This window comes from Palaemon carinicauda, chromosome 28 (genome assembly GCF_036898095.1).
Source record: "Palaemon carinicauda isolate YSFRI2023 chromosome 28, ASM3689809v2, whole genome shotgun sequence".
NCBI classification, from domain to species: domain Eukaryota; kingdom Metazoa; phylum Arthropoda; class Malacostraca; order Decapoda; family Palaemonidae; genus Palaemon; species Palaemon carinicauda.
The window spans coordinates 14,265,817-14,515,816 of NC_090752.1; the positions used below are offsets into that span (position 1 = coordinate 14,265,817).

Sequence of the window (250,000 nt, forward strand, 5' to 3'; positions counted from 1 at the left end):
AACTGTCACAGTGGATCTAGACATAATTTGAAAGCTTTTATGACATGATCGTCGACCGAGAGAGGGAGAAGGGCTGTCATACACGATTTTCAAGAGCTTGTAGACTACATTATGAGGAGAGACTTTAATGAAGTTTGGGGGAAAGGGAGCGACGCCGCCCGCCCCTCTAGACAGGCTGGCGCTCTAGTACTTCTCCCTCCTTTACCCTCTCCCCCCTTACTTCTCTCGTTCCTCCATTTATATATTTGTTCGTCTGGCAAAGTTTCCCGATACTTCCATTACAAACGCATACGCACACACCCAGACATACCTCCACATGCGTTTGGCCAATAATTCTACGACTAATGTGTAATCAGCGTCGCGACCAGGTACTCAGCGACGTGAATAGGAAAGGCGGTCGTTTATTGTACTTTTTTTTCGTTTTATTTCCTGTAGCTCATTTAGGAGCGACGGTAACTGTAGGCAAAAAAGAAGAAAAAAAAAGTGCATCATGAAAGGGCTGACGGGAAACTGCTTGTTTACAATTCCCCTCCCTTATTGCCTCTGTATCGGAAAGATTGTAATTTGTATATACAGCGGAAAATGAATAGCGCCCTGTCCAAATGTTATTGACCTAAGTCCTACAAAAAAGTGCGTAGACCCATTGTCCTTGAATAGTTTTTACAATTATGTCCTTTAGAAAGTATAGAGTCCATACCATCCATAGAGAGCTTAGCCTATATCTAACAGAAGAATATGGAACCCAATTTTCAACCAGAGTATAGGAACAAATGTCCAACCGAAGAGAATGTAGACCCATGTCCAACCATAGTGTGTAGAGCGATGTAACCCACGGTTCAGCTACTACTATACCTAGGCCGTGGTCCACCCAATGGTCAACCAATGCCAGATCGAACACAGCACGTTCAGCAAACCACGTAGCCTCGAATGAAACCGTTTACCTGTGAGAAATTCCATCACAACCTGTCGGGTCAGAGCATACATAAGTACAGTGTACGTGCCTTCTTGCTCTATCGACCTGATGGTGCTGCTTCTCGAGGAATTCGAGCGAGTGGGGCGGGGGGACGTTTTGCCAAAGACTGGTGCTTCCATTCCTCTCGCCACCCCCCCCCCCCCCCCCCCCTCCTACTCGCAGCATGCAACCCCTAGGCTGTGCTCATGAATATTTGAAACTCGAAACAAGCTGCCAACTAGGAAGAGCGACAATACACTTCACATCCTCTTGTCCCTGCTGCAGTTTTGCAAGTGTTTGCATTAAAAATATCGTTACTTCTGCATGCGGAAATGATGTCTCCGTCTTTGGTTGTGTTTCCTCTGCGATTGACAAAATTTATTTTTCCTTTCATAAAAGTAATTGGGTTGAGTTTTCTGCATATACATACGCGTTAATAGTTTGTATTCTCTAACAGCAATTATATATACTCATATTTCTTTTGGTGAAAATAAACAAATGAAAAGAACTTCCTCTTTACTAGAGTAATAAAGTTATGATCCAAAATGAAGCCTCATTATAAATCAAAATATCCTTAATTAAAGTAGTAGATTAGAAGAATTCTCAGAAGAACTCAGTTTTTCCATCTCCTAAGCAACCATCCTTCAATCCATCCTTTAGAGGCTTTGTCTATGATTTAATTGACAGATCAACGAGACTTGAATCAACACAGGTATACATCGACGAACAAACGCACGCACATGCCTCTAGCGGAAACCGTAGCTCCGAGCAACGCCGAGTCGTAAGAAACAAATCGTTAAGAGAGAACACATCACCCTGCGTATATATATGCACATACGTACACACACACACACACACACACACACATACACACACAACACCTCGTCCCCTAAACGCGATGCTAGGGACAATATTCCGTTCCACCTGACGGGAGACAAGAAGCGAATCGCCGAACGCGATCAGAGATAAAATGAATTGAGCGTGAAAAGGAAGTGTGAGATGGAGGGAGGGAAGATCGGGTGAACGATATGCCCGAGAATGCGATGGAAGCGGAAATAAGGGGAAATCGACAGAAAGAAAAAGATGAAGTGTAAACAGAGATACGATCGCTCAACGACGTTTTAGATCCGATTGATGTTTCAGGTTTGGTTTTGGGTTATTCTCTGGTCGAATTTTTATCCGTTTGTTTATTCATTCATTTTTATCTTTTATTAGTTTATTCATTATTTTTTTCTCTTTTTAATTTATTCATTCATTTCCTCTGCCGTGCATTGAGTTATTAAGCCATAGAAAAGAATTGATCCTATTAGTACGTCAAGAATTTGATGAGCGTAGGAAGTTTTCGTAGATTTTTTTTCATTACTATTAATGGCTTTTGCAACACCAAGGAAATACTTGCCTAATATACACAAGTGTATCCATAAAATGATTTAAATTTTTTAAAAACAATTTTTTGCAGTGACAAACAACAGAAGGCTGTAACATATAGACCTTCGGTACTAGAGGCCTTCTTCTTTCCGAGTAAAGAGTCTTGGGACTCTTGAAATAAAAGTACTCATTGAGGACTACAAATTCCGCATATATTGAAAACACAGATCCCATATTGCAAGACTGTTGTGACGAAAATCAATAAATTTTATCATTGTATAGCAAAAGGATATCAATGAGGTGATAGGTACTCTCTCTCTCTCTCTCTCTCTCTCTCTCTCTCTCTCTCTCTCTCTCTCTCTCTCTCTCTCTCTCTCTCTCTTATATATATATATATATATATATATATATATATATATATATATATATATATATATATTTGTATACATACTGTATACACACACGCACATATATATATATATATATATATATATATATATATATATATATATATATATATATATATATATATATATATATATATATGTATGTATACATACTGTATATATATATATATATATATATATATATATATATATATATATATATATATATATACTTTACTTTACTTTACTCTACTTTAAGGGCTGTTTTTCTGGTCCTATACCTCAGAGCAACCCTGCTCCCTACAGGACCTCCACAGGTTCGTTCGAAAGCATTCAAAATTTCACACCGCATATTGCTCGTTTATTGTCAAATCCACACTATAGAAGCACTTTGAGAGCAAGAAAGTCTTCAGTTTCCTCTTGAAAGCCTTAATATCTTCAGTCTTTCGAATGTCTAGTGGGAGTTTATTACATAGTTTCGGGGGGCGCATATTTAAAGGCTCTAGACTGCCTACAGTACAGTAGACATATTATTTTAATAATAATGATAATAATAATAATAATAATAATAATAATAATTATTATTATTATTATTATTATTATTATTATTACTTGCTAAGCTACAATCCTGGTTGGAAAAGCAGGATGATAGCTGGAGGCTCCAACAGGAAAAATAGCCCAATGATGAAAGTAAATAAGAAAATAAGAAAATTTTTAAGAGGAGTAACAACATTAACATAGATATCTCCTATATAAACAATAAAAGCTTTAGCAAAAGAAGAGGAAGAGAAACAAGACCGAACAGCGTACAGCGTGCCCAAGTGTACACTCAAGCAAGAGAACTCTAACCCAAGACGGTGGAAGACCATGGGTATAGAGGCTATGGCACTACCAAAGACATCTAGGTTCGAATAATTTGAAACCATCTGTAACTATTCTCTCTCTCTCTCTCTCTCTCTCTCTCTCTCTCTCTCTCTCTCTCTCTCTCTCTCTCTCTCTCTCTCTCATCACATAAGCTACTGTAGAAATATGACGTGGAACAGTCTTGTTTATTGCACTATAATTTATTCTTAACCCCACAAACTTGTATACGCGACCAAGTAAAAAGCAGAAGTTTTGTTGCCCAGAAAGCAATATCATTTTTCTTTTATTCGAAATAACACATGTATGTATGTATAAACTGGGATAAACATAAAATGATAGTGTATTTCACGAAAAGGCTTTCAAAACAAAAATGTAGTATATGAATAAAAATTTACTTATTTTATAAAGGCCATGTGAAGAGCAGGCAGGTTATTATTATTATTATTATTATTATTATTATTATTATTATTATTATTATTATTATTATTATTCAAAATATGCATGTGATATTAACCTGAAAAAATATCTTCTTGCAAAGTAAACCCCCATGAAATATATATATATATATATATATATATATATATATATATATATATATATATATATATATATATATATATATATATACATACATATATATATATATATATATATATATATATATATATATATATATATATATATATATATATATATATATATATTATTGCATCCCCTTTCTTTATCCACAGTTATATTGTAAGGACTTACTGTACAAGTCTCAGAATTAATTGGAGTAGGTTATTTACCACCTATATCTTTTTTTAAGATAAATCTGACACCAATTATATATGATATAAATGGGAACCAGAAAATGGTGTTCGAGGGGAACTACTAAAGACAGATTACAAGAACAGGTGTATTTCTATTTTTAAAAAAATCCTCAAATTTTACATTGGACTTATTTTCCGAATGTTTTTTTTTTCACGTTTTTATCGTCGCCAACGCCTTTTTCTGTGTCTATTTACTTTTTATGCCGTTATTCTATAAGATATGCTTTGAATTATAAGTATATTTTTGTGAATAGGGTCATCATTATTCATTATCACCCTTCTAACCTCCATGAAATAATTTTCAAAAATTGAAGCGGTGACTTGGGCAACTACTATTTAAATATTGCAGTTTATCTCTCGTAAATATTTAATTTTAGAACAATAACATTGTATAAATGTTCTTTATCCATTTAAATTCAATTTATGAACAAGGAAAGATTTAACTTCATGAACTTACGGAGGTCAATATCCTATTCCAGTTTCCAGAGCTGATTCAATCACATCCTACGTCGGTGGGAACGAGACATCTGAGATAGCAGTTTTTTTTTTTTTTGTAAGGTAGCGTTTAGCCTCTTTGCAGACCTTTATATAAGTGTTTTCGAAGAACGCTGTAAAAGTATGTATGGTGTGGAACTATATAAAAAGGTGTTTGGTTTTAATCAGCTTTATATATCTTTATTTTCTCTATATTCTTTACACATTCTCCTCTTTCCTAATACACTTGACAACACTGAAATTACTAATTGATTGAAGTACTCCCAAGAGATTAACTACTGCTCCGTAATTGTTCAGTGGCTACTTTCCTTTTGGTAAGGGTAGAAGAGACTCTTTATGTATGGTAAGCAGCTCTTCTAGGAGAAGGACACTCCAAAATCAAATCATTGTTCTCTAGTCCTGGATAGTGACGTAGCTTCTGTACCATGGTCTTCCACTGTCTTAGGTTGGAGATCTCTTGCTTGAGGGTACACTCGGGCAAACTATTCTATCTTGTTTCCCTTCCTTTAGTTATTTTTAAGTTTTCATAGTTTATATATGAAAGATTTATTTTAATGTTATTATTGCTCTTAAACTTCTCTTGTAGTTTTTCCTTATTTCCTTTTCTTACCCTGTTGGAACCCTTGGGCTTATAGCATCCTGCTTTTCAACTAGGGTTTTAGCTTAGCAAATAATGATAACAACAACAACAACAACAACAACAACAATAATGATAATAATAATAATAATAATAATAATAATAATAATAATAATAAATGAACTATATATTACAGTAATGTAAAGTCGTCTGATTCTCGGTATCATATCGATAGTTTTTTTTTTTTTTTTTTATCAAAAGGGCATTCAATTATAAATTTCCTTGGTTCATTAGATGATATTATTTTCAAGATCTTATTCAAGTTTACGCATCACTCTTCTGCGTGTGAGCAAATCTATACCTTAATAGAAGGCGTTGGAAGTCCTATAGGATTTTTCCACGATTTCTCCAATAGAAATTATTTCATTCTTTGTCTAGCACATTATTTCTTCGTTTTCATAAGGATCATAGGAACATTTGGAGTATGCTTGGGATCACCATCGTTCCAAAAATGTTCGGAACCTAGTGATCGGGAGACCCACTTTAAAACTTCGCTGATATACAGTATAATGTATACTGTAAACTGGAATCTAATAGAAATATCTAGTGAATGCATATTACGCATTCAGAGGCATTCATATCAGGCAATAAAAATTTTGTTAAGTGTATTAGATCATACAAACTCCCCTCATGCCTTGGGAAATAGAAGTTATTATTTCTATCACAACATAGTAATAGAAGTAAATGCTACAAGTAGTGTAATATTCTAATTAGAAGGAGGATTTGTTAAATTGATATACTCTTGGACAGGTTAATAAGAGAATTAATTGGTTGATAAGTAAAACCATTAAAGAAAAATGGTATTTCAGAGGAATATTTACACAGGTCCATTTTTTAGTAACTCTGGTGCCCTTATCTAAACCAGGCCAGAGGAAAGTGAGTGAAAGAATGGAAATAGGAATGGCTTATTTAATCTTAAGAAAGCTGTTATTGTTGTTGAAGATTGTCGGTCCCTTGTGACCAGACACAGGTTCTTGCTGCAAAATCTGCATGTATAGAAGATTGTGATAGGATTGCAACTGTAATGTGGATCTTTCATAATCTGTTGCACTCTGAGTGACCAGAAACAGACTTTACCTTTTAGATTCCAGCATAGATAAAGTTTGTAAAATCTCAGCTTTACTTTAAATTAGTTGCTCCGTTACAAAATATTCATCTGCTCTTCTCTAAAATTTTATTATCCCAATGGGATGTAAAAATCAGTGTATTTTAGCTCAAACGGAGTCCTACCAGTCTGAGATAAGTACGTAACATCTGTCAGATTATTATTATTATTACTAACCAAGCTACAACCCTAGTTGGAAAAGCAAGATGCTATAAGCCCAAGGGCTCCAACAGGGAAAAATAGCCTAGTGAGGAAATGAAATAAGGAAATAAATAAATGATGAGAATAAATTAACATTATATAATTCTAAAAACAGTAACAGCGTCAAAACAGATATGTCCTATATAAACTATTAACAACGTCAAAAACAGATATGTCATATATAAACTATAAAACGACTCGTGTCAGCCTGGTCAACATAAAAACATTTGCTCCAACTTTGAACTTTTGAAGTTCTACTGATTCAACTACCACCAATTCACACATTTCGAAACCACCCATCACCAGTTTCCCCCGGTTGCGGTTAAACTCCACTTTTAGTGGGCCCCTTTCCCTTTCTTTTATAGTAATCTGGCTTGGGCTACGTAGAGTTATTAAGTTACTTGTCCCATTAAGTGTGTGATTTTAAAACGGTGACCATACAGACACTTTAGAGACAATACCTGCACAACATTGAGATTCGTGCCTCTGGTCAGGTGCCATTGACGTTATCATTCCAGGTGGAAGAACGCCCCCGAAAGGTCAGCTTTAAGATAGTGGTAGCACCGTTAATGAGATTGGCTTGTTGACACGTGGTGCGTACATTCGCATGTACTCTATGATATGAAGGGGATATGAAGAAATAATTTCGTTATGGAATAACTTCTATGTAATGTTTTCTCATACTTATCGGGATTTTTATGCACAGATCTTCTAGGCTTTTTCCTCTCAAACCAGTTTTATGCAAGTAAAACTGCCGTCACAACATCGAGTAACAAGGACATTTTGATTGGGAATGACTCATAAATTCCATAATTATAATAAATTTCATGCTTAGAGATCTCTTGCTTGAGGGTACACTCGGGCACACTATTCTATCGTATTTTTTGTCCTCTTGTTCTTTTGGAGTTTTTATCCTCTTGTTATTTTCAAGTTTTTTATACTTTATATAAAAAAGATTTATTTTAATGTTATTATTGTTCTTAAACTTCTTGTAGTTTTTCCTTATTTCCTTTCCTCACTGGGCTATTTTCCCTGTTAGAGTCCTTTTGCTTATAGCATCCTGCTTTTCTAAATAGGGTTGTAGCTTAGGAAATAATAATAATAATAATAATAATAATAATAATAATAATAATGTTTAGAGTAATAATAATAATAATAATAATAATAATAATAATAATAATAATAATAATAATAATGATGATGATGATGATGATGATACTTCTTCTTATACCCTCTTAGAACAGTAACGTCGATTTTAGATGCATAGTTGCATACCTCCACCTAGATTGAGCCTTTCATTTGAGAACATACAAAGTTCTTTGCAAAACTAGTTTTTTTTTATTTTAATTAAATAAATCTTATATGTTTAAGGTAATTTGCGTTTAGCGCCGTTGACAGTTGATGCTGCATTGTCATAAGAAAATTAAAGTTATGAAATAATATGTTGGTTTATCCCACGGCTGACCTGAATTCAGAGACATGATGCTTGTGAAATTTCTTACAAAAATTTCATATTAGAGTAGTTGATTAACGTGACTGTTTAAGTAGTATTTATGAGTCAGTTCAGTGCTATTGATCTTCATAAAAGGTATTATTATTATTATTATTATTATTATTATTATTATTATTATTATTATTATTATTTTTATTACTACTTGCTAAGCTACAACCCTAGTTGGAAAAGCAGGATGCTATAAGCCCAGGGGCCCCAACAGGGAAAATAGCCCAGTGAGGAAAGGAAATAAGGAAAAATAAGATATTTCAATAATAGTAACAACAATAAAATAAATATTTCCTATATAAAATATAAAAACTTTAACAAAAGAGGAAGAGAAACTAGATAGAACAGGGTGACCGAGTGTACCCTCAAGCAAGAGAACTGTGTCTTTTAGTAAGATATGTATTTTTTAAAATTATATTGTTTTCAGCTTTTTCATACATAATTTACAGTACGTTTGATTTGTGTAACTTTCTTTTATTTTTATTCATCCAACAGTCTTGTTTTTTGTAAGCATTGTTTGTAACATTGAGATTAGCAAATTCAATTTAATATTATCAGCTTTGAATAAATTCACTGAATGTTTTTTTTTTTTTTCTTATGCAATTACTTGACATCTCCAGCATATCCTTTTTAATTAACGTAATAGGATTTTTTTGAGTGTTAGAGCTTCTGTTAATTCAAAATTCAATCCATAAGATAAGGGATAGTAACTTTGGTTCTGTTTTCTGCAATCGTAACAGACTTTCACAATCACCTGATTTTTATTTCTATTTCCATTCTGTTTCTATTTATTTATATTTTATTTTATATTCATATTCCTTAGGGAATGTAATCAATATTTCTCTATTCAAATCACTTTTAAAGGAAAGGAGGATGGGGGAATAAGTAGTTAACCTTAGGGAAAGGAACAATCATTGTCTGAAAAGGTTTACCAGTAGTCGGAAGACGAGAATAATAATATAAGAGAAACAGGTTTAGCTCAAGACTTCTGTCATAAAGATGAAATTTCGTGACTTGGGTGTTGAGTGACTAATTGAAAAGAGAATTTGTATTTATGGATTTTGGCACATGTGGCCCACCGTTTGGCCTGGGAGGCCATTCAGCACCCAAGTGCACCTGTTGTGGACTATTCGGTTGCACTATAAAGTAAAATGTAGGGTATCGAACAGGAAGATGAGAGGAAGAAAGCGGGCATGGAGCTATATTTGAAAGCTATAAAGTTAGTACAGCTAGGAGCCAAAGGGGTTGCTGAATATTCAGACGAAATAACTTTAATTCAGATCCATCAAAAATGATACAAAAAAGGAACTTTCAAACGTGAGAGCCCCATTTCAGAGAACAGCTGGGATAGAAATATAATTTTTTGCCTTGGGTTTTGTAAATTGATTAAGAAATTAAATCAAACTACTCAACGTGGACCTAGTATTTGAATTGTCTGATCTTTGAGACGTGGGAAATAAACTTGAACAATTCATCTTAAAGAACAGACTATTCTGATAACACAAACGACTCGATGCTATGAGAACAAAATAAATTTTCTCCCCAGAAAGAAGAAAATTCAACACCCTGAGATTGTTTAATGCACCCTGACCTTCAGAAAAAATTGTAAAAATTAAACTTATTCTTTTTAGAAAATATGAAAGTCATAGATTGGCTTTGACAGTTATTATAACACGAGTTGTTGTGTTTACAGTGACTAAATCAAAATACTAAAATGCAAAATATGATTTACTCGGTCCAGTGTCCGTAGGGTGTCATTGTTACCTATCTTATTTGCATTGAATCAATGTAGTCCCTTAAAGTTTCCATTTACATCAGCAAGATTGTTCAGTCTTCACTAAGTCACTCTATTTGTCGTGAACTTGGAAATGCCTCGAGTGTTGAACCCTTGTAGTCGTAACAGGAATTAAATTAAAGATGTGTTGACTCTGCATGGAAGACTGGATAATAATCCCGCTTAGACTACATGGAAGACAGGACAATAATCTCGCTTATAAGCACATTTAAAATACGCTGTTAATTTATATTTCCATTAATGTACATTTCAATTAACAATATGATGTACATCCTTAATTAATGTTACTCCATAATGTAAATACATTTGTGGCAGCTCAAGTTCAACTGATTACCACCCAATTTCAGTACCTCCCATGTTATCTAAAGTTTTTGAACGTCCTTTGGCAAAACGTCTAAACAGTTTTGCTGAGGGTAACACTTGGAAATTTGCTTTCGTAAAAGCCTTGGAACACGTGATACCTTTCTTACAATCTCCAATGCGGTACAGAAATTCCTTGGTTGTGGTCAGGAAGTTCGTATGATTGGCCTTGATTTTAGTGCTGCCTCTAACCAAGTTAATCATGAGGCCCTTGTTTTCAGACTCAAATAGTTAGGAATGAATGGATTTTTTCTTAGCATCATTATTGAATTTTCGATTAATCGATCGCAAAGAGTTGCTGATGGGCACCATAGTGAATATAGAAATGTGATATCTGGTGTCCCTCAGGGCAGTGTTCTTGGCTTATTACTTTTCATGATATACACAATGAAATGTGGTTTCGCCTAGAAAACAAGTTCGTTGCAAATACAGATGATGCTACTCTCTTTACATCAAATGTATCTCCTAAATGTAGATCTAGGGTTGCTGAATTCATTAATAGAGATCTAGTTAAAGTTTTTGCGTGGTGTAAATTATGGGGCATGAAGTTGAATCCTAACAAAACTTAAAGTATGATTGAAAGTAGGTCGAGGACAGTGGCTCCTCAACATCCGGATCTCAGCATTGATGAGGTTTCTATAACTCTGTATAACTTACAATTTTAGGTGTGATTTATGACAGCAAATTTACTTTTGAGAAGCACATTAGGTCTGTCTCTTCTTCATTGCACAAAAAGCAGGCTTATTGCGAGTCTTTTAAGATTTTCGGTGATCAATCTATTCTGAAGAAGTGTTTTAACTCTTTCGTTTTACCATTTTTAAAATATTGTTCTCCTGCCCGGTCTCCAGCTGTTGAATCTCATCTTGATTTGTGAGACAGAAACTTGCTGTCTATTAAATTTCTTTCTCCTAATCTAGATATTAATCTCTGGCACCGTCATTCAATTAGTTCATTGTGCATGTTGGATAAGATTTTTCATCATTCTAACCATCCTTTGCATTCAGATCTTCCATGACAGTACTATCCTGTTCGTAATACTAGGAATGCAGTTAGTTCTAATAGGCATGCCTTCTCCATCATGACACTCAGTACTGCACAGTATTCTAGAAGTTTCATTTCAGCTGTGATCAAGTTGTGAAATGATCTTCCTAATCAGGTAGTTAAATCGGTGAAACTTCGAAAGTTCAGACTTGCAGCAAATGTTTTTATGTTGAATAGGCTGACATAATTTTTTTTTTATAGTTTATATATGGAAGATCCATTTTAATGTTACTGTTCATAAAATATTCTATTTTAATTGTTCTTTACTTCTCTTATAGTTTATTTCCTTTCCCTTTCCTCACTGGGCTACTTATCCGTGTCGGAGCCCTTGGGCTTATAGTATCCTGCTTTCCCAACTAGGGTTGTAGCTTAGATAATAATAATAATAATAATAATAATAATAATAATAATAATAATAATAATAATAATAATATATCAATTTATACAGTAATTCATTCGTGTTTGATAAAATATGTATGGCTAATCAAAAAAGGTAGACTGATAACTATGCATTTCAATGTTCATTATATACAATAAAATGAAAAAATACCACTGACACTTTCTTACGTTGCCCTGGTAAAGTAGTGGTCTTAGAGTGTGTTGGCGGACTATTGAATTTGGCTGTACATGCATGTCTGGTTATCATACATTCATGAATATTCTGTTGAATAGTTTTTCATTTAATTTTAAATACATATCAGTTTTTTCCCCATTGATCAAGCTATACTTAATCTTATACTGATCTAGTTCGTGTTTGTTTTTAGTTGAATACAATAAGTGTATCTTATTGTTATAGTTTACCCTTTAAGTTGGTGGCTATTCGTTTTCTTTCTTTAAAAGTTAAATGTTCGTGAAACATCTTTTAAGGCACACTAATATAAAAAGAAATTCTCATCCTTCGGGTCACTCTAAAGTCTGGTTGACGCCCATCCATCATCCACGTATCTCGAATACATTAAGTTTACGTTCCATCGCAAATTATATGATGCATACATTAGTATGCCAGAACAGGCTGAGATTATTTGGGATAACCTTAACCTTAAATACTAAATGACATAAATCAAATGTACCGAAAATCATGGTAATTATACAATCATACTCGTGACCTTCGTATCGTGTCACTGTGTCAGTAATCTTTACCAATCCGGTTTCTGTTCCGAACTCGTCAGCTGATTCTAGCGCAGTGAAACCATCAAAATCCACCCCGGCATCCTCATTTCTATTTTAACCATACATCATTACTGGTCTAAGTGAGTCTACTGAAAAGACCTAAAAAAATAATAGTGAAGATATTTCTTAAATGTTGGAACCAGTGAGAATGGGAACTAGGGAGTTAGACATTCGTAAATTATAACGTTATTGTATCTCTGAATTTGGCCCATGTTCCTCAGCGCTGGGGTCAGGGAGGCGATTCAGTGCCATATTGTAACGTTGTTTTATGCAGCGTAGACTTAATTTCACTGGAAATGTGCTTGTGAACAAATGTCTATATAATGTAATTACAGTTTCTTTTAGCGTTTAACAGTGGTTGTAAATGTGCTCCTTTATTATATTGTCTATAAATAATGTTAATTTAGCATTCGAATTACTCAAAAAAAATAAAAAAAATAAAGCAACATGACTGAATAATTTTGAAAACGGTGATCTTATGATTAGCAGTGTTTCACAACATCACTTGAGATTTCTTGACATTTTATTTTTAGCCATAGACGCTGATGTATCGAAAGAAAAACTTCCACTTACACTATACCAGCAACAGTCAATTTGTTCATGGACATTATTACCATGGTTTTGTCTATTATGTATTTTATAGGCCTAATAGTAATTTTACTTCTCTCTCTATTAAACGTCAAGCTTAATTATCAAATTCCGGTTCTTCTAGATTAGTAGAATTTGTATTATCTAATGTATTTTACCAAACTTCAAAGTAAATGATCCTGTGTTACTTTAACTGTCCGTATAAATTATTAATAGTGTATTTCCTTTTATTATAGTAGGGGCACTCTTTAATGTCTCGTGAATGTAAGATAGCTTTATGGCAGAAGCAATTACCATATTGAAAACTAGTAAGGGTCAATTATCATCGGCTTTAATTATGTTGTTTGACAATTGTATTGAATGGGTGTTTTTTTATTATTATAGATTCTTTGCGTGACTGAAGCTAAAGTTTGCAGAAAATAAGTTGGAAACATTGTGAATCGAAAATACTTTCTTTGTAATTTCGATCGATATTCATTATCTAGTGCAGTGTTTCCCAACCTTTTTTAAATGATTACCCCAAAATTTTATTTCCAACTAATCAATTACCCCATTGAACATATACCCGGTAACATCGGATGTTTTATTGCAGCCACCTGATGAACTGTATGGATCATGTAGCCCGCTATTGGCTGCTTATAGTTAAGGATCCAAAACAAATGAAAACTTTTCCATTTTAATGGATATCAAAATGAACCATCATCAGTCCAGAATATTCAATGTAACAATATTAATAGATATTATTTAGTAATCACTTATGTTTGCTCTGGTTATTCAGTGTGAATTATGGCAATAATTATGGGAATGTGAATAACTCAATTTCAGAACATCTTGATTACCCCAAAAATGCGGGTCCATTACCCCACTGGGGTAATTTACCCCAGGGTTGGGAAACACTGATCTAGTGTATCGATGGGTTTTTAATCTTATTCTTGGAATTTTTTTAAGTTACATCCCTGTCAACACTAACTGTTTTTGTCACAATGATTAGATTTATATTTATTTTTTTTTCATATTAATCCGTTAGTAGTTATATAAAAGTGATAAACTTATTGGAAATAAGTTGACGAGAAAATTTCCGGTAAACCATCGAAACCTCTGTCGGCTATTTTCATAGATGAAGTAAGAAATCAACAAAGGAATTCAAAGCACAACTGTTAACAAGAGAGAAAAAGAGTTAACTAAATATATATGTTAAAATATTAATTTTTCCTTTACTGTTAGTTTCACAGTAACCGTGAGATTAAAGAAAACTTGGTGTTGTTTCCGTACTAGGATGTCAGTCATTGAAATAGGAACAGGTAACGTCACCTTTGTATATTACAATTTATAGAATTTAATGTTCTCCAATGGTAAGCCACACTACTATTCTGGAGAGAGAGAGAGAGAGAGAGAGAGAGAGAGAGAGAGAGAGAGAGAGAGAGAGAGAGAGAGAGAGAGAGAGAGAGAGAATGTGTAAGATGTAGTAAAATTGAACAATCAAGGATAACCTTTGCGAAATAATTCCTTATAAAAGATAGATAAAAAATCAAACAAACTGCAACTTATGGTTAAAGGATAATTATGTTTTTAAAAATTATTGTTTTCGTTGTAAATTGCACTATAGATAGTAAAATCTTATCTAGTGCCCCGGAAGTATAGTTTTATTCCTTTAAGAAATTAATGGCCCCATGTCTCAAAACAAACAAAAGAAATATTTTTTTTTTCATCACGAATATGACAATTTTTTTTCGATAAGTTCCTTGATTAGATTTTTTATCAAACCAATTAAGAGGGGTGGCTTTCAAAGATACCTTATACCAAGTCCTGTTACCCACTTACCTATGAGGACCCAACTGTTGGTGTAATTTGAATTTCCAGTTGCATTTGTAACAACCATTAACTGACGCTGAAAGTGTAATGTGACAATAAACTCCTAGTTTAGGGGTAGCCGTGGGAATTAATACAATAAAACTCCATACGTAATACTTGACATTATCTTTCTATATCAAAGAAATTCATAATATTATCCTACAATCCCCTATCAATTAGTACGCAAACTTTTGGTCTATCTAATCGTGGACTAATTGGGCCAGATTTTCATATTTACAAATAATGCAAACGATGTACAAAATAGCAATATATTTCTTTTGAAAAAAAATCTGAAATTCCAAACCTGCATCTTTATTTTTCCAGCGAACATCTTAAGCATCATTTATAACAACAGCATTTTTATAACGCTCACATGATCCAATTCATTCAAATTGGAACAGGACATTAACCCCTCCCCCCCAAAAAAATACATTACAAATTTCGCTACTTTGTTGGGACAGTCAACTTTAATTTGTACGAGTGGAGACTCCTTGTTCGTCCCAGCCAACCAGAAGTACTATTTTCCCTCTTTCCCAAAGTACTAATACTGACGCAAGTTATTGGCTGAAGCTCATAGAAGAGCCGTTATTGAGTGAATGTCTCTGTTGAAGTTGAAACTGTTTTTATGGTGGCAGTTTTCGTAACGTCTGACGGTGTAGGCCTACCTCTACCGTAGCAGTGAATGTTCTTGCCTGGTTTCATTGGTGTTACGTGACGTGAAGGTAATCTTGTTCGTGTTTTTTGGAAGTTTTATTGTATTTGCTATGCATGTACTGTTGACCTGGTGTCACAACCTTAGTATTGTTAGGCTCAGGCCTTCTCCATCATGAGGCTCAATCCTACATAGTACTCTAGATTTTTTGGATTTTTTATTCTAGCTGTGACAAAGTTGTGGAATGATCTTTCTAATCGGATGGTTGAATCGGTAGAACTGCTACACTTCAAACTTACAGCAAATATTTGTATGTTGATCAGGCTGATATAAGTTTTTTACGTTCTATATTTGAAGTGTCTTTTAATGTCAGTGTTGTTTTTTTTTTTCAATATTTCGTTTTGATTTTTCATTGCTTCTTATCGTTTATTTATTTCCTGTTTCCTTTCCTTACTGGGGCATTTTTTTCCCGTTAGAGCCATTGGGCTTGTAGCATCATGCTTTTCCAACTAAGGTTGTTGCTTGGCTAATAATAATAATTAATGGGATGTGTGTAGGATGGCGGCCACCTGCATGTATGATAGCGGCCGCCTTATTTTCAACTTTATCGGAAACTTGTATAGAATATTAACTGTTCAGAATGTTATAAATATCCAGGGTAAGTACTTACTATACCGATATACAAAGATTTTGAAAACCATCTAATTCGACGTGAAATTTATAAGTCGAACGAGCTCTGTACCTTGCCACGCAGTTTCTCGCTCCCATAGTTCCTAGAATTCCCTATAGATGACGTTCTGATCGAATCAACAGCGCCATAGCGGCGGAATTCTGAATTATTAATCGGCCGCGGCAATTTGAAACGACCCAATGGGACCCCACTTGACCTGGGGATTAACTAGGATTAACTTTTTCACCCAATCATAACTCATTTTTTCTAAAAATTCAAATACGGAAACGGGAGCACCCATCGAGGGTCGGAAATGCTCATTCTTTACCAACGCGGCGCGATGGCAACTAACCAGTGTGTAGATACTTGTGAATCTTTTTTCAATTCAGTCAATCCTAGTATGTTGAGGATTATGAACTTTACAACAAGTGCTGAGTTTACAAAATATTTATATAAAATGGGACTTTTAGGCGACTTTTCCGGCATTTGTGCAAAATGTCATATCGGTGAAATGCGCTACAAGTATGATGGAAAATCGGCGAATAGTGGAAAAGCTAAGTTTTTTTGGCGTTGTTCATATAGTTATTGCCGAAAGAAGATCGCCCCTAACCACGGTAGCTTTTTTTCACGATCAAAGCTACCGTACGAAGATGTGTTTGTTATATTAGCAAGTTTTATTTATGGTTTTTCTCAGAACCAGATTCTCCCTATGTACAAAAAGTTTGCCTCTCACACACTAGTTGATTGGTACAACTTCTGTCGCGACGTGTGTGCGGACATCTTAGTGATGGACAGTAATAAAATTGGCGGACCAGGACATATCGTCGAGATAGACGAGAGTAAATTCGGAATAAGTAGGGGGCCGTTGTAGAGGTTACGAATAAACCCGCAAGCTGAACAGGAAATAATGTAAGTACAACCCTCTCCGTTTCTGGTTTGTGTGATCGCGGCCACATGTATGCATGATGTCGGCCGATTAAGAATAGGCAAGTGTAAGGGGGGTCGCAGGGGGGCGGTAGCCCCCCCGTTTAGGTGTTTAAGAATAATTATACGGCTATGTACGGGGGGTCGCAGGGGGGCGTTAGCCCCCCCGTTAAGGAGAGACACGTGTTGTAGGTAAGGTTAGGTGGGCCCATTCAAGTTAGGCAGTGTTCTATTCTAGAGTTTTGGCAGAACATTCTGTTGTAGAACAACGGCCACGTCTTACGAAGGGTTAGAAAACGGGAAGAAATTCCCGTTTTCTATGTCCGCGGGAGGACCTGGCCGCTGATCTACAAAGGCCCCTAATTAATAATAATAATAGTGATTTTAGGCCACGCTTAGATTTCCATCCATGCTGGATTTGTACTATAAATAATATTGTTTTGAATGTCAATGGATGATGATGATTTGAGATCATGCTTAGATTTTCATCCATGCTGGATTTTTACTTAAAATTGCATTTTGAATGTCAATGTTAGGCTAATTGCAAAATGCAAAAAAAAACTATTGAACTGTTCTTATTGAGAGAATGATAGTCAAGTGAAGTGGAAAGAAAACTTGATTTAACCGATTTTGACCTTCATTACATCCATAATAACAGCAACCAGTTCGGCTACTTAAAGTTAGTCGAATTGGTTGTTCTGTTTGTTTGCGGTTGAAATGAAGGTCAAATTCGTTCAAATCGCGTTATTTACTACAGGAAAACATTTATTTTCTGTTCGAAATGAGAATCTGTAATAGAGTAAAACTTTACCAACACTTTATAGGAGTTACCATTGAAATTTATGGTTAGGCATGAATCTTAATGTTTGCAAATATAAAAGGGAAACAGATTTATATAATGATTCAAGCCTTACTTGAGGATTTTATATATGGCCTTCATCAAAAGCAAAATTCCACAGCCATATCCCTAAACAAAGAAATTCTTCGATCAGCTTAATAGTTTTATGAGAAGGTAACCCGTGACTAGGTAGGATACTGTGTTAGGTTAGATCTAGAAGCCACCATGCATATAGAGGTCAGAATACATCCAGAAAGTAGAAGACTTCCCTAAACCTACAATTGTGCATAAGCCAAAAGGATTTCTGTTTTTTTTTTAACCCCTGATTATGGTGTGCACCTTTAGGCCATGATAGTAGTTGGAAAACTTCCATGTAATTGTCCTAGTCTAATTATGCAAATTTGTGTGTTCGTTACAAGTTGGGGTAAAATTACAATTTTAACCAACATTGTATTTCAGATAGTAAAATTTTGATTTTCTGCCTTATTCTTGGCATTTTGAACAAATTTTATCTACATTTGTTCCGTAACTGACATACAAACCACGCTATTTAAAAGGGGTACAGTGGTACCTCTACATACGAATTTAATCCGTTCCACAACCGACTTCGGATGTAGAAAATGTTCAGATGTAGAAACGAATTTTCCCATAAGAATACATTGAAATAGGATTAATCCGTGGTTGAGCCCAAAAACCTATGATAACTCCTTAACCCACGAAGGACGACCCGTCCATTTAATGGATGCATTAATTGCTACCAACTAGCGACCGTCTATATTGTGGATGCATTTTTTCATCCTTTCTCCCTCCTACATATGACTTTAGCTCCGCCTTCTATTGACGTCACAGGCTACTTTAACCAATCAGTGATCGTTTACAAAGCAAAGTTGCCAGAAATCTTATACTTTGAGGTTATAGGAGTGAACTAAGCATGCGCCGTTGGCTGTGGGGGTAGGTGCCGTTTGGCTTATCGATCGAGATTTTGTTATCTGTTGGCAGGATAAAAGATAACTTTTTTATGCAAAATTAAGAGTTAATTTGTTTTATAATGGCTAATATGGAATATCTTTATGATTCAGAAACAAGTGCTGATGATTTGGACAGCCATAGTGAGCATGATAGTGATGATTATATGACTGATAGCGATGTTTATGACGACGATCTTGACATTGAACCTGTTGCCTCATCCTGGGCACGTGTTTATCCGCCTGAAGGTATTGACTGTGGGAGTGATTTGGTTTTTACCCAAAGAAATGTAGGTCCTTTAGGGATTCCTAACCGTAATTCACAGCCTATTGAATACTTTTCTTTATTTATAACTGATGATATTATAGATATTCTTGTTCGTGAGACTAACATATATGCCAACAGATTTTTAGCTAGTAAGGAAGAGTGGATAAGAGAACATCCACGAAGCAAATACAGAATCTGGAAACCAGTAACTCATGAAAGAATGAAAAAGTTTTTAGCTCTTAGTTTGCTCATGGGATTGATAAAAGTGCAGGATATAAAAGATTTTTGGAGTACGGAGTACGTTTCGTTCAACTAGAATTCCTTTTTTTGGAGAAACCATGCCACGCGATGAATATCTTCTAATTAGTCGATTTCTTCATTTGAATGATAATACCTTGAATAAGCCCAGAGGTGACCCACAGTATGACCCATGGTTTCGAGTGCGCCCTCTTTTAGATTCCTGCAATAAGTTATTCAAGGATCATTACAATCTTCAGCAGACTATCTCCCTTGATGAAAGTATGATTGGTATGCGTAATAGGTGTGCATTTATACAATATACAGTATGCCCAATAAATGGCACTGTAGGTATGGGATAAAAAAGTTTGAACTTTGTGAAGCTTCCACTGGATATGTTTATCATATAGATTTGTATTCAGGGCGTGATTTTTATGCTACTGGAAGTCAGCAAGGCTTTACTCATACAGTAGTAATGAATATAATGGAGAAAAGCAAGGTTCTGAATAAAGGTTATCTCCTGATTACTGACAACTTATATACAAAGATTCCTCTAGCAGAAGCCCTACTAATACAGAAGACATCCCTCACAGGAACAATAAAGATCAATTCTAAATTTTTGCCTCAAATTTTGGTCAAGCAGAAGCTCAGCACAGGTGAAACTGTCTATGTAAGAAAAGGAAAGTTGCTTACCTGTGGTTTCAAAGAGAAAGCAACTCGCAAGCCAGTTTACCTTTTGACAACATATGCTCATGCTGAAAATGTCACATTGCAGACAGGACATGGAGAAAAAATCAAGCCTAGAGTCATAAATGACTATAATGTTGGTATGGGAGGTGTTGACCTTTCAGACAAAAAACTTTATCATTATGCTGCACAAAAGTCAACCAGGAGATACTGGAAGAAAATTTATAGTAATCTTATAGATGTATCAGTTCTAAATGCTTATATTATCTATCAGCAAAATACTGATAGGCCATTCAAGAGAGATGATTTTCTTCGTGACATTATTGAATGTCTGTCAATCCCAGATGCTGCATCTTACCCTCTCATTCCACAGTCGCCTGGTAGCCGACTTTCTAATTCACCAGGTCGTAATCCTATTCCTGTCAGTTCACCTGGTTCAAGCCATGTATATGCTAGGTTAGATGGTTGCAAGCAAAGATTATGTGCAGTTTGTCCCAAGCGCTCGAAGCACTGGTGTCCTAGATGCAATGCTGGCCAAAGCTGCAACATTACTTCAGGGTGAAAGTCGTCCTAAGAGGAAACATGAGGACAATGATGACCATGAAGACTGTCAGTAAATTCAAGTCAATAATTGTGGCTACTTTTGTGAACTCACTTGATAATTATGAATGTTGTAATATTTTTGTAAATCCGCGTTACCAAATGGTGAAAAAGTGTCACTTGATATGTTGATATATATTTTTTTCCAAGCTATCACTGAATAGAATAATCTGTTTTTTTTTAGGACTTTTTCAAAATTACATTCTTTACAAAATTAGCACTGTTATAACAAAAAGGAATAATAAGTTTTCAATATTAATCTTACCCGATGATCATGTAGCTGTCAACTCTGTTGCCCGACAGAAATCTACGGTCGGGATACGCCAGCGATCGCTATACAGGTGGGGGTGTACACAACAGCGCCATCTGTGAGCAGGTACTCAAGTACTTCTTGTCAACAAGAACTCAATTTTTCCTCTGTCGTGCCACCGGCTAGACCTACTTGGATACGCTGTTGATTCTGGAGTTATTGTTCACGATTTGGTGATGTATTTGCTCTAGAGTTTAGCCTTCGCGATTCAGGAAGCTTTATCATTAGCTTAGCAAGCTTTTGGAATTAATTTGATTTAATTATGGTGACGAAGAGAGTATGGACTCTCTTTCACTTTTAAATGGCCGACCCTTCCCTTAGACGGAAGTGTTGGTGTCGAAGAGAGTATAGACTCTCTTTCACTTTTTATACCCACCCTTCCCTTAGACGGAAGTGTGTTTAGGTTTTTGGTAATTTTGCTTAACAAAGTTATAGATTTATTTTATATCTCTCCGCCATTTATAGGCCTCTTCGATTAACTTCCATTTATTATAAACTTATAAAAATTAATTTTTATGTTTGTTTATATGCGACCTTTCCTAATAGTAGGCGGTCCTTACTTGGAACCGAAGTTAATTAACATTGAGCCCGTCATATCGTTTTTCCTGTTAAGAATTTATGCTATTTTAATTTTAATGTTTTTGAAAGAATTTCTTTGATAGTCTCGTACTGTTTTCAAAGTTGAACTAACGTTTTGTTTAGTCTCCGCAGTTGTTGACGTTCAGAACGTTCAACTTGCGCTCTATCGTTACGATAGAGAGAGAGTATTTCACGGTTTCACGTTGCAGTAAGAGTAAACCGATTCTAGCGTTTCGTTCATTCTTTCTTAGCTTAAATGGTTTTAATTCTAATAAAGGAACTTTTTATTTGGGAAACCTTTCAGTTTTTTTCCTTTAACAAATAATATGTTTTAACGATATATATAATTGGGCTCATCTCTCAGGTTCTAAGTCAAGAGAGAGAGAGAGAGAGATAGAGACGGAGGGAGAGAGAGGAGGATAAACGTTTCGTTCAAGCGGGTAACGTTGTTCTCGTTTTTTTGCTCTTCTCCCTAGTCGCTATAGGGGAAGAAGGTAAAACGTTTCTAGAGTTTTATTCTTGTTCCCAGGCTTTATGCGGTGAGAGATTTTAAACGTAGTTTATTTGATCTAGTGTTTAGTCTCTTTTCCAGCCACTAAATTCTTTATCTTTCATTATGTTTTTCTGTTACATTGTAATACTGTTTTCGCAATTACTACCTTTTAATGAAGGATAGGATTGCGTGTTTCAGGTACAAACCACTTAAAGTTTCGAGTTCAGTGAAATAAGTGCAAACAGAAAATCAAAAGTGATAAAGTGATATGCGCAAAGTGTTACAGTGTTGCGTTCGAGGGTTCGTCTGTTCGTGCCAGTTGTTCACCTAGTCCGATACCTCTTACAAGCTCCCAAGCCCAGGGGAGAAGTAATGTCGAAGGACTTATGGGTTCCACAGGCCTTGATCAACGAACAGACGTTTCCCTCCGTGGTTTCGGGTGTATCTACACACGTTGCCGACGTGATCACCCCACCCACACAAAGACGAGAGAGCCCATTTATTCCTCGTCTGCGGAAGAGGCTTCTCGCAGAAACCATGGACCAAATCTTGCAGCTTTTAAGTGCAAGTGGGTCCCTTCCGCGCAAGTCCAACGGCCTAGGTGTAGCCACTGGGTCAGTTCGGACTTGTTGCAGTACGACAACTGCACACCTCCCAAGAGAGGCAAGGTGGTACCGCAACAGGCAGTAACTCCGTCTGTTGCCGCACCAGCGGTTTTAGACCCTCAGTCACAACGGACAGTAGCTCCGTTCGTTGTTGTCTTTCATAGACCCTAGTGGTCCATGCTGCAGACTATACAGTCTCAGCTTGCTCCTTCATGCAGGAGTATCATGCTGGAAGGTTGACAATGCACCTGTTAACCTACAACCCGCCGAGGTTGTGCGCTCAGCAGATACTGCGGCTGTCTGCTCCCACCCTCCACTTGTGAGAGCTCCACCACCGATGCGCAGTCCACCCTGCCAGACGCATGTTCTTGCTGCACCATCTGCTAACATGCGTGAGCTACCGCATCAGCAGTGGGAAGGTTCTGTAGAGCTGCCGGGTTCCAGCACTATGCGGCATTCTCCGCAGCCCATGCAGCATGCTCTGCATACCTTACAGCATGCTCCGCATACCATGCAGCATGCTCTGCATACCTTACAGCATGCTCCGCATACCATGCAGCATGAGCCGCATACCTTACAGCATGCTCCGCATACCATACCGCATGCTCCTCAACCCACCGCAGCCCCTCCCACGCTCCAGCACTCTGCTTTTGTTGTTGCCAGCTCCCACACTCCGACTGCGGAGAAGGTTGACGATGCACCCGTAGGCCTACACCTCCCACGGTTGTGCGCCCGGCATGGCTTCCTGCTCTCACACTCTTGTTGTGAGAGCTCCTCCACTCATGCACAAGTCAACCCTGCCAGATGTATGATGACTCCCACACACAGAGCACTCCGTTGCCGTGCGTGAGCTACCACAAGCTGCCGTGTTTTGACACGGTGTGTCAGCCTCCGCAACACACTGTGGTTACCGCCACTCGCCAGCAGCAAACTAGTCAGTCAGGAGTTGAGGCTTCCCCACACAACTTTGGTTGTTGCCAACTCACAAACTGTCATACAGTTACATGACGTTGCCTTCTGGTCTGCTACTTATACACCAGTGCTGTATGTCCTCACGCTCCTGTTGTGGTTGACAGTTCAGTTTTTGACAGTTCACAGACTGTCAAGCAGTTTCATAACGTTGCCTTCTGGTCTGCTGCTTTTGCACCAGTGAAACCCTCACTGAGAGAACCTAGCTTTTCTCGGATATGGTTCCTGTAGATGAGAAAGTGCTGTTCTCCCTCCTTCTGATATTCCCTTGAGGACTCTTTCATTTGGAGAGGAGCCTTAAGCTGCTTAGCCTCCTATGGACTTTTATTTAAGCATAACATGCTTCCAGGGAGGGTAAATGGTTCCGCTTCAGTCGCTAACCCCGTCTGTTGCCACACCTGCTCCCATAGACCTTGAGCTTTGTTGCAAGACATGCAGTCCAAGCTTAGTCCTTGATAGAGGATTTTTTTACGGAGTCAGTGTGTCACTGGGAAGACGTTCAACAACCAGCAGAGGTGACTTGTTGTGACGCAGTGCGGCAACCTCAGCAACCCGATAAGGAGTTGTCTGTACTACCCAGACAGTCTAGACAGTTTCGGGTTGTCGCTGTACTTCCTCGCTTCCCCATGGTTGACAGTTCACAGACTGTGCAGCAGTACCATGATCTTGTGTCCGGCTCCGTCACGCATCCACCAGTGCGACCGGATTCAGCGAGTCAGACGTTGCCCACTCCGTTGCCGTTTCCTCATCAGTTTCGGATGAGGAACCCTCTGATGAGGACATGGCTGAACGAGAAGATCAATCCCCAGCCCTGCTATCCATCCAGAAGATGCTGAAGAAGGAATACGGCCCTGTCAGGCTGTGGATGAGTCTGGTTAGGACACTGTCATCCGTGGTGCATTTGGTGTCACTTGGAAGACTACACCTCCGTCCTCTTCGGTTTCATCTAGCTCTTCACTGGAAAAGGACAAGACGCTACAAGCGGTCTCGATCCCGGTTTTCGGAAGATAAGTCTGGTCTAACCTGAGGAAAGGACTTTATCAACCTTTTATAGGGTCTTCCCCTGACTGTTCAGACTCCCAACCACGTTCTCTTCTCAGACGCATCGGACGTAGGCTGGGGTGCGACCTTAGGCGGTAGGGAATGCTCGGGATTATGGAACTCGCGTCAAAGGACAATGCATTTTAACTGCAAGAAGCTTCTGGCAGTAAGTCTGACCTGGAAAAGCTTCAGGTCTCTCCTTCAAGACAAAGTAATGGAGGTCAACACGGACAACTCCCTGCTTTGATGTTCATCTCCTAGCAAGGAGGGGCCTACTCTCTGACATGGTGCGAGTTCGCTAGTGACCTCCTCTCCTGTTCAACAGGTCTTGACTTTTCACTAGTAACAAATTTCTTCCAAGGCAACTTGAATGTCTTAGCAGTTTGTCTCAGTAGGAAGGGACAATAATTCCAACATATTGGACCCTCCACAGAGATGTATGCAAGAGACTTTGGGTCACTTGGGGCCATCCAACCTTGGATCTCTTCGCAACCTCGATGTCCAAGAGGCTCTCAACAGACCCAGCAGTGGTTCTTTTAGATGCCTTTCTACTAGATTAGTCTCATCTAGATCTATATGCATTCCCTCCGTTCTAGTTTGTCAACAAGGTACTGCAGAAGTTCGCCTCTCACGTTGGGACAAAGTTGACACTAGTTGCTTCCCTCTGGCCCGCGAGAGAATAACTTACCGAGGTACTTCGATGGCTAGTAGACGTTCCCAGAACTCTTCCTCTAAGGGTGGACCTGCTACGTCTGCCACGCGTAAGAAGGTACTCCAAGGCCTCCACGCTCTTCGTCTCACTGCCTTCAGAGTATCGAAAGACTCGAGAACTAGAGGTTTTTCGAAGGAGGCAACCAGAGCGATTGTTAGAGCAAGGAGAACATCCACCCTTAGAGTCTACCAATCGAAGTGGGGAATCTTCCTAAACTGGTGCAAGTCAGTATCCGTATCCTCGACCAGTACCTCTGTAACTCAAATAGCTGACTTCCTCTTATTTCTGAGAAAAGAGCGATCTCTTTCAGCTCCCACTTTCAAGGGTTACAGAAGCTTGTTGGCATCAGTCTTCCGTCACAGAGGCTTAGATCTTTTTAACAATAAAGATCTACAGGACCTCCTTAAGTCTTTTGAGACCACGAAGGAGCGTCGTTTGGTTACACCTGGTTGGAATTTAGACGTGGTTCTAAGATTCCTTATGTTAGACAGGTTCGAACCACTTCAATCAGCCTCCCTGAAAGATCTCACCTTTAAGACTCTTTTCCTGATATGCTTTACCAGCTAAAAGAGTCAGTGAGATTCATGCCTTCAGCAAGAACATCGGATTTTCATCCGAAACGGCTACATGTTCTACATCTTGGTTTTCTAGCCAAACACGAGCTGCCTTCTCGGCCTTGACCAATATCGTTCGTTATTCCAAACTTATCGATATGGTTGGAAAGGAACTAGAAAGAGTATTATGTCCTGTAGAGCTCTTAAGTTCTTTTTTAAAAACCTTTATGAGGCCCGTCTGAAGCTTTATGGTGTTCAGTTAAGAATTCATCTTTGCCTATGTCAGAGAATTCTTTATCCTATTATTTTCAGACTGTTTATACGAGAAGCTCATTCCCTTCTGAATGAGGAAGACCAAGCTTGGCTGAAGGTAAGGACACACGAAGTTAGAGCTATCACAACTTCCGTGACCTTTTAATAAAATAGATCTCTGCAAAATATTTTCGACGCAACCTTTAGGAAAAGCTAATCAGTGTTCGCGTCTTTTATCTTAAGAATGTCCAGTCTCTTTACGAGAACTGCTACACTCTGGGACCATTCGTAGCAACGAGTGCAGTAGTGGTGGGGGCTCCACCACTACAATTCCCTAATTCCAGAACCTTTTTAATCTTTCTCTTGAAATATTTCTGGGTTGTCCGGAAGGCTAAGAAGCCTTCCGCATCCTGGTTGATTTGGCGGGTGGTCAAATTCTTTCTTGAGAAGCGCCTAGATTAGAGGTTGTGATGAGGTCCTTTAGTATGGGTTGCAGCCCTTAATACTTAAGCACCTAGGAGTCGCTCAGCATCCTAAGAGGATCGCTAGGCTCAGTATGGAAGACGTACTTAAAAAGGCAGAGTAATGGTTCAAGTCGACTTCCTTACCAGGTACTTATTTATTTTATGTTTGTTATTTTGAATAACGGCTAAAATAAGATACGGGATACTTAGCTTCTTTGTTAACATGTATGCTGGTCTCCACCCACCACCCTGGGTGTGAATCAGCTACATGATCATCGGGTAAGATTAATATTGAAAAATGTTATTTTCATTAGTAAAATAAATTTTTGAATATACTTACCCGATGATCATGAATTTAAGGACCCGCCCTTCCTCCCCATAGAGAACCAGTGGACCGAGGAGAAAATTGAGTTCTTGTTGACAAGAAGTACTTGAGTACCTGCTCACAGATGGCGCTGTTGTGTACACCCCCACCTGTATAGCGATCGCTGGCGTATCCCGACCGTAGATTTCTGTCGGGCAACAGAGTTGACAGCTACATGATCATCGGGTAAGTATATTCAAAAATTTATTTTACTAATGAAAATAACATTTTTGTAATAATCCAGCTTCAAATTGACTTTGATTTTTTTGCAACTGTGATTTCTAAAGATATTTTTTTTTATATCCAAAGTAATTAAATATGTATCAAACAGTAAATGCCCTATTCAAAAAGCTCATCTTCTTGCTGTTTCAATGATACCAAATACTTATATATTAGAGTGAAAAATATATTATTTACAGATTTTTTTTCTTTTTTCTATAAATATCAATAAACTCGTCGTTTTTGGCGGCGCGGCCCGTCATCCTTCGTGGGTTAATAAATTACTACACATAATTACACATGACAATATGCACTGTAAATTAGATAATAGACATGTAAAAAAGAATAATTATCAAGAAATAATAAATAAGAAATGGGTTTTTAGCGTCACTTTACCTTAGAAAGTCCAGCGCAGGTGTTGGTCTTGCTACGCAGAGAGGAGACGGATGGGCGGCGAGGAGGTAGAGAGGTTGACTACGATAAACATACACTACCGTAACTTATTCTAACTTACACTATATGAACTTCAACCTAACTTAGCTTATTTATTTTTATTTTTATATTTTATATTTATTTTTACATTTTCTTTTTTTCTTTTTGATGATTAATTTTAATCACTTTCACTCTACACTTAAAATTGATTGAATTTTTTTCTCTTCAATCTTTGCCGTTTTCTTTGTTTCACTTTCTTTCGCTTCACTCTTTGCCGTTTTCTTTGAACCACTTCCTTCCTCTTCATCACGAGTTCGCTTCGTAGTTTTTTTTAAAGAAGCTATCGATAGAAAGTTGCTTGGTACAGCTTTTCAGAATGTTTCGAAAATAAATTAGGGAAACATCATCAAACTGCGTAACTACACGACAAACCTGCAATTTCTTTGGATAGTATTTGTCGATGAAGTCGACCACGTCTTGATATTTTCCTAACACCTCTTTTATTGGCGCCGAACCTAACGCATGTTCTACCTCCTTGATCCCTTACTTGTCATCACTCATGTGCTCAGACATAGCATGGAGTTCCTTGAGCTCCTCTGTAGTAAGTTAGTTGTGATGTTCTTTTGCAAGTTCACACATGCTTTTCAATAATTCCTTGCTTTACTGCTAAAGAAAGCATTTCCTTATTCCTTTTCTCACCACTACCACTACCACTTGCGAAATTAAGCCTTTTAGGACCCATGATTTACATAAAATACCGCAAAAGGATGAACGTAAAAATTCACGATTAAAACACAGTTAATAGCAGAACGCACAGGGTACAACCACACAAAGCCGACGAGAACAGAGGAATGTCCCAAGCCACGCTAATTGAGGGTCCCTCCGAGGTAGAAATGCTGCCTTCTATCGGCGGAAATAAAAAATACATCCGGCGCTATGAGTACCATCTACGTGCACGGGTATTGTTTACTTCGGGTGTCGAAAAAAAATTTGGGTGTAGAGTAGGAACGTGTTAGAATTGTACTTCGCGTGTCGAAAAATTCGGATACAAACGGGACGACGAAAATTGCTTACTTCGTGTGTCGAAATAAAATTTGGGTTTATAGTCGAAAAATTGCTCGAATTTTACTTCGGATGTAGATACGTTCGTGTGTAGAGGTTCCACTGTATTACTTTCGGCGTAGCTGAAATGACAAGCCATTAGAATTTTAACGAGGGTTTACTACCCCATCGCTAGTTAGTGGGGGTAGGGGAGGGTAGCTTGCTCCCCCCCTCCCCCTCACACACACCTGTGCTTGAGCTCACTTTTCTCTGGGCTCAGATGGTAGACGGACGTGTCCTCTCTCATCCTCGCCTCGCTCTTGGCAGCCATTAATGCTTTTTTGCTTTTTCTTTGACAGGTTTGAGTATGAAGTTGGCCTCTGCGATTATGCGCACCTGTCCTGGATTACCCGACCGCCCCTGCGGAACATTCATGTCGGCGGTCGAGACAAACCCTCACACCCTTTGCCCTTACTGTAGAGGCCAACGGTGTGATACTGGTAATAAGTGTGGTGAGTGTAGGGAGTGGTCTACCTCCCAGTTGGAGAGGTTTTCTCGGCGACGTAATTAGTCCAGGCGGGATATTTCTCCTTCGAAGTTTTCTTTGATAGGAGAAAATCCCAAGGACTCCTCTTCCGTTGCCCAAACATCCTCCGAAGCTCCCGCTCGATTGGTCTCTTTCGAGAGACTGTCGAGTGGTAGCGTAGACCGTGGTTCTGTTTCCCAAACTCGGGGTTCGAGAGATGGCGTTGCCTCCCCTAGCAAGGCAGCTCCACCTCTCCCCTCGGGGGAGGATTTATCTCTAACTAATTTTTTTCAGCTTTGGTCTTCCTTGGGGCTCGAGGGTTCGCCCTCCAAGGAGGCTCTACTTGACATCATCCGATTGGGTGCCGCTGTCAAGCAATCGCCGACTTTGGCTGAGGATGATCCTCTGTCAATTGTTGACGTTGTGGTCTCAGGTATCCAATGCGGTATCTCCTAATACCTCTGCCTCTTCACATCCCGCATTAGCTGAAGGCTTAGTTTCTCCCGTTCCTGCTCAACCTACGAGGGAGAAACTAAGTCCAACAGTCTCTCCTGCCGGTGATTCAGTTCACTTACAGAGACTCCTCTTCGGAGGACTGCAGAAGGTCAGCTTGCTGATCCTACGGCCCCCAGAGGGCACATCCGTCGCAAGGCTCGCCCTCCTCTTCGCCGGAGAGGCCTTCCTTCACCTTACAAAGCGGTGAGGAGGTGCCTCTTCGGTTCATCATCGTCGTTTCAGTCCGCCGCAGAGGAGCCTCGTCAGCGTTCACCGACTATTCCTGCTATGGTCCTGGACCTCTCTGCGGATCGTTCACGATCCCCTTCGGTGAAAGGTCGTCCTTTCAAAGGGCACGTCGACCTTCCACCCGACAGACCTGTCGACCTGCCGTCGCCGGTCCTGGCAGCTGATCCGCTTTACGCGCCAACGAATCCTGTCTATCATGATAGTCAGGCACCAGTCCCTATTACGGGGCAACAAGGGCGTATGCGCCATCGCGCGCATACATCCCTTACGCGCCATGATGGTTATGCGCGCCAACTGTCTCCTGTGCGCAAGTCTTTGCCTGAGGTAGCTCGCAAGCGCGCCACTGCGCGCCATCAACCTCTTGCGTGCCAACAAACCCCTGCGCGCCAGCGCGCTGCTGCACGCCAGCGATATCCTACGCGCCAGCGCTCTCCCACAGGCTAGCGCCCACGTACGTCCATCTCTCCTGCGCGCCAGCGCCCACATACTTCCATCTCTCCTGCGCGCCAGCGCCCACATACTTCCATCTCTCCTGCGCGCCCACGATCTTCGGATCTGGGGGCTGTAGGGAAGTCAAGGACTTCACCTACACACCAGCGCTGCCTCCCGCGCCCCATCCCTCGCCAGCGCGCAATCGCGCACGTTTACTTGATCATGCCCACGAGGATACACGCGCGCGCCCACGCCCATCCTCTCCAGCAGTTATGCGCCGCCATCTTGACGCGCGCTCACGCAAACAGGTTCCGACTGCGCGCCCGCGCGCAAGGGATATCTCTCCTGCGCGCGCGCGCCCTACGACATCTTCTGGGGTGCGCAAACTCTCGCCCGCACGCCCACGGGTCCAACATCCTGATCCTGCACGCCCACGCGTGCGTGAACATTCACTTGCGCGCACGCGAACATTCACCTACGCGCACGAAGGCATAATCAGCCTCCTGCGCACTCTCCTGTGTCGCCCGTCCGCGCTTTTACGCGCCATCACTCGCCTGCGCGCCATCACTCGCCTGCGCGCCATCACTCGCCTGCGCACACCAGCAGTCTCCCGCGCGCGACCCCGGGTATTCCCCATCGCGAGAGCACCAACACGCTTCTACGCGCGAGCGCCAATACCTTCCCGCGTGCGAGGCTGCAGGACAACGCACGGCAAGGTCGCCATCGCCACATTCCCCTCCCCGCAAGCGCAGAACAGCGCGCTCGGCGGTGGAAGGGAAGCTTCCAGGAAGGTCCAGGAACATTTCTTCTTCTTCTTCTTTTCAGGCGAACCCCCCTATGGAAACTCCTCCCAGCAATCTGTCGATCCCTGTCCCTCCAGAGGGAGTGTCTGATAGCGCAGCCGTCAGCCAACAGCCATGGTTCGGGGCACTAATCAGAGCGGTTACACAGGCTTTCTAGCCTGTTCTCTCTGAATTGGGCCACAAATCCTTGGCTGCGTCTACCTCTTTGAAGAGAAAAAGAGGAGTTTTGTACGCGGTGACTTCTCCGAGAACTAAGCTGTCTCCTCGTAAGCCCTTGAGGCAGGTTCCCTCCCCCCCCCAGACTTTTTCTCCCTCCCTGTCAGACGAGGATTTCCTGTCCTCAGGGGAGTCACGTGAGGTGAGACGTTCCCACGTCGCACCAATGAGGGAAACCCCACCTCGCGTTGAAAAGTCTTCCCGGGTAGGGGCGGAGAAGATCTTGCCTCCGTCTTTGTTGGAGTCCTGCATCCTTCCCAGGAAGGAGTTGAAGGACTCGAAGACAGTGCTGAAATCCTCGACAAGACTTAGGACGGAGCCAGCTAGTCACTTTGAGAACGTCCGCGATTCTCTCCAAGAAGAGCCTTTGGGGACAGGAGACTTCGCTGCAAGTCCAACATCCGGAGGAGAACCACAGGAGTCAGAACATGCATTTTGGCAGGTTCTGACTCTTATGAGGACTCTCAATGGGTTTGCCGACCCAGAGATTCCCCCTCGAGAGGGCAAAGACACGGTCTTGGACCAAGTATTTGGAACTTAAAAACCTTGTAAGGCCAGTGCGGCTCTGCCCTGGTCTCGGGGTTAAGAGTACCAGGGACAAGATCGCGGTCCAGCTCTCTGAGTTAGCCTCCTCCAACCGCTCCAGTGCCGGCAACAAGCTTCTCCCACCTCCTCGCGTACAGCAGAGGAGGTACTTTGAGATCTTGGAGGAGCCTTGTTTAGCTCTTTCTCTTTACCATTCTTTGGAAGAGCTTACCAGGGGAGTCCCTCTTGAGAGAGACTCCAACTGGCAGGTCTCATTCTCGGCAACTGAGATCCTTAACCAGGAGAAGGTTGCGAAGTGTGCTATGCAAGCCACTTTGTGGCTGGATATCTGGTTAGAGACCTTAGGTATCCTGATACGTTCTGAGGATTTCTCCAAAGAACGTACCAGGAAAGCTATGGAGACGTTCCTCCTCTCAGGCACTCACACGATCTTGAGTTTCTGGCCCACCAAGTCTCGAACTTATGGGCGAACACCATCCTGAAACGTCGGGATGCGGTGGCTGAGAGATTCCATCAGAAGGTCCCTTCATTGTAATTGTACCTGTTTATTGTTCCTCGTTATCTTGCCAGTAACACCATACAGTATACTATTTATGCATGAATAATGTAATCATGTGAATAATTGTCTTTTTCAGATTTCCAATTTTTGCTGCTACAATTTATGTTTAGTTATGCATAAAAGATGCCGAGTATTTTTATTTTCTTCTAAGTAGCATATCCATTACCATTTATTATATGATATGTAGTTTTGTCTTAGTTTCTTAATGGACTGCTTTTTGATTTATGCAAAATAACTGAATTCGTATATAAAATTTTCATTCAAGTATTAGCCATTTCATGTATATGCTCATACTTTATTAAAAATCTCTGGAGGGAGATGTAAGATTATAATGTAAGTATATGTTCTCCTTACGTGGGGAGGGAACTACAGTATTCCTTACTCATAAATTCTGAACGTTTCGTTGTTGCTGTAACTTACCCACTATTTAGAGCGAGAAGTAAAAAAGACGATCACGCGATTTTACCGACAATACATTGTTAAAACATAATACCAATAGGAGCAACACATACTGGCACCGTTATTGTACTCGTAACTTGGGAAAAAGTTCTAGGCATTACATCATTCATTGGCAAATATCTCTAATAATTCATTTTTTGGTAGACTCAAGTTTTTAGTATCGATCATCTCAAGAATATATATACAGTAGCTAAAAAAGATTAAATATCCGATGTTGGCTGAAACTGTAATAGTACCAAAAATTATACCTGTGAACCTTTCTTCTTGATTGCTGATCATATGATTTTTATTTTACCATTTTTGTTAATGCAATTTAGTTGTTTTGGATTCTCAACTTTTCACGCTATAGTTTATAACCATAGCCTAAGCGGATGGATAGCCTGAGATCTGTTAAGCACTTTTATTGCCCATAGAGTTTAAAGAAAATGGAGGCTTCTGGTTATGTGTACTTGGCTTGATCTTTTGATCTTGGGAAGTATGCTTGAGGAGCAGGGAGAACTCTTTATCTACATCTTTTGAGTTTTATCAAGGTTGGTGGAGTGCAAGGTTATCGCTGTTTTTTGCTGGAAGTTCTTCCTACAGACTTCCTACAATGAGTTGCCTTCCTTAGATCTTACAGGTAAGCCCTTGATGTCATTTTTGAGGGAGCTGGTAGCCAAGGCTACGTTGCCCTGTGTCCCCAGTGCCAATGATCTCTGCTGTGATCTCATTGCAATCTGAGTCAGCAACCCAAGTGGGGATTCCCGTAGGAAGCCCTAGGTTAAAGAAACTGCTAAAAGGTTGGTAAGGAGGCTTCTGCCCCTGTGAAAGGGCCACAGTTAGAATGGCATAAAAAAGCACCAAGATTAGTAAAACCTGTGTGTGTCCTCTTGGCGCCATTCACGCATGATTTAAGCCTAGTGCCATTAACCCCTGTCCTGTTACTCCAGACTGGTAGTGCTTAGTTTTCTCTTAAGACTATGATCCCCAGTACAGTATTGTGGTTCATGTTGAAGCAACCCCGAGGTTCTCTGTTTGGTGGAGCTTCTTCATCGCTGATCACTCAGATCTGGACTCTTCTGTGATTTTACTCCTTCTGTCACCCTTCCAAATTCAGATTCTGACATAATGTCTGACAAGAAGAAATTGAAGACCAATTGTAGTCACAAGAATTGGGCTTTTGATGACCCCAACTCTTTTGGGGAGGTTAACGGCTCCTTGGGGGTACTGGGCTGGGGCCACAGATCCATGGGTTTGAGGCTCAGATGGCTTGCGATACTATCCCACTAGCTAGGTTGGCCCAAGATGTACTGGCCATTGCTGGCCTCTGCACTAATTTCTTTGGCCTGGCAGATCCACAGTCCCACATGCCAGATGCTTGCGTGGCTGGCTTGACTACCCTGGTAGCCATGCAGGCTGGAGATGCACAGCCCAGACTCTTGCTGCTGGCTAGGTGTTGAAGGAGCTTGGGCCCCTTATTTCACCTTTCCTTCTTGGATGGGCAAGTGCAACTACCTTCCCTGTTATGGATACTTTGGTACAGTATCCTTAGAAAAGAAGATAGCACCTCTCAAGGAAATCATATGCTTGTATTCAGGCTGCATCCATAGGTTGGTGGCTTAGGTAACATGAGCACAGATCCATTGATTACTCTCCACCATGATCAGCGGGTGGGAGAGTACGTGGTACTATTTGTCTGGTTTGATGGCTGCTAGAGATGTTTCTCTTCTTTGACAACCTGGTCCATCATCAGCCCCCATTTACATTGGTGGTTCTATATTTGGGACAGTGTGTTCTTATTCGTGGAGGAAGTAGATATCCTGAGTAACTTGCAGTGTCTTCATCCCTAGCGAGGGTTGAAAAGGCTTGAGATTCTCTTATCCTAAAATTACTGAACCGTGACCTAGTACTGTACCAACGAAAGCAGGGAACTTAGTCAAAAGTGTGCCTTTGTGAAGGTTCTTGCAGTCCTTCATGAGTGCAATGAACTGGGTGTGGCGACCATAATGCCAACTTTAGATAAGTCCTTTGTTATTTCATCGATGCTTTTGTGCCCCTTAAGGATGAAAACCTTCTCAGGACCTACCATGGTCAGATCTTGGTAGTTGCCCTTGGATAGGGATGATGATCAAATCTGTGGATAAGAGAACCCTAGTTTCCAGTCTTGTCTAACAAATTCATATCCACCTCAATTTTGAGGCTGGGAAGGTTCTATGTGACAGTTATATTTGTTGGCAACTTTTCAGATTAACCTGTGATGGGCTGTCTTCTTGAAGAGAGACTGGTCAGAAAGCACATTATTTTTTTTATTCTTGTGTCGGCGACCTTGGAGACTGTCACGGCCACTGGCCAAGAAGTCTCGTAACATTACCGTGACCAGTAATCAGGTGCTGTGACCTTGTACTGTATTTTATAATGACGACGGGGTTATCTCCTGACTTGGAGAGTATAGTTGTTTAGTGAAAAGGTAGTGTCCTTTTTTATTGCAGAAGGCAGTGAGCCATTGTGCCAACTGGTTTTTGAATTGCTATACAGTAGAGGGTTGTCTCAATTCTAAAACTAGTTTGCCCAGATGAATAGTACCACTGGTCCTTTGAAACGCTTCAATGTGGGGCTCCATGTCACTTTAGTGAAAAGTTACCCACAGTTGATGGTGGCAAAGTGAGAAAGTGCTTTGCAGGATTCAAGGATTTATCATGCAGTCTCCTTCATGAGATCTGGTCCTTTAAGGATGCCTCAAACCTTTGGTTATGGCCAAGCTTACATGATTGGTGAAGAAGTTCATAGATCTGCAACTACAGTACTTCCACTCTGAAGAATATGCGCATACAAAGCACCTTAGAGGCCCTAATTTAGACAGTTCAGGGCAGCAGGTAGAGGGGGGTCACTTGAGTTGGAGTTTCCCTTCTCTTGCTGCCACAAATAGGGGGATGCCTGGCAGGTCTTTGGGCAACTTGGTAGAGGAACAAGGTTAAACCTTGATTAGTGATTGTCCTTCGGAACTGGTATGCACTGTGCTACCTTTTAAAGACTGCCAGCCCTCCCATATCTTGCTGACTGATATTGTTTCATCAATCCTCTAGTATCACCAACTGCAGTGACATTTTTTGCACAAGTGAAAGGGTTGTTGGAGAAGGTGGTACTCAAAGATGTTGGACTGATCTTTGGGCTTCTCCAATTGACTTTGCCAGGGGAGAAGTCAACTGTGGGCTGGAAACCAGTCTTCAATTTCCCTCTCTTAAACCAGTTTGTATAGCATTAAATTTCAGGATGCAAATGGTATGAACTGTATTGTACCGAGTTGCAGCAGAGAAGGAGACTTTAAGCTTTCAGTGGAACTAAAGGATGCCTACGGTTCTTCAAAGTATCCATTGTCCAGTTCTTTCGGAAGTACTGTACCTCTACCTTTTCCTCAGCAGAGAAGGTATACCAGTTCAAGAAACTGTGTTCAGGACTGCACTGCTATGTTCAGTGATCATGCTGATGGCAGCTGGGGTCTCACTTGTACAGGATAAGATTGGTTGAGCGTGCCTTCTTGTCTTTAGTTGCAATCTCTGAATCATGATAAATTGAGATAAGTCATATCTCTTGCCCAAGTATAGGTTGAAATATCTTGGTCATGCTGGCAGACATGGAAGCGGCAAGCATCTTTCTATCAGGCTATCACATAGGCAAGGAGAGAGGTAACGCAACAGTTCTTTCCAGATGGAACTAATAGCTCAACTTTGGCTGTATCTTCTCGGTCGGCTTTTCTTGGATATGCTCATTCCATGGGAGTCTAAGGCATCTCCATTAGAGGTCCCTTCAGTGGTGTTGAAGGATCATTGGTCAGCATCGAACAATCCCGTTCTATCCTTTTATAAGTTCTTCCCCATCCTCCGTTAAGGAGGAGGATGATTATGGAATTGTGAACAACCCATTGACAATCATGCACCGGCAGTTTCTTTACAAACTGAATCTCCCTGTCAAGGAAAAAAGATTACTTCGTTGACAGAGTACCATGTACACAACCGAATATTTGCCAAGCCTCATTAGCCTACTCCTCCCTATTTTTGGGCTGATAGGAGGTTGCTAGAGTAATCTCAGTCACCCCTGTTTGGAACCTTGAGACTGGCATAATCCCTTGAAGAAAAGGAACCAAGCAGTTTTGTTCTAGGGGGACTAACTACCCACCAGTAAGTCTCCTTTTTTAAAGACTGTTTGTAGGAACCAATAAATTCTACTTGTTCCGTAACCGAAATACAAACCATGCTATTTACAAGGGGTATTACTTTCGGCGTAGCTGAAATGACGAGCCATTAGATTTTTAAGGAGGGTTTACTACCCGCTCGCTAGTTAGCGAGGGGTAGCCAGCTACCCCTCCCCCCTCACACACCGGTGAACTGATTCACTTCACTTTTGGCTCGGGTGGCGGTCAGACGTGTCTACCTCACCCTCGCATTTTGACAGCCTTAATCTTTTTTGCTTTTTCTTTCAGTGTGTGTTTGGAAGTTGGCCTCTTCCTCTATCGTGCGGAAATGCCCTGGCTTACCCGACCGCCCTTGTGGGACGTTCATGTCGGCGGTCGAGACGGACCCTCACACCTTGTGTCCGTACTTCAGAGGTCAACGGTGTGATAGAGAAAATGTTTGTAGTGAGTGCAGGGAGTGGTCTACCTCCCAGTGGGAGAGGTTTTCCCGGCGACGGAAGAAGAAGTCTAAGCGGGATCTTTCTCCTTCGAGGGTTGCCTTGAAGAAGGAAAGTTCCAAGGACTCTTCTTCCGCTGCCCGAACCTCCTCCGAAGCTCCCACTCGATTGGTCTCTCGTGAGAGGCCGGCGAGTGGTAGCGTAGGCCATTTTTTTGTTGATCAACCTCAGGGTTCGTGAGAGGGAGTTGCCTCCCATTGCGAGGCAGCTCCTCCTCCTCCTCCTCCTCCGGAGGATATTGATAACTTTGTAACTAATGATGATTTATTGCAGCTTTGGGCTTCCTTGGGGCTTAAGGGTTCGCCCTCCAGGGAAGCCCTGTTTGACTTGATCCAGTTGGGAGCAGCTGTCAAACAGTCGCCGGTGATAGCAGAGGTAGATCCTCTGTCTGTCGTCGACATTGTTGTGGCAGAGGCTTCCGACGGGTTGGGTCAAACCCCTGCCTTGGTTGCCAATGTAGCTGAAGGCTCAGTTCCCCCCTCCGAACATCCTTCGAGGGAGGAGCTGAGTCCAACGGTCTCTCCTGCGGGTGATTCTCCCCCTTCACTGACAGAGACTCCTCTTCGGAGGACCGATGATGATGTGCCTGCTCCTAGAGGTTGTCTTCGCCGCAAGGCCCGCCCCCCTCTCCGCCGTAGAGGTCTTCCTTCTACCGACAAGGGGGTTAGGAGGTGCCTATTCGGTTCTTCACCTTCGACTTCCCCCGCAGAGGTTCCTCCTCGACGTGAGCTGACCGTTGCAGCTGCATCCCTGGACCTCTCTGCAGATCGTTCGCGATCTCCAACGCCTGCCAGACCTGTGGACCTGCCTTCTTTGTTCCTGGAAGCTGACGCGCTGTGGGCGCCCACGTACCCCGTTTCCCAACGGCCTACGGTCCCTTCGGGGCAGAAGGACTGGTCTCACAATGTGAGCAAGTCTCTTCAGCACCAGGTTTCACCTGTGCGCCCATGTTCTCCTGCGCGCAATCGCTCTCCTGCTGTTGCTGAGGACCTTCCTGCGCGCCAGTGATCTCCTGCAGCAGAGACAGTCATCTCGTCAGCGCTCTCCTGCTCTTCACCGTGCTCCTGTTCGTCAGCGCTCTCCTGCTCGTCACCGTGCTCCTGTTTGTCAGCGCTCTCCTGCTCGTCACCGTGCTCCTGTTTGTCAGCGCTCGCCTATGCGCCGGCGTTCTCCTGTGCACCAGCGTTCACCTACTCGCCAGCGCACGTCTGCGCGCCCTGTTTCTGCTACGCGCCAGGCGCGCCCACGATCCCCACTTCGCCAGCAATCTTCTCCTACACGCACCTGCACGCCCTCGTTCGCCTGCGCGCCCGCGATCCCCGGATCTGGTCTCAGGCAAGAAGATGCCTCCTTCTCATTCTCGCCTGCGATCACCTGCGCGCCCTCGGAGCTCTCCTACGTGTCAGCCCTTGCCTGCGCGCCATCGCGCCCTTCCAGAGCTGGACAAGACGCTACATGCCCGCGTGCTCACGGGAAGTCTCCTGCACGTGCCCACAAGCATCCCCCGGTACACTCCTCTACTCCTGTTGGCCCTGTGCCCTAGACGCCTGCTCCTGTCCACGCGCCAGCGATCTCCTGCGTCCGCGCGATCTGTCACCTGTGTGCAATCATCCCTCAGCACGCCCGCGCGCACACAATCCTGGGCGCCAAAGGGCTTCTACGCGCCCACGTACTATCTCTCCTGAGCACGATCGCCCTGCGCGCCATCGCTCGCCCCTGGGGCCGCGCGCCCTCACCTGCGCTCCCACGTGTACCCTCGCCTGCGCGAGCGCGAACGTTCGCCCGCGCGAGCGCGAACGTTCGCGAACATTCGCCCGCGCGCGATCCCACGATTTGTCCATCGCGCCAGCGCGACCCCGCACGCGAGTCTCGTCGGGTTTCGCATCGTGAGCAGCCGAGTGAGTTTCCAGGAGCGCCCACGACCAGGTCACCATCTTCATCGCTCGCCTGTGCGCCATTGCTCGCCAACGCGCCAACGCTCGCCCCTGCGGCCGCGCGCGCCCTCACCTGCGCTCCCACACGTACCCTCGCCCGCGCGCGCCCCCTCGCCTGCGCGAACGTTCGCCCGCGATTTGTCCATCGCGCCAGCGCGACCCCGCACGCGATTCTCGTCGGGTTTCGCAGCGCGAGCAGCCGAGCGAGTCTCCAGAAGCGCCCACGACCAGGTTATCATCTTCACGATATCCCCCCCCCCACAGGACAGCGCGCTCGCAGGAGGAGGGGAAGTCTTCAGAGAGGTCTAGGCAACATTCTTCTTGTTCTTCTTTTCAGGCAGGCCCTGTGGTGTCTAATCCTAAGGCTCGCCCGATCCCCTTCCCTCCAGTGGGAGTCTCACACTGCTTCCGTCACTTGTCGGCCTTGGTTTGGGTCCCTTATCAGAGCTCTTGTCCAGGCTGTTAAGCCCGCCTTCGCTGATTTGGGCCTGAAACCAGCGTCCCCACTGAAGAGGAAGAGAGGAGTGGAGTTCGTGGTGACTTCTCCTGGGGTCAAACTGGCTCCCAAGAAGCCCGTAAGGAAGGCTCCTTCCCCCCCTCAGTCATTCTCTCCTTCGGTGGACGAAGCTTTTCCGTCCTCAGGAGAATCTACCGAGGTGAGGCCGTCCCCCACTGCACCAATGGGAGAGACCCCACCTCAAGTAGGAGAATCGTCGCGTACTGGGGCGGAGAAGAGTCCTCAGGCTTCTTTGCTGGAGTCCTGCATCCCTCCTAGAAGGGAACCTAAGGACTCGAAGACCATCGCGAAGTCGTCTTCAAGGATTCGACCAGAGCCAGCGAGACCCCAGGAGAACGTCCACGTGTCCCCCGTCCACGTGTCCCCCCAAGTAGAGCAGCTGGGGACAGGAGACTTTGCTGCCAACTCACCAGGAGGAGAGTAGCATGATTCGGAGCACGCCTTCTGGCAGGTCCTGACCTTGATGAGGCATCTTAACAAGTTCAAGGACCCCAAGACCGCCCCTTGTGAAGGTAAGGATACGGTCCTGGATCAAGTCTACGGCACTCAAAAACCCTCTAAGGCCTGCGCGGCTTTGCCTTGGTCCCAAGGGGTGAAGAGTGCCAGAGATAAGATCGAGGGCCAGCTCGCGGAACTCACCTCCTCCAGCCGTTCCTCTGCTGGTAACAAGCTCCTCCCACCTCCTCGTGTCCAACGGAGGAGGTACTGTACTTCGAGATCATGGAGGAGCCTTGTTTAGCTCTTCCTCTTGATCACTCCGTGGAAGAGCTCACCAGGGGATTATCTCTTGAGAGACACTCCAACCGGCAAGTGACATTCTCGGCAACAGAGATCCTGAGTCAGGAGAAAGTCGCTAAGTGTGCCATGCAGGCCACTTCGTGGCTGGATGTCTGGCTAGGGTCTCTGGGCATCCTGTTCCGTTCTGGGGATCTTTCCAAGGAAAGCACCAGGAAGGCCCTGGAGACCTTCCTCCTCTCGGGCACACGTACCATCGAGTTTCTGGCCCACCAAGTTTCGAACTTGTGGGCAAACTCGATCTTGAAACGTCGTGATGCGATGACCGAGAGGTTCCACGCGAAGGTCCCAGCCGTGGATGTCTGCAAGCTCAGACACTCTTCCTTCCTAGGAAAGAGTCTGTTTGAGCCCAAGGATGTGGAACAGGCAGCTGAGAGGTGGAGGAAATCGAACCACGATTCTCTCCTCCAAAGGGCTCTTACATCTAAGCCCTACAAACCTCCAGCACCCCAACAACCTCGCCAGTCCAAGTTGACGAAACCGGCTCCGGCAGCAAAGACGAAGGTGTCCAAACAGCAGCCCTTTCCTGTCAAAGACAAGAAGGGCGGAAAGTCTTCCAGGGGAGGCAAGAATCCTAGAGGGAGCGGCCGAGGCCGCAAACGCTAGGATTGGTAATCCCCCTGCATGTCCACCAGGGGGGAGAATGCCTACAAAGTTGCGCATTCAGGTGGCAGCAACTCCGGGCCGATTCCTGGACGATCTGCGTGATCAGTCAGGGATATCGCGTCCCGTTCATAACATCTCTTCCTCCCCTGATAGCGAATCCAGTGTCGTTGATCTCCTATGCCATGGGATCGGTAAAGGGGCTAGCCCTTCGGGCAGAAGTCGAGACCATGCTGAAGAAGGATGCTCTCCAGGAGGTCGTCGATGGCTCCCCAGGTTTCTTCAGTTGACTCTTTCTTGTAAAGAAGGCATCTGGAGGCTGGAGACCCGTCATCGACCTCTCAGCCCTGAGCAAGTTTGTCAAACAAACTCCGTTCAGCATGGAGACAGCAGACACGGTCAGACTTGCAGTGAGACCGCAAGACTTCATGTGTATACAGTGAACCCTCGCTACTTCGCGGTTCGACCATCGCGGATTCACCACTTCGCGGGTTTTTTCCATAACCCATATATATATACATATCGCGGATTTTCCGGAAATTTCGAAAATACCGCGAAATCTGAAGACCCCCAAATACGATATTTTGTTACCTGTAATTCCATTAATACTGTAATTAGTAATATCTGCTCTTACTGATTGTTCATTGCATTACATATGATATATAATTCAGCACAGAAAGAAATAAAACACGAAAAGAGAATGGGATCATACGATAATACAGTACTGTATACAGTACGTAGTAAAATTAAATCGAACATGAAACGCAAATCAGATGCAGTCATACCATATTAGAATGGTGTAAGGCTGCTGATGGCTACTATACTACAAATGTAATGGATGTGCATCTTTTCCATGATTCTTTTGTATGTATACATACGTAGTACTGCATCCAATAATATTCTTTGTTGCAAAAATCACATTTCGAATAAGCGTACGAGAGAGAGCCCCTCTGATGGTCCAGCACTTTGCTGCAGTAGAGGGGCTTGAGTGTCTCAATGATGGGCTGGGCAATGGCGGTGGGGTAGTTTATCCACCCTGGCAGGCTCAACCATACCGCTAAGGCCAGTTCTGAGAGACCAGACCAAGACTGGACCCCTATAGGCCTTCTCCTTTATTTTCAGATTGGCAAAGGCTAGGAGAAGGAAAACTCCAAAATCAAACCAAACCAAACCAAACAAGACCCCACCGGCGGAGCTTCCCAGCGCCGGCGGAAGAGGGCAATGCCTATCGGGCAGGCAACAAGACTGGCCTTGACATAACCAACAAGGCGGGCCTTGACATAACCAACAAGGCGGGCCTTGACATAACAAGAACCCAGCAGCCCGATGCAACCAACATCGGAGAAGCCGCCTGTCTCATATGTCTTGAGCCGCGGTGAAAACGATGTGGGCCAAGTGTGTGTGCGTGGCCGTTGCAAAGCCACGACCACCCAAAACAATATACCCAGCTACTGGCATTCTGTCGTTTCCTCCACCCTTCTTCTGATAGGAGGCTGATGCTAACGACAGAACCCAATACTCGGACACGAGTGGGCGCCGACGACGACGAGAGAGAGAGAGAGAGATAGAGAGACACATCCTACAAAAGAATAAAATAGCATACGTAAAGCTATTACGTGTATTATTATTGTTATTATTATTATTATTGTTGTTGTTGTTAATAAAATTATTATTGTTATTATTATTATCATTATTATTATTATTATTACTGTATTATTATCATACGATAATTCAGTACTGTATACAGTACGTAGTAAAATTAAATCGAACATGAAACGCAAATCAGATGCAGTCATACAATATTAGAATGGTGTAAGGCTGCTGATGGCTACTACTGTACTACAAATGTAATGGATGTGCTTCTTTTCCATGAATCTTTTGTATGTATACGTACGTAGTACTGCATCCAATAATATTCTTTGTTGCAAAAATCACATTTCGAATAAGCGTACGAGAGAGAGAGAGAGAGAGAGAGAGAGAGAGAGAGAGAGAGAGAGAGAGAGAGAGAGAGAGAGAGAGAGAGAGAGAGAGAGAGAGACACACATCCTACAAAAGAATAAAATAGCATACGTAAAGCTATTATTATTATTGTTATTATTATTATTATTGTTGTTGTTGTTAATAAAATTATGATTGTTATTATTATTATCATTATTATTATTATTATTACAGTACTGTACTGTATTATTATCATTATTTATTATTATTATTATTAATACTGTACGTACGGTATGCGCGGGGTATCTTGTATGAGTTGGTAACCTACGCATCATATACTGTAAGACGGGTTGTGATTGGTTCAAGTGCTGATAGATGACGAATCAGAACTCAAGTTTTGTTATCTAGCCTGTGATTGGTGTTTTGCCCTCATCTCCAGCTTCCAGCATCTAGGTTCTCGCGGGCCCGGGTCGTCCACTCTCTGTTCCCGCGTATCGCTGAGTTGACGTTCTTAAGTTTGTGAAGTTTAATCTGTGCTGTGTGCGACCTTTTTAAGTTGAACTTTTTGTCAAATCCTACTGTACAATGCCTCCCAAGCGTTCTGCTTCTACTAAGGCTGGTAGTGAGCCTAAACGCCACCGAAGGATGATGACGATTGCTGAGAAGGTTACGCTTCTCGATATGTTAAAAGATGGTAGAAGTTACGCGTCCGCGGCGCGCCATTTTGGGATCAACGAATCTACTGTTCGCTATATCAAGAAGGACGAGGCGAACATTAGAAAGACGGCTGCAATCACCTTTAGCAGATCAGCGAAGCGAGTCGTTACAACGCGTAATAAAACGATCGTACGCATGGAAGGTGCTTTAGCTGTGTGGATTGCCGACTGCCGGAAGAAGAACATAGCCTTGGATACAAACACCATCCGAACAAAGGCTTTGAGCTTGTATCAGAATTTTGCTGCAAAGGAACCTCAAGACGATGATGGCAACCATGCTGAAGAAGATGATGATGCAGATGATCCTCAACCAGGGACATCCACTGATTCCCAGCCTCAGAAACAACGTTTTTCCGCCAGCAAAGGATGGTTCGCGAAGTTTCAGAAACGCTTCGCCCTGAAAAGCGTTTCCCTGCATGGCGAGGCTGCTTCGGCTGACACTGCCGCTGCTGAAACTTGCGTGAACCAGACGTTCAAGAATATTATCGCCGAAGGTGGATACAAGCCGGAACAAGTCTTTAATATGGATGAGACCGGCTTGTTTTGGAAGAGAATGCCGTCGCGAACTTTCCTATTCAAAGAGGAAGCCAAAGCCTCTGGCTTTAAAGCATTCAAGGATCGCGTTACCCTCGTGATGTGTGGCAATGCTGCTGGATTTTTGCTAAAGCCGGGGCTTATTTATAAGTCGAAAAATCCTCGCGCTTTGAAAAATAAGAATAAGAATCTCCTTCCCGTGTACTGGATGCATAATCCAAAAGCATGGATTACGAAGATGCTGACCTCCAACTGGTTCCACCAGTGTTTCATCCCGCAAGTCAATGAATATCTCGTAGAGAAGGGCTTGCCATTCAAGATCCTACTCCTTATGGATAACGCTGGTGGACACGCAACTGACCTGTCGCGTGAGGGCGTTCAGGTTGAGTTCCTGCCACCCAACACCACGTCATTAATTCAACCGATGGACCAGGGGGTTATCAGGGCGTTCAAGGCCCTCTACACGAAGAATACCTTGGCGGACCTCGTTGCGTGTGTGGATGCTGCCCAAGATGATGAGGATGAAGATTTTAACTTGAAGGCGTACTGGCGGCAGTACACCGTAGCCACGTGCCTGAAGAATATTCAGAAGGCACTTCAAGAGATGAAACCTGCAACTGTGAATGCGAGCTGGAAGAAGTTGTGGCCCGAGATTGTTTACGACGACGAGGGATTTACACCTGCTGAAATCCAACACTCTGCAGTACGCAAATCTGTGCAGTTGGCTGCCATAATTGGAGGTGACGGGTTTGGCGACATGACGACTGAAGACGTCGACGAGTTGTTGGACTGCCATTCCCAGCCCCTAACTGACGCAGACCTCGAAGACCTGACGAAATCGGCAAGCGAAGAAGAGAGTGAAACCCAGGAAGAGACCCAAGAAAATGTCGAAGAAACGGGCTTAACACTAGAACGGCTTGCCAAGGTCTGCAACCATATAAAGGAGGTGAAAGAAATGTTGCAAGAGTGGGACGAGGATATGGTTCGGTTGATGCAATTCTGCAACAAGGTTGATGACATAATGACTCCCTACAAGATGCTCTTAGATCGAAAAAAGAAGCAGCGGCAACAACTTCCGATCACAATGTTCTTCCAGCCTCGCAAAAAAGAGCCAGTTCCTCCTGCTACTACGCCTTCGGAAGAAATTGAAGAAGTTGAAGAGGTGTCCCAGGAAAAGACACCTCCGTCTGAAGAGACGTAAAATACTACCTGGCTGCACAGTAGAACACATCATCAGCTTCATCATCATCATTTCTACTGTGCAGCAAATTCATCGCCATCATCATTCAAGTTTTTCTTGAACTTCTTTCGTGGTGAGTACAGTAACAATCTTTATTTTTTACTTTAATATTCTCACATTCTAATATTTGTGCCTGTTTTATAGTTTAGTACTGTATGCATTAAGTTAAAGGGAAGGTTTTAAAAGTCTACATGTTGTAACCTACAGTATCTTATTTTTTTTGTTTAAAATTTACATTTACGTACGTAAAACAATCTCTCTCTCTCTCTCTCTCTCTCTCTCTCTCTCTCTCTCTCTCTCTCTCTCTCTCTCTCTCTCTCTCTCTCTCTCTCTCGTAAATTGTTTTCCTGCTTTGCTACGTACAGTATGTACTGTATGATTTTATATAGATACGGTAAATTATATTTGTACTAATAACATATTTTGTAAATGCTTTTACTGTAAATATCATTATTTATCACTTTCATCATGCGCGTTAAATGCCTTCTTTGTTCTGAGCATGGTTGTTTACTGAGCGTACAGTACTTTATGACGCCGTCGTTTCAGGCGGCGTCATAAAGAAAAACATTTCATTTGGAAGTCCTAAGAAAAATAAAGTAAAACATTGGTAATCAAAAAATCAACATACTGTATAATCAATATAATCAATGCAAAAACTAACCTATACATATATGTGTACACTAAATGAGTTTGTTTCTTCATTATGATCAGAGATGAACGTAAACAAAACATTGGTTGCCATTTTTTATCGTGCTTTTTAGGTGTTTAGGAAACGCATGATATAAAATCGCCTTTAATATTTGTGCCTGTTTTAGTTTAGGGTGCTGTAGTACATGCATTAAGTGTTTTATACATTAAAGGGTAGTTTGTTAACAGTACTACGTACAAGGGAAGGTTTTAAAGTCCGAATATACATTTTAAATAAATAGGTAAATATGATGTCACTACTTCGCGGAATTTCACCTATCGCGGCCGGGTCTGGAACCTATCTACCGCGATAAACGAGGGTTCACTGTACTGGATCTTTAGGACGCGTACTTCCAGATCCCAATCCATCCGTCTTCCAGGAAGTACTTGAGATTCAGCCTAGACAACAAGATCTACCAGTTCAAGGTGCTGTGTTTCGGTCTCTCCACAGCACCACAGGTTTTCACCAGAGTGTTCACCCTGATATCTTCGTGGGCACACAGGATCGGCATCCGTCTCCTCCGTTATATGGACGACTGGCTGATCCTGGCAGACTCGGAGTCGACCCTTCTTCGACACAGACAAGCTTCTGGGACTTTGCCAAGATCTAGGGATCATGGTAAATCTTGAGAAGTCTTCTCTACTCCCATCTCAACGACTGGTATATCTAGGCATGATATTGGACACTAATCTCCACAAAGCCTTTCCATCAGATGACAGGATAGCAAGGCTGAGGAGGGTCGCAGATCCTTTCCTCAGACGAGAAGAGCTTCCAGCCCAATCATGGTTATGTCTTCTAGGTCACCTTTCCTCCCTAGCCCGTCTGGTTCCAAACGGCCGCCTCAGGATGAGATCCCTGCAATGGCGGCTCAAGTCCCGGTGGAATCAAGGCCACGATTCCCCGGACATCCTGGTCCCTATGGGCCCTACGGAACGGACGGACCTTCAGTGGTGGGTAACGGACGGACCTTCAGTGGTGGGTGACGGACGGACCTTCAGTGGTAGGTGACGGACGGACCTTCAGTGGTGGGTGACGGACGGACCTTCAGTGGTGGGTGACGGACGGACCTTCAGTGGTGGGTGACGGACGGACCTTCAGTGGTGGGTGACGGACGAAAACCTTCGAAAGGGATTGATTGATTGATTTAAAGTTTTCAGGCATCCTGACATCTGAGGTCATTGACGCCGGTAACATTTAATTTATGTATACAAAAATAAAAAATAAAATAAAATAAAAAATGAAAGAGTATTCAATTAAAATCTTAAAAGTTAAATATATTTCGGAAGACCTGCTTCTGAAATAAATCTAAAAATGCCACTTGCATGGTAGGACACATCATTTCCAAGAATTTTGGCAAGGATGAACCTGCCACCCTCACCTCGAGCCTCAAACAAATATCTATTCCTGAAGTTGTTATAATTGGGGCATTCGGTCAATAAATGCCTCACTGTTAAAGGTACTAAACAGTCGTCACAATACGGTTGCTGTTGGCCCTTCAGCAGAAACTTGTGTCAACCGAGTGTGACCAATACGGAGGCGACAAAGAGACGTCTCCCATTTTCGGGGCATCATATTATACCTCCAAGGAGATATGACATTTGTTACCTCTCGCATTTTATTCCCTTCTAGGCTATCCCATTGCTGTTGCCATTTATTGCAAACCAATTTCTTGATGTCAGGTAAGAAATCATTACAGGCAATGGGATACCTTCTTGGCAGCAACTCGGATGCAGCATTCTTAGCCAGTGAATCTGCCTTCTCATTCCCACACACACCTACATGTGCTGGAACCCAACAAAATTGAACTGTTATACCTCTCCGTCCAATAATAAAAAGCCATTCTAAAATCTTTAAAACTAGAGGGTTATTAGAATTAAAAACTTCTATAGCTTGAAGGACACTCCTTGCATCACTAAAAATTGTAAAATTACCCTCCTTCTCCAATGCTATTTTCTCAATAGCGGTTAATATGCCATACAGTTCGGCAGTAAATATGGAAGCGGTCAGAGGAAGTGCACCTCTACAATTAAAACCATTACTATGTACTCCAAATCCAACGCCAGCATCAGATTTGGAGCCATCAGTATAGATAAAAGTTGATCCTCTATGTTCTTTAACATGTTCATTAAAAAGAGACCTGGCTTCTAGGTCTGACATATTCTTCTTATCTCCTATAAAATATTTACAAAAAGATAGCTTTGGTAATTTCCATGGAGGCGTTGATGATACCTTGAATGGAAGTACCTTACATCTAATTATATCCAGACTGTTTAATAATTGTTTCACCCGAAAGCCATAGGGTTGAGGAGATTTTGGGTGCATTTCAGAGTATGTTGGGTGCCTTACAAGGCTTGCAGTCTGGAAGGCTAAACAATTAGGAAGTCTTTGCAATCTAAACCAATACCGAAGAATAGAAGACATCCGGTAAAGGTCTAGTGGTAACTCTCCAGCATCAACAAGGAGACTTGGGATAGGTGATGTTCTGAATGCTCCCGTGGACAATCTAATACCTGCATGATGTATTGAATCTAATATTTTCAACCGGCTTGGGGTGGCTGAAGAGTATATTTCACAACCATAATTAATTTTGTAAAAAATCAAGGACTTGTATAATTTTAAAATAGTATTGCGGTCTGCCCCCCATGATGTATGGGACAATACTTTTAAAATATTCAGAGCTTCAACACATTTAGCTTTTAGCGCTTTTAGGTGAGAAACCCATGTAAGTCTACAGTCAAATATCAAACCTAAAAATTTGGTTTCCGATACACATGGGATCCATTGACCTTTAATGTATATATCCGGGTCTGGATGTGCTCCCCGGATACGACAGAAATGTACAATAGTAGTTTTACTTGTCGAGAACTTAAATCCATTCATATCGGCCCACTGGATAATTTTGTCAATTGAGAGCTGTAGTTTTCTCTCAACCGTTGCCATTCTGGCTCCAGCAAATGATATGGAGAGATCATCCACAAATAATGTTGAGAGAACATCCCGGGGAATTGCTGAGGATATCCCATTAATTGCTAGTGCAAAAAGGGTTACACTCAGCACACTACCCTGAGGAACTCCTTCTTCCTGGCACTTACTCTCTGATAGAGCTTCCCCAACTCTCACTTGAAAAACTCTATGTGAAAGAAATGCCTGAATAAATAGTGGCAGCTCTCCTCTCAATCCGATTTCATGAATGGTTTTAAGTATACCATATCTCCATGTGGTATCATATGTCTTTTCAAGGTCAAAAAATACTGTAACATGGTGCTGTTTGGAAGCAAAGGCTTCACAAATAGAAGACTCAAGTCGTATCAACACATCAGTCGTTGAGTGCATTTTTCGGAATCCACATTGAATCGGTGATAAAATACCTTTCTTTTCAAGGTACCATATCAGCCTTGCATCGACCATCTTCTCCATGATTTTACATAAACAAGATGTCAATGCAATAGGACGATAGTTTGCTGCTAAAAACTTTTCTTTACCGGGTTTTAAAAAGGCTAAAATAATGGCTAGTTCCCAAACACTTGGGTAACAATGATCATGCCATATTCTATTAATAATGCTTAAAATAAATATCTTTGTATTAAAATGTACATGTTTAATCATTGCATATGGAATTCCATCAGGTCCAGGGGCTGTATCATTGCAATGAGCAAGTGCGGAATCAAATTCTCTTTCATTGAAAGGAGAATTATTAGACTCTTCCCTTCTTGTTGCAAAATTTAAAATTTTCTTTTCTTCAACGCTCCTATACTGGTGACCAGGTGCTCCTACACACTTGCTGGATACATTTGAAAAATGACTAGCCAGGGCATTGCTAACATCATGTGCTTCAGTTACATACTGACCATTCACCTTCAACACTGGTGGTGGGTTGGGGGTGAATTTGCCAGCTATCTTTTTTACTTTCCTCCACACAGCAGATGGTGGTGTTCTACTGTTAATGGAGGAAACAAAAGACATCCATGACTGGCGCCTTGCTTCTTTCATGGCACGATGGAACTGTGCTCTACATTTCTTGTACATAATTAAATTCTCATCAGTTCGGAGTCTACGCAATCGTGTTAGAGATCTTCTTGTGGCTCTGTGGAGGGCAGTTAGTTCTGAAGACCACCACGGGACTGGTCGTCGTTTGAATAACCCTGTTGTTTTGGGAATTGAATTGACTCCTGCTGTATGGAGAGTTCCATTCAGTAAGTCTATGGCATCATCAATATTTTCAACCTGTTCAGCATCCCCCTCAATTTCGCTTAGCTCACGAAATTTTTCCCAGTCCGCCTTGTCAAGATTCCATCGTGGCGATCTCTGTAAAGGTGGACCATTGTTGGTTTTTATAATGATTGGTGCATGATCACTAGTATGCCAATCATCTAATGTCCTCCAATCAAAATCAAGAAGGCAGTTAGAGCTTGCAATTGAAAGGTCAATGCATGACAAGGTACCTGTCTGAACATGGAAGTGTGTGGGCTCTCCTGTATTAAGGAGTCCCACATCCTCATTCTCCACAATTGATGAGATAATATTGCCCCTTGTGTTGGCCAAAACATCACCCCATAAAGCATGTCTACCATTCATATCTCCCAGTAAGAGAAAAGGTTGAGGGAGTTGTTGAATGACTTCTGCTAAATCATCATATAAAATATTATCATTTGGGGGTAAGTACAGAGAGCATATTGTATATTTTCTCCCTATATCAATTTGTACAACTACTGCCTGCAGGGTTGTACGTATAGACATAGGTATTTGGGGAACATCTCGACGAATGTACATGAGACTTCTGCCATGGCTCCCTGCTTGTTGATTATATGGTGTTCTATAGCTAACATACTCTCGAGGACTAGGAGTGTTAGAATCAAGCATACTTTCCTGTAGACATACAATTATGGGGGAATGCTCATGAATTAGGAGCTTAAGTTCTTCATATTTCGCCCTCAAACCCTGACAATTCCATTGCAAAATGGAGGAGAAAACTATGGATTATTTCTGGAAGACATCTTGGATGAGGTCTTCCCATTAGCAGTTTTTAATTTAACATTATTACCAGTAGGTTTCTTCAGAGGTGGTCTTGTTATGTTGGGTTTTACATTTGTGTTTTTCTTTGTATTCTTTTTATCTATTTGTTGAGGTGGATGGTGGACCTCAACTTGAATTTCTGATTTATTCAGTTCATCTTCTGGTTCATTAGAAACATCGACAGACAAAACATCAAATTTATTTGATGTCATAACCTTAACGTTTCTAATGGAGGGTGGAGAGAGAGATGGAGGTCTCTCTCTTTTACGATTAATAGATGGTGGGATTCGAGGTTTTTGCACTTTTCCCACAACAGGTGCATCAGGTAAGTTAGTCTTAAGTGGAACCTCCATCAGATCAGGCAAGGACATGGCCTGAGAGAGGTTTGTATTATTTTTTGTAATGGAGGCTGAAGGCTGTACAGCAATGGGCAATGACCTAGTGTTAATACACCGTGGTAAAGCCTCAGGAGGTAATATGGTTACCTCGTTATTTGACATTTTGTCAGATAGTATACTTTTTTTTTGAGCTATTGGCAGCGCTAGGTTGGTTTGATTTTAATGCCTTAGCATATGTATTTGATTTATTTAATAGTCTTTTGGCATGGGTCACACTTATATGTTCTAAGTTTGATTTGTTGAGGGCAGCTTCCTCCAACTTATATACCTCGCAGCTCTTGTCTGTGGATTTGTGATTTGAGCTGCAATTTAAACACCTGGCTCCAAGTGCACACTCTCCATGGTAAGATTTGGAGCAAATACCACATCTTCTCATTTTTGCAAACTTTGGACGGGTGCCCAAATTTAAAACAAAGCATTGCAATGGCTTCAGCTTGAAGGGTCTTACTTTAATCCTTTCGTTCTCGATAATAATATGAAAAGGTACATCAGCATCCTGGAACGTAAGGATTATCATTGATGTACCTGGGACTTTATGAACTTTCCATACATTTAATGGACACATGGCCAGTATCTCCTCCTCCTGTAAAATCATATAGATCTCTGTTAAAAACTACGCCCCTTCCGTAGCTAAAATTTAGGTGGGGTTTGACATCTAACTTAATGTCATCATTACTTATTTTCATATTGGACAATATTACCGACTGTGTACTGGATTTGGCATGGATAAGGAAACTATTTTTTCCGAAACGAGATATATCGCCTGGTGCAATAGTTCCTACTTTTTTCTGAATCAATTTGCATATTTTAAAATAATTCCCAGTAACCCCCTTTGATTCAGCTATAAGCCACATCGGTGGTTTTGGATTTCTCTGGGAGGGCAAAACCAAATCTGCGTCTTTTTCCAACCAATCGGCAGGCCTGTACACATCCAAATCTTTTGGTACCTTATCGCAGAGAGCAGCCGCGACATTCAAGTTATTAATTTTAATATTATTCAAGTTACTTATTGCACTAAATGCTTCGTCATAACTACTATAAGATATCCACGAATCCCAAGTTTCAGCTTCAAGTTTCATCCTTATTTCTTTTATGCATCCATAGCATTCAAATGCTTTGCATAGATCATCATAATTTGTCTCTATTGAAATTTGTGTAACATGGAGGATTCGAAGTTTCCTTGTGTTACCCAAATTACTTGATTTAGAAATATCAGTTGAATGGTCCTTTCCCGTTCCGAGGTCATCAACAGAGCTTTCCCTTATCACATTAGCAGAGGTCGTCAACAGTGCCGGGGGAGAGTCAGCGTATCCAGGGGATGGGGGTTCGTTCCTTAAAGAATCCATTAGACGAAAGAGAGAGAAAAGGGTAAGTTTGATGTACCTGCTCGAGAATGTTAGGCCATCACAAGTCGGAAAGGAAATTTGCACTCTCCACTATCGGCACAATGAGAGTATACTTCCCAGATGGTCCACTCCATACCCTACCCGAAGGATAGCATCAAAACAGATATAGAGGCACAGTTGTAAGCTGAACCCGCCTGTTAGGACTGAGACCAAGAAATTATGGAATCATCCTCCCCATATCTATAATGACGGGCTTCCGGCCAAAAGCCGAGAGTCCTACCCCAAGCATTGGATCCCCCTGGATTCCGAAGACCCAACACTTGAGAATAGTTCTGCCAAAAAGGTCCAAACCATCTTCGGGATGGCTGGAATCATCCAATACTCTCACATATAGCTTTAAATGCAAACACCTCCCAACCGTGATACCTCCTCCCACTCATCAAAGCAGGCAGCAATAAAGTATGTATGAACATCCCCGCCGGGGCTACAATGGATGTAAAAACATCCAAGCCATAGGAGAAAAAAAAAAAAATTATAAATATAATAATAAATATATATGTACATAATATATACACACATATAGAGGGAAATTTTTCTCATAGAGTTTGGAAAGCAAGACTAAAGAAAGTTTATGAAATTAGGATAAGGTCGAAGTAATATTGAGAAAAAGAAAAAGTTGAAAGAGAAATTTAGATTCGAACTGGGGGAGCAATTTCCCCAAATTCGAGAGCCCTCTTGCCCGTCACCAAGTTTCAGCACGGGAATGAAATGCCGTGCTGAAGCTCAATGACTTCATCAAGGCATTCTCTCATTAAGAGGGTCTTCAAAAGGGAATGGATCTTCTCGTCCTCCCCCCGGATTTGATGCTGTTCTCAGACGCTTCCAAAGAAGGGTGGGGGCCCACGTTCTGAACCACAGGATCTCAGGCCTATGGTCAGAATCAGAAAAGTGCCTCCACATAAATCTGCTAGAAATGAAGGCCGTATATCTGGCACTTCAACAGTTCCAACGGATCCTGGCGGGTCACTCCGTGGTGGTGATGAGCGACAACACCACGGTGGTGGCTTACATCAACAAGCAGGGAGGTACCTTATCACAACAGCTATCCCATCTTGCAGTAGAGGTACTGAGATTAACCGAAGCCCACTCGATTCTACTATCGGCTCGCTTCATTCCGGGCAAGAGGAATGTGCTCGCCGACATTCTGAGCAGAGCATCGCAGATAGTGAGTACCGAGTGGTCTTTGGATCCTCTAGTAGCCAAGAAAGTCTTGACTTTGTGGGGTTCCCCGACGGTGAACCTGTTTGCGACAGCCTTGAACTTCAAGCTTCCGCTGTACTGTTCCCCAGTCCCGGACCCCAAGGCACTCTGGCAAGATGCCTTCCAACAACGGTGGGACAACATCAACGTCTACGCCTTCCCACCGTTCTGTCTGATGAGAAGGGTGCTCAACAAGACCAGGCTATTGGTCAACCTGTCTATGACCCTAATACCTCCGCTATGGCATCATGCAGAGTGGTTCCCGGACCTTCTGCAGCTCCTGACGGAACTCCCGAGAGAGCTTCCTCTACAACACGAGCTACTCTAGCAACCACACTGCAACATCTTCCACAAAGCGGTAGCATCGCTTCGGCCTCATGGCTGGAGACTATCCAGCATCTCCTCAGAGAGAGAGGCTTTTCGCAACAAGTTGCGGAGAGGATGTCTCGACACCTGCGAAAGTCATCTGCAGGGGTTTACCAGGCGAAGTGGAGAGTCTTCTGTGATTGGTGACGTGGAAGGGGTATCTCTCCCCTTGATGCCACTATTCCAGCAATAGCGGAGTTTCCTGTGTATTTGCGGGAAGAAATGCGCCTTTCGGTCTCGGCGGTGAAAGGCTATCGCTCAGCCTTAAGCCTGGCCTTCAGGCTGAAAGGAATGGACATTTCCTCCTCGCTGGAACTTTCCCTACTCATACGAAGCTACGAGCTTACCTGCCCTTAGTCGGAAGTGAGACCCCCTCCATGGAACGTGGTTCGTGTCCTCAGGTCTCTTAAGAGACCTCCGTTCGAACCATTACACCAGGCTTCTAATCGTCACCTGACTTGGAAGACTGTGTTCCTGCTTGCTTTGGCCTCGGCCAAGCGAGTCGGTGAACTTCTTAGTCTCTCGTACGACGTCGCCCATTCAAGGGGATGGAGGGAGGTAACGTTCGGGTTCGTCCCTGAGTTTGTTGCTAAGACTCAGAATCCTGGAGTTCCGGACCCATGGTTCGACGCCTTCAGGATTTCGAGTCTCCGTTCTGTAACAGATGACCCAGACCATCTCCTACTGTGCCCAGTAAGGAGTCTGAGGCTCTATCTGAAGAGAACAGCTGCAGTTCGTCCTCGAGTGCAAGCCCTGTTTGTGAGCACAGGGAGGACGAAGAGGAGGGTCACTAAGAAAACCATCTCAGCTTGGATTCGCAGGGTTATCCACCATTCCCTGAATCCTGACCCTCCTTCGTCACGTCGCCCGATATCACACAATGTCAGAGGCATCGCTACGTCCCTGGCATTCAAGAGAAATTTCTCTGTAATGCAGGCTCTACAAGCTAGGGTCTGGAAGCGTCAAACAACCTTCACAGCTCACTACCTGCAGGAGGAGACAGACAGGAAGCTCGATACGTTCTCTATCGACCCTGTGGTGGCTGCACAACAGCTGGTCTAACCTCAGGCTCCTTAATGGACAAGTAGCAGAAGGTTGAGGGCATTGTTACCCGGTTTTAGTCTGCATGAATGAAAAAGTATGTCTGGCCCTTACTCTTTTCTTCATCCTCCCCTCTCTTGGGGAAAGCAGCATCCTGGGTTCTCTGCGCAGCTGACCTCAAACCACTGCAGGTAAACCATGCTTCCTTGTGTTCCGAGTACTGTATTAATATAATACTGCCGCGTCCCCCATACCCTGATGAGGTGGTATTGGGAACGCCCTAGCCTAGATTTCCATCTAAAGGACTTCAGGTCAACTTCCTAGGACGAGTCACACTTCTTTCCTTCACACACTAGCTTATGTAGGCCGCACGTTCCTTGCGTCGCAAGGAACTTGCGAGGTGTAGGGACTCTTTTATCTCTAGTGCTACACACTCGGATCCTGAGTCCCTGGGCAAAGCCAACGCCAGTAAGGCTGGGACTTACCACCCTATCTAAGGGTTGAGTCACCCCATGTAAATAGCGTGGTTTGTATTTCGGTTACGGAACAGATGACAAATTCGGAGATAATTTGTATTTTTCCTAACCATACAAACCTTAGCTATTTACACATACTTGCCCGCCAGCCCTGTCCCCCGTGAAGTCCTACCTCTAAGCGAAGTGAATCAGTTCACTGGTGTGTGAGGGGGGAGGGGTAGCTGGCTACCCCTCCCCTACCCCCTCGCTAACTAGCGGCGGGGTAGTAAACCCTCGTTAAAAATCTAATGGCTCGTCATTTCTGCTACGCCGAAAGTAATAGCCCATGTAAATAGCTAAGGTTTGTAGTGTTAGGAAAAATACAAATTATCTCCGAATTTGTCATACTTATTTGTATTTTTTGTACACACAAACCAGAGTCCTTTAAAAGTTAAACTTTCCACCTCAACCCTACCTCTTGGTCCTGAGTCAAAGATCAAAAGTGAAGGGTTTTTACCAGTGGGCAGGGCTACTTGCCACCTGTCGTAAACTTCCTCATCAATGACTGGAACTACTGTTCCAGATCATCTGAAAAGACACTCTATTTTTAAGGACTCAGGTTTAGGAAAAGTACAAATTATTGTTGATATTTTAGTGAAAATTTTCCCTCTGGTAAATCCATTATTATGATTAGGGCAAAGAAGACCATACATATGAATTTATTCTTCTGATTTATAAGAATTCTCAATATAAAGTTGTTTTAACCTCAAAATGATTTAATTTAAAATTCCTAATCATATTCAGTTGATTTAGATGTCTGACAACCAAATTGCCTTCTTTATTTCTTAACAGACTGATATTATGAGATGGGAAGCTGGTTTTGTTGACATGCAATTTTAAATGTCTACATCTGAAGCCAGCCTGTTGGAGGAGTAGTTCTGCTTCTGGCCTGACCAGCAACTTTTAATTCCAACTTTAGTAAGCCATTATTTAAAAGGCTGAGAACTGGTTTGTTGATTTTTTTTTTTTGGCATATGGTTCAAAACTGTTATAATCTGGTATTACTTTCAAAGGCATCCTGCAGGACTCTTATCAGTCCCACATACATATAGACATATATTAAGAATCTTGAATTTATTTTTACAGTCCTTCATATTGAGTGAAAGCTTTTGTACAATCTTTGGGCTGATTTTTTTAGGTTCTAGATTCAATATTATAGGTTGGATATACTGTATATGTACTGTACATTTTTATTTCATTAAATGAGAAGTTTATATGAATTTTCCAACAGATACCTGGATGTCAGTTTTAATATTTAGAGTTGATGTATACATTACTTCTCAAGTTAAAAAAATCCTAGTGTTACTCATTCGGTAAGTTGACTGGAACCTGAATTTGTGATGATGGCAGTCTTTATCTCTTCAGACAGTTAAAATTTTATAAGTTACTGCTCTTGACACTACCCATTCTAACTACAGAACCAGTGGTTGCTAATAACATAGTATTAATTCCTTTAATTGATTACAAAAATCCTTTTCCAGATTATTTATCAAATAGAATGAACTTATTTGCAATTTAGTGTAAATGAGTTACTGTGGTTTGTGGTGCTTGTTATAGTTAAAAGACATGCCAGTCAAAATTTAATTTAGGCAAGATTTCTTAAACCTTGATGTGAACATTTACTACAGTACTTTACCTCATGATACAATGGACGTGTTCTATTTTACTAAATTAATTATACATGCTTTACGTTCATAGCTTTTCTTGAGTGGTAAACAGCTCCTATCAATCTAGTTACTAAATGATGGTGCTTTTAGAATACTGTAATTTTCTTGACCAACCATAGAATCTCAATCATTTTTTTTATGCCTTGCAGAAATCTTAGTTTTCAATATTAAACTTAGCCGGTGATCATATAGCTGTCAGCTCTGTTGCCCGACAGAAAAACCTAAGGACAAAATACGCCAGCGATCGCTATACAGGTGGGGGTGTACATCAACTGCGCCATCTGTCGAGCAGGTACTCAAGTACTCCATGTCAACACAGAACCAATTTTCTCTCTGTCGTGCCACTGGCAAGACCTACTAAATACGCTGTTACTAACTGGATTTGTTTTCACAACTATTTGGTGAAGTACACTATTCTAGTTTTGAGCTTTCGCTATGCAGGGGTTTTATCTTCATCTCAAACTTGAACTCGTTTTGGATAGATTTAATTATGGTGACAAAGAGAGTATGGACTCTCTTTCACTTTTAAATGGCCGACCCTTCCCTTAGACGGAAGTGTGTTTAGGTTTTTAGTAATTGCTTAACACGTTATAGATCTATATATTTTATATCTCTCCGCCTTTTTTAGGCCTCTTCGATTAACTTTCCATTTATTATAAACATATAAAAATAAATTTTTATGTTTTGTTTATATGCGACCTTTCCTGATAGTAGGCGGTCCTAACTTGGAACCGAAGTTAATCAACGTTGAGCCCGTTATATCGTATTTAGCCTTTAAAGAATTTAAAACTTTTTAAATTTAATGTTTTATGAAAGAATTTCTTTGACAGTCTCGTACTGTTTTCAAAGATGAACTAACGTTTAGTTTTTTAGACTACGCAGTTGTTGACGTTCAGGACGTTCAACATGCGCTCTATCGTTACGATAGAGAGAGAGTGTATCACGGTTTCACTTTGCAGTAAGAGTAAATCGATTCTGACGTTTCGTTCATTCTTTCTTAGCTTAAATGGTTTAAATTCTAAATTAAAGGAACTTTTTATTTGGAAAACCTTTCAGTTTTTTTCCTTTAGCCAAATAACATGTTTTGATGATATATAATTGGGCTCTTCTCTCAGGTGCGAAATCAAGAGAGAAAGAGAGAGAGAGATAGAGACGGAGACGGAGGGAGAGAGAGGAGAAAAAACGTTCCGTTCAAGCGGGTAACGTTGTTCTCGTGTTACTCTCCTCCCTAGTCGCTGTACGGGGAAGAAGGTAAAACGTTTCTAGGGTTTTATTCTTGTCCCCAGGCTATGTGCGGTGAGAGATTGTAAACGTAGTTTATATGAACTAGTGTTTAGTCTCTTTCCCAGCCACTGAATTCTTTATCTTTATATATGTTTTCTGTTTTTGCTAGTATTAATGAGCTGCATTATACGACTGTTTTCGCAATTACTACCTTTTAATGAAGGGTAGAATTGCGTGTTTCAGGTAGAAATCAGTAAAAGTTTCGATTTCAGTGAAATAAGTGCAAAACAGAAAATCGAAGTGATAAAGTGATATGCGCAAAGTGTTACAGTGTTGCGTCCGAGGGTTCGTCTGTTCGTGCCTGTCGTTCACCTAGTCCGGGACCTCTTGCAAGCTCCCAAGCCCAGGGGAGAAGTAATGTCGAACGACTTATGGGTTCGTCAGGCCTTGATCAACGAACAGACGTTTCTCTCCGTGGTTTCGGGCGTATCTACCCAAGATCGCCCCACCCACACAAAGACGAGAGAGCCCATTTACTTCTCGTCTGCGGAAGAGGTTTCTCGTAAGAAACCATGGACCAAGGTCTCGCAGCTTATTAAGCGCAAGTCGGTCCCTTCCGCGCAAGTCCAACGGCCCAGTTGTAGCCACTGGGTCAGTTCGGATTCGCTGCAGTCTTCCGACGACTGCTCACCTCCTAAGAGAGGCAAAGCGGTACCGCAACAGGCAGTAACACCGTCTGTTGCCGCACCTGCTGCTGTAGACCCTAAGTGGTCTTTGCTACAGTCTATGCAGACACAGTTAGCATCTTTTATGCAGGAGTATCGTGCGGAGAAGGTTGACGCTGCACCCGTTAGCCTACAACCAACCACGGTTGTGCGTACAGTAGACGCTGACGCTACCTGCTCCCGCACTCCGGCTGTGAGAGTTCCACCACCCATGCGCAGTGTACCCTGCCAGCCGCACGTTGACGTTCACAGACGCACGGAACCCTCCGTTGACGTTCGCGAGTTACAACAACAACCTAAGTTGTTTTGTTTTGACGCGGTGCGTCAACCTCCGCATTCTAGAGTTGTTTTGACTGCTCAGTATAGACAGTCAAAGCAGTCTCGAGTGAACACTGTATGTCCTCAAGCACCTGTTGTGGTTGACAGTTCAGTTGTTGACAGTTCACAGACTGTCAAGCGGTTACATGACGTTGCCTTCTGGTCTGCTACTAATGCACCAGTGCTGTATGTCCTCACGCACCTGTTGTGGTTGACAGTTCAGTTTTTGACAGTTCACAGACTGTCAAGCAGTTACATAACGTTGCCTTCTGGTCTGCTGCTAATGCACCAGTGAGACCCTCACTGAGATAACCTAGCTTTTCTCGGACAAGGTTCCTGTAGATGAGAAAGTGCTGTTCTCCCTCCTACTGATATTCCTTTGAGGACTCTGTCATTTGGAGAGGAGCCTTAAGCTGCTTAGCCTCCTATGGACTTTAATTAAATCATGATGATTCTTTAAGGATCTTCGTCCGGATCTTGTAATTGCTGCTCCTCGTTCGCCTAACGTCAGAACTTACACTAGGCCTAGCTACTTCGAAGCCGTTGTTGTTAAGCTAGTGCTCTCTCGCTCTCCTAGAGAGCGTTACGTTGGCTAGGCGACTGGTTTTGCACCAGGAGGAGTTTTAGGGATACAGCCTTTGATTTCCCTTCTTTTAAACTGGCTTATAGAGCGAGAGTCTGATAGGACACGAGAGAAGTTCTCGGCTTGGGAGTTCATGCCTCTGCCCAGATAGACTTCTCAATTCTGGTAGACTCGCCCTGGCGCCTAGCCAGGAGACGCTCCAAGTTGTTTACAGGTCAACTTCTCAACTTTTGTCGAGCCTTTGAAGTTTTGCTGTACTATTATGTCACACATAACAAGGCTTCCATGGATGGTAAATGGTTCCGCCTCAGTCGCTAACCCCGTCTGTTGCCACACCTGCTCCCGTAGACCCTAAATGGACTTTGCTGCAAGACATGCAGTCCAAGCTTGTGTCCTTGATAGAGGACATAAATACGGAGAAGAACCTTCTGGCCAACAACCTTCCAACCGGTTGGTTGTGCGCCCTGTTGACGCTGAGGTATCCTACTCGCGTCTGCCAGTTGAGGTGGTTCCTCCACCGATGCGACCCAGTGTGGGTTGCCAGTCGCACGTTGACGTTAAGCGACGCTCGGAGGTGGTTGTGTCACTAGGAAGACGTTCAACAACCAGCAGAGGTGACTTGTTGTGACGCAGTGCGTCAACCTCAGCAACCCGGTAGGGTGTTGACTGCACAACCCAGACAGTCTAGACAGTTTCGGGTTGACGCTGTACTTCCTCGCACACCCATGGTTGTTGACAGTTCACAGACTGTGCAGCAGTGCCATGATATTGCGTCCGGCTCCGTCACGCATCCACCAGTGCGACCGGATTCAGCGAGTCAGACGTTGCCCACTCCGTTGCCGTTTCCTCATCAGTTTCGGATGAGGAACCCTCTGATGAGGACGTTGCTGAACAAGACGATCAACCCCCAGCCCTGCTATCCATCCAGAAGATGCTGAAGAAGGAACGCTGCCCAGTCAGGCTGTGGATGAGTCTGGTAGGGACACTGTCATCCGTGGATCAATTTGTGTCACTAGGAAGACTACACCTCCGTCCTCTTCTATACCATCTAGCTTTTCACTGGAAAAAGGACAAGACGCTAGAAGCGGTCTCGATCCCGGTTTCCGGAAAGATAAAGTCTGGTCTGACTTGGTGAAAGGACTATATCAACCTTAGAGAGGGTCTTCCCCTGACTGTTCAGACTCCCAACCACGTTCTCTTCTCGGACGCATCGGACGTAGGCTGGGGTGCGACATTAGACGGTAGGGAATGCTCGGGATTATGGAACTCGAGTCAAAGGACAATGCATTTCAACTGCAAGAAGCTATTGGCAGTACGTCTGACCTGGAAAAGCTTCAGGTCTCTCCTTCAAGGCAAAGTGGTGGAGGTGAACTCGGACAACACCACGGCTGTGGCGTACATCTCCAAGCAAGGAGGGACCTACTCTCTGACATGGTACGAGATCGCAAGGGACCTCCTCACCTGGTCAAAAGGTCTAGACATTTCACTAGTAACGAGGTTCATCCAAGGCAACTTGAATGTCATGGCAGATTGTCTCAGTCGGAAGGGACAAATAATTCCAACAGAATGGACCCTCCACAAGGATGTATGCAAGAGACTTTGGGCCACCTGGGGCCAGCCAACCATAGATCTCTTCGCAACCTCGATGACCAAGAGGCTCCCAATATTTTGCTCACCAATCCCGGACCCAGCAGCAGTTCATATAGATGCCTTTCTACTAGATTGGTCACATCTAGATCTATATGCATTCCCTCGTTCAAGATTGTCAACAAGGTACTGCAGAAGTTCGCCTCTCACGAAGGGACAAGGTTGACGCTAGTTGCTTCCCTCTGGCCCGCGAGAGAATGGCTCACCGAGGTACTTCGATGGCTAGTGGACGTTCCCAGAACGCTTCCTCTAAGGGTGGACCTTCTACGTCAGCCACGCGTAAAGAAGGTACACCAAGGCCTCCACGCTCTTCGTCTGACTGCCTTCAGAATATCGAAAGACTCTCGAGAGCTAGAGGCTTTTCGAAGGAGGCAACCAGAGCGATTGCTAGAGCAAGGAGAATATCCACCCTTAGAGTCTACCAATCGAAGTGGGAAATCTTCCGAAACTGGTGCAAGTCAGTATCCGTATCCTCGACCAGTACCTCTGTAACTCAAATAGCTGACTTTCTCTTATATCTGAGGAAAGAACGATCTCTTTCAGCTCCCACTATCAAGGGTTACAGAAGCATGTTGGCATCAGTCTTCCGTCACAGAGGCTTAGATCTTTCCAACAATAAAGATCTACAGGACCTCCTTAAGTCTTTTGAGACCACGAAGGAGCGTCGTTTGGTTACACCTGGTTGGAATTTAGACGTGGTACTAAGATTCCTTATGTCAGACAGGTTCGAACCGCTACAATCAGCCTCCCTGAAAGATCTCACCTTTAAGACTCTTTTCCTGATATGCTTAGCCACAGCTAAAAGAGTCAGTGAGATTCATACCTTCAGCAAGAACATCGGATTCTCATCCGAAACGGCTACATGTTCTACAACTTGGTTTTCTAGCCAAACACGAGCTGCCTTCTCGGCCTTGACCAATATCGTTCGATATTCCAAACTTATCGTATGGTTGGAAATGAACTAGAAAGAGTCTTATGTCCTGTAAGAGCTCTTAAGTTCTATTTAAAAACCTTTACGAGGCCCGTCTGAAGCTTTATGGTGTTCAGTTAAGAATCCATCTTTGCCTATGTCAAAGAATGCTTTATCCTATTTTATCAGACTGTTAATACGAGAAGCTCATTCCCATCTGAATGAGGAAGACCAAGCTTTGCTGAAGGTAAGGACACACGAAGTTAGAGCTGTCGCAACTTCCGTGGCCTTTAAACAAATTAGATCTCTGCAAAGTATATTCGACGCAACCTATTGGAATAGCAAATCAGTGTTCGCGTCTTTTTATCTTAAGAATGTCCAGTCTCTTAACGAGAACTGCTACACTCTGGGACCATTCGTAGCAACGAGTGCAGTAGTGGGTGAGGGCTCAACCACTACAATTCCCTAATTCCATAACCTTTTTTAATCTTTCTCTTGAAATGTTTTATTATTGTTTTTGGGTTGTCCGGAAGGCTAAGAAGCCTTTCGCATCCTACTTGATTTGGCGGGTGGTCAAAGTCATTTCTTGAGAAGCGCCTAGATTAGAGGTTTTGATGAGGTCCTTTAGTATGGGTTGCAACCCTTCATACTTCAGCTCCTAGGAGTCGCTCAGCATCCTATGAGGATCGCGAGGCTCAGTAAGGAAGACGTACTTAAAAAGGCAGAGTAATTGTTCAAGTCGACTTCCTTACCAGGTACTTATTTATTTTATGTTTGTTATTTTGAATAACTGCTAAAATGAAATACAAAATACTTAGCTCATAATAATGTCAACATGTAATGCTGGTCTCTACCCACCCCCCTGGGTGTGAATCAGCTATATGATCACCGGCTAAGTTTAATATTGAAAAATGTTATTTTCATTAGTAAAATAAATTTTTGAATATACTTACCCGGTGATCATATATTAAAGGACCCTCCCTTCCTCCCCAATAGAGACCCAGTGGGCCGAGGAGAAAATTGGTTCTGTGTTGACATGGAGTACTTGAGTACCTGCTCGACAGATGGCGCAGTTGATGTACACCCCCACCTGTATAGCGATCGCTGGCGTATTTTGTCCTTAGGTTTTTCTGTCGGGCAACAGAGCTGACAGCTATATGATCACCGGGTAAGTATATTCAAAAATTTATTTTACTAATGAAAATAACATATTTTGAACTACAGTATTTGATTTAGTTAAATGTGTGATTTAGGCTCTTGTTTTATCAACAACAACTGCCCTTAGTATGTAGGAACAATTTCACAATTGGTATATTATTTTTCCATGCTTAAGGCAATGTACATTCATTAACAAATTTTGTATGGGATCTGTGGAGAAAGGTAAAGTACAGTATGATGAAATCTTTATATGGATATTCTGTACATATTTTCAACTTGATGAAATTCTCTTAGTCATGCCTTCATGAATGTAATTTTCTTGTATATCTGGAAGTGGATGTAGATTGAGAGTAACTCATAATGGCCTTATATTGGTTTGGAGAGATCATATTTTGTATCTTTTGGGGTTTGGAACTGTTGAAATAATGTTTAGACATTCTTTTTGGAGAGACTGTTTGGGTTTGGTTCCAATGTTTCTAATGTGGCATAAACTTCATCTTATAAATTCGGTAATTAATATAGAATCTATTTGCAGGTTGCTGGCCAAAGATCATTTTAAAGTACCAAAAAAGTTCACTACATAAAAACTACTAAACATTGCAGGTTATTCATGAAGTTAACCGCAGTCCAGTTTTTGGTACATTAGGATAATGTTATGACATAGAAAACTGGAGTGGAGGATGTTTTATAACAGATAAGTATCTTCTTCTTCTTCTCTCTTTTTTTTATTTATACAAAATATATTTCAAATTAAAAAGTGAATAAGAATAGACTTCAAATAACCTCCTAGTTAAGGTCTCTTTAAACTGAGGATATTTTGGTAAAATTAGCCTTTTGTTCAACATGGGACAACATTTCTAATAGAAAAAAAAGTTATACTTTATGAATAGTGTGCTTTCAGTGAATTTTACCTTTATTTCTGCTGCAAATAAGCCGTTCTCCCATAATTTCCAGCAATCACAGATGGGAAATCGCCTTGGGTTGGGGAAATAGTAAAAAACCCGCCCCTACTTAAGAGAATTACAGTTTCTCATATACTATTCTTTTTATAGATGGTGCATTGTCAGACGACGGCCTGTACGGCTGTTCTTCATCAGCCTTGTGGCCATACCGTACAGTATGTAGGTCTCACGCCCTCTGCGGAGTTCAGCTGGAGGACATCGTGGTCTGGCACCCTGATAACTGTATGGTCTGTTTTGACCTCATCACCACCCTCGGATCTGATTCGGTGAGTCCCGTTGGCTATGTTGCCTTTCTAATTATTTTACCTTTTTTGGTATACATACACCATTTAGTAAGACTTCTATGGTCTTGAAGGACCGCCGGGAATCTTCCTTTTTGTAATTCCCACTATTATTTCAGGCATCCCCGGAGCAGAAGACTGCGGCTCGGGCCACACTGAAAGTGTGGGTTGGGGGATTTGCCCGAAACGTGAAATCCAAACAGCCTTACGTCCTATCTGAAGACTACTGTGCCATGATCTACCCTAACGCCAAGTCTTCAGCCGCTGTGGCTAGGCATGTTGCGGCACCCATCATTGCCGACATTGATGCCACCATAGCGGGATTCATCGACCAGGAACAAGATCCGTTGGATGCCCCCGGAGATCTGGAAGACAATGTGGCTTCCATGAACTTAGACGTTGAACCCATGTTGTTGGACGATCCGGATGCAGGTAGGGTGGTAAGTGAGGCAGGTATTACCGGCGCTGAGATTCCTATCCTCAGCCCCGCTCTTTCTTCTTCATCTGATCTCTCTTCTTTCCATGGTTTTTCTGGGGACCGTGATTCGTCTCATCGATCACACCCGGTTCCCCCCAAAGATAAGTCTACATCGAGAACTTTGCCAAAAGCTCGTAAGCCCCACAAGGCTTCCCATAGTTCCAAGTCTAATACAAACCCGTCATCTAAGGCTTCCGGCTCCTCCTCTAAGTCTCACGACCCGGGAGTACAACCCGCCACTTCTGCTCCTAGCCCGGGCCTTTCCGAATCAGCCATGCTTCGCATCGTGTCGGAGATGCAATCTAAGATTGTGTCGGAAATGCAGGCCAAGATGGACACGATGTTCTCTAACATTGGTCAGAGACTTGGAGCATTAGAACAAGGTGCTCCGGAGCGAGTTCAAAGCTCTCTCATCCCGGATGCCTCTAAGCTTCCGCCGTTTACCAAGAATAACCCTTGGCGCATGGCTCTTCATTCCCCATTCTCAGATGGGATGTTAACATTGGAAGGTCTTGGTACTCGTCCTCTAGAGGATTTTGAATTCTTTCCTCCTGGTCTCGCATTTCCATTTCATGGTTATGCCAGGCTTACCGAGGATGCTCTGGTTCGGCTGGATAAGGTCCCCAAAGAGACTGTCATTTTCCCGAAAGAACAAGCCCAATCTGTTTGGGCTAGGTTTCTGAATGATATTGGTTGCACCAATACCATGTTGACGCCTTATAAGAGTTCTTTCACAATGTTCTTAATGGACAAGAACACCGTGACTCCATGCGTCAATAAGGTTGCAGAGCTTGCTTTCCAATATGCTCTGGAGGAGAAGCCCTTGCCTCCCATCCGAGAGGTGGATCCGATCTCCCTCCTTCTTCCTTCAGGTATTGAGTGTTGGGACAATGTCCATACCACTTTTACTTCTGGCAAGCTAACAGCGGACTGTGCTTCAGTTATGTTTAGTGAACGGCTTCCCCGTCTCCCGGAATCTCTTATTAAACAGGAGTATGATTCCCGCCTACGTGTTGGTCGAACTTTGAACTTGGCCACATCTACGGAGTCGATAGCCTTAACTTAGGCCTATGATACTGAGAGTATCTTTAAGTCTCTCAATAAGGCTACTTTGCAGTCGTTATATTTCGATCTATATGACTTTGCTATTGCCAAACGTAGGTGCCGCAAACACGTCCTGGCTGAGGCGACTATTAGGCACGAGCCTAATAAACTTATCCGGTCCTCTTGCTGGGGTTCAAATCTCTTCCCTGAGGATCTTGTGGAGGAAGTCTTGGCAGAGGCTACTAGAGTCAATCAGAGCCTTAAAGCCCGTTGGGGTTTGACTCCTAAGCGGAAATATGACCCCGCAAATTACCAAGCCCGGGGTAGGAAGAAGCTCCGCCCGTATACCTCCACCCAGTTCCGGCAACAGCAGAGTAGTTCGTCTGTTTTCCGTCAGCCTCTTCCTCCATCTCCTGCTGCTCCTGCACAGCCTTCCACCTCTCAGGCTCCTTCATCGGACGACTATGTCACCGTTCTGCTCCCTAAGAGCCAGCTTCCCGGTGCCTCCACCACCTCTCCAGCCTTTAACCAGTCTTATGAGGCTCAAGGCTCTTCCCAGAGTTATAACAGAGGTAGAGGCTACCACCGTGGTTCAAACCAGAACAGAGGTAGAGGCAGATTCTTTCGCAAGGGAAAGAACTTCCGAGGCGGACGTGGAGGCAACTCCTCAAGCCAATACTGAGGTGCAGCGGGTAGGGGGGAGGCTTTATGCCTTCCGCAACAAATGGAGGTTCAGTCCCTGGGCTTTCAGTATCATCTCCAAGGGACTGGGGTGGAGTTGGATTCAAGGACCTCCACCTCCGAACAGATTTCATCAACATTCCACTCCGGACCTAGTCAAATTTGTCCAGGACCTGTTACAAAAGAACGCCATACAAGAAACGAAACACCTGAAGTTTCAGGGTCGGCTGTTCAGTGTCCCGAAGAAGGATTCGGACAAGAGAAGAGTGATTCTAGACCTATCCCTTCTCAACTTGTCCATTCAATGCGACAAGTTTCGAATGCTTACCGTCTCGCAGGTGCGGACCTTACTTCCCCGTGGGGCCGTCACCACCTCTATCGATCTTACAGACGCCTATTATCACGTCCCGATAGCGAGACACTTCCGTCCGTATCTAGGCTTCCGCCTAGGGGACAAAAGTTACTCCTTCAAGGTGATGCCTTTCGGGCTCAACATCGCCCCAAGGATCTTCACAAAGTTGGCAGAAGTCGCTGTTCAGGAACTCAGAAATCAAGGGATTCAAGTAGTAGTCTATCTGGACGACTGGCTCATTTGGTCAGACACCTCCCAAAATTGCCTAAAAGCCACTCACAGAGTCATCCAATACCTTCAATCTCTAGGCTTCCAGATCAACTTCAAGAAGTCCCGTCGTCTTCCGAAATCAAAGTTCCAATGGCTCGGCCTGCAATGGGATCTTATATCTCATACTCTGTGTCTTCCCAAACCCAAGAGGTTAGAGATTGCAAGGAACACCAAACGCTTTCTCAAAGACAAAGTAAGTTCCAGACGACTCCAAGAGAGGATCCTAGGGTCCCTTCAATTTGCCTCAGTGACGGATCTACTTCTGAAGGCAAAATTGAAAGATACCAATCGTGTCTGGCGTTCGAGGGCGAACCGGAAGCTCTGGGACAGGAAAGTCCGCCTTCCTCCCATTCTCCGGGAAAGACTTCTACCTTGGACAAGGGCCATCAATCTGTCAAAGTCAGTTCCCCTTCGATTTCCGCCTCCGAAGTTAATCATTCACACGGACGCATCCCTATCAGGTTGGGGAGGCTATTCTCAGCTCAGGGAAGTTCAAGGTCTTTGGTCTCCCTTATTCCGCCAATTTCACATCAATGTGCTGGAGGCCATGGCAGTTCTTCTAACCCTGAAACGTCTCGCTCCACCCAAGAGACAACACCTTCGTCTGGTTCTCGACAGCGAAGTGGTGGTCCGCTGCCTCAACAGAGGCGGATCAAAATCAGGGCCTCTGAACCATGTTCTAGTAGCCATATTCTCCCTAGCAGCCTCGAACCGTTGGCATCTTTCAGCTGTCCACCTGGCGGGAGTCCGGAACGTAGTGGCAGACGCCTTGTCCCGGACCTCCCCTCTAGAATCGGAATGGTCACTCGACCTAAAGTCATTCCGGTGGATTCTCTCTCGGGTTCCGGGTCTCCAAGTGGACCTCTTCGCCACGGAGTCCAACCACAAATTGAGAGTATATGTGGCTCCCAATCTAGACCCTCAGGCCTACGCCACAGACGCCATGTCACAGAATTGGGACATCTGGGAAAGGATTTATCTCTTTCCCCCGGTGAATCTTTTACTGAAAGTACTAGACAAACTGAGATCCTTCAAGGGACGAGTAGCCTTGGTCGCACCCAACTGGCCCAAGAGCAATTGGTACCCTCTCCTGCGAGAGTTGAGACTACATCCTCACCCGATACCCAATCCGGTTCTGTCTCAGATAGTACAAACACGCGTTGTGTACGCTTTCTCAAACATTCAGAGCGCCCTAACTTTATGGACTTCATGAAGTTTGCGGCCATGCATGGTGCCAATATCGATCCTCAAAACACCCTGTTCCTAGAATCAGATAAACGGGATTCCACTATCCGCCAATATGATTCTGCGGTTAAAAAGTTGGCTAAATTTTTGATAGACTCAGACGTACACTGTATGAACTTGAACCTTACAGTCACTTTCTTTAGAACTTTATTAGAATCAGGTCTGGCAGCCAATACTATCACCACTATTAAATCTGCTTTGAAAAAGATCTTCCTAGTGGGTTTTAACATAGACTTAACCGACTCTTTGTTAGCTTCAATTCCGAAAGCCTGTGCCAGACTGAAACCGGTTACTCGTCCTACCCCGGTTACCTGGTTCCTTAATGATGTACTCAAATTGGCTTCTGATACCATTAACAGTTCTTGTGACTACATTCCCCTTCTCAGGAAAACACTTTTCCTGGTGAGCTTGGCTTCCGGGGCAAGAATTTCTGAACTGGCAGCTTTGTCAAGAGACCCGGGTCATATTGAGTTCCTTCCTTCGGGAGAGGTCCTTCTTTCACCTAACAAATTCTTTTTAGCTAAGAACGAAGACCCTCAGAACAGATGGTCCTCCTGGAAAATTGTTCCCCTCACGCAAGATCCGTCTCTGTGCCCTGTTACTACTCTTAGGTCTTATTTATCCCGGACCTCCTCTAACTCCTCGGGGCCTCTATTCGTTAGAGAACAAGGCGGTACCATTACCATTAAAGGGATCAGGCAACAAAACGGATTTTGAGCGAAGCCAAAAATCTATTTTTGGGTGAGATAGCCATGGCGTCCTGATGGAAGGTTCCTTTTTGGTAGCTTCCTTGGGTATAATACTACTAAGATATTCCCAGAGAATTTAACCACAGGTTATCACAGAATTCTAACTTCTGGAGCGAGTATCTCAAAGGTTTCCCTTTAAGACATCGTAAATCAACAGGGGACGCATGTCTAAACGCGCCACATAGCTATCTTCACCCCGAACAGAGTTAATGCTTCGGTGTGTAAGGATAGAGAATAGCTGGGAGCCGTTCCACAGCCAATCTCACTCGTGGCTACTACTGATACTCGAGACGTAAACAAACGGGCGCCATTGCTCAAATGACGTCACGCCCGTCTTCATCCTGAAGCCAGTTGCTTGCCCAACACCATGATACAGTAGAACAGGGTGGGATCTAAAACTGGACGAAGTAGCAGGGAGGGTCCATCAGGACGCCATGGCTATCTCACCCAAAAATAGATTTTTCGCTTCGCTCAAAATCCGTTTTTTGGGCTCAAGCCATGGCGTCCTGATGGAAGAATACCAGAGAATCAATGTATCGTGGTAGATTTTCCCCTAATAGTAAGTGCCAAGGCATTGACAAAGCAGCATAGCAATCTTTAATAAGGGACCATAGGGAAGAAGCATCCTGCCCCCCTTGGCAGAGAAGTTCCCATGGGCCATGCCGACGTCAAAGTGGTATTGAAGGGCTATTCATCCTGATAGAAGAACTTGAAGAACTTGGAGATGAAGCCGAATGTTTGATATTCGTATAGGAACATTCTGAAATTTAGACCAGTGGTGGTTGGGCACTGTATATTTGAGAGTGGTGGTTCATCTCCCTGGTAATAAAAGTAAGTATTCGTGTTGGAACCTTACATAATCAGAGTGAATATAACTTAAGAGTTAGCATCTTAGTTTCTTCATAACCATAAGGAAAAGGGGGAATAATAAAACTATGACAGGCATGTATTTCATAGTAAGTAGGAGCTGATTGAGACGCACAGGTAATAAAATAGAAATTTTATTTCACAATGCAGAAATTAAATAATTTACAGCAATAAGTAAAGTTCATTTACAGTAATTATAATGTACATAGTAATAAAGACTTGCTCTTGAATCTGAAAAGGAATTTCAAGTTTATTAGTAGGCACTCGTTCTCGAGGAACGCAAGTCTTTGATTAAAAAACACGTCATGCTCAAGGCATGCGGCACTTGTGTGACAACTATGACATTTCACCTGGGATAAGAACAGTTATAAAAGCACTAAGTGTTTTCGACATCACTATGAATCGCTCGAGGGTCAACATAGGCACCCGAAGAGTTAGAGTCCCAAGTAACTCACTGTTCTACGCAGAGTTAGGTGCAGGTTTCATGACACTACCTGCGGCTACCACAAAATGTTTGACTTCGTGCACTTGTTTCGCATAATGTTTAAAGAAAACTCGCGAGGACTTCCAACCCGTGAAGTTTTTAAGGCTTTCAAAGTCCATGCTCTGAAAGAAATTCAGAGATGATGCCACTTTTCTAGGATCATGACCAGCGGGTGTACTGTTAGGATCCGCTCTGCGAATGAAGTAGGTGATTTTCGCTCTTAATTGTTTCAGTGACAGGTCGCTGCCCGATGTTTCTCCTTTGAAGAGTTGGCCTCCACCAAAGTTTGAAGTTCTGCGAAGATAGACCTTGAGGCTCTCTACTGGACATAGAGAGGCATCCTCCTTCAGGGGGCATATTCTCCAAGGGCCCCATCTTTTGGTGGGTAATTCATTTTTGGCGAGAAACGTCGGATCAGGGGAGAGGGTAACTTCACCTGTATCGGTAAACAGGATGTGTCCATCCTCTCTTGATAAAGCCACTATTTCGCTGACTCGAGCTCCTGAAGCGAGAGCAAAGAGAAATATAACTTTCTGAGTCAGATCCTTGAGAGGGCAGGAATCATTGTCCAAGTTGGAGGCGAAATGGAGCACCTTGTCTAGTGACCAGGAGATCGGTTTCGGTGGGGGTGCTGGGCGTAGGCGAGCACATGCTTTCGGCAGTTTGTTGAAGATGTCGCTGGACAAATCAATTTGGAAAGCATATAGAATTGGTCTGGTCAAGGCCGATTTGCAGGTTGATATCGTATTGGCTGCTAATCCCTGTCCATGAAGGTGAATAAAGAAGGACATGCAGAAATCAATCGTGATTTCTTTAGGATTTTTTGTCTTGACGAAGGAGACCCATTTCCTCCAGGATGATTCATATTGCCGTCTTGTGGATTCGGTCTTGTATTCCTCTAGGAAGTCCAGACTTTTCTTCGAGATCCCAAACCTCTTCTTTGCGGCTAGGGAGAGAAAATCATGAGATGAAGGTCCTTGATTTTCGATGATGAAGCGAAGACAGTCGACTTCTGTACATGTTGAGAGAGAACTGGGCCCGGGAGAGGGATCAGCTTGGGCTGCAGCTCCAGGACCAGGGGGTACCAGTTGCTCCGAGGCCACTTGGGAGCCACTAGGGCCGCTGTCCCTTTGAAGGTTCTCAGTTTGGAGAGGACTTTCAACAGAAGGTTGGTGGGGGGGAACAGGTAGATCTTGGACTATCTGTTCCAATCCAGTGACATGGCATCCACTGCTTCTGCTTTGGGGTCCTCGTACGGGGCCACATACCGAGGAAGTTGATTGTTGTCGCTCGTTGCAAAGAGATCTATCTGAAGTTCTGGGACTTGGTGAGAGATGAAGGAGAACGATCTTGCGTCTAGAGACCATTCCGACTCTATCGGGTTTGTCCGAGATAGAGCATCCGCTGTCACATTGCGGAATCCTTGTAGGTGAACTGCAGACAAGTGCCACTTCTTCTTCTCTGCCAGACGGAAGATTGGGAGAAGCACCTGATTTATCTGGGGCGATCTTGAGCCTTGGCGATTGAGACAACGAACTACCACCGAGTTGTCTAGGGTTAGACGGATGTGGATCGAGGGTGGCGGGGATAACTTCTTTAGGGTTAGAAGGACCGCCATGGCCTCCAAGATGTTTATGTGGAACGTCTTGAACAGGGGAGACCAGGTGCCTTGAGCCTGTTTTTGGTGGGAGTGACCTCCCCAACCCTCCAGCGAAGCGTCCGTGTGGATGTTGAGTGATGGAGGAGGGTGTTGGAGAGGAATGGACCTTTTCAGGGCCTTTGCTTCTGACCACGGCTTTAGAAGAAGTCGTAGTCTGTTTGGAAGCCGTCTCTTGAGGTCTCTTCGAGCGATGGATGCCGAACGTCTCCAGACTCCCGCGGCATCCTTTAGCTGTGCGCGAAGCACTGGGTTTGTCACTGAGGCGAACTGCAGAGAGCCTAGAACTCGTTCCTGCTGGCGTCTTGAAATGCGTTTGGATTTCAGCAGTCGCTTGACAGACCCTGCTATTTCCTTCCTTTTCTTCTGGGGGATGGAAAGGCGGTGTGACTGAAGGTTCCAGTGGATTCCCAACCACTGGAACTTCTGAGCTGGAGAGAGGCGAGATTTCTTCTCGTTGATCTTGAATCCCAGGTGTTCTAGGTACTGGGTGACTTTGTTGCAAGATTTTACACAATCTTCGGGCGATGGAGCCCAGACTAGCCAGTCGTCGAGGTAGGCCATCACCTGGACGTTTCGGAGGCGGAGCTGTTGTACTATGGCGTCCGCCAGCTTTGTGAAGATCCGAGGGGCCACATTGAGGCCGAAGGGCATGGCCCGGAAGGCGTAGCTTTTCCTTTGGAGTCGAAATCCTAGGTAGGAGGAAGCGTGATGGTTCACTGGAACGTGCCAGTAGGCATCCGCCAGGTCTATGGAGACCGTGTAGGAACCTCGAGGCAGAAGGGTCCTTATCTGTTGAAGAGTCAGCATCTTGAACTTGTCGTTCGCTATGAACTTGTTGAGGGGGGATAAGTCCAGAATGACTCTGAGTTTGTCGGAGTCTTTCTTGGGGACACAAAACAGTCTCCCTTGGAACCTGGTGGACTTTACCTTCCTTATCACCTTCTTGTTCAAGAGATCTAGGACATATTCTTCCAGAAGGGGGGTTGATTGTTGGAAGAATTGCTGGAAGGTTGGGGGTGGTTGAGTCCAACTCCAGCCTAGACCCTTCTTGACGATGCTGTGTGCCCAGGGATCGAAGGTCCAACGATCCTGGAATTGGCGGAGTCTTCCTCCCACCGGAAGCACTTCATTGCTTCTGGTGTCCCGAGGGCTTGCTGCCTCGGCCGCTAGCTCCCTTTCCTCCTCTGCCTCTGGAGGGACGGCGAGAGGCGTCTTTGCTTGCACCCTTGTATGAGCCTCTACCTTTGGGACGAAAGGTAGTTGACTGTTGCTCGAAAGCAGGGGTGAAGACCGGTGACTGTGACAACACCGGTTGGGGGACCAATTGAAAGGTCTGTTGTGGTTGGGCAACCACTTGGGAGGTAGCGGGTCCCGGAAACTGACGTCTTTGTTGACGTTGCTGGGGTTTCTGCTTTTGGGATTTCCTCTTAGGTTGAGGTCCGTCGTCCTGAGAGGGTTTCCTTTTCTTGGACATGCCCCACTTGTGGAGAAGGTTCCTATTCTCCGTGGCGGCTCTGTCAGTGATTTCCTTCACGAGGTCGGAGGGAAAGAGGTGTTTACCCCAGATGTTGGAGGAAATCAGCCTCCGGGGTTCGTGTTTCACGGTAGCACCTGCAAACACGAATTCACGACAGGCTCTACGAGCCTTTATGAAGTGGTACAAGTCCTTCATCACGGTCATCAGGTGGGATTTGGAGAGTACCATGTAGTGGTCTGGTACTCTGGTGTCACAGGCCATGATTTCAAGTTGGACTTGATGAGATAAGGATGCTGCGAGCCTCTCCTTCGTATCTTGTTCCCGACGAAGGAGGTGATCGTTGAGCTTAGGGAGGTCTTCATTAAACTGACGTCCGGCGACGTCAGGATCTAGCTTTCCCACGACGAAAGTATGCTGGACATCTTTCCAGTTTCGAGCGTCAGGGGGAGTTACTATAGAGAAGGGTCTGCACTCCTCCAGTGCAGGGCAGGCTTTCCCTTCTTCCGCAGCTTTAAGGCACGCAGCTAAGGCCTTTTCCAGGAATGGAAGAATCGCACTTTCAGGTGCGACATAAGTAGGGTGCTTCTTGCTCAGGGCGGGAAGCTTAGAGCAGGTAAAGCCCCTACTCTTGAATGTGTTGGCTAGCATAGCCTGGGCCTTTGCGAGATCGAACACTATCTCTTCCTTCGGTTCGGTCTCTTCCTTCGAGGCAGGTTCAGAGCGCAGACGGACGTAGCAGTCCGGGTAGGCCTCAAAGTTTGGGAAGAACTCCACGTCTTCCAAGGGGACCGTGCCGACCTTATCACTGACAAAGATCCTGCCGGTCGCGATCACCATATGCTCAGCATACCTCCACGGGTTGGCATGTGAGCAAGCGGGGAGATCCTTAACCGAAATCCTCTTCGGTTCTCTGGATCCTATCATGGACCTGATGGACTCCTGATTCTCCTTCAACCTGTCGTCCATGACGGCTCTAATCAGTCGGATCAACTCTTGAGTGGAAGAAGAGGGATCCGTGGTCGAGGAGGTAGACGGAATAGACACTTCCGTCGGTGTAGGAGTAGGAGGGGGGATAGACGGAGGAGCGACCTCTTGCTCCGACTCGGCGTATTCCACCTTGTCTTCGTCATCTTCGGCTCCTTGAGCCATTAGCGTCTTCTCGGTGTCTTCCGAGACATCCGACATCTGCTCGTCATCTCCGGAATCCAAGCGACACTCATGCATGGACTGAGCCATGACAACATCAGGTTCCACTGTAAGTTGGACAATGGGAATCACATCTGTGGGTACCACTGAATCAGGGGAGGCCTTAGGGAACAAGAGGGACCTCAATTCTTCTGTGGCCAGGTAAGGGCCGGTGGCATTTTTCTGGAAGCCACGCACCCACTTGCGTAGCTTTTCACGAGAAATGTCTCTGACCTCCGCTGAGGGAGGGTTATGGAAGGCGTCAGTCATGTGAGCCTGGCATACCGTACAGTTCAGTGGATTCCAAAACTTCAGATCCCCTTTCTTGTCGGCACAAGGGGCGTGAGTCCTGCAAGCCGTATGCCCGTAAAACTGCGGGCGTTTCACAGCGCAGAAGGCGAAGTCACACTTCATCTGCTCCTCCTGTGGAAGAAAGAGAAAATGAGTATGGGGGAGTCATAAGAATGGCTCTTAAATTAAGTTAATATTAATTATTAATTTTAACTTAAAGAAGGGTGTGATGCATAGAGATTGAAATAGTAAAGAGAACATACTCCATGCATCTCGCCCGGCTGGTTACCGTAAGCTTTGTCCTTGGATAATCCGAGACCGAAGGCACCGGATAGTATTCCTTAGAGTTCCATAGGGCAATGGAATTCCGTGGAAAACCAAGGGTAAGATTGGGACCGAGATCATTCGGTCCCAAACTAGGGGCTAGAAGGCCTCCTTTTAAGGTAACTGCTTCCGGCAACCAGCCGTGCAAAGATGCACGCAGCATGCTGGAAATAGAAGAGTGCAAAGAGACAGCATGATCCATAACAGAACAGTACCAAGGTATTGATCTTAATAGTGGAAACAGTCCATCTGTTTGCGGTATAGGGCTATCAGTATCATATGATAGCTAGAAGAAGGGGGTGCAAGTATTCTTGACGCCTCCGGGGGTTTCCGGCAAGCCGCCGGCATGCCGGAGGTCGCTCCGACAGAGTTTCTGGCATCAAGACAGACAATATGTAAGTCAAGAGAATACCAGGGTGGCGGCCGCCGGTACAACGGCGGCACGCCGGCAGGGGAGCGGCGGCTCCGGCAGTCGGAGGATGCCGGATGGTGACTGGGACAATGTATAGCGGAACCGGGTTGCCGGCAATAGATGCCGGCACTCCGGCGGCCGACCGGCGAGCGGACGACAAGCTAGGAGGGAGGAGAGCCGCCGGTAGTAGCCGGCGGCAGTCGGCAGTCCCCCGGCACACGGGGGGCTGTCGGCAAGGGAAGGGAGAGTCACCAGGGTAGGAGGTGGTTATCGCCGACGGTGGAGGCGGCAAGAGACCAGCACCCGGATAGGGAGAGAGACAGGGGGGGAGGGGTGTAGGAAGTTCAGTCATGGACTCCAGACATCCCCCCCCTGAGAGGGTGTACCCATGATAGAGACAGGCTCTATCATCCAGGAGCAGGGGCCACAGAGGACCGGGTAGCAGGTAGCCCAAGGGAGGGCTAGGGGACACCCAAAGAGGGGGAACCCCCCATATGCCGAACATCTCTAGAAACTAACCCCATAGGACACTATGAAGGGTATGTGTACCAGAGCGGACTGCACAGGGAAGCTCGGGTAGCCCTACTACTCCGCCCTAAGGAGGAGTTGTAGGACAGGGGACAGGTGGGTATAGACTAACCTAAGCATAGGCTAGGCTATACAAGAGATAGGTGGGGAGGGGAGTAGAGAGAAGTCTTCCAAGGAAGGGTTTCTGTACCAGAGCGGCCACTAGGGAAAGGGAGGACACTCCCTAACCTAAGATAAGGCAGATCGGCTGAAACGGTGCATGGGTACAGTTTCAGCAGGGAACAGAGAAACCTTCCTAACCTAACCTAGAGCAGGGCTAAAAGTCCTGAACCAGGGAAGGTAGAAGACATATCGCTATCGCAGGATAGTCATAGACTAATCCTAGCCATAGAGGTAGGGCTAGCCTAACCTCACTCTCGGGCGCAACCCTAAGGGGGGTTCATTCCCTTAGGGAGGACTGAGAGGCGATAAATACTCCATTAGACACTTGATCCCTTTACTCAGAAAGGGAATCAAGGCTAATTAGAGGGAATGCCGAGGCAGGGGATGAAGGAAGCATATAGGGGTCCTACAAGTAGGTTAGGTTAGAAAGAGACACTAACTAACCTATCCCCTATATGGTCCCTGAAGGCGAAATAACATTGCATCACGGTCTAAAGTATTGTAAAATAATGCCCCTATCTTCATAACTTAGTCTAGGATCACTGATAAAATCATGCATGAACACTTATGTACAGGCGCTCTGGCCTGGGGGCTATAGTAGCCGACTGGTATGAGGTCAATCGATGACCGATAAAAAGCGTCGAAACACGATATAAAAGTTCCTAGCTATGAAGACTAAATAAACTAATGTATTCGATTAGTAAATAAGGCCGGAAGCGTTGTTGTGGCTAACTAAATAAGGCATGCATAACAACAACGACGCCATAAAATGGCGGGTCCGGTAGAGGCACAGCTCTGCCACAAAACAGCAATTATCTCGAAAAGTAATATTTACTTTACGGCCAGAGCTTAACTAAACAATACTGGAACCTTGTACTCAACTTTCCAGAAGATGGTGAGGCTGAAGGTAACGACATAACGTAGATGCAAATCGATAAAAGGAGCACAGGGAAAATCCGTCTAAGTAGGGCAGCTACTAAACAAAGGATGAAGACGGGCGTGACGTCATTTGAGCAATGGCGCCCGTTTGTTTACGTCTCGAGTATCAGTAGTAGCCACGAGTGAGATTGGCTGTGGAACGGCTCCCAGCTATTCTCTATCCTTACACACCGAAGCATTAACTCTGTTCGGGGTGAAGATAGCTATGTGGCGCGTTTAGACATGCGTCCCCTGTTGATTTACGATGTCTTAAAGGGAAACCTTTGAGATACTCGCTCCAGAAGTTAGAATTCTGTGATAACCTGTGGTTAAATTCTCTGGGAATATCTTAGTAGTATTATACCCAAGGAAGCTACCAAAAAGGAACCTTCCATCAGGACACCATGGCTTGAGCCCAAAAATCTTGTATTTTATTAAACAAGCTAGCCCTGACTCTTTTCCTCTTGCACATGATATCAGAGCGGTTGCTACTTCGGTGAACTTTTTTCACCACATGAATTTTACGGATCTTTCCAGGTATACAAGGTGGAAGTCACCCTCAGTGTTCAAGAAACACTACCTTAAACATTTGGAAGCCCTTAAATTTCCTACAGTAGCTGCAGGGAGCGTAGTTACCCCCAGGTAACTCATATGTTAATTCCTTGTTATTTTATCTCTCCCCCTTACCTGCCTCATTTATACCCTATTTGTATTCGTTGGTTTCGCACCTGATTACTATTATTATATTTGTAAATTTTTGACTCCTGAGTATCTGTATATATCATCACTCACGGCATTATTATACCTTACCTTTTTTGGTCAATTGTTCTACCAAGTGGATTTATGTTCTTTTTAAGATACCCTTATAGCTGTTTTTGGCACTCATCTCTGATTAAAGCAACTTGTATTTCCCTTATGTTTATGTTTTTCCTTTATTTTGCAAGTTTGGTGACATTTCTCTTGTATATATTCACTGGCCGGCACAGGTTCAAGCCCAGAAAAGGGATTTTGACGTAGGAAAAATCTATTTCTGGGCGAGGGACCTGTGCCGCCCAGTGAACCCTCCCAGCTCCTCTCCCTTGGAGTCCCCAAACTTTGGGTGCTAAGGAGTTGGGTTCTGAGCGGATGCAGAGTTGCTGGTGCCGAGTGAGGTTGAACAGCTCTCCTCTATTGGGGTCTTTTGTCGTGGATGAATCTAAATAGTGCGGGACCTCTGGATTATACGCCCAATTTTATACCGACACCAATAGGTGAGCGAGCTAGTTAACCTAGCACTCCTTTACATTTTTTTCTCTGGTATATTTAGCAGTAAATTACCTAAGAATAAGTGCTAATAGGAGCTTATTCACTGGGCGGCACAGGTCCCTCGCCCAGAAATAGATTTTTCCTACGTCAAAATCCCTTATTTATGACTATTAGCTATAGGAAAAATTTTCATGAATAGTACTTACCTGGCAGTTATATATATATAGCTGATTCACACATTTGGAGGAGGGAAACAGACAGTAAATATCGTTGGGGAAACAACAAAAGAGTTGTAGGAGAAAAAACACCTTGATTTCTTACCTGCTAAGGTAGCTGACTTTAAAGATTACTGCCTCTAGAGTCGGTTTCCCTTAGGAGTGTTCAGCCAGGAGTAGACCTGCTATGCTGCAAACAACTCAATCGAGTCTATCAAAGGGTTAAGACCGACAACTTAACTAGACTTTAGAAACTACCTTCGCCCCATATAATAAAAACCTGCAACCTTACTAAAACTAACCACCTAACCTTGCAGAAATAGATATAAGTTATCTATCTGGACTGAGGAACCGTACCACAAGACGAGGTCCTCAGACAACCATAAAAAATGCAAACCTTCATACATGTATACAAACTAAGGTTGAGTGGGGGTAGTAACTCCTTTGCCTAATACAGAAGCTGCAGCTACGTATGGGCCCAAGGTATAACACTTGTCATAGTCTACTCTCACCTCTGAGGTAATGAGAAGCGAAGAGAGTTGCTCCTCCAGAACGTTGCGTCCATGATTTGCCTAACTGACATATTTTTCTGATATGCCAGTGGGGTAGCAATGGCTCTCACTTCGTGAGCCCGTACTTTCAACAGGGCTTAAGTGTTCTTCCTCACATAAGAGGTGGGCTTCCATAATAGTTTCCCTCAGGAAAAAGGACAAAACGTTCTTTGACGGGTTTTTGAGGATCCCTCACAGAACACCATAATGAGTTGGATGCACCCCTCACATTCTTAGTGTGGGCCAAATAAGCCTTGAGAGCCCTAACTGGGCAGAGGAGTCTTTCCTGCTCCTGACCCACTAAGTTCGTGAGGTTAGGGACCTCAAAGGTCCTAGGCCAGGGTTTCGAAGGATTCTCGTTCTTGGCAAGGAAGTCGTACCTTAAGGCACAAACCACTCCATTTTGATTGAAGCCTACACGCTTCTCAATTGTCTGGACCTCGCTGACCCATTTGGCAGTCGCTAGAGTCATAAGGAAGAGGGTTTTCTTTGTTACATCTTGGAGAGGCTTGCGAGATAGGTTCAAATTTCTTGGAGCACAGAAACTTAAACACCACATCCAGGTTCCAAGATGGGGGTCTCAATTGTACCTGTTTCGTCATCTCAAAGGACCTAATGAAGTCCTGCAAATCCTTATCTTGAGACAACTCTAGGCCTTTATGCCTAAAGACGGTTGAGAGCATACTCCTGTATCCTTTGATGGTAGATACAGCCAGCTTAGCATCCTGCCTGAGGTACAAAAAAAGAGTCTGCAATCTGGCTCAGAGAGGTAGTGGTCGAGGAAACCTTTTGCCGCCTGCACCAAGCTCTAAAGGTCTCCCACTTTGACTGGTAGACTCTTTGTGACGAGATCCTCCTTGCTCTGGCAATAGCTTTCGCCGCTTGTGCCGAAAAGCCTCGAGATCTAAAGAGTTTCTCGACAGTCTGAAGGCAGTCAGATTGAGAGCGAGGGGGTTTTGATGATATCTTTCAAAGTCGGGCTGTCTAAGAAGATCTGGACTCGCCGGGAGTCTTCTTGGGAAGTCCATCAGCATGCCCACCACTTCGGTGAACCATTCCCTTGCAGGCCAGAATGGAGCCACTAGGATCATTCGTCCCGAATCGAGGAGAGCGAATTTCCTGACGACCAGATTGATGATTTTGAATGGGGGAAACGCATACATGTCCATCCTCGTCCAATTCATCAAGAAGGCGTCCACTACTACCGCTTCCTCATCCGGGACTAGGGAGCAGTAGTTGGGGATCCTCTTGTTCAAGTTGGAGGCGAAAAGGTCTATTACAGGTCTGCCCCACAAATTCCAGAGGCTCTGACAGACATGCGGGGTGAGAGTCCACTCTGTGGGAAGAACTTGTCCCTTCCTGCTGAGCATGTCTGCCCTGATGTTTCTCTGCCCTTAAACAAACCTCGTCAACAGCAGAGTCCTGTTCTCGCTCACCCAAAGGAGAACCTCTCGCTGTTCTGAATAGAGAGAGGGAGTGAGTTCCCCCTTGTTTCCTGATGTACGCGAGAGCTGTGGTGTTGTCTGAATTGATCTCCACAGTCTTCCCTGACACCAAGGTTTTAAAGGACTTTAGCCCTAACAAAATGGCCCTCAACTCCTTCCTGTTGATATGCCAACTGACCTGACTTCCTTCCCAAATGCCTGAGATCTCCTTGTTCCCTAGTGTTGCTCCCCAGCCTGACTCCGACGCGTCTGAGAATAACAGTTGGTCGGGGTTCTTCTTGTACAAGGAGATCCCTTCTCCTAACAGAGCTGGGTCCAGCCACCCCATCAAAAGATCCTTGATCTCTGTCGGAATGGGAAAAGAAAAGGAGTCCTCCTGGGTCTTTCTGTTCCATACCTTTGCGAGGAAGTGTTGCAGAGGCCTTAGGTGCAGTCTTCCCAATGAGACAAACTGCTCTAGGGAGGATAGTTCCCAGCAGACTCATCCACTCCTTCGCTGAGCATTCCTGTTTCTTTAAAAATTCTTTGACTTTCTCTAGGCACCTGGTCTGCCTTTCCTGGGAGGGAGAAGCCCGAAAAAGAACTGAATTCAGAACTATCCCCAAATAGAGAATAGTCCGATTCGGTTTGGTCTGAGACTTCTCCCTGTTGATGATGAGTCCCAGGTCCTGAGTCATCGTATACGTCTTCTGTAGGTCCTTCAGACATTTTTCTTTCGACTGTGATCGGATCAGCCAGTCGTCCAGATAGAAGGATACCCTTATCCCCTCCTGATGTAACCAGCCTACCACGATCGCCATTAGCCTGGTGAAAACTTGAGGAGCCGTGCTGAGACCGAAGCAAAGTGCCCTGAATTGAAAGCACTTGCCCTGAATCACAAATCTCAGATATTTCCTTGAAGTCGGATGAATGGGCACCATAGTGAGTATAGGAATGTGATATCCGGTGTTCCACAGCGTAGTGTTCTTGGCCCATTACTTTTCATACTCCAGTATATACACATGACATGTGGTTTGGTCTAGAAAACAAGCTTGTTGCATATGCAGATGATGCTACTCTCTTTGCATCAATTCCATCCCCTGAATGTAGATCTGGGGTTGATGAATCCCTTAATAGAGATTTAGCTAAAATTAGTGCATGGTGCAAATTGTGGGGTATGAAGTTGAATCCTAACAAAACTCAAAGTATGATTGTAAGTAGGTCAAGGACGGATCTCAGTATTGATAATGTTTCTTTAAGTTTGTATGACTTAAAATTTTAGGTGTGATTCTCGACAGCAAATTTACTTCTGAGAAACACATTAGGTCTGTGTCTTCTTGAATTGCACAAAAAATTGGCTTATTGAGAAAGTCTTACAAAATTTTCGATGATCAACTATTCTGAAGAAGTGTTTTAATTCTTTCATTCTACCTTGTTTTGAGTATTGTCCTCCTGTCTGGTGTTCAGCTGCTGATTCTCATCTTAATTTGTTGGACAGAACTTACGGTCTATTAAATTTCTTATTCCTGATCTAGATATTAATCTTTGGCACCGTCGTTCAATTAGTTCATTATGCATGTTGCATAAGATTTTTCACAACTCTGACCATCCTTTACATTCAGATCTCCCTGGACAATTCTATCCTGTTCGTTATACTAGGCAGGCAGTTAATTCTAATAGCCAGGCCTTCTCCATCATGTGGCTCAATACTACACAGTATTATAGAAGTTTTATTCCTGCTGTTACCAAGTTGTGGTATGATCTTCCTAATCGGGTAGTTGAATCAGTAGAACTTCATAAGTTCAAAGTTGGAGCAAATGTTTTTATGTTAACCAGGCTGACATGAGTCTTTTTATTGTTTATATATGACATATCTGTTTTTGACGTTAGTAGTTTATATAGGCCATATCTGTTTTGATGCTGTTACTGTTTTTAGAATGATATATTGTTAATTTATTCTCATCATTTATTTTATTTCCTTATTTCCTTTCCTCACTGGGCTATTTTTCCCTGTTGGACCCCTTGGGCTTAAAGCATCTTGCTTTTCTAACCAGGGTTGTAGCTTGGCTAGTAATAATAATAATGCCCTTCCTCGTCAAAAAGGCAGATACTTTCCATCCCTTTGTCATGATGATAAAAATTGCTTCCCTATTTGCATTTTGGCAGGGCCTATATGTATTCTAATGACTTCCCTCATCAAAAAGGCAGATTCTCTCTCCATTCCTAAAACCCATGATGTGAGAGAAAATGGTATTTTTTGCTAATAAGCAACTTCAGGTAATCCAGAGCTTTACGGTGTGATCTGTCATGGAGTGTTTATAAGACGCTACTTGAAACTATTGCCTGCATGGTGCTCAACTTGTTTGTGGCTACTATGGGAGGTATCCAGGTTGTAGAGGTCCCTAACAAAATCACCATGATTGGCATCTAGGTCCTTACCCAGTTATTTTCTTATGAGGGGAGTACCGTATCAACTTTTTTACTCACCCAGGTATGCATGAATTAATCCTTTATTGTAGAAGAGTTTTCTGTTGTTTCTGGTACAGGTATTAAATATACAAGACCACACATCACATTAACCCAAAAAAGGGGTTTTGATGAAGGTAAAACTTATTTTTGTGGTGATGTGTGGCCTCAAATACCTTCCCTTCCTCCCTAGCCTCATTTAGGGAAAGAGAGGCATATTTTAGGAGCCTTACTCCTAATATAAAAGGAGGAAGTCGAGTACGTAGTTGGTCTCCGATATCAGTTCAGTACAGGTATTGTAGTTCAGTAATGTGTTATCAGTTGTCAGATGTACAGTATTTCAGTAGTAGTATTGCTATTGTAGATTCAATAGAGCCTGAATCCATGGGTCGTCTTTGTACGCACTGAGTCTGTGCTATGAATGTTGATGTGCTGACCCTGAGCATGGAAGACTTTTTTTGGTATTTTATTGTATGGGATTCCCTGTTGTAGTCTTCCACAGGAGAGTTCTTGAAGACCACACTACTTCATCACAAACCCTTTTCTTGATTGTCGGTCATTTTCCTTTCATACGGGTTGATTCTCAAACTCCCATTATTTTGACAGTTAGTATACTCCTCCTTGACCCCAGAAGGTAGAATCCTACCAGGTGATGTGCTGCATTAGAAAACAAAGACTGCTTAGTTATCAGGCAGGCACAGTCCAAGGGATGGGAATGGCATGAAGTGGTGGACAGGGTTACAGCTTAAGGTGGTTGGGTCCCTAACAATCTTTCCTTAATTGATAACTGTTGGTATATTTGTTAATGCTTTTGCTGTCATTGCATTTATTTTATTAAATACCCAATATAATTTTTCCTAAACTTAACCAAGGGCTTGTACTGACATGAGGCCGACATAACCTAACTATTAATCTAGCAGTTGAATTGGTGGAACTCCAATAGTTTAAACTTATTGCAAATTCTTTTCTGTTTAGCAGGCTCACATAAATCTCAATATATGACTGATCTTTTTTAAAATTGTTACAGATTGTAATGTATTTGATATAAAAATGCTCATATGTAGTTGTTATAAACTACCAACATGTCTCCTCAGTTGTGAATTTCTTGATCAGGTATTATCAGCTTTGATGAAGATGAGGGAAGCATTTTTTAAAATGTGGTAGCATAGTAAGTTCTTTGGTCATAAATATTTTCCATGTTAGGCACTATGAATGCAGTAATAGCAATTGAAGTTTACCGAAGTGCAGGGGTTCATATTGCTTCTTTTTAGGATTGTGTAGCAGGAAACATCAAATGGAATTTTGAGTTAAAATATTTTAGTTTCATGACACAATTGTAGGAAAACATCGGAGCTTTGTTTACAATTATAATTATTTATTATGCTGTTTTGATAAGTAGCAAGAAATATCAAATGCAATCTAGAGTAAAATTTATGTATTTCATGATAGGATAGTTGCAGAATGTTAGAGCTTTTAGTTACTTCTGTCACTTTCAAGTACAGCATTCTAATATTTCTGCTACAAGTACTGTAGCCAATAAACAAACAAAAAAATGCTTAGATTTTCATTATATATGATTTCAGTCTTCTTATAGATACTGTACTTACTGGTAACTTTTCAAATTTATCTTATTTGTTAGATAAGTTTCACATTGTATTTAAAATTTTCCTGATTTTCTGAAGTTCTTGTATACATTACTAACTTTTTTTTTCTAATTCCAGATATAGTATTTAGAAACTGTCCTGTGTATAGTGGCTTCTTTAATCTCTGGCTTTGATGGACTTAATTTTGACATGCAAGGGGTGGTGAGTGTCTCTCTGCAAGTTTCACACTTATCAAGAGGTTTTTAGATAACTTTGCTTATCATCGAGGTAAGGTTTTGTTTTGTTTAGAGTTGTGTAGCTTTTATTTTTGTTCAGATTTTTCCTTGAGTATTATAAAATTGTTTTAGCAAAGTAGTTGCCATTAAATTTTAAATTCTAACTTTAATTCATACACTTAACAAGCCCCAAATCCAGTTATTTGTTTGAAGTTGATAAGGATTAGGAAGAATGTTTGAGATCTAGCATTTGATACCATTGCTTTCTATTGAAAAGTAATGAATGAAGTCGGCAATAAAACACAGAATTTTATTACAAAGGATCACCTCTTGGTCATAGAGAGTCCCAAAACCTAGGGGAATTCGTAGATATTAAGTGTACAGTCTTGGGTTGTCTGTGCTTTATAAGGAAAGAACTTAGTCATTTTCTGGGCTCCGACCTGTGCCGCCCAGTGAAATGCTCCTTTAGCATCATTTCTAAGGTATATAACTGCTAAATGAGGAGAACTTAATCATTTATTGTGCTAGTCTACTGTGGTAGATGTGAAAGACCTTTAGAGTTTGTAGGGAATGTAGTTCATAGAAACATTGGCATCCAAATTCATTGGATCTTCATTATCCTTGGCCATGATGATTTCTTGGTTCACACCATTTCTTGACAATAAACATAGAAGTAGACTTTTCCAATAAGTTTCTTGTATACATGTCAGAATCTATCTATTCTTAATGAGTAGTGCTGTGAATGCACTTCAAGCAGTGACTTTAGGTACTATTTAAAAGGTCTTTGTTGCAACATTTTTCACCCTTGCACGCTTCTCTTTAGCTTCTATTATGCTTTTCAACCTATTAAACTTTTACATCATACCACAACCAAAGGAATTTCCCCACTTGACACCTGGGGACTGAAAGCCCTCCAAGGGTCTAGTGCCTTTATAAATCCAATCTAATCCTTGTAGGTAGTCACTTTGTTTTGACAGTCTTGCTTGTAAGGGAAGTTCTGTTATTCTTGATGACTGGTCATAACAGATTTAATTGCTTAATAATACTTTATGTAACTTCTTCATATCATATTTCTGTAATAATGGTTTTAGGTATTGGATTGTCTAGGTACCTTGTCTATCAAACAAACTTATGAAATGTTATGAGTATAAGATAAAAATTAGTTAAGTTTTAATTCTAGGATAATTAGTTATTGAGGAATTGTGAGGTTAGTAAGTAGTAGGTTGGCCAAGGCACCAGCCACCCGTTGAGATACTACCACTAGAGAGTTATGGAGTCCTTTGACTGGCCAGACAGTACTACATTGGATCCTTCTCTCTGGTTACGGTTCACTTTCCCTTTGCCTACTCATACACCGAATAGTCTAGCATATTCTTTACAGATTCTCCTCTGTCCTCACACACCGGACAACACTGAGATTACCAAACAATTCTTCTTCGCTCACAGGGTTAACTACTGCACTTTAATTGTGTGTGGCTACTTTCCTTTTGGTAAGGGTAGAAGAGACTCTTTAGCTATAGTAAGCAGCTCTTCCAGGAGGACACTCCAAAATCTATGCATTGTTCTCTAGTCTTTGGTAGTGTCATAACCTCTGTACCATGGTCTTCCACTGTTTTGGTAACAAGGTGGAATTCAATTCACATAAAGCAGGTAGTCTCCTCAGGCCAGTTTAAGCTCTACTGTGAAGGTTACTGCTGTGGTTGAGCACCACAGTGAGGAGTTGGGCCTGCTTGGCTAAAATTAAGATTAAATAGGAACTGAAACTTCCACTTGGCTTCCTCACCGAGGCTCTAAGTATTATGTATCATACTTAAATATTGTGGTTTATATGTGGATAGTGGTTATACAATAGTTCAATAGTGTTTGTATGATACTTTTATTCATTTCCAACTTAATTTTTTATCTCTAACCTTGGGTGTTTCTACCTGGATGTCTTCATCAAAAACTGTTACTGTTGATTAGCCCTATTTGACATAAGAGAGGTGTGAATAGGCAGGAAGTTCATCTATTTCAAAATACTTGTGTATTGTTTAACTTTTACTTAAAATTAGTCTAGCAATTATAAGGATGGCTTTGGTTTTTGGCAGTTTATAAATTGACATATCATTAAAAGTACTTTTTTCAATATTAAACTTACCCGATAATCATGTAGCTGTCAACTCCGTTTTGCCCGACAGAATTCTATGGAGGGATACGCCAGCTATCACAATACTAGAAGGGGGTGTACTTACCAGCGCCACCTGTGGCCAGGTACTCAAGTACTTCTTGTTGACACCTCCTCAATTATTCCTCTGTCGTGCTTCCGGCAAGACGTTCTGGGATACGCTTATGATCTTCGAGTTTGTTCACGGCTAATTGGTGAAGTATTCTCTCAGATTTCGGCTGTCGCTTTACTGGAAACCTTCTTATATTAGCTAGATAGCTTTTATATAGTCCTGATTAACGGTTAACGATCTTTTGCTTGATTTTGGAAACCCCTTTGGCTAACTCTTTGGATTCAAGATGTCTGACATTTCGCAAGCCCCCTCCCATAGACGATGTAGGTCTTGCAATAGGCGTATTCCGAAGGCCTCGGTAGATCCTCACACCGCTTGTTCTGACTGTAGGGACAGGCCCTGTCAGTTAGAAAATCGATGTGAGGAATGCGCCGGACTTTCGGAACTGGAATTTGTCCGTCTTTTGAAATATTCATCTAAGTTAGAGAGAGGTAGAGTTAGGAGGAGTTCTTCTCACTCTTCACTTTTTTCCTCACCTCATGATCCCCTACCTTTTCCTACCCCTGTAGTGGCTACCCCCGAGCCTACTGTTTGCCCTCCGCCTGATATGTCTGTTGTTTTGCGTGCTATTCAGGCCTTAGGCGATAAAGTAGAGTCAGTGGTAAGTGATCATAAGTCTCTGATGGCCGAAGTCAAGGAACTTAAGGTCAAGAGTGCAGTGGGTGGAATTAGTGCCAGTACTGTGACGAGTGCTAGTGTCAGTGCAGTGCCAAGTGCTAGTGTCAGTGCCAGTGTGGTGCGTGAGGATACTTCTGTGCGAGCCAGTCGTCCTCCCAGTCCGGGACCTCTTGCAAGCTCCCAAGCCCAGGGGAGAAGCAATGTCGAAGGGCATAAGGGTTCGGCAGGCCTTGTTAGGCGCACAGAAGTATCCTCGGTGGTTGCGGGCGTGTCTTCCAAAGACCGTCACTCCCACCTGCAGACGATTGAGCCCGTCTTTTTCTCGTCCGCTGATCATCTGTCAGGGAAGAAACGTTGGTCTCAGGTCTCGAGACCACTTAAACGCAGAGTCCAGTCCGCGAGTGCTCAGCCAGGTTGCAGTCATTTGCTCAGCTCTGACTCGCCGCAGTCATCTGTCGACTGCACTCCGCCCAAGAGGAGTAAGGTTCTGCCACAACAGAGCTCGACTGTTAAGGCTTTACCTCAGCCTACTGTAGTTTCTGCCGACCCTAAGTGGACTCTACTACAGTCCATGCAAGCACAGCTTTCGGACTTGATGCGTGAGTGTCGGGCTGAGAGTGTTGCGCCTCCGCCTCCGCCTACACTCCCTCCGCCTGCGCTCGCTCCGCCTGCGCTCGCTCCGCCTGATCGCAGTACCACCTGCCAGGCGTACGATGTTGAGCCACGTTCAGAGTTTGCTGTTCCCAGTGGTGTTCAGCCTCCGCCTTCTTTAAGGCAACCTTTACTATGGGATCAGGAGGATTATACCTCTCTTCCTCCGCCTCCACTTGCTGCTCCGCCAGTGGTGCAACTCTCGGTTGAGGTACAACAACCTCTCCCGTCCAGGAGTCAGTCTCCTCAGCTCTCGCTGCAGCGAGCTCAACCCTCCACAAGGCAAGCACCACTACACCTTGGCCTTGCGCCTCAGGAGCCTCAGCTTGCGAGACATTTACCTTGTTCTGCGCAGCCTCAACCTCATCGCGCTCCGCTCACACCACAGGAACAGGAACTTGCTACTCCGCTTCCGCCAACCGCTCAGCAAGCGCATACCTTGGGTGCAACCACTCATGCTAGGAGTCAGCCTCCTCCACCCATGCGCCTTCCTTCTGCTTCGTCTTTTATTCAGCCTTTGCAGTCTGAGCCTCAGGTTTTCCCTCAATAGTTACTTGAAGAGGAAACCACTAATATTGTTCCTACTCGTTCTGACTCTGCTGTTCAGCATTCTTGTCCGATCTCTTCGCTACACTCGGGTGATGAGGCGTCTGATGATGAGGAAGCACACCTGGATCCCTCGTCAGACGTGGATGAATCCAAGCCTTCTCCACAGTCTATTGACTTTCGTAAGGTCTTGACTCTGCTTAGAGAGGTTTACCCAGACCACTTTGTCTCTGCTATTCCCCGCTCTCCGCCATCTGAGTTTTCGCTGGGCATACAACAAGCTAAGTCCACCTATACTAAGCTAGTCCTAGCAAGGTCCTCTAAGAGAGCATTAAGGATCTTAGGGGAGTGGCTGCAGTCTAAGCAACACCTTGGCAAAACTTCTTTCATGTTCCCTCCGACTAAGCTCACTTCGAAAGCGAGCGTTTGGTATGCCACAGGAGAAGCACCAGGCTTGGGAGTACCTGCCTCTGCCCAGGCTGACTTCTCAAGTCTGGTAGACTCGCCTCGGAGAACTGCAATGAGGCGCTCTAAGGTTTGCTGGACCTTCTCAGACCTTGATCACTTACTGAAGGGAGTATTTAGAGCATTTGAGATGTTCAACTTTTTAGACTGGTGCCTGGGAGCCCTCAGCAAGAAGACCTCTCCTGCGGACAAGGATTCTGCCATGCTATTAATGTCCTGCATGGATAAGGCCATTAGGGATGGATCTGGTGAGCTTGCGTCGATGTTTGTATCAGGGGTTTTGAAGAAAAGGGAACAACCGTGTACCTTCCTTTCCTCCAGCATTACACCTTGTCAAAGGTCACAACTCCTTTTTGCTCCGCTCTCGAAGTTCCTCTTCCCCGAAGAGCTGGTTAAAGACTTGTCTGCTGCCCTGATACAAAAGGACACACACGATCTTGTAGCCTCATCGGCTCGTAAGTCTAAGGTTGCTACCTCAGTCCCCAAGACTTATCGCTCCCCAGTGGCTGATACCCCTGCTACGAGGTTCATACCGCCCTTTCGTGGTAGAGCCCCCAGCCGAGGAAGCTCCCGTCCAGACTCTTACAGGGGCAAGTCTAGGAAAGGCTCCAAGACATCTAAAGGAAAAAACTGACTCTCCGCATCTCCAGACAGCAGTAGGAGCCAGACTCAAGATCTTCTGGCGAGCCTGGGAGAAGAGAGGTGCAGACGCCCAGTCTGTCAGTTGGCTGAGGGACGGTTACAGGATTCCATTCTGCCTCAAACCACCTCTGACCACATCTCCCATCAACCTCTCTCCCAACTACAAAGAAGAGGACAAGAGGCTAGCATTGCACCAGGAGGTGTCGCTACTTGTGCAGAAGAAGGCAGTGGTTATAGTCCGGGACCATCAATCCCCGGGCTTCTACAACCGTCTCTTTCTTGTGGCCAAGAAGACAGGAGGTTGGAGACCGGTGCTGGACGTCAGCGCGCTCAACGCGTATGTCACCAAGCAGACGTTCACGATGGAGACGACGAAGTCGGTCCTAGCAGCGGTCAGACAGGAGGACTGGATGGTCTCGTTGGACTTGAAAGATGCATACTTTCACGTTCCTATTCATCCAGACTCCCAACCTTTCTTGAGATTCGTTTTTGGAAAGGTTGTCTACCAATTCCAAGCCCTGTGTTTTGGCCTAAGCACAGCTCCTATGGTGTTCACTCATCTGATGAGGAATATAGCAAAATTCCTACACTTATCGGACATCAGAGCCTCCCTCTACTTAGACGACTGGCTGTTGAGAGCCTCCACGAGTCGTCGCTGTCTGGAGAATCTCAACTGGACTTTGGACTTAATCAGACAGCTGGGTCTGTTAGTCAACATAGAAAAGTCTCAGCTCATTCCCTCCCAATCCATTGTGTACCTGGGAATGGAGATTCGGAGTCAGGATTTTCGGGCTTTTCCATCGGCCCCCAGGATAAGCCAAGCCCTAGAGTGCATCATGAGCATGCTGAAGAGGAGCAGTTGCTCGGTGAGACAGTGGATGAGTCTCACAGGGACCCTTTCATCACTGGCCCTGTTTGTCGAGCTAGGGAGACTCCACCTCCGCCCTCTTCAATTCCATCTTGCAGCTCATTGGGACAAGGGTTCGACTCTCGAAGCAGTCTCTATCCCAATCACCCAAGAGATGAAGACCACTCTCCTGTGGTGGAAGAACAATCTCCTTCTCAGGGAGGGCCTATCGTTGGCTGTTCAGACCCCCAATCTTCATCTCTTCTCAGATGCATCGGACTCGGGCTGGGGTGCGACCTTGAACGGACGGGAATGCTCGGGAACGTGGAACGAGGAACAGGGATTGCTCCACATCAACTGCAAGGAGCTACTAGCAGTTCATTTAGCCCTGCTGAACTTCAAGTCCCTCCTGCTAGGCAAAGTGGTGGAGGTGAACTCAGACAACACCACAGCCTTGGCTTACATCTCCAAGCAAGGAGGGACCCATTCGAGGAGCCTATTCGAGATCGCAAGGGACCTCCTCATTTGGTCAAGAGGTCTAAACCTCACTCTGGTCACGAGGTTCATTCAGGGCAATATGAACGTCTCAGCAGATCGCCTAAGCAGAAGGAATCAGGTCATTCCCACGGAATGGACCCTCCACAAGAGTGTGTGCAACAGACTTTGGACCTTGTGGGGTCAACCTACCATAGATCTGTTTGCCACCTCCATAACCAAGAGACTTCCGCTGTACTGTTCCCCTGTTCCAGACCCTGCAGCAGTTCATGTGGATGCTTTTCTACTGAACTGGTCCCATCTCGACCTTTACGCATTCCCACCGTTCAAGATAATAAACAAAGTTCTGCAGAAATTCATCTCGCACGAAGGGACACGGCTGACGCTGGTTGCTCCCCTTTGGCCTGCAAGAGAATGGTTCACAGAGGTACTTCAATGGCTAGTCGACATCCCCAGGACTCTACCTCTAAGAGTGGACCTTCTACGTCAACCTCACGTAGACAGGTTGCACCCAAACCTCCACGCTCTTCGGCTGACTGCCTTCAGACTGTCGAAAGATTCGCTAGAGCTAGAGGCTTTTCGAAGGAGGCAGCCAGTGCGATTGCCAGAGCAAGAAGGGTTTCCACTCGTAGAGTCTACCAATCTAAGTGGGCAGTCTTCCGAAGCTGGTGTAGAGCCAATTCAATATCCTCTACCAATACCTCTGTGACCCAAATAGCTGACTTCCTTCTACATCTTAGGAATGAGAGATCCCTTTCAGCCCCTACGATTAAAGGGTATAGGAGTATGTTGGCTTCAGTTCTCCGCCACAGAGGTTTGGACCTTTCTTCCAACAAGGACCTTCAAGACATTCTTAAGTCTTTTGAGACGTCTAAAGAGCGTCGTCTTTCCACTCCAGGCTGGAACCTAGACGTAGTCTTAAGGTTCCTTATGTCATCTAGGTTCGAACCTCTCCAGTCAGCTTCCTTCAAGGACCTTACCCTCAAGACTCTTTTTCTCGTCTGCCTTGCAACAGCTAAGAGAGTCAGTGAGGTTCATGCCTTCAGCAAGAACATTGGTTTCACGACCGAATCTGCAACATGTTCTTTTCAGCTCGGATTCCTAGCAAAGAACGAACTTCCTTCACGTCCTTGGCCTAGATCGTTTGAAATACCTAGCCTCTCCAACATGGTAGGTAACGAACTAGAGAGAGTTCTTTGCCCTGTCAGAGCTCTCAAATATTATCTTAAGAGGTCTAAACCTATTCGAGGACAGTCAGAAGCCTTATGGTGTGCCATCAAGAAACCTTCGAGGCCCATGTCCAAGAACGGGGTTTCGTATTATATAAGGCTTCTGATTAGAGAAGCCCATTCTCACTTAAAGGAGGAAGACCTTGCATTGCTGAAGGTAAGGACCCACGAAGTAAGAGCCGTAGCTACTTCGATGGCCTTTAATAAAAACCGTTCTCTGCAGAGCATAATGGATGCAACCTATTGGAGGAGCAAGTCAGTGTTTGCATCATTTTATCTTAAAGATGTCCAGTCTCTTTACGAGAACTGCTACACCCTGGGACCATTCGTAGCAGCGAGTGCAGTAGTAGGTGAGGGCTCAGCCACTACATTCCCTTAATCCCATAACCTTTTTTAACCTTTCTCTTGAATGCTTTTATTGTTGTTTTTATGGTTGTTACGGTAGGCTAAGAAGCCTTCCGCATCCTTTTGATTTGGCGGGTGGTCTATTCATTCTTGAGAAGCGCCTGGGTTAGAGGTTTTGTAGAGGTCCTTTAGTAGGGGTTGCAACCCTATATACTTTAGCACCTTTGGGTTGATTCAGCCTCCAAGAGGAACGCTGCGCTCAGTAAGGAAGACGAACTTAAAAAAGAGGCAGAGTAACGGTTCAATTCGACTTCCTTACCAGGTACTTATTATTTCATTGTTATTTGAGATAACTGTTATATGAAATATGGGATACTTAGCTATCCTTTAATCTTGTACACTGGTTTTCACCCACCCCCCTGGGTGTGAATCAGCTACATGATTATCGGGTAAGTTTAATATTGAAAAATGTTATTTTTATTAGTAAAATAAATTTTTGAATATACTTACCCGATAATCATGATTTAATCGACCCTCCCTTCCTCCCCATAGAGAACCAGTGGACCGAGGAATAATTGAGGAGGTGTCAACAAGAAGTACTTGAGTACCTGGCCACAGGTGGCGCTGGTAAGTACACCCCCTTCTAGTATTGTGATAGCTGGCGTATCCCTCCATAGAATTCTGTCGGGCAACGGAGTTGACAGCTACATGATTATCGGGTAAGTATATTCAAAAATTTATTTTACTAATAAAAATAACATTTTATTCCATTTCCATATCAGTAGGTTAGTATAATATAATGATCTGACTCTTACAAATTAATATCCAGTTGTCTTTTTTTTTTTTTACGGTTTTTGCTCTTTTACACGTGGAAATAAAGTGTTGAATATATAATATAATGTATGATTAAATAATTATCCTTGTTAAATACAAAGTATTATGTTGGTATGTTATAGTAACCAAGAATTTTTCTTTCAGAATGCTGAGAAGATACACATTTGCAACCTACTGTACAAGATTTCTGATCTAGCTAATTTAAGGATTGCATTCCATTGGAGTATACAGTACTTATAAAATTACATTGTAGGATAAATTTGTTACCAAAGTAAGTAAAAATTTATATTTAGACTGAATCAAGAAAGTCACAACATTAATGTTAGGTACAATATTAAGTATCAAGCATGGGAATATATTTAGTACACAAGGAATTTGTTAATACATATTATTTAGTTATGCTTTTTAAGCCTTGTTAGTGATGCTTTTCAAATATAAATCATGCATGAGTATAGCGTTAAGTTCAACTCAAGGTTTTTTCAAACAATAAATTAGCTGCAGTTGTATTCTATTGATTATAATGAGTAGTATTGATAAAGCATGTTAAACTTTATTAACTCCTCGGGATAGTCTGAAGTCAAATAGTTTCTCAGAAGTCAGGAATCTATTTGAAAATATATATAAATTATTTTTTTTTTTAAATATTGCTATACTATAATAGACTATGAGTTTGCAATATCTCTCATGTTGCTGTAAACATTTCATTTTACCACATTAATGTTATCATAGATGCAGACTATAATAATTTTGCTTTGTAATTATATGGGAGAGTTTCACTATATATTATATAAAGATATTTAATCCTCAACCTGTTTTGGCTGTGCTAATCATACGGTTATATTTTAAATGCTATCAACAGAGGAAATCAAAGTTGATAGAGTTGCCTTAATTAAAATGCAGTCTAATTGTTTCTAACTTAATTTGTTGGTATTGCCAAATTCTTCAAATTAATTTCCTCGATGTTCCACGAATTGCCCATGTAGTTATCTGTCCTTGTAAATTTACGTGTTGCCTCGCCATACTTTCCAAGTACAATATGTATTTTTTCATGTGGGTTAAAAAGGCTTGATACTTTACTTGCCTTTATGCATTTGTAGTTTCCTCAGAATTTAGCAGGGCCCTTTTACTTATTTTCATATGCTAGGTGGACTACATTTAATTTTTTTTCAAATTATGTTGATATACTTTACCTTTCTCAATGTGATGATCATCTTGATTGAGTTTACTCTTGAAAGTTTCTTCTTGGTGTTTATTGCTTGAGAAAAATTTTACAGGTTGTTTGATACCTTTGAACTAGCATTACCTACTAATTTGAAAAAGTTTCAATACTTGCTTATCAGTTGTTCCGACACAGAAACAAACCTTCGCTATTTATAATAGGGTATTACTTTCGGCGCAGCCGAAAGACGAGCCATGATAATTTTAGTGAGGGATAACTACCCCATCCACTAGTTAGCGGATGGGGGGTGGAATAGACTAGCTACCCCGCTCACTCACCTCTCAGCTGAGTAACCACTTTACTTTTTGGCTCGGTAGAGGACGGACATGCTGTCCTTCTCTCCCGCATAGACTGGCCTTGATGTTTTTTGTTTATTTTTATTTTTAGTTTCTTGTGTGTTTTCATTGATCTTGCATATATTTGAGTGTATATATGTATAAATGGAAATATACGTTGTTAGATACGTGTAACTTTAGTGCTGTTGACATCGTATCCAACTGCCTCCGCCGTAAGGTTGTCTTTCGGCAGATTCTCAACACTGCCGTGTGTTTGTTTCATTACAGAATTAAAGTTTATAACATTTCAGCTCCCTTTCGAGCAATTATCTTACAAGGAAGGAGACTTATTCCCCGATTAGTGTATTTTGTACAACGGAGCATGAATTGTAATTGATAACTTTCTTTTTTTTTTTTCTTCACAGGTAACGTAGTACACGTGGTAGCTCGTGAGCTGCCCTCATTACGAGGTAGCATTCGCTGTCAACCTTCAACTTGATGCTCCTCCTTCGAGGGGAACTTCCCCCTCTCTCTCGCCCGAGAGAGAGAGTGAGAGTGATTTTTGTTTATGCCTATGCTTTTTTCCCATAGAGCTGGGATAAAGCTTAATTGGGCTATGTCCTCTTGCAGGGGGACTTCTCTCGTTCGCGAGAGATTTTTTACACCTACGCTTTTTTCCCATAGAGCTGGGAGAAAGCTTGGTTTAGGCGATGTCCTTCTTCGGGAGGACTTCACTCTCGTTCGCGAGAGAGATTATTAAACCTTCGCTTTTTTCCCATAGAGCTGGGAGAAAGCTTGTCTTAGTCGATCTCCTTCGGGAGAACTTCCCTCTCGTTCGCGAGAAATAACTTGTAGGAGCTTGCTGATCCACCAGGGGCGGTGGCAGAGCTTTCTCCGAAGCAGGTTATCCCTACGCTTATGGTTCTCCTTCAGGGGCGGAGCGAGAGCCTTCTCTTAAGCGACTTTCTCCTTCGGGAGAACAAACCTCTTATGCGGAGGTGTTATCTTGAACCTGATGGTTCTCCTTGATCCTTCGGGGTCTCGTTCAATCACCCTTTGGGCTGGCGTGATCGTTTGAGCCTTCGGGCTCTCGTCATGTTGATCCTGATGGTTCTCATGACAGTAGGACTCCGCTCGAAACCTTCGGGTTTCAGTTACGCTGAACCTCCGGGCTCTCGTAACGATGGTAACATTGAGCCTTCTGGACCATGTGCCATCAATCACGCCGACCTTTCGGGGTCTCGTGACAGAGGAACCTCGATTCCTCGTTATGCTGATCCTAAGGGGTCTCGTAACATTAGTTATGCAGAACCGTTGGGCTCTTGTAACTTTAGTCACTCTAACACTTTGGTGTGTTGTGACAGGGAAACTGCGGTTTCTCGTTACGCTGACCCTTTGGGGTCTCGTAACATCAGTTATGTTGAACCCTAGGGCTCTCGTAACTTTAGTTACTGAAACTTCGGTTTCTCGTTACGCTGACCCTTCGGTGTCTTGTAACATTAGTTACGCAGAACCCTTGGGGGTCATTCGTAACTTTAGTCACTCCGACACTTCGGTGTTTAGTGACAGGGAAACTTTAGTTTCTCGTTGGGCTGACCCTTCGGGTTCGCGCAACACAGTTCACGTTGATCTTTCGGGTTCTCGTGACCTGAGTCATTCTTTTTATGACAGAGTTTCCAAACTCTTGTTGTGTTGATCGTTCACGCTCACACAACACAAGCTATCGTGAACCTTCGGGTGAGTGTAGCAGTGAGTTCTCTTACCAACCTGAGAGCTCTCGCGTGCACGGCCAAATTGGCGCACATGACCGAATCGGCGTGCACGACCGTCTTGGCGAGTGCAAGCAAATGGCGATCATGGCACGCGGGTTCATCCTTGGTGCGCCATATGCGCGAACATCTTGTTGCTCGCCATGTGCTCGAACATCCTGTTGCTGGCCATGCGCTCGAACATCCTGTGGCTGGCCATGCGCTCGAACATCCTGTGGCTCACCATGCGCTCGAACATCCTGTGGCTTGCCATGCGCTCGAACATGCTGTGGCGCGCCATGCGCGCGAACAACACACTGCGCGCAACCTTATGCGCGCCAGGTGCGCGAACAACCTCATGCGCTACACGAGCGCGAAAAAGGTGCGCGCACGACCATTTTGGCGCACACGATCGGATAGGAGCGCACGACCATTTTGGCGCACACGATCGGATAGGAGCGCACGACCATATTGGCGCGCGCACGACCATTTGGCGCACACGATCGGATAGGAGCGCACGACCATATTGGCACGCGCACACAATCGGATTGGAGCGCACGACCATATTGGCTCGCACGCATGACCAATTTGGCACGCACGCAATCGGTTGAAGTGCACGAACAACTCTTATGACCCTTCGGGGTCTCACAACGCAGTTCACACTGAACCTTTGGGTCCTCGTGACCATAGCCATACCTATATGACAGAGTTTGCGGACTCTCGTTGCTCGAAGTGTTCACGAGTGCACAAGAGGTTTACTCTCATGACAGAGTTTTCACACTCTCGTCCCGTGAATTGTTCGCACGCCCATCGTCATCAAGAGTTTTACTCTGATGACAAAGGGATGCCTGCTGCCTAAGGGTTTATGAATCTCTACAGGTAACTATGACACAGTTCCTTTGGATCCTGGTCACGTAACACAATTCCTGGAATTCCATCAGGAATCAGCGACAGAGTCCCTGCGGGTTCTCGGCACTCGGCACAACATCCCTTAAGGTCGTGAGAAAGGAATTCACAAATAGATTCTGAACCCCTAGCTTCTCATCTGAATCTCTCTGTTTCCACGATTTAGAGTTTTCTGAAAACTATGGTCGACCACCCCCCCCTCGACGGGAGGGGTCTTTCAAAGGTGTGAATTGATAAGTCACTCTACACTCCCAGCTGATTACTATATCAGCTAGCCTGGTTTCGCCAGCACCAATCCTTTCGTTTTCGAACGAACCACCATCATCTTTCCTCCGCCTTCCCCCGCCTTCCCACTTCGAGTGGTTGGGTTAGCAGATGGAAATGATGTAAAAATGCTTTACATTGCAGTTCATTTCCCCTGGCAGGCCTTGCCTGAACTTGACGGTAGTTTTCTCACTATTGAGAAGGCGTTCGATGGTAACCTCTTTAGGTAAGCGGTCGATGGCAATTATGTCTGGCATTCTTGAAGCAATTGGTTATATGTCTCGACATCATCTCGAGGTGTGTTTATTGCTATGCACTCCCCCCCCTCATCGCTGGACAATCCGCGAATGATGGGTGGCAGACGAGAGCTTCCACAATAAGGCCTGTCTTCTCGTTTTCCCTCTGGACCTGATGCTCTCTGTAATGCATCAAAAGAGAAAGGGAGGGGGGGGGGGCATATGCCATATCATTCCATCCTCGTCGGTTGATCCGATTCAGAAAGGTACTAGCATTCACCTCTCTTGGAGAACCATCTAGCAGTACAAAGCCTTAGATGGACAGAAGACAACTAGTTGCCCCCATCTGCTCGCATCATTCCTGGTATAGGAATGTGCTTGCAAAACCACCCAGATAGTGGGCTCCTAGTGTCTTGGAATCATCTTGTACCCAACAAAGTCTTAACTTTGTGGGGTCCCCGACTGTGGTTATGCTCCCACTCGACCGTTCCCCTGGACCTCTAACAAGATGTATTCCAAGATCGGTGGGGCGGCCTAGAGGTGTGCCTTGTTATTTCCCCCCATTCGGAGTGGTGAAAAAGTCCTCAGCCAAGTCAGGATAAGCAGGATCTTATCAATGACTCCAATAGCTTCGCTATGGCATCCCGCAGAATGGTTCCCAGACCTTCTGCTGCCCCTGACGGAGCTCCAATAGCTTTGCTATGGCAACCCACAGAATGGTTCCCGGACCTTCTACAGCTCCTGACGGAGTTCCGAGGGATCTCCCTCCACGGCACGATCTTCCAAGCAGCCACATGCGAACGCTTTCCTAAGCTGTAGCTTTGCTTCGACTTCTCGCCTGGGACGATCCTACACCACCCCTCTCAGAGAGGCCTTTCGCAACAGATACGGAAAATATGTCTAGGCACCTCAGACACTTTTCAGCGTCGGTCTTCCAGGCGAAGTGTTCGGTCCTTTGTGACTGATTTCGTGGCTGCCTATACTTATGCAAGTTTGAGAAAACTTGTCCCCGTCAGATCTCAACCTCCCCTGGGAACGCGGTTCGGGTCCTTCAGTCTCTGAAGACCCCTCTCTACGAACCTTAGGCCCAGCAGCAGATCGCTTCCTTACACGGAAGACGCCCTTTCTACTCACTTGGGCTTTTGACCAAGAGAGTTAGTGTGTTGTATGATCCAACCTCTGATGTCTCCTACCCTAGGAGACGGGGAGAAGTAATCCTCAGCGGCGTCCCTGAGTGGATTGCCAAGACTCAAATCCAAGTGTGCTGTACCCTAGGTGCAGCCCATTTTGAATAAAGTGTCTTCGTTCGGTAACCGGAAACCCATCAACTGGGTTTTACCCAGTGAGGAGTCTGTAGGGTTACCTTAAAAGAATGATACCAGCTCGCCCCTGTGTGTCTGCACTGTTGACCAGCACGGGGAAGGTCAAGAGGACCTCAATGTTTTCCTTCCCCTCTGGGATCGGAAGGCAATTGAGGTTACTCCTAATCTAGACTCTCCTCCATCCTAGACCCAGAGCTTGTAACGTCACTGGCATTGCTACGTCCCTGGCGTTCAAGAAACTACTCAGTGGTGCAGATACTTTAAGTGGGCACGTGGAAGCGTCAATCGACCTTCACGTCCCACTACCTACGTCCCACTACCTGCAAAGACGTAACCCACAAGAACATGGAGACCTTTTCCATTGGTCCTGTGATGGTCGCACAACAAATGGTCTAAACACCTCAGGATCCTTGATGGACAAGTAGCAGAGGGTTGAGGGCTGAGGCTACCCAGATTAGTCTGGGGTGAATGAGTAAGAATGCCTGGCTCCTTTCTTCCTTTCACCTTCTCCCCTCTGGGGAAAACAGCTCCGCAAGCCTCAGCATAGCTGACCTCACCTCGCTGCAGGTAAGACCCATTTCCCTTGTGCCTCCTAAGTATAGAAGAATACTTTGTTACGTCCCCAATACCTTTTAGAGGGAGGGTATTGGGCAAGTCTTTAAGAACATTAGGTTCTGTACTCGAGTTCCTATGTTAAAGACAAGCCACACTGTTAGTTCCACTCACACACAAGCTTCTGCAAGTCGCTATCAGTGCATTACCTCATATCGGCACTTGTTTTTAGCAAGGGTAGGGTCCCTTCTACTTTCGATCACAGATCGAAATAGAGAGGACCCCGGGTCATGACCAAGGCCAGTTGGTGAGGACTTCCTCCCTCCTAAGAGTAAGTCACCCTATTATAAATAGCGAAGGTTTGTATCTGTGTCGGAACAAATAACAAATTTGGAAATAATTTGTATTTTTCCTAACATACAAACCTGGAGCTATTTATACAAATTGTCCCGTCACTCTGTCCCCCGAGAAGTCCTGCCATTAAGAAAAGTGGTTACTCAGCCGAGAGGTGTGAGTGAGCGGAGTAGCCTGTCTACCCCACCTGCTAACTAGCAGATGGGGTAGTTATCCCTCACTAAAATTATCATGGCTTGTCTTTCAGCTGCGCCGAAAGTAATACCCTATTATAAATAGCTCCAGGTTTGTATGTTAGGAAAAATACAAATTATTTCCAAATTTGTTATTTTTCACATGTAAATTTAGTTTCACTTTCAATGTTTTACTAAGTTTATACTTTTGGTTAGTGTTTGTTATTTCAATTAAAAATAGTTTCAAATAGTTTTATTACAGTAATAGCATCTGAACCAATGTTGTATATGAAGTCTTCATATAGAATTATATGGATATTTAATTTACAGCAGTAATTTCAACTCTTGCAACGATCATATTTTTGTATTCAAATTGTTTTGCCCATTCAAATGCCAGTCTGTTGATGGGGGGAAATCAGTTACTTGATAATTTGGTAAATGTGTATTAAATCAGAAGGGTTATGAGTTCAAAAAGAATTTTATATTGTAAAAGCACTGCAGTAATATTTAAGAAGCATATAAAAGTAAAGGAGTTGGACTTGAAATTATGCATCTAGATTTTGTCAAGCAATCAACAGATTTTCTTGCTATTCTGATCTATTTCTTTTCAAAACATTCTACTCTTATCAGCCAGACAGCCTAGTTATATACACTTTTACCATTGCAATCCAGATTAAAAACCAATGTTACTACATACTCCATCCAATCAGCTACCTACTTTACCCAGCAGGCTGAGTGACTTTCTCTCCTTTCTATTAAAGCCAGCCAGCTAGCCAATGGACTGTCACTTCTACATTCTCCAGCCACTCAATCAATTTACTTGTATGCTTGCCAGCTGAGTTTCCTACACCACTACCCACTCCAGAAGGCTGAGCAGTTTGCCTGCCTACCTATTACAACAGCCATGTGGTTTACTCTTACATTCTCCAGTCAGTCAACTGATTGAACTACAATCCAGCTAGCTATGGGATCAATACTCTTAAATATTACAACCTCCCAGACCTCCAAAGAACGCAAAGTCCTACCTCCTACTTGCCAGAAAAGTTACCTACACTGGAGCATACTTCAGCCAGCTGCACGACCTACAGTATGCTCCTAATTATTAAAGTGACCCAGGTAACACTGCCAGACACTTTAATGACTTGCACTCATACCTAATCTAACCAGAAGGTCAAGTAATGTACATTACAGGACTACATTCTCCATTTAGCCAAGTGACTTTACACTGAACCTACTCTAGAAAGCCATTGAAGTGACCTGCACTCCTACCTGCTCCTCCAAGCTGGCTTGACAGTGATTTACTCTCCTACTTACTACAGTCTCTGCCAAAGTGATTGGTATGTATGCCACCCAACTAGGCAAATGACCCACTCCAGCCAGCCAAGGGACTCTCAGACTTGTACATACGTATTCTAGCCATTCAGATGCGAGACCTATATTTAGCTACCTGTAACTCTTGGCTGTCTGACTAGAAAAGTAGGACCCTTTCTTGTACCTACTTCAGCCATCAAAATGAAGATACCTAAACTGCTATGTTACCTACCATCTACCTACTAGGTATGTGACCTCCAATCTTACTGCTCCAGTCAGCCAGGGATCTCCCAGAAGTCACACCTACCTATTCTAACCAGCCAGTTGTATGACCTAACAACCTAGCTAGGAGACCTACAGTACTTTCTTTCTATCACTGCCACTCGAAGGGCCCATTCATACTCTTCCCTACCTACATGTGCATAATGACTTTCGCTTTAAACACCAGCAAGCAAGCAATGTTGGCCAAGCTCCTAGTAATTGTAGTCATCCAGCCGAGTGACCTCCAAACTTACCTACTCAAGTTGGCCATGTGACCTGTACTCTTATTTGACCCACACACTTGTGTATCGCAGCCATCCTGTGATCTATACTCCAGCTTACTACAGCCAAACAGTTGTTCAAAGACCAGCACTCCCACCTACTGGCTGTGTGACCTGTGCTTTCACTTCAACACTACCGTACCAGTGTGACCTGTGCTCCCACCTCCACACTACTGTACCAGTGTGACCTGTGCTACCACCAACACTACCATAACAGTGTGACCTGCACTGCTACCTACAGTACTACTGTACCAGTGTGACCTGCGCTCCCACCTCAACACAACTGTTCCAGTGTGACCTGCGCTCCCACCTCAACACTACTGTACCAGTGTGACCTGTGCTCCAACCTCAACACTACCATAACAGTGAGACCTGCTCTCCCACCTCAACACAACCGTAACAGACCTGCGCTCCCACCTCAACACTACCGTAACAGTGTGACCTGCGCTGCTACCTACAGTACTACTGTACCAGTGTGACCTGCGCTCCCACCTCAACACAACTGTTCCAGTGTGACCTGCGCTCCCACCTCAACACTACTGTACCAGTGTGACCTGTGCTCCAACCTCAACACTACCATAACAGTGAGACCTGCTCTCCCACCTCAACACAACCGTAACAGACCTGCGCTCCCACCTCAACACTACCGTAACAGTGTGACCTGCGCTGCTACCTACAGTACTACTGTACCAGTGTGACCTGCGCTCCCACCTCAACACTACTGTACCAGTGTGACCTGCGCTTCCCCTCAACACTACCATAACAGTGAGACCTGCGCTCCCACCTCAACACTACCGTAACAGTGTGACCTGCGCTGCTACCTACAGTACTACTGTACCAGTGTGACCTGCACTCCCACCTCAACACTACTGTACCAGTGTGACCTGCGCTTCCCCTCAACACTACCATAACAGTGAGACCTGCGCTCCCACCTCAACACTACCGTAACAGTGTGACCTGCGCTGCTACCTACAGTACTACTGTACCAGTGTGACCTGCACTCCCACCTCAACACTACTGTACCAGTGTGACCTGCGCTTCCCCTCAACACTACCATAACAGTGAGACCTGCGCTCCCACCTCAACACTACCGTAACAGTGTGACCTGCGCTGCTACCTACAGTACTACTGTACCAGTGTGACCTGCACTCCCACCTCAACACTACTGTACCAGTGTGACCTGCGCTTCCCCTCAACACTACCATAACAGTGAGACCTGCACTCCCACCTCAACACTACCATAACAGTGAGACCTGCGCTCCCACCTCAACACTGCCGTAACAGTGAGATCTGCGCTCCCACCTCAACACTACTGTACCAGTGTGATCTGCGCTTCCCCTCAACACTACCATAACAGTGAGACCTGCGCTCCCACCTCAACACTACCGTAACAGTGTGACCTGCGCTGCTACCTACAGTACTACTGTACCAGTGTGACCTGCACTCCCACCTCAACACTACTGTACCAGTGTGACCTGCGCTTCCCCTCAACACTACCATAACAGTGAGACCTGCACTCCCACCTCAACACTACCATAACAGTGAGACCTGCGCTCCCACCTCAACACTGCCGTAACAGTGAGATCTGCGCTCCCACCTCAACACTACTGTACCAGTGTGATCTGCGCTTCCCCTCAACACTACCATAACAGTGAGACCTGCGCTCCCACCTCAACACTACCGTAACAGTGTGACCTGCGCTGCTACCTACAGTACTACTGTACCAGTGTGACCTGCACTCCCACCTCAACACTACTGTACCAGTGTGACCTGCGCTTCCCCTCAACACTACCATAACAGTGAGACCTGCACTCCCACCTCAACACTGCCGTAACAGTGAGATCTGCGCTCCCACCTCAACACTGCCGTAACAGTGAGATCTGCGCTCCCACCTCAACACTACCGTAATAGGGTGACCTGCGCTGCTACCTACAGTACTACTTTACCAGTGTGACCTGCGCTCCCACCTCAACACTACTGTACCAGTGTGACCTGCGCTCCCACCTCAACACTACTGTACCAGTGTGACCTGCGCTCCCACCTCAACACTACTGTACCAGTGTGACCTGCGCTCCCACCTCAACACTACCGTAACAGTATGACCTGTGCTGCTACTACAATACTACCTTACCTTTGTGACTGGCGCTGCTACCTACAGTACTACCATACATGTGTGACCTGTGCTTCTATCTACAGCACTACTGTACATGTGAGACCTGCGCTGCGACCCCCCCCCCCCCCCGTGTTAGCTGTATACCCTGGGCTCCCCCTCCCCCCCCCACCCCCCCCCCCCCGTGTTAGCTGTATACCCTGCCCCCCCCGTGTTAGCTGTATACCCTGGGCTCCCCCCCCCCGTATTAGCTGTGTAACCTTTGCTTTCCCTGTTGGCTGTATAACCTGGGCTCCCCCCTCCTGTGGCTATGTAATCTGGGCTCCCCCCCCCTGTGGCTATGTAATCTGGGCTCCCCCCCTGTTGGCTGTGTAACCTGGGCTCCCCCCCCCCTGTTAGCTGTGTAACCTGGGCTCCCCCCCCCCTGTTAGCTGTGTAACCTTGGTCTCCCCCCGGTTGGCTGTGTAACCTGGGCTTCCCCCCCCCAGTTGGCTGTATAACCTGGGCTCCCCCCCCCCTCCCAGTTGGTTATGTAACCTGAGCTACAACCCTTCCCCCTCCTTACCTTCCAGGCAAGAAATTAAGACACGCCTACCTATTCTAGGCAGCTATTAGAGTCTGGATATTCCAAGTTACTATGGCCACACAAGGACCCACAACTCTACTTCTGTCAGATAGATAAAAGGACCTGCACACTTAACTATTCCAGTCACATGAGAGATTCACATACCTTACCCATCCGAGTCAACCAGTCAACCATTTCTGTGAAAAACACTTCTGCCTATCAACTGTGTGACCTATACATCGATCTACTTCATCCAACTAGCCAGCCAAGTGGTCTACTTCATATTCCCACCTACTAGCTTTGTGACCTACTTCATATTCCCACCTACTAGCTTTGTGACCTACTAGCTTTGTGACCTACTTCATATTCCCACCTACTAGCTTTGTGACCTACTTCATATTCCCACCTACTAGCTTTGTGACCTACTTCATATTCCCACCTACTAGCTTTGTGACCTATATTCCTACCTATTCAACCTAGTCAGCTGAGTGATCTATACTCCTACCTACTCTACCAAGCAAGAAGAGCTCTCTTCACACAGTACATGCATACTATAGCCAAGCCAGCAGATTGACCTATACACACAATTACTCCACCAAGCTAGCTGATTGACCTACCTGTATGACAAACACTTCCCTACTACAGCCAGACTGTAACCTTATCCTACCTACTTCCACCTTATTACCCACAAACCTACAAATGTTAGCCAGATAAGACTCACATGCTTACCTAATACAGCCAGTCATGGAATTCGTTGACACCCCTATCTATTTTAACCAATCGGTTCTTGTGACCTATACTCCTACCTACTAAAGTATGTATGTATGCTACATTCCTACCTATTATCTGTGACTTACATGTACTTACATGTCTATCTATTCCACCAAGCTAGATCTGTGATCTATGTTCCTAACTAATAGCTGTATATAATTTACATTCCTACGTTTTCTGCCCACCCAGAAGAGTGACCAACACCACCGTGCCAGCAGTGACCTACACAACTCCCACCTCCCCAAACCAGCCAAATGAACTACACTTCTACATACGACCTGTGATCCACACTTGCCTCGCTACCAAGCTAATGGAGTGACTTCAACTCCTACCTATTCTAGTCAGCTGTCCAGGTCACCAACATTCCTACCTACTTCAGTCAGCCAGTCCTACATACTACAGTTTGCCAGTCAGATGAAAAACCACACTTCTACCTATTTTAGCCTACCAGCTCTATGACCCACACGCCTACGTAGTCAAGCCATCTGAATGACGTACACTCCTACCTACTCCACCAAACCAGTGGAGGCCCCTATACTCTACTTGCTCCACCAAACCAGCCGAGTAATCCTCATTCCAACCAGCCAGGGATTTGCACTTAATCTAGTTACCTACATTCCTACCAACTCAAGCCACCAAACAGAGTGACTCCTTATTGCAGCAGTCAAGTGATGTATATTCCTACTCAACTATTTATGACAGCCACACGGCTAACTAGCAAGCAGTGCTGGACCATGTGGTCCAACTAAATCATAAAATCTTTTTTAAGATGTCTATTATAATTTCCAGAATATGATGGACTTTATAAGAGTTTGCAACTATTTGCAGATTATTTTTACTGGTCTGTACTAGAAAAAAATTTAAAAACTGTATGAATAAAATTGATTATATGTTAAGCATTAAGATTTTAATTTATTTCTTGACTTTAATAATCAAATAATCATGATCTTGTTATACTGTGTATACTACAAATTTTTAAATTTATATTTTTCCTAGCTATACAAACCTGAGTTAATTAATGTGTTACTCCTAGTTCTATTTTCTTTGACCAGACAACAACAAAAAAAGAAAGGGTTTAGTTGCATCATAATTGGTTACTTAGCAACACCAGTGAATGGTAGTGCTATATATTGCTGCGCGGCTTGCATCACTCTGGTTTTATTTGGGACCTTTGCTTAAAGTGACTTAGGTTTGTATAGCTAAGAAAAATAAGAAAAAAAAATTTAACATTCGTAGTTTATTCCTATGCAGATACCAACTTCCGAGTCATTTAAATGGAGTCTTCCTTCGGTGGGGGCAGTCTCCGATAAGAGGTTTTCACACACTCAAAGTACGTAAAGGTATGAGCAAGAGTCAAAAGTAGATATGTAGTGGCAGCTCAAATGGCTTGTAAAGGGGCAAAGTTTTCGTGTCCAATCCTTTTAGGTCCAGTCTAAGTTACAGATAAAGCCAAATGAACAATAATCATCAAACAACTTTAGTGTATCAAATATATACATTCATAACTGAGAACATGTTATTCTTCCGTGCAATAGGGTGTGGTCTAAACAAGAACTGCAGGTCCGTCTCTGTACAATCGGACTTATCCATATTTCATACCCTTATAATGTAGAGAATAACTGGTGCTTTGATAAACAATTAGGTATCCCGTAAAGAATTTAGGCTAGACTATTTGTTGAGCTGTAACAATAGGGCCTAAAAAAAAGGGTTTAAAGATTTGAGTACAAACTTTTGGGTGGTGATCCAAGAAAGTTTTGTCTTTTCCAGACACCAGCTCTGAGAGCTTGGGCTCCTGAGTGATTCTTGCAGAACACTAGGGTTATTGCAAGACCACGGATATTGTATTCGGATACCTTCGTTTTGGAGCACCTGTGCTCACAAATAAGTTTGGAATCTTGGGTCTAAACTAGGATGTTCTTTTCAAATACTTTCGGACTGATCTTGCGGGACAGAGTAAAAGGTTATCCAGGTCATCAGTTACCTTACACAATATTGTGAGTCAACTCTAACATCATTAACATTACAGGCTTTTGAGTTTTGGCCATAAACTCGGGAACAAATGTAAGGGGTAGTTCCTTCCACCCTCTGGGATGTGACATTAGGGATGACAAAACATGTACTTCACTTACTCTCTTGGCTGAAGCTAAGGCAAGGAGAAAGGCAGTCTTTAAAGTAAGAGCCCTATCTCAAGCATGGATTCATAGGGGGCTCTATTCAAGGACCTAAGAACCTTTGTCACATCACAGGAAGGGGGCTTTGTTGTGGAGGGCAAGTCTCTTCATAGTTTTTAATGAGAGCAGAAAGTTCCCATGAAGAGAAGAGATAAAGTCCTTTCAGTTTGAAAACTTGGCACAAGGTTGAGCAGTAGCCCTTCACGGCAGTGACTGAAAAGGATTTATCATTCCTCTGGAACATTAAAAAGTCACCAATCAAGGGAAAAGTGGCCTGAGTGGAGCAATATTCCCCCTGTGACACCAATCTAATGTTTTCCACTTGGCTTAGAAGACTGCTGCGGACAACTTTTGGATGTATCCGGAAAGTTGTTTTGCAGTTGGTCCCGAAAAGCCTGGATAGTCTACAACCGTAAAGAGATAGGCAGTGAACCACCTCGTGGAACGTGCAGTTAACACAGGAGGTTTGGCCATTCTGGAAGTTTCTCTTGGGATTTCTGTGATTAGTTCCAATAGGTCTGGATACTACTCAGCTGTTGGCCACCTTGGGGCTACTACCGTTACTCTGGCCTCTCGTGAAGTTCAGAATCTGTTCAGGACCTGACGAATCGGACACAGTGAAAAGGCATAAAAATCTAGCCGGTTCCACAGATGCTGGAAGGCATCTTCCATTGCTGCTGCTGGGTCCAGGACTGGAGAGTAATACACTGGGAGTTGGGTATTCAGGCGAGTGGCGAACATGTCTAGTGATGGAGAACCCCACAAAGTCAAAAGACTTTGCCACTAGAGGAAGGAAAGACCATCCGGAACAACTGTCATCCCTGGTTGACTCAGATGGTCCACAATTACAGTCCTCTTTCCGGGGATAAACCTAGCTGAGAGGGACACTGCATTGTTTTGTGCCAAATGGTTTATCTCCACTGCTAGTTGGCAGAGAAGGAGGGAGACTTCACCTCCCTGCTTGGAGATGTAGGTCACTACCACCATGGATTTATTGCTCATCAACACAACAGAGCGGTCTTTGAGAAGGAGTAATGCAAGGTACGCCACTTTCATTTCTAGGTGGTTGATGGGCAAGGCCTTGACTACAGACCTAAAATCTCCCTTCCCCTCGACGACATGAAGCATCAAAGAATAAAAGGAACTACAAGGGGAGAAACCTAAAGGGAGTTCCTGCTAACAGGTTTTCCTCTCTCAACCACCATAGAAGATTAGTCACAGCCTCTTGAGGCACCGACAGCAGGGTTGCAGGGTGGTTGGATATTCGAGACTACTGCTAACAGGTTTTCTCTCGACCACCATCGAAGATTTGTCACGACCTCCTCTGGGGCACTGACAGCAGAGTTGCGGGGTGGTTGGATATTTGAAACCACTGGCTATTCAGAGCCCACTAAACTGAGTGAGGATGCATTCTCCTGAAGGGGATTAACTTTTACCAAGAGCGGCCATGAAACTATTTCCCTTCCAAGAAGGTAACATTCTGCCTAGATATGTGATGGACTGTTGGGGGACAAGACTGGACTTTTTTAGTTTTATTTGAAGCTCCAACTTGCAGTAGTTGAGATCCCTGGGGTCTGTAAGCAGGATTCAAGACTGCTAGGAGGTGCCAGTTTTCCAGATATCTTAAAAGCCTGATGCCCATGTCATAAGCCTAGGCTGGAACAAGGGCAAAGATCCTGGTAAAGACAGTTGCTGTTGACAGGCCAAGGCATAGCACCTTGAATTGGAAGATTGTCTCATCAGGGAAACCTTAGGTACAGGGCTTAGTTCCTCGAGGCAGGATAGATGGGGACCTGAAAGTATTAATCCTTCAGGTCTAGGGTCAGAAGGAAATAGTTCACCATGATGGCCTGAAGAACAGTGGCCGGAATTTCCATTTTGAACCTTGTTTGTAAGACAAACTGGTTCAAATGGGACAAGTCTACGACGGGTCTCCAACCTTCAGTCAGCTTCTCTGCTAAAAATAGATTCCTGAGGATGCCAGGGAGTTGTCTAAGATTTTCACTACAGCTCCTTTGGACACATCTAGTAAGAGGAGATTCTTTACCGAGCCTTTCAATTAGAATGGTCGGGCTATCAGAATCAGTCAGAGGGGGCCGGACAGTCTAAGAATGGGACTCTTAAACCTGAACGTTGTACAGTACTTCCACACAACTGCCACCTGCGCCAATGACTTTGTAGGCATTCCCCTACTGGTAGTAAGTTGGGGGGATATACCCCCCATAGCAGGAGCCTCTGTGGCTGGAGGAGTGTTCTCTACAGTGAAAGGTGGGTAGAGGGTCTTGGCTCCCAGGTTGTTGAAACTCCGCAAGAGGGAGAAGTCGTTTCTGCTGGGTAACCTGCTTAAAGGGCCAGTTCCCTTGGGGTTGTTGAAGGGTGGGAATCATTGGTGCCACTGCTCTCCTTATAAGAGTAGTCTGACCAAATTTCTCAGCTTTCTATAGGGCAGCAGCCACATCTGATGGAGGAAAGAGAGATGGGGGAACTCGCCAGGCAAGAGTTCCTCAAACAGAGAGCGTCTGTCAAGAGACAACTGTTTAAAGCATCAGGCTAAGATGGTATCGCATCTTTTTAGGATGCAGTTGCCCCAAAAGTAGACTGTCTGGTGCAGCAAGAACTACAGAGCCTTGGCTCTTGACCTCGAGAGGTCTTCAAATTGCTTTAGGGTGCTCTCATCTCTGTCATCCTGAAGCAAGATACTGCTCCTGACCAGTGATCTACACAGGAACAAGCCTGTAATTTGTTGCTAGGTACAGTTGGTACCAGGTTGGCAACGTCGGCATCAATAGGGAGTGGGATCGGATACATGCCAGAGTGAACATAAAACCTCCTCTGGTGCGAAAGTGCTAAGTGAGGCAACTTAAGAGGACCTGCTTGCTTTAAGCAAGTTCTCCAAGGCTGAGCCTTAGGTGTTAAATCCAGTATGTCTCGGGCTTTGAGATTGCAGGAATAAAGTGTATCATGCACTGCCTGATGGAGGCTCATCTAGGCCATCAAAGCAAGGGATTTGACTCGTGATCTTAACAAAATACAATGGTTGAAAACAAGACATAGGAACCTCGAGTGGGACTACATCAGCTGAGCTGGTGCCCAATGAAAAGCAAGGTTTTCCCAAGAGTCATTAATGGTTGTAATATCTTAATGAAGAAGTGGTTCAATTTTAGGGATAACTGGTGGTCCTACCTTAATAGGCACATTAGAAGATTTAACTTTCCTTGAACATCCTTCCTTTCTCTTGTGACACTTGGCAAATGGAGAGAAGAGGAAGCGGAGAAAGAACCGTAGGAGTAGTGCTCACTCCTAGCATACAGATGTCTTCCTCTAGCAGATTGTGAGGGAATAATAGGGAGTTCTCTGTCTGAACTCTTAACTCTGAGAGGAGAGGGATTTCTCCGAGATAGGCCACTTGGACCGCCTCATATGAGAACCAAGTCTACGACACCTGATGACTGCGACGTCATCTGCTGCAGAAAGGGGTGTCACTTGAGGAAAAGGGGAAAATGGTTCTGGCACCCTTTTCCTATGCGGAACCTGAAAAGAAGATTCACCTGAAAAATAATGTTCTTGCTATTCCAAAGACAGTGTAAAATTTGAAGCATTACTAACATTAGGGAAGGTACTTGTGTGAGTACGGCTTGGTAAAGCAACGGGTTTGTTATATAGTCAATGGTGGTTGTGGATTGTAAGCCAAAGCTACCTGACATTGGGCCAAAGCTAGGAGTGGAACACGACCTGGAGGGGGTTGTTCCATTCATATGAGCTTTGGTTATGGCAGCACGATTAGAATATGCATTATTGTGCGACACATTATCATAGCCATCATGTGGAGGAATATCATAGTGTGTTGAAATGGCAGCACATTTAGTGCCATCATCACGAGTGGGCACAGCAGCACATACAGACTTGTTTGCCTGATACCACGTCCAGGCTGAGCCATGTATGGAAACCGCGCGGTATTAGAAAAGTTTTATAGAAACTCTAATTCCAAGTGGATTGCTTGAAAGGAGAAGACACAAAAGGTTTTGCGCTACTAGGCCTGGTCAAAGTTGCAGTTGTGGACACAGCCAAAGCGATGTGACCAACCTTAATGCATTGTAATGGGGAGTGGGGGCAAGTACCGAGAACTCGTAAGAAGACAGTGCCAAGAACCCGAGGGTACGAGGCAAGCCCGGGTCATGTGTACGAGCAGGAAACGGGCAAAATAGATCCTCCAACAGTCAACTTTTGAAGCCTTGATAGGAGAGAACTCCAAAAGTGATAATTCATCCTAGATAAAATCAGCCATATAGAGCTCACCACTCAAAACACTAGGGAGAGGAGAGGGAGATCTATGCATTTCTAAATAATCAGGGACCAAGGATACTGCGATTGGATCTGGCTCGGGGAACGCAACAGCCATAGCTAAGGGATTAGTCATAAGCATTGACTCATGATCACTAGGCATATGCTAAACACTAGGTGATAATACATTAATAAAGTTATAACTCTCAAAAATTATGGCCACCATCCTTCGTAACTGGAGCCGTCAAGATACAAAGGAGCAGGATGGGGGATAACTTTTGATGCAGGAAAGTTTGCCCCTCATACCATTGCTGGAAGAGGATGAGGAAGGAGAACGATCTTCTCTTAGCTTGTTTCTTGCATTGAGAATGATATCTCTCCCACTGGGAGGATAGCCACTCCCTACAATACTCACATAGAGATTCCACAGAACATCTTTTATTATGGCATGAGAGGCAGAAAGGATGCGGATCAACGTCAACCTGAAATGAAGGTACCACAATGGCGATCATCACGGCAAGGGCAAGATCGCATGCCAATAGATGTACTAGCCATAATCAAGTGCACTCATAGCACAGATAATGAAAGCACAATTAATGACAATGATAAGGAAAAGATACAAAACACTAAGCACTATATGAATAATCCAGTGTTGATGATGTAAGTTATGATCACAGAGGAGAAGAAGTGAGACCTCCTCTTGTTACGACGACCAGAAGAGAAGTGGCACAAGCTGCGCAGCAGCACATAGCACTGCCATGCAATGGAGTTGCTAAGCAACTGATTATGGTGCAACCAAACCCTTTTCTTTTTTTCTTGTCTGATTGTAGAAAATGGAGCTATTAGTAACCCATTTAAATGACACTGAATTTTGTATACGCATAGGAATAAACAATTTTTTACACAGCCTGATGCAATTACAAATAATATGCTAACAACGAAAGAGCTGAAAACTCACCTGATACAGTGTTTGAGTTAGTAATAAATTTTCTCTCCAAGTAGCAGTTGAAATATGATATGTGCCAAGATGTTTAAGGCTAAACTTAAGAGTACAATTTTTCTGCCATTCATAAAAATAAAACTTCTTTGCTCAATCTCATGTCCCTTCAAAAAATAAAAATTCTTTAATTAGCCAACACTTGAAAAAAACTATTCAACTGATTTAATAATCTAAAAAGACAAAGAATGCAACTATTCAACATTGATTTAATCATTTAAAAAGGCAGAAAAGACTTTTATATAAAGGAAATACATCACAGAAAATGCTTACCTCGAACAAGTGGGCTTAGTTATGACTGCTCTGGAAAACTGAATACTTGATTACTTGACAGTTACAGAAACTTTTTTTAGTGTATAGTACAGTATTCTATTTGTAACTAAACTTTGATGGAATTAAAAATCTACTTCTGTAATGGGTGGAACATTGAAGATGTTCTTTGTCACAGTTTATTACTACATTAGTTTCATTTAACTTGCATGGCCTTTTGATGAATAATTTAAATTGTAATGAATTCTCAGAGTCATGCCTTAAAAAACACAGTTGGCTCTTAGAACTCATGTATTGGCATAAGTACTCACTCACAGTAGCATGTACTGTATAGCTCATAAAATAGCTTGGTCACATTATTTTTAGGTTTAGTGGCCAGGGCTGTTGCGGTCCGAGGGCAAAGTTTAGTATAGCACCCACTAAGATGGGGGAGAGCTCTTTTTTAATTATAATAATATCTTTTATCGTAAGGATACACTAGTTTCTTGATGATAAAGTTTGATTATTAGTTTCTTTTTTCATTAAGGATTTACTTTTATCACACTAAGTAGTTTAGTGTAGTATAGCACATTAAAAGACTTACCGGTAAACATTATGTATATGAGAGAGAATGCGGTGGGGATATTAATAGTGCCAGTATAAGATTTTAATGTACTGTGCTATACTAGTATTATAGCAATGTACATTTACTGCTGTACAGTAGTGTATTTTACATTCAGAATACAATTACAGTTCTTAAGAGTTAATATTCACAAGTAAAACAACTCCCTATAGCCAGTAATCTGTGGAATTCCACAACTGCAAAGGGTCGGGGGGGTTGTTAGGGCGAGTCCAAACGGTCAAACACCAACTGTTACCAGTTAATATTGGGAAGTAGAAAGAAGTGCTGACATTAAATGAGCACCAAGTGGTGTGTAAGTGCCTGTGTTCATAGAGTCTGAGCTTCGGACTCCAATGGGACATGCTGGACAGAGTTATACTTGTTTACCAGATGAACCGTAGCTTTTAGCCAATTAGGTTTCACTTGCCGTATAAACATGGCTAACTGTAATTCTGTTACCAAGGAAAGCTACCATCGGGATACAAGAGGGGGTTGGTTGCTAAAAGAACTATATCGGTAGAACCCATGCTTATGAAACGTCAAATTAGATGTTTATATAGACAGAAATAAACTTGTGAGAGCAATTAATAAAATAACGTAAGAACTTCAGGGAGGTGGATTGCCTGTTACAATTTAGAGGACAAAAAGAAAAAACTCCATTCGGGGTCAATATAGGAGTGAGCTAAGGAAATAGGAGAAAAAAGTCAGGGCTTGTACATACACCCAATACATTATGGTGTTTCGATGATACATGATAATCGGTTTCAATCATGTACACACATGTTTCTAATATGCCTTAAGAAGTGTTGATCATGAGGAAAATACATAACTCTATCTCTCCACAGTTTTACAAAATGTTCTGAAAGACAGCCAACGACAGAAAGGCACCACAAGGATGGAAATTAGGCAATGTTCCTCCAGTCAAGAAGGGACCAAAAGAAGAACCTGGCAATTACAGACCTGTGTGTACAACTTCAGTGCCTTGTAAAAAGTTTGAATCAATTATAGTAGATTCCATAGCAGAACATAGAGAAAAAAATCTTCTGATAGACTGTTAACATGGTTTTAGACAAAAGAGATCCTGTGTGACAAATCTGTTGGAATTTTTCCACATGTTTAGTATATATTACAAAAGCATGACAATAAACATCCACCACAACATGTTTAGCATATATCACAAAAGCAGGACAAAAAGCATCACATCCCTAGATTTCAAAAGGCTTTTGACAAAGTTCCTCATAAAAGATTAATGGTTAAAATTAGAGCACTAGGCATCATTGATGAGCTAGCTGAATGAATAGAAGATTGACAGACAAAGAAAAAGAGTTGCAATCAATGAAGAAGCCTCAGAGTGGGCAGGTGCAACAAGTGGAGTACCTCCAGGATCCATCCTTGGCCCATTACTATTCCTGATTTGTATCAATGACAGATTTAGGATTAAGCAGTAGAATAGCCAGATTTGCTGACTATACTAAACTAGGTATAAATGCTGCAAACTCGGAAGAGACAGAAGCCTTAAGAGAGGATCTAATTAAGTTGGGAGAATAGTCCAGAAAATGGAAAATACCTTTCAACTGTGAGAAATGCAAAGTTATGCACATAGGTTATAGTAACCCACAAACTGATTACCCAATCTTGGGTAATGAAATACAAAGTGGGGACCAGGAGGAAGATATCTGCATTATTATTAAAAAATTTTGAAGTTCACCAAACAAAGCATAAAAGTGGAAAAGAATTTAAAATAATTCGCTCTACCTTACAGCAAATGGAGTGTCTGCTGATGGACTAAAGTCTTTAAGACATCCAAAATCCTTGCAACTCCATGTAACTCTATAAGAGAACAGGAAAAACAAATCATGAATATTTTATCTTCATCACAGACAATTTCAATTTGGTTAACAGTACAAAATGCAAAGTAAGCCCATTAATAATAACAATAATAATGATAATAGCATCCTTATTTCACTGATAAATTATTGTTCAAAGTCAGGCAATGTGATTCTATGTTGCCTCGAGACGTGCTTCTGGAGAAATGCTCCCTTTCAAAAATGTGTCCTGCTTAGTTATAAAAGTTTTTCCCTTCTATAAAGCATAGAAAGTATCTGGGTACATCTGTATGTAGTTTCTAAAGTCAGACTCATGATTAATTTGAGGTGTCTTAAGATTGAAGACACCAGTCCTTCCAGGAACCATTTCATAGTCCTCATAAATGGCAAAAATAATCATGCTGCATAAAGGGATTTTGTCGAAGGAAAAATCTATTTCTGGGCGAGGGACCTGTGTCGCCCAGTGAAATGCTCCTTATAGCACCATTTCTAAGGTATAAATACTGCTAAAAATACCAGAGAAAAAGTTGCATGGAATGCCAGGAATAAACCCAGCTCGCTCACTCTAAAAGTGTCGGTATAGTAACTGTCATATTCTTATTTTATGGTATACCATGGTTATGATGCACTGCAATTGAAGCTGACAACAACTACAGGCTAATATAATGTAGATACCTGTGTGTTGCCAGCAGACACCAACTTCAAACATTTTCTGCTGGTCTTTAACTGATGAACGAAGTAGAAATCATGGTAGACAATTTCATCTGCCACTGTTTATTACCATATAACCTATCCTCGTTTCAATGCTTATGACTTCATACTCCTTCGCTTTATGATATGGTAACAGTGTTTGTCCAACAGACACTGTTTGACCGTCTAGACGTATCCTTAGAACCTAAAGAATGTGGACATGGAAATTTTATTGTACTTTCCTTAAGATTTTTAAAATTTCATTAACAAAATAATCTATGGCCTGTTAACCAATTCTTATTCATAAAACCTTAATACAATACAGGTCATGTAAAAATAAACAAGATTTTTAAACTATAATCTATTATTTCCATACTTACTTGTGAATAGAACAAACTACAGTAAGATTAACTGTAAGTGCCAACTTTCATACAGTTCTTGTAAAAAATGATTCAATATTTAAAAAAGCAATAACAACCTAACTATGTACACAAATCTTTGGATATCTTAATAAGACGAACATTTAGGAATTAGTTTTTGTTTTCATGAATTCTTCAAACGTAATCAAATTCGTGACCTTTTTTGAAACTCTTTTCCTTGTTTGTCTTACCGAATTTTGACTACGCATTTTAGAGTATGTACCTTCATACTGTGGTGCACTTGGTATAACTGAAGACACATCAAGGTATTCATATTTTTGGGGAGCTTTAGTCTTCTGTGTAGGCTCTTTTGGTGATATCTGTGATTCATAGTTTTCTATTATACTTACAAATGATCCACTTCTTATTTTTGGCTTATTTTTCACCCGTAACTTTTTTTCAGTTGATGCACCTGAAAGTTAAAAGTTTGAGTATGTTTAATATTTCCTGAATAGGTACTGTAGTCTATGAAAGTTGGAGTTTCTTTCTAGTAACAAGACAGAAATATTTTATACATGTGATAAAACTATTAATAACGTTCTCTTCTATTGAATACATTACCCTAAACATTTATTATAAAAATCTTTGATAAAAAACCTGAAATAAGCCTTAGGCTATTTACATCAATAATTATGTACGGAAATCAAAGCTTAATCCTATTTACTTGCAAAAAGTAACTAAGGTTATTCTGTTTTGCAAAATAAATGTTGTCACAAACTAATTTCATCCAACACAACACACATGCTTGTTCATAAGGAAAATTCTATGATTAGTGTAAAATTAAATGCCACAAAACTTGAATGAAAATGAATAAGCAAGAAAAAATAATTTTAAAATTAACTTGAATCTGTAGAAAATACTTCAGTTTCCTTTGTACTAGTCTAGCAGTTGGCAACAAATAACATTTCAAGTATAAGTTATAAAAGTGTGGGTGAAATAGTACATACCGTATCAGAAGATCAACAGCTCAAAATTATTCATACATTACAATCAAATTAAATTTTACTCAGTACATACATACATATACCAATTTTGGGGGGTAGCCGACATCAACAAATGAAACAAAACAAAAAGGGGACCTCTACTCTCTACGTTCCTCCCAGCCTGACAAGGGACTCAACCGAGTTCAGCTGGTACTGCTAGGGTGCCACAGCCCACCCTCCCCCGTTATCCACCACAGATGAAGCTTCATAATGCTGAATCCCCTACTGCTACTACCTTCGCAGTCATCTAAGGCACCGGAGGAAGCAGTAAAAGGTAAAAATAAAAAACTAAACTTTTCACAATTGTTAGTACAGTAGTCAAAACTAATTGGCAGTCTAAGAAGGGAAGAATGACATATACATTTTAACTTTGCCAAAGGCCAAGTTGTGTAGTGTAACTGTGTTAACAGATTGGTCATAATCTATAAAATTATTTTCAGTAGTACATGTACTATATACCTAAGGAACTTAAGGTATCGGTAAATTTCCATGCAAAATTTTATATTGCAGAAAGTGGAATCGGTTAAAAACAAAGTACATGGGTAGAATACAAAATGGCCATGTGCCAATATAATTACCTAGTAAGAAAAAAAAAAGCAAATACTATAAGAGATAGTCCCACAAAGCAGCAACAGACATAAATAAGTTATATTGTCTCCTTAAATAATGGGAAATGAAAAAAGGCTACCAGAGAGGTACAGTAACCAGGCGATAGCAAATAATTTTCTAGTTTTCTATACAAACAAAATAGAAAATATAACTAGGTCATTTACAAATATTCTACATCAGAAAAACATAAAATCAACAAGATTCAATAATAAGACACAAGACAATGTCACCAGGATTATCAAGAGAGCAAAGAGAACAAACCAGGATTGATTCAATGCCAATATCTGAAGTAACTTTCCTAGTCTAGCTGATATAATTACGAGAATAGCAAATACAAGCATCGATGAGTGTAAGTTTCCCAAATCTGAGAAAATGGCTATAGTCACACCGGTTCTGAAAAGTGCTCTAGATTATCAAGTTCTATTTCGAATCTACCCTTTATTTCAAAAGTGCTAGAATACAATTTTTGAAGAACTAATTAGTCACTAAGAAGAAATAGAAGTTTTGCCAGACAACCCGTCTGCTTACAGAAAAGTATACTCTACAGAGACAGCTATCTCTTCTGTTGTAAATAATATGTTTGAAATGATGGATGAAAAAAATGGGGTATTTTAATATTACTTAATCTTAGTGCTGCTTTTGATACAGTTGTACATAAATTGCTACTACAGTAAATGATCTACGGTCCATCAGTATCGAAGATCAAGCTTTTGAATAGCTAAAAGACAACTTAGTGGACAGAAATTACTGTGTGCAAATTGGAAACTCTTATTCCTCATATGAACCTTTAAACAGAGGGGTACCTCAAAGTAGTGTACTGGGCCAAATCTTATTCTGTATCTAGTAAAGTTCGTGATCTAGGCGTATCTCTTGACTAAGTTGTCTTTCAATGTCCTAATATATAATATAGTAAAAATCTGCTGGTTATCATCTTAGAAATATTGCTTTTACAAAGAACAACCTGGATGAATGTTCTGTAAAGAAACTTGGGACAGTGTGTTATTACCTGGACTGATTACTGTAACTTCATCTACTACAATTTACCAAAAGTGTAACTTCAGAAATTACTAAACATAATAAACAGAAGAGCAAGACAAATAAAAGGTGTCCCACCCTGAGGAAGGATCACTCCTACACTAACTGATTTACACTGGCTGCTTATTAAAGTGAGGATCAAGTTTAAAATATATACAACAACCCATCAAATTATCAAAACCCGACGTCCAAAATATCTAAGAGAATTGCTACATATTGTGCAGCTAACAAATCGTGCTGACACGAGAATAGTTACAGATGGTTTAAAATTATTGGAACCTAGATATATGTCTACTGTAGGCTCTAGAGCCTTTAAATAAGTGACATTGAGAATAAACAATAAGCTCCCACTAGAAATCTGAAAGACTGAAGATATTAAGGCTTTCAAGAGGAAACTGAAGACTTCGATGTTGTTGATTTGACAATAAATGAGCAATAAGTGGTGTGAAATGTTGAATGCTTTGGAACGAACGTGATAAAATGACTGTAGGTCCCGTAAAGAGTAGGATTCCCCTGCTGTATAGGACCAGAAAAGCAGTCCTTCAAGTAAAGTGAAATAAAGTATATTGCTAAACAGCTCTAAAGCAAATACAATTACGTAGACAACATGAAATAACTAGGTCACTACGATAAACCTGTGTTCCTTGCTTCTCATCAAATTACTGTATATCTTAGAGACAAACACATTCATTCTGACAACTGAAAACCCAGTGGTAAAGAGCAACTTCAATTCAGACTCCTTTTTATCAGTATTTTCCATAAACTGCTTCCCATCTTTCCTACAACATATGTTCAAAACACCTCAATTCCCAGAAAATTTTCTGGACTTGATCCACATAGAGCAAAAGATTAGGAGGCATTGTTTGCTAGGCCTGTATTCAAATGAGAAGAATTTTGAAAAATTTAATCTATAATGTTTGTGTGGTGGGCAATCAAAATCTTAATAGCTTTCACCAAAGAGGTCCCATGAATCAATTTCTCTGGAAATGGTGAACTCTCTTAAGATTTGGGAGAGAGCTGGATGAAGTTCAATAGTATTATAAAACAATCCCTGCACTTCACTAAACCCAGAATTCTCAGTATGGCCAAAATTATGTGGCTCTTAACATTACTGACCCAAGTGAGAATTGTGGGTTTAGAGATATTCACGGATGAATTCCTGTCTAAAAATACTCTACAACAAGAAATTTACAGCTTACAGTAGTGAAGACTCTCACAGTACAAAAGTCAAAACCACAAAGTCCACCCTTTTTATATCTATAAATGGTGTAAATACATTAATGCAGGTCTGGTGGTTATGGTGACATGAGTAACATCCTGTAGCTTAGATTCCTAAGTTTTTGTTGTTATCATAAAGAGCATACTTAGATGAAACCTCTAAAATCTAAGGCAACTCTTCCACCTTCCCAAACAGTCACAGAGAGCTGGTTAACAAAAATTGGTTGTGAACATGTAAAGATATCAAAATATTATTATTTTAGTGGTAGAAATGTCCTTTTATGTCCAACAATCCTTTTCCTAAAGTTATGCTTTTATCAGGTTTCACAATATTATCAGTAAATAACAGATTCTAAAAGGGCGTACTGGAGGCTAGAGGGATCCGGTAACCTCCTTTGACTACTGGCAGTTTCCTTGGATCAGTACTAAGGCTCTCCAAAACATGATTAAGTGGGAAAGTTTTCATCTTACTGGTATTGCAAGGAAGGCACATCATAGTATTTTCCAATTAGATATTCGAGTCTGGTTGGCAATTCTTCTGTAACGTTTAAAAGCCCGGAATCCTGATATTCTACCACTGTTAAGAAAAGAACTTCTTAGGGACAATTCTAAGGCCGTCAAAGCTATTGACATAAAGGGAGAAACTTTGGTATCTTTACAAAGTTACCTCAAAGTATCACTTTGAATCCTGTTACCCACTTGAGCAATTACTTGATCAATTCTATTCATATACAAAACAGAACCAACATAGGGGAAGAAATCAGTGAATGCTTTTGCACCTCCTAGACTGTCCCATCCAGTACATACCTGTTCTCTTCTCTTAATCATAAAACACAACAGAACATTTTATGTAAAAAAAAGTTAGATAATCCAAAACCAAATTAAAATCCTGATAACCAGTAAATTTTTCTTCTATAATACTAGAAATAACAATTCGTTGATTCAATTCAAAATAAAATAGGAAAACCGAGGTGCATAAATCATCTCAGAAATAGCCATCTTCAAAGACTTGAAAGAATAAGCAACCTAAGACCTAACCTTAAGACACTTATTTGGATATTTTTCAGCAATAAGGTTTCATACAGACTGAAAAGAAGATACAGCATCATAGTCAGGCTTTTCCTGTGCTTTCTTCAAACTCACCTCCCTGTTCACAAGAATGTACCGTGACATTACTCCATGATGAGCTAGTGGCTGAGCTTACAAGCAAACAATGTACACTACCATGAAAAACATGTTGTAACCAATCAGCATTTGACAAAACTTTATAAAAAACATAATGCAACCCATCAGCATTTGCTAAATCTTTATTAAAAAAAAAACATTTTGCCCTAAAGGAATTGTACGACATGCCATGCCTTCAACATTTGAAATACGAGATAACTTTGGAGTGCTTACTTCGGTGAGTGGTGGGATATCAGCATCCGGGTTACTAACTCTGTCTTTTGTTTCACAATCTTGTTGTTTAAAAGAGCAGCTAGGATTGCAGGAAGGTGAGAGTTTCACAGAAGGGTCTAAAGTAATTAAAGAATTTTGAATCTATAGGATAGTATCTTGGATATGTAATGCGCTGAGCACCATCAAAATCCTTAATAAATTAATCACTAAAACCTCAAGATTTGACTTGAGAAGTCAGGTTAGGTCAGAATTACTGCCTTTAATTGAAAATTTTCTAGCCTTCTAAGATTTTAAGATTTCCCAAAAAAAAATCTAGTTGAGAGCTTCTGTCGCCTATCACTATCAAAACTTGATTTGTTAAATGCTGGCATGTCATTGCCATCATTCCTGCTTTAATTACCTGGCCTAGTTCTCTGCATTTTCCCCTGAACTAAAAGCACGTTTCCTTTTGCGATCTGAACTGTAAATTTGGTTGGCAACCATGGAAACATACTTTTCCATAAGAGGTACAGTGAGGCCTTCACACTTCTCACTATAGTTACTATATTTAAATTGCACTATTGTCCCAGACATGAGACACAAAGAAAATGTGGATTATAATCACCCAATAAAAGTTTCCTTGAACAATAAGCAGAGTAGTTACTAATAAATCCAGAATAAGACATAACCTACCACACTTAAAAAACTAAATCTGAAAAATCTGGAGTTTGGGGCTGTTGTCAAGCCAAAAGAGACACAGAGACTGAAAAAAAGACCATGGCATGCCCAAGTCATCTGTAATTACCATCAACAGCAACATTTTCTTATTACTTTACTAGAAGCATAAGCAGATTGAAAGTGAAAAAAATGGGACATTTTTTAGTTTTACGGATAAATATTGATAAAACAGCTTCCAGAAAGAATCAATACGAACATCAAGGGAGGCTCATAAAAATAAATAAAATCAATAATATACTGCAATTGTACTTTAACATTTGTTTACTCACACGTAAAGAGATTATAATTATTATTTTTTATTCAAAAAATTAGGAAAAAAAATATACTTTAGGGAACAAAGTACTGTACAACTAGCTTAAGAATGTAAACAGTGGCTCCTTACAATTATATTGCATATTAAAATGTTAAGGATTTGATAACATTTAAAACGTTTGGAGAAGACTAGAATGTATGCCAGATCTTTGCTGAGACAGCAACTATAACATTTCAAACACTTCCAGATGACTGAAATTACTACCAGATCTTTGCTCACAGTACATCTATAACGTTTAAAACGCTTCCAGATGAAAAATTTACAGACTGACCTTTGTCTAGAAAGTATCCACAACATTTAAAAAGCTTAAAGACTATAATTACTTCCAGATCTTAGCTCAGAAGGCATCTATTACATTTCAAATGCTTCCAGATTGTATTTTTTCTGACATTGGCATTTTCAAACACAATCCCCACATAAAATATAATACAAAAATGCATACCTGAAGCAGCTGCATCCACATTATGGATCAAACCATTTAAAATAAAGGAAAAATATTCAAAATGTATGAGTATACTCACTTGGAGCTTTTGGTTTTTCCTCATTTTCAAATTCAAGAGATTCAAGAATCGACATAATTTTCTCTTGGTCCATAAGAGGGACTGGAAGATTTTCGTTATCTTGACCTAACCTGAAATTTCAGATATCACATAATTTCATGTTAAAAAAAAGATAAAAAGACCAGAAACTTCTCAAACTTTATTTATTTTAGATCATATCTCATTTATAAACATTAATTCTTCAGCTCCATCTTATAAATCACTGATCAAATAAAAACCATAAAATAATTTTAACTTTAATATTACAAGCACACTATAAATTATTTCTTTATATATGTCACTTTATTCTTCAATATAATAAAGAATATGTATAGTAATAAGAAAAATACTTGCACATTAAACAAGGCTTTGTAAGTTACATTATATGGAACAGCATAGAAAATTACAGCTCTATAGGGAAGGAAGAGACACCTAACCCAAGTTACTTGAAATAGATTTTGTGGCTTAAGAGCAGACAAACTTGCTCTGCTATATTAGTCTCTTTGCTTTTGCATACTAAAATGCCCACTCCATATCACACATTACACCATAGCAAAAGCCAGAATCCAATACAAATAAGAGATGTGTGGCCATGGCTTTGCACTACACCAGCTTTATCATAAAATATAAAAAAAATATATCCCTAAAGAATCTGCAATTTCTAGGATAACATACATCTCAGAAATTGTTACCTATCTTTATGTGAAACAACTTGCTACAGTTTATTGACTTCCTAACATCCTAACACTACAAATTTTAAAAACAATTTGTATTTTTCCTAGCTATACATACCCAAGTACTTCATATGGGTTACTCCTAGTCTTGGTTTTTTTCTACAACAAAACAATCAAAGAAAATTGGTTTGATTGCATCATACTACAGTTGCTAAGCAACTACAGAGCATGGGGCACAGGGCACCTTCTCATGACACTCTTCACTCTCTCCTGGTCAAGACTTGGTAAGAATGGTAGAGATGATTTACAAAAGAACAAGGACAAAAGTAATAACAGCTGTTGGAGAAACAGAAACCTTTGAAGTTAGTGTTGGATTACATCATGGGTTAGCATTAGGCCCGTTTTTATTTGTGTTGGTCTTGGATGTGTTAAGTGAAGGAATCAGAAATGAAGCAGTGGGAATTGCTAAATGCAGATGATTTGGTGATTACTGTACTGCTGAAAATGAGGAAAAATTACAGAGTAGGGTGGTAGAGTGGCAGGAAACTTTGGAACGGGGTGGTTTGAGGGTGAATGTGGACAAGACCGAAGCCATGGTTAGCAGTAAGAAAGGTAGAGACAGGATAGCCATACATGAAAGTAGAGGAGCAGTTATAAAGTATGTAGAACAATTTAGATACTTGGGATCTACTATAAATCAGGAGGGAGGATGTGAGGGTGAAGTTGAGAATAATATAAAAGCAGTATGGGGAGAATGAAGAGAGGTAGCACCGGGGTATATACAGTAATAGAAAATGCCAATCAAGGTAAAGTCAAGATCTATAGCACAGTAATAAGACCAGTATTAATGTATGGATATTAAACTTGGGCTTTAAGATGAAAAGAGAGAGGAAAGCTTGAGATGACAGAGATGAGATACTTCCTCTCATAAGAGGAGGTCCCTTACTAAGCCTTTCAAATAAAATTCTTGGATTGTCAACAGTCCTGGTGAGAGATGGTGGACAGTGGGAAACCTGAAGCCTTTACTTACTCCCGAGGCACTAGAGATGTACTATCCAATTACTTTTAATACAGTACATGCTGTAGGTATGGTAGGAATTTTCCTGCTATTTTCTTGATGCTGATTTCAGAAGACAAGGATGGCCATGATTTAAATAGCAGCTTTAAGTACATGGCAGAATTGGGCTCTGCACTTCTGATATATAATGATATTCTTTGTACAGTGCTTGAGGTAATTATCAAATGACTTCCTTGTTGAATTATGTATTGGCTATAGTTCCAGCGACCACCAAGGAATTGGATGCCTTTAAGAATGGAATTTATACCAAAGTGAGAAAAGTTCTATTCCTTAGATCACTAGAATCATATACTGTACTCTGGAATTCTGAAATTCCTTCATTGACTTGACAACTGAAATTTTTGCCTGTAAGATTTTTAAAGGATTTGCCTTGATGATCCTTAATAGTGTTGATTATGTTAGATGTATAATATCCGATTTTCTTCAGGTGAAATCGAAAAGGCAGTTGGAACTTGATGTGGCGCAACCATCGCTATGGATAGCATTCACTTCGTCAACATTGATGGATGAAGGACATCATAACATTAATATTTCCAGCTTTTCAGATTTTGAAGTGATAAAGTCTCTCCCTTCTAATTAGGAGGTGGACGGCTACCATGGACCAAACACCTTCGCAACTGGTTTATCTGGTAACTCTATACAGGGTGAAACGTCCCTTAGCTTATCAATCCACTAGAATTAATTTCTATTTGTCAATCAATCTTGTACATTTAGCTACCCTACCTCCTACCTTCATAGAAATTTGGCCATTATGTGAGAGATGTAGCTGTCACAAAGAAAGGTTTTATATTATAAAACTGACTTTTCATATCATCCCATCAATCATATTAATTGTGTTTGCTTCCTGATGATTGTGGAGTGAATGCCTAATGTCATTATTTTGTTTATGCTTTTCAGTTTTTGCTAGCGAATAATGAAATTATGCAAAAGCTTCTCAATAGTGGAAGGACTAGATCCGATCCGTGCAGCTGCTCATTATTATTATCATTATTACTAGCCAAGCTACAACCCTTTGGAAAAGCAAGATGCTATAACCCCAAGGGCTCCAATAAGGAAAAATAGTCCAGTGAGGAAAGGAAATAAGGAAATAAATAAATGATGGGAACAAACTAACAATAAATCATTCTAAAAACAGTAACAACGTCAAAATAGATATGTCATATATAAACTATTAACAACGTCAAAAACAGGTATGTCATATATAAACTATAAAAAGACTCATGTCAGCCTGGTCAACATAAAAACATTTGCTCCAACTTTGAACTTTTGAAGTTCTACTGATTCAACTACCCAATTAGGAAGATCATTCCACAACTTGGTAACAGCTGGAATAAAACTTCTAGAATACTGTGTAGTATTGAGCCTCATGATGGAGAAGGCCTGGTTATTAGAATTAACTGCCTGCCTAGTATTACGAACAGGATAGTATTATCCAGGGAGATCTGAATGTAAAGGATGGTCAGAGTTATGAAAAATGTTATTTTCATTAGTAAAATAAATTTTTGAATATACTTACCCGATAATCATGTAGCTGTCAACTCCGTTGCCCGACAGAATTCTACGGGAGGGATACGCCAGCTATCACTATACTAGAAGGGGGTGTACTCACAAGCGCCACCTGTGGCCAGGTACTACAGTACTTGTTGTTGACGCCACCTCACTTTTTCCTCGGTCCACTGGTTCTCTATGGGGAGGAAGGGTGGGTCAATTAAATCATGATTATCGGGTAAGTATATTCAAAAATTTATTTTACTAATGAAAATAAAATTTTTCAATATTAAACTTACCCGATAATCATGTAGCTGATTCACACCCAGGGGGGTGGGTGAAAAACCAGTGTACAAGACTAAAGGATAGCTAAGTATCCCGTATTTCATATAATCAGTTATCCACAATAACAATGAAATAATAAGTACCTGGTAAGGAAGTCGACTTGAACCGTTACTCTGCCTTTAATAAGATCGTCTTCCTTACTGAGCGCAGCGTTCCTCTTGGAAGGCTGAATCAACTCAAAGGTGCTAAAGTATACAGGGCTGCAACCCATACTAAAGGACCTCATCACAACCTTTAACCTCGGCGCTTCTCAAGAAAGAATTGACCACCCGCCAAATCAACAAGGATGTGGAAGGCTTCTTAGCCGACCGTACAACCCATAAAAAGTATTCAAGAGAAAGGTTAAAAGGTTATGGGATTATGGGAATGTAGTGGCTGAGCCCTCGCCTACTACTGCATTCGTTGCTACGAATGGTCCCAGGGTGTAGCAGTACTCGTAAAGAGACTGGACATCTTTGAGATAGAATGATGCGAACACTGACTTGCTTCTCCAATAGGTTGCATCCATAACACTCTGCAGAGAATGGCTCTGTTTGAAGGCCACTGAAGTAGCCACAGCTCCCACTTCATGTGTCCTTACCTTCAGCAAAGCAAGGTCTTCTTCCTTCAGATGAGAATGTGTTTCTCTAATCAGAAGCCTGAATAGTAAGAAACTGAGTTCTTAGAACTTGGAAAAGAAGGTTTCTTGATAGCACACTATAAGGCTTCTGATTGTCCTTGTAAAGGTTAAGACCTTTTTAGATAGTACCTAAGAGCTCTAACTGGGCAAAGTACTCTCTCCAGTTCATTCCCCACCAAGTTGGACAGGCTTGGGATCTCGAACGACTTAGGCCAAGGACGTGAAGGAAGCTCGTTTAGCAAAAACCGAGCTGCAGGGAACATGTAGCCGTTTCAGATGTGAAAACAATGATCCTGCTGAAGGCGTGGATCTCACTTACTCTTTTAGCTGTTGTCAAGCACACGAGGAAAAGTTTTTAATGTGAGGTCCTAAAAAGAGGCTGATTGGAGAGGTTCAAATCTTGATGACATAAGGAACCTTAGGACCACGTCTAGATTCCAGCCTGGAGTGGACAACCGACGTTCCTTTGAGGTCTCAAAAGACCTAGGGAGGTCCTGTAGATCTTTGTTGGTGGAAAGATCCAAGCCTCTGTGGCGGAAAACCGCTGCCAACATACTTCTGTAACCCTTGATCGTAGGAGCTGAAAGGGATCTTACTTTCCTTAGATATAACAGGAAGTCAGCAATCTGGGTTACAGTGGTACTGGTTGAGGAAACTGCATTGGTCTTGTACCAGCTACGGAAGACTTCCCCTTGAGACTGATAGATTCTGAGAGTGGATGTTCTCCTTGCTTTGGCAATCGCTCTGGCTGCCTCCTTCGAAAAGCCCCTAGCTCTTGAGAGTCTTTCGAAAGTCTGAAGGCAGTCAGACGAAGAGCGTGGAGGTTCGGGTGTACCTTCTTTACGTGAGGTAGACGTAGAAGGTTCACTCCTAGAGGAAGAGTCCTGGGAATGTCGACCAGCCATTGCAGTACCTCTAAGAACCATTCTCTCGCGGGCCAGAGCGGAGCCAACCAACGTCAGCCGTGTCCCTTTGCGAGAGGAGAACTTCTGAAGTACCCTGTTGACAATTTTGAACGGCGGGAATGCATACAGGTCGAGATGGAACCAATCCAGCAGAAAAGCATCCACGTGAACTGCTGCTGGGTCTGGAATCGGAGAACAATACAATAGGAGTCTCTAGGTTATCGAGGTAGCGAACAGATCTATGGTTGGCTGACCCCACAGGGCCCAAAGTCTGCTGCAAACATTCTTGTGAAGGGTCCACTCTGTGGGGATGACCTGACCCTTCCGGCTGAGGTGATCTGCCATGACATTCATACCGCCCTGAATGAACCTCGTTACCAGCGTGAGCTTTCGATCTTTAGACCAGAAGAGGAGGTCCCTTGCGATCTAGAACAACTTCACGAAAGAGTCCCTCCCTGCTTGAAGGTGTAAGCCAGGGCTGTGGTGTTGTCAGAGTCCACCTCCACCACTTTGTTAAGCTGGAGGGACTTGAAGTTTATCAAGGCCAGAAGAACCGCCAACAACTCCTGCAATTGATGTGAAGTGTCCTTTGCTCCTGATTCCATGTTCTCGATCATTCCTGTCCGTCCAAAGTCGCACCCCAGCCCGTGTCTGATGTGTCCGAGAGGAGACGGCGGTCAGGTTTCTGAACAGCCAAAGGTAGACTTCCTTGAGAAGAAAGCTGTTCTTACACCACGCGAGAGAAGAACTCCTCTCTTCGGAAACAGGAACTGAGACCGTCTCTAGCGTCATGTCCTTTATCCAGTGAGCAGCTAGATGATACTGAAGGGGGGGAGGTGGATTCTCCCTAACACGATGAACAGGGCCAGCGATGAAAGTGTCCCTGTTAGACTCATCCACTACCTGACTGAGCATCGGTTCCTTCTCAGCATGCTCTGGATGCATTCTAGGGCTTGGAAGATCCTTGGGGCCGACGGAAAAGCCCGAAAAGCTCGACTCTGAAGATCCATACCCAGGGAGACAATGGTCTGGGATGGGATGAGCTGAGACTCCTCAAAATTGACCAGGAGGCCCAGTTCCTTGGTCAGATCCATAGTCCATCTGAGAATCTCCAGACAGCGACGAATTGTGGGAGCTCTTAAAAGCCAGTCGTCTGACGGAGCCGGACACAAGATCATGGTACTGCTGCACAGTCTGTGAACTGTCAACCATGGGGAAGCGAGGAAGTACAGTGACAACCCGAAGCTGTCTAGACTGTCTGGGTCGTACAGACAACTCCTTATCGGGTTGCTGAGGTTGCCGCACTGCGTCACAACAAGTCACTTCTGCTGGTTGTTGAACGTCTTCCCAGTGACACACTGACTCCGTAAACAAAAAATCCTTTAACAAGGACTAAGCTTGGACTGCATGTCTTGCAACACAGCTCAAGGTCTATGGGAGCAGGTGTGGTAACAGACGGGGTTAGTGACTGAAGTGGAACCATTACCTTCCCTGGAAGCATGTTATGCTTAAATAAAAGTCCATAGGAGGCTACGCAGCTAAAGGCTCCTCTCCAAAAGACAGAGTCCTCAAGGGAATATCAGAAGGAGGGAGAAAAGCACTTTCTCATCTACAGGGACCATATCCGAGAAAAGTTAAGTTCTCTCAGTGAGGGTTTCAATGGTGCAAAAGCAGCAGACTAGAAGGCAACATAATGAAACCGCTTGACAGTCTAGTGAGTTGGCAACAACCAAAGATGTATGACTGAGAAGCATGCGGTAAGGTATGCAGAGCATGTTGTATGCAGAGCATGCTGTATGCAGAGCATGCTGTATGTAGAGCATGTTGTATGCAGAGCATGCTGTATGCAGAGCATGTTGTATGCAGAGCATGCTGAATGCAGAGCATGCTGTATGCAGAGCATGTTGTATGCAGAGCATGCTGTATGTAGAGCATGTTGTATGCAGAGCATGCTGAATGCAGAGCATGCTGTATGCAGAGCATGTTGTATGCAGAGCATGCTGTATGCAGAGCATGCTGTATGCAGAGCATGCTGTATGTAGAGCATGCTGTAAGGTAAGCAGAGCGTGTTGCATGGCGTTTAACATTTCTCAGAAATTCCATGACCAGTGCTAGAGTGCTTCATGCATGCTTGCATGGGGTTTTAATATCAACATAATATTTACCTTACATTCATAACTCATGATTCATTTTTGTTTTGAAGATATTTTTGCCATATTTTGCGATATTGTTAAAAATATATTGCAAGGAATACATATATATTTTTATATAAGTAAGACAAATAACCTCCATTATCATAATGTTTGTGTAGGCATACATGTATATGATTACAAATGCAAGTTATGAAAGTAATGAGGTGTTATTATTGTCATTTGTTATTTCTCAAGTTGAGGAGAAAGTGGCAGATGCATGCGTTGAGGTGGCTGACTCATAGCATGAGGTTGCTGCCTCAAGAGTTGCGCTTGCTGTAAGGGTTGCGGATGCGCAGTAGCAGGTTCCTGAGGAACGAGTTAAGGTTCCTGAGGTGTGAGCTGCGAGAGTTGAGATAGCGGCTGCGCAGAACGCAGTTCTTGTCTCGCGAGTTGAGGTTCCTGAGGAGCTAGCCTAAGCTGCAGCGAGTGCTGAGGTGGCTGCCTCATTGATGGAAGAGGTTGTCGTACCTCAAGAGATTGTTGCCTCGCTGGTGGAACCGCAAGCGGAAGCGGAGGAAGTAAGGCATAAGACTCCTGCTCCCATTGCTGAGGTTGCCTTAAGGAAGGTTAAGGTTGCTGCACAACGCTGGTAACTGGCAACTCAGAACGCGGTAAGGTAGCCTGAGGAACCTCAACTTCGTACGCCTGGCAGACTGGACTGCGGTGAGGCGGAGCTCTCGCAGGAGGAGGCGGAGGTTGCTGCACACCGCTGGTAACTGGCAACTCAGAACGCGGTAAGGTAGCCTGAGGAACCTCAACTTCGTACGCCTGGCAGACTGGACTGCGGAGAGGCGGAGCGTTCGCAGGAGGAGGTGTAACCTTCTCAGCCTGAAACTCACGCATTAAGACCCCAAGCTGCGACTGCATGGACTGCAGCAAAGTCGTCTTGGGATCAACAGACGATAAGGTCTGTTGTGGCATCGCCTTACCTCTCTTAGGAGGTGTGCAGTCACCTGAGACTGAGGAGAGTCAGAGCTAACCCAATGACTGCATCCGGGTTGTTGAACTCTAACTTCGTACGTCTGGCATAGGTCTGGACTTTACGTTTAAGAGGTCTTGAGACCTGAGACCAGCGTTTTCTCCCCGAAATTTCTTCTGCAGACGAGCAAAATAAGGGCTCAATCGTCTGCGGGTGGGAGTGACGGTCTCTTAAGACACGCCCGCAACCACCGAGGATACTTCTGTGCGCCGAACAAGGCCTGCCGAACCCTTTTGCCCTTCGACATTGCTTCTCCCCTGGGCTTGGGAGCTTGCAAGAGGTCCCGGACTGGGAGGACGACTGGCACGCACAGAAGTACCCTCACGCACAACACTGACACACTTTGCGCTAATCACTTATCACTTTTGATTTTCTGTTTGCACTTATTTCACTGAACTCGAAACTTTAAGTGGTTTGTACCTGAAACACGCAATTCTATCCTTTCTCAAAAGTTAGTAATTGCGAAAACAGAATTACAATGTAACAGAAAAATCTAATGAAAGATAAATAATTCAGTGGCTGGAAAGAGACTAAACACTAGATCAAGTAAACTACGTTTAAAATCTCTCACCGCATAAAGCTTGAGAACAAGAAAAACTCTAGAAACGTTTACCTTCTTCCCCTAAAGAGACTAGGGAGAAGAGCAAAAACGATAACAACGTTACTCGCTTGAACGAAAAGTTTATCCTCCTCTTTCTCCCTCCGTCTCTATCTCTCTCTCTCTCTCTCTCTCTCTTGACTTAGAACCTGAGAGAAGAGCCCAATCATATATATCGTTAAAACATATTATTGTTAAAGGAAAATATTTCCCAAAATGAAAAGTTCCTTTGTAGAATTAAAACCATTAAGTTAAGAAAGAATGAACAAAACGCTAGACACGGTTACTCTTACTGCAACGTGACACCGTGAAAAATCTCTCTCTATCGTAACGATAGAGCGCAAGTTGAACGTTCTGAAACGTCAACAACTGTAGAGACAAAACAAAACGTTAGTTCAACTTTGAAAACAGTACGAGACTATCAAAGAAATTCTTTCAAAAACATTAAAATAGCATAATATGTTAACAGGTAAAACCGAAATGACGGGCTCAATGTTAATTAACTTCGGTACAAGAAAAGACCGCCTACCATTAGGAAAGGTCGAATATAAACAAATATAAAAATTAATTTTAATAATTTTATAATAAAAGGAAGTTAATCGAAGAGGCCTATAAAAGGCGGAGAGATATAAAATAAATCTATAACTTTTGTTAAGCAAAATTAAGAAAGAGAGTCTATACTCTCTTAGACACCAACACTTCCGTCTAAGGGAAGGGTCGGCCATTAAAAGGAGAAAGAGAGTTCATACTCTCTTCGTCACCATAATTAAATTAATTCCAAAAGCTAACTAAGCTAATATAGAAGTTTCTAGTATAGCGAATAGCTGCAAATTTTAGAGAAATACTTCACCAAACCGTGAACAATACTCCAAAATCATAAGCGTATCCAAGAACGTCTTGCCGGAAGCACGACAGAGGAAAAAGTGAGGTGGCGTCAACAACAAGTACTGTAGTACCTGGCCACAGGTGGCGCTTGTGAGTACACCCCCTTCTAGTATAGTGATAGCTGGCGTATCCCTCCCGTAGAATTCTGTCGGGCAACGGAGTTGACAGCTACATGATTATCGGGTAAGTTTAATATTGAAAAATCTTATGCAACATGCATAATGAACCAATTGAACGACGGTGCCAAAGATTAATATCTAGATCAGGAATAAGAAATTTAATAAACCGTAAGTTTCTGTCCAACAAATTAAGGTGAGAATCAGCAGCTGAAGACCAGACAGGAAAATAATACTCAAAACAAGGTAGAATGAAAGAATTAAAACACTTTTTCAGAATAGATTGATCACCGAAAATCTTAAAAGACTTTCTCAATAAGCCAATTTTTTGTGCAATTGAAGAAGACACAGACCTAATGGGTTTCTCAAAAGTAAATTTGCTGTCGAGAATCACACCTAAAATTTTAAATGAGTTTTACAAATTTAAAGAAACATTATCAATACTGTGATCTGGATGTTGAGGAGCCAGCGTCCTTGACCTACTTACAATCCTACTTTGAGTTTTGTTAGGATTCAACTTCATACCCCATAATTTGCACCATGCACTAATTTAGCTAAATCTCTATTAAGGGATCCACCAACCCTAGATCTACATTCAGGGGATGGAATTGATGCAAAGAGAGTAGCATCATCTGCATATGCAACAAGCTAGTTTTCTAGGCCAAACCACATGTCATGTGTATATAGTATGAAAAGTAATGGGCCAAGAACACTACCCTGTGGAACACCGGATATCACATTCCTATACTCACTATGGAGCGCATCAACAACAACTCTTTAAGATCTATTACTTAAGAAATCAATAATAATGCTAAGAAACAACCCACCCACTCCCAACTGTTTCAGTTTGAAAACAAGGGCCTCATGATTAACACGGTCAAAGGCAGCACTAAAATCAAGGCCAATCATACGAACTTCCTGACCACAATCAAGGGATTTCTGTACAGCATTGGAGATTGTAAGAAGGACATCACATGCTCCAAGGCCTTTACGAAAACTAAATTGCCAACTAGGGAATAGATGATTACCTTCAGCAAACCTATTAAGACGTTTTGCCCGAAGACGTTCAAAAACTTTAGATAATATGGGAGTTATGGAAATTGGGCAGTAATCAGTGGGACTTGAGCTACCACAAACACATAGAGGAGTAACATTACCAATTCTCCAAGTGCTAAAAGCTCCTCTTCTTGCTAACTTGTGGAAAATAACAGATAACTTTGGAGCTAAGAAATCTGCTGTCTTTATAAAAAACAAAGGAAAAATACCATTTGGGTCTACACCTCCATAAGCATCAAGGTCCATCAACAGAGCTTTAATTTCATGAGATCGAAAAGCTAAACTAGTTAGTTTAGCCTCAGGAAAACAGGAATGAGGAAGTTCAAGTTTTTCATTAATCTGTTTACTGTCAAAAACATCAGCCAAAAGGGTTGCCTTTTCCTTTGGACAGTGAGTGACTGAGCCATCTGGTTTAAGTAAAGGAGGAACTGTTGCATCAACACCCAAGAGTGCAGATTTAAGGGTAGACCACCATTTATGTTCTTGAGTTGTACCAGAAAGGGTTTCTTTTATGGTTAAATTGTATTTCTTTTCAGTTGAGGCATAAACTCTCTGAGCAAAAGCTCGAAGCTGAGTATAGTTATTCCAGGTCAAATCTGATCTGTGACCATTCCAAAGATGATAGGCCTCCAAATAAGCACGTCTACAATCATCATTGAACCACGGTTTGTCCTTCACTCGGTACCTTAGCACACGAGAAGGGATACGCTTATCAATTATGTTGACTAGATTCTCATTCAACGGGACAACAGGATCTACACTACTATATAATTGTGACCAATTCAAGCACAAAAGATCATGCAAAATCCCATTCCAGTCTGCTTGGGATTTCATATAAATTTTACAAGAGTATTGATATATCAGGGACAGGCTGCTCAGTCTTCACTACTAATGAAATCAAGGCATGATCAGATGTCCCGACTGGAGAACCAACCTTACTACTTATGACGCCAGGGAAGTCAGTGTATACGAGGTCCAAGCAATTACCAGACCTGTGAGTAGCTTCATTTATGATTTGCTCACAGCCTGATTCAGAGGCAAAGTCTAAAGCTCTTAAGCCATGGCGATCGGTAGGAGAGAGAGAACTTAACCACTCCCTATGGTGAGCATTAAAATCACCAACAAAGACAAAAGAAGCCTTTCTATCATCTTGTATCTTGGCCATAATGGTAAGAAGACAATCGAAGATAGAATCATCCATGTCTGGATTCCAGTAGATCGAACACAAATAAAAGTTGTTATGCCTGCCACAAACTTTTATTACCTGAATCTCATGACATCCCTATTGATAGCAGGACTTATGAGAAGCAGGGTACTCGGTCCTAGTATATGCCGCCATTCCCCTGGCCCTAGGGATGGCATCACGTTTCAACATTATTGGCTTCTTAAAACCAGTTATAAGGAGCTCAGATGAGTGCCTCATATTAGAAACCAAAGTTTCTGAGCACAAAAGAATATCATACTGTCTGGACGCAACAGTAAGGTCTTGGATATTTGCATGAAGACCACGAATGTTGCAATACAGAAGACGACACTGACGAAATCTAGGACGTACTGGTCCCGGATTTCACTCAATGTCTCCAGACAGCATAAGAATTAATAGAAATAAAAAAAGAGACATCATACTTAAAATGTTATTTTTATTAATAAAATAAATTTTTGAATATACTTACCCGGTGATTATATAGGCTGCAACTCTGTTGCTCGACAGAAAACTCTACGTTCAAAATACGCCAGCGATCGCTATGCAGGTAGGGGGTGTATATCAACAGCGCCATCTGTCTAGCAGGTACTCAGTACTCAATGTAAACACAGAACCAATTTTCTCCTCGGTCCACTGGGTCTCTATTGGGGAGGAAGGGAGGGTCCTTTAATATATAATCACCGGGTAAGTATATTCAAAAATTTATTTTATTAATAAAAATAACATTTTTCAATATTAAACTTAGCCGGTGATTATATAGGCTGATTCACACCCAGGGGGGTGGGTAGAGACCAGCATTACTTGTTTACATTATTATGAGCTAAGTATTTTGTATTTCATTTTAGCAGTTATTCAAAATAACAAACAAGATAAATAAGTACCTGGTAAGGAAGTCGACTTGAACAATTACTCTGCCTTTTTAAGTACGTCTTCCTTACGGAGCCTCGCGATCCTCTTAGGATGCTGAGCGACCCCTAGGATCTGAAGTATCAAGGGTTGCAACACATACAACAGGACCTCATCAAAACCTCTAATCCAGGCGCTTCTCAAGAAATGACTTTGACCACCCGCCAAATCAAGTAGGATGCGAAAGGCTTCTTAGCCTTCCGGACAACCCAAAAACAATAATAAAACATTTCAAGAGAAAGATTAAAAAGGTTATGGAATTAGGGAATTGTAGTGGTTGAGCCCTCACCCACTACTGCACTCGTTGCTACGAATGGTCCCAGAGTGTAGCAGTTCTCGTAAAGAGACTGGACATTCTTAAGATAAAAAGACGCGAACACTGACTTGCTTTTCCAATAGGTTGCGTCGATTATACTTTGCAGAGATCTATTTTGTTTAAAGGCCACGGAAGTTGCGACAGCTCTAACTTCGTGTGTCCTTACCTTCAGCAAAGCTTGGTCTTCCTCATTCAGATGTGAATGAGCTTCTCGTATTAAGAGTCTGATAAAATAGGATAAAGCATTCTTTGACATAGGCAAAGATGGTTTCTTAACTGAACACCATAAAGCTTCAGACGGGCCTCGTAAAGGTTTTTAAATAGAACTTAAGAGCTCTTACAGGACATAAGACTCTTTCTAGTTCATTACCAACCATACGATAAGGTTGGAATATCGAACGATATTGGCCAAGGCTGAGAAGGCAGCTCGTGTTTGGCTAGAAAACCAAGTTGTAGAACATGTAGCCGTTTCGGATGAGAATCCGATGTTCTTGCTGAAGGCATGAATCTCACTGACTCTTTTAGCTGTGGCTAAGCATACCAGGAAAAGAGTCTTTATGGTGAGATCTTTCAGGGAGGCTGATTGTAGCGGTTCGAACCTGTCTGACATAAGGAATCTTAGTACCACGTCTAAATTCCAACCAGGTGTAACCAAACGATGTCCTTCGTGGTCTCAAAAGACTTAAGGAGGTCCTGTAGATCTTTATTGTTGGAAAGATCTAAGCCTCTGTGACGGAAGACTGATGCCAACATGCTTCTGTAACCCTTGATAGTGGGAGCTGAAAGAGATCGTTCTTTCCTCAGATATAAGAGGAAGTCAGCTATTTGAGTTACAGAGGTACTGGTCGAGGATACGAATACTGACTTGCACCAGTTTCGGAAGATTTCCCACTTCGGTTGGTAGACTCTAAGGGTGGATGTTCTCCTTGCTCTAGCAATCGCTCTGGTTGCCTCCTTCGAAAAGCCTCTAGCTCTCGAGAGTCTTTCGATAGTCTGAAGGCAGTCAGACGAAGAGCGTGGAGGCCTTGGTGTACCTTCTTTACGCGTGGCTGACGTAGAAGGTCCACCCTTAGGGGAAGTGTTCTGGGAACGTCTACTAGCCATCGAAGTACCTCGGTGAACCATTCTCTCGCGGGCCAGAGGGAAGCAACTAGCGTCAACCTAGTCCCTTCGTGAGAGGCGAACTTCTGCAGTACCTTGTTGACAATCTTGAACGGAGGGAATGCATATAGATCTAGATGTGACCAATCTAGTAGAAAGGCATCTATATGAACTGCTGCTGGGTCCGGGATTGGTGAGCAAAATATTGGGAGCCTCTTGGTCATCGAGGTTGCGAAGAGATCTATGGTTGGCTGGCCCCAGGTGGCCCAAAGTCTCTAGCATACATCCTTGTGGAGGGTCCATTCTGTTGGAATTATTTGTCCCTTCCGACTGAGACAATCTGCCATGACATTCAAGTTGCCTTGGATGAACCTCGTTACTAGTGATATGTCTAGACCTTTTGACCAGGTGAGGAGGTCCCTTGCGATCTCGTACAATGTCAGAGAGTAGGTCCCTCCTTGCTTGGAGATGTACTCCAAAGCCGTGGTGTTGTCCGAGTTCACCTCCACCACTTTGCCTTGAAGGAGAGACCTGAAGCTTTTCCAGGTCAGACTTACTGCCAGTAGCTCCTTGCAGTTGAAATGCATTGTCCTTTGACTCAAGTTCCATAATCCCGAGCATTCCCGACCGTCTAATGTCGCACCCCAGCCTACGTCCGTTGCGTCCGAGAAGAGAACGTGGTTGGGAGTCTGAACAGTCAGGGGAAGACCCTCTCTAAGGTTGATATAGTCCTTTCACCAAGTCAGACAAGACTTTATCTTTCTGGAAACCGGGATCGAGACCACTTCTAGCGTCTTGTCCTTTTTCCAGTGAAAAGCTAGATGGTATAGAAGAGGACGGAGGTGTAGTCTTCCTAGTGACACAAATTGATCCACGGATGACAGTGTCCCTACCAGACTCATCCACAGCCTGACTGGGCAGCGTTCCTTCTTCAGCATCTTCTGGATGGATAGCAGGGCTGGGGGCTGATCGTCTTGTTCAGCAACGTCCTCATCAGAGGGTTCCTCATCCGAAACTGATGAGGAAACGGCAACGGAGTGGGCAACGTCTGACTCGCTGAATCCGGTCGCACTGGTGGATGCGTGACGGAGCCGGACGCAATATCATGGAACTGCTGCACAGTCTGTGAACTGTCAACAACCATGGGTGCGCGAGGAAGTACAGCGTCAACCCGAAACTGTCTAGACTGTCTGGGTTGTGCAGTCAACACCCTACCGGGTTGCTGAGGTTGACGCACTGCGTCACAACAAGTCACCTCTGCTGGTTGTTGAACGTCCTGAACGTCAACAACCACCTCCGAGCGTCGCTTAACGTCAAGGTGCGACTGGCAACCCACACTGGGTCGCATCGGTGGAGGAACCACCTCAACTGGCAGATGCGAGTAGGTTACCTCAGCGTCAACAGGGCGCACAACCGACCGGTTGGAAGGTTGTTGGCCAGAAGGAGGAACCACCTCAACTGGCAGACGCGAGTAGGTTACCTCAGCGTCAACAGGGCGCACAACCAACCGGTTGGAAGGTTGTTGGCCAGAAGGTTCTTCTCCGCATTTAAGTCCTCTATCAAGGACGCAAGCTTGGACTGCATGTCTTGCAGCAAAGCCCTAGGGTCTACGGGAGCAGGTGTGGCAACAGACGGGGTTAGCGACTGAGGCGGAACCATTTACCATCCCTGAAAGCCTTGTTATGTGTGACATAATAGTACAGCAAAACTTCAAAGGCTCGACAAAAGTTGAGAAGTTGACCTGTAAACAACTTGGAGCGTCTCCTGGCTAGGCGCCAGGGCGAGTCTACCAGAATTGAGAAGTCTATCTGGGCAGAGGCATGAACTCCCAAGCCGAGAACTTCTCTCGTGTCCTATCAGACTCTCGCTCTATAAGCCAGTTTAAAAGAAGGGAAATCAAAGGCTGAATCCCTAAAACTCCTCCTGGTGCAAAAACCAGTCGCCTAGCCAACGTAACGCTCTCTAGGAGAGCGAGAGAGCACAACGGCTTCGAAGTAGCTAGGCCTAGTGTAAGTTCTGACGTTTAGGCGAACGAGGAGCAGCAGTTACAAGATCCGGACGAAGATCCTTAAAAAATCATCATGATTTAATTAAAGTCCATAGGAGGCTAAGCAGCTTAAGGCTCCTCTCCAAATGACAGAGTCCTCAAGGGAATATCAGTAGGAGGGAGAACAGCACTTTCTCAGCTACAGGAACCTTGTCCGATAAAAGCTAGGTTACCTCAGTGAGTCTCTCACTGGTGCATTAGTAGCAGACCAGAAGGCAACGTCATGTAACTGCTTGACAGTCTGTGAACTGTCAACAACTGAACTGTCAACCACAACAGGTGCGTGAGGACATACAGTGTTCACTCGAGACTGCTTTGACTGTCTATACTGAGCAGTCAAAACAACTCTAGAATGCGGAGGTTGACGCACCGCGTCAAAACAAAACAACTTAGACTGTTGTTGTACCTCGCGAACGTCAACGGAAGGTTCCGTGCGTTACTGAACGTCAACATGCGGCTGGCAGGGTACACTGGAACGCATGGGTGGCGGGACTCTCTCAGCTGGAGTGCGGCAGAAGGTCGCCTCAGCGTCCAGAGGACGCACAACCGTGGTTGGTTGTAGGCTAGAGGTTGGTGCAGTGTCAACCTTCTCCGCACGAAAGTCCCGCATCAATGACGTTAACTGAGACTGCATGGTCTGCAGCAAAGACCACTTAGGGTCTACAGGAGCAGGTGCGGCAACAGACGGTGTGACTGCCTGATGCGGTACCGCTTTGCCTCTCTTAGGAGGTGAGCAGTCGTCGGAAGACTGCAGCGAGTCCGAACTGACCCAGTGGCTACAACTGGGCTGTTGGACTTGCGCGGAAGGGACCGACTTGCGCTTAATAAGCTGCGAGACCTTGGTCCATGGTTTCTTACGAGAACCCTCTTCCGCAGACGAGAAATAAATGGGCTCTCTCGTCTTTCTGTGGGTGGGGCGATCTTGGGTAGATACGCCCGAAACCACGGAGGGAAACGTCTGTTCGTTGATCAAGGCCTGACGAACCCATAAGTCGTTCGACATTACTTCTCCCCTGGGCTTGGGAGCTTGCAAGAGGTCCCGGACTAGGTGAACGACAGGCACGAACAGACGAACCCTCGGACGCAACACTGTAACACTTTGCGCATATCACTTTATCACTTTGATTTTCTGTTTTGCACTTATTTCACTGAAATCGAAACTTTTACTGATTTCTACCTGAAACACGCAATTCTACCCTAATTAAAAAGGTAGTAATTGCGAAATCAGTCGTATAATGCAGCTCATTAATACTAGCAAAAAACAGAAAACATATATAAAGATAAAAATTTCAGTGGCTGGGAAAGAGACTAAACACTAGTTCAGATAAACTACGTTTACAATCTCTCACCGCACATAGCCTGGGGACAAGAATAAAACCCTAGAAACGTTTTACCTTCTTCCCCGTACAGCGACTAGGGACGAGAGTAACGCGAGAACAACGTTACCCGCTTGAACGAAACGTTTTCTCTCCTCTCTCTCCCTCCGTCTCTATCTCTCTCTCTCTTTCTCTCTTGATTTCGCACCTAAGAGAAGAGCCCAATTATATATCGTCAAAAAAAACATGTTATTTGACTAAAGGAAAAAAACTGAAAGGTTTTCCAATAAAAAGTTCCTTTAATTTAGAATTTAAAACATTAAAGCTAAGAAAGAATGAACAAAACGTCAGAATCGATTACTCTTACTGCAAAGTGAAACCGTGATACACTCTCTCTCTATCGTAACGATAGAGCGCATGTTGAACGTCCTGAACGTCAACAACTGCGTAGTCTAAAAAACTAAACGTTAGTTCATCTTTGAAAACAGTACGAAGACTATCAAAGAAATTCTTTCATAAAACATTAAATTTAAAAAGTTTTAAATTCTTTAAAGGCTAAATACGATATAACGGGCTCAACGTGATTAACTTCGGTTCCAAGTTAGGACCGCCTACTATCAGGAAAGGTCGCATATAAACAAAACATAAAAATTATCTTTATATGTTTATAATAAATGGAAAGTTAATCGAAGAGGCCTAATAAAGGCGGAGAGATATAAAATATATACGTAGATCTATAACGTGTTAAGCAAAATTACTAAAAACCTAAACACACTTCCGTCTAAGGGAAGGGTCGGCCATTTAAAAGTGAAAGAGAGTCCATACTCTCTTTGTCACCCTAATTAAATCTATCCAAAACGAGTTCAAGTTTTGAGATGAAGATAAAACACCTGCATAGCGAAAGCTCAAACCTAGAATAGTGTACTTCACGAAATAGTTGTGAAAACAAATCCAGTTAGTAACAGCGTATTAGTAGGTCTTGCCGGTAGCCCGACAGAGAGAAAATTGGTTCTGTGTTTACATTGAGTACTGAGTACCTGCTAGACAGATGGCGCTGTTGATATACACCCCCTACCTGCATAGCGATCGCTGGCGTATTTTGAACGTAGAGTTTTCTGTCGAGCAACAGAGTTGCAGCCTATATAATCACCGGCTAAGTTTAATATTGAAAAAACTAGATTAACAAGAATTATAACAAAAACAATATGTACAGAATTATAAATAAAGTGATTGATGATACCCATAGACTATAGTAAAAAGGCAGAAAAACTGGTCAACATGGAGGAGCCGATACACCATGCAAGGCTAAATACCCTCCAGGATAGCCACTTCAACTGAAGGGAGGATGGTAAGGATGGTTTTGAGAAGAAAAAGAATCAGAAAAGGAAAAGACAACCTCTTGATAAACCACCAGACATCCACGCCCTTCTATTAAGCCTGCCCAACACACCATTTCAAAAAAACAAGCAGAAGAAAAAAAAATAAGATAGAAAAGTGTGCCCGAGTGTACCCTCAAGCAAGAGAACTCTAACCCAAGACAGTGGAAGACCATGGTACAGAGGCTATGGCAATACCCAAGACTAGAGAACAATGGTTTAATTTTGGAGTGTCCTTCTCCTAAAAGAGCTGCTTACCATAGCTAAAGAGTCTCTTCTACCCTTACCAAGAGGAAAGTACACTGAACAATTGCAGTACAGTAATTAACCCCTTGGGTGAAGAAGTGTTCAGTATCTTATTGTTGTCAGGTGTATGAGGAAAGACGAGAATATGTAAAGAATAGGCCAGACTATTCTGTGTATGTGTAGGCAAAGATAAAGATAAACCATAACCAGAGATAGGGATCCAATGCATTACTGTCTAGCCAGTCAAAGGATCCAATAACTCTCTAGTGGTAGTATCTCAACGGGCAGCTGGTGCCCTGGCCAACCTAATACAGTACCTACTAGGTGGTAAATAAGTGACCGACAGCCATCCAATGCGACATCGCCCAGCCAAAACAAAGGCCTACCCAGTGGAACAACCCTCGTCAGTAAAAGCTGGGTAACCCTAAACATAGCAAGGGTAAAATTGGGTAAAACTGGAGATAACAGCCACAATTAGGGATTAGCCACCAACCCTGAATGCCCATGTGGGGCAACACCACAAACAATTTAACACATCCTACGAGGGTACCCATTGACCCTCATTGCTCTGATCAAGACCTCAAGGAGGCAAACGACAACACCCTCCTGTGGATTCGACATTGGCACGATAAGATATGATGATGATGATTGTATTTGCTACCTAATCCCAATATTGTAAATTCATTTTTATTTTGCACAAACAAGGTGATTGGTGAATAAAAGACTGAGATTGCACATTTAGTTTACACAAACAAAGTGATTGGTGACAAAAAGACGGAGGGTGTACATGGCACTTTTGTCACACAAGTGCTCTCCTTTTATGCACAAAAAAAGTCTGGGGATTATGAGCATAATATGACTGATGTGTTTAAATGAAAAACCTGTTTTATGTTATAAAATCTTAGCTTTTACCACATACAAATAGTGTACAATATTTCTATAAATATCATGTATCACTAGTGTACATAACCCGTCAAAAATGACGGCTAAATATTTAAATAGATACACACACAATATTTAACCCTTCCCACTTGCTCCCCTTTCTTAACTACCACACGGCACTTTGAACAATTTGTGGGAGATTGTCGTTTCCAAGTGGTTGCCACTCAGTGTGACGGGAAAGCAACATACATACATACATACATACATACATACATACATATATATATATATATATATATATATATATATATATATATATATATATATATATACTGTATTATATACATATATATATATATATATATATATATATATATACCTGTATATATATATATATAGACACTTGCTCTTTATTATAAAGGGGAGATTTGGTATGATTAGGTGTATTCATTTTTGGGTCTGAGATTGACTGAGTTTTCTGGCATCCTATTAACGCTGAAAACTTTTCTCATATATGTCACAGGTTAATTGCTTCTCTGCTCCATGCCATTTTGACTCAATAAGTTTTCTTAAAAACTCTGCATTCAGTAAGCAAGGGAAACACCTACTAGAAACACAACTTGCTTATACCTACCACAATGTTTAGTACTTTACATGATCATCTGGCTATAGTAATTTACAATAATGTTTTCACTTCTGAAGTCCTTCAGCTATATATATTTTCAGCAAAATTGTATTGCCTTATATGTCTCACAATATTGACTATCTTAAGATGCTCTATCCATAATAGACTATAAATTATTAAAAAGTGTCAAGATATCTATTTAAAGAAAAAAACTTATACGAGGCAAATTTTTCAGAGGCCAAAAATATCCAACATTCATAAACCATACCTTTTCTTCACAAGCAGTTCCAAGATTCTTGCACTCCCAAGTCGCCCATTTGTATATTTACGCCATTTTGCAATCACAGCTCTATCATGTCGTTCAATATCCTTTTCATTTTCAGGAAGCCATTTAGAAGACAATAGTTTCTGAAATAATAAAATTAGAATTGACTATAAGCAATCATTCTGTACAAAATTAAATTTAGTTTTTACCTCGAATTATGAAGTGAATACAGAAGTACCTCTGTTTACGAGCAAATAGGGATATGAGCATACAAATTATTTTTTTGTGGACAAGTACTATCGAGACTAGCACACAATACACAAATTAGTCACATCGTACAAAAAGTCACCCACACAGTGTTCAGTATAATAGTCTAAACAGGTTCCTTGTGAAAGTTGTACATAGAAGTGTAAAAAAAAGACAACCAAGTGCCGAGAAAGGGTATTTTAACCCTTTTACCCCCAACGCTATTTGGAACTTTCCAACCCTTAACCCCTAGGCGTTTTTTTTTTTCAAGCACATTTTGCAATATATTTTTTTTTAAATTGCTCTAACAGCCTTAATTTTCATCATAGAGAGGTCAGGTTGGTCTCATTATTTTGGAAAATGCCTGAAGTTTCTCATAAAGTCATCTAAAATATGCAAAAAAAATGTAAATAGCAGTTTTTTGCAAGGACGTACCGGTACGTCCATGGTGGTAAAGGGATGAGTTTTGTGAAACGTACCAGTACGTCCATTGGGGGTAAAAGGGTTAAGTGATTCAGCTAGCAATCATGACTGTTGTTAAAGATAGAGAACTCCCCATATTTAACAATTCTCATGGCTGGAGTGTCTTTTTGACACTAGGTGGTTATAATTTTATCAATTACCATCTCAAACCTTTAAAAATGCATGTATATGTGCATTTGTTGAAGTGTGAAGCCCATCAAAGCGAGTTTCCTTTATTTCTTATTGGAAAATTTTTTTTCGTATACAAACATTCTAATTTGTGAGCTCGCTCCCAGAACAAATTAAACTTTTAACCGAGATACTATTATATTTAAAATTTTTAAAACAGCCTTAATACTTCACATAAAAAAAAAATTATTTATGCCTTGCACTACTATTCTGTCACTCAGTAGACCTACCAAAATAATATTTAAAATAACTTGTGCAGTATAAAATTTCAGTGATAACGCAAATGAACAAAATGCCTGCTATGCCAGTCTCTTTTCTATCATTCTTTTTTTCTTTTTTTACAAGTTATTCTACAGCACATGAGGTTCCACGTGCATGACTAAAATGTCAGCAATGCATATAAAATGCAATAGTATTTTTGAAAACACTGAAATTACACTTTGCTTAAATATACTATATAAAAAGTAGATAGAAATTATACAATTGAGGCAATATAAAGGATTACTGTTAACTTGGTCAGAAGCAACTGCTATCTGCTTTCATGTGACAGGACCCGTAAAGGAAACACTTTTCACAAAATTATTCAAATAACAATATTACCCTGACATGATACAACAAGGGAATGTGGAAAATTAACTTTCAGAAACAACTCTCATGCACACTTCCCCCATTACAAGCTAAGAAAACCATGGGAAGACATCTTATGCAGAATAATAAGCAACTATCTGGAAAAAACTATCAGTACTGAATGACTTTAAAAACAGCAATATGAACACCAAGAGTGTTCACAGAAACAAATTTTCCATAAAATCTTTCAGCGTTTTAGTTTGCTGAAAACTAAAATTCTATTGAAATTATAAGAAAAATATCAAGCAGGCCATGCCTATGAACAGACCCATTATTCTATACAGGAGTTTTACTTCATTCTGCATTGAAGCAGGAAGATTGCGAGTTGAAGGAAGGAACTCATTATAAGTAGAGGGTTTTTATGACAATAATCATTACTATCATTTTTAGCTAATGTTACGAGACCACTGATTTATAATTGCTCGTACAGTAGTCTACTGCAGCACAAGTCATGCAAAACATTCAGTGGTCACTAATTTGTTTTTGGTAGCAATGTTGGTAGCCAGAGGAGTTTTGGTCCATAATATTTTGGAAATCTCTTAAACAGCTGCAATTTGCCTGTCTTTAGTCCTGCAAGGCATACTACTAGTGGTACTCACACATGAGAGATGGTGGTCTCATGCCAAATGTTCCAAATGTTTTGTTCTGCAATGGTTGGATACTATTCTGTCTGGGTGTAAATACAGTAGGCGAAAATTGATAATTTTATTTTTCCCTCAACTGTGGTAATTACAGTGAACCCTCGTTTATCGCGGTAGATAGGTTCCAGTCGCGGCTGCGATAGGTGAAAATCCGCGAAGTAGTGACACCATATTTACCTATTTATTCAACATGTATATTCAGACTTTTAAAACCTTCCCTTGTACGTAGTTCTGTTAACAAACTACCCTTTAATGTACAGAACACTTAATGCATGTACTACAGTACCCTAAACTAAAACAGGCACAAATATTAAAGGTGATTTTATATCATGCATTTCCTAAACACGCTAAAAAGCACGATAAAAAATGGCAACCAATGTTTTGTTTACATTTATCTCTGATCATAATGAAGAAACAAACTGGAGGTAGAGCTTTGCTTATTACCCAGACATATTTCCCATACTTTTCCCTTAGAACTACATCACATCTTCCTACTTTAGATATATATATATATATATATATATATATATATATATATATATATATATATATATATATATATATATATATATATATATATATATATATATATGTGTGTGTGTGTGTATATATATATATTTATATGTATACACATATACATACCTACATATATACATAAATACATGCATAAATATATATATATATATATATATATTACTGTATATATATGGGTTATGGAAAAAATCCGCGAAGTGGTGAATCCGCGATGGTCGAACCGCGAAGTAGCGAGGGTTCACTGTATAAATTCAACCAGCATGACAATATTCCATAAAGTTTGTTTCAATAGGGAGCTTCTATTATTGTTGTTGTTCTTACTTGCTAAGCTACAACCCTAGTTGGAAAAGCAGGATGCTACAAGCCCAGGGGGCCCCAAAAAGGAAAATAGCCCAGTGAGGAAAGGAAACAAGGAAAAATAAAATATTTTAGGAACAGTAACAACATTAAAATAAATAAGCCAGCCACTGAGGGGGGGGGGGGCAAGCCAGCCTCAACTTGGTGCCGGTCTCAAGCCGGGGTAAATGGGGAGGGTTGGCGGCAGGAATGGCATCCGGCCATGAAAAATTAACCAAAACCAATATGGTCAGTGGAGATGGTGGATGACCTTTGATCAAAGGGATTAACCGGTGATGTAGTGTGGGACAGAGGTAGATAGAGAACACTGGCCAGAAACATCAACCCCACATAAAAGTGGGAAAAGATGCAGACAAAGAAGAACATTATTTAAATAAATATCTCCTATATAAACTATAAAAATTGTAACAAAACAAGAGGAAGGGAAATAAGATAAAATATTCTGCCTGAGTATACCCTCTAGCAGGAGAACTCTAACCCAAGAGACAGAGGAAGATAATGGTACAAAGGCTAGGGCACTACCTAAGACTAGAGAACAATGGTTTGATTTTGGAGTGTCCTCCTAGAAGAACTGCTTACCATAGCTAAAGAGTCTCTTCTACCCTTACCAAGAGGAAAGTTGCCACTGAAAAATTACAGTGCAGTAGTTAACCCCTTGAGTAAAGAAGAATTGTTTGGTAATCTCAGTGTTGTCAGGTGTATGAGGACAGAGTTGAATCTGTAAAGAACAGGCCAAACTATTCGGTGTGTATATAGACAGAGGGAAAGTAAACCGTAACCAGAGAGAAGGATCAAATGTAGTACTGTCTGGCCAGTCAAAGGACTCCATAACTCTCTAGCGGTAATATCTCAATGGGTGGCTGGTGCCCTGGCCAACCTACTGCCTACTAACTAAGAGTTTATGCTCTTCTAAAAGAGAAACATTTTCCTATTGGTAAGTATCAGTAACCTTATTTTATTGACTTTCAGAACCAAAGATTTTTCATTATCCTTACTGTTATATTATGTAACAGTCTTCCTGGCCTGGTTATGAATATTGATGCTTAAAGGTTTAAGAAGTTATCAATGTTACTTAATGGTGTCAAACATACTTTGTATTTTTTAAGTTTTAAATTTTCCAATCTTCATTTACTGCATATTGCTTTAGTTTGTAATTATAATTTTGATAGTTTTTAAGTAATCAACATTATAATAATTAGCATTTTATATTATTTTTAGTGTCTGATTAATTATTATTATTATTAATATTACTAGCCAAGCTACAACCCTAGTTGGAAAAGCAAGATGCTATAAGCCCAAGGGCTCCAACAGGGAAAAATAGCCCAATGAGGAAAGGAAATAAGGAAATAAATAAATGATGAGAACAAGTTAACGATAAATCATTCTAAAACAGTAACAAAGTCAAAACAGATATGTCCTATATAAACTATTAACAACGTCAAAAACAGTTATGTCATATATAAACTATAAAAAGACTCATGTCAGCCCGGTCAACATAAAATCATTTGCTCCAACTTTGAACTTTTGAAGTTCTACTGATTCAACTACCCAATTAGGAAGATCATTCCACAGCTTGGTAACAGCTGGAATAAAACTTCTAGAATACTGTGCAGTATTGAGCCTCATGATGGAGAAGGCCTAGCTATTAGAATTAAATGCCTGCCTAGTATTACGAACAGGATAGAATTGTCCAGAGAGATCTGAATGTAAAGGATGGTCAGAGTTATGAAAAATCTTATGCAACATGCATGATGAACTAATTGAACGACGGTGCCAAAACTTAATATCTAGATGTTTTTATCTCTATATATTAATATTTTTAACTTTTGCTTATCAAAAGGTTCATTCCAAATTTTGCTCTCTGTTTTTCTACTTATATTTATGTATTTCTTTGCCAACTACAATACAGTATATTTATCAATTTGCTTTTTCAACTGCATTACCAGATGACCTTTAACCTTTCTCCAACATTTTTGTGAAAACTACTGACCAACTTGATACCAAGAACAATACAATACATTTAATGTGTTTTCATCTTAAAGATATAACAAGCTATATCATCAATGATATATGATTTATACACAAACTGTATCACACATGTTCAATAAATTCCAAGTAACCTTACCTGAACTCCATTAGGAGAAATTGGAAAGGCTACTGATAATGCTTCAGGTGTCCATTGCTCAGGATCTTTATGATGTAGGTATTTTAGCTGTTCCTTCATTTCCCAAGTCAGTAGATTATCTTCAGCTGGTTCATATTTCTTGAAATACTTCTGCCTTATAGTTTTTTGCTGAATGAAATTCTGATGTTTAACAGCATCGCTGAAGGGAATATCAAACAAAAAGATGCATCAAACTTAAAGACTTACTGCATACTGTATTCAAATTTCATCCAATAATAATTTCACAAAAGAAATTACCTATTAAATACTACAAATTTTATATAATTTGTATTTTTCCTAACCATACAAACCTGAGTTACTTGTATGGGGTTATTACTAATCAGGTTTTCTACGACCGGCCAATCAAAATTTTAGTTGATTGCGTAATACTTCATGTTGGGTAAACACATATCTTCACAAAACTCACCTGGTCGACTTGCGGGGCAGTTGAGGGGGGAACCTTCGATAAATGAATTGAATTGAATATTGGATTTAGGCATTAAGCCAAGCACTGGGGCATCAACGGCCATTCAGCGCTATATAACGAAAATCATTTAATCATATCTGTATACTCACACCATTTAGTATCATTTTAACCTTTAATACAAATCGCAACACTTTCATACAATAAAATCTAGATGTGAAATAAATAGGGATTAAAAGGGTAAAATAAATAAATAAATTAATAAAATCAATTATAGCTCGTAATATAACCCAATACTTTGTATAAATTTTCTCAAGTTCAGGGTATTACAGTTTTCCCCCAGTATATCTCTTAAAGGTTTGTCCTGGATTAAATGTGTCCTCCTCTGAAGATTAAAAACAGGACAATCGACTAAAATATGTTTAACATCCATTGTCACTTGACAGGTATTACAAAGAGGGGCCTGTCTCCCTTCCCCACTCCCTTCGATAAATGACTCGGGTTTGTATAGCTAGGAAAATACAAATAAAAATTTTGTAGTTTATTCCTACATGGATACAAATTTCCGAGTCATTTATATGGGGAGTCTTCCTTAGTAGGGAGGAAGTCTCCGTGAAGTTAATAGGTAAACCCTTCTTCCCAGAAAGATCTAATTACTATAAGTAATAGCAAGAGGATAGTGCAGTAGTCTCGTAAATAGGCAGGGCCAAACTTCCAATTCTTGAGTTAAAACGTTTTCTGATACAGTTACTATTAATAATAGTAAGTGATCTAAGAGAACCCCCAGGGAACGGAGTAGCTGGCTCATAAAGAGGCCATGGTGTTTGTTCACGTCCCAAAAAGGTAATCTTCACCAGGGGTAAAGTGATACGAACATAAAGTGTTACATAATAAAAGAGTAGCAATTTTTTAGTATAAAGTATCACCAAATACTAAAGAAATTGAGGCACACTTACTTGCACTGGGGTGAACACCCCATGGCAAACTTCAAGTCCAGTCAAGATCATTGTCCACCACAGAGATCCTTCTAGCCAATTATGTCAGAATGATGAGGCCTGGGCTAGAACTGGCATATGACCTGTGAGAGCTAACAGTTAGATCATAGTTGTGCTGTCACCACAACACCCAATGAGAGGATGTCCAAAGGCTTGATTGAGCCATCTTTAAGGTAAATGTCCAACGGTGGGTTTTCCCTTTTATCTACCAGCTTGATGACTAGCATTAATGTATGGTTTTGTAGAACACTGGGGTTGTGGTAAACCCACATGTATCATGTGCTCGTGGGAGGGTCCCTCGTGACACATCCCCTGAGGATTTATAAGCTCTTATGATAGTTTCTATCTATCAAACAGAGATGGTGCTCCTGAACACATTCTTTCGGAAGTGTCCAAAGCTCGCAAAAAACCTGGTTTTGGAGACTAATATAATAAGAGTGATTTTGAGGAACGTTAAGGTTGTGGCAAGCCCATCTAGATTATATGTTCGAGGGTGGGTCCCTGGCGACGCTTCCCCTGGGGATGCATAGGTTCTGATATTCTCTATTACTTGGAGAAAGAAAGTGTCACTGACTACTTTCTTCTGGAAAGGTCAGAGCTTGTGAACAAAAAAGGGAGTGGTACGTCACAGCTATTTGTTTGATCAGAAACTCGCACTGCTCTACAGAACAAAATAACTAGTTGTCGTGTGATCAGGATTCTCCTTGAGAGACTAGAAAAAAATAGCAGATTTCTGATGTCGTGTTATTGCGGGGGGATCACCGGCGACTCTTCCCCTAAAGATAATAAGCTTCGTGTTATGCTTTAGCCAACAGGGTGTCAATGTTCAGGAAGAGCAGCTTTGGATCTTATCTTAGGGCACCAACAGGACAACATCCTTAGTATCCCTGGGCAAAGGTGTCGTAGCACTCTCTTCGTCCCTGGACTTCTTGAGAGGCAAGCTTGTGAAAAATTATATTTTCAATTTAAAATAAATTTTTGAATATACTTACCCGGTGAATATATATATAGCTTACGTCTCCGACGGTCGACAGATTCCAAAAACTCGCGAGCGATCGCCATGAAGGCTGCCGGGTGTGCCCACCAGTGCCGACTATCGGCCAGATACCGCATATACTTCTCCATAAGTTCAGTTCTTCTCAGTCCGTAGGGTCTCTATCGGGGAGGAAGGGAGGGCCTTTAATTATATATATTCACTGGGTAAGTATATTCAAAAATTTATTTTAAATTGAAAATATCATTTTTAAATATCAAACTTAGCCGGTGAATATATATATAGCTGATTCACACCCATGGTGGTGGGTAGAGACCAGTATTAAAACAATAAAGGCGTATATGCTCAAGAGTTTTTGACAAATATTCAAAAAACAAACTTAAGTATAGGTACCTGATAAGGAAGCTGACTCTGATGAATACTCTGACTCATTAGTCTGCTATCCTTATGAAGCCCAGCGATCCTCTCAGGATGCTGAAAGACTTCTAGGAGCTGTTATAATCAGGGTGAACACCCCTACAACAGGACCTCATCAATACCCTTAATCTGGGCGCTCTCAAGAAACAATATTTTGACCACCCGCCAAATCAAAAGATTGCGAAAGACTTCTTAGTCTCCCGTACAACCCAAAACAAGATTAAAAATTTCAAGAGAAGATTAAAAGGATATTGGGATTAAGGGAATGTAGTGGTACGAATGGTCCCAACGTGTAGCAGTCCTCATAAAGAGTCTGGACATCTTTCAAGTACATTAATATGAAGCGAACACCTACTTGCTTCTCCAAAAGGTCACGTCCATAATACTTCTAAGGGATCTATTTTGTTTAAATACTACTGAAGTTGCTACCGCTCTAACTTCATGAGCCTTAACTTTAAGCAAATTACGATCCTTCTCACTTAAATGAGAGTGTGCCTCTCTAATCAATAGTCTAATAAAATAAGACAACGCATTCTTCGACATAGGCAAAGAGTGCTTTTTAACGGAGCACCATAAGGCCTCTGAAAAACCTCACAGCAGTTTAGTTCTAGATAAATAAAACTAAGAGTTCTAACGGGGCACAGCACTCTTTCAACTTCATTCCCAACAATCTCAGATAGACTGGGAAGTTCAAACGATTTAGGCCATGGACGAGACGGAAGTTCATTTTTGGCCAAAAAACCAAGCTGAAGAGAGCATACTGCTTTATTAGCGGAGAAGCCGATATTCTTGCTAAAAGCATGTATCTCACTAACCCTTTTCGCAGAAGCCAAGCTCACCAAGAAAAGTGTCTTGAGGGTAAGATCCTTCAGGGAGGCCGAACTTAACGGTTCAAACCTGTCTGACATAAGGAACTGCAGGACCACGTCCAAGTTCCAAGTTCCAAGCATGAGTAGAAATATGACGCTCCTTGGAAGTCTCGAAAGACTTAAGAAGGTCTTGAAGATCTTTGTTATTAGATAGATCCAAATTTCTATGCCTGAAAACAGAAGCTAACATGCTTCTGTAGCCTTTAATGGTAGATGCAGAAAGGGAGCGACCATTTCTCAGATAAAGCAGAAAATCTACAATCTGCGCTACAGAGGTACTGGAAGAGGAAATAAAGGAGGACTTGCACCAGTCTCTAAATACCTCCCATTTAGATAGATAAATCCTGATGGTAGAGGATCTTCTAGCCCTCGCGATCGCTCTAGCTGCCTCCTTCGAAAACCCTCGAGCTCTAGAGAGTCTTTCGATAGTCTGAAGGCAGGTAGACGAGGCGCGGGGAGGCTTTGATGAAATCTCTTTACGCGAGGCTGACGCAGGAGATCCATCCGCAACGGTAGACTTCTTGGAATGTCTACTAGCCATAGAAGTACCTCTGTGAACCACTCACTCGCGGGCCAGAGAGGAGCAACCAACGTCAACCTGGTCCCTTCGTGAGAGGTGAACTTCTGAAGAACCTTGTCTAGGATCTTGAATGGTGGGAAGGCATAGATGTCTAGGCGAGACCAGTCCAGCAGGAAAGCGTCTATGTGGGCTGCCTCTGGATCTGGAACTGGAGAGCAGTAAGTTGAGAGCCTCTTTGTCAGTGAAGTCGCAAAAAGATCTATGGTGGGTTGACCCCATGTCATCCATAGCTTCTCGCACACAGTCTTGTGCAACGTCCACTCCATGGAGATGACTTGTCCTCTTCTGCTGAGGCAGTCCGCTAAAACATTCATTTCTCCTTGCACAAAACTTGTCAAAAGAGAGATGTTACTTGCCTTAAATGGAGTTCCTTCTGATCCGTGGACCAAAGACCCGAGCATTCCAGACTGTCCAGTGGCACTCCCTAACCAAAATCCGATGCATCTGAATACAACACATGGTTTGGGTTCTTGATCGCAAGAGAAAGACCTTCTCGAAGTCTGATGTTGCTGTCCCACCAAGTCAGACATGTCTAGACTGAGTTGGAGATTGGGATAGAGATACTCTCTAAGCCCTTCTCCTTGTTCCAATGGTTTAGGTGAAATTGGAAAGGGCAAAGGTTGAGTCTCCCCAGAGAGATAAACTGCTCCAGCGATGAAAGAGTTCCCACGAGGCTCGTTCAAACTCTTACAGAGCAACTGTTTTTCTCTTGCAAGTGACGGACTTTTAACAGAGCTTGTTCCATTCTTGTGGGAGACGAAAAGGCCCGAAAAATTCGACACTGTATCTCCATCCCCCAAATAAAGAATAGTCTGGGATGGAGTACTGTAAGTTACGACTTCTCTACGTTCACTATGAGACCTAGCTCCTTGGTTAGGTCTAATGTCCATTTGAGGTTCTCCAGACAGCGATTTAATGACGACGTCCTGATTAGCCAGTCGTCAAAATAAAGGGAAGCTCTGATCCCTGAAAAAATGTAGAAAGCTTGCTACATTTTGCATGAGCCTTGTAAAAACAAGAGGAGCAGGACTGAGGCCGAAGCACAGTGCTCGAAATTGGTACACTACTTTCCCGTCCACAAACCTCAGATATTGTTGAAAGTTTGGATGAATCGGGATGTGGAAGTATGCATCCTGAAGGTCGAGAGAGACCATCCAGTCGCCTTCCCTTACTGCTGCCAAGACAGATTTGGTAGTCTTCATCGTGAACTTTGTCTTGACAATGAACACATTGAGTGCACTTACATCTTAAGTACTCCTGCAGTGAACGTGGCTGCCAGTTCATTGGAGCCATCCCTTATAGCCTTGTTCATGCATGACATAATTTGTACAGCAATACATTGTCAGCTGGAGAGACCTTCTTACTTAAGGCTCCCAGGGACCAATCCAAAAAATTAAATACTTCAAACGCTCGAAAAACTCCTTTCAAGAGATGGTCTAGCTCTGAAGAAGACCACAAAATCTTGGAGCGTCTCATGGCTAGACGACGAGGAGAGTCCACTAGGCTTAAGAAGTCTCCCTGGGCAGAGGCAGGTACTCCCAAGCCGAGAACTTCTCCTGTGTCACACCAGACGCTCGAGCAAGAAGCTAATTAAGAAGGAGGAAAAGCAAAAGCAGACTTTCCTAAACTTCTCCTGGATTCCAACCAGTCTCCCAGTAAGAGCATGGCTCTCTTGGAAGAACGAGAGAGAACTAACTTCGTATATGTAGGAGTCGAAGAAAGTCATGCCAAGAGTAAACTCAGACAGCGGAGAACGTGGAGCAGCCGTTACAAAACGAGTAGGACAAAATTTCCCTAAAGAAATTCATAATTTTAAAAACAAGGGATTGTTGGACAACCCTAGGTTACTCCTCTTCTGAATGAATCCCCAAAGGTACATTAGTTTAAAGGGGGTCATCAACTTCTTCAGAAGGCACATCATCTGGTAAATCTAAAGTCTTGCGAGAAGGAGATTTATATTCAGAATGACGTGAAGGAAAAGCCTGACAGGCTACATCAACTTGTATATGAACAGAAGTTAAAGTTGGAGGGTCGATGTCACGTTGTGACTGCAGAGAATGTTATTCTACTACACGTCGTGACAGAAGTGACTGACGTTCAAACGTCACGTAGTAACAGCGGTGACTGCTGTTCGATGCTATATCGTGACTACGGTGACTGACCCTCGACGTCACGTCGTGTCTACCGCTCAACGTCACGTCGCGTCTGCGGTGTCTGCAGCTCAACGTCACGCTGTGACTGCGGTGGCTGACGTTCAAACATCACGTAGTAACAGCGGTGACTGCTGTTCGATGCTATATCGTGACTACGGTGACTGACCCTCGACGTCACGTCGTGTCTACGGTGTCTACCGCTCAACGTCACGTCGTGTCTGCAGCTCAACGTCACGCTGTGACTGCGGTGGCTGACGTTCAAAGTCTCGGAGGAACTGCAGTGACTGCTGATCAAAATTATGACTCGACTTAACTGACTGTCGATCAAAGTTACATCAAGATTTATGCTCCGCATCTCGTTTAACAGCAAAGCTGACACTAGGGATAACGTCAGCGTGACGTAACAAATCTCGTTTAGAAGGTTGAAGACCTGAATCACGTATCCCAGAACCGTGACGTACAAAAAGCAAAGGATCCTTTCGCACAGGAACAGGATCTTAAGCTTTCATTAAAGAAGAAAGCTTTAACAGCATATCTTGCAAAACACTTAACTTCGGATCAACCGCACTCTGAATAGATCGTGACGTCGGAAACGTCTGTACATGAACGTCTACGCCATGAACGGGACTCTCATGATGACTACAGCTAGGACGTTGAACTTGTTCTGAAGGAACTAATTAACGTTTCAACCGTCTCGAAACCTTACGCCAAGGTTTTTAAAGAGACGAATCATCGGAAGACGAGGAGAACTTCGTCTCTCCTGTCTTATGGCAAGGACGTACTTGAAGAGCAACGTCTGATGCCTTTGAGGGAAAGTTTGTTCGTTGGTTTACACCTCTCACTCCCTTAGGTCCTCCGACATTCCTTCTCCCTGGTGTAGGGGAGCCTGAAAGAGGTCTCGGACTAGGTAAGTGACAAGCACGAACAAACAAACCCTCCGCAACACTGAACATGTTTTTCGCACTTTCTTCACTGACATTGCATTTTTTAATAATTTCACATTAGACATGAATAAAGCTGATTTCTACCTGAAGCACGCAATTCTCCCTTAAATCAAAAGGGTAGAATTGCGAAAAATGTCGTATGATGTAAGCTCATTAGTACAAAATGAAACACACATGCAAAAATTAATAAACATATACATATATATAGAATAAAACGGAAATATATAAAGTTAAAAAGATCAGTGACTTGGGAGGAGACTAAAACTAAATCACTAAGGACAACGTTTTCAATCTCTCACCGTACAGTGCCTTGGGATGAGAATAAAAACTAGAACGTTATATATATTCTCTCTCTCTCTCTCTCTCTCTCTCTCTCTCTCTCTCTCTCTCTCTCTCTCTCTCTCTCTCTCTCTCTCCGTACAGAGACTTGGGACGAGAGTAAATATCTGCGAGAATAAAGATTTGGATCGTTCTCTCTCTCTCTCGCTCTCTTGCCACTCACAAGAGAAAGGCTCACTCACTCTTCGTCAATAAAAGGTTATTTGACTAAAGGAAAATACTAAAAGGACTAAGAAATTGAAAATTAACATGTTCCTTTAAATTAGTATCTAAAAAACTTCAGTTTGTAAGAAGAATGAACAAAGCGTCAAAAACGATTTACTCTTACTGCAAAGTGAAACCGTGATTCTCTCTTTCTCTATCATAACGATAGAGTGCAAACTGCGTAGCATAAATAAACCAAACGTTAGTTCATCTTTGAAAACAGCACGAAGACTATTCAAAGTATAAATTTCTTAAAATATTTTCTAAAAATATTCATCTCATCAATCTAAACAAATATAAAAGTTGAAAGGGCTCAACGTTGTTTAACTTCGCTTTCCAAGTCCGTACCGCCTACAAAGAATAGGCATAGGTCGCTTCTAAACAAAAATATAAAATTTATCTCGGTGTTCAGTATAAATGGAAAGGGAATCGAAGAGGCCTAATAAAGGCGGGTGAGATATAAAACATATAGAGGTAAATCTATAAATATCAACAATTATTTATAAAGTGATAAAATAATTACTAAGAGCCTTTAACACACTTCCGTACACTGAGGGAAGGGTCGGCCATCTTTTCTCTATGAAAAATCCAGAGAGAGTTTAAAAAAGCAAGGGTAAAAAATTTTTCTCTCCTTTCAAAAGCATTTCTTTTGAAGATCGTATTGCTTGAGAATAATCCAACACGGCGAAAGCCATAAAACCATGAACAAGTACTTCACCAATCAGTAGAAAGTTGAGGTTAAGCGCAAGCGGAACCAATGCTGTCACTACCACCGACAGAGAAGAACTGAACTTATGGAGAAGTATATGTGGTATCTGGCCGATAGTCGGCGCTGGTGGGCACACCCGGCAGCCTTCATGGCAATCGCTCGCGAGTTTTTGGAATCTGTCGACCGTCGGAGACGTAAGCTATATATATATTCACCGGCTAAGTTTAATATTTAAAAAGTCCAAGTAAAATGCCTCCTTAGAACCTACTTTCTGCTATGCTACAGTAGTTGATACGGCAGGTTCTTATTTACTCAGCAATATGTCTGAAGGTGCGATCCAAACTGGTTCTATCAGAGCCTAAAATTATCCACGTATAAGATCTCTTTTGGAGATCTTGAACCCCTATGGTGTGAGGGTAGAAGGTATCGCCTCCCAGTGAAGTAACTTGCCTCTTTGGCTCACACCTTCATGGATTCAACTTGATTGGGATAATGCCCAATTTTTCCCATAAAGGATCTACACATGATGTTTTTGGTAAACCGACTGTACCTGGCACGATTCTAGGAATTGATCTAACCTAGATATGTGTGCTACAGGAGCACTTGGGAGCTGAAACAGGTAATCCTGTCCTAGAACCTATGTTTGCCGTAGCAAGCTGCAGTCTAGGATCGGTGGGGGGGGGGACTTTTTCCTCTATTGGAAATGTAGAGGCTACTTTTAGAGCTTCAGAAAGCCCTGTTGCCTCATCTAAATAGGGCATAGTGACAGAAGAGACTTTAATTATGTGGCAATAACTGCACTTCCCTACAGAGGGTAGGTGCCAAGGGTTCACGAGAGGCGCAACACCTGGGTTACAGGTGCTTGAGCTAAATGATCTTGCGCTCTACCCCAAAAGGGTAAGCTGAAACAGCTATCAGGGAGCGAGTGCATACCAAGGGGAGGTGAGCTGGAAGTGCGTGCTGTTGGCAATTGGTAGCACACTTTCGTCCATTCCAAGTGAGAGGATGGGTTACACCTGCCGCATAAGCACAGGTAACTGTACGTGCTGGAGATTATGCAAGACTCTTGCAGATACAGTACAGTATTGCAATGACTGGCAAACTGTGTTTCCTGAAGAGCTCACTGGTGATCTTCTGGGGTTCCAAAGAGATGGAGCGTTCTGGCGTCAAAACGCGCTGGGGCTTCTGAGCTACCTGGATAGTAAGACCACCAGGTTAGTAGAATAAGTAATTGCAATCATATCTGCCGAGGATCCCCAAAGGGTCAACAAGCTTAGAGGGAAAGTAGGGATCCCCAATACAGTACTGTGCTGAGAGACGGGCTGCTCAGCACACACATTCTTCCCTGCAAGAAAAATTGCTGGGGAGACACTCAAGCGCACATCAACCCACAGGTCTGCAGATGGACAAGACCTTGTGGGAGAGGAGGAAAGTCCTGGGGACAAGAGACTGACAAAGAGAGAACACCTCCTCTGAGCTCTAGAAGGGGAGAAAGCCAAAGTCATCCGAGGCAGGAGCAGATACGCTCTCCAGCTGAGACCTCTGAATCAACACCTCCGCCAGCCTTTCCCCAAGACACGAAGAAAGCCAAAGTAGATGCAAAATCTTGCACGCTAGACTCCCCTCGAGAGGAAGCTTCTTGCCTTCAAGGTTTTCCTAATGTTAAAGGGCCACCGCTCTTGGTCGATCTCCCTCCGGAGGAAGAAGACCGGAAAGAGCCAGAGGGTAGAGTACCAGGTTAGAGAAGTCGCGAGTTCTTTGATTTTGAGGAAGACCCCAGAGGCAAAGAATCCCTTTTAGACTTCTTCCTCTTCCTGTTGTACAACTCCCACTGGGAGGATGGACAATCCCGACATTACTGCAAGGAGACACCTACATGTAAATGTGTCCACTGCATGAAAAGCAAAGAAGGCGAAGAACAGTCTCCAGCTTAAACATGAATGTGCCGTGCCCACGGCCAGACAGGCCAGCACAAGTTCACACGTCCGGCATACCTCACTGAAACACACAACACCTAAACCTGAAAAGAAAAAGAAAAAAGTTAGGTAATAGCCAGTAAATCCACAGCGATGTGAAAATGTCTGTTCACAACAGTGGCTGAAATCAAAATAGTTTGTCAGTGAGTAAGCAAGGGGGTGCTTCCCCACTACTGACTGTTAACAATGAGTTGGTTGTTGACACTACATTATAAAAGTTTAATGGCCATATTCCAACTACCTGTACGCTGTTATCAATCTTCAATGTAAAGAATGAGGGTTTGTATTCATGTACGAACAAAGCAATGTTATTCATCAGTAAATCTCTTAGGAAAAGTCATTCAGCTTAGAATAATCAGCATGCCACCAAAAATTTTTGACAGCAGATAACAGATAATAAAAGATTGAATATTCTTCAAAATCTGACATAAAATAGTACTTCATAAATACTTAATTCTTAGTAAAGAAGTCACAGGCATCATTACCAGATGAAATAGTTTAAAAATCAAACACTTACCTATCAAGATTACTCACATGATGCTGTAATTCTTCTAGAGAAGCATCTGCAAAATCGTCCTCAAGGGAATATTGCGAGAGATCATCCATCTCATGTTGGGATAAATCAGTGATTCTGTTTGGGCTGCGCATTTGTCTCACTGAAAAAAAAAAACACATAATATCAGGTACTACATGAAAAACGGAGAATATTAAGAACTAATGAAAATAAATTCTTGAATCAATTTGAATTCTTTCCTAGTTACACCAATCTCATCATCATCATCAGCCGTTACTAGTCCACTGCTGAACAAAGGCCTCAGACAAGTTCTTCCTCTTGCATCTGTTTATGGTCTCCACAAACTTTCTTAGTTCGTCAATCATTGTCTTCTCTTCCTTCCCCTGCTTCTTTTATAATCTCTAGGGACCCATTCTGTTATTCTAAATGTCCATCTATTGTCTGTCATTCTCATTATATGTCCTGGCCATGTCCATTTCTTATTTTACATGCTGTTGGAATATCCTCCATTTTAGTTGGCTCTCTTTTTCCATCTTTTAGACGCATTATTCCCATCATTATTCTTTCCATAGCTCTTTGAATTATAACTAGCATATGTTCTAAGGATTTAGTAAGGCTCCAAGTTTCTGAGGCATAAGATATTGGTAGGACCATCTCAATTATATACTTTTCTTTTTAGAGAAAGTGGCATTTTACTTTCATAATCTCATTTTATTTACCAAATTCACTCCATCCCATGCTTATCTTTAGGGGTTCATCCCTAACTCTTATTTGTTGTCTCTACATTTTCAGTGAACATTATCTTAGTTTTACTCAAATTCATTTTCTTGCCTACATTTCTGTTTCCTCTATTCAAATCTTCTACTATCTTTTAATTCCTCCCATGATTCACTAAACACAACTATGTCATCTGCAAATCTTATGTTGTTAAGATATTCCCCATTCATATTAATTACATTTTCCCAATATAAATTCTTAAAAACTTCTTCTAGGCATGCTGTGAATAATTTTGGAGATGGGGTCTCCTTGTCTTATTCTCTTCTTAATTGTAAATTTATCTTTATGAAGTTATAGAATTTCTGTACTTCCTGTACAGTATATATCTACAGGGTATCTTCAAGTGTTCTAACATAAGATTCTCCTATTCTTTATTTTTGAAGGGTTTTCATTACTGCTGAAGTTTTTTACAGAATCAAAGCTTTCTTATAGTCTATAAATGTCATACGTAGTGGTTTGTCCTATTCTGTTGATTTTTTCATTAGCTGGTTAATTACATGGATATGATCAGTTGTTGAATACCTACTTCTGAAGTCTGCCTGCTCTCTCAGTTGATTAAAGTCTAGCTATTTTTCTATTCTGCCTAATATGAAAATACTGTATATATTGAGAGTAAACTTATTATGATGTAGCTTTTCCAAGCTGTAGATTTAGAATAATCTAAGTCCTTTTAAATGACAGTCTTGTCCAGCATAAGATGAAATGGCCATTAAATGGTCTATACGGTAGTTAAGTAACAAGTCTACAAGATCAAGTAACAAGTGTGCGAGAGGAATCCACCATACAACACCTGACTGAGTCAAACTATTATTGACCTTCAACATTAGGACTAAGAGGGGCAGATGAAGGGGGGGGGAGGAATTTAATATACAGATGTTGGCTTGTATAGCTAAGAAAAATACAAATTGCTTAAAAAAAAATTATTTGTTCCTATGCATTTAAAAAAAATTCCTAATTTTAATTAGGAGACTCCTTGCTAGGAGGCCGTCCTTATGATCTGGACTGGAGGGATTTTTCTCCTAGAAACGTGCCATTCTCCCCCAGTACTAGGTTGGAAGCAAGGGAGATGACTCTTATAACCTCCTAATCATCTAGTCAAGACTCTTCTGTGACCTGGTACAGAGTTTCTTATAACTAATTGCTAGCCCAGTCTCTAACAACTACTACAGCTATTAGAGACTGAGCTAGAAATTAGTTATAAGAAACTTTGTACCAGGTCACAGAAGAATCTTGTCTCCTTTAGACTATAGTAAATCCCCTTGATAAGGACTTTCAAAGATAAGAATCTGTATGTATGATAGATAAAAGAAGTAACTTCTTTTAAAAGTATCCTACTACATATGAATTCTCAATACGTATGTAGTCTACCTCACTAGAGTTAACAAGACCAGCTGACTGAAAGCAATGGAGAATCAGGGGTTTGGGTTATGAGCTGGATGCCGTAGTTGATCATGTTTAACTTGAGAACTAGTTGATCATGTTTAACTTGAGAACATTTTAAGTCAAAGAACACACTCTTGAAATGGATCTTGTTCCTATGTGGGGGAATTACTATATGTCATTACTGCACCCATTCTACCACAGCTTGAATGAGACAAGGGACTCCTGTTAATATACTCTGTTATCCAGCTACAGGGCAATTGACTTTCTGTACTCTTTAACAGGATGTATTGGTATAATAAAATTGTCATTCATATGGACATAACTACAAAGAAACTAGATTAAAAGTGCCTGGTACTTTCTTTTCATAGTGGATGCCAATTGGCATTAGAAGACTCTACTAAACGGATGAGGAAAGTGCCAAAATAATCTATTATGCGGGCAAGTCCAAAACAGAAGGATGACCTAGAGGGCGTGCGTGGTAGGTGTCGGTGGCGTGGTCCAACTGTGTTCTCTAGGGCCTGTTACAGCCCTTCCCTTTGATGAAGGTATTATCTAAATGGAAGACAGCCTGTGAATAGTGGTTTTCACACGCCCCTGTTGTATACACGACACCCACAAGGTGCTCGCGCGAGGGTAGTAACCTTTGCATTCCATGCTTTTATCTTTCTCTAGTATATTTGGAAGATTTATATTAGAAAAGTGTAAAGAAGGACTTCTTTCACCGGCCGTCACAGGTCTCTTCCCAGAAAAAGATTTTTCCTTCGTCAAAATCCCTTTTAACAAATAAAATTTTGTAATTAATACAGACATGTATATAGATATCAATATTACGAATAAAACACAGACATAATATACTATACCATATTGAGAAGTAGCGGTGTTAATTTTCCTATTGAAAAATATTGGGTTCATATACCATTGAAGTACTGATGCCCCTGTCCGTATAGTTTTCTCTGCACCTCTCAAAAACATCTGCAAAATTAGGACATTTTTATTAATTAATACAGCATGAGTGAGGACATAAAAATTTGTTTTTTGTTCAATACATGATGTCGCTATTGTTCCTAAGATTCTTCACAGCCCAATATCATATTCTGAATCATTATGATTAATTACTGAACCAATGCTTAATAAGAAAGTGAATAAGATGTAAAAATATACTGTACAATACACAACATGAGACCAAAAAACTGTAACTTTTATCAATTGATTACTATTAGTTTGATCCTGATAGGAAAGAATTTCATCCAATTTACAGTATCAGTGAAAACATTAACACCACAGACTTGATACAAACTATATATCACTTGCTCATTAAGTGACACATCCAATCATCAACCAAGTCTCACTCGCATGCCACTATCATCGCTACTATCACCCCAAATATATCATATTACTACTGGTGTAAAATTTAAGTAACAGTCACACTGGTAAAAATTAGTGACAAATCATCTGAGTTAAAAAGAAAAGGAACAGCCAAGCTTTCCTCAGACGATGGAAATTGTCTGTAATCAATACTTGCTAAATACCGAGATTCAGGGTGAAATTTTGAGCACTTGACCGTATTTCTGAAGAGATAATACTATCACACAGCACTGTAGTAAATTAATGGAAAGAAAGCGAATACTACAAATTTTATATAATTTGTATTTTTCCCAGCTATACAAACCTGAGTCATTTATATGGGTAACTACTAATCATGTTTTCTACAACTGGCCAATCAAAAATTGGGTTGACTGCCTCATACTTCATTACTGGGTAAACACACCACATGCACAAGGAGCAAGAGGACATTTTCTCAAAACTTCTCTTCACAACACTCGTCTGGTCAAAGCCTTGTGGGACAGTTGAGGCGGGACATTTGATAAATGACTTGGGTTTGTTTAGCTAGGAAAAATAAAAACTATATAAAATTTATAGTTTATTCCTATATGGATACAAACTTCTGAGTCATTTATATGGGGAGTCTTTCTTAGGAAGGAGGAAGTCTCTGTGACCGTGAAGTTAAGAGGTATGCCCTCCTTTCTGGAAGATCTAATTACTGTAAGTAATAGCAAGAGAGCAGTGTGAACAGTCAAGAGAACAGAGTAGCCGGCTCATAAAGAGGCAAGGCAAAACTTCCGATTCTCCTCAGGACTGAAGTCTCCATGAAGCTGAGAGTTATACCCTTCTCTGATACAATTACTATAAGTAATAATATGCTGCAGTGTGTTTAAGGTAATACCTCAAACTCCTCACTGGACAAAGTAACAGTTGATATGGATCATTGGTTACAGAAAGAAGACTCCCAATCTGAAAGGGACCGAATCTAGGATCCGCTACTTGAGGATTTTGAGTTTTAGCAATAAAGTCAGGGACAAAGCGGAGTATCACCTACCCCCATCCCCTTGAATGGACGACATCATAGAATAGACTAAGAAGTTCACTAACTTTCTTTGCCAAAGCTTAAATGAGTAGAAATACCGTCTTTAAAGTGAGTTGGCGATCTGTTGCCTGGCGTAATGGTTCGTGGGGAGCACTCTTCAGAGACTGAAGTACGCGAACCATGTTCTAAGGGTGAAGTCTAACTTCCTACGGGGGACAAGTGATCTCGTAACTTCATATGAGGAGAGACAACTCCAACGAAGAGGAAAGATCAACTCATTTCAGTCTAAAGTCCATGCTTAAGGCTGAGCGGTAGCCTTTCACTGCCGAAACCGAAGAGTTTTTCCTCCCAAAGGTTACAAGGAACTCTGCTATTACTGAAATAAGTGGGATTGAGGGGAGAGATACCCCTTAGACGACACCAGCCACGAAAGACAGTCCACTTCGCCTGGTAGACTGATGCAATAGATCTTCCTAAGTATCCAGACATCCTTCTCACAACTTGTTGCGAAAAGCCTCTCTGTGAGATGCTGGATAGTCTCCAGGCATGAAGACGAAGAGAAGATACTACCTTGTGATAGATGCTAGTGTGTGGTTGTCTGTGAGAAGATCTTGTCGTAAAGGGAATTCTCTTGGAAGCTCTATCAGGAGCTGCAGAAGGTCCGGGAACCACTCTGCATGATGCCATAGTGGAGCCATGAGTCATGAATAGATTATTGGATGCTCTGGTCTTGTTGAGCACCCTTCGCATCAGACAGAACGGGGGAAATGCATACACATCAATGTTGTCCCACCATTGTTGGAGCCATGAGAGTCATTAATAGATTATTGGATGCTCTGGTCTTGTTGAGCACCCTTTGCATCAGACAGAACAGGGGAAATACATACACATCAATGTTGTCCCACCATTGTTGGAATGCATCTTGCCAGAGATCCTAAGGGTCCAGGACTGGGGAACAGTAGAGCAGGAGCCTGAAGTTCAGGGATGTCACGAACAGGTCCACAGTTGGGGAACCCCACTAAGTCAGGACTTTGTTGACTATCATATGATTCAAAAACCATTAGGAGCCCACAATCTGAGTCGCTCTGCTCAGATTGTCTGCGAGCACATTCCTCTTGCCTGGAATGAAGCGAACTGATAAGGACACCAAATATTCTTCCATCCATCTTAACATCTCTACTGCTAGGTGGCATAGGAGCTGCATCAAGATACCTCCTTGCTTATTTACATAGGCCATTACTGTAGTGTTGTCGCTCATCAACACCACAGAATAACCCCCCAGGAACTGTTGGAGAACTAGGAAGGCTGCTCTTATCTCTAAGAGATTAATGTGCTGGTACCTTTTGGGCTCAGACCATAGCCCTGAGGCCATGTGGTGCTACATGTGGGGCCCCCACCTTTCTTTGGATGCGTCAGTATAGAGCATCAATTCCGAGGGTGGGACTAGAAGATCTATCCCTTTGCAGAGGCTCTCTTCCGTCACCCACCAATGAAGATCCATTCTTTGCTCCTGCCCCATAGGGACTAATGTATCCAGAAAGCTGGTATGTTGGCTCCACCTGGATTTCAGCTGCCACTGAAGAGATCAGATCCTGAGGCGGCCATTGAGTGCTATATGGACCAGGGATGTTAGGTGACCTAGGAGACACAACCACTCTTGAGCTGGAAGCTCTTTTCGTCTGAGGAAGGGGCTTGCAACCTCCCTCAGCCTGTGTACTCTGTCGTTTGATGGGAAAACTTTCTGAAGTCTGGTGTCTATCATTATGCCCAGGTATACCAGTCTCTGAGAGGGGAGCAGTGATAACTTCTATGGATTATCAGGATCCCCAGATCTTGACAAAACTCAAGTAGTCTGTCTCGGTGTTGAGGAAGGGTTGCCACCAAGTCCGCTAGAGTCAGCCAATCATTGAGGTATCTTGAGAGAAAAATGCCGATCCTATGAGCCCAAGATGACACTAGAGCGAACACTCTCATGAAGGCCTAAGGTGCTGTGGAAAGGCACTTTGAACTGGTATAGCCGGTTCTCGTGTATGATCCAAAGGTACTTCCTTGAAGACGGATGGATTGGGATCTGGAAGTATGCATCTTTGAGATCCAGTGTGCACATGAAGTCCTGAAGCCTTACTGCTTGAATGACAGTGTCCGCTGTCTCCATTTTGAATGGAGTTTGAAGAAGAAACTTGTTCAGGGCTAAGAGATTGATGACTAGTCTTCAGCCGCCAGACACTGTTTTTCACAAGCGAGAGTCGACTGAAGAAGCCTGGGAAACTACCGAGGACTTCTTAAAGAGCACACTTTTCCCACATGGTCTGGACTTCAGCCCAGAGGGCCAGCTCCTTTGCGGATCCCTTCGCATAAGAGCTCAATGAAACTAGATTTCGAGTCAGCAGAGGGAGAGATTGTATGAACAGGACATGATACCCTACACAAATAACGGATTGTCCAAGGATCTGCCCCATGTTGCAGCCACCTCTGCCAGTGGCATTGGTGGCATCCCCCCACAGGTGGGCAGGTGGGAGGTTACCAAGGAGTTGGCCGGTCTACGCTCGTACTCAACTGTCCCTCGGAAGAAGCAGAACAAGGAGGAGCTTCGGGAAGAGGTCAGGGGGAGAAAAAAAGTCTGAGGTCTCTTAGCTCTCGAGGAAGACCCCGAAGGTGAAGTGTCTCTCTTCTTTCGCCTGTGCCCAAACCTCTTTGAGGACATGAAGGTGCCATAAGTCCACCCTTCAGGCCCTGGAGAAGTGCACATAAGAAGCGTCAAGGCGAACAATCACACCTGAAAAGAGAAAGTATTGAAAAGTAATGGTCTGTATGGTAAAGTCTTTTGAGGAAGCAGAGAGGGGACATGCCTGTTGTCCTCGAAGCCAAATTAAAAAGGGACGTAGTTTCACTGATGTGAGAGTGAGCAGGGTAGCTGGCAACCCCAGGGCTACCCCTCTCCACCCCCCACTAACTAGTGGTTGGGTGGTTATCACCTCGCATTAAAGTCTTAATGGCTAGTCTTCCAGCTTCACCGAAAGATAATCTCTATTCAATAGTGTAAGGTATATTTAGTGTCAGAAGAAGTGTGTGCTTATATATTTAGTCTAATAATGAGAAAAATAAGCCTAGCCTAAAGTTTGAACACATGCTGGAGATTCTGTTTGATGCTACTTGTTCAAACAGAAGCTAAGTTCCTGCATTTTCAATACTGTATCAGAATATACAGTGTAATTAAACCCTTATTTCCTTTATCATATGAATGATATGTTAGGATAGAAAAGTGTTCATATATTTGGTAAAATTATAGAATAACACAGAACTACATTTCCAAGAGAAAAAATGTTATTTTTATAATAAAATAAATTTTTGAATATACTTACCCGGTGATTATAATAGCTGCAACTCTGTTGCTCGACAGAAAACTCTAAGGTAAAATTCGCCAGCGATCGCTACACAGGTTGCGGGTGTGCCCAACAGCGCCATCTGTCGTCCAGATACCCAGTACTCAATGTAAACAAAGAACTCAATTTTCTCCTCGTCCCACTGCGTCTCTATTGGGGAGGAAGGGAGGGTCCTTTAATTTATAATCACCGGGTCTCTATTGGGGAGGAAGGGAGGGTCCTTTAATTTATAATCACCGGGTAAGTATATTCAAAAATGTTATTTTCATTAGTAAAATAAATTTTTGAATATACTTACCCGATAATCATGTAGCTGTCAACTCCGTTGCCCGACAGAAATCTAAGGAGGGATACGCCAGCTATCACAATACTAGAAGGGGGTGTACTAACAGCGCCACCTGTGGCCAGGTACTCAAGTACTTCTTGTTGACACCTCCTCAATTATTCCTCGATCCCACTGGTTCTTTATGGGGAGGAAGGGAGGGTCAATTAAATCATGATTATCGGGTAAGTATATTCAAAAATTTATTTTACTAATGAAAATAACATTTTTCAATATTAAACTTACCCGATAATCATGTAGCTGATTCGCACCCAGGGGGGTGGGTGAAAACCAGTGAACAAGATTAAAGGATAGCCAAGTATCCCCAAATTTCATATAACAGTTATCTCTAATAACAAATGAAATAATAAGTACCTGGTAAGGAAGTCGAATTGAACCGTTACTCTGCCTCTTTTTTAAGTTCGTCTTCCTTACTGAGCGCAGCGTTCCTCTTGGAGGCTGAATCAACCCAAGGTGCTAAAGTATATAGGGTTGCAACCCCTACTAAAGGACCTCTACACAACCTTTAACCTAGGCGCTTCTCAAGAATGAATTGACCACCCGCCAAATCAAAAGGATGCGGAAGGCTTCTTAGCCTACCGTAACAACCATAAAAACAACAAAAAGAATTCAAGAGAAAAGTTAAAAAGGTTATGGGATTAAGGGAATGTAGTGGCTGAGCCCTCACCTACTACTGCACTCGCTGCTACGAATGGTCCCAGGGTGTAGCAGTTCTCGTAAAGAGACTGGACATCTTTCAGATAAAATGATGCAAACACTGACTTGCTCCTCCAATAGGTTGCATCCATTACACTCTGCAGAGAACGGTTTTTATTAAAGGCCATCGAAGTAGCTACGGCTCTTACTTCGTGGGTCCTTACCTTCAGCAATGCAAGGTCTTCCTCCTTTAAGTGAGAATGTGCTTCTCTAATCAGAAGCCTTATATAATACGAAAGCCCATTCTTGGACATGGGTCTCGAGGGTTTCCTGATGGCACACCATAAGGCTTCTGACTGTCCTCGGAGAGGTTTAGACCTCTTGAGATAATATTTGAGAGCTCTGACAGGGCAAAGAACTCTCTCAAGTTCGTTACCTACCATGTTGGAAAGGCTAGGTATCTCGAACGATCTAGGCCAAGGATGTGAAGGAAGTTCGTTCTTTGCTAGGAATCCAAGCTGGAAAGAACATGTAGCAGACTCGGTCGTGAAACCAATGTTCTTGCTGAAGGCATGAACCTCACTGACTCTCTTAGCTGTTGCCAGGCAAACGAGAAAAAGAGTCTTGAGGGTAAGGTCCTTGAATGAAGCTGACTGGAGAGGTTCGAACCTAGATGTCATAAGGAACCTTAAGACTACGTCTAAATTCCAGCCTGGAGTGGAAAGACGACGATCTTTAGACGTCTCAAAAGACTTAAGAATGTCTTGAAGGTCCTTGTTGGAAGACAGGTCCAAACCTCTATGGCGGAGAACTGAGGCCAACATACTCCTATATCCCTTAATCGTAGGAGCTGAAAGGGATCTCTCATTCCTAAGATGAAGCAGGAAGTCAGCTATTTGGGTCACAGAGGTATTGGTAGAGGATATTGAATTGGCTCTACACCAGCTTCGGAAGACCTCCCACTTAGACTGGTAGACCCTACGAGTGGAAACCCTTCTTGCTCTGGCAATAGCCCTGGCTGCCTCCTTCGAAAAGCCTCGAGCTCTAGCGAATCTTTCGACAGTCTGAAGGCAGTCAGTTGAAGAGCGTGGAGGTTTGGATGTAACCTGTCTACGTGAGGTTGACGTAGAAGGTCCACTCTTAGAGGTAGAGTCCTGGGGAAGTCTACTAGCCATTGTAGTACCTCTGTGAACCATTCTCTTGCAGGCCAAAGGGGAGCAACCAGCGTCAGCCGTGTCCCTTCGTGCGAGACGAATTTCTGCAGAACCTTGTTGATTATCTTGAACGGAGGGAATGCGTACAGGTCGAGATGGGACCAGTTCAGTAGAAAGGCATCCACATGAACTGCTGCAGGGTCTGGAACAGGAGAACAAAACAGAGGAAGTCTCTTGGTCATGGATGTGGCAAACAGATCTATGGTAGGTTGACCCCACAAGGTCCAAAGTCTGTTGCACACACTCTTGTGGAGGGTCCATTCCGTGGGAATGACCTGATTCCTTCTGCTCAGACGATCTGCTGACACGTTCATATTGCCCTGGATGAACCTCGTGACTAGAGAGAGGTTTAGACTTCTTGACCAAATGAGGAGGTCCCTTGCGATCTCGTAAAGGCTCCTCGAATGGGTCCCCCCTTGCTTGGAGATGTAAGCCAAGGCTGTGGTGTTGTCCGAGTTCACCTCCACCACTTTGCCTAGCAGGAGGGACTTGAAGTTCAACAGGGCTAGATGAACTGCCAGCAGTTCCTTGCAGTTGATGTGGAGAGAACGTTGTTCCTCGTTCCACATTCCGGAGCATTCCTTTCCGTCCAAGGTTGCACCCCAGCCCGAGTCCGATGCATCTGAGAAGAGATGAAGATTGGGGGTCTGAATGGCCAAGGATAGACCCTCTCTGAGAAGGAGGTTGTGCTTCCACCACAGGAGAGTGGTCTTCATCTCTTGGTTGATAGGGATAGAGATTGCTTCCAGGGTAGAACTCTTGTCCCAATGAGCTGCAAGGTGGAATTGAAGAGGGCGGAGGTGGAGTCTGCCCAGCTCGACAAACAGGGCTAGGGACGAGAGAGTCCCTGTGAGACTCATCCACTGTCTCACTGAGCAACTGTTCCTCTTCAGCATGCTCATGATGCACTCTAGGGCTTGGCTTATCCTGGGGGCCGATGGAAAAGCCCGAAAACTCTGACTCTGAATTTCCATTCCCAGATACACGATGGATTGTGAGGGAATGAGTTGAGATTTTTCCAAATTGACTAATAGACCCAGGTCTCTGATAAGGTCTAAAGTCCAATGAAGATTCTCCAGACAACGACGACTCGAGGAGGCTCTCAACAGCCAGTCGTCTAGGTAGAGGGAGGCTCTGATGTTTGACAAGTGAAGGAATTTGGCTACATTCCTCATCAGAAGGGTAAAGACCATAGGAGCTGTGCTTAGGCCAAAACACAGGGCTTGGAATTGGTAGACGACCTTTCCGAAAACGAATCTTAGGAAAGGTTGGGAGTCTGGATGAATCGGAACGTGAAAATAAGCATCTTTCAAGTCCAATGAGACCATCCAGTCCTCCTGTCTGACCGCTGCCAAGACCGACTTGGTTGTCTCCATCGTGAACGTCAGCTTGGTGACATACTCGTTGAGAGCGCTGACGTCCAGCACAGGTCTCCAACCTCCTGTCTTCTTGGCCACAAGAAAGAGGCGGTTGTAGAAGCCCGGGGATTGATGGTCCCGGACTACAACCACAGCCTTCTTCTGCACAAGAAGCGACACCTCCTGGTGCAAAGCTAGCCTCTTGTCCTCCTCTTTGTAGTTGGGAGAGAGGTTGATGGGCGAAGTGGTCAGAGGTGGTTGAAGGAAGAATGGAATCCTGTAACCGAACCTCAGCCAACTGACAGACTGTGCGTCTGCACCTCTCATCTCCCAAGCTCGCCAGAAGGTCTTGAGTCTGGCTCCTACTGTCGTCTGGAGAATCGGAGAGTCAGTGTTTTCCTTTGGATGGCTTGGATCCTTTCCTGGACTTGCCTCTGTAAGAGTCTGGACGGGAGCTTCCTCGGCTGGGGGCTCTACCACGAAAGGGCGGTATGAATCTAGTCGCAGGGGTATCAGCCACTGGGGAGCGGTAAGTCTTAGGGGCTGAGGTGGGAGCCTTAGACTTACGAGCCGAAGAAGCTACAAGATCGTGCGTGTCCTTCTGTATCAAAGCAGCCGACAAATCTTTAATGAGCTCTTCGGGAAAAATAAACTTCGAAAGAGGAGCAAACAGAAGTTGTGAACGTTGGCAAGGGGTAATGCTGGCGGAAAGGAAAGAACACAGCTGTTCCCTTTTCTTCAAAACCCCTGATACAAACAAGGACGCTAGCTCGCCCGATCCATCTCTGATGGCCTTATCCATACAGGACATTAACAGCATGGCAGAATCTTTGTCCGTATGGGAGGTTTTCTTGCTGAGGGCCCCCAGGCACCAGTCGAGAAAATTAAACATTTCAAAAGCTCTAAACACTCCTTTAAGCAAGTGATCCAAGTCCGAGAAGGTCCAACACACTTTTGAGCGTCTCATAGCAGATCTTCGAGGCGAGTCTACCAGACTTGAGAAGTCAGCCTGGGCAGAGGCAGGTATTCCCAAGCCTGGTGCTTCCCCTGTGGCATACCAAACGCTCGCTTTCGAAGTGAGCTTCGTTGGAGGGAACATGAAGGAAGTCTTGCCAAGAAGTTGCTTAGACTGCAGCCATTCCCCTAAGATCCTAAAAGCCCTCTTGGAGGATCTAGCTAGGACAAGCTTGGTATAGGAAGACTGAGCTTGTTGCACTCCCAGCGAAAACTCAGATGGTGGAGAGCGGGGTATAGCTGAGACAAAATGGTCTGGATAAACCTCCCTGAGAAGAGCCAAGACCTTGCGAAAATCAAGAGACTGTGGAGAGGGTCTGGATTCGTCCACGTCCGAAGAGGGATCAAGGTGTGCTTCCTCATCATCCGAAATCTCAACCCCAGAATGAGGCGACGGGATCGGAAACGAATGCTGAACCGCAGAGTCAGAACGAGCAGGAACAACAACAGAGGTGGAAGGAGGAGGTGCAGCAAGTTCCTGTTCCTGTGGTATAAGTGGAGCGTGAATAGATCGAGGCTGTGCAGAACAAGGTAAAGTTCCCGCAAGCAGAGATGTCTGAGGAGCAGGATCAGGATGCACGGGTAGAGCTCGGTGCAGCAGCTGAGCAGACTGACTCACAGGTGGAAGAGGTTGTTGTACCTCCACCGAGAGTTGCACCGCCGGTGGAGCAGCCAGGGGAGGAGGAGGAAGAGTGGAGTAATCCTCCTGATCCCAAACTGAAGGTTGCCTTAAAGAAGGCTGATGCTGAACAACACCGGGAACAGTGAACACAGAAACTGGTTCAACATCGTACGCCTGGCAGATGGAGCTGCGACTGGGTGCAGCGAGTGCAGGCGGGTGCAGCACAGGCTGAACCGGTGCAGGAGGTTGGTGCACCACCGGTGCAGGCGGGTGCAGCAAAGGCTGAACGGGTGCAGGAGGTTGGTGCACCACCGGTGCAGGTGGGTGCAGCACAGGCTGAACCGGTGCAGGAGGTAGGTGCACCACCGGTGCAGGCGGGTGCAGCACAGGCTGAACGGGTGCAGGAGGTTGGTGCACCACCGGTGCAGGCGGGTGCAGCACAGGCTGAACCGGTGCAGGAGATAGGTGTACCACAGGTGCAGGAGGTGCAGCACTCTCAGCACGACACTCACGCATCAGGTCCGAAAGCTGTGCTTGCATGGACTGAAGCATAGACCACTTGGGATCAGCAGAGACAGTAGCAGACTGAGGCAAAGCCATAACAGTGGTTGCACCACCGGTGCAGCTCTGTTGTACCTTACTCCTCTTGGGCGGAGTACAATCGCTAGAAGACTGAGGCGAGTCAGAGCTGAGCCAACGACTGCAACCTGGCTGAGCACTCGAGGGTTGGACTCTGCGTTTAAGCGGTCTAGAGACCTGAGACCAACGTTTCTTCCCCGAGGGAAGATCAGCGGACGAGCGGAAGACGGGCTCAATCGTCTGCAAGTGGGAGTGACGGTCTGTGGTAGACACGCCCGCAACCACTGAGGATGATTCTGTGCGCCTAACAAGGCCTGCCGAACCCTTATGCCCTTCGACATTGCTTCTCCCCTGGGCTTGGGAGCTTGCAAGAGGTCCCGGACTGGGAGAACGACTGGCTCGCACAGAAAAATCCCCACGCACCACACTGGCACTAACACTAGTACAAGGCACTGCACCGACACTAGCACTCGTCACAGCACTGGCACTAACTTCACCCACTGCACTCTTGGCCTTCAACTCTTTCACTTCGGCCATCAGAGACTTATGGTCACTTACCACTGACTCTACCTTATCGCCTAAAGCCTGAATAGCACGTAAAACCACTGACATATCAGGCGGAGGGCACACAGTAGGTTCGGGGGTAGCCACTACAGGGGTAGGATCAGGAAGAGGATCATGAGATGAGGAAAATAAAGAAGAGTGAGAAGAACTCCTCCTAGCTCTAATTCTCTCTAACTTAGAAGAATACTTTAAAAGTCGGACAAAATCCAATTCCGAAAGACCGGCGCATTCCTCACATCGATTTTCTAACTGACAGGGTCTGTCCCTACAGTCAGAACAAGCGGTGTGAGGATCTACCGAGACCTTCGGAATACGTCTATTGCAAGACCTACAACGTCTATGGGAGGGGGCTTGCGAAATGTCAGACATTTTGTTTTCAAGAGAAGTCAAAGGGAGATCCAAAAACAAGCAAAAATTCGTTAACCGTTAAACTGAATTAAATAAAAGCTATCTAGCTAATATCAGAAGGTTTCCAGTAATGCGACAGCCGTAAATCAAAGAGAATACATCACCAAATAAGCGAGAATAAACTCGAAGACCATGAGCGTATCCCAGAACGTCTAGCCGGAGGCACGACAGAGGAATAATTGAGGAGGTGTCAACAAGAAGTACTTGAGTACCTGGCCACAGGTGGCGCTGTTAGTACACCCCCTTCTAGTATTGTGATAGCTGGCGTATCCCTCCTTAGATTTCTGTCGGGCAACGGAGTTGACAGCTACATGATTATCGGGTAAGTTTAATATTGAAAAATTTATTTTATTATAAAAATAACATTTTTCAATATTTAACTTAGCCGGTGATTATAATAGCTGATTCACACCCAGGGGGGTGGGTAGAGACCAGCAAAATATGTTTACATTATTATGAGCTAAGAATTTTTATTTCATTTTAGAAGTTATCAAAATAACAAAAAACAAAATAAATAGGTACCTGGTAAGGAAGTCGACTTGAACAATTACTCTGCCTTTTTAAGTACGTCTTCCTTACGGAGCCTCGCGATCCTCTTAGGATGCTGATCGACCCCTAGGATCTGAAGTATCAAGGGTTGCAACCCATACCACAGGACCTCATCAAAACCCCTAATCTAGGCGCTTCTCAAGAAATGACTTTGACCACCCGCCAAATCAACCAGGATGCGAAAGGCTTCTTAGCCTTCCGTACAACCCAAAAACAACAATAAAAACATTTCAAGAGAAAGATTAAAAAGGTTATGGAATTAGGGAATTGTAGTGGTTGAGCCCTCACCCACTACTGCACTCGCTGCTACGAATGGTCCCAGAGTGTAGCAGTCCTCGTAAAGAGACTGGACATCCTTAAGATAAAAAGACGCGAACACTGACTTGCTTCTCCAATAGGTTGCGTCCATTATACTTCGCAGAGATCTATTTTGTTTAAAGGCCACGGAAGTTGCGACAGCTCTAACTTCGTGTGTCCTTACCTTCAGCAAAGCTTGGTCTTCCTCACTCAGATGGGAATGAGCTTCTCGTATTAACAGTCTGATAAAATAGGATAAAGCATTCTTTGACATAGGCAAAGATGGTTTCTTAACTGAACACCATAAAGCTTCAGACAGGCCTCGTAAAGGTTTAGTTCGTTTTAAATAGAACTTAAGAGCTCTCACAGGGCATAAGACTCTTTCTAGTTCATTTCCAACCATATTCGATAAGCTTGGAATATCGAACGATTTCGGCCAAGGTCGAGAAGGCAGCTCGTTTTTGGCTAGAAAACCAAGTTGTAGAGAACATGTAGCCGTTTCAGATGAAAATCCGATGTTCTTGCTGAAGGCATGTATCTCACTGACTCTTTTAGCTGTGGCTAAGCATACCAGGAAAAGAGTCTTTAAGGTGAGATCTTTTAGGGAGGCTGATTGTAGCGGCTCGAACCTGTCTGACATGAGGAATCTTAGTACCACGTCTAAATTCCAACCAGGTGTAACCAAACGACGCTCCTTCGTGGTCTCAAAAGACTTAAGGAGGTCCTGTAGATCTTTATTGTTGGACAGATCTAAGCCTCTGTGACGGAAGACTGATGCCAACATGCTTCTGTAACCCTTGATAGTGGGAGCTGAAAGAGATCGTTCTTTCCTCAGGTATAAGAGGAAGTCAGCTATTTGGGTTACAGAGGTACTGGTCGAGGATACAGATACTGACTTGCACCAGTTTCGGAAGACTTCCCACTTCGATTGGTAGACTCTAAGGGTGGATGTTCTCCTTGCTCTAGCAATCGCTCTGGCTGCCTCCTTCGAAAAGCCTCTAGCTCTCGAGAGTCTTTCGATAGTCTGAAGGCAGTCAGACGAAGAGCGTGGAGGCCTTGGTGTACCTTCTTTACGTGTGGCTGACGTAGAAGGTCCACCCTTAGAGGAAGAGTTCTGGGAACGTCTACTAGCCATCGAAGTACCTCGGTGAACCATTCTCTCGCGGGCCAGAGGGGAGCAACTAGCGTCAACCTTGTCCCTTCGTGAGAGGCGAACTTCTGCAGTACCTTGTTGACAATCTTGAACGGAGGGAATGCATATAGGTCTAGATGTGACCAATCTAGGAGAAAGGCATCTATATGAACTGCTGCTGGGTCCGGGATTGGTGAGCAATATATTGGGAGCCTCTTGGTCATCGAGGTTGCGAAGAGATCTATGGTTGGCTGGCCCCAGGTGGCCCAAAGTCTCTTGCATACATCCTTGTGGAGGGTCCATTCTGTTGGAATGATTTGTCCCTTCCGACTGAGACAATCTGCCATGACATTCAAGTTGCCTTGGATGAACCTCGTAACAAGCGAAATGTTTAGACCTTTTGACCAGGTGAGGAGGTCCCTTGCGATCTCGTACAACGTCAGTGAGTGGGTCCCTCCTTGCTTGGAGATGTACGCCAAAGCCGTGGTGTTGTCCGAGTTCACCTCCACCACTTTGCCTTGAAGGAGAGACTTGAAGCTTTTCAAGGCCAGATGTACTGCCAGTAGCTCTTTGCAGTTGATATGCATTGTCCTTTGACTCGAGTTCCATATTCCCGAGCATTCCCGACCGTCTAATGTCGCGCCCCAGCCTACGTCCGATGCGTCCGAGAAGAGAACGTGGTTGGGAGTCTGAACAGCCAGGGGCAGACCCTCTCTGAGGCTGATACTGTCCTTCCACCATGTCAGGCAAGACTTCATCTTCTCGGAAACGGGGATCGAGACCGCTTCTAGCGTCTTGTCCTTTTTCCAGTGAAATGCTAGGTGATATTGAAGAGGACGGAGGTGTAGTCTTCCTAATGACACGAACTGTTCCAGGGATGATAGCGTCCCTATCAGACTCATCCACTTCCTGACTGAACATCGTTCCTTCTTCAGCATGTTCTGGATGCATAACTGGGCTTGGCTTGTTCTGGGGGCCGACGGAAAAGCCCGAAAAGCTAGACTGTGAATCTCCATCCCTAAATATACAATAGCTTGGGATGGGACCACTTGTGACTTTTCCATATTGACAAGGAGACCCAATTCCTTGGTCAGATCTAGAGTCCACTTTAGATCCTTCAGACAGCGACGACTGGAAGAAGCTCTGAGAAGCCAGTCGTCCAAATAGAGGGAGGCTCGGATGTCCGCTAAATGAAGGAATTTGGCTACATTCCTCATCAGCCTCGTAAACACAAGAGGAGCTGTGCTTAGGCCAAAGCACAGGGCTTGAAACTGGTAGACAACCTTTTCGAAAACGAATCTTAGAAAAGGTTGGGAGTCCAGGTGGATGGGGACGTGGAAGTAGGCGTCCCTTAGGTCTAACGAGACCATCCAGTCTTCCCTTCTGACCGCTGCTAGAACCGACTTTGTGGTCTCCATGGAGAACGTCTGCTTTGTGACAAAGACATTCAGCGCACTGACGTCTAGCACCGGCCTCCACCCTCCTGTCTTCTTTGAAACCAAGAAGAGACGGTTGTAGAATCCCGGGGTTTGATGGTCCAGGACTTTGACTACCGCTCCCTTCTCTAGTAAGAGAGACACTTCCTGTTTCAATGCTCGTCTCTTGTCTTCCTCTCTGTACCTGGGGGAGAGATCGATGGGAGACGTTGCTAGAGGGGGTTTTCGTACAAACGGGATCTTGTACCCCTCTCTGAGCAACTTCACAGATTGTGCATCTGCGCCTCTCTTTTCCCAGGTCTGCCAGAAGTTCTTGAGTCTGGCTCCCACTGCTGTCTGAAGAAGCTGGCAGTCAGACTCTGCCCTTAAAGGACTTGGTTCCTTTCTTCTTTCCACGTCTCCCTTCGGCACGAGCACCTCCTCTGCTGGAGGCTCTGCCACGAAAGGGCGGAATAAAACGTGACGCTGGAGTGTCCATCCTTGGTCTAGCTGACAAGGTAGGCAAAGGGGTGGCTTTGCGAGCAGAGGACGCAACAAGATCGTGAGTATCCTTCTGTATCAAAGAAGCGGCAATCTCCTTAATCAGGTCCTCTGGAAAAAGGCACTTGGAAAGAGGAGCAAACAGAAGTTCGGATCTCTGGCATGGTGTAACTCCAGCTGAAAGGAATGAGCAGAGGTTTTCACGCTTCTTAAGGACTCCGGACACGAAAGATGCAGCAAGTTCATTAGACCCATCACGTACGGCCTTGTCCATGCAGGACATAATGAGCAATGAAGTCTCCTTCTCCATCGGAGAGATCTTTCTACTAAGAGCTCCTAGACACCAGTCTAGGAAGTTAAAAACCTCGAAGGCTCTATAGATACCTTTCAAAAGGTGGTCCAGGTCCGAAGATGACCAACATATTTTTGAGCGTCTCATGGCTAGGCGGCGGGGAGAGTCTACAAGACTTGAGAAGTCGCCCTGGGCAGAGGCAGGAACTCCCAAGCCGAGAACTTCTCCCGTGGCATACCAGACGCTCGATCTAGAAGAGAATCTAGCAGGGGGAAACGTAAAAGCTGTCTTCCCTAAACTCTTTTTGGACTGCAGCCATTCTCCTATCACTCGCAATGCTCTCTTGGACGAGCGTGCGAGGACGAGTCTAGTAAAGGCAGGGGTGGTTGACGGCATACCTAACACAAACTCTGACGGAGGAGAACGCGGAGCCACAGACACAAACTGGTCCGGAAACATCTCTTTGAACAGGGCCAAAACTTTCCTAAAGTCCAAAGAGGGTTGCGTAGACTTAGGCTCGTCCAGTTCTGAATGCGGTTCATCTACGTGTGCAGCACCATCATCAGAAAGTCCCTCATCCGAGTAATGATGAGGAAGCGGCAACGGAGTGGGTAACGGCTGGAAAGCTGAGTCCGGTCGCACGGATGCATGCGTGACTGAGCCGGACGCAACGTCATGGAACTGTTGCCCAGTCTGTGAGCTGGCAACAACCATAGCAGCGCGGGGACGCACAGCGTCTACTCCAGACTGTCTAGACTGATGTGGGTGCGCAGTGGCAACCACACTGGGTTGCGGAGGTTGACGCACCGCGTCAAAACAAAACAACTCTGACGGTTGTTGAACCTCACGAACGTCAACGGATACCTCCGTGCGTCGCTGAACGTCAACATGCGGCTGGCAGATCACACTGGAACGCATGGGTGGCGGAACTCTCTCAACTGGAGTGCGTGAGAAGGTTACCTCAGCGTCCCCAGGACGCACAACCGAACGTGTGGGTGGTTGTAGGCAAGGAGCTGCACTAGCTACTGGTGCGGCAGCAACCTTCTCCGCACGAAAGTCCTGCATAAGCGACGTTAGTTGCGACTGCATGTCTTGCAGTAAAGACCACTTAGGGTCTACAGGAGCAGGTGCGGCGACAGACGGTGTAACTGTCTGAGGCGGTACCGCTTTGCCTCTCTTAGGAGGTGAGCAGTCATCGGATGACTGCAGCGAGTCCGAACTGACCCAGTGGCTACAGCTGGGCCGTTGGACTTGCGCGGAAGGGACCGACTTGCGCTTTAACGGTCATGAGACCTTGGTCTATGGTTTCTTGCGAGAAACCTCTTCCGCAGACGAGGTATAAATGGGCTCTCTCGTCTTTGTTAGGCAGGGGCGATCTTGGGTAGATACGCCCGATACCACGGAGGGAACGTCTGTTCACTGATTAAAGCCTCTCGAACCCTTTGGTCGTACGACATTGCTTCTCCCCTGGACTTGGGAGCTTGCAAGAGGTCCCGGACTAGGAGGACGACAGGCACGAACAGACGAACCCTCAAGCGCAACACTATCCACAACACTATCACTCACTTTAACACTTCCCACTGCACTTTTACACTTCAGCTCCTTCACATCCGCCATGAGCTGATTACGGTCACTAGCCAGGGACTCAACTCTCTCACCCAGAGCTTGGATGGCACGCATCATATCAGCCATCGAAGGTTCCTGAGTGCCAGAAGGGGGATTAGGAGCAACCACTACAGGGGAAGGAATAGGTTGTGGGGCATGAGGAGAGGAAATGTCAATAGAACGAGAGGAACTTCTCCTAACTCTATCTCTCTCTAGCCTACGTGTATATTTTTGGAATTCGATAAAATCGAATTCCGAAAGCCCAACGCACTCCTCACATCGATCTTCCAATTGACAGGTTTTATCCCGACAATTGGAACAAACAGTGTGAGGGTCGATAGAGGCCTTCGGAAGACGCCTTGAACAGTCCCTAGCATTGCACTTCCTAAATTTTGGGACTTGTGAAGGGTCAGCCATTTTGAATTGGTCAAAGGGAAATTCAAAAACTATCAAAAGTCATCAACAAAGAATCCGTAATCAAAAAGAGTTCAAGGAATTGCGAAGAGAAAGCCTGCACAGCGAAAGCTCAAAACTAGAATAGTGTACTTCACCAATTAGTTGTGAAAACAAATCCAGTTTAGCAACAGCGAATAAGCACGTCTTGTCGGGAGCACGACAGAGAGAAAATTGAGTTCTTTGTTTACATTGAGTACTGGGTATCTGGACGACAGATGGCGCTGTTGGGCACACCCGCAACCTGTGTAGCGATCGCTGGCGAATTTTACCTTAGAGTTTTCTGTCGAGCAACAGAGTTGCAGCTATTATAATCACCGGCTAAGTTAAATATTGAAAAATCAACTTTTCTTACAATACATAATGTGCTTTCAACGATTTTTACCTTTATTTCCACCGCAGCAAATAAACAGCTCTCCCGTTATCTCCCCCTTCCCGATGAACGCAGATGGGAACCTGAGACTTTGGGCGGGCAAAAACAGGAAAAAATTTTAACACTTAAGAGATTTGTAAAAGGCCACAGAACTTGACAAACCCACCTAACCTAACCTTCTACAGTAGTTCCCAGGTCACAGACCTAGCCAGGGAACCACCCTTCCATGATTGTAGACCTAGCTGGGGGTAAGCTCACTGGAACCCCCTTCCCAGGTAAGGTCAAACACCCCCCCCCCCTCCACGGTCACAGACCTAGCTGGGGGCAGGCCCCCAGATCCCCCTTTCCAGGTCACAAACCTTCCCAAGTCACAGACCTATGCAGAGGGCAAAACCCCCAGACCCTCCTACCCATGTCACGAACTCTAAAAGCAAATCACAAATAATTTCTTACCTTATGATTGACACCTAGGTGACTTTTTTTTTTTTTCTTAGCAATATTTACAGTCGAGTTACAAAAGAAAATGTGCCAGTCTTCCCTGAAAATTAAACTCAGAATTGCACTTGGACACTTCAAAGTTTGAGGGATACCACAATGAACTTTCAAAAAATTATTCACTACACAAAAAGTACCGTAGTACAGTACTCACCATAAAACTTGGCTACAGCATCCATATAGCCATAATGGCAGCCATTACACTTTGTTAAGTTAGGCTCCATAACGCACGACCACAACGTAAGGCAACTACAAAAGAACTGCGAAGTCTACCTAAGAAAACGGGGCGCGTATCGCAGAATTGCCTACAACACACTCAAGCATACAAACATGCCCAAATATGGTAAACTTCATCATATGGTAGGGGAAGGTAGGAGAAAGAGCTACTTACAAATGAACGAACAGAAGTAATTTAATTGGTAGAAGGAAAGTGGGAGGATGGCTAATGCGCAGGAAGTATAAAGTTGTTAATGCGCAACAAGCTATGCACAAACGCACGAACTAGAACAGATACGTGCAGTTTGTAAAATGTAAACAAAAGAGTAAAATAAATATTTCAGGGGAAGAGGAATCCCATATTTTGTGTAATTTTTCATGGATATATCATGCATCCCAGAGAATAATGTATAGAGAAGAAAAGGTTAGTTTTACCATTATTTATTGATTCGCCAGTATATTTTCTTCACCCAAAACCCGCAGTTCCCACTGGGTGGCCCACATTACTGTAGGTCGTAGGCTATATTAGGGTATATCTTATCAACTATGTATTTGCAACGGTAATAAAGGTCATTTTCGAAGAAAACAGGAGTTTTTATAGCCTATAAAACCCCATCCCTTTAATAGTAAAGCTTTTTCCGTGATTTACTATAATACCATATATTTAGCTGGACATAGGATGAGAAATGGAAGCAAAATTTAACAATTGAAAAAAGCCTGAATATTCACCCACATGGATTATGTGCATAGCGTAACGTTTCACTCTCCAGAATGGAGGAGCATGGATATACAGTAACATTAAATTGCTAGTGAAGGAAAAACTAATTGAACTGAGTGATCAATTAGCCCACTAAAATAGTGTCATAATACTTGGCCAGGCAATTAACCAGTAGCGCAACATGTACCACTTGCGAGAATGGGAGCAATGAGATAATGTTGAATTGCAGGTGAAGTGAACCATGGCAAAGCAGACCTAAAAGTGATTCAAAAATAGAATAAATTACTGGACCAACATGCCCATAAATACGCTCAAGTAAAGGAGGTTTGTAATGTGACGGCTACAAACAACACGCCAGAAAATTGGATGGAAAAATGACAAATTCGAAGATAATTTTTAATTTTTCCTAACCATACAAACCTTAGCTATTTACAAAGGGTATTACTTTTAGCGTAGCTGAAATGGCGAGCCATTAGAATTTAACGAGGGTGTATTACCCCCGCGCTAGTTAGCGGGGGGGTAGGGGAGTGGTAGCTAGCTACCCCTCCTCCCCCTCACACACAGGTGAATACTCACTTTCACTTAGAGGTAGGACTTGTCTTGGGGGACAGGGCTGGCGGGCAAATATGTGTAAATAGCTAAGGTTTGTATGGTTAGGAAAAATACAAATTATCTTCGAATTTGTCATTTGTTCCGTAACCGAAATACAAACCACGCTATTTACAAAGGGTGACTTATCCCTTAGGAAGGGTGGAAAGTCCCCAGCCATACTGGCTTTGGCTTTACCCGGGGATTCAGAATCCGAGTGAGTCGCACTCGAGAAAAGGAGTCCCTGCACCTCACAAGTTCCTTGCTCCGCAAGGAACCATGTGGCCTACGTAAGCTTGTGTGTGAAGGAAGAAGTGTGACCCGTCCTAGGCAGTTGACCTGGAGTTCCAGAAGGAACTCTGGGTTAGGACGTTCCCAATACCACCTCGTCAGGGTATGGGGGACGCGACAGTATTGACTCAATACAGTACTCGGAACACAAGGAAGCATGGTTTACCTGCAGAGGTTCGAGGTCAGCTATGCAGAGACCAGGATGCTGCTTCCCCGTAGAGGGGATGATGAAGAAAGAAGTAAGGGCCAGACATACTTCTTTCGTTCATGCAGACTAAAACCTGATAACAATGCCCTCAACCTTCTGCTACCTGTCCAAAAAGAAGCCTGAGGTTAGACCAGCTGTTGTGTAGCCACCACAGAGCGATAGAAAACGTATCGAGACTCCTGTGGGTCACGCCCTGCAGGAAGCGGGCTGCGAAGGTCATCAGACGCTTCCAGACTCCAGCTTGTAGCACCTGCGTCACAGAGTAGTATTACTCGAAGGCGAGGGACGTTGTGATGTATCCAACATCGTGCTGTAGGGCGACGTGACGGGGGAGGGTCTGAAGACAGGTCGAGATGAATGTCCTTGAGTCCGGGCTGAAAAGGTATACTGGTGACTCTCCCCCCATATCCTCCTTGTGTTCCCAAATCGGCTGCAACTGAGGACAAACTGCAGCTGTTCCCAGCACTAACCTCTCGATTCCTTACTGGCAAGAAAGAGAAGGTCTTGGGACATCAGACACAGAATGGAGACTCGAAATCTTGAATGAATCGGACCGAAGGGCCTGGACCCTCAGATTCTGAGTCTAGCCAACAACTCAGGAGCGAGCCTGAATGTTGCCTTCCCCTCTTCCTTAGAAAGGGGGGAGTAGTAAGAGACCAAGAAGATTGCTTACACACTGGCCGTGGCCAGAGTGAGCAGAAGACCCAAGGCGGAATACAATCCGAGGCCTGTCGTAAAAGGGTCTTGAGAAGATCTCTTAAAGGACTAAAAGTCCGAGCCATGCTCCAAGTTGGAGGTCTTCCTCCGACTAGGGCAGGGACGATCGTAGCTTCGCATGAGCGAGGATAGATCCAGCGGCCAGGAAAAAGTTATTCCTTTAAGCCTGAAGGTCAGGGAAAGGCTGAGCGACAGGCTTCATTGCCGAGAGCGGAAAGGAGTTTCCTCCCGCCGAAAGGCAATAAGACCGTTATTGCTGGAGAAGAGGCCTCAAGGGAAGAGGTATATCTCCCACGGCACCAACCACATTAGACTCTTCACTTTGCCTGGGAGACCCCTGTGGATGACTATCGCAGATGACGCGACCTCCGTACCGCGACTGTAGCGGGTTGTCTCTTCTAGAGGAGGAAGCGTAGTGTCTCCAGGCATGAAGCCGAAGCGACGCCCCGGTTCGGGAGAGATGTCGCAGTGTGGTTGCTTGAGTAGTCTGCGCCGTGGGAGAAGCTCTCCCGGGAGTTCCGTCAGGGGAAGCAGAGGGTCCAGAAACCGTTCTGCGCATAGTCCCAGTGGAGCTCTCCCATTGAAAGGTTGACAGACAACCTGGTCTTGTTGAGACCCATTGTCCGCAGACAAAAAGGAGGGAAGACGCAGGCGTCGAAGTTGTCCCACCATCACCGGAATGCATCTTGCCAGAGTCTCGGGGTCTGAGACTGGGGGGAAGACTAGCGGAAGCTTGAGGTTCCAAGCTGTCGCGATCAGGTCCCCCAGACCAGCACTTGCTGGTTACCCAAGGTCAAAGACCCCCAGGTACACTCTCTCTATGAGGCTCTGCTCGGATAGTCTGAGAGAAACATTCCCCTGCCTGGAATGAGAGAGCCGATGGTGGTATTGAGAGAATCTCAATCATCCCGGTATCTCTACTGCAAGATGTGAAGGTGTGAAAATGCGTCCCCTGCTGGTTAGAATGAAGTCGACGCGCAACGGGGCGACTCGGCAGGAGCTGTAGGATCTGAAGAGGGGCCAGACTAAGGCCCCTAAGCCTGCCTGAATGATGGAGAGGTATCCTTCAGGTCTTGACCATAGGCCTGGACCGGAACATGCCCCCCCCCCCTTTCCTTTGACGAGTCCGAGAACAGCATCAAGAATGTGGGGAAAGGACGAGAATATCCACTACCATCAAGAGGCTCCATAGGTCAACACCCATTGCAGGTCTAATAGTTCCGCTGGTCCCATAGGGCCAGGGAGTCCGGTTAAACATTGCCTGAGGCCACCGGAACTTGGATCGCCCCACATGGAACTTATCCTGAGGCGACCGTTCGGACTATAGACGGGTCAATGAGGAAAGAAGAACTAGGAAACGTTCCAAGGTAGGGCTGAAAGCTCTGCTTGACTGAGAACAGGTACTGCGACTCTCCTCAGTCTTGCCACAGTCAACCGAAAGGAAGGCTCGGAGGATGTGGTAACAGAATCTGGCGTCCCCAGGTGGTCACCCATCCAAGAGCCGACGTTGCTTAACCTCGCTGGACGGACGAGAAGCGGGGTTTCCAATGTAGTAAGGCGGTTGACTCAATATCATGGCTAGATACTCCAGATGTTGAGGCAGAGGAAGAGAAGGCTCCAAGCAAAATACCATGAGCCCACACTCATGGTAAGCATCCGGAAGCTTGTCCCGGCGCTGAAGAAGGTCGAAACCTGACCCTACCGGAGTTGACCAGCCCTCCAAACAGCAGAGGAGGCGGAAGCCTGCACCTGAGCGGCCAAGAGGAAGGCAGGGAGAGTTCTCTGGGGAAACAAACCTGCTATGCCACGGCGGGATAGCCACACTGCATCATAAGCAGGTATACTTGCAGTCTAGGCTGAATTCGACGAGCACCCTGGAAGATGGATGGAATGGAAACTGAAAGTACCCGTCCTTCCGATCCAGGGTTTAAGGAGTCCTGTCGCCTCGTTACCAGTCTGATCGATTCTGCTGGTCGAAGTTTGTTCAACAAACTTGATCAGGGCTGAGAGGTCGACTATGGACATCCCCTCTCAGATCCTTCCTTACAAGAAAGGATCAACTGAGGGGGCCGGGGGTGAAGCCGTCGATGATCCTAAGGAAGACCTTCGCCTAAGGTATGGATCATTCTGCCCAACCGGGCAACTCTGCTGACGCTATGGCATAGAGGTTCAGAGACACTGAATTCACTGACAGAGACGGCAGGCGCGATATCCTTGGCTACTCACAGAGATTGTGCGGGAATGGGCATCGGGAAGCTGTCATTCGGATGAGTAACCTTAAGCATCCTCCCAGCGAAAAACCTGCAATCCTAGAGTTCATGAACTCCTTTTAGGACTATGCCCCCCCGGGGGAGTCTCCCGTGCCATCTGTTCCTGACAGGAGGAAACTGCAATTGGACACCTTGTCCCAGTTGTCGTAGCCGATAACTTAGGCCGACGTGGTTGAAAGAAAAGGGCGCTGGAGCCCTGCAGAGTCTGGAAGAAAGCGCCTTGGAGGAGTGAAACCGGAAGTCGATTTACTCCGCACAGCAGCTGTCTAAGTCTCTGTCCTTGGGCACAAACAAACTCTTCTCAAGGATGGAATGGTGTCTGAGGTCGTCGACCTCCCAGATGAGACACCCGAAGGAAGCCCTCAGTCAGCGCGTCCAGATGGTACAACATCGAGCTTGTCCGCAAGTTAGATACTTAACGACGAAAGGCCAAGGTGCCTGAGCTCGAGAGGAGGAAAGTACCCTTGATCTTCCTGTAGCTTCCTTGAACCAAACCTCGGGCCGTAACCGAGGAGGGAAAGAACCTGGTAAGCTCCCAGAGGAAGAGGTAAGCAGTCACCCCTTGTCCGATGGAGAAATCTCGAACGGAAAGCCCCCCCCGCCAAAAATCCTTCCAGGGAATGACGGGGAAGGGCTAACCCAGGTTCAGGAATAGAGGAGTGTTGCTCAGATCTCCCTTAAGTTTCTCCTATTCTTGCAAGTGCCATGCTCTGTGTTTACGGGGTGAGGCAGTGTTCTGTTAATACGCTCCAGAAGAACTCGCCAGGCTGGTCATGCTGCGAAAACCCCATTGGGAATCGTGGTCGCAATTGCCCTGGAGCTCGCGCGACGGGAATTCCTGGTGGTCGGCGAGCGATAACCCATAGACGAGCAATGGATACTGGAAGAAATAAGCCGACATTTGTGCGAAGAAACACTGTAGGTTCGCGCGACGGAACACCATCCGTCTGCGCGATGGAAAAAACCGTTGATTCGCGCGTGGGCGAACATTGGAGAGCATGAGCGCAGACGTGCAGGCACGTGGGCGTGTGGGCGCGCGGGCGTGTGGGCACGCGGGCGAGCGGTCGCGCGGTTGCACGGGCGAGCGGTCGCGCGGTTGCACGGGCGAGCGGTCGCGCGGTTGCACGGGCGAGCGGTCGCGCAAGGGAAGAACCCCCGTGGGGGCAACCCTTTGCCCCGAAGGGATCGTTGTCCGTCGGGAGACTGATGTCCGTCGGAAGACCGCTGTCCGTCGGGAAGACCGTTGTCCGTCGGGAAGACCGTTGCCCGTCGGAAGACGAGATCAGACTGCTGTCCATCTACACCAAGGCGGAAGATCGAGAAAAAGGAGTTGTAGGCTGCAAACGGAGATCCAAAAAGGCGCCTCAAGCACCCTTATAGGGAGATGAGAGGCCCTTACGACGAGGCGGACGGTGGGCCTTACGGCGAGGGAGGCCAACAGCAACAGCAACAGAAGAAACCTCCGAAGAGGAATCTCTATGAGTGTACTCTCTCGCGAACGAAAGAGAAACACTTCGTGGAAGAGACTGGTCAGCCAGTGACCTAAAAGGAGCAATCCTCCGAAGAGGAGCTCCTGCAGTTGCCCAGCCCCTTGAGCGAAACTGCAGGTGCGACCGCTCAGCACCAAGAGCATAGTCGCACGAAAAAAAGGCAAGAGAAGAACCCCCCAAAAGGGGAAAAACTCAAGCCTGGACAGGAAAAACTTCCCTCGGAAGGAAAGTTATCCGCCCAAGGAGGCAAGCCTCCTGAGTGTTCTAAAATGAACTGGAGAGCTGTCCGTCATCACGGGAGTACTACCAGTAGAAGGAGACACGCCCCTGACGAAAATACAAGGGGGGAGGCAGCAACAGCCGAATCCCCAGGACTCAACCAGACAGCTCACACCGTTGCTATATTACAGAAACGAACTAGATCGGTAACTGTAAAAAAAAAAAACAAATAATATTAGTACACATTCATTCCCCCGGGAAGGCTCCGAAGAGGAATCCCGAGGGAAAGGAACAAGAATTACACAACAGGCACGTGCCCTCACAACCACTTACACTCGCGGAAGGAGAGCTGTAACCAAAACAGAATTATAACAATTATAATCATGTAACTATGTAATTATGTAATTTAAAAATGAATGAACACTAAAGAAAGAACGAAAACCCCGAAAGGAATCGTTCTACAAGCTGAAAACCAAAAAACAACTACAATTAGATTCATAACTAATTGAGACAAACGTACGGCGTAGCAACCCCCACACGGAAAGGAAGCTAGGCTACAAGGGCGTAGTAACACGTAGTAAAAGGGTGAACGACCTCAAGAGAGAGAGAGAGAGAGAAAGACATAAGTCAAACTCGATCGCCACCCATAAAAATACGCCGTGGTGGCCTAACTGCCGAGGCCTCCACGTAGATATCGTACACTACACACACACATCTGAAAAGGAAACTTACTTATTTCTAAACTCAAATATATATACAAACATGAAAACATGTTTACATATATATTGAGTAAATGAAAAGTAAGCGATTAATTAAAGACAAAACAGACAATGGCTGCCAAGCGAGGACCAAGACAGAGACGTCTGTCACAGTCCGAGCCAAAAGTGAAAGTGAGTATTCACCTGTGTGTGAGGGGGAGGAGGGGTAGCTAGCTACCACTCCCCTACCCCCCCCCCGCTAACTAGCGCGGGGGTAATACACCCTCGTTAAATTCTAATGGCTCGCCATTTCAGCTACGCTAAAAGTAATACCCTTTGTAAATAGCGTGGTTTGTATTTCGGTTACGGAACAACCACATTTTCTATACCACCAGAATGCTGGACATTCTTACAAACACTATGGTGTTCTGAACATTTTTTGAGACATCTGGCAGGAACTGAGTGTTTTAGCTATGGTAGTCAACCCATCTACTCCCAAATACTACCAAGTTTCAACATGTTAGCATCAATAAAATAAAATAAGCCTTGTCTAGGTTGTATCTTAAGGCGTTTTGAAAATTTTTGATGACGATACCTAGGAGAAACCCATAGTTTTTCAGTTATGGTAGTCAAACACATTATAACTAAAAACAGTTTTCTGCCAGTTACTATCATCAGCAGTGTTCAAAGTACCATAAAGCACACCATATACCAGTCACATTTTACTTACTTACCTACTTGCTTTATAGGCTGCCTCTCTGGTCCTATACAGTTGGGGAACCCTACTCTCTGCAGGACCTACACAATTATTTTATCATGTTCGTTCGAAAGCATTTAACATTTCACGTCACGTATTGCTCTCACTGTTAAATCGTCGCTATCGAAGCACTTAAAGAATAAAGTCATCAGTTTTCTCTTGAAAGCATTAATATCTTCAATCATTCGAATGTCTCATGGGAGCTTATTGTATAGTCTCAGGGCTGTATTTTTAAAGGCTCTAGAGCCTACAGTAGACATACTGTATATCAATGTTCCAATAATTTGAAAACATCTGTAACTATTCTCATGTCAACACGATTTGTTGCCTGCACAATATGAACCAATTGTCTTTATACTGTATAAGGAATGTAGGAAAATTCACGAACAGGTGGTTTGTCCAATATTTACAGTCAGACACGATAACAAGAATGGAAAATATATAGTTCAAATATTTGACAAGAAATTAATATACCATATATTTACAGAATACAGGATCCTCTGTAATTCGTTGGAACAGACTGAAAAAACCATATTTTAAAAGAAATAAGACTTAAATATACATAGAACATTTTAAAGGAGGAACAGATATAAGAACACCACCTAGCCTAACCTAACCTAGGAGCCAAATCCTTATCTACGGCAGGGGGGGGGGGGACCCTACAGCTCGTGCGACCTTCCTTAGACTACCGTGTAATTATTTACCCTGGCCCAACGAACTACAACATATATCTTTTGTTGATAGAAAAGACGGAATCTTTGTATATCAGCGGTCACTTCCTCATGCGTTCATTAAAAATGGACATCAACCAACCTAAACTTTCCCCCCTAACCTAACCTACAACCCGTGTCCTTACCTAATTACCTAACGGGGGGGGGGGGGGGGGGCTATTGCCCCCTGCGACTCCCTTACACTGCCGTATTCTAAGTTATACATAAAAATACATACATGTGGCCGTTATCATACCGTAAAATTACAGTTTCAACCATTATGGGGAAACTGGAATAAAAATATATTTGTTGCATCACAAATAGTGTTGTTCCAACGGATTTAAAGTTTATTTTGACTGCAAACCATCCGATTTAGAGATTTACTATGTAATTGGAGTTAAAACAACGAATTTTTTCAGAAAAATCAGTGTTTGAAACCGTGTTTTTATTGTTTTTGTTTCATATTATGTTGTAATGCAGAAAGACCCTACTTCATCCCAACAATTATGGGGGACACCAGGTGGGAACCGGGGTTTTAGGTGGGGGGGGGCGTCAAATGATATTTGCAATAAAAAAAATGGTTTATGTTAGAAAACAAATCCTGAAAGCTGTTAAGTATACCACAGACCTTAATCTTTCATCACAAACCCTAAACCTATCCCTAAACTAAACCAGCTAACCTAACAAACCCCCCTAACCTAACCTAGAACGACCCCAGTCACAGACCCTAGACCTACCTAAACCTACCCCTAATCTAAACCAGCTAACCTAACAAACCCCCCTAACCTAACCTAGAAGGACCCCGATCGCAGACCCTAGACCTATCCCTAAACTAAACCAGCTAACCTAACAAACCCCCCTAACCTAACCTAGAAGGACCCCGGTCACAGACCCTAGACCTACCTAAACCTACCCCTAAACTAAACCAGCTAACCTAACAAACCCCCCTAACCTAACCTAGAAGGACCCCGGTCACAGACCCTAGACCTACCTAAACCTACCCCTAAACTAAACCAGCTAACCTAACAAACCCCCCTAACCTAACCTAGAAGGACCCCGGTCACAGACCCTAGACCTACCCCACCATTATAACTTCCATGAAATCGAGCGATCACCTCAAAATACGAATAGCGACATATATTGCACACCTGCACCGGAGGATCCATGACAGTTAAGTACCGAGAGTGCTGAACGTATAGAGACCGGCAGGTTTCAAAATTGAAAACAAACGACAATCAGGCGTTTCTCCCACAATGAAATAGGAAAAAAAAAAATACTATCGGTTACAATGGTATTTTGCACGAAAAACAGATCCTTGGGATAAGAATGAGACAAAATGAATCGTCCAATATTTCCGTAAGCCTTTCCTTACGATAGTTTCTACAAAAAATTTCTAAACAATATGGCCAGGAATGAATGATAATTTGATTAAGATCCCAGTAGTATTTTGATTGGAGGAGCGACATTAGTGGGAGGAGGAAATGCGCATTCAAGAAAATATTGTCACATTACTCAATGGGGAGGAGCCAAGAAAGATGAAAACAGATATACAAACTAACAAGAGCTACCTTGCGTGCCCATGGAAAGATATACACTAAACTTAGAAAGAGTCAAGAATTTCAATACCTGAAATATTATTTTTCTCTGTAAGTATGCATTAGCGACAATAATGTATTGAGAAGTGTTTTGTTATCACGTGCTTTACTCGGGAAAAATATTAATATAATAGATTTCCCATAATGGTTGAAACTGTAATAATACCGAGGCGGATCCTTATCTACTGGGGGGGGGGGGGGCTACAGCCCCTGCGACCTTCCTTACACTGCCGTATTCTTAACTTACACTGTCCCAACTAACTACATCATATATCTTTTGTGGATACAAAAGACGGTAAATGTGTAGGAGAGCTCCGCGCTTGATTTAAAAGTTTCTAAAAGTAGAAAACGAAAGAAAACAGTAAATTAGAGCTACAGTTACCTTGAAACTGTGAGATAATCCTCCTACAACCACCTAACTCTTACACAGAAAATGTAAGCATAAACCTACTACTACAATTATGGGGGACCCCAGTGGGAAGTGGGGTTTTTGGGTGGGGGGAGGAGGAGAAAAGTGATTTTTCGGGGCACTACCGAACCTAATACAACTACCTACCCTACCCTGGGGGCCATGTACCCCTACCTAGGCCTACCGGGGGGGGGGGCTCCGCCCCCCCTGCGACCCCCCTTAAGGCCACAGTAATTTTCAGGGCACCACCGAACCTAAGACACCCACCTAACCTAGCCTATGGGGCCCTGTACCCCTACCTAGGCCTACCGGGGGGGCTCCGCCCCCCCTGCGACCCCCCCTTAAGGCCACATTGAGTTTCAGTTCAAACGAAACAAATTCAAATGAAAACGCCTTTTGCAAAAAAAGGAACACAAACTTCAAATTAGTCTCAATATCTAACTTACCTTTGAAACAAGACACGAAAAAATTGCACCTCCTCTTCCTTTTCCCACGAGTAACCACACTACGATCACACCGGAATGCTAATTTGTTGTAATCTATACGGCACACATTTTCACAATTAGGGCACTTTTTCTCTGCCAAAATCAAACCATGACGTTGAGCAAATGCAATTAGCAAATCAACTTTCCCTGAATAATGTACACAAAAATCCCCATAAGAAATAAAGCAATTGTCGCAAGTGACACAGTCGGAACGGGATGAAGGTCCTGCTAATTGCTCCATACTTCACGGCAAAATGAGCTTTTCAGTTTGAAGGGAGATCCGAGACGTGCAAAAATATTCCTCCGCGGAACTTCACGTAAACTGTGGTAACTGGTGGAAAAATAGCAGGGATAAGTGAAGTAATAAGTGTCAGCATTGGCTAGATTTGTAAAAACCGCCATGATTGGTTTTCAAACAGTGTGACGTCAAGAAAACACCTGTTATTGGTTAGAATAGCATTGAGAACTAGTTTGCCATACGCAGTAAGGCGGTGAAACAGCTCATTTTAGCCAAGACATCACACAGTAAACAAAAACAAACACTTAGAAAAAATCCAGGTGAAACATAACTATACACACGAATATCTTCGTTAAATAGAAGCTGCTCATATTGACTATTATATAAGCGTTCTATATGATATAATAGTGAATTGTAGGTGTTTAAATTCTTCAAGATCTTCCGCGGAGCTCTCCTACACATTTACCCTTTTGTGGATACAAAATACATTATAAAATATACCCAAGCTGCTACAAAAAAAAAAAATTAAGAAATCATTTCACTTAAATACCTTGTAAAATATTACCCAGTAAGCTGCAAAGTAGAAGCCCTATCATCGGTTATGTTATTTCACCCATTACTTTTAGTAAGGTAAACTAAATAATCCATATTACTTGAGTCTGTATTTCCCTACCTTTGGTACATATGCTGTAGACACAAATTGTCACAAACGTCACTAAATATATTCTGTCGAAATTCGTAAACCGACAGAAACTTCACTTTTCGAGTCCAGTTTTCGACGTTTCTGGAGAGCGATGGTAGCAGTAGTGTGAATAAGATTATGCAACGGCTCACCCAGTCGTTCTAGTTTGCCTATTATAATTTGATATTCTTTTTGAAGTTATTTTTTTTTTACTTTTATTAAGAAAATATAGTTTATAAGCTCATTTTTACAAATACATATTAATATTATAAACATATATAACTTTAATATTGGTTTTCCCGATGTGGTTTCAAATTTTTCATTTGCATAGACTAACATTAGTCACTTAGAATAATAGATAATTTGATATACTTTTTTAAGTTCATTTTTTTATTAATAAAATATACAGTTTATAAGTTCTTTTTTTTCACAAATATATATTAATAATATAAACATATATACTTTAATATTGGTTTTTCCTATGTGGTTTCAAATTCATCGTTTGCATATACAAACATTAAATCACTTAGAATAATAGATAATTTGTTCTCTCTGTTGTTCTATATTTTTATAAGCCTTTGTTATTCTAAGTCTGAATTTTGACAATACCTTTGGAGAGTAAAATATCTGTTACTAAATAATCTTTATCTTCCTAGTATGGTCATTGTTTTAATCTATTCTAAGCGCTGTATGTTGGGCAACAAGATACAAAATACTTTTCATGATTAAAATTAGTCTTTCTTTATTAATTCTTGATTATTTAGACTTACTGCTACCGCTTTCGTGTTCTTTACATTGCCTATCCAAGGTGTTGCATATGCTTGTACTTGTCCAAGCTTATTACAAATTGCACTCTACTTATAACTGTTAAACGTCTGTTAGATAATATCAATGTTTTTTTGTTTGTGTGTGTGTGTGTGTGTGAAGAATATCCTTACCCGATAACTTCTTTTACTTATGGCCTCATTTGCCATTTGTTCTAATCCAATATTAGTTCTTTCTAAGCATTATCTAGATTAGTCTTTTGAGCCATCAATAGTAACAACTTAATATTTTGTTTGTTTTAGCTTTCATCCTTTTAACGTTGAATGTCTTCTACGGTATCTATACTGTAGAATTTGTTGAACATATTACTTTATTCACTTACAGACTATACACCACTCATGAGTTATTTTGATAAGAATTTTAATGGTTTATTACTACTTAAGGAATGGCGTAGAATCAGTCATGCATATGTAGGCTATATAAATTGGCTACCATTCTAAATGTCTAATTTTTAAATCCTCTCATTATAATTATTATAGCTTCTTTATGGCCAGGTATATAATTAGCAAAAATGGTTGATCTGTCGCAGCCCAGCCTGACAGACTTTTTTAGTTTTATACTTCTTCATATTTTTATATTTCTTAGGCATAATATAGTTACGTCATTTGCCTGTGCAATTCATTTCGTTATGGTAATCTATGAATACATCTAAAACTAGAGGGCTAGAGGGGCACTCAGTAGAACGCAGATTTCCGCCACGACAGCTTATTTCTCGGCCTTTTCCTTGACCTTTGACCTTACCATGTAGTAATTGTGTGGATTTTCATACACTCAAATATGAACCAAGTTTGAAGTCTCTGTGACAACAATATCCAAATTCTTAGGTCACTTACTGAAGAACAAGAGTCAACTATCTTAAAATGCTCACAACGTAATGTGAACTTACATATTTCCGAGTGTTCCTTAACAACTGAGTATGATGGATTACCGAGAGGGAGACCCGAGATCCGTTCTGATTGACTCTATATTGTCATCATTCCTGACTTTGAGGGCACGATCAGTGCTCCCAAAATAGCAAACTTGGTAGTTTGGACATGTAGATTTGTAAATGACTGACGATCTAATGGCAGTGGGCAGGCGGTCTTTGAAACGAATAAAACTATCTAATTTTCAAACTTGTTTGCTAAAATAAACTTAACAAAGACCTTGTTAAACAGTTCTCTAATACATATCCACAAATTGATTATATGTTTATTTTTGTGAACAAGTGTAAGAATTTTAAAATCTCTTCACATAAAATATTTAAGGTCTGACTTCAGTTGTAATACTTCTGCTGTCCTCCTTTTCGTAACAGACTGATTTTTTTTATTTAATTTGTATATATTTCTGAATAATTCTTTACTTATTTTATGTAATTTTTAATTTGAAATTGCATTGTTTCTTTTATCTTTACATTAGGCATCACTGATGATGACATTTGAAATGTCGAAACGTTTGCAATAAATATGTATATGGCAACATTAGTTTTTCTGTTTCTTCTGGGAATAAGATTACCTAGAAACATCCCCGTTTCTCATTTAATCATTCATGTTTCTTTTTTTTTCTAAAGCTGTTATGAACATGACCAGTAATTAGAAAATAAAACTAACTTTGCGTTACTATGACTAGAGTTTTGTTTTCTGAAATCTGCAGCATAAATCTCCGCACTCTTCTTAATTAGATATAATCATTGGGGTTTGTAAATTAAACAGCAGAAATAAGCACTTGTCAAAGATACTAACTGTAAATAAAAGCAAATAACATCTAGATCTTTTTATGTAGTTTATTAATTTCCTAGTTTCATTTCCTGTGATATTTTTCCATTAATAGTTGTTTTCAGTGTTTAATATACGGCTTAATTGGCTGTAATTAGAATTACTTAATTAAAAATGGTTTGCAAATATGCAATGTCACTTCCAATTACCTTCGGTGCAATACTTTATGGGTTAAGAGTTTATAGCAGACCATAGATCTTTTTTTCTTTCTTTCTTAGAAATTAGTAGCCTATTAAGTGAATGATACAATTAAAATAGTTTATCTGAAACAAACTAAGGATATTAAAGAGGGGGATTCAAGATAGCCTATTTTTTTCTTTTTCATTTTGGTGATATCGTACATATTTCAAACCCATATCGCTACCTGTAGTTTTTCCTTAATAATAATCCACCAGGGCATGACAACGCTCCTAACCAGAACTGTTTGAAACCATAACCTAATTATATATATATATATATATATATATATATATATATATATATATATATATATATATATATATATATATATATATATATAATTGACTATAATCACTTTGGAACTTAACGTTCTGAGTGGCAACTGTAAGCATTGCCGAAAGAAACGCATACAAAACAATGTACTTTGTTATAATAAGAATTATCTTGAATATACTGTAATACAGATATCTATATAAATCTAATGACATTGAGACAATATTAAGACATAGTGTAATTCCATGAAACACTATAACCTAGCCTAGAGCAAGAAGGGGACACAGTCATCCGGGTAAGAGTCTATAGTATTGGCATAAAAGAAAGAAAGAAAGAAAAAATATTGGGTGATTGCTTGATTTAAAGTTTTCAAGCATCCTGACATCTAAGGTCATTAACGCCGATAAAAAAAAGTTGGAAGATTGTGTTGTCACTCCCAAAATGCTCATAACATATTTAAAAATATAGGAGTAATGGACACTTCTTTATAAGAGATGCCAAATAAATCGAGGAATATTATCTCCGAGTTCGTGAAATTTTCGTTTTTGTAGTTGATCTTCATATTTGACTACTCAAATAACAGAACATCATTGGGAAAACTTTTGATATGACAAAACCTTATACTGTACAGTATACTCTATAATTTGTCTGAATAAAGGTATTGATAATAGTAACTGCAAAGTTATTTATTATTATTATTATTATTATTATTATTATTATTATTATTATTATTATTATTATTATTAGCTAAGCTACAACCCTAGTCGGAAAAGCAGATGCTATAATCCCAAAGGCTCCAATAGGGGTAAATTAGCCCAGTAGCCCAGTGAGGAAAGGAAACAATGAAATAGATAAATCATAAGAGAAGTAATTAACAATAGAATATTTTAATAACAGTAACAAAATAAAGAAAAAAAACTTCAAAATAACAAGAGGAAGATAAATAAGATAGAGCAGTGTGCCCGAGTGTACCGTTAAGCAAGAGGACTCTACCCCTAGACAGTGGAACACCATGGTACAGAGGTTATGGCATTACCCAAGACAAATGAACATTGGTTTAATTCTGGAGTGTCCTTCTAGATGAGCTGCTTACCATAGCTAATTTGTAAATTGTCTCTTATATCCTTACCAAGGGAAAGTAGCCACTGAACATTACAGTGCAGTAGTTAACCCCTTGAGCGAAGAGAAATTGTTAGGTAATCCCAGTGTAGTTAGGTGTATGAGGGCAGAGGAGCATGTGGAAAGAATGGGTTAGACTATTTGGTGTATGTGTAGGTAAAGTCAAAATGAATCTTGGCCAGAGAGAGGGATCCAATGTAGTACTGTCTGACCACCAATGGCAAGTCTAAGGACCCATTAACTCTCTAGCGGTAGTATCTCCATTTCCGCATTTAATACAGCAACACCTGAGTTTTTAAGAAGGATGCAACGTTCGCTTATATATGTATGTATGTATATATATATATATATATATATATATATATATATATATATATATATATATATATATATATATATATATATATAGTGTGTATATATATATATATATATATATATATATATATATATATATATATATATATATATATATATATGTATATGTATATATATATATATATATATATATATATATATATATATATATATATATATATATATATATATATATATATATATATATATATATATATATATTATCTGGAGCAATAATAATATAAAATCTGTAATACCTAAAATAAAATGAAGCACAAAATACTTTATCATTGAAGAAAAAGTTGGGCCACTGTTCTTAACTGTTCAGTTCAGAACTTCAAGTTCAGACTAAAGAAGTTCAGATTCAGAACTTCAGACAGACTAAAGAAGTTCAGATTCAGAACTTCAGACAGACTAAAGAAGTTCAGATTCAGAACTTCAGACAGACTAAAGAAGTTCAGATTCAGAACTTCAGACAGACTAAAGAAGTTCAGATTCAGAACTTCAGACAGACTAAAGAAGTTCAGATTCAGAACTTCAGACAGACTAAAGAAGTTCAGATTCAGAACTTCAGAGCCACAGACGGTAGAAGAAGAGTTGACCCAACGGCTGACGACGGACTCTCCAGCCTTCAGGTTGTTATTGGTTGAAGTGTCAAGTTATCAGCAACCACGTACCTGCCGAATCTGAAGGTGCCATAGCAGATGGGCCAAAAATGGACGATATAATATTATACGGAGGACTAATTCTGCTAGCTGCAGCCCTTCTGGGATACCTGTCCTTCTTCAAAACAAAAGATGCTAAAGGTAATATTGACTCAAGGTGTTATATAGACACTGCGTTTCTCTTCCTTTCACACAGCTTGGGCTAGCCTAGCCTACTCGTAGAGGACTTAACCGACTTACTTTACTTAATTTACTTAATTTAATGGCTGCTTTTCTCGTTTATGCCGTCTTTAGGTAAGATTTTGGTGTCCATTTTTATGCACTCTGAAGGAGGAATTGGCCGCTGATATACAAAGGCTCCTTATCCCTAATGAAAATGAGACGAGTTCGTGTATTTGATTTTGTAGGGGTAGATGTAATACTCTACTGTAATTTCTAGCCTCATACATGAACCATATCTTTATTCCTACTCATTATCTCGTGTTTTATCAATTTTTAACCATAAATATTGGGACAAACCACATGTTCATGAGTTTTCGTACTCCCACATTAAAAACACTTATTGGGGATCCAAGTGTAAAACTTGGGTTTTTGGTCAGAAGGTCATAATAAACACAATATTACTAATTGGAATAGTATATGGCTTATGTAAATGGTGTAAAATTAAAGTACGGCAATGACCTACAGTATAATTTATATTCTGTCCGTTAAATGGATTTTGCTTTGCTGTGGCTCGCTTTTTTTACTAATAAATATTGTCTCACTGCTGCTCTGGTCTAGCAAGCAGTACATGGAAATGATGCACACGCCAACTATGTGGGTCGTTTCGCTGATATTTTTTACTTTCAGATAAGAAACAATATCAATATAGCCTACTGAGTGGAGGGTGTATTAAATATAATCAGTTTTGAAAAAGATGAAATTCCAAAATGTTTTGATGTAGATGAAATTCCAATCAGTTTTAAAATAGATTGAACTTCCCTGTGGGAGATGTCCCCCTTGTGATGGTGGTCATACTAGAACTGAAGCAGAGAGAGGGTTGTGGAAGTGCTCAACAACATCTGTGACTTATGCATAAAAAAAATCAGAACAGCTGTCAAAAGCGAATGCAAGCAATGCGAACAGTAACCCTCAATCAGTCTCCCAAAAGTAAACAATGGACTTTGACAATTAAATCGTGGTGTTAATAGTTTAGTCAATTGATTAGTAAGTTATGTCCCAACCCAATTAGTCATATAGAGAAAAATTCCAAAATAGCCAGTACTTGTCCACTTCTTAATGCAAATTACAGTTTCTCCGGAAATTAAAGTATCATATATTAATATATTAACCATTAATAGGTAATTGGAATGATTCGGAAGAAAATTTTTGGCAGTCTGTTTTATAATTAGGGACATTTTAGAATTCTATAAGTTATGACCAAAAAACTATATTCTAATAGGGAATGAAAAACAAGGTTATGGTGTAAACTAAGGTCCTCACCTAACCTGATCTAGGACAAGTGTCCTTATCTACCAGAAAGCTGTGTCTCCTGCAATCCCCCTAAGACAAGTTTTAACCTTATGGGTACTTAGTTTCTAAAACTTGTTTATTTCATGTGTATTTATTAGTTTAACCCACTCTCAAAACTCAAAACTTGGAAAATATCTTGTTCTACTGATTAAAATCTTCAAAACTGTTCAAAATACTTATAGATACACAAGTAATGCCTCTTATTCCTCCCAAAAAGGAAATGAGTTATTGTTTGGAATGTTCCCAATGAAGACATCTTTACTAAATGAGTATCAAACTTTGGAAATGTTGTTAAACTTGTTGGCGATGGAGCGGAGCTGGCATTTGTTAATGTGGAGGAAGGAGATGGGTCAAGAAAAATTCTTAGACATCTCTGATTGGAGTTGAAAATTTCTACCAGTACTAATAGTACAGAAAAAGGTAAATGAAAGTCTGGACAAGAGCACCACCTGGTTGAAATTTAATGAACTGTGCCCATGAGCTTCCCTTGGCAGGAATACAGATTAAAACAAAACTAAGTCAAATATAGAAAAGTACTGTACAGTAATAGTGAAAAAAGAGAATTTTTAACAAAAATTAGTACAGTACTGTATCTAGGTTATTAGTAGACTCCAATTATAGGTTACTGTAATGGGGCTCAAAATAGTGGATTTGAAGAGATCAATTTGATAGTGTAATTTCCAAATCCAAATTATTGTTGTACTATACTGTTATAAAAGCCTAAATGTGCGGTTTCACATTGTATAAGCTAGCATAGAGAAAGGTCTGATCTGTAAGGGTTAGGCTAAGGTAGGTTTGTTGCCTTTTAGGGTAAGCTGCAGTTTACCTCATAAGGAAATCAGAAAATGTAAAGTACAAGGGTGCATGCAATGTTGACCAAATCATGCCTAATATAACCAAGGGCACTGAGTCCTTGCTTGACTGGGGTATGGACTTGGGTATAAACTTTACCTTTTTCAATATTAAACTTACCCGATAATCATGTAGCTGTCAACTCCGTTGCCCGACAGAATTCTATGGAGGGATACGCCAGCTATCACAATACTAGAAGGGGGTGTAATTACCAGCGCCACCTGTGGCCAGGTACTCAAGTACTTCTTGTTGACACCTCCTCAATTATTCCTCTGTCGTGCTTCCGGCAAGACGTTCTGGGATACGCTTATGTTCTTGGAGTATTTTCACGACTTTGGTGAAGTATTTCTCTTTGATTTCGGCTGTCGCTTTACTGGAAACTTCTATATTAGCTTAGTTAGCTTTTGGAATTAATTTGATTAATTTTGGTGACGAGAGAGTATGAACTCTCGTTCACCTTTCAATGGCCGACCCTTCCCTTAGACGGAAGTGTTGGTGTCTAAGAGAGTATAGACTCTCTTTCTTAATTTTGCTTAACAAAAGTTATAGATTTATTTTATATCTCTCCGCCTCTTATAGGCCTCTTCGATTAACTTCCTTTTATTATAAACTCATTAAAATTAATTTTTATATTTGTTTATATTCGACCTTCCTAATAGTAGGCGGTCTTTTACCGAAGTTAATAAACTTTGAGCCCGTCATTTCGGTTTTACCTGTTAACATATTATGCTATTTCCACCACAGAGTTTGAAAGATTTTCTTTGACAGTCTCGTACTGTTTTCAAAGTTGAACTAACGTTTTGTTTTGTCTCTGCAGTTGTTGACGTTCAGAACGTTCAACTTGCACTCTATCGTTACGATAGAGAAAGAATGTTCACGGTTTCACGTTGCAGTAAGAGTAACCGTGTCTAGCGTTTTGTTCTTTCTTTCTTAACTTAATGGTTTTGATCCTAATAAAGGAACTTTTCAGTTTTTTCCTTTAACAATAATATGTTTTAACGATATATATGATTGGGCTCTTCTCTCAGGTTCTAAGTCAAGAGAGAGAGAGAGAGAGAGAGTTAGAGACGGAGGGAGAAAGAGGATAAGCGTTTCATTCAAGCCTGCCAGGCGTACGAGTAACGTCGTTATCGTTTTTGCTCTTCTCCCTAGTCTCTTTAGGGGAAGAAACTAAACGTTTCTAGAGTGATCTAGTGTTTAGTCTCTTTCCAACCACTGAATTATCTTTCATTAGATTTTTCTGTTACATTGTAATTCTGTTTTCGCAATTACTAACTTTGAGAAAGGATAGAATTGCGTATTTCAGGTACAAACCACTTAAAGTTTCGAGTTCAGTGAAATAAGTGCAAACAGAAATCAAAGTGATAAGTGATTAGTGCGTGAGGGTACTTTTGTGCGCGCCAGTCGTCCTCCCAGTCCGGGACCTCTTGCAAGCTCCCAAGCCCAGGGGAGAAGCAATGTCGAAGGGCATAAGGGTTCAGCAGGCCTTGATCGGCGCACAGAAGTATTCTCGTTGGTTGTGGGCGTGTCTTACCGAGACCGTCACTCCCACCCGCAGACGATTGAGCCCTTATTTTGCTCGTCTGCAGAAGAGATTAGGGGAGAAAATAAAGGCAGAGTAACGCTGGTCTCAGGTCTCAAGACCTCTTAAACGTTAAGTCCAGACCTATGCCAGACGTACGAAGTTAAAGTTCACAACCCGAATGCAGTCATTGGGTTAGCTCTGACTCTCCTCAGTCATTAGTTGATTACACTCCGCCTAAGAGGAGTAAGGTTCTGCCACAACAGATCTCTGCTGTTAAGGCTTTACCTCAGCAGAACTTAGTGTCTGCCGACCCCAAGTTTACTCTACTGCAGTCCATACAGTCACAACTTTCGGTCTTGATGCGTGAGTGTCGGGCTGAGAGTGTTGCGCCTCCGCCTCCGCCTACACTCCCCCCCGCCTATGATCGCTCCGCCTGTTCACAGTACCTCCTGCCAGGCGTACGATGTTGTGAACTCTACTACAGTCCATGCAAGCACAGCTTTCGGACTTGATGCGTGAGTGTCGGGCTGAGAGTGTTGCTCCTCCGCCTCCGCCTACACTCCCTCCACCTACACTCGCTCCGCCTGATCACAGTACCATCTGCCAGGCGTACGATGTTGTGGACTCTACTACAGTCCATGCAAGCACAGCTTTCGGACTTGATGCGTGAGTGTCGGGCTGAGAGTGTTGCTCCTCCGCCTCCGCCTACACTCCCTCCACCTACACTCGCTCCGCCTGATCGCAGTACCACCTGCCAGCAGTTCCACCTGCCAGGCGTACGATGTTGAGCCACGTGCTGAGTTTGCTGTTCCCTGTGGTGTTCAGCCTCCGCCTTCCTTAAGGCAACCTTTACATTGGGATCAGGAGGATTATACCTCTCTTCCTCCGCCTCCACTTGCTGCTCCACCAGTGATGCAACACTCGGTTGAGGTACAACAACCTCTCCCGTCCATGAGTCAGTCTCCTCAGCTCTTGCTGCAGCGAGCTCAACCCTCCACAAGGCAAGCACCACAACACCTTAGCCTTGCGCCTCAGGAGCCTCAGCTTGCGAGACATTTACCTTGTTCTGCGCAGCCTCTTCCTCATCGCGCTCCGCTCACACCACAGGAACTGGAACTTGCTACTCCGCTTCCGCCAACCGCTCAGCAAGCGCAACCCTTGGGTTCAACCACTCATGCTAGGAGTCAGCCTCCTCCACCCATGCGCCTTCCTTCTGCTTGTCTTTTATTCAGCCTTTGCAGACTGAGCCTCAGGTGTTCCCTCATCGGAGTCTTGAAGAGGAAACCACAACTATTGTTGTTCCAGCTTGTTCTGACTCTGCTGTTCAGCATACCTTACCTCCATTTTCATACCATGGTTTAAACCCCATGCAAGCATGCATAAAGCACTCTAGCACTGGTCATGGAATTTCTGAGAAATGTTAAACGCCATGCACACGCTCTGCTTTCCTTACAGCAGGCTCTGCTTACAGCAGGCTCTGCTTACTACATGCTCAGCATTCAGCATGCTCTGCATTCAGCATGCTCTGCATACAACATGCTCTGCATACAGCATGCTCTGCATTCAGCATGCTCTGCATACAACATGCTCTACATACAGCATGCTCTGCATACAGCATACTCTGCATACATCATGCTCTGCATACCTTACCGCATGCTTCTCAACACATCTTGGGTTGTTGCCAACTCACTAGACTGTCAAGCAGTTTCATAACGTTGCCTTCTAGTCTGCTGCTTTTGCACCAGTGAACCCTCACTGAGAGAACTTAGCTTTTCTAGGATAAGGTCCCTGTAGATGAGAAAGTTCTTTTCTCCCTCCTTCTGATATTCCCTTGAGGACTCTGTCATTTGGAGGGAGCCTTTAGCTGCATAACCTCTTATGGACTTTTATTTAAGCATAACATGCTTACAGGGAAGGTAATGGTTCCACTTCAGCCGCTAATCCCGTCTGTTACCACACCTGCTCCCATAGACCTTGAGCTGTGTTGCATGACATGCAGTCCAAGCTTAGTCCTTGTTAGAGGATTTTTTGTTTACGGAGTCAATGTGTCACGGGGAAGACGTTCAACAACCAACAGAAGGGACTTGTTGTGACGCAGTGCGGCAACCTCAGCAACCCGTTAAGGAGTTGTCTGTACGACCCAGACAGTCTAGACAGATTCGGGTTGTCACTGTACTTCCTCGCTTGCCCATGATTGATAGTTTACAGACTGTGCAGCAGTATCATGATCTTGTGTCCGGCTCCGTCAGACGACTGGCTTTTAAGAGCTCCCACAAGTCGTCGCTGTCTGGAGATTTTCAATGGACTATGGATCTGACCAAGGAACTGGGCCTCCTGGTCAATTTTGAGGAGTCTCAGCTCGTTCCATCCCAGACCATTGTCTCCTTGGGTATGGATCTTCAGAGTCGAGCTTTTCGGACTTGTCCGTCGGCCCCAAGGATCTTCCAAGCCCTAGAATGCATCCAGAGCATGCTGAGAAGGAACCGATGCTTAGTCAGGCAGTGGATGAGTCTAACAGGGACACTTTCATCGCTGGCCCTGTTCATCGAGTTAGGGAGACTCCACCTCCGCCCCCTTCAGTATCATCTAGCTGCTCACTGGATAAAGGACATGACGCTAGAGACGGGCTCAGTTCCTGTTTCCGAAGAGATGAGGTCTACTCTAACGTGGTGGAAGAACAGCATTCTTCTCAAGGAAGGTCTACCATTGGCTGTTCAGACCCCCGACCACCGTCTCTTCTCGGACGCATCGGACACGGGCTGGGGTGCGACACTGGACGGACAGGAATGCTCGGGAACATGGAATCAGGAGCAAAGGACACTTCACATCTATTGCAAGGAGTTGTTGGCAGTTCTTCTGGCCTTGATAAACTTCAAGTCCCTCCAGCTTAACAAGGTGGTGGAGGTGAACTCCGACTACACCACAGCCTTGGCTTACATCTCCAAGCAGGGAGGGACTCATTCGAGGAAGTTGTTCGAGATCGCAAGGGACCTCCTCATTTGGTCAAAAGATCGAAAGCTCACGCTGGTAACGAGGCTCATTCAGGGCGATATGAATGTCATGGCAGATCGCCTCAGCCGGAAGGGTCAGGTCTTCCCCACAGAGTGGACCCTTCACAAGAATGTTTGCAGCAGACTTTGGGCCCTGTGGGGTCAGCCAACCATAGATCTATTCGCTACCTCGATGACCAAGAGGCTCCTCTTGTATTGTTCTCCGATTCCAGACCCAGCAGCAGTTCGCGTGGATGCCTTTCTGCTGGATTGGTCCCATCTCGACCTGTATGCATTCCCGCCGTTCAAGATTGTCAACAGGGTACTTCAGAAGTTCGCCTCTCACAAAGGGACACGGCTGACGTTGGTTGCTCCCCTCTGGCCCGCGAGAGAATGGTTCACCGAGGTACTGCAATGGCTGGTCGACGTTCCCAGGACTCTTCCTCCTAGAGTGGACCTTCTGTGTCAACCTCACGTAAAGAAGGTACACCCAAACCTCCACGCTCTTCGTCTGACTGCCTTCAGACTATCGAAAGACTCTCAAGAGCTAGAGGCTTTTCGAAGGAGGCAGCCAGAGCGATTGCCAGAGCAAGGACGACATCCACTCTCAGAGTCTATCAGTCTTAATGGGAAGTCTTCCGAAGCTGGTGCAAGGCCAATGCAGTTTCCTCAACCAGTACCACTGTAACCCAGATTGCTGACTTCCTGTTACATCTAAGGAACGTAAGATCCCTTTCAGCTCCTACGATCAAGGGTTACAGAAGTATGTTGGCAGCGGTTTTCCGCCACAGAGGCTTGGATCTTTCCTCCAACAAAGATCTACAGGACCTCCTTAGGTCTTTTGAGACCTCAAAGGAACGTCGGTTGTCCACTCCAGGCTGGAATCTAGACGTGGTCCTAAGGTTCCTAATGTCATCAGGATTTGAACCGCTCCAATCAGCCTCTTTTAAGGACCTCACATTAAAAACTCTTTTCCTCGTGTGCTTAGCAACAGGTAAAAGAGTAAGTGAGATCCACGCCTTCAGCAGGAACATAGGTTTCACATCTGAAACGGCTACATGTTCCTTGCAGCTCGGTTTTTTGGCTAAAAACGAGCTTCCTTCCCGTCCTTGGCCTAAGTCGTTCGAGATCCCAAGCCTGTCCAACATGGTGGGGAACGAACTGGAGAGAGTACTTTGCCCAGTTAGAGCTCTTAAGTACTATCTAAGAAGGTCAAAACCATTACGAGGACAATCAGAAGCCTTATGGTGTGCTATCAAGAAGCCTTCTCTACCAATGTCTAAGAACTCAGTTTCTTACTACATCAGGCTTCTGATTAGAGAAGCAAATTCTCATCTGAAGGAAGAAGACCTTGCTTTGCTGAAGGTAAGGACACATGAAGTGAGAGCTGTGGCTACTTCAGTGGCCTTCAAACAGAACCGTTCTCTGCAGAGTGTTATGGATGCAACCTATTGGAGAAGCAAGTCAGTGTTCGCATCATTCTATCTCAAAGATGTCCAGTCGCTTTACGAGTACTGCTACACCCTGGGTCCATTCGTAGCAACGAATGCAGTAGTAGGCGAGGGCTCAGCCACTACATTCCCATAATCCCATAACTTTTTAACCTTTCTCTTGAATACTTTTTATGGGTTGTACGGTCGGCTAAGAAGCCTTCCACATCCTTGTTGATTTGGCGGGTGGTCAATTCTTTCTTGAGAAGCGCCAAGGTTAAAGGTTGTGATGAGGTCCTTTAGTATGGGTTGCAGCCCTGTATACTTTAGCACCTTTGAGTTGATTCAGCCTCCCAAGAGGAACGCTGCGCTCAGTAAGGAAGACGATCTTATTAAAGGCAGAGTAACGGTTCAAGTCGACTTCCTTACCAGGTACTTATTATTTCATTGTTATTGTGGATAACTGATTATATGAAATACGGGATACTTAGCTATCCTTTAGTCTTGTACACTGGTTTTTCACCCACCCCCCTGGGTGTGAATCAGCTACATGATTATCGGGTAAGTTTAATATTGAAAAATGTTATTTTTATTAATAAAATAAATTTTTGAATATACTTACCCGATAATCATGATTTAATCGACCCTCCCTTCCTCCCCATAGAGAACCAGTGGACCGAGGAATAATTGAGGAGGTGTCAACAAGAAGTACTTGAGTACCTGGCCACAGGTGGCGCTGGTAATTACACCCCCTTCTAGTATTGTGATAGCTGGCGTATCCCTCCATAGAATTCTGTCGGGCAACGGAGTTGACAGCTACATGATTATCGGGTAAGTATATTCAAAAATTTATTTTATTAATAAAAATAACATTTTTACCATTTAGAGGAATCAAGATATTCAGTGAGTAAAACCACTGCATTCTGGCCAGCGAGGTAAGTATCAGAAGAAAAGTTATTGAGACAAAGAGAAAAGTATACATAAATGATATTGATTTATTTTGGGTAACTTATAAAATGATATCAAGGATAGATACATCTTAACTTGGCTGGTACAGTAGTAATGAGTTAGCCTTGCTTTCATATGAGTAGCAGGTTGAGTCCTGCCTCGGGCCATGAGTTAAAGCTACTCTATTAACTGGAGAAGTTACTGCTGTGGTTGGGCATCACAGTGAGGGTTTGTTCTTGCCCAGCTGGTGTTCTGTTGAGCATCTCTTCATATAAAATTTGAACTGAAACCAGCCACCTTTAACTTAGCCTAATCTAAGGTGTAGCATCATCCTATCCAATTATGCAGTTTTTTTCTATCCCTATGTAAGCTAACTTAATCTCTTAGTTATAAATAGCCCAATTTGCTCAAATCTTTTCCTGCACAAATATTACTGTACATTGTTGTGACACTACCTTACCAAGGTTCTTATGGGTTTGGTTTGGCCTGTACAGTACAATGCACCTGATTGAACAGTGATGTCACATTTATGCCAGGTATAGTGATATCCTAAGCTGTAAGTCATGTGAAGTTAAGCAATTTATGGTTTGACAAACTGCCTTAAATGTCAATCGATATAGGGTGGGCTGCCCAAAATAATAGGTTTACATTTTTGAGCAAAGGTATTGACATAGCATTATGTTACCTTTTCAGTATTGAACTAAGTTTATATCAAGAATGTTGTTGTTCATTGAGAAAAATGTTCTTCGTAGTTCAAGTCACAGTTTATTTAAACTTAGAATTTTTTGAATAGGTATGTACTAAATTTGATTTCATTTGTTGTTGTTATGGAAATGAGTAACATCATGATTTATTTTTGGATGACTAATGATATTTGAAATTTTACCCGTTTGATAGGTGAAGCAAGGCCGGAGAGACCACGAGGACCTCGTCCTAGGCCTGTAGGTGAAGATGGAGGAATTGCTCCAAATCGTGTCATTGCCAACAGACAGGCCCGTGCTCGGATGAGGGCAGCTGCTGCACGTAAGTGAATGAGATGTGTTGTCATGTGTCTGGGATTAGAATACTTTGAGGATTATGTTTTATTTGTGTTTGATTTTGTTATTTTGTTTTGTTAATGCTCTTACTTAGCTCATCTGGGAAAACTTGCACACAAGGACATGATGATAATTGGTTCAGTAAGTCTCGTAGATTATAATAAGATGGTCTCCAAGAGTGGGTTCTGAAGTTAAACATGATTAGCCTTACAGATATCCAGTGCATGATCCCCCCACCCCTTACCAAAATTCACTAGTAATAGTGAACTATGCTCCATATGTACTGTATCAAGAATTTGTACTGTACAGCAATTTGTGCACAATAAAATACTTTAAAAAGATGAGTTAGATTATTTATATTTGATTTGGCATATATTTAGATAATTTTTTATTTATTGCACATAGTCTTATCTTTGAAAGTTCTCAAGTTCTGCAATTGACACTGTAGCCAACTTCCTCATCTTCCTTTGCTAAGATCTAAGATAAGCTTCTTTCAGTCTCCTCAGTAAAAGGCTATTGTTCAACCTTGAGCCAGGCATTTTAGCTAAAGGGCCTAGAGCTTTCTTCTTATGTGAATTGTTCATCCCCATGAGCTTTGAGCAGTTTTCTCCTTCCAGGGAATTCGAACCTCCAGCTTGGGATGTCATGAGAGGTCTCGGCTCTCTTAAGCGGTCTCCTTACACGTGAACCTTTAAGGATAGTGTCAGATAGAGATCTGATACTCAAGACTGTGTTCCTAATTACTTTGGCATAAGCGAAGAGAGTAGGCGAACTTTATGGCCTCTTGCATGTCATAAGTCATTCGTAGGGATGGAGAGTGGTTCCCTTTATGTTCATCCTGGAATTTGTGGCCAAGACCTAGAACTTAGCTGTCCATGACTCCAGGTTTGAATCCATCTTCATCTTTTCCCCCCAAGATGTGACTAGTGATCAGGATGATCTGCTTCTCTGTTCTGCAAGGGCACTTAGGCAGTTCTTAAAGAGAGCTCAGCATTTCAGATTTCAGGCCGTAGCACCAGATGCTGTTCCTCAGCAATGGTAGTGTTAGGAAAACGATATCTAAGAACGGCAGTTGAGCATACCCTGTTTCTGGATAGTGTCAGATAGAGATCTGATACTCAAGACTGTGTTCCTAATTACTTTGGCATAAGCGAAGAGAGTAGGCGAACTTTATGGCCTCTTGCATGTCATAAGTCATTCGTAGGGATGGAGAGTGGTTCCCTTTATGTTCATCCTGGAATTTGTGGCCAAGACCTAGAACTTAGCTGTCCATGACTCCAGGTTTGAATCCATCTTCATCTTTTCCCCCCAAGATGTGACTAGTGATCAGGATGATCTGCTTCTCTGTTCTGCAAGGGCACTTAGGCAGTTCTTAAAGAGAGCTCAGCATTTCAGATTTCAGGCCGTAGCACCAGATGCTGTTCCTCAGCAATGGTAGTGTTAGGAAAACGATATCTAAGAACGGCAGTTGAGCATACCCTGTTTCTGGATAGTGTCAGATAGAGATCTGATACTCAAGACTGTGTTCCTAATTACTTTGGCATAAGCGAAGAGAGTAGGCGAACTTTATGGCCTCTTGCATGTCATAAGTCATTCGTAGGGATGGAGAGTGGTTCCCTTTATGTTCATCCTGGAATTTGTGGCCAAGACCTAGAACTTAGCTGTCCATGACTCCAGGTTTGAATCCATCTTCATCTTTTCCCCCCAAGATGTGACTAGTGATCAGGATGATCTGCTTCTCTGTTCTGCAAGGGCACTTAGGCAGTTCTTAAAGAGAGCTCAGCATTTCAGATTTCAGGCCGTAGCACCAGATGCTGTTCCTCAGCAATGGTAGTGTTAGGAAAACGATATCTAAGAACGGCAGTTGAGCATACCCTGTTTCTGGAGAGACTACAGACAAACCCTATAGAATGCAGTTTCATAAAGTTAGAGATATCAGTTCCTCCATTATTATTATTAGCTAAGTTATAACCCTAGTTGGAAAAGCAAGGGCTCCAATAGGGAAAAAAAGCCCAGTGAGGAAAGGAAATAAATAAAATATTTTAAGAACAGTAACATTAAAATAAATATTTCCTATATAAACTATAAAAACTTTAACAAAACAGGAGGGAGAGAAATCAAATAGAATAGTGTGCCCGAGTATAACCTCAAGCAAGAGAACTCTAACCTAAGACAGTGGAAGACCATGGTACGGAGGCTGTGACACTACCCAAGACTAGAGAACAATGGTTTGATTTTGGAGTGGCCTTCTCTGAGGAGAGCTGTTTATCATTGCTAAAGAGTTTCTTCTACCCTTTGCCCTTGGATTTGTGGATTTGCTTATCCGGTTATTTAACAAGCTTAGCTCCATCATGGGGTCTAGTCTTGAATGAATTGTAAGAATTTCTGGTTGTTTTTCTTACGTCTTGCCCTCTCTTGGGGCACCCGTCTGAGTACCCTACCCACCTCTAGGATATGATTCACAGAAGAATAGCACCGGCTTTTCTACTTACTGATAACGCATGCAAAGTTGCTACTTCAGAAGCTTTCCAAAATAGCGGTGATGAATGGGAGTGTTTCTGTTTGTGAGTCAGCAAGGGGCTAGTTTCACATTCCCACATTAAGCAAGTGCACTCTTGGGAAGTTGTCAACACAAGGGTTTTTTTTGCAAAGTTCAATCCAGGCAGGAAGACTGTTTGAGTGAACATAGTCAGTCTACAGGGACTCAGCGTGAGGGTCAATTGTGATCCCTACATCATTGCTTCGTTGAAAAGCTTCTTACTTAAGGTCTTCACTATATGCTCAACTGGCTCATCATCAGCTTAACAAGAAACTTCTAGTAGTCCTCAGTCTCAGTTCATCTGCAGTATTCGAGGATGCCCTCCAATATCCTGGAGAATCCTTGGCGCTTACTCCTTTCCGCCCATTATTCCGTTTCGCTGATTACTTTGCAGTCAGTAGATGACATCGAGGCTCACCATGACCCTGATCTCTCCCAAGCAACCACGTGCCGATGGTATCCTGACCAGTTTTCTTTCTTCCTTCATCTGGGAAACTGCACAATCTTCGTGGTGAAGAATAGCGCTCAGCCCTCAATACAAGTTTTTCAATATTAAACTTACCCGATAATCATGTAGCTGTCAACTCCGTTGCCCGACAGAATTCTATGGAGGGATACGCCAGCTATCACAATACTAGAAGGGGGTGTACTTACCAGCGCCACCTGTGGCCAGGTACTATAGTACTTCTTGTTGACACCTCCTCAATTTTTCCTCTGTCGTGCTTCCGGCAAGACGTTCTGGGATACGCTTTTGATCTTGGAGTATTTTCACGGCTTTTGGTGAAGTATTTCTCTTTGATTTCGGCTGTCGCTTTACTGGAAACCTTCTTATATTAGCTTAGATAGCTTTTATTTAATCCTGATTAACGGTTAACGATCTTTTGCTTGATTTTGAAACCCCACTTGGCTAACTCTTTGGATTCAAGATGTCTGACATTTCACAAGCCCCCACCCATAGGCGATGTAGGTCTTGTAATAGGCGTATTCCGAAGGCCTCGGTAGATCCTCACACCGCTTGTTCTGACTGTAGGGATAGGCCCTGTCAGTTAGAAAATCGATGTGAGGAATGCGCCGGACTTTCGGAACTTGATTTTGTCCGTCTTCTGAAGTATTCAACCAAGTTAGAGAGAGGCAGAGTTAGGAGGAGTTCTTCTCACTCTTCACTTTTTTCCTCACCTCATGATCCCCTACCTTTTCCTACCCCTGTAGTGGCTACCCCCGAACCTACTATTTGCCCTCAGCCTGATATGTCTGTTGTTTTGCGTGCTATTCAGGCCTTAGGCGATAAAGTAGAGTCAGTGGTTAGCGATCATAAGTCTCTTATGGCCGAAGTCAAGGAACTTAAGGTCAAGAGTGCAGTGGGTGGTATTAGTGCCAGTGCTGTGACGAGTGCTAGTGTCAGTGCAGTGCCAAGTGCTAGTGTCAGTGCAGTGCCAAGTGCTAGTGTCAGTGTCAGTGTGGTGCGTGAGGATACTTCTGTGCGTGCCAGTCGTCCTCCCAGTCCGGGACCTCTTGCAAGCTCCCAAGCCCAGGGGAGAAGCAATGTCGAAGGGCAAAAGGGTTCAGCAGGCCTTGATCGGCGCACAGAAGTATCCTCGGTGGTTGCGGGCGTGTCTTCCAGAGACCGTCACTCCCACCTGCAGACGATTGAGCCCGTCTTTTACTCGTCCGCTGATCAATTGTCAGGGAAGAAACGCTGGACTCAGGTCTCTAGACCACTCAAACGCAGAGTCCAGTCCGCGAGTGCTCAACCGGGCTGCAGTCATTGGCTCAGCTCTGACTCGCCGCAGTCATCTGTCGACTGCACTCCGCCCAAGAGGAGTAAGGTTCTGCCGCAACAGATCTCTGCTGTTAAGGCTTTGCCTCAGCAGACCTTAGTGTCTGCCGACCCCAAGTTGGCTCTACTGCAGTCCATGCAGTCACAACTTTCAGTCTTGATGCGTGAGTGTCGGGCTGAGAAGGTTGCGCCTCCGCCTCCGCCTGCACTCGCTCCGCCTGCGCTCGCTCCGCCTGACCGCAGTACCGCCTGCCAGGCGTACGATGTTGAGCCACGTTCTGAGTTTACTGTTCCCAGTGGTGTACAGCTCCCTCCGCCTTCCTTAAGGCAACCTCAGCAATGGGATCAGGAGGCTTATACCTCTCTTCCTCCGCTTCCACTTGCTGCTCCACCATTGATGCAACACTCGGTTGAGGTACAACAACCTCTCCCATCCATGAGTCAGTCTCCTCAGCTCTCGCTGCAGCGAGCTCAACCCTCCTCAAGGCAACCACAACACCTTAGTCTTGCGCCTCAGGAGCCTCAACTCGCGAGACAATTACTGTGTTCTGCGCAGCCACTACCTCATCGCTCTCAGCCCACACCTCAGGAACCTCAACTCGTTCCTCAGGAACTTGCTACTGCGCATCCGCCTTCCGCTCAGCAAGCGCAACCCTTGAGTTCAGTCACTCATGCTAGGAGTCAGCCTCCTCCACCCATGCGCCTACCTTCTGCTACTTCTTTTGATCAGCCCTTGCAGTCTGAGCCTCAGGTGTTCCCTCAACAGAGTCTTGAAGAGGAAACCACTAATATTGTTGTTCCAGCTCGTGCTGACTCTGCCGTTCAGCATACCTTTCCGATCTCTTCGCTACACTCTGGTGATGAGGCGTCTGATGATGAGGCGGCACACCTGGATCCCTCATCAGACGTGGATGAATCCAAGTCTTCTCCGCCTTCTATTGACTTTCGTAAGGTCTTGGCTCTGTTTAGGGAGGTATACCCAGACCACTTTGTCTCTGCCATTCCACGCTCTCCGCCATCTGAGTTTTCGCTGGGCATGCAGCCAGCTAAGTCTACCTATACTAAGCTAGTCCTAGCAAGGTCCTCTAAGAGAGCGTTAAGGATCTTAGGGGAGTGGTTGCAGACTAAGCAACACCTTGGAAAGACTTCATTCATGTTTCCTCCGACTAAGCTCACCTCTAAAGCGGGCGTTTGGTATGCCACAGGAGAGGAACCAGGCTTGGGAGTACCTGCCTCTGCCCAGGCTGACTTCTCAAGTCTGGTAGACTCGCCTCGTAGAACAGCAATGAGGCGCTCTAAGGTTTGCTGGACCTTCTCAGACCTTGATCACTTCCTGAAGGGTGTTTTTAGAGCATTTGAGATGTTCAACTTCTTAGACTGGTGCCTGGGGGCCCTCAGCAAGAAGACCTCCCCTGCGGACAAAGATTCTGCCATGCTATTAATGTCCTGCATGGATAAGGCCATTAGAGATGGATCTGGCGAGCTTGCGTCGATGTTTGTGTCAGGGGTTCTTAAGAAAAGGGAACAGCTATGTACCTTCCTTTCCTCCAGCATTACACCTTGTCAAAGGTCTCAACTCCTTTTCGCTCCGCTCTCGAAGTTCCTCTTCCCCGAAGAGCTGGTTAAGGACTTGTCTGCTGCCCTGATACAAAAGGACACACATGATCTTGTAGCCTCATCGGCTCGTAAGACTAAGGTTGCTACCTCAGTCCCCAGGACTTATCGCACCCCAGTGGCTGACACTCCTGCTACGAGGTTCATACCGCCCTTTCGTGGTAGAGCCCCTAGCCGAGGAAGCTCCCGTCCAGACTCTTCCAGGAGCAAGTCTAGGAAAGGTTCCAAGGCTTCTAAAGGAAAAAACTGACTCTCCGCATCTCCAGACAGCAGTAGGAGCCAGACTCAAGAGCTTCTGGCAAGCCTGGGAAAAGAGAGGTGCAGACGCCCAGTCTGTCAGTTGGCTGAGGGAGGGTTACAGGATTCCATTCTGCCTCAAACCCCCTCTGACCACATCTCCCATCAACCTCTCTCCCAACTACAAAGAAGAGGACAAGAGGCTAGCGTTGCACCAGGAGGTGTCGCTACTTGTGCAGAAGAAGGCAGTGGTTATAGTCCGGGACCATCAATCCCCGGGCTTCTACAACCGTCTCTTTCTGGTGGCCAAGAAGACAGGAGGTTGGAGACCGGTGCTGGACGTCAGCGCGCTCAATGCGTATGTCACCAAGCAGACGTTCACGATGGAGACGACGAAGTCGGTCCTAGCAGCGGTCAGGCAGGAGGACTGGATGGTCTCGTTGGACTTGAAAGATGCCTACTTTCACGTTCCTATTCATCCAGACTCCCAACCTTTCCTGAGATTCGTTTTTGGAAAGGTTGTCTACCAATTCCAAGCCCTGTGTTTTGGCCTAATCACAGCTCCTATGGTATTCACGCATCTGATGAGGAATATAGCAAAATTCCTCCACTTATCGGACATCAGAGCCTCCCTCTACTTAGACGACTGGCTGTTGAGAGCCTCCACGAGTCGTCGCTGTCTGGAGAGTCTCAACTGGACTTTGGACTTAATCAGAGAACTGGGTCTGTTAGTCAACATAGAAAAGTCTCAGCTCATTCCCTCCCAATCCATTGTGTACCTGGGAATGGAGATTCGGAGTCAGGATTTTCGGGCTTTTCCATCGGCCCCAAGGATAAGCCAAGCCCTAGATTGCATCATGAGCATGCTGAAGAGGAGCAGTTGCTCGGTGAGACAGTGGATGAGTCTCACAGGGACCCTTTCATCACTGGCCCTGTTCGTCGAGCTAGGGAGACTCCACCTCCGCCCTCTTCAATTCCATCTTGCAGCTCATTGGGACAAGGGTTTGACTCTCGAAGCAATCTCTATCCCAGTCACCAAAGAGATGAAGACCACTCTCTTGTGGTGGAAGACCAATCTCCTTCTCAGGGAGGGCCTATCGTTGGCTATTCAGACCCCCAATCTTCATCTCTTCTCAGATGCATCGGACTCGGGCTGGGGTGCGACCTTGAACGGACGGGAATGCTCGGGAACGTGGAACGAGGAACAGGGAACGCTCCACATCAACTGCAAGGAGCTACTAGCAGTTCATTTAGCCCTGCTGAACTTCAAGTCCCTCCTGCTGGGCAAGGTGGTGGAGGTGAACTCAGACAACACCACAGCCTTAGCTTACATCTCCAAGCAAGGAGGGACCCATTCGAGGAGCCTATACGAGATCGCAAGGGACCTCCTCATTTGGTCAAGAAGTCAAAACCTCACTTTGGTCACGAGGTTCATTCAGGGCAACATGAACGTCTCAGCAGATCGCCTAAGCAGAAGGAATCAGGTCATTCCCACGGAATGGACCCTCCACAAGAGTGTGTGCAACAGACTTTGGACCTTGTGGGGTCAACCTACCATAGATCTGTTTGCCACCTCCATGACCAAGAGACTTCCGCTGTACTGTTCCCCAGTTCCAGACCCTGCAGCAGTTCATGTGGATGCTTTTCTGCTGAACTGGTCCCATCTCGACCTTTACGCATTCCCACCGTTCAAGATAATAAACAAAGTCCTGCAGAAATTCATCTCGCACGAAGGGACACGGCTGACGCTGGTTGCTCCCCTTTGGCCTGCAAGAGAATGGTTCACAGAGGTACTTCAATGGCTAGTCGACATCCCCAGGACTCTACCTCTAAGAGTGGACCTTCTACGTCAACCTCACGTAGACAGGTTGCACCCAAACCTCCACGCTCTTCGGCTGACTGCCTTCAGACTGTCGAAAGATTCGCTAGAGCTAGAGGCTTTTCGAAGGAGGCAGCCAGTGCGATTGCCAGAGCAAGAAGGGTTTCCACTCGTAGAGTCTACCAATCTAAGTGGGAAGTCTTCCGGAGCTGGTGTAGAGCCAATTCAGTATCCTCTACCAATACCTCTGTGACCCAAATAGCTGACTTCCTATTACATCTTAGGAATGAGAGATCCCTTTCAGCCCCTACGATTAAAGGGTACAGGAGTATGTTGGCTTCAGTTCTCCGCCACAGAGGTTTGGACCTTTCTTCCAACAAGGACCTTCAAGACATCCTTAAGTCTTTTGAGACTTCTAAAGAGCGTCGTCTATCCACTCCAGGCTGGAACCTAGACGTAGTCTTAAGGTTCCTTATGTCACCTAGGTTCGAACCTCTCCAGTCAGCTTCCTTCAAGGACCTTACCCTCAAGACTCTTTTTCTCGTCTGCCTTGCAACAGCTAAGAGAGTCAGTGAGGTTCATGCCTTCAGCAAGAACATTGGTTTCACGACCGAATCTGCAACATGTTCTTTTCAGCTCGGATTCCTAGCAAAGAACGAACTTCCTTCACGTCCTTGGCCTAGATCGTTTGAAATACCTAGCCTCTCCAACATGGTAGGTAACGAACTAGAGAGAGTTCTTTGCCCTGTCAGAGCTCTCAAGTATTATCTTAATAGGTCTAAACCTATTCGAGGACAGTCAGAAGCCTTATGGTGTGCCATCAAGAAACCTTCGAGGCCCATGTCCAAGAACGGGGTTTCGTATTATATAAGGCTTCTGATTAGAGAAGCCCATTCTCACTTAAAGGAGGAAGACCTTGCATTGCTGAAGGTAAGGACCCACGAAGTAAGAGCCGTAGCTACTTCGATGGCCTTTAATAAAAACCGTTCTCTGCAGAGCATAATGGATGCAACCTATTGGAGGAGCAAGTCAGTGTTTGCATCATTTTATCTTAAAGATGTCCAGTCTCTTTACGAGAACTGCTACACCCTGGGACCATTCGTAGCAGCGAGTGCAGTAGTAGGTGAGGGCTCAGCCACTACATTCCCTTAATCCCATAACCTTTTTTAACCTTTCTCTTGAATGCTTTTATTGTTGTTTTTATGGTTGTTACGGTAGGCTAAGAAGCCTTCCGCATCCTGTTGATTTGGCGGGTGGTCAATTCATTCTTGAGAAGCGCCTGGGTTAGAGGTTGTGTAGAGGTCCTTTAGTAGGGGTTGCAGCCCTATATACTTTAGCACCTTTGAGTTGATTCAGCCTCCAAGAGGAACGCTGCGCTCAGTAAGGAAGACGAACTTAAAAAAGAGGCAGAGTAACGGTTCAATTCGACTTCCTTACCAGGTACTTATTATTTCATTGTTATTTGAGATAACTGTTATATGAAATATGGGAAACTTAGCTATCCTTTAATCTTGTACACTGGTTTTCACCCACCCCCCTGGGTGTGAATCAGCTACATGATTATCGGGTAAGTTTAATATTGAAAAATGTTATTTTTATTAGTAAAATAAATTTTTGAATATACTTACCCGATAATCATGATTTAATTGACCCTCCCTTCCTCCCCATAGAGAACCAGTGGACCGAGGAAAAATTGAGGAGGTGTCAACAAGAAGTACTATAGTACCTGGCCACAGGTGGCGCTGGTAAGTACACCCCCTTCTAGTATTGTGATAGCTGGCGTATCCCTCCATAGAATTCTGTCGGGCAACGGAGTTGACAGCTACATGATTATCGGGTAAGTATATTCAAAAATTTATTTTACTAATAAAAATAACATTTTCAATGAGGCCTTAGGTCTAGACTCTTCTTGAGAATCATCTACACTCATGAGGAGCTTCTAGGGTACTGAAGTTGCAGGGAAAATATTGCAGGTTCGCAGGTCTCTCAAGTGATTTTGCTCGAACTCGAGTGATGGGTGGCAGATAGGGTTTGACGCTTGACTGTCCTCTACTAGCCTAGCCCTGATGAAGAAAGTACAAAACGGCATCTTTTGACGTGTGTCACAAGTCATTCTGAAGGAAGATCTCCATTGCCTTGCTTCAAGATTTCGTGGTCAGAACCCAGTAATGCACAGCTTCAAGCTCTTCTTCATCTCTTCCCTACAAGAAGGGCCTAACAAGGACCAGGATGCCGACTTTTCCTTTAGAAATGATGGAAATAAGAGAATAGATCCTAGAATACTGTATCTTTTTGCCTTTGTGGTACATTCAGACATGCCTTTTCTCCTGGTGGGCAGATGAATGGAGCATCTTAGATTTGAGCGAATGAAGTCGAACAGATCGGATTGATCTCAGCTGTCAAGAAGAACCTGCCATGTGCAATTTGTGAAGACAAGTTATGTAATAACAGAACTGTGTCTTCCCATTACCTATGGTAGTATATCCACCAGTATTCTTGGCTTGGTGGTAGTTGTACAACAGATTGTGTAGCAAAGTTAGCTCCTTTACAGAAGAAACATTTTGTTTAAGATAGAAGTTAGATTAATTGGCTCTTCTACCCATTCTTTTTTTCTCCATCCTTGCGGGTTCAGTAGTCGCTCCATTATCTTTTGGATCAGACACTAGATGTACGGTAGCCACATGGTTGAGAAACTATTTATAAGTTTCTCCCCCATCCTCCCAGGCAAAGGGTAGGATGGCCAAATGTATGCAACCCATTTTCATAATGACCATACATTATAGCAACATATCCTTCACACAGATACGTATATGTTTTCCTTGACCGTCTACCAGTCCCTTGTAATGACCTAATCTAACAAATGTTGTATCTTTATGACCAAGTTGTTAGAAAGTTGACAGAGGCCATCTCTTAAGCTCCTATACAGAACCAAAGTGCGTGGACATATCCCAGGACAGTAAATCAGCCATTTTGGTTCTAGACACTTTCCCCTGCCTAAGAATGTCTTCTATTAAAGGGCAAGAGTTGCATTTGTGTAGGAACAAATCGCAGGGCTTCCCCACCACCCAGGAGCAACTACAGCCACCTCATTAGTATAAACAACTTATCCAGCTTCACTGAATGTATACTCAAAGGAAAAATACAAGTTAAAAATTTTTTGGTGTTTTAAACATCTTTTGGGAACCATTACGTATTCAAGGAAAGTAACATTCGTGTAATTCCCTAATATCAGGTCAACACTTTTTATGTTGGAATAAAACTATGTATTGTATATATATATATTTTAGCATAGTTTTATAAAAAACCATGACACCTTTCATACTCTCCACAGGTCAAGAACGTCAAGAAGACTCGGACGAGGAAGTTGCTGATGATGACTCTGGTGCTGAAAATGATATCATTCTCCCTGAGGGTAAAATTGGAAAGAAGAAATTGGCTAAGCTTCAAGCTAAGGCAGAAAAGCGAGCTGCAAGAGAGGTAATTACTTTTTTTTTTTTTTTTCAGTTTAAGGATCTGTACAGTTATTTTATGGTTGAAAAGTGGGGTTTAATATTTCTTAATTACATGGATGGAGTGAAGGAAGCTCTGGGTGATAGGAGGATAGATGTGAGAGAGGCAGGAGAGCGTGCTAGAAATAGGAATGAATGGCGAGCGATTGTGACGCAGTTCCGGTAGGCCCTGCTGCTTCCTCCGGTGCCTTGGATGACCGCAGCAGTAGGGGATTCAGCGTTATGAAGCATCATTTGTGGTGGATAACGGGGTAGGGTGGGCTGTGGTACCCTAGCAGTACTAGCTGAACTTGGGCGAGTCCCTTGTCAGGCTGGGAGGAATGAAGAGAGGAGAGGTCCCCTTTTTTATTTCATTTGTTTGATGTCGGCTACCCCCCAAAATTGGGAGAATTGCCATGGTATATGTATGTATGATGATCTATTTTAGACAATAATGATAAACTCTACTTTATACAATAATAATGATTACAGTACAGTATTGTACACTTAACCCTTACATAGTGGTGCACGTCTACTGACGTAGATATGAGCTATCACGTTGGTTCCCAGCTAACGTCTATTGACGTATGTGCAGTCCCTATGAACCATGAGTGAGAAAATCTCATTTTTTTGGGGTGTATAAGGTAACATGAATTAACATACAACCCTATATCTTAGCTCTCGTTCAAACAAAGATTGTAAGTACTATACTGTACAACAAATCACCACTTGTCTTCAGCTATGAAAGTATCGGGACAGCCTGCTTGGTCCGTCGTCGGCATGTTTGCACAGACCATATGATTTAATTCGCGTGTCGTCTAACATATCAGATGTCGACAAACATTATCCAGATGTTGACTAACATTATCCAGTTATAGAAATAGGTGGAAGGTTACCAAGACAAAAGACTCGGGAAAATTATGAAGAAAGGGCACAGATGAACACTTTGACCAGGCTGGAATTCATCTAGATAGAAATTGTATGTAACAGGAATGAGTGTAGAGAAGTCATTTCACATCTGACCCAGGAGTAGCTGATGTAGAATTAAAGCGACGATACGTACTGTATATGAAACTGAGTTTGTTAGGTTTTAAAGATTTTTTAGTTTTATTGAGGCATGCTTGAAGTCCCTTTCATAGTGTGGGGGGGGAGGAGTCTTTAATAGATCCCTTGTTCCAAAATATCTTGTTTGTTAACATGTTGCCGACAAGATTTTACATGCTAATTGATGTATAACAATGAAAGAGAGGAAGGTATTATTATCATCTTTGTGAGTCTATGAGTAACAAGAAATTGTAGTTGGTAAAAGGAGTTATCACTAATTGTATCTTTGAAGATCATAATGTAAACAATAGTAATGTGCAGTTTAAAATTTTGTAAGTAACATACAATCCTTTTGTGTACCTATAATTAGAAATGAAGTTTACTATAAAGTTAAGCTCCAATACTGGGAACAAATTGTTTGATATCTGTGTGTGAACTAAGTATAGTTTACTGTGTATTGTATAGTAATTGTAACCTGAGAATCTCATTGAAAAATAAACAAAGAAATAATTTACTCTGTATATTATGGTATTGTTGTCAAGTGAGTGTTTGTTGGTTATGCATATTGATAAAGAATATGGATGAATACCGTTATTCTGGATTTGTAATAAGAAATATTTGAGTGCTGTTATTGTCCATTACTGCATATTCATCAGTATTCTTCTTTACATTGTAAGATGAAGTTTGTTAATTGATTAACAGTTTTCATGTTTAAAGGTTTATTAAAGAGCTAACTTGGTTTTTCTGTTACTTTCTTCAGGCAGATGAACGAGATCGAGAAGAGAAAAAACAACGAGACGAAAAACTCGCAGAGGAAAGACGTAAAGAAGAAGCATTAGAGGTACAGTAAACAGAAGTATTGTTCATGGAACATGGTTTTTAAATTTCAACTTTAAATACTTATAGAAAACTGAGTTTATGCTAATATTTCATTCCTTTTTTTTATTTATTTCTTTGTTTTGTCAACAAATTTATTCTTGAAAGTATGTGATAAATTAGATTTAAGTTGACCAACAATTTGGATTTGTTTAAATATTAAGATCTGACGTAATTTTAGCTATATTTTTATCCAAAGATGAAGGTTGAACAGCGCATAGAATTTAGATGTATCATACTTTTCATTAACAGGCTGAAGAAGCAGCTAAGAGAGAGGAGCAGGAGAGGCTGGAAAGAGAAGAAAGGGAGAAACGTGAGTTGGAGGAATATATGGCCATGAAAGCTCAGTTTGAAGTTGAAGAAGAAGGCTTTGATGAAAATGCTGATGAAGATGCAGAAAAGAATCTGCTTCAGGAGTTTGTTAAGTTCGTAAAGGTAAGGCATTGGCTCTTTGGTCATTACAAATTGCCTAATTTTCAATATTAAACTTACCCGATAATCATGTAGCTGTCAACTCCGTTGCCCGACAGAATTCTATGGAGGGATACGCCAGCTATCACAATACTAGAAGGGGGTGTACTTACCAGCGCCACCTGTGGCCAGGTACTCAAGTACTTCTTGTTGACACCTCCTCAATTATTCCTCTGTCGTGCTTCCGGCAAGACGTTCTGGGATACGCTTATGATCTTCGAGTATTTTCACGGCTAATTGGTGAAGTATTCTCTCAGATTTCGGCTGTCGCTTTACTGGAAACCTTCTTATATTAGCTAGATAGCTTTTATATAGTCCTGATTAACGGTTAACGATCTTTTGCTTGATTTTGGAACCCCCTTTGGCTAACTCTTTGGATTCAAGATGTCTGACATTTTGCAAGCCCCCTCCCATAGACGATGTAGGTCTTGCAATAGGCGTATTCCGAAGGCCTCGGTAGATCCTCACACCGCTTGTTCTGACTGTAGGGACAGGCCCTGTCAGTTAGAAAATCGATGTGAGGAATGCGCCGGACTTTCGGAACTGGAATTTGTCCGTCTTTTGAAATATTCAACTAAGTTAGAGAGAGGTAGAGTTAGGAGGAGTTCTTCTCACTCTTCACTTTTTTCCTCACCTCATGATCCCCTACCTTTTCCTACCCCTGTAGTGGCTACCCCCGAACCTACTGTTTGCCCTCCGCCTGATATGTCTGTTGTTTTGCGTGCTATTCAGGCCTTAGGCGATAAAGTAGAGTCAGTGGTAAGTGATCATAAGTCTCTGATGGCCGAAGTCAAGGAACTTAAGGTCAAGAGTGCAGTGGGTGGAATTAGTGCCAGTGCTGTGACGAGTGCTAGTGTCAGTGCAGTGCCAAGTGCTAGTGTCAGTGCCAGTGTGGTGCGTGAGGATACTTCTGTGCGAGCCAGTCGTCCTCCCAGTCCGGGACCTCTTGCAAGCTCCCAAGCCCAGGGGAGAAGCAATGTCGAAGGGCATAAGGGTTCGGCAGGCCTTGTTAGGCGCACAGAAGTATCCTCGGTGGTTGCGGGCGTGTCTTCCAAAGACCGTCACTCCCACCTGCAGACAATTGAGCCCGTCTTTTTCTCGTCCGCTGATCAACTGTCAGGGAAGAAACGTTGGTCTCAGGTCTCGAGACCACTTAAACGCAGAGTCCAGTCCGCGAGTGCTCAGCCAGGTTGCAGTCATTGGCTCAGCTCTGACTCGCCGCAGTCATCTGTCGACTGCACTCCGCCCAAGAGGAGTAAGGTTCTGCCACAACAGAGCTCGACTGTTAAGGCTTTACCTCAGCCTACTGTAGTTTCTGCCGACCCCAAGTGGACTCTTCTTCAGTCCATGCAAGCACAGCTTTCGGACTTGATGCGTGAGTGTCGGGCTGAGAGTGTTGCGCCTCCGCCTCCGCCTACACTCCCTCCGCCTGCGCTCGCTCCGCCTGCGCTCGCTCCGCCTGCGCTCGCTCCGCCTGATCGCAGTACCACCTGCCAGGCGTACGATGTTGAGCCTCGTTCTGAGTTTGCTGTTCCCAATGGTGTTCAGCCTCCGCCTTCTTTAAGGCAACCTTTACAATGGGATCAGGAGGATTATACCTCTCTTCCTCCGCCTCCACTTGCTGCTCCACCAGTGGTGCAACACTCGGTTGAGGTACAACAACCTCTCCCGTCCATGAGTCAGTCTCCTCAGCTCTCGCTGCAGCGAGCTCAACCCTCCACAAGGCAAGCACCACTACACCTTAGCCTTGCGCCTCAGGAGCCTCAGCTTGCGAGACATTTACCTTGTTCTGCGCAGCCTCTACCTCATCGCGCTCCGCTCACACCACAGGAACAGGAACTTGCTACTCCACTTCCGCCAACAGCTCAGCAAGCGCAACCCTTGGGTTCAACCAGGAGTCAGCCTCCTCCACCCATGCGCCTTCCTTCTGCTTCGTCTTTTATTCAGCCTTTGCAGTCTGAGCCTCAGGTTTTCCCTCAACAGTTACTTGAAGAGGAAACCACTAATATTGTTCCTACTCGTTCTGACTCTGCTGTTCAGCATTCTTGTCCGATCTCTTCGCTACACTCTGGTGATGAGGCGTCTGATGATGAGGAGGCACACCTGGATCCCTCGTCAGACGTGGATGAATCCAAGCCTTCTCCACAGTCTATTGACTTTCGTAAGGTCTTGGCTCTGCTTAGGGAGGTTTACCCAGACCACTTTGTCTCTGCTATTCCCCGCTCTCCGCCATCTGAGTTTTCGCTGGGCATACAACAAGCTAAGTCCACCTATACTAAGCTAGTCCTAGCAAGGTCCTCTAAGAGAGCGTTAAGGATCTTAGGGGAGTGGCTGCAGACTAAGCAACACCTTGGCAAAACTTCTTTCATGTTCCCTCCGACTAAGCTCACTTCGAAAGCGAGCGTTTGGTATGCCACAGGAGAAGCACCAGGCTTGGGAGTACCTGCCTCTGCCCAGGCTGACTTCTCAAGTCTGGTAGACTCGCCTCGGAGAACTGCAATGAGGCGCTCTAAGGTTTGCTGGACCTTCTCAGACCTTGATCACTTACTGAAGGGAGTATTTAGAGCATTTGAGATGTTCAACTTTCTAGACTGGTGCCTGGGGGCCCTCAGCAAGAAGACCTCTCCTGCGGACAAGGATTCTGCCATGCTATTAATGTCCTGCATGGATAAGGCCATTAGGGATGGATCTGGTGAGCTTGCGTCGATGTTTGTATCAGGGGTTTTGAAGAAAAGGGAACAGCTGTGTACCTTCCTTTCCTCCAGCATTACGCCTTGTCAAAGGTCACAACTCCTTTTTGCTCCGCTCTCGAAGTTCCTCTTCCCCGAAGAGCTGGTTAAGGACTTGTCTGCTGCCCTGATACAAAAGGACACACACGATCTTGTAGCCTCATCGGCTCGTAAGTCTAAGGTTGCTACCTCAGTCCCCAAGACTTATCGCTCCCCAGTGGCTGATACCCCTGCTACGAGGTTCATACCGCCCTTTCGTGGTAGAGCCCCCAGCCGAGGAAGCTCCCGTCCAGACTCTTACAGGAGCAAGTCTAGGAAAGGCTTCAAGACATCTAAAGGAAAAAACTGACTCTCCGCATCTCCAGACAGCAGTAGGAGCCAGACTCAAGATCTTCTGGCGAGCCTGGGAGAAGAGAGGTGCAGACGCCCAGTCTGTCAGTTGGCTGAGGGACGGTTACAGGATTCCATTCTGCCTCAAACCACCTCTGACCACATCTCCCATCAACCTCTCTCCCAACTACAAAGAAGAGGACAAGAGGCTAGCATTGCACCAGGAGGTGTCGCTACTTGTGCAGAAGAAGGCAGTGGTTATAGTCCGGGACCATCAATCCCCGGGCTTCTACAACCGTCTCTTTCTTGTGGCCAAGAAGACAGGAGGTTGGAGACCGGTGCTGGACGTCAGCGCGCTCAACGCGTATGTCACCAAGCAGACGTTCACGATGGAGACGACGAAGTCGGTCCTAGCAGCGGTCAGACAGGAGGACTGGATGGTCTCGTTGGACTTGAAAGATGCCTACTTTCACGTTCCGATTCATCCAGACTCCCAACCTTTCCTGAGATTCGTTTTTGGAAAGGTTGTCTACCAATTCCAAGCCCTGTGTTTTGGCCTAAGCACAGCTCCTATGGTGTTCACTCATCTGATGAGGAATATAGCAAAATTCCTACACTTATCGGACATCAGAGCCTCCCTCTACTTAGACGACTGGCTGTTGAGAGCCTCCACGAGTCGTCGCTGTCTGGAGAATCTCAACTGGACTTTGGACTTAATCAGACAACTGGGTCTTTTAGTCAACATAGAAAAGTCTCAGCTCATTCCCTCCCAATCCATTGTGTACCTGGGAATGGAGATTCGGAGTCAGGATTTTCGGGCTTTTCCATCGGCCCCCAGGATAAGCCAAGCCCTAGAGTGCATCATGAGCATGCTGAAGAGGAGCAGTTGCTCGGTGAGACAGTGGATGAGTCTCACAGGGACCCTTTCATCACTGGCCCTGTTCGTCGAGCTAGGGAGACTCCACCTCCGCCCTCTTCAATTCCATCTTGCAGCTCATTGGGACAAGGGTTCGACTCTCGAAGCAGTCTCTATCCCAGTCACCCAAGAGATGAAGACCACTCTCCTGTGGTGGAAGAACAATCTCCTTCTCAGGGAGGGCCTATCGTTGGCTATTCAGACCCCCAATCTTCATCTCTTCTCAGATGCATCGGACTCGGGCTGGGGTGCGACCTTGAACGGACGGGAATGCTCGGGAACGTGGAACGAGGAACAGGGATTGCTCCACATCAACTGCAAGGAGCTACTAGCAGTTCATTTAGCCCTGCTGAACTTCAAGTCCCTCCTGCTAGGCAAAGTGGTGGAGGTGAACTCAGACAACACCACAGCCTTGGCTTACATCTCCAAGCAAGGAGGGACCCATTCGAGGAGCCTATTCGAGATCGCAAGGGACCTCCTCATTTGGTCAAGAGGTCTAAACCTCACTCTGGTCACGAGGTTCATTCAGGGCAATATGAACGTCTCAGCAGATCGCCTAAGCAGAAGGAATCAGGTCATTCCCACGGAATGGACCCTCCACAAGAGTGTGTGCAACAGACTTTGGACCTTGTGGGGTCAACCTACCATAGATCTGTTTGCCACCTCCATAACCAAGAGACTTCCGCTGTACTGTTCCCCTGTTCCAGACCCTGCAGCAGTTCATGTGGATGCTTTTCTACTGAACTGGTCCCATCTCGACCTTTACGCATTCCCACCGTTCAAGATAATAAACAAAGTTCTGCAGAAATTCATCTCGCACGAAGGGACACGGCTGACGCTGGTTGCTCCCCTTTGGCCTGCAAGAGAATGGTTCACAGAGGTACTTCAATGGCTAGTCGACATCCCCAGGACTCTACCTCTAAGAGTGGACCTTCTACGTCAACCTCACGTAGACAGGTTGCACCCAAACCTCCACGCTCTTCGGCTGACTGCCTTCAGACTGTCGAAAGATTCGCTAGAGCTAGAGGCTTTTCGAAGGAGGCAGCCAGTGCGATTGCCAGAGCAAGAAGGGTTTCCACTCGTAGAGTCTACCAATCTAAGTGGGAAGTCTTCCGAAGCTGGTGTAGAGCCAATTCAATATCCTCTACCAATACCTCTGTGACCCAAATAGCTGACTTCCTTCTACATCTTAGGAATGAGAGATCCCTTTCAGCCCCTACGATTAAAGGGTATAGGAGTATGTTGGCTTCAGTTCTCCGCCACAGAGGTTTGGACCTTTCTTGCAACAAGGACCTTCAAGACATTCTTAAGTCTTTTGAGACGTCTAAAGAGCGTCGTCTATCCACTCCAGGCTGGAACCTAGACGTAGTCTTAAGGTTCCTTATGTCATCTAGGTTCGAACCTCTCCAGTCAGCTTCCTTCAAGGACCTTACCCTCAAGACTCTTTTTCTCGTCTGCCTTGCAACAGCTAAGAGAGTCAGTGAGGTTCATGCCTTCAGCAAGAACATTGGTTTCACGACCGAATCTGCAACATGTTCTTTTCAGCTCGGATTCCTAGCAAAGAACGAACTTCCTTCACGTCCTTGGCCTAGATCGTTTGAAATACCTAGCCTCTCCAACATGGTAGGTAACGAACTAGAGAGAGTTCTTTGCCCTGTCAGAGCTCTCAAATATTATCTTAAGAGGTCTAAACCTATTCGAGGACAGTCAGAAGCCTTATGGTGTGCCATCAAGAAACCTTCGAGGCCCATGTCCAAGAACGGGGTTTCGTATTATATAAGGCTTCTGATTAGAGAAGCCCATTCTCACTTAAAGGAGGAAGACCTTGCATTGCTGAAGGTAAGGACCCACGAAGTAAGAGCCGTAGCTACTTCGATGGCCTTTAATAAAAACCGTTCTCTGCAGAGCATAATGGATGCAACCTATTGGAGGAGCAAGTCAGTGTTTGCATCATTTTATCTTAAAGATGTCCAGTCTCTTTACGAGAACTGCTACACCCTGGGACCATTCGTAGCAGCGAGTGCAGTAGTAGGTGAGGGCTCAGCCACTACATTCCCTTAATCCCATAACCTTTTTTTAACCTTTCTCTTGAATGCTTTTATTGTTGTTTTTATGGTTGTTACGGTAGGCTAAGAAGCCTTCCGCATCCTTTTGATTTGGCGGGTGGTCTATTCATTCTTGAGAAGCGCCTGGGTTAGAGGTTTTGTAGAGGTCCTTTAGTAGGGGTTGCAACCCTATATACTTTAGCACCTTTGGGTTGATTCAGCCTCCAAGAGGAACGCTGCGCTCAGTAAGGAAGACGAACTTAAAAAAGAGGCAGAGTAACGGTTCAATTCGACTTCCTTACCAGGTACTTATTATTTCATTGTTATTTGAGATAACTGTTATATGAAATATGGGATACTTAGCTATCCTTTAATCTTGTACACTGGTTTTCACCCACCCCCCTGGGTGTGAATCAGCTACATGATTATCGGGTAAGTTTAATATTGAAAAATGTTATTTTTATTAATAAAATAAATTTTTGAATATACTTACCCGATAATCATGATTTAATCGACCCTCCCTTCCTCCCCATAGAGAACCAGTGGACCGAGGAATAATTGAGGAGGTGTCAACAAGAAGTACTTGAGTACCTGGCCACAGGTGGCGCTGGTAAGTACACCCCCTTCTAGTATTGTGATAGCTGGCGTATCCCTCCATAGAATTCTGTCGGGCAACGGAGTTGACAGCTACATGATTATCGGGTAAGTATATTCAAAAATTTATTTTATTAATAAAAATAACATTTTTCAAAGTATTTAAGCTGATTATTTATATAGTACAGTGGTTGGATCTTTTAACTTTAATTGTATGTCTATAGCATCCTGAAATATGGATTTTAATGAATTTGAAACGGTTGGACTAAAGTGAGCTGAATATCTGCTTTTAGTAAGTATGTACTGGGTGGGCCAAAAGTAGGGTTACAGTTAACACTTACACATTTTATATTTAGTAGACATGTAGACATTTATTTACATACATTTGTATTTATAACAAAATACATATACTGCATAATATTTCGAAGAAATGAGTAAGTAGCATAGAATAAGAATTCAGTATTATATTTTATAATTTAAATCTAAAACATTATTGTGAAGGTGAAAAAGATAATGAAGTAACTGTAACCCTACTTTTGGCTCACCCTGTAATATAACATAAATTGCAATGCAACAGATAGTATAGTAGTTGCACTAAAATCTTCCAAGATCAGATGGTTCATTGCAGCTTTATCATACTTATAGATTTTTTATCTTAAACTAAATATGCTCTTATTTTCTCTTCAGTCTAACAAGGTTGTTGTTTTGGAGGACTTGGCTGCAAAATTCCAAATGAAAACACAGGATTGCATCAAGAGGGTATCAGAATTGCAGAAATCAAAAACACTGACAGGTAAATACAAATGGTTATTAGTACAAATTTCCTAGTTACACATATGTGGATAGCATTTTTAACTATTATCTCTTAAATTTGAAACATTAACTGGAAATTATATCTGAACTTAATTCTATTTGAGGTATATGTGCTGCTACTGGACTCCATAAAATTAATTGATTTTGAGTGATGAAAGGTGTCCAGGTAATTTTTGGTACCTTGCATTTGATGTGTGTTTCCCTATGGTGTTAAAGTTGGTTGTATTATTTGAATGTGTACTCTGTAAAAGTACATAATTTCATATTTCTTAGCACAAAGTAGTATAAATTTTTTCTGAAATTCTGAACAAACATGCTTAGCTTTGAAAACACCTTTGATATACTGCACATATACTCTAGAGCCTCCAATAAATGTATTAAGTGCAAAAGAAGCTCACAGATAAGAAATTGCTTAAAACAAGTTGACCAAGTACAATAGAAGACTCGGTGCAATAGATACGACACACCAAGTTTTTCACTTGGCGAGAGTTTAACCTCTTAGAAGGCGTGGTATTTTAAGCCAACTGGTTTGCTGGAAGGGAGGAATATAGGGGAAAGAGGGAGAGAAAACATTTGCCGTAATTTTCAGGTTAAGAAGCTCATGTTTCGAGTACTGTATATTATCAATGTAATTTGTAAGTATCAGGGAAATAGATTTAATGAAATTTTCTTACGTTGGTTTTGAATACAAAGGTTGTTCATTATTTCATTGATGTCTTAAACTGTTCTTTATCCCGATTTTCTCTTAAAATTGTCAATCAGAGCTCATCTACATTTTCTCTAATGGATATTTTGTCTAATTTGACATTTTCAAGACATTGTGAAAGTAGCAGTTTGTACAAGGTCTTTTAATGGTAAAATTCAACAAAGTTGAACTTGGGAGATTTTTTTTATTTAACATTGACTAAAAGAATGACTTTACATTTTAGCCTAAATGAGCTGTAATTTTTACAGTGCAGAATTAGAAATGGACAAAAACAAAGGAATTTTCCATGATCTTGAGTACAGATATATGTTTTTTTTTCACCCTAGCTGCACTTCTTCATTAACTATACCTTGATGAAATATTCACCTCATTTAAGTTTAAACCTTTCATGCAAGCCATGCTAGAGTCAAGAAATACATTTGAGTTGATTGGTCTCATTAAACTACTTTATAAAGTATAAATAAAGTATAAGTAAGAAATGTATTAGGTTTTATGAAGTGAAGAGAACCTGTGAGAACTTGAAATAAGAAAGCTTAGGTTAGAAATGTACTTCTATCACCTCTATTTTGAATGGATTAATGATTAGAAGTTATTTGGTATCAACCCAGTTTCTTGGAGTTCTGAATGGCCTTCCAGGCCCCATCCCAGGCCCCAGTACAGAGGCTTTTAACCCCAATTCATAGATTTAATCCAATAACAGGAGTGGTCATTGTCAAGCTTTATTTTGAACGTTCACAAGAGCTGTATTATTATTATTATTATTACTATCCAAGCTACAACCCTAGTTGGAAAAGCAAGATGCTATAAGCCCAAGGGCTCCAACAGGGAAAAATAGCGCAGTGAGGAAAGGAAATAAGGAAATAAATAAATGAAGAGAACAAATTAACAATAAATCATTCTAAAAATAGTAACAACGTCAAAACATACATGTCATATATGAACTATTAACAACATCAAAAACAAATATGTCATAAATAAACTATAAAAAGACTCATGTCCGCCTGGACAACAAAAAAGCATTTGCTCCAACTTTGAACTTTTGAAGTTCTACTGATTCAACTACCCGATTAGGAAGATCATTCCACAACTTGGTAACAGCTGGAATAAAACTTCTAGAGTACTGCGTATGGCTATTTGGAAAAATGTAGCTTATCTTCTGAGGTGTTTGTTTTATAATGTCTACCAGAAAAAATATTTTGTCATTTTCAGTTAATTAAAAGTTTTATGAAAATTAATTTTTAACATTTCCAAGGATAAATGTATTGGTATTCACACACGGACTTATCAAATAGGTTATCAATGATTAATGTATTTTGTGCACTATGCCTTGATATGTTTATTAAAATTTGATGGATTTGATTACAGTACATGTATTCCATTGAATTAATTAACTATCCAAATAACTAGTATACTTTAAAGCTTTTATGGAGTTTTTCATATCTATAAGACTGTTGTTGGTTCTTATCTTCTTATTGCACTATACATAACAAAGTGAAGAAGTTGATTGGAAAATTTTATGTTGAGTCTGGTATAAACTTTCATGACTTAAGTCTTTAGTTTATTATTGCATTATTTAATATTTTCATAGTGTTAAACGGCATATACATTTATCATTATTGTGTGTAACTCTTGTTCTTCAATCTTTTTTTAATATTTTTATTTCAAGTTTATTTCCTTTTTATGTTTTATAATTTTTTTCCACCAATTCTTGCTGATGTCCAGTCCTAGCACATATATCTTGAATTCCCCTCATAGAGTACTGTATATGAATAAAAAGACCTACACTATTAGCCAATATATCTTGATACCGTTGAAGTGTGGACTGATAATTCTTGAATGGTTATAGCTATATAGACTATGCTGAAATTCTCTCTTCCAAAATTGTTTATAGAGTTAGGAGTACTTGATTTTAACAACATACTGTATTTTTTTTATTTTCAGGTGTTATTGATGACCGTGGTAAATTTATTTATATTAGTCAAGAGGAGTTGGAAGGAGTTGCCAAATTTATCAGACAGCGTGGAAGATGAAATTCTCGCTCTTCCAAAATTGTTTTTAGACTTATGAGTATTTAATTTTAACAAAAATTTTTTCTTCCAGGTGTTATTGATGACCGTGGTAAATTTATTTATATTAGTCAAGAAGAGTTGGAAGGAGTTGCCAAATTTATCAGACAGCGTGGAAGATGAAATTCTCGCTCTTCCAAAATTGTTTTTAGACTTATGAGTATTTAATTTTAACAACATATTTTTTTCTTCCAGGTGTTATTGATGACCGTGGTAAATTTATTTATATTAGTCAAGAGGAGTTGGAAGGAGTTGCCAAATTTATCAGACAGCGTGGGAGAATCTCCATTGCAGACTTGGCAGAGTCCTCTCACAGTTTGATCACACTTACTCCAGAGACGTGTCCTAGCTAGCTACTTAAAACTTTTATTCTATATTTTTAAATTAAGAATGGTGATATTACTTCAGGTTGTTGAGGTTAACAGATCAGTATTTGTTTTTAGGAAAGCTTTACTAATAAACTTGCTTTGATTTTTTTTTTGAAATCTTTTAAAAAGATCTTTCTCATATTGTTAGACTTAATATCTAAGTCATTGATAGTTATGCTTTGTGAAAAGCAATTATTGTGCAATATTTACGCACCATTTCAATCATGAGTGAAAAGAAGAATTTGAGTAGTGCAATTTTGTTGGATTATTGTATTTCCGAAAAAGGTAGAATGATATATTTTTTTAAATTTCTTTTTCACTCCTTTCATTAGGAAGAAGTTTCAATTGTTAAAAAGTTGTTTGAAAATTAAAAAGATTTGTTACAAAAATAAATTGTACAAGATTTCTATTGTCATTTTATCATATTGTATAATCTTTGCTAGTATCTAAACTGTACTTTTCTGTATGTTATCACTCCATTACCTTTTGATATCTTATGCAAGGGGGAAATGAATATTCCAGGCCATTTGGTAACAAGAAGGAAAAAGAAAGAGTCGAGTTTAACGCTTAGTTTATCATGGCACTGGGCAGTTATATCCCACTCAATTACAATGATTTATGATAAGCCCTCTGTAATCGTTTTAATGAATAATTAGGCAGATGAAGGCTGGCATCTCATTGCAGCAGGTTGCTGTTATGAATAAGTTTTATGGAATTGAGTTTAATCATGATGGAGATAGTTAATTTGCTTATTGAAGGATGGTTAATAATCAAAACAGGAAAATCTAATGTTTAATGTTGTACAGGAAAAAAGTACAGTATAAAGTGAATCTTTACAAAGTAAATATAATGTTATGACCTGGTGGGTATTGTCACAACTGGTGAAGAGGAGTTATTCCCTTTCCTTAATGTAACAGCATCCAGGGTAATACTTTTATGAAATAGTAAACTTTTCACTTGAAAGGTGATCTTGTGAGAAGGTAGGGTTTGCTTCACTGGTTAGGTGTCTAGTCTTTTACCCAGTCATATTTGGAAAAAGGGCTGAAGAGAATGTACCCTAAGTGATGGAGGAATTTCCCCCTAAGAAAAACAGGTGAATGTAATGTGAAACTTGAGTATCTAAGAGGAATACACATAAATGAAATTGCTGAAACGATACTATTGATGTTAATACAGTTTTCCATTACAAGTTTAAAGTAACCTAAACAACCAAAGTGAAAAGTCAAGAAAGTTGTGATGTGTAACCTTTGAACAGTTTGAAATCTCAATTTACTTACATTTTATCCCAACGTACTTTTACGGAACTGGGTTAAACTCCAATCATGTTGTTTCTAATCCTGGGAAGTGCCCTATCTTGTATAATGTTCAACATTATTACCCATGCACTTTGCCTGTAGTGTGAAAGTATATGAAAGTGTTCTCATGCGATACCCAGACCTTAATTGTTTTTTGGATGTAGTAATTGTAGCTTTGCAGAGAGGGATACTCATTTATAGTTTGGGTTGTTTACAAAAATATTGGTCCATGAATGGGACTGCAGTATTGGTAGTTTCTTTTTTTTTTTTTTGGTCCATGAATGGGACTGCAGTATTTTTTTTTTTTTTTTTTTTTTTTTTTTTTAAATGGTTACACAACCAGCAAGGTCAGGATTAAATACTATCTCATATCTTATCACCCTGTATCCAGTTAGGCTTTGTTAATGGTATTTACAGCTTTTCTTCTGCCCCTAGCTGCACTTGCTTTATATCCCTCTACTCTAGCTCGTTTAGCTACCTTCCGTCTTTCAGTCCAACATCTTATAACTTTTACCTCTGTGTAATTAAGGCTTTATCTTGGGTGCACTTAGACGACCCTAGTGCTAAGCTATATATCCCAAGTCCAAATTAGTTCAAACCTTATCCTATCATGTTTAAGGGTTTGTTGGTAATGTAACTTAGACAGGAATTTTTATGCAGATTAATCTTAGATGTAATGTGTGCACAGAAGTGTATTTACCATAATTTTTCATACAGCAATGAGGTACCTAAGATAATTCACGAATTAATGAGAAAAGGCAATGCAATAAGCTGTTTTGTGTGTAGAATAGGAGTATTTTTGTATTGTTTGTTATAACTATTGCTTTGTAAATACACTTAAAACATGTTTTAAGTTGCACCGAATAGGTAAAATCATCTTCCCACCTTTAACCTAGTTTTAGTTACTGGCTATTAAACCAGTTGGATAGGTAAAACATTCAAGTTGCCTTTGTTGCAGTATTTAGAAAGAAGGGAAAGCTGATCTCTAGATAGATTTGTGTTTAGGAATCTGCATCCATGCCTAAACATGACACAGTGCTCCAAGAGTTGAAGAAGGCTATTAACCTTAGGACCTGCTTTTCATACTTGTGCATATATCCTTTTGCATTTAATTATCTTGCAAACACTAGCCTCCATGGTTAATATTAGATTCTGTTTGACACTTCAATGCCATTTATACTATTCATTGAGCTAGTGATGATTTCTTCATAGTAGCAAATAGATGGTGATGACATTTGTTTTGACCATTGTGATCCTATTGGGGTAAATATTTTGATGCCCTACAATATTTTCTTAACTAACATGTAAATGATTATTTGTGAACCTATGTTACCTGATTAGACTTGATGAGAGTGTAAACATCCATACCATTTAATGCTAGAGGCATTTAAGCAACTACTGTAGGCCATAATACTCTTCAATTGAGGGGTATTCTAGAACACTTAAGGAACTGATTCATTTTTTTAAGCACCATCCTGTAGAAGTGGCACATCTTGATGCCCAGTACAGACTCACTCTATCTGGGTAAAATGAACTTCTAGACAATACTGAAGTTTGTATTGTACATAGATTTTTTACCTGATTTGGTTATCAAAGCTTTCAAAAGTTAACCATGCTGTTCGAATGTGTAATCTGCTTTCACCATAGATAAACCAGATATTCAGTGGAAAAATCTATTCTAAAAGTTTAATCAGACACACTGTATTTTTAGAGACTTATCATGCCCAAAGGGTTTTAAAAAAAAAAATTAAAATGGGTATTAAAGGCTCTACGATAGGAAAAAAGTTTGTGAATTGAGGTAAAAGATAGAAAGTTCAGCAGGTTTGGGTGTTATGTCCCTGTTCCATTATTATTTGTAATCATCACAGCAGAATGTACATCGGTAAAGTAAATTCAACTTTCTTAACATTGAGAAATAATTGAAAAATTGTGACAATACCTGTATGGTGGTTCATTTAGGCATCTTGCTGAGAAAATGTGAGAGAGAGGATAAGACACCTCCAAATGCTACATTACATAGTAAGAGGAGGTTCAAACCAGTGCCTAAATTATACACCATAGGGATCCAGAATTCAATATAGAAGTTTGTAAGAAAAGACCTAAAATACTTTCATCTCGAGAACAACAGGAATTTAATGTGCTAAATTATTGTAAGGTGAGACTACAATAGAATTCAAAATATTTGTATCATAATATGCAAGAAATATCTTGATGGATAAAATGTACTGTACTTGGAAGTGCAACATTGCTCTTGTCATTCATGCCAAATACAGTAGGCGTACGTGGCAAAAGCTAGAGCTGGTATTCACTTTGAAAATTGGTAATAGAATCTTTAATTTTGTACTATTAGGCTAGTTTTGGGTCTTATTGCTGGATATAATTGCTTACAGCAAACTCCTAAAGTTTGTTGCAAATTTCTAAGCTGTAATTCTCTCTAGATGGGCTTGTTAGCTCGTGACCATGCAAGCGCATATGGTCAATGGAACAGGTATTCTTACTGTTTATAGTCTTTTAGTCTACAAAACCAAGTTTTGCTTCGGGTCAATTATCAGTGGCCAGTTTGAAACCAGTTTGGCTAATAACAGCAAATTTTCAACCAGGCTGAGCAATTGATTTTTACAATAGTTTTTACTCTTCCTATTACTATTCTCGTGTCAACATGATTTGTTGCCTGCACAATATGAACCAATTGTCTTTATATAAGGAAAGTAGGAAAATTCACGAACAGGTGGTTTGCCCAATATTTACAGTCAGACATGATAACAAGAATGGAAAATATATACTGTACTGTATTCCCTAAGTCCAGTGTAGGCCTACTTGTACCCAGTTTTAAGATCCTATCTTGGAAACTGTTTTGTAAAGTTTATACTTGACATTTTTTGTAATCCTTTCGTGCAAATGGACAGACTAGTCGAACCAAAAACAAATAGATTGTTGTACCCTGTACAATAGATGAAAGGCCATGAAGAAAGAAAGAGAGAGAGAGGGCTAAACACATCACAAATTGGAATGAAAACGATTAACCTCCTGATGAAAACAAGATGCTAGCAACTTTCATCTCTGAACTGGAAAAATCACACACATGGAAAATAACACATTTTATATATATATATATATATATATATATATATATATATATATATATATGTATATATATATATATATATATATATATATATATATATATATTTATATATATATATATATATATATATATATATATATAAATTATGTATGTATTAAGTAAAAAGTTGTGTAGAGCAAGAGGATAGCATTCAAAAGGCTTATGGTTTAATCATGAATTGTCTTAGAGGCTATCCAGGTGCAAATGTGTCTTGGTATAAGGTTAGGGCTCTGATCAGGTAAAGGGTATAAGACTAGCAACCACATCCCTATAGACATTATTATTATTATTATTATTATGTGCTAAGCTACAACTCTAGTTGGAAAAGCAGGATGTTATAAGCCCAGGGGCCCCAACAGGGAAAATAGCCCAGTGAGGAAAGGAAAAATGAAATATTTTAAGAACATTAACATCATCTAAATATTTCCCATATAAACTATAAAAACTTGACAAAACAAGAGAAAGAAAAAACAAATAGAATAGTGTGCCCGAGTGTACCCTGAAGCAAGAGAACTCTAACCCAAGACAGTGAAAGACCATGGTATAGAGTCTATGGCACTACCCAGGATAAGAGAACAGTGGTTTGATTTTGGAGTGTCCTTCTAGAAGAGCTGCTTACCATAGCTAAAGAGTCTCTTCTACCCTTACTAAGAGGAAAGTAGCTACTGAAAAATTAGAGTACAGTAATTAACCCCTTGGGTGAAGAAGACTTGTTTGGTAATCAGTGTTGACAAGTGTATGAGGACAGAGAATCTGTAAAGAATATGCCAGACTATTCGGTGTATGTGTAGGCAAAGGGAAAGTGAAACTAGAACATGCTGCCCCTCTGACACAATCACACACACACTCACACACACACACTATATATATATATATATATATATATATATATATATATATATATATATATATATATATATATATATATATATATATAATGAAAGGTCATATGTTTGTAAAACAAATAAGGTGAGAGAATGGATTAAAATATTGCCATGGCTGAAAGAGAATACAATATTTGGTTTCAACATTAGCGTAGATAATTTTCCCGCCAAAATTAATGTGACAGTGGATCCCTTTAATTGAAAAAAAAATCTTAATGGAAATAAATAACATTCAATTTATGCTATCCTAATTATAGAAGGTAGTTTTTCATACTCTCATGAAAGTAATGTTTCTGTTAACCGAGATTAACTATACAAAATAAAAGAAGTCCCCAAAATTTGAGCTCAGTCAGTCGAGTGACGCTTAGTTTGACGGTCCACTTATGTTATTGTGCTTGTGTTTAAGATAATTATTTTTCATTGCGTTTCTCGATCAAGATGGATATTGTGTAGCGAGAAAAAAGATTGTTCTGCATACAACGCTTACTGATGTCTGTGATATTCAAATGTTGGAAGGATACATCGTTTGATTGAAATCTGGTCCCCGGTAGGCGAGTGGCGGCGCTGGATAAGGTAGGTAAGTTACTTAACTGGGCCATTTGAATGAACCATTTTATTATAATTGTACTATACAGATATTTAGTATTTTGGTTGTCTTCCTCGTGTTCCAAGTTCGGGAAATGTATCTGTACAATATGCTGCATCGCCGCATGTGTTTTTAAAATATGACAATGGATGATTTTACCTTTTTCCAAAATATAGGTCTAGGCGTCATATTTTCACAATTCTCGGGAGTTGGCCTTTTGTTCTCCATAAAGCTAATGTGAACTATGGCATCACAATTCACACAAACCCATTATTTTTAATGGTATTTGTAATGTACTAAATGAACATAGGCCTACCTGAAAGAAATGGATGTCGGAATATAAATAATCACATTGAAATGAAAAAACTTATCTTAAATCACTTATTTCCAGGTAATTGTCATTTAAGAATCTGCACATTATCGAATATAGCGTTCTTTTATAAATGAATTACTTTTTTAAAAATTCACTGAGTTCTTAGACATCGTTTTTTTCTATGTATGTTTAATAGGGGCTGGTGCATAATTGCGTATCGGTTGTTTAAAAAGTGAAGTAGTTTTTCACTGTAAATACTAAAATGTAAATCCATTGTTTACACCAGACACCGAAGCGGACTTATTGCGCATGCTTGGTTTCTGTGCATTTACAATGACGTGTCAGTTTTTTTTTTAAAACCAATTAACAGTTTACAAGTATTTCTACATAAGTTCCCGGATGTTGTTCTACAACAGCCATTTTAATTGATTATGATGGAAATGCCCTCCGTTCAGTGTAAATCTATTGTTACTAGAGTGAAATTAAAAAATAGCCGAGAAGTAATGTCTCAAAGGTCCGATTCCGACTTGATATTTAGGAAAGACCAACACACTTTCTATACTGTAAAGATTACCAAAGAAAAAAAAAAACGATGACAATTATAAGGTAAGGAATTATTTGATTTACTTGATCATGATGTAAGGATTTATTTGTGATTTACTTTTAGTTTGTGACCTGGGAAGGGGGATTCTGGGGCTTGCCCCCTGGCTAGGGGTTGTGACCTGGGAAGGGGGGTTCTGGGGCTTGCCCCTGGCTAGGGGTTGTGACCTGGGAAGGGGGGTTCTGGGGCTTGCCCCTGGCTAGGGGTTGTGACCTGGAAAGGGGGGTTCTGGAGCTTGCCCCTGGCTAGGGGTTGTGATCTGGGAAGGGGGGTTCTGGGGCTTTCCCCCTGGGTAGGGGTTGTGACCTGGGAAGGGGGGTCCGGGGGCTTGCACCCCGGCTAGGGGTTGTAACCTGGGAACTACTAGGTTAGGTTAGGTGGGTTTGTTAGGTTCTGTACCCGTTAACAAATCTCAAAAGTGTAAAATAATTATGTTTTGGCCTGTTTTCAGCCAGTTATATGAACCATATATTTTCCAACTGGTTATCTAGTCCTTATTTTGCATTTCTGACCTTTATAATTGCTGTAAATCACTTTGTTTATGACATTTCCCCACCCCAAAAAACCACAGTTTCCCACTAGTGAATTCCATAATTGTCTTTATATAAGTGGGTCCAGAAACTCATAAATGGGTGGTTCGCCCCAATAATCAAGGTCAGAATTATATACAACACAAGATAACGAGTAGGAAAAATATATGGTTCATGTATTTGGCTAGAAATAAAGTATCATATATTTACCGTAATCAGTTCTATGTTGTACATTTTAGAGTATGAATTGGAAATGCCTTAAGTTTTTTTTTTTTTTTTTTTTTTTTTTTTTTTTTTTTTTTTTTTTTGACGTTGAGGTCTCTTGCGTAATATTAGTTTCCTAAGGTTAGGCGTTGCAGGCTATGATAAAAGGGAGTTTGTCAGGCTACGCTACCATGATTCGTTATGGATTCAAGCTTCTTATGATCAATTAAACTGGGTACCTCGGAAGCAAACCGCGCTTAGGATGGTCTATAAAAATGTATTTTAAAGACCTTGCGATGAACTATCTTTTAAGAGGGTCCCTTAAAGGCGGGTTTACACGGTCGAACGCTGTTCGACGGACAAGTGTTTGAAGTGATGTTCGAACGTGTGAACGGAGTAGACTATTTGGTTTTCGAACAAGGTTGTCGAACTGTTCGAAGAAAGTCTGTTCTCGCCTAACTTTAGTGGGTGGAGCCTCGTTGTCCACAAACCGTATGCATTTGACTGACTCTACCCCTTGGAACCGTTTGACAAGCAGGTTCGACAACCGGGTTCGACCAAGCGTTCGACCGTGTAAACACCGGTAAGAGTAACCGTAACATACTTAGCCTTATACGGACTGCAAGAATGAAAGTATAAGTTTGGTTGTATTTATAGTTTACACTGCACGAATAACGACTGTTGATTTGTGTGTTTAAGCTTTTGAGATGTGTTGTGACTTACTTTTTTCAGCCCCATTTGATGCCTTGCCGTTAATAATCTTTACCGGCGTTCTCCTGTACCTTCACCTTTTTCCATTTATGTATGGAGTCGGTGTTTCTAGTCAGTCTTTTCTATCTTTTGTCATGTGCATCTTGTTCTCTAAACCCTTCCCCTTCAAGTCATTCAGTAATTTATCTTTGCACATGAACTTTGAAAGCCTTCTACCTCCATGTGCATAACCCTTTTACAACACGTGTTCATCTTCTATCATGACATGACCAAACCATTTCAGTCTCATTCCTGAGATTTCTATGAAACTTCTAATACTTTGACTACCCGCTGATGTATTAATTCCGGATCTTCTTTTTTTGTGACCACACATCCACCTCAGCATTTCCCACCGTTATCCCTACATTTAGGGGTCGGTTCCCTGATGCTCCCTCTCCAATGCCTTCTATCAAAGGCATCTTCTACCAAACCTCTTCTCTCCATATCATCCTTCACCTGAGCACGCCATCTAATTCTCTGCCCCTCTCTCGATTTTCTTCCCGTAACTGGTTTTCCCCAATCTCTCCTCACTCCGTCATTCATCCCAAACTCGTGCCCACACCATCTCCGTCTTAACACGCTTATCACCTTTGTAATCTTCGCTATGGCTTTCTCTCTTATTCCATCATTTACCAATCTTTCGAGCAGTGATATTCCCATAATAGCACCCATCAAATGACAACCGTTCTGCTCATTGGCTTATAATCTCGGGGATAAGGGGTCTGGGTTTTATTTCCTGGGAGTCATTATGCAATTCAACTAGTAATAGCCTTGATAGTATCAAATTCTTAAATGAAGCACCACTTAGGATGTTATGCTAATATGATTACCAGTTTTTATTAATGTTACGAGTGGCTCTAATTATCGAAAGGACTACACGCTTTAAGCCTACGTAATAGGCCTGCCAGGAGCCTAGGTTATTATTATTATTATTATTATTATTATTATTAGCCAAGGTACAATCCTAATTGGAAAAGCAAGATGCTATAAGCCCAAGTGCTCCAATAGGGAAAAAATAGCTCAGTGAGGAAAGGAAATAAGGAAATGAATAAAATATGAGAAATAATGAACAATTAAAATGAAAAAATTCAATTTTTTTTCTATGGCATCCTGGAATGACGTGACATCGCGTTTGTCTTAAGAACAGAATTTTTCTTAATTTAGGACACAGTCTGTATTCATATAAACAATTCATAAACTTTACACTGACATTGCCTTATAGAATTAGTCACATTTTGAGTCCCACCCTATTCTAAAACTGGCAACTTTTACAACAAGGTAATTAAATGTGTAAGGCATTCCCAGATACGTTTAAAACGTTTTAATTGCAGTTTATCAAATGCATCCTCCTATTGTAATAACAGGAGTTGTATTTTCGTTGGCGGGGAGCGCATTGGATAGGATTTAACCTTTTTTGCTGTAAGCTATCGTTTTTAGCACCAAGGTCTATAGAGCTACCATATAGACCTTGGTTGTCACAGGCTCTAGCAATACTGTATATACTGCTGCCCGTAATATAAGATATCAAGCCTTGCTGTCATTACTTGGGCCGCTGTTAGGCTGCAGGTGCAAGATGCCATATCATATGCCCGCGTAACAACGCCACACGGGTTTGCATGTGAATACTTTGTTTCCATTAGTAACGGTCAAGGTAAATGAATTAATTTTTTTTATAACTTCTGTCAAAGACCTTTGCCACCAAACCCCTTTTCATCATAATTATCATCCTTCACCTTATCTCGCCTTCTAAATTCTCTGCCCTCCCTCTTGATCTCCCCCCACACAGGTCTTTCCTAAGCCCTCCTCACTCCCTCCTCACCATCCATCCTCAACACGTGCCCATGCTCTCTCTCTCTCTCTCTCTCTCTCTCTCTCTCTCTCTCTCTCTCTCTCTCTCTCTCTCTCTCTCTCCCTGCAGAAAATATACGTCGTATTCAGGTACATAAATTTTACGTTTCTTTTGTAGGCCTACTTATAGGTTCCTCCCAAGCGTTCCACACTCCCTCTTCACCATCTCTTTAAAACTAGATGGTTGTGCTTGATGGCAAAATGAGTTTTTCAACAAATTTTTGCCATGGTTTTGGAGCGACGAAAAGCACATTAAAGTTATTATCACATTGGTTGGCTAATTGCTAAAACCAGTGCTCCTCACTCACTTGATTCATACGTTCAATATCCTGTCATACCAACTGAAATGTTTTAACGGCTTATTTCAAAATGAGACAGTCTTGTATGTGTTTACGAGATTCAAACATTTAGTACCTACCAAATCTAAACTTCTAACACAAACAATTGGCGTAAAGTAAACTACAGGATATGTACCCTAAATGCTTTTTTTTTGACGAAATTGCCAACGGCAACTCTGCTCTTGACATAAACATTTCCCTACAATTTTACTGGCGTAAACTGGTCATATTCCCCTTATCTGGGTTTGAGAATTTTGCATTGGCTGACTGCCTGCAAGACTGTTCATCCTAGTTTACCGTTTCTTCACTTCCCGCGTAATTTAGTGTTTTTAAATTGGTGGAATTGCGAAATTAGTCCGGCAGATGTTGGCAAGATTAACTGATACTAAAATTATTCTTGATGTGAAGACTCTCAGGTTCTCCCTGACACGAACAGGGTTTCGTACAATTTGGCTACCTCTTACCGATGGTAGGCGAAAACAGACTCCTTCACCTCATAACCGTTACTGTGTGATACGTCGCAAGATTTTGGTTTCACACCGAAATGATCCGTTGGTGTGACCCTTACATCGTCTTCTGGAGTCGTCACCTATAAAGGGAACTAGGCCTTGAGGATTATTTATACTGATATATTATTATATGCCCTTATAAGCTGCTTAGCATGGAATATAGTTACAAGGTGCTAATGGATGTTGGGAAACGTGGTTGTGTGACAATCACTAAGAGCAGAGCATCACGTTACCCGTCACTAATTTTCTTATATTTTTCCTCGGTTAAAGAATAGAGCCCATACTTGAATAAAGATCTTATATGCCGATTGCTTTGTTATATATGAATAACATAGAAAAACTAATAAGGACATATATATTTATATCGGTGACCAAATTTGAACTAAAACACCACCACCGTTTTATAAATATATAAAATACGATTGCATAGATTCGTCGTTTGGAAATCCGTAAAACACACGATGTTAGTAAAAATAGATTGCTTAAAATAACGCCAGGGGTAAAACTTTGGATTTTGCAGTTTGGAAAAAAAAAGCTGCCAAAACTTTTACTTCGAAATAGATTGGGAATATTCATAAAATGCACATCCAAATTTGAATGTAGCCGTTGTGCGAACAGAGAAGTTCCACACGTTTTACCCCTGATGCCATAGTTTTATTTGTTGGTTCCATATGTAGAGAATTTAAGAACTGGGCACCAATGCCTATATAGGCCTATAGGTCAAAGGTGATGGGAGTGGAAGGATATATCAGGATATACCTCGAAGGAAACAAGAGAAAGGACGAAAATGTAAGAATCGGGGAATAAGGAGCAAGAAAATAAATTCCAAAGTAAGGAAATAGTAGGGAAAAACATACACCGAACTGAGCAATCTGTTGGTTTCTTTGCGCATAGTAAATTTGGAAAGCGTTGGTCTAAACATACAAGGTTTTGTGGATTATTGAATATTGCGCAAGAATGTTAAAGGATGGCCTA

General features: G+C 42.6%; 2 protein-coding genes and 1 long non-coding RNA gene across 3 annotated transcripts; 2 read left to right on the forward strand and 1 right to left on the reverse strand.

The window, feature by feature from the left end:
• Window positions 1–87,129: 87,129 nt before the first annotated feature.
• On the forward strand, window positions 87,130–109,373 carry LOC137621466 (uncharacterized). Its single transcript, XR_011040246.1, has 3 exons — window positions 87,130–87,230; window positions 96,271–96,397; window positions 108,664–109,373. It is a non-coding gene; the product is annotated as an uncharacterized lncRNA (long non-coding RNA).
• Window positions 109,374–116,733: 7,360 nt separating this feature from the next.
• LOC137621467 (neugrin) lies at window positions 116,734–198,282 on the reverse strand. The gene is made up of 7 exons (XM_068351795.1): window positions 198,139–198,282; window positions 167,119–167,230; window positions 164,102–164,240; window positions 152,942–153,140; window positions 147,764–147,903; window positions 126,524–126,633; window positions 116,734–120,141 (listed from the first exon to the last, which is right to left on the reverse strand). The coding sequence occupies exons 2-7, from the start codon at window positions 167,228–167,230 to the stop codon at window positions 119,834–119,836; spliced, it is 1,008 nt and encodes a 335-aa protein (XP_068207896.1). The 5' UTR covers window positions 198,139–198,282; the 3' UTR covers window positions 116,734–119,833.
• Window positions 198,283–203,249: 4,967 nt separating this feature from the next.
• LOC137621989 (DDRGK domain-containing protein 1-like) lies at window positions 203,250–237,813 on the forward strand. Its single transcript, XM_068352480.1, has 7 exons — window positions 203,250–203,458; window positions 213,472–213,597; window positions 224,929–225,074; window positions 226,890–226,970; window positions 227,258–227,440; window positions 234,778–234,883; window positions 237,710–237,813. The coding sequence occupies exons 1-7, from the start codon at window positions 203,368–203,370 to the stop codon at window positions 237,796–237,798; spliced, it is 822 nt and encodes a 273-aa protein (XP_068208581.1). The 5' UTR covers window positions 203,250–203,367; the 3' UTR covers window positions 237,799–237,813.
• The last annotated feature ends 12,187 nt before the right edge of the window (window positions 237,814–250,000 follow it).

Excerpts from the sequence above, each read along its gene's own strand:
- LOC137621467 (XM_068351795.1), bottom strand. The coding sequence starts at position 167,230 with ATGTTTTTGAGAGGTGCAGAGAAAACTATACGGACAGGGGCATCAGTA. Across the intron at positions 153,141-164,101 it reads CATGTGAGTAATCTTGATAG|CGATGCTGTTAAACATCAGA; the intron begins GTAAGTGTTTGA and ends TATTCCCTTCAG. Across the intron at positions 147,904-152,941 it reads TTTCTCCTAATGGAGTTCAG|AAACTATTGTCTTCTAAATG; the intron begins GTAAGGTTACTT and ends TTATTATTTCAG.
- LOC137621989 (XM_068352480.1), top strand. The coding sequence starts at position 203,368 with ATGGACGATATAATATTATACGGAGGACTAATTCTGCTAGCTGCAGCC. Across the intron at positions 226,971-227,257 it reads GTAAAGAAGAAGCATTAGAG|GCTGAAGAAGCAGCTAAGAG; the intron begins GTACAGTAAACA and ends TTTCATTAACAG. Across the intron at positions 234,884-237,709 it reads GAAATCAAAAACACTGACAG|GTGTTATTGATGACCGTGGT; the intron begins GTAAATACAAAT and ends TTTTTCTTCCAG.